General features: G+C 45.5%; 1 protein-coding gene across 1 annotated transcript; it reads left to right on the plus strand.

Moving 5' to 3' along the window:
* The first annotated feature begins 28,960 nt into the window (after positions 1–28,960).
* SKI (SKI proto-oncogene) lies at positions 28,961–178,568 on the plus strand. Its single transcript, XM_055001405.1, has 7 exons — positions 28,961–29,896; positions 167,244–167,369; positions 168,639–168,754; positions 169,547–169,836; positions 170,600–170,910; positions 173,438–173,668; positions 175,862–178,568. The coding sequence occupies exons 1-7, from the start codon at positions 28,961–28,963 to the stop codon at positions 176,036–176,038; spliced, it is 2,187 nt and encodes a 728-aa protein (XP_054857380.1). The 3' UTR covers positions 176,039–178,568.
* Positions 178,569–288,358: the final 109,790 nt, after the last annotated feature.

The raw sequence follows: 288,358 nt of genomic DNA on the forward strand, positions 1-288,358 counted from the left end.
AGGGGACAGGGCAGGAGTTACTTGGCTGTCTAAGCCCCTCTAGCCGCAGGAACACTCCCAACAGCAGCAGAAAGTTATGCCACAAAAAAGGTGGCATAACCCATAGACACCCACATTATGGGAAAAGTCATCTCCCCCCCTCCAACGCATGGCCCTGCCCAAATGGGCAAGCCCCCTCCTCGGTGCCCAATCACCTCCCCCCTACAAAAACACCAGCAAAAGCACCCATTAACTGCAGGTGTCTGTACACTGACATTCTCTACTGGTGTGGTGGATCATCTCCATGCCCTGACCCTATCAAAACAGGTCATGGTGGATGGGACAGTTGTCCTCCAGATGCTAGGCAGCACTGGATCCCCAGAACCAGCAGCCGCAAGGGATCCAGCACAGTGGGTGGACTCTAGATCCTCAGAGAGGGATGGGGCAATGCCTACTGGAAATGGGAAAGGGCGGCAGGATGAGGGAGCAGGCAGGACAAGAGCAAGGCTGTCAATGACAGGATAGTCTGGAGGTCGTTAACCCATAGGGTCGCCGTAAGTCAGAAGTGACTTGATAGCGCAGAACACAAACACAGAGACTTGTTGGTACTGCGTCAAAAGTGTGAACTGGGCTGTGTTTTGCCCCCTTTCAGCTCTCAAGGGCTGTTTGTGTCTCTCTCTCTTATCCTGCAGTTCATTTGGGGAGGGGCCGTGGCAGAGACCTAAACTACAGGAGACGAATTACACAAGGATACTCAAGTGAAGAGAGACAGCACGTTAGCTGGGAAGCGTAGTTTGAACTTAATCTCTCTACACAGAGCTGGCAAAGATCGCTTCTCTGAGGGCTTGTTAATTTCACCTCTCTACAGAGCCAGCAAAGACCACTCCTCCAAGGGTTTGTTAATTTCCTCTTTCCCTCCCTGAAGGCTCTGTCAATTATTAACAAACCCTCTGAGGAGCGATCTTTGCTGACTGTGTAGAGAGAGATGAAATTCAAACTATGCTTCCCAGGTAACATTGTGTCTCCCTTCACTTGAGCGTCCTCGTGCAATTTGTCTCGTGTAGTTCAGCTCTCGGTGGCAGACCATGTGCTGAGCATGCAGAAAATCCCAGATCCAGTCACTGGCATCTCCAATCAGGTAGCAGGTGTTGTGAAAGACTTCTGACTCTGCAGGGCCACTCCCAGTCTGAGTAGACAAGACTTGCCTTAATAGTCTGATGGTCTGATTCAATATAAGGCTGCTTCACGTGTTCATTTGATCTCCCCATCCCCAGCACTGGCAAGCTGAAAGAAATTGAAGCTGGTCATTAGCTTCTGCCCTCCGGTTGTCACTGATCCTTTCCAAGTAAAACATTACACATGGAAATTAGAACATACTTGGCACCTCTCTTTGGTCGGAGGTGCAAAAAAAAATCTGTGCATGAAGAGGTGATGGTATTGACCCAAATGTCAGCACTGGAAAGGTACCGCTGGTGAAGGTTTGTGCTGTATTCTCAGAACCTGTTTGTTTAGACGGACCTGAGAGGCAGTTATGGGTTGAGCAGATTTGGCAAACAAGGAGGGCTCTGAGTTTATGGCGCTTATTAAGCTATGCTTTGATGTTGCATGAACTTTACGAATGTTCCTGTTTGTTTAAACTGCATGCAGCACCATTTCTTTCCCCTCCTTTTTTTTTGAGGGGGAGGCTCCCCTCTAAATTCTATTCTGCTCAGGTGTTGCTTCCTTTCCCGCTTTCTAGAAGTGAATCAAGCAGAGCCTGGTACTGGCACTCATCCATGGCTATGAACAAAGTGTTCTGAACCAAAGTTACTTTAGTGCAATTGTTTGCTTGTCTTTTTAAAAAAACTTACATAGTCTCCAGTTCAACTACTACTGGATTTAGCATATTGAGGCAGATCTATATGTGGATTTCTCAGATAGGTTTCAATCTGCCATTATGGTTTGTGTGACTGAGAATGTTTTTATGCCGATGAGGATTGTCTCCCCCCAACCACTGGTTAGATCTTCTCATATTGTTACTCTTCTTTTGGCTTCTTCCTCTCCATGGTCTACACCAATGTATAGTTATTTCGGTATTTAGTCTCTTCCTACAGAGCTGTTTTGCTATAGGAAATGCCAGGAGCAGTGATTGCTCAGGAAGTTAAAATAATGCCTCTGTTTACTATAGTAAAAAGTCCAGTAGCACCTTAAAGGCTAACCAACTTATTTGTTGCAAAAGCTTGTAGTATAAGCTTTTTGAAAACCACAGCTCTCTTTGTCAGAGAGCTGTGGTTCTCAAAAACTTATGCAACAAATAAGATGGTTAGACTTAAAGGTGCTACTGGACTTTTTACTATTTTGCAACTACAGACTAACACAGCTAACTCATCTGGATCTCTTTCTACTCTCTGGGTTAGTGATGTAGCTTGTTATTGGACTACAGTGACATCTGTTGGTGCACTACAAGCATTACACTGTATTACATCAGAAGGGAAGCAAAATACTATCTGTGTTCATATAAAGGAGAGTTTACTGGATGTAATGACTAAATGTATTTGAAAGAAGCCCTTGGAGGATACAACCGTAGAACATGACATCTGCATTAACATGAGTTGCAGATATGTTCTTGAGAAAGCAGTGGGTAACAAGGCAACAACAAGCTAGGCCGCTCATCAGACAGTGTCTGGAATGATGAATTTCTCCTGCAAGAGAAAAATATATTATTGGACTGATTAATAGAACTATAGTTACTTAAGCATTACAATACAGGTGATCTTATTATTGTGAATTTGGAGAAGTGATGTTGTATGACTTGTATATGGAAAAGAGACTGATAAGTGGTTATATACTCTAATGATTTTGTTTGACACATTTGAATTGAGAATATATAGATAGTTACAGTGGTGTTTTCCTTTTTGACGGTACTAAAATCCAGACAATTGACCCCAGGCACATATAGTACTGAGTAGACGGGTTCTGACTTGATTGGTGGTCTTACCTAAAGGGTAGGAAGAACTCAAAGGTCTGCACCTTTTACTAGGATTGAACATAAGAACATAAGAACATAAGCAAAGCCATGTTGGATCAGGCCAGTGGCCCATCCAGTCCAACATTCTGTCACACACAGTGGCTAGAAATCCAGTGCCATCTAAAGGACTGTCAGTGAGGCCAGGACACCAGAAGCCCTCCCACTGCCTTCCTTCCAGCACCAAGACAACAGAGCACCACCTCCCCACAAAGAGAATACCATCTATCTCCTGTGGCTAATAGCCACTGATGGACCTCTGCTCCATATATTTGTCCAGTCCCCTCTTGAAGCTGGCAATGCTTGTAGCTGCCACCACTTCCTGTGGCAACGAATTCCATGTGTTTATCACCCTTTGTGTAAAGTAGTATTTTCTTCTATCTGTTCTAACCCGACTGCTCAATAATTTCATAGAGTGCCCACGAGTTCTTGTATTGTGAGAAAGGGAGAAAAACACATCTTTCTCTACCTTCTCTAACCCGTGCATTATCTTGTAAACCTCTATCATGTCTCCCCTCAGTCGTCTTTTCTCCAGGCTAAAGAGCCCCAAGCGCCTCAATCTTTCCTCATAGGGAAAGTGTTCCAACCCTTTAATCATTTTAGTTGCCCTTCTCTGTACTTTTTCCAGTGCTATGATATCTTTTTTAAGGTGTGGCGACCAGAACTGTACACAGTACTCCAAATGAGGCCTCACCATCGATTTATACAGAGGCATTATGATACCGGCTGATTTGTTTTCAATCCCTTTCCTAATAACCCCTAGCATAGCATTAGCTTTTTTTATGGCAGTCGCACACTGTGCTGACGTTTTTAGTGAGTTATCTATCATGACTCCAAGATCTCTCTCTTGGTCAGTCTCCGCCAGTTCAGACCCCATCAACTTGTATTTATATTTTGGATTTTTGGTTCCAATGTGCATTACTTTGCACTTGGCTACATTGAACCTCATTTGCCACATGGATGCCCACTCTTCTAGCCTCGACAGATCCCTTTGGAGTGCCTCACAATCCTCTCTGGCTTTCACCACCCTGAACAATTTCGTGTCATCTGCAAATTTAGCCACTTCACTGCTTAATCCCAATTCCAAATCATTAATAAACAAGTTAAAAAGCATTGGACCCAATACCGACCCCTGTGGCACCCCACTGCTCACCACCCTCCACTGTGAGAAGTGCCCGTTTATACTCACTCTCTGTTTCCTATTAATTAGCCAGTTTTCGATCCACAAGAGGACTTGGCCCTTTATCCCATAGCTACTGAGCTTACTTAGGAGCCTTTGATGAGGAACTTTGTCAAAAGCTTTCTGGAAGTCAAGATAAACAATATCTATCGGGTCTCCCTTGTCCACTTGTTTGTTCACTCCCTCAAAGAACTCTAACAGATTGGTGAGACAAGATCTTCCCTTACAGAACCCATGCTGAGTTTTCCTCATCAGCTTTTGGTCATCAATGTGCCCACTAATTTTATTTTTGATAATAGTTTCCACCAACTTACCCGGTATTGACGTCAGGCTGACTGGCCTGTAATTTCCCGGATCTCCCCTGGAACCTTTTTTAAAGATGGGGACAACATTAGCTACCTTCCAGTCCTCAGGAACAGATGCAGAGTTTAATGACAGATTACATATTTTTGTGAGGAGATCTACAAGTTCACACTTGAGTTCTTTCTTGCCTCAGTGCTATAGCTCCTGCTTTGCATGCATAAGGTTCTCACTCTGAGTATGGCATTTCCAGTAAAGGATCTTGGGTAGCAAGTGTGGGGGGTTGCAGTTCTCTGCTTAAGACCCTAAAGAATGGCTGATAGGATAGAAAATATTGATGAGCTATTGGTCTGACTCACAAGAAAGCAGCTTTATGGGTTCATAGCTACACTTACTGATGATGTTAATTCACTGCAACATTCTGTTCATTAGATAATGTTGACCAATGAGAGGGAGGTGGAATGAGATGGAAATTATTATTACTGTTCATAATAATAATTTTAAACATGTACACCTTTACTTCAGCTATGATTTACTTGCAATGTAGCCCAAAATACATCAACAAAGTTTTAACACAAAAAAAAAAATGGAAAGAAGTGCAAAGTGATGATAACTTTAAAGCCATCAGATTGCTTAATTAAAAACCACAGAAACTCCATGTTGATTTATTAACTTAGGCCATTTCCACACGCTGTTAAAGAGACAACCCACTCATCGAACTCTGGCGGGTTTTCTCACTTGCTCCATACATCCCCAATTTCAAAGCGGCAGCAAGCGGTTTGGCTTCCATTTTTTCGGCGTCTTTTCAGGGGCACAGGAAAGTGCGGGAAATTGCATTCTCGGAAAAGGCACTGAAAAAACAGAAGCCAAACAGCCTGCTTCCGCTTTGAAATCAGAGACGTATGGAGTGAGTGAGAAAACCACCAGAGTTTGGTGAATGAGCCATCTCTTTAAGAGCATGTGGAAACAGCCTTAAAATGGTTGAGACAATACTTTGTAAAATAGATTCAGGGAGGGAGTTCCATAATTGAGGCAACACCACCAAAAAGTCCCTGGACTAGATCCTGAGCTCAGGAAATATACCTGTGCTTGTGTAATGGAACTTTTGCACCTCCACATTCCCTCTGAATTTCTTGAAATGTAGTTTGGGAACTGTGTGTGTGTGAGTGGATCTTTAACAAGTGTGGGTTGATTTTGAAGGGAGCTTCAGAACAAATGGGCAGGAGGAGAAATCAGTGGAAATACACAAGCGGAACCTCAATGGTGGGCAAACCCAGAGATGGGTGACAACGAAACCAGTGGCCAGGCTGGCTCATATGGGAGTAGGTGTGATGAGAGACTGGATCTCTCCAACCCCAATGAAAAGGCACATTCCATGTGCTGATTCATTCATTAAGAAGCCCCGCTTCATGACCGGGCTTTCAGGCTACATTCTTCCTGCGGTTGCGTATAATGCTTGAATTAATCCTCAGAGACAATGCACATGCCTAGAGTCCTACCAAAAAGAGTGAGGGAAAGATAACTGGTCATGCCCAGGCATGTATTTGCTCTGCTGCATTTTGTTCTGTGTCTGTAGACTTCATTGAAACGAAGATCCCAGGATCTGTACACTCAGTGGTGTTAGGCAGGTGACACTCTCAGAGGAGGCCCAAAGAGAAAAACAACTAGGGAACTGCTTTCCCTGGATATTTTGACAGAATTATTTAATTCATAACCTCTGCTGCTCATGTTCCCTGTTTATTAGAATGGTATGTAAGATTCTATGGATCTTTAAGCCTTAAGTGCGTGCATATGTGCCGTAAAGTTACAACCGACTTATGGCAACCCCAGTAAGTGAGAAGCAGAGGTGGTTCACCAGTGCCTTTCTCTGCAGAGTCTTCCTTGGTGGTTGCTCATCCCACTACTGACCCTGTTTAGCTTCCAAGATATGACAAGATCAGGCTATACCATGCTGCCTTCCTTCCCTTGATCCTTAAGTACTCAGATGCCAATAGTGGAATCCTAAACAGAGTTGTACCTTTCTAAGCCCATTGATTTCAATGGGCTTAGAAAGGCGTAACTCTGCTTAGGATGGCAGTGAAAGTCTGTTATGCAGTGTGGAATTCAGCTCCCTATTCCCAGATTTGGGGGAAAGTAAGCATTGCTGTGTCATACAAGTGGTTAATTTAAACTGGACTTTGGGTGTGCACAAAAAATGTATGCAGCCATGATTGTCTATTTACTTTTTTTTTTCTAGTGGAGGAGGGACCCAGCAGAAGGCCATAGATGAGGACATTGATTACAGAGGAAGGAAGATGGTCCTTCTGATGTCCAGACCACTTTAGGGATTATGGATTGAGGTGCTCATGGCTGCTTGTCTTTTTCCTAGAAGTGGCCTTCTAGGAAAACTAGTTGGCAACCATGATGGTGAAGTCGAGGAATAGAAACACAATTCACCACCTCTGTGGCATGACTGAGTTTGTGCTGAGTCGTCTTAGTCATACAACTAAATTAGCAACTTGTTCTCCAAAAACACGTTGTAACGTGAGGTCCTCAGAGACTCCCTTTTTAAAAATCCTGCTGTGATGACAATTGTTGAACCAGTCTATTTACCTTTCTTTATGAACTGGAAACGCAGTATTGCAAGTGAAATCTATTTAAACCTGCCCTGGAGCCATCACAGCTTCGACAGTGCTCTTCTCTGGCTCTGGCACGCACCTTTGGTGGTGGATCCCTTTAGGCTTGCTTCAAAGTGAAGAAATCACATAAACGATTCCACTTCTGTTGGCTTAAACAGATGCTTCCCCAACAGCCCCCAGGCAAGGGATAGACCTATAAGATTCTGTTTCCAACTGTGTTCCAAAGGCTAAACCACGCTCACTCCACCAAAGCAAGGGGAGCCTAAACTGGGCCCGACCATCCATTTTGCAGCAGTGAATTCTATGTTACTTTAAAATGAAGGATTGACACACAGTATAGGATCTGTTAGTCCCCAGGAAGCCTTCTAAGCATCTTTTGCTGTATGTACATAGTTGTTTGCAGAGGTAAACACTGGGAGAAGGTGAAGAAAAGTGCAAATATGGAGGAACATAGTGCAGTTGGCTTGCAGTTCCATGCTGCAACTCCACCACTTGTTAACAAATAAGTGCCCCCTTCTCATGCTTTCTGGTATTCACATTTGCCACAGAAACTCTGAATCAGCCCTTACAATCCTGCAAGCCCCAGCTTTCATGGCCCGTAAGGTTGTAGAGACGCTATCCCAGACTAAGGCCATTTCTACACAGCCTGTCGTTCCTACCCTTTTTTCACTTTAGGTGCGTGTTTTGCTAAGTCACTCTGACAACTCATCCTCCACACACACTCCCCACAAGCACTTACTGTGCGCTGTGAGGTCTCAGGACAGCCTCTAAACAATCCCTAACAAAAGCAGTTTTGGAGGGGAAGTCAGGCACTTCTATCATCATAGCTTGAAAATGCCCACCTCCTTTTCCAATTTTTTTTAACTTGGCCCATGCGCAATTGTACTCAGCTCGTTTTGCAAGGAGGTTTCCATGGCTGAATGGAAAGGGTAAATGCTTCGCGGGAGGAACTGGTTGGAGATGGGAGGATTCTTCAGAGCGCTTTAAATGTTCAGATACTAAAGTATGGATAAAAGCTACTCTGTCAACCTGCAGCAGAAGAAAACACTAGAGAAACTGCAGTCCCATTAAACATGCAGAAAAGGTGGTAACAAAACAGTATGCATGTGTTTTGCAAACATAAATGTGCGAAGGGTTGGGAAAAGCCACCAGAGTTCCAAGGGTGGACCGTGTCTATAAGGACATGTGGAAACGGCCAATATAAGATGCAGTACTCCCCACCCCACCCCAAACAAATACTTTGTGCTGTGTGGATGACTAGTGAAAAGAACACACACCTGTGCTTGATTCATGGTGATCAGATGTGCAGCATCAATGCAATACCCCACTCTGTGGACACTCTTAGCTTGATGCAAGGAGATCTTCAGAGCTCAGTGGCTGGAATCCAAACAATTGCTCAATGAGTTCCACATGTCTAATAAATTCCTGGCCAATATGTTTTATACAGAAATAGGGGCATTTGGTATTCTGTAGCCATGTATATAGTCATCTTTCTGGTGATATAAATAGCCAGTCTGAGAGGATGGACCAAAAATCTGCACTTCATCATCACTGAACCTGTTCTTACTGCACAAATACTCTAACGTATGCAAGAGCTGGGACCCTTTCCACACGTCCTTAAAGGGACGGCCCACTCACTGAACTCTGGTGGCTTTCCCCCTTGACTCCAGACGTCTCCGTTTTTAAAACGGCTGCAAGCTGTTTGGCTTCCCTTTTTTCAGTGTCTTTTTGGGACCATGGGAAAGTGCGCCAAAAAACTGGACGCCAAACAGCCTGCAACCAGTTTGAAAACGGAGACATCTGGAGTCAAGGGGGAAAGCTACCAGCGTTCAGTGAGTGGGCCATCCCTTTAAGGACTTGTGGAAAGGGCCCTAGTCTGTAGAGCTGTTCTTCTGATCTATACATGATTCTATTATCACATGCAGTGGGTGTATCAGTAGCCGGAATAGCCCAATTTGGCCCTGGATTGTCAGGGCTTGGGTGCAAAGCAGGGTCAGCCCCAGTGCTTGCACTGGAGACCGCCAAGGAAGACTAGGGTTGCTACATGGAGGCAGGTAATGGCAAACCACCTCTGCTTATTTTTGCATGGTTGGAGTTGCCTTCAGTTGATTGCAACTTGATGGCACTTTCTTTTTTTTCCTAGCAAGTGTGGGTTATTGCCCTTGAGGAATAGTGTATCTATTCTTGTCTTTCCTCTGAGCATATCAAAAATTGTGTAACAAATTACATATGTCACTGTGTTTGTGTAGACATTGCTCTGTTTGGGGAAGTGGATTGCTAGATCTATGAATTTCATGATTTGAGCTGAAAGCTTTGATTATGTATCTGGGTCTGCAATACTTCGGCCAAATGCATTGTTTAGAAGGGTCCAGCTTGACCATGCATCATTTTGATAGAAACAGTTATTCTTTCATCACTAGCAGCAAAGAAATAAAAAAGGACCGTTAGTGTATTGATAAATGTTGTATATGGTCCGCGCTTAAGAAAATATTCTGTACCAAAGCATTCCCAGACAAGATAAATTCTGCAAATTGTATGCACCGGGCAAATTAAGAGAGCTTACATATGTGTTTATTTAACAGAGCTTATTGTGCAATTACAAAAAAAAAAATCTTTTTATATACCTATGTCATCCTCCAGATATTTTTAACCCTATCTTTATGGCCATTACAGGTTAAAACTTGTTTCTAGTTGAAAAGTGATAGCAGAAATTCTTGGGAAAGTGGACTCTTTGTCCAGTGCCACATTCTTTGCTTTTTTCAGGCTGACTATACAGTTTCATACCCTTTAACATTTCAGAGAGGAAAATGAGGGCATATTCTTATATCCAGACCCTTCCCTGAATCTGTCCCCACCATGCCGCGACACTAAACATTACTGAAAGTTCAGCTCATCTTTGCTGAAAGCTGTTTTTATTTACTCTGCAATTGATTTAAGAGACAATATGTTGATTTACCTTTTAGTAAACAAAATGTACTTGAAAATCATATAATAGGTTATTAAAACTCCCTTATTCCTTTGTAGAGATTCAGGGGGCCTGGGAAAAAAGTTGACCCCTGAAGAATGCAAGCAAACCACAAATACAGTTTTAATAAGGCATCCCCCTAAGGCAAAAGCAGGGACGGTCAGTTGCCAAGAAGTAGAGAAGGGACTGTCCCTCCTAAATAAAGGATAGTTTGGGTGTGTGCTGTTTAACCTGACAGTATAATTTCTTGATGGCTTCTTTTACCTGCATTTGTTTTCATTAACTTTATTTATACCCCAACTTTCTTCCTGCCCTGCCCTGGACAGCTCAGGTGAGCCTAATCTCGTCAGATCTCAGAAGCTAAGCAGGGTTGGCCTTGGTTAGTGATTGGATGGAAGACTTCCAGCGTAGACCAGGATTATAGAGGCAGGCAATGGCAAACCACCTCTATTAGTCTCTTGCCTTGAAACCTCACTAGGTGTCGCCATAAGTCAGCTATGACTCGAGGGCCTTCTCCACCACCACCATTTGTTCTGTTGTGTTGGGTCTCGTGAAAAGACTGGCACGTGTGAACTTATAGGTTGCACTAGTCATTGTGAGAACGATAGCTGTTCCATGCACTAAAGGCCCAATTTGTAGGTGGATTACAGACCTATGGTTTCATGAATATCATTTATGTAGACATCTGCTTTGCCATCCAATGCCAATGGAGGACATTTCATTTTCCCCAAGCTTTTGAGGGCATGTAAATTTTGGAGATTTTGCTCAAGTATCCGTTGTTGTACCTGTTAACTTACTGCTGATTTTATTGTTCTAAATTTGTGCCGGTGTTTTGGAATGTATATAGGATATTACATTTTTAAAGTCCACATCACAAGCTGCCCTGGCATCATTTGTACAAAACTAAAATATAATTTTTTAAAGTATATAAAGGCCATCCGTTCTGCCTTGTGCTTACAGAGTTCCTAATTAACCCCACCTAGAGGTTGCCATAAATCAACTATGACTTGAGGGCACTCTCCACCACCAGCTTTCTCCCCAGAGAGGACTCAAAGCAGATGTATGTAAGTATAAGGGCAAGTAGGTAGGTATACACTGGAAGGGAGTTCAGTTACTCCTTTAAAGGGATAATGTTACAGAATGACTTCATGTCTCAAGTTCTCAACACATGCCTTGACCATTTTTTTTTTTATCTAGAAGCCAGCCCAAAAATTCAGGAGCCCGCCTTATATCTCAGCCTTCAGGATTATGTATGGCTGTATTTTCAAAATATTGCTGCCACAATAGAATTTCAAGGCACCATGGCGACCTGGCATCTGGGATTTGTCAAACCCTGTCTTAACCTGTAAGTGTCAGTTGAGGAAAGGGAGGAGAGCATGAGACCGAATAAGACTAATGAGGAGAATGAAAATGCAAGTAGAAAGCCATGCATAGTTCTCCTCCCCCATTCTATTAGTTTCGGTACCAAGTCCAAGAAACTGGTATGCGTGTTTGTGTGAGTGTGTGTGTGTGTGGGGGGGGGGGATATCTGCTTTGAAAAATCCCAGAAAGTAAAGTGGGCCCAGTGAGAAAAATAAAAGCAGCAATCTGAGAGCAGGAAGGAAAAGGAGGCAGGTTATGTCATTAAGAACTGGAATCCAATGTTATGATGAAACGCCATGGATACCAGAAGGCACAGGGTGGGTAAAAATAGCAAAATGAAAATGGCAGGAGTTCCAAGAATTCACATTTCTGCAAAGGAAGAAATATATGTTCTCATCTGAATGTGGGGGGGAAATTATGTGCTGTTTGAATCCACAAGAGAGGATAGGGTGGTGCTGCTGATTATATTTTTCTGGTTTCTCCAAGCAAAACATGGGAATATGTACAATTATTGCTTCTGCACACCTTCTATGTGACTGCTTGGTGGCCTCAGTCCAGAGAAAGGAGGAAAAGAATGCACATTTAGGTCAAATAATTTCATCAAAAACACCTTGGAGCAGGTTCAAGTTAACTTTTTTCTAAGGTTTTTTTTTTAAAAAAGGCACAACCAAAGTGTATGCAACAATTTTTTAAAAATGGCCTGAAACACACAGAATGAAAGACCCGTTTTTCAGAGAACTGAACATTCCCTTCTTTCAGGTAAGATTAAAAAAAGAATTTTCTCTTTGTTCTGTGCTGTATCTTCTGTCTACATGTTCACACCTCGTACATAAATCAAGGAAGCTCTTATAGCACATGAATGTAAGCAGTCTACACTTACCAATTTATTTAGCTAGATATTTTTTAAAAAACACATTGGAACAGATGGTCACATATCATGGGCATTTTATAAAAATTTCCATTTTTTAATGTTGCTTCCTCCACTACCACCACCAAGACATGGCTCATGAGTAATTAACTGTGCCATGGGCTATCTTTATGGGACTGACACTTAGAAAGCTGTTTCCATTACACCCAAGTTTGGGCCAGAGGCCAGTTCTACCAACGCAGGCCCAACTTTATGAACGAGGCCTAGTTCAAGACAATGGCATAACTGGGAAGTGAATTCTCTAATTTGGAAGCTAATGTCAGAAATGTAGGGGATAACCATGGCTGTTTCCACACTACTCACCTTCAATCAGAACGCTGTGGAACGTTGCATTTTCTCGTGCGAGTTTTGTGCGATATCGTGCAAAACTCCTGCAAGAAAACGCTATCTTCCGGGTTTTGTTCGCTACATTCCGCAGCGTTCCAATTGAAGGTGAGTAGTGTGGAAACGGCCTTCGTTTACTTATTAGTGCCAGATAGCCATGCTGCCCGTATCCTGTCTACGGTGCACACATTCCAAGGTTATTCTCCACCACTAGAAACCTGGTTTGATTAGGCGGTGTGTGTGTGGGGGGGGGGGGTGTCAAATTCTGGCTGGGATTCCTTCTATATGTATTGTAAAGAAGTAACCAGAGCCCCTTCTGCACCAGGGAGATAACTCCTTACTTTCCCTGAAGTCATGCCCAAAGACATGGAATAGGCTTGTATGTGGCCGTTCGCACCGTTCTAAAACTTGATATTAAAACCTTTATTTTTCATACCCAGATATTTAGCCCCCTGTACAATATTCCCACCCATGCTAAGGCAAAAGGAATAAAAAGAGAATTTCCTCCTGTGATTTCAAACCAGCAATTCATTGATCCTGCACTGGACTTAAAAAAATTAAAAAAGGAAAGAGGGGAGTGGGGAAGAATGGAAGGGAGGGGTGTGGCCAATCACAATGCAGTGGGCTGGCAGGCGGGAGGAGGGGGAAGGAGGTGGACCACCAAAAACAGAATGAAGAGTATGAACAGGGAAACAACCTACAGCAAAAAAAACCCACCTTTTTTTTTGTCGAGGTATAAGCGCCCTCAGGAAAGCCAGGGAAAAGCCGCATAATGGCTGGAGTGACTACTCATGGTGGCAAATCTGGCGCAGATGGTCATGAAAAAAAGCTGCAGTATGGGAACTGAACCCATGGAATTGTCCCGTGCAGACTCGGCTCGTGTTACTCTGTCATAAAATACAAGTCCCGTGGCACCTTAAAGACTAACAATGTTTATTTAAACATGAGCTTCCTCACTTCTTCATATGGAAGTCTGGCAGATCTGAAGGAGCGGTGACTCACAAAAGCTCATACTGAAATAAACATTTTTAGTCTTTAAGGTACCACCACTGGACTTTCGTTTTATTCTTCTGTATAAAACCAGCCTTCTGAAAGATCTCAGAAGTAAGGCAAAATTGTCCTTTGGTAATTGCCTGTAATTAAAATAGGGGAAACCCCGTGGAAAGTGGTGGCGATGTGCTTATGAGTCACAGACAGAAGAGTGACGAGGGCTGGGGGCTAACATGAAGGTAGAACAGGCCAGACATATCATGTCAGTCTTCTGCATCGAAGCTCATTTCAACTCTAGACATTCCTCTGCCTCAATCGAATTCAGTCCACGTAGAGAATATCACTCTAGTTCAGGGGCTGATTTCTGATCCCCATTCGAATTATCCATTTAGGGCTTTAAAAGGCATCTTAAGCCTTGTGAAGGGAGGCGGTTATTCCAACTTGCTTCAATTATCTTTTGAGAGCCCGCCCCTGCCCTGTGCCAGGAATGCAGGAGGTGGCTACGCATGACAGGGACTCTTCAGTGGCGGCGCTTACTTTGTGGAACTGCATCCTAATGGATACCCATCTGGCTCCATCATTCATTGGGTTTAGTTGACATTCGAATTGAAATCAATGGGCTTAGACTAAAGAGTGACTCTTTGTAGGATTGCACTGTTAGTTGCCCTGTGCTTTGTTGCACTAGCGTGTGTGTGTGTGTGTGTGTGTGTGTGTGCTGCTGCTGCTGCTGCTGCATCCATGCTGTTGCCACTAGGAAGTTGTTTTCCTTGCTGCAAGGCGCCATGTGGACTGTAAAGTTACATCAGTGGTCTTCAGCTCATAGGTCAGGGCTCTCAGGTGGGTGGAAGAACCCTAACAGTTGGGTCAGAAGCTCCTGTAGAGCAGCCATTTTTTGCTGCCTTGTGGAAGGACCTGCTGCTAGTGCACGTGTGAAGAGCAAAGGCCTTTTTCTTTTGCATGCCCCCTGGGATGAGCATCCGTAGGACAAGGCGACCTGGAAAGGTTGAAGGCCACCACCTTAAGCAGATGAACTCGAGGCTTGATTTTAATTTTACTTGCTTGAATTGTCTGGAACGGTTTATTCTGCTGGCCGCTCTTCTATGGGGCACATCTGTTTTCTGACTGTGGCACACTCTGGGTTATACAAGTTGATTTTGGGATGCTGAAGTGAAAACCATCTGGCCTCAGAGCAGAAGCTTGGATTATAGATTCAATATTCTTGTGATATCCAGGAAGAATTTTCCTCCAAGTTGTTAACAGAGGGCTTCTTCTAACGTGGATTAACGTTCTCCATATGAACTTGCCTGTTCTTTTAGATCATTTTTGGAGGCATTCTTTTGGGTGTGGCTGCCTTCAGAAGTTCAGCAGGTGATCAGTGAAAATAGGGCCTTCTTATTTGATCAGACTCTTTCCCCACAGATGCATGGTTGGCACCAGGGCTTTTTTTACAGCTGGAACGTGGTGGGATGGAGTTCCGGCACCTCTTGCCCCAGGCACAAAATTCTGAGGGGCTGTTTGGCGCTGCGTGGAGATCCAGCGTGAGTGGCTGCTCGGGGAGGGGAGGCTGGATCGTTGTGAGGAACGGGGGTCTCCCCAATAGATACGAGGGACTTGCCTCGGCTGCCCTGGGGAGGGTATAGAGGAGGGGCTGGAGAAATTTTGCACCCCTCAGAGTTTTGCACCCCGGGCAAGAGTTCATGACTATTGTGATAAGTCTGATCCTACTGGGTGGTTCCTATGTTGTTTAATACCCCCCTCTCTCTCTCTCTCTCTCTCTCTCTCACACACACACACACACACACACACACACACACACACACACACACACAAAAGACAGGGGGTTCTGTCTCACAGTTCATGTAAGTCCATAGTGCATGAAAATAATATTTCAAAGAATCGCGTGTGTTTCTCCCTCATTTCCCTCTTGAGAGTTCCACCACCTCATTTCCCGGGAAAAAAGCCCTGGTTAGTACCATCACTTTTCAGTTAAATCTGGGGGGGAAATCATTTTGCACTTTGGTATACAAATAAGCAACTTTTCATAAGAATTTAAATATGAAACTATTTTTACCACATTCAGAACTAAAATTCTTTAGAATCTTCTCTTCACAGCACACTGTTCAGCATTGGTGCCTTTGATGTTGTTTGATTGGTTTTTGTGTTTAACAATGTTATATTAGGTGTTGCTTGTTTGAGATGCATTTAGGTAAGCTGCTTGGAGGGGACCTGGAACAGTATGGTATAGCCCTGTCTCAGAAGCTATGCCGGGTTGGTACTTGGATGGGTGACCACTGAGGAAGACTCTGCAGAGGAAGGCAATGGCAAACCACCTCTGCTTCTCACTTCCCTTGAAAGCCCCTTGATGGGGTTGCCATAAGTTGGTTGTGACTTGATGACACATCCATCCATCCATAAGCTGCTTTGAACACTTACATGGAATAAATATTTTGAATAAAATGAATGGAGATAAAAACACAAAGCCAAAAACAAATCCAGACAATAGCTTTTTGATGCAATCAGTGCTAAGTGTATTTTCTTACACTTGGAGATAGATCAAGATGGGTAGCCGTGTTAGTCTGTCTATAGCAGTAGAAATGAGCAAGAGTCCAGTGGCACCTATAAGACTAACAACATTTGTGGTAGGGTAGGAGCTTGAGCTGTGACTCATGAAAGCTCATACCCCACTACAAATTGTGTTAGTCTTATAGGTGCTACTGGACTCTTGCACTTTTCTGTTCCTTACACTTAGCTCGCTTATTCTTGGAGCTCTCAGCAGTTTCCCTTGCAAATTTCTGACCAGGCCTCCACTTGCTCAGTTTTTTAGATGCCCTAAGATTCCTTGAATCACTGTCTGATACTGTCTTTTTTGTATACCTCTGCTTTTTGAAGCGCACTGGATGGTTTAACAGAAAACAAACTCCTTTTCTGTTGTGGCGCCTGCCAAGGGATGGGTCCTCTGAATACAGTGCATCTTTTTGCAGGTAAGTTTCATGGAGGATCCCCCATGTCACGTGAAGTTCAACCCTGTTTCACAAGCCAGTGCAGCACAGGCAGTTGAATCGGAAACAAAAATGGCAGAGATCATTGTGTAATCTTGGGGCAAAGGGAAGAGTCAGCTTGCCTGTCAACGGAGGTGTTGCAAGTACCCAAAGAGTGCCCCTCATTTTCATCTTGAAATGAAAAGTTGGAGGGTATGCTATTCCCCCCTGAAGAAATCGTTTGCATTCCTTATTTAATGAATGAGCTCATTTCTCATGCCTTTGCCAGAAACAATAAAACTTAGAAAACGTCCCAGTAATTAAAATAAAGTGTTACACAGATTTATGGCAAGAAATGTGAAATGTCAGCCTGCTGGCTTCACAAATAAACCTTGCATTCATTAGAACAGGTTGCATTCATTAGCCAGAGAGCACTGTGGGTCCACTACAAGCCCCGTGGGGCTTCCTACTGGCCAGGGAGAACAGCCAGAGGTGGGGAGGAGAGGCGAGAGAGAAAGAGGAAGAAATAAAATGCCAGGTCATTTGGCTTGTGTTTTCCATGAATAAAAGCAAAGCTAATTAGGAACTCTTTAAGCACAAGGCAGAACGGATGGCCTTTATATACTTAAAAGATTTATATTTTAGTTTTGTACAAATGATGCCAGGGCAGCTTGTGATGTGGACTTTAAAAATGTAATATCCTATATACATTCCAAAACACCGGCACAAATTTAGAACAATAAAATCAGCAGTAAGTTAACAGGTACAACAATGGATACTTGAGCAAAATCTCCAAAATTCACATGTCCTCAAAAGCTTGGGGAAAATGAAATGTCCTCCATTGGCATCGGATGGCAAAGCAGATGTCTACATAAATGATATTCATGAAACCATAGGTCTGTAATCCACCTACAAATTGGGCCTTTAGTGCATGGATCAGCTATCGTTCTCACAATGACTAGCGCAACCCATAAGTTCGCACGTGCCAGTTGTTTCATGAGACTCAACACAATAGAACAAATGGTGGTGGTGGAGAAGGCCCTCGAGTCATAGCTGACTTATGGCGACACCTAATGAGGTTTTCAAGGCAAGAGACTAATAGAGGTGGTTTGCCATTGCCTGCTTCTGCAACCCTGGTCTTTGTTGGAGTTCTCCCATCCAATTACTAACCAAGGCCGAACCTGCTTATCTTCTCGGATCTGATGAGATCAGGCTCACCTGGGCTATCCAGGTTAGGGCAACAAAACAAATATCCATGTTAAAAATGCCAAGAAAGGGGTTGAAGAGAGATCCAACCTTCCTCCAATTCCAACGTTATATCTCCAAAGGGGGGTGTTATTCTATGGCGTTGCCCCTTGGGGGTGGGTGGGTTAACCTTCCCTGGTGAACCTGTGGAAAATAACTTTCTGGAAGGGGAAAAAAACTGCCTAGCAGAACACGGTTACAAATAGCATTCTCAGTGTGGTAGATTAAGTTTAATTTACTTCTTTGTGGTTTGTGGGCATCATGCTGACGGGGTTTATGCCTGTGCAGAGACTTGGTTTGGAAACCTCTAGAGCTAGCATTCAGGTATGAAAATCATTGCGCCCCTCCGAGATTCAGCTCCAAATGCTCACACCCAAAAGGGAGGAGTCATGTTTTCCCACTCATTTTTATTTCAATCTACACAGCAGTAGTATTGATCAGAAATATCTCTGCAAGACCATCTTTCAGAGCTACTATGTCTCCATTCAAGAACCAAACATGGGGAACTGTTTGATTCTTCTGACCCGATGTCCCACTGTGGCTTACATACTTGACTACTGAAGATCACAACGTCAGAGGTCTTCAGCTGCCTTGTCAATGTTTTGACCATTCAGACCAGGAGCCTAACCAGCAACTGTGTTCAGAGGCCTCCAGGTGACTGTAGTGGCAATGGTCAAAAATGATACTTGTAGGTACCCTTAATTAATAACAACAACATTTGATTTATATACCACCCTTCAGGACAACTTAACACCCACTCAGAGCAGTTTACAAAGTGTGTTATTATTATCCTCACGACAACCCCCCTGTGAAGTGGGTGGGGCTGAGAGAGCTCTGAAAGCGCTGTGACTGAACCAAGGTCACCCAGCTGGCTTCAAGCAGAGGAGTGGGGAATCAAACCTGGCTCTCCAGATTAGAGTCCTGCTGCTCTTAACCACTATACTGAACTGGCTGTCCTAGTCTTCACAGTGGGTCTCGGCTCTTAGATGCAGTCAGACACTGCTGGCAGATGAATGAGTGACCAGAGTAGCAGTAGGTGAGTGAGTGAACAAAGTAGCAGCAGAAGTCTTTGCAATGTTTTTCTCCTCTACTGTTAGAGAAGCCAGGAGCTGTACATAGAGAGTGAGGGAACAAGCTAGTCAACAGCATCTTATAATGCTGGAAGGTAAACCAGTAAAGGGATATTAACGGGTGTCTGTAACTAGCGGTTCTGACAGTAGCTGCTGCTGTTACAGTCACCCAATGACCTTTGGACGAGTGGAGGAGGGTAGGTTGCTGTGTGTTAACAGACTTAAAGGCTCAGAGAACTGAAATCAACCTGTTCTTTGCAAGGTGCCTTGTGGCCAGTGTACCTCTGTATCTGGACCCCATCTTGCTGTGTGAATTGGATATTACTGGCGCAAGGGTTGCCAACTCCAGATTAGGAAATTCCTGCAGTGGAGCCTCAAGAGGGCCGGATTTGGGGAAGGACCTCAACGGGGTATAATTCTATAGAGTCCACAATTCACACCAGTCATTTTCTCCAGGACAACTGATTTCTGTGGATTAGAGATAAGTTGCAATCGGGGGAGATCTCCAGCGCCCACATAGAGGTTGGCAACTCTAACTAATACTGTTGTTTTCTTGTCCATCTTGCTTAACTAGTTTCCTTTGTAAGTTTTGACTCATAATGCAAACATTAGGATGGCCAGCAGAGGACCAGTAAAAGTGGGGTGGGGGCTTACCTGATTTGCTTTATTCCTCTTGCATTCCTTTAAGGGGAGCAGTTAGTTAGTGGGAAAGTCATTTCAGCTGGAGTCAGATGATAGTTTTTTAGAGAGTTGGAATGTGGTGTGACATGGATAGACTTGATGTTATGGCAGGCACCTGGTGGCTCTTAAGTAAACATACTCACAGTTGCACTTGCTGCTGTGATACTATGATTTTTGTACGGCTGTGTGTTCGGCTGATCCTAAATTCTTTTTTTATCTGTTATAATATGCTTGAACTGTTATGAGAGCCTATGTATGTATGTATGTATGCATTTATTTATTTATTTATTTATTTATTTATTTATTTTATTTTGTTAGGCTTCTAGCCTGCCCTCCCCGCTAGTGGGCTCATAGTGGGTTACAGCAAATAAAAATACATTTTAAAATCACCATAAAACCACATCATTTTTTCATAAAACACAGCCCTCAGACAGCAATTATTACAACTCACCTCTGCTGATAGTACATATTGGGGTGGGGAGGGGAAAGGGAAGGAACAGTCGTTACAGTTCACACGGCGACTCGTATGGGGGACAAAATAATTATACAGCCCCCCCCCCCTGACAAGAGACCAGTAGGGAGGCTCACCAGATGAATACATGACCGGCCTCAACCGTATGCCTGGTGGAACATCTCATCAGAGGGTTGCACTAGTATCTAGGAGCCGTGGGTTTGAATCCCTGCTCTCCAAAGAAGCACGCTGGGTGATCCCTGCTCTCCAAGGAAGCACGCAGCAGAGGAGAATGATGTCACCTGCTTTGGGTCTCATTGGGGGAGAACGGAGGGGTATAAATGAAGTGAATAAATAAACATTAAAACCCAGAGAACCTTCATGAACAGGTTAATCTTTTCTTCTAATTTTTCTTCTGAACGTTTCTATAAGGACACCCAATAGATCAATAAACCTTACCTAAAATCATAATGTTGCTTTGTTGAAACATGCCAACTCAGTAAAATGTGTGTGTTTGAAATGTAATGAAATTACATTGTGTGTGAGAGAGAGAGACGTTTTCAAACATTCGTCCCCTAATCAACGATTTCCTGTTTTCTTTCAAGCAAGGCTGGTTGTATAATCATATGATGCTATGGGTTAACATTTTTTTCTCAATTACCATAAGAAGAAGGATCAGCAACGTTTCAGGAGGAAATTGGTAAAGTTCTGTTCAAATTACATCTCTGTTTATACCATTACTTGGATGCTTACTGCTCCTGCTCTCCCCTCATGTCTTTTCTTCCTTCACTCGGTTTGCAGAATAGTTACGGGCAAGCAGCCCTGTCATCTTGTGGATTCTCTTGCCCTTTATGCCTTCTAACCCGAACATCTGGCAGCAGCAGAGGGGTCAACTTTGGGACATGGTCATGTGTCCCCCTGCACCCCCTTCCCTTCTTCCCTTGTGCAAGGCAGGCTTCTACTGTCCCTCTTTGCCATTAAGGAGGTGAAAGGGGCAGAGGGTGGCAGATGCTCATGCCCCTTCGGGAACAAACCAGAGGAGGAAGGAGGAAGAGGGCAGCGAGAGCTGCTTTGTTAAATATGGAACGCTGAATTTGCTTTTCGTTCGGGGCCTTTTGGAATCTGTGGGTGGACTGGAGCTGGCAGGCAGAGAGCACCCACCAACCGCAGGGCCTGTGAAGTTCAGAAGTTTACTAGACTGTTTGTGTTCCAGAAGTTGTTGGCCTTGGAGCCAAAAGCGGGAGGAAAATAACACTGTGGTATGAGGGCCCTTCCTTGGAGATTTTCCTTTTCTTCTTTCCTTGTCTCCCACTGTTGAGCCGGAGATAATTGAAGAATGAAAGGAACAAGGTGGAGTAGGGGGAAAGAAATAACTGGTTTAAAAAATGATTTTCTGTTACTTTGTCAAATTTGGAACAACTTTGGAATGAAGTGCCATTGCTGGATGGCTGATGTCTGGTTTTCTCTGTCTTCTGATGCTATGTCAGAGGAAGAAGTGAATGTCCCAAATAGGTAGAGTTAATCAACCTTCACATGGGGCCTGGAGACCTCCCAGAATTACAACTCCTCTCCAAATGAGAGCGATGAGTTCCCTGGAGAAAATGGCTGCTTTGGAGGATGGACTCTGTACTCCACGGAGATCCCTCCCTCCTCAAATCTTGCCTTCCCCCCAAATCTCCAGGAATTTCCCAACCTGGAGTAAGTAACACTACACAAAATTGCTTTAAGGGAGCCATGTAAAGCTGACTTTTTATGGGCACAACACCTCATTTGAGGCTGAGAACCAATAAACTAAAGTTTAATCCAAACAAGACTAATTGGCTGATCTTGAAGCCAAGGGAGGATTACAGAACAGGATTACATCCTGTTCTGAATAGAGTTTCATTTCCCCTAGAAGCAGGGCTTTTTTTCAGCAGGAACGCGGGCGAATGGAGTTCCGGAACCTTTTGAAAATGGTCACATGGCTGGTGGCCCCGCCCCCGATCTCCAGACAGAGGGGAGCTGAGATTGCCCTCCGTGCCGCTCAGCGGCACGGAGGGCAATCTAAACTTCCCTCTGTCTGGAGATCAGGGGGCGAGGCCACCAGCCATGTGACCATTTTCTCCGAGAGCAACCCACTGAGTTCCACCACCTCTTTTCCCAGAAAAAAGCCCTGCCTAGAAGAGAATGCTCGCAGCTTGGAAAGGCTATGAGATCTGCGCCTACAGCTGGAAGATCAGTTCCCCTGCTGCACCAACTGCATTTCCTAAGTGGACAAGATATGGTCCTGGTATTTAGTGGCATACTGCTTCCGAGCATGAATAGCCATCATATCTAATGGTTATGTTGGGAATTGAACCTGGAACTCTGCAAAGCACAAGTTTTCTCACTGAGTTATAGAGAGTCCAGTAGCACCTTTAAGACTAACCAACTTTACTGTAGCATAAGCTTTCTGGTTAATCTTAAAGGTGTTACTGGACTCTTTACTATTTTGCAACTACAGACTAACACGGCTAACTCCTCTGGATCACTGAGTTATGTCTCCTTCCTGTGGCTTTTCTAGGCTGCCTATATGGCAAACACAGGGCACTTGTGTGCAGCTCGACGTTGCATCTCACATACGGTGTGGCAACCAGTTGTGATGCAAGGAAATGCCTCTCCTAAAATGAACTTACCAGAATATTGGAGCAAAGCATCTTTTCCCCATCAATGGGCAGAATTTCCTCCAGGCATGAGATTGATATTTTTTCCCCCTTGAATGGGATCTGGATCTTTCTAGCCAAGCTTTGGAAACATCTGGATTTTTTTTTTTGCTTCTGCCTAGCTAGAAGCATTTGGAATTGTCATTAAGATGAAGAATAGGTTGCGGTTTCTGTGGGATGGATGTTTTATGTTTCCAATCATGCCTGTCTCACCAGCCAGGTTTGAAAACGAGGGCCAGTCATTCTCAAAAACAGGTCTAGTTCACTGAAGACAGGTCTCGTAGCCAGGCCCAGAGGTCTTGGAAGGGCCCCCTGCTAGGCCGCAGCAGCAATTTCAGTCTGCTTTCTCCTTTCGCCTGGCTGCAGTGGTAGCATCGGATCTCCCCTGAGGCAGCATTTTGAGGGTTCTCTTCCGAGTTTTCTACCTGCATTTTTTCTGCATGGGAAGAAAACTCGGAAGAGAACCCTTGAAACGCTGCATTGAAATCCGAAGGGGGAGTTAATCATATGGAATCCAGAAGGAAATCCAAAGAGGCCTGGGGCCAAACGGGGCAAAAATCGTCCGTGCAAAAAAGGCCAACTGCTCCCTGAAAATCTGGGGACTGGACTGAATAGGATAAGACAAGAAAAATTGTAACTGGTTCCTCATTCCTTGCTTCTTTGAACTTCTTTCAGTGTGTGCACGTCAAGATACTTTTCTCTGTTTTCACTCCAGCCTATTGCATAGGCAGTTCCCCACAGTGGATGAGTTTGCTGCACATTGGTTGTTGTTTCTTATATCCACGTGGGGTGCGGATTACATACCCATTTACATGTTTATGAGAATCTTGACCTGGTCGGGATTCTCAGAGGTATGTAGGCATGTTGACTGTGCATGAAATGTCCCCTTCTGAGGCCTTTGGGTACAAAGAGTCTCTGAATATTTCTAAACAGATACCACTCTGCAGTGGAGTGCTATATACCCCCCCCCTTTCTCAATGCCCTTGCAAACTTGCCTGTGGGACCCTAGAGGAACTCTCCAGCGCTCAGTGCACTAGTCTGATACTGAATGAGATCTTGAAAAATAAATGAGAACATTTTTTCCCTAGATTTGAGCCTAACGTATCTTTCACAATAGATGACCCTTGAGATAAATTCCTCAAGCGAGGAGTGTGGCGCAGAGCAATAAGCTGCAGTATTGCAGCCCAAGCTCTGCTCACGACCAGAGTTCGATCCTGGCGGAAGCTGGGTTCAAGTAGCCAGCTCAAGATTGACCCAGCCTTCCATCCTTCTAAGGTCGGTAAAATGAGTACCCAGTTTCCTGGGGGTAAAGTGTCGATGACTGGGGAAGGCAACGGCAAACCACCCCGTAACAAAAAGTCTGCCAAGCAAATGTCGTGATGCGATGTCCCCCCATGGGTCAGTAATGACCCAGTGCTTGCACCTTTTACCTTTTTAAAAAATGTAGTTAAACTGTGTTCTTTTTGCAACTTCAGGTATTCAAAGTCGAGTTGAAATGACATGCTGAGGGCTGATTTGCAAAAACATTGCTCTCTCATTGGATAGGGAGTGTAGAGGCCCAGCCTCAGTAGATTCTCCACGTGCCGTATCATTTCCCCACTACCGCTTACAGCATTGATGCTGACATTTTAAGAACACGAGGGCAAGGGCCAATGTAAAATGGTTAGAGTGGGTGTAAGTGCTGAATTGAGAAAAAGTATAAATTAAAAATGGAGCCAGATAACACAGTGAGCTGTGGTTCAGCCGCAGAACGCACCTGTTGCCCATGGAAGCTTTTGTCCCTGACCTTTCCCTTCAGAGGTAACAGATGCTGCCTGAGATCTTGGAAAATTGCTCCCTTTCCCAGCAGGCGATACTGGGCTGGATGGACTGATGGTCCAACTCAGCAAAAGGCAGTTACGTAATCTTACAAGCAGAGAATCTGTGGGTCAGTGACAGAACATTCTTTGCCTGCAAGGGCCGTGTTGAATCCCTGGAATCTCCTGTTAAAGAATACCAGTATTGGGGAAAGACTTTTTGTTACCTGGGAACCATGGAGAACTGCTGTTACTTCCATACCTTTAAAGTTCTCCCATAGAGAACTTTACTTACTGTTACCTAGATAACATTGAACCAGATGCATCAATGCAACTAATAAAGTGCTTCTATACTTTCAAAAAAGTAATTTTTTTAAAAAAATGTCGCTGCCTTAAAATACTTTTATCAGTCTGTGGATTTGTGCATCTGGGCTAGAAGGGGAAGTGGCAGAAATGGCAAGTTCTTTACTGTGGGGAATGCACACTTACAAACCCATAGTTTGAGAACCACACCAGTAGGGGGCCATCTTTGCTATAAGTGTAGTCAAGCAAGTTGCTTGCGTACACAGAGTTTTGAGAATATCTTTGTGGCTCATCAAAACTTTCTAGGTTTTGCACTGCATTTTCTTAGCCAAATATTTGGTTCATTAGCCTCAATGATCGGTTGCAATGTCACTTCAAAATATTTCACTTTTCTTCTCCCCAGCTTCAGTCTCCCTCCACCATTTTTTCTTTTAGTATTGTGTAATAAATAGTCATCAATTCGATATTAAAACAGAAGGAACAGAAAGAGGGAGAGAGCGCACATGGGACACAAAAAATCTCTGCAACAATTGTAACACATTATGTATTTTTAATTCTTGGAAGAGGAAGATCAATCCAGTATATGATACTTGTAACACCATTCTCTACTAAGGTCAAAATGACCTTTCTAGTTTTGAAGTTCCCCATTACTTCTGTAGGCTTTGTGCGTATCTTGAACTATGCTTACATTCTTTATGGGAGTACATGAGAAAAATAGGAAAAATTATAGGGGATTATAGGGAAAATAATGTTTGTCTAAGTTTTTGAAATGTACTACTGCCAGACAGCCCCTTCAATTAGTGTTATTTTTACATATTTACATTGCACCGACTCCATTGCACTGCATAAGCACTTCAAGAGCATGTACTGCATATGCTTTAACCAGCCTGCAAAATGTTGTGACACATTATTACTGTGCAGGTTGTTTATATAATGTATATTTTGTGTGCAGTTGTATTATCCCCTTTCTTTTGTGTGTGCATATGGATATACTGTGTGTCCGTGTTGTTTGCTTAATCTATATATTTTGTGTCTGGATATCTGGATGCGATGAGTGTTGTGCCAGCCTACCTGTTCAGTGTAGTGGTTAAGAGTGGTTTGGTGTAGTGGTTAAGAGCCAGTTTGGTGTAGTGGTTAAGAGTGTGGGACTCTAATCTGGAGAACCGGGTTTGATTCCCCACTCTTCCACTTGAAGCCAGCTGGGTGACCTTGGGCTAGTCACGGCTCTCTGGAGCTCTCTCAGCCCCACCCACCTCACAGGGTGCTTTGTTGTAGGGATAATAATGACATAATTTGTAAACAGTTCTGAGTGGGTGTTAAGTCATCCTGAAGGGCGGTATATAAATCAAATGTTTATTATCATTATTAATTATTATTATTATTATATGTGCGTGCATGTGCTATGATGCCATCAGAACTGCATGAGTGCTACAAACAGGAAGATATTATTATTATTTGAATTTCACACAACATAATCAATAATAAATAAAGATCACGTTATCATTGATTGGCCTTGCTGAGCCAATACAAGTTTCTACCAGAGACCTAAGTATCAGCCAGGTATCGGTGCAATATGTACGCTGTTCCCAGTAACGCCGTCTTTTGCAGTTCTGTAGGTGTTATATCAGAAAGCTGCAATTTTGCCATATAAGTTGCAAAGTTTTTCGAAATACTTCCCAGTGCCCGATGACAATGGGGACTACTGTTGTATTCTTCATCCATAGTCGGGTGGTTTCTATAGAAGGCCTGTCAGGGTACTTGAAGAAGGGCTTTTAACTGGAGAAGTTAATTATTTTGATATTGTCATTATTATTCCCATATCATGTCCTCACTACAATTCACATGGGTGTTAATAATTTATAATTAACATAATATGTATATTGGACCGTTGTGTGCGTTTCCCCTCTCAGTGTCCGTTGATACTTATCTGTAGAAGTCTACAAACTGCAGACTCCCGAAAATCCAAAATTTTCTATGACCTGCACATTCGTGGTGCTGCGCACAGCCCAGAATGCACGCATGTGCAGGCAACAATGGGGATTAGAGTCTCGTGGTTCCTTAAAGACCAACAAGATTTTCTTTGGAGAGTCAAAGCTGCCTTCTTCAGGCAACCAGGGTGCATGCTTGTGCGGAGTCTTTGCATGTGGGATTTGAGTCCAGTGGCACTTTAGAGACCAACAAGATTTTCAGGGTATAAACTGAAGTATATGTGGGAAGTTTGTGCATGTGCGCATCGGCAGCTGAGACAAACATTAGAGGTCAGTCGCCTTGGGAAAGGCTTTGCCTCTTTCAAAACTCCACAATTTTGTCCGGTTCCGAAAATATTTTTTTTTTTAAAATCACAGCAAATGGAGGAGAGAGAGTGAAGCTGAGCCCTCCCGTCCTCATTTCTTCTCAGCCTCCAGGCCTGTGAACCCAACACTTTACCCTCCCTTTGCAGTTCAGGCCTGCCTCTCTCTCGCTCTTCTCTTTCTTTTCCTGTGTGGTTCGCTTGCCTTTGCAGAACCGCTCGGAGAAGAACAGAGCCGGGGGGAGGCGGCGCCTGTTCCTGGAAGAGCCCAGCTTGGGGAGTTGGTCACATTCTTGGCTGGCATTCAAGAGCTGAGGCAGACACCAACAAACAGAGAGAGAGAGGAAGGGGGGGGAGGAGGAGGAGGAGGAGCGCCCGGCCTGCCTGCCTGGCTGGCTGGCTGCATTGCATTCGCTCCGCTTCGCAACCCCCTCAGTCTGGACTGGGGTGCGGAGCGGGGAGGATGTGAGCGCGGCGCGACTGCAGTTCCGACACCGAAAGGCGGAAAGGAAAGCAACAAGATCGGAGAATCGCCAAGAGCCCGGCGTTCAGACCGGACAGTCGCCAAGAGAACAGCGACAAGACCAGAGAGAGCAGCGCCGAGAACCGCCGAGCGAAAGGCGTTAAGAGCAGAGAAGCGCCCGGAGAAGCCAGCCAGCCAGCCAGCCGCCGCCTCCGTTGCAGCCGGAGGGAACACGAGACAGACGGGCAGCAGCAGCAGCGGGCCAGGACCGGCGACCCCTTTGCGCCAGCTCGGCCGGCCGCTCTCTCGCTTTCCTCCTCGACTTGCAGCCGCCGACCTTTCGCTCTCGCTTCCCTTCCCCTTCGCGGCGGACATGGACAGCCAGGGGCCGGCGGCTCCCCCGACGCCAGGCGCGCCTCGGACCCGGTTCGCCCTCCGGTGCTGTTGACCGGCTCTGCCTCCCCCTTCCTTCTTCACGGCCTTTCCAGATTTTAGTTCATTTTTGTGTTGGTTCGGGGGGGAGGGTTGTGTGGGGCGGGTGTGCGTGAGTGTGTGAGTGAGTTGTGTGGACTGAATGGGGGCGGGAGGGCAAGTTTTTCTTTGAGCTCCCCCCCTAAAAACTTTTATGAAGATTTCTTCTGGATTGGGTCTTGGCTCCTGGTGCAAAGAAAGAGCCAAAGCGCAGCCGAGAGGAGATTTGCAAAAAGATTCTTCTTCTTATCCGGGAGTTTCTTTCTTCCGCTTTGAGCGCACAACCAGAGGGGTTTTTTTTTTCCTTTGGGGAAAGGATTGGAGAGGCAGAGCAGAAATTTTTCTAACCCAAACCGTTTGGCCGAACCCTGATACGATTTGAGCGGGCAGGATCACTTCTCTTGTTGGAAATTGCTGATCGAGGCTGCTTGGAGCGGCAGGACAGAAATGTTCTGACTAAAAGCGTTGGGTCGAATACTTTTGATTCCATTGATTGGACCGCGTCGCGTTGCTTTTTTTGGAAAGAACCGGCCGAGGCGCCTTCGAGAGGCAGCACAGCGATGTTCTGAACGCAGCCGTTCGCTTGACTACTTTTGATTCCATTTTCGAGGCCAGCCTCACTTTTCTGCTTGGAAAGAGCTGATCGAGGCGGCGAGAGCCCGAGCAGAGATGTGCTGAACGCGACTGAACACTTCGCATTCCATTCGAGCGGACAACCTCGCTTTTTCCCTCTTGGAAAGACTCGATCGCGGCGAGTTTGAATTTCCTGCACGGGGGGCTTTCTGCAATATATCTGTGTCTTTGGGAAGGGGTCAACGGGGGGCCGAGAGCAACCCCCCGCCCCACAAGTTGCGCGGCGGGGGCTCGAACCCGTGGCGAAGATGGAGACGGTCAGCCGCAGCAGCTTCCAGCCCCACCCCGGCCTGCAGAAGACCCTGGAGCAGTTCCACCTGAGCTCCATGAGCTCACTGGGCGGCCCGGCGGCCTTCTCGGCCCGCTGGGCGCAGGAGATGTACAACAAGCGAGAGACCGGCAAGGAGGCGCCCGAGGGCGTCCTGCCGCTGCCGCCGCTGCCGCCGCCGCCCGTCGTGCCAGGGCCCTTTTTCATGCCGTCGGACCGCTCGACCGAGCGCTGCGAGACGGTGCTGGAGGGCGAGACCATCTCGTGCTTCGTGGTGGGCGGCGAGAAGCGCCTGTGCCTGCCGCAGATCCTCAACTCGGTGCTGCGCGACTTCTCGCTGCAGCAGATCAACGGCGTGTGCGACGAGCTGCACATCTACTGCTCGCGCTGCACGGCCGACCAGCTGGAGATCCTCAAGGTCATGGGCATCCTGCCCTTCTCGGCCCCCTCCTGCGGGCTCATCACCAAGACCGACGCCGAGCGCCTCTGCAACGCCCTGCTCTACGGGGGCGCCTTCCGCTGCAAGAAGGACTTTGCGGGCGCCGCCTTGGGCGCCCCCGCGGGCGCCCCGCCGGAGCTGGAGCTGAGCGAGAAGAGCTTCAAGGTCTACCACGAGTGCTTCGGCAAGTGCAAGGGGCTGCTGGTGCCCGAGCTGTACAGCAGCCCCGGCGCCGCCTGCATCCAGTGCCTGGACTGCCGCCTCCTCTACCCGCCGCACAAGTTCGTCGTCCACTCGCACAAGGCCCTGGAGAACCGGACTTGCCACTGGGGCTTCGACTCGGCCAACTGGAGGGCCTACCTCCTCCTCAGCCAGGATTACGCCAGCAAGGAGGAGAAAGCCCGCCTGGCCCAGTGCCTGGACGAGGTGAAGGAGAAGTTCGACTTCAGCAGCCGCTACAAGAGGAGAGCGCCCAGGGTGAGTGGCCAGGAGGGTGGCTGTTGCGTCTCTGTATGGGGTACAAAGAGGAGCCTCTCTGCATAGAAGGGTTGCCAACTGACCAAGGGTGGGTGGGTGGGTGCAGCTACAAGAGGAGAGCGCCCAGGGTGAGTGGCTGTTGTGTCTCAGTATGTGTGGAGGGGAGGGGGTATCTCTGAATAGAAGTCTGTTGAAGGGTATGAGACTCTCCAAAGCTCATAGCCTGGAAATCTAGCTGGTCTTAAGGTGCTGCTGGACCCGAATCTTGTTCTTCTGCTGCAGACCAACACTTCTACCCACCTGGAACTATCTGAATAGAAGGGTTGCCAACTGACTGGTGACAGGGGGTGGGTACCTCTTGTGTCTCTGTATGTGTGTAAGGGGACATCTCCGAAGAGAAGCCTGAAGGAGGGAGCTCTGACTCTCCAAAGCTCATACTCTGGCAAATCTAGTTGGTCTTGAAGGTGCCGCCACTGGACCCCTATCTTGCCCTTATGCTGCAGAACAACATGGCTACCCACCTGCAACTATCTGAATAGAAAGGTTGCCAACTGACCAGCGGGTAGGATTGCTAACTCTGGGCTGGGAAAATCCTGATTTGGAGAGGGGAGGGTTTGGGGAGGGGGGACCTTAGTGGGGAATAAGTCTTTGAGTCCACTTTCCAAAGCTCCCCCCTTTCCCCAGGGGAACTTATCTCTGTAGCCTGGAGATGAATTGTAATTCCGGGAGATCTCCAGGCCCCACCTGGTGATTGGCAACCTCACCAGAGAGGCAGGATACCAGTGTACTCTTTGCCTTTCTAACTTACGTGCTTTTGTTCTGTTGTTTGGGTTCTTTTTATGACAAGGAGCTTAAACGGCCACTGCAGTGTGACCAGGGGCAGTTAAAAAGGATGTCACCGTGATATATAACATCTGAAGCACTTCTCCCTTTTGAGTTCCCATGACCCACACAGTTCAGGTTTGGAAAAAGTGTGATGGCTAAGATTGCAAGCTTCAGAGTCGAACAGCATGCTTCCTCTGGCAGGACTCTTAGGGTTGTATGGCTCAAAAACTTGCAAACCCCTTCTCCTCCCCCTAAACCACACCAAAGATCCATGCCACCAAGAACTAGGTGCGGCACGGCCCCTAATTATGCTCATGACAGTGCTGAACAGGGGACATAGTGAGGGTGCTGAGGCATTCCCTCTTAGTCTTCAAAGGGCCAGACAGAATGGATCCTCTTTTTTCCTCTCTCTGGGCAATAAAATCTGTACACTTTCTTTGGAGGCAAGACTTTCAGTCTTTGCTTCTTGGGGGTATCTTCATTGCTGTAAGCTTCTCTGCCAGAATCTGTCTGCACCAGCAAAGCTGGTTTAGTAGAGTCAGTTATCTTCATAACGTGACGGGGTGGTGGAGGACCGGTGGACCGCAACAGTCATTCCACTTTCCTGGCTACGAGCTTAAATGGCCTTTTCTTGTTCCTGAATTCTCTTTATTTTATGCAAATATTTAAGTACACGCAGACCTAAATTGCATAAATGAAGGGAAAATGGTGATGGTGGTGAGACGAAGCTGTGCCTTCTCATCTTTTGGGGTTTTGTGACTTGAAGTCAGGCTTGTCGGTGGTGCAGTGTGAACTGAATTTAGGACAATAAGAAAGTAAGCTCCCTCCCTTCAAGCAAGGGGAGGGGGGAAACCATGCAAACAAGTACTTGCTAATTTGCAAGACATCCTAGACTCCCCTCCAGAGGATGCATTTCTAAAATTGCATAAATACAGGAGGGAAAAACTGTATCTCAGAAATCTCTTACAGGCACTGCCGCGGAAATGTCAAAAGACACACACAGATTCCAAACTTGTAATTCAAGGCTCTGTAAATACAACAGAGCCTAATATACATGCAGACTAGCTTGAGTCTTTTTGTGTCTAATGCTTTCGGAATCTAAACCTTTCAAAGCCCCCCCCCCCCCATTTTTATGTATTGAGTTTTTTATGTACACTCAGGAAATCAGTGTGTCCTGGACAAGTTGCAACAGCTCTTTTTAGACCATGCCAGGCGATTGTGGAGTCTGCCCAACCAGACAGCGAGAAAGTACATTGATACAAGCAAGTCTTTATCTGCAGCGGCATTCCCAGAATCCCCAGGGCTGGCAGTTGGGCGAGAAGGGGGGGAAGTTTAGCCTTGGCACCTCTTCTGCTCAATGGGTAGAAATGCCGTGTACCTCCTGAGAAATGTGTCCATGGTCAGACATGCCTGGATGTCTGAAAAGCTGGCGGGTGTCATTGACTGTTGAAGGATCAGTATGTCCCCTGATTCTTGTTCTTGTAAAAAAAAAAAAACCTAGATGAGGCAAATAAGAAAAGTCGAAATTAACTCCTTGACTGCAGAAAATTCCTTGGTCAGCTTTGAGTCACCGGAATTTATAGGGCATCCCAGAAGAACCATTTGGGAATGTTAATGTTTCTCATTAAAATGCCACACACCCGTTTTTGGAGAAAGTGTACATGCACACAGACACATCCAAACATACAGGTATATGCAAGTTTGTTTTTCTTTTAGGAAGAGCACAGACTGAATGCACACCCAAAGAAACAAGCCTTTGGAAGCCCGATTAAATTGGCTCCTATGCCTTCCCCTCCTCTCCTCTCCCACCTACCCCCTTTTCAAAGGAGAGTTTTCCTTGTTTTCAAGTCAGCCCCCTTCCCCCAAACCTCCAGTGTCAAGGGCCATTGTAGCCACATTAAGCAGGATGCCTGCTTAATGACTTGTCTATCTTCGGCTAATCATGCGCTAAACGTGATGGTGTGGTGGTGTGCGGGTTGTCTTTATACCTATGAATGGAAAGAGGAGAGGCTGTGAGCATGGAGGATACAGTTGTGTGTCGTGGGAGGTGGGGAAGACTTGTGGGACCAGCCACAATCTCTTCTTGTCCTGGGCAGCACAAAAAAAGAAATCTCTCTGTGGCCAAATCCTTGAGAGTTCTTGTACGATATTGCTGAGCGTCAAGCGATCCGTAGCTAACATCTAAAAGACTTCATTTAGTCTGAGGTGATCCTAGTACTGGTATAACAGGATTTGAGTCCAGTGGCTCCTTCAAGACCAACAAGATTTCAAGGTATAAGCTTTTGAGAGTCAGATCTCTCTTCTTCAGACAAAGCTAATACTGGTATGACGGTTGCCCTTGCATTTTTTCTATGGATCAACCCGCCTTGTTCCTTTTAAACAATTTTTGGCAACTATTTTGATTGGAAGCTGTATGGCCCGCAGATAAATCAAAGGGATCGGGAACAAGCTTTGACTTTCTGAACAAGTAATGGTGGGAGGCAGAAGAGCTTTCATGGGTTTTCTGTGTGTTTGTGAGTGTCTGTTTTGCTCCCTGTAATTTAAGGAAAAACCCCAGGTATCTGTCAGTTGGTCCAGGTTGGTGTGTGACATCAGTAAATTGCCCCCCTAAAAACAATCATGGGACCATTTGAGAACAACTACTTAAAATTGCCTGAACAAGGTGGGGGGAAAGTGGTTTCCTTTTCATGTTGCTGAGTTGTTGTTGTTGTTTTTTTAGTCTTAAGCAGGTCTCTGGAGAGGTGATATATACACACCTTCTAAACAGTGAAGCTTTTTTGTGGCAGGCGCTTGTGGCTGCCTGCTGTGGGGAACCGTCTCCCCAAATTAGAGAATGTGGCTTGAACGTGCCGCATCTCCCGTCAGTCTGAAATGAGCAGCTCTGATTTTCATTCCCGAGCCATTTTGCAGGGGAGGGGGAATGGGACAGGAAGGAGGTTGGGTCAGGAAATGTGCATAATGGTTTGTTGTCTCGGGAATGGGGTGGGAGAGTACAGTCTTAGCTTCTTTTACCTTCAGTTCCTGTACAGAACAGGGCTAAACTTCAGGACTTTGACTTTGGCCGGGAGAAGTTGTGTTGACCTCCCGAGAAGATCCTGTCAAAGGATCATATAACTGGAATGCTGAAAAAATTGCTGTCATGCTCTCCTTTTGTGTGTGTGTGTGTGTACCCAATTTTTTTTCCACCAGACATCGCCAGCGGGTTATCATATGTTAAGGTTGTTTTATGCTGCAGCACATAATTATGCAGAGAGTAAAAACTAACTCTAGGGTTCCTAGACTGTGGCTAGAGGCAAATAACACTGGGATAAATCTGAGGTCTCCTAGAGAGGAAGTGAGAGAGAGAAAAAAACCTAGAACAAAACAAAATCAATCTTGTGTCTGGCTGCCTGTGTTTAACTCTGTCCCTTAACTGCTGACTGTCTCTCCTCATTTGGCTAGGGGTGTGTTTTAATACCCAGTGGTTTCTAAAATGCTTACACTCCCAAATTTCTGTCCTCTTCCCTGTGTGGTGCGCACAATGGTGTTGCAGCAATATCAAGTGGATAGGTGGTGCTTGCATGTTGCGGGGGTGGGTGGGGGGTGGCTTGTGAATTGTATTGTATGCAGGAAGTCGAAAAGAAGGGCGCTTCGAAGGACAAGGAGGGGTTTTTTTTGGTGTATCATTTGAGAGTTAGGCTGTGGTGGAACACATTGAGGCACATTGTGCGGTGCCACTGCTGTCGGGTTGTGGTACTCTGCTGAAGTGTATATGGGGAGGGAAATGTCTTTTGGGTGAGTCGGTTGGAGGAGTTGTATGAAGTTGCTTTATGTGAGGTTTTTCTTCTTCTTATACCACCATCTTTTTATTTACATTATTTATAGTCCGCCTTTCTCACGAAGACTCAAGGTGGATTACCCAGTGTAAGCCAATGCAGTCAATAGTGTGGGAGATTCAATAAGCAATGTAATAGAACTAGGAACTGCAGAATTAGCTGCCATCTGAACAAAGCATTATTAAACATGACCTGTTAAAAAGTGCAGAACATGGTATTATATTCCTGTGTGCAGTGCTGGGACAGGTCGCCTTTAAGGACCTTGCAGTCCTTGAAGAGGTAGATGACAAAGGGAGAGGCAGGAGATGGACGTGGGGCTAAAGCGGGGAAGAATATGCATTGGTTCCATGTTTTGCATTGTGGTAGGCTCTCTGGAGCCTGCAAATCTGATCCACTAACGGTGGCCTGTTGCATCAGGGGAAGGCTCCTTGTGCTGGAGGGAAGTGCCACCAGGAGTGACTCAGGTCTGCCTAATGAGGACTGGCTGCATGATGCACGATGCTCACAAATTGGAACGGGTGACTGTAGCTGCAGGCTGTGTCTGGGATGCAGCAGCATGGCTGTTCTGCCTTATTGACGCTTCCAGGAGTGAGCGTCTGCCAGGCATCACGCTGGCGGATATTCGGAACGAAAGGGCTGTGAAGACCTCTGGGCTGCCATAGCAGTGCAGGTCACATGGTATACCAGCAGTGGCGCAACAGAATGCAGACATGCTCCAGTCTAAGGCTATAGGATTGCACTGTTCCTTATTGAGTAGCACTTTAGAGAGCCAGTGTGGTGTAGTGGCAGCCCAAGAAAGGGCCTTCTAAATCGTGGCACCAAAACTTCGGAGCTCCCTCCCCTGGAAGTTTCATCTGTCTCCCTCTGTTGTTGTCTTCCTCCAGGAGGCGAAGACTTTTTTACTTTGTTTGACAGACCTCCAATAACTGGAGATGCTATGCGTTTATGTGTTTATACGTTTCTGTTGCATTATTTTATATATTGTTTTAAATGCTGTTTGAATGTCCAAATGTTTTAATATTTTCTTGTTTGCTGCCTTGGAGGACTGTATTTGGGTGGAAAGAGGTCATTAAAATGTTTTAAATAATAAAATGGTAAATTAAACAATAGTGGTTAAATTGTCAGGCTTGGATCTTGGGAGACCCAGGTTCGAATCCTCACTCTACCATGGAAACTTGATGGGTAACCACGGTTGCTGGTCACCCATTCTCAGCCTAATCTACCTCACAGGGTTGTTGCGAGGAGAAAATGGAGGAGGGAAGAATGATGGAAGCTGCTTTGAGTCCCTGTTGGGGAGAAAGATGGAATATAAATGAAGTAAATAAAACAAACCTCTGCAGCTGGCTGGGGGAGGGTATAGGTTCCTTTTGGGTCTTCTCAGCTCTGTTCTTTTTCTTCTAGCATTTCTGTTTTGTTTGCTTTCCTTGGGTGTAATGGTTCTTAGGTGGGCCTCTTCAGTTCCCCCTAAGCTCCTCCACCGTTTGGACTTTGTCCTTTAGATTCTTCTAGGAACTTCTTTTGTTCAGCTTCTCTCCTTTGCCCACTCTACCCTCTGGCTTTTCTCATGTACCTTCAACACGCCCGCTTTCCCAAATCACAAAAATAACAAAACCCATACAGGAATTTGATGGGGTCCCGTCTAACTGTACATGTGAAAATGAAGCTTTTTCTTTTTTTCTTTTTAATTCTCCCCCCTCCAAGTTTCAGTCAGATTCTGCAAACTGCTTGCTGCTAACAGAGTGGCACAGCTGACCATCGTGGGCTCCTCCTAGCCTCCCTTCTCTTTCTGCCCCTCAAACTTCCCCTCTCTACCTCATGCTGTTCCCATCACCGTCTGTCTGAAGTGTGTCGGCTTTCTGCACCACTGTCGCTGTGGATATGGAACTGCTAAGAGCTCAAAACAGATTTTAGAAGCTGCTTGTCTATCAGCCGTGCCGCCATGAACTCCTGTCATTTTATATGGGTCACCGACGGGTCCGTGATTAATGTGATGTTCTCTTTGCCATCCTCTGGACGCCTTGCGCTCAGTTTCGTTGTAGTGAAGCTGCCCAAATCTTGAATTTTGTTCTTCCTGTGTGGATATTGGGGGAGGGGGAGGGTATACAGTGTCATATATATTGATGACACTTCTGAATTGGGAACCTGCTGTCTGTCGCGGTTTTCCAGCGCATGCATGCATGTGTGGGTACATGAATGCATGCACAATGTTCCTTGGCAGATGACATTCTAGGTGTTTTTCTTGGAGGAAAAAGTCAGGTTTGAAGTGACTGCGGTACAAAGGTGGGGGGAGCGAGTGCGAGAGGAAACGGCTGTCTGGCTCTCTGTCTCACATGCACTAAGATTCCCCAAGGCTTAGTGTCTTGAGAGGCAGGCAAAGCATTCCGGAGAGTCACGTGATGCAAACGAACACAGCCAAGCTTCCTTTTTCTGTTTCATAATAATAATCATCGCTCGCAAGCCGGTGAAAGGTATAGCAGCAAGATCAAAGTGCAGAAGCCTGTTCCTGCTGAGGTAATTCAGCCTTTGGAGCAATCTTGTGCGGCTGTTGTGGCTTCTTTGCATTTTGTAGAGGTCGCAATCTAGCCGCCTGGAAATCCAGCAGGGAAAAGGAGTCTGCCTGCATGAGCACACATGTTGCCTCTGGGGACTGCAACCCTGGGGCTGCAGCGTGCATTATGGAAGAAGCGTGGGCATATAGGCCACACACGGCATGTGCCTTTGGGGTTTCCGGAAATGGGGCGAGGAGGCAAGGTTTCTCTTTTTTTGGCCTTGCGTGCACAGTGTCTGGGAAAGCAATGTCACAAGCCGCTGAACAAGTTACATTAACAGTGAAATCCTAAACAGAGTTATTCCGGTCTAAGACCATTGATTTCAGGTTACTGGAGTAACTCTGTTTAGGACTACTGGATTAACTCTGTTTAGGATTTAACTGTAAACCACAAACGGGTGGCTCCTGCATGGTGCAGTTTTTCATTGGACACCTTGTTGGTGCATATCGGTTGGGTGAATCAGGACTCTTTCCATAGAAACCTGTTGGCTGTAGACTGATGGAGCTTGCGTGTTAGGATAATACGTCTAGTTGAGCATCCCACAGCCATCTGCTTCTGAGAAGCTCACAGACTGGAAAACGAAGGCAAGAGCCTTCTTGGTTTTCGAACAATTACTATTTATAGATACGCTGCCTCTAAACCTGGAGGTTCTCTTTAGCTCTCACGGCCAACAGCCATTGGTAGACTTCTCCATTCCCCCCCCCCCATTGGTTACATAATTGTATTATACTTCTTTCCTTTTCCCCTCTCTCCCCATTTGGGTTGACACTCTTAAGGTAGACTTATATAATCTAAACTTTAGAACGCTCTAGTGGGTGAGATGGTGTAGAAGTTCCTGGATCAGTCAGGAGTCAAGTCTTGAACCCAGCCCTTGCATAATGAAGCTACCCATGTTTTCCAGTGCCCTTTCTGGTACGTCCCTCGAAGCAACACGATAGCAGAGGAAGAGGCAGTGTCGTCCTCTAGGATCCCACTAGGTTCCTTCTGGGTTGAGAAGGATACAGATCAAATCAGGATCAAAAGCTAGGTTATAGCCGACCTTGGGCCTTGTCTGCATCAAGGTAACTGTTGTCCATCTTCCTCTAGTCACCCTCCCTGCTGGCTGCTTTCCAAGTCTGCCAGCGCTCCTTACAACTTCACTCACTCCTTTTGCAGGACGGCTCAAGCTTCTGCTCTGCTTCTTTATAGATCTTTTTTGTTTCCTAGTGTGGTTTACTGGCTGGAATGCTGAACTTTGACCAAAAGGCCCCGAGTTCAGATTCCTACTGGGCTGTAAAATTTGTAGGTGATATTGAGCCAGTCACTTTTTCTCAGACTCATCAACTTCACAAGGTTGTTGTGAGGATAAAATGGTGAGCGGGAGGGACTCCATGTTGGCCGCCCAGAGTTCCTTAATGTAAGGATGGGATAAATATGTAAGCGATGTCCTGCCGTGTGTTGTTAATGAAACTCAGTTCCAGTTTTTCCAGGACTCTCCCCTTCTGCTCTTCATGTGTACAGTTTCCTGCAGCCACTGTTATTGCTGCCTTGAGTTAGAAGGTTCGCTAGATGCTTTTTCTTTTAGTTCTGTTCCATTTCTGAAGCCATAGTAAGCATTAGAGTTTTTGAAAAGTGAGTGTGGATCCCGGTTCCAATCTGATGTCGTTCTAGAATCTCCCTTACCAATCGATGGAGCTAATTTATTTTCACCAAGCAGGCTGTAGAATGGAAATCAATTTGGCTTTCAGGTAGCCGAAGCATTCTGCATACATAATATATTTGCTTAAATTTATAGAAACCTCCTCAGACCTATATAAACTTTACCACAGCTGCTTCTGATTTCCTTTTCATTCATCTCCACCCCTCTCCTTTTGTATGTGTTTTTATAAAAATTTTCAAACATGAGGAATAAAGGTTGCCTTTGTCGTGCAGGTAAATTCTGTATTCTATTCTGTCGCCCTGATCTTCAGTATACAAGGAGATTGGGGACCAGTGGATCCTGCATTGAGGTCATATTGATTTGCTGTTTGGTTTTTTCACTGGTGGGGGGATCAGAGGCAACATCTGATTGTTTTGCAGGAACATGCTGTCTTTTCACAAAAAAACCTGGACAGGAGAGGGCAGGGTAGAGATCATCCACTTCTGCCAAAGCAATGGGATCCGGCTTTAACTCTTATACCTGTTGCTGCTATGGATGTTAAGCGGCAACGGATTCAGCAAAAAATTATGTTGAGGGTATATTGAACCTCACAGCTTCTTTTTAGTAAAGAATTAAGTACAGTGTCCAGTTGTTGGCATCGTGACTTGTACAAGATGCATTTCTTAAGCATATGCTTTGGACACATCCAGTTATTCAGTTCTTTTAGGAGGAAGTCATTACTTGTATTAATTTTGTTACTCATTTTTTTTTTTAGGATGTTTATGTACTTTTAAACTATCTGCCTGTCTCGTGGAACCTAATCAATGGTCAATGGAAAAGGACCCTCACTAAAATATTTATACTACAAACACTGAAAAGATTAAAGCCCACTTCCCGTAACTCCACAGCAGTGTTGTGGTTGTGGAGCAGAAGAGAAAAAAAGTCTCCTATCCATCCATAGGAATTCATTGGGCTAGAAAATAGCATATGCGTTTGGTTCTACTTTTGAGGTCTTTTAGCTGGTGTGGGAGAGGACCAATCCTTGGTGATGACCCTCAATTAAAAGAGAAGGAGTTCAATAGTCACCTCGTTAGAACCTTCTATTCTTCTCCTAGCGAGGTTCCATCCTGCCAGCCAAGCATTGGCAAATCCTCCTTGGCCTGCTTTGTCCTTCCACTTAAGCTAGGAGGCTCTGTGGTTGCTCCTGGGACTTTCTTGCACGATCTGGGAATCCCCATTGCCAGTTGGGCCATAATTCCTTACACCATTGCCTGGCAGGACTCACACTTCCAACACTCGGCCCTCCAGACTTGTGACTCCGGCACAAACTGAGAAAATTTTGAACCATGTGGTTTGGGGTTCGTCGCATTTCACGAACTGCGACCTTTCACAAACTTGCCCCAGTTTGCAAACCGGTTCGTGAAAATGTCACTTCTGGGTCAGCAGAAGGTCTGCAGAGAGCCCATCCCCCCATTGCCTAGGAAACTGATTGATTGGCACCAGGCTGTCAGCAGTGATGAACCAAAATATGAACCTAATGAACCGGGCTAAAATTCGTCATGCTTTGTGAGAAATGAACTTCCGCGAACCACTGGTTCGTGAACCATGAACTGACACAGTTTGTGATGAACTTTGGTTTGTATTTCGGTTCGTGCCGGCCTCTACTGCCTACTGTTCTGCAAAAATCCTTGTATATTGGTTCTGCAGCCTGGACATGGCCTGTCTCTGTGCCAAGGGAATTGAAGAGGGCAGGGTGTGTCAGACATCAGGATAAGGCCATCAGCAAGGACGAGTCAGAGCTGGCTTGGAATGAGGCCACATGCCCTGCGTTTCTCATAAAATTTGGGTTGCCTAGAACCAGGCTGGGATTCCCTTAATACTAGAGAAACCGGTTAGTGGACAGATGCCCGTTCCTCCATGCTCAGCCGGTTGTATGTGTTGCTTTGCGTTGGATTTGGATGAAGCAATAAAAAAGGCAGATTGATAGGAATCTCCACTTTGGTCCAGATTGCCAAAAGAGACGCCCTTTTGAATGTGCCAGGAGTGTGTTAAGTGTGAGGCTCTTAAGCAGTTACTATTGTATAGGTTTCCTTTTCAATAGGCGGCAGGGCCTATATATTTTTTCCCCTTAAAAATTCCACTGCTCTTCAGATTTGGAGAGGAAAAGTTGTTACATTTTTGTATGTGCCTTAGAGGCAGATCGATAAGGAACACGAATATTGGAAATCAGTAAGCAATAATAGAGGTGACTGCTGCTCATCCAAGAAGACAGCTCCGCTAGATAGCATCTTGTATTTGATTTAGGGGACACCACTGGGGTGCAGGGATTGGGAGATGCATGCACCTCTTTTTACTGATTTTTTTTTGTTCTCCCATCTCTGCTCAAGCCAGTGGGTGTTGTGCTAGAAGAATAAGGTCACGGACTCGGATTGCTTCTGGTTTCCCAACTCGTTTTCGCCAGCCAGTTTGTGTAATGTCTGTCTGAAACAGTTGAGTAAGGGCATTGAAACAGCAGACAGGATATCAAGTGTTAGGAAGTCTGGGTTAAGTATAACAGAGGCTCCAGTATGCTTACTGTTCAGGAGAGTAACCCTTGCAGCTCAGTTACAGGTTAGTGCAGTGGGAGCTTCGAGAGAGGCATCTAAACCGTAGAAGTGGGTATTGTCTCTCAGCCTTGGTGTACCTTCTTAATTTTGCTGTGTGGTTTATTCTGCCCAGGGAGGTGTCAGACAGCCTCCCGGTTTCGATCTCTGGACTCTTCCCCCCTCCCCTTTGTGGCATAAATGGGTACAGAGTGGAGCTGTCTCTCACTTTCTAAGAGCTTGCATAAATTTAAGGAGGATTTTTCCATTGTTAAATTATGCAAGCTTTAAATTGAAATATATATTTTTAAAAGGAACATCTTGCGTGTGTTTGCCTTTGCAAGTGGTAGATTATTTACATCTGTAATTGGGCAAATTTATGCAGGAAGAGGGAGGCGGATACTCGAAATTGGAGGGGGGGGTTGCTTTGCTTTCATATCTTGTTTTCAAACAACACCATCCTGTTTTATATTTAACACTCCCCTCCACCCAGTATAGATAGGCATGAAGATCAATAACCCTTATTTCCAGTCAAATGAATGCAGAAATTTATACTAGATAGATTAAAGTGTTCTTTACAGAGTTTATTATGGGATTGTCCATGCAATTTTTCAAAAGAAAAAGTGATAACTTTTGTGTGTGTGCATGGTTCACTGTAGAAGCAGATCATAAATTTTCTAAATAAAATTGTTTGGTTTAATACTTGTTATTCAATTAATGCTATTGATCTTGAAATACAGTTGGCCTGTTACGTTTTATGGAACTGCAGCAATCTACGATAAAAATACCAGCTTTAGGGAAGTCTGACAAACTTTTGCTTTCCTTTCAACAAGCAAACACACCAAAAAAACAGGAAAGGAAATCTGGTTTGTTTTCTGCGCTGATTTTCTGGCTCTTTGAATTGTGGGCCAGGATCCAGGGAGCTGTGCAACTGGTCCGACTTTCCTAAGGGAACATGTTTGAACGGCAGCCCCTCCACCCACCATGCCGCATAGTAGTAAACTGCTTTTGCAACCCTGGAGTGGGGAGTTACGAAAGCAGCTTGCAACATATCCCAGGGTCCCGGTGTCTGCTAAGTGCATGCAGCTCCTAAGCATGCCGCTGGATCCCTGCCGTTGCATTCATTCAATTGCCGTTTTTGCCGAATATGCCAAGAGGCCTTTCTTGTAATGAAAAGGGTTTGGAGGTGTTCCAAGGATACTGCTTTTATTACTTTTCGCCATTAGCGAGGGTAAGCAATGCCTTGCTGGATCATACCGAAGGCTCATCACGCCTGTTTCCGGCAAAACGGGGTGGGTGGGGGGCAGGATAGCCAGATGCCTCTGGCTTACAGGCAGGAGTTGAAGGTGTTTGTCTCCCCTTGTGATTTGGCTCCAGTCGAGTAAAATACTCCAGTTGAGTATTTGTAAGCATGCTGCTTCTGGAAGGGGTGGGTGCCAGCTGGCCCTCGATATGGGACAATCTCGTGAGTGTATAGAGCAGGGGGATGGACTGTGGGTTAGTACCAGAGCACCTGCTTTGCATGCAGAAAGTCCCAGCTTCAGTCTCCAGCATCTCCAGAGAAAAAAAAACTCAGGTGATGCAAAAAAAATCTCTACCTGAGACTAGGGTAGCCAACCTCCAAGTGAGGCCTGGAGATCTCCTGGAATTACAACTGATCTCCAGACTACAGAGAAAATGGCTTCTTTGGAGGGTGGACTCTATGGCATTATATCTCACCCTCTCCAGGCTCCACTCTTAGATCTCCAGGAATTTCCCAGCCCAGAGCTGGCAACCCTACTTGAGACTCTGGAGGGGTGCTGCCTGCCTGGGGAGACAAAACTGACCCTGATGGACTGTAGGGTTGCCAGGTCCAGGTTGGGAAATTCCTGGAGATTTTGGGGGTGGAATCTGAAGAGGGTGGGGTTTGGGGAGGGGAGGGGCCTCAGGGGGGTATAATTCCATAGAGTTCACCCTTCAAAGCAGCCATTTTCTCCAGGTGAACTGATCTCTGCTGCCTGGAGATCAGTTGTAATTCTGGGAGAACTCCAGCTATCACCCGGAGGCTGGCAAGCCTAATGGACTGATGGTCCAATTCAGTACGAGGCAGATTCATTGTGTGTTCATGTCTGCAAGCTTAGGCTAAACAGTCGTGGCTGTTTAAAAGCTGAGATGGACAGTTTGGTCCCCTGAAAGTCCAGCGCACCAACATTTTAATTCTTAATTCCTTCAGACATTATATATACACCTAATATGAGTTGCTCTCCTAAACTGCACTTTGGACACTCAATGATAGCTGATGTGGATGCAGAAAACCAGCAGATACTCTTAGGTCGGAGAGAGCAGACACTCATACTTCCGAGATGACTGTTCGGATACTTAAATATATTATTATTTCCTCTCTGCCTCGCCTTCAAATCTGGATTATTCCGCTTTGCATATTTAAAGAAGGAAAATAAACTTTATAGCATTCACTGAAGCTAGTTTATGACCATGAATGAAAAAGGGATAAAACCTTTAATTAATAGGCCTAACGAGTAGGAGCCTACAGAAAAAAGGCATTTAACTTTCGAAATATGGCAGCTCATTTGGAATATTTTCTCCCCCTCCATGTGTTCCTGTGCCAGTGGCCTTGAAAGCATCTCTAGCTGTTTATTTCCTCCTTGGTATATTTATTTTCAATTTGAAGATCATGCATTTGTTTGGAACACAGCTAGTGTTCTAAGCAAGCCCTTCCCTCAAAAAAGTCTGTTTCTGTGTTACTGAGCCACACAATATAAGATTTGATCTTTCACACCTCTGGTAGTGCAGTCCACGGGGAACAGCCTTAAGACAGTTGGATTTTCTATGCATGCATTTTTTTTGAGGGTTGGACCAGCCAACTGGTCTGGTTGGTGTTTGAGTTGGGACAGGTCATTTGCCCTTTTGTTGCTAATGCTTACCAAAACTAATCATATTTTTTTAATGATTTGAGCCATAAAGATGCATGGCCAATAGAGCAGAGATAAGAGCACAGCTTAAGAGTAATGGAGGAACGTGGGGAGTGTCAGTAATGGAAGAAAACTGGCAAAGGCTCAGCAGGCCTGTGGTAGCCAGTGGAGTGCCAAGCTGGAGCCAAAGAGCTCTGAGTTCGAAACCAAGTGCCCCCTCTGTTGATAGGGCTGTGCTAAATAGGCCTCTTATTTGAGAAGTAGTCTCAAATAACAGTTAGCAAGTGCATGTTTTATTTTTTTCTGATGCAGGCAGCCTTGCTGTTGGAGTATAAACAACTTGACCAAAACTTTTTAGCAGCCTGACCTTCTTCCTTGTACGAACACTTTTAGTGATTGTCCCAGGGAGCTGCTTGCTGGAAGGAATCGCTGCTTACCTGAATCAAGTGAGTGGGGACAAAGAGACGTCGACCTCTTTTCCCTGGCATAGAAATGAATGAAATCAAGTATAAATAACAATGGTGGTCAATAAGTATTGTAACACCTCTTTTAGTTTCAAGATCCACATTCTTATTGTCGTCCTACCACTGTGATCTTCAATACACCCCTGTCTGTATACTTCTATGTCTCTTTCTGCTAGATGAACATTCGCTATGCAAGGCTTACATGTCCCCAACATGCTAAGATTAATCCAGATGTTTTGCATGTCCCATTTGATCCATTTGGGGAGATGCATACTTCCAATCTATAAATTTGTTTCTGTCTGAATGTATTACGTTTTTTAAGAATGAGTTAAAAGGACTATAAATCAATCAGTCAAGGTTTTGCGGGAATATAAAACAATGGGTAATAATCTACCCTCAAAGAAGGTACCCCAAAGGAAACTGTGTTCTATAGATGTTCAGGGTTAGCTTGAAATTCTTTTGAATCTTCCCTCTTTTTTGTTTGGATGGTTAAAAGGCGCATCACCAAATGCCTAGCAGGCAGAAATAAAAAAATCTGTGAATTATACCTGTCTAGACCTAAAATAATGTTATGATTTAGATTTATCTATCTCTGTCTTGTGTTTTCGTCCTGCCCTTTCTTTGAGGAGCGTAGAGCTGCATTTTATCCCATTTTAACCTTCCAACAACCCTGTGAAGTAGGTTTAGCTGACAGAGTGCCTGGTCCAAGGTTACCTAATGAGCTTCCATGGCTCAACCTGCATTTCCCCAGTCTTCGGCCTCTACAAACCAATGCACCGAACAATTTCTCTGGTAGCATTTTGTATAATTTTTCACTTTTCCTCCTCTGATAATTTTTTTTGACTAGTGGTTTGTAGCAGCCTCCTATGAGCTAAGTGGAACCCATGATGTGTTGTGTATATTTACTTACTTATGGAAATGACAAATTAAAGAGAAATATTTATTTATTTATGGAAGTGACAAATTAAAGACACGGGGCTTAGAAAACAAGGCGAGGTGAACTGCAGTTGTGCCTGTTCGCACATGTAAAGTGTTTTATCACACTGGCAGCCATTGCTATCAATTTAGCAAAAATATAATTTTTTATGTGTGAATCAAGCAACATCCAAAACCTATATTGTACTATCTTTTAAATGTTTATTCCCCCTTTAAACTTTCTTATTTCCTGTTTCTCTGTCTAAGCTGTCTATCCTCCAATCCTTTACCCCAATCGCCGAACTAGACATCACGCTTTAATAGCAAAGAGAATCCATGAATAGAACCAAACATAACGTTAATCTTAAAAAAAAAGGGCTTTTCACACAACGAGAGGCGTTGTTTCCACATGAAGCATCCAGGGAATAGGGGGCCTCTCTTTCGCCCAGCTGCCTTATGTATATGAGGATGTCGGATTCATACATTTGGCTGTGTGTGTGTGTGATATATCTTGGCCCTTTGGGGATAGCTTCTGCCTGTCAGTCACAGCAAGGGCCCCCTTCTCTTTGCCTTGCCTTGTGTTCCCTGGTTCCCATTTGCATGAAAACAGCTCCTTTGTTGCCCAGCAGAGACTTTTGGTTGCTGAGGTCATCTCTGGTCCCACAGCTCTGAAATCATAATCCACTGTGACATCACAATTAGGTGCCGCAGAGACTACTGTGATGTCACAAAACAAGCATTCTTTTTCTGGGAGGAAGATGATGTCAAAGGCTCCACTTTTGCAAAAAGAATACCCCAAAGGATAAAGCAAGAGAGACTCTCCCTAAAGAGCTATGTTTCAGAGAGGCACCATTTGGGTGGAAATTCCCAGTGTTTGATCCCTGCAAAGTTTTTTTTTTTTTAACCACAATGTAGCTCGTTGCCAATTTTTGCTCAGTTAATTATAATGAAAGGACCTCAAGGGGAATATTTTTTCGATATTGGCTCCAGTTGCCATTTGGAAAGTTTGCTGCTAGATATTTTATGGTCAGCTGCAAACCAGAATTGCCTCCTTGGAAAAGGCTGTCATCTCCCTCGCTGCCCACTTTCCATTTTTTTCAGAGCAAGTTGGCACAGAAGTACATCTCCCCCTCCCCCATCTGTGAGCTTGCAGACCTACCAGATCAGACCTCTCTCTCTCTCTCTCTCTCTCTCTCTCTCTCTCTTTTCTGTTCATTTAGATGCACTCTTAAACCGTGCCTCTCTCACCCCCACCCCTTTCCCCTTCCAGGCTGTGCTGAGCCTCGGTGCATCTTGGGATTTCCCTTTTGCTGAATGAACTTCTTGTGTGAGGGGGGAGGAAATGAGTTCCCATTTAGATTGATAGGACATAGAAAGGAGGTAGCAAGGGGAGCAGCAGGCAGGCAAGCAGTAGCAAAAGAGATGTCTGGCTTTGTACTCCAGAAGACAACAGCGAGTGGATAAGGATTTTTATTAAAATTTATACCGTTAGCTGTGCTGCATTTCCAGACCGGTCCCTTAACATGACAGTCACTGGAAAACTGGAACACTTTGGAGGGATAATAGGGGGTGGGGGGAGACATGTTAATATTTGTTGGGAGATGTAAAGACATAACTGGTTAAAGCCAACACCTTGCTCATTTCTCCAAAAGAGAATCCGCCAACCTGGGCTGTTTCCACACTACTTACCTTCGTCTGGAATGCCGCGGAACGTTGCGAAAAAAACGCGAAAGATAGCGTCTTCTCGCATGAGTTTTGCGCGACATCGCGCAAAATTCACGCAAGAAGACGCTATCTTCCGCGGTTTTTTCCGCGATGTTCCGCGGCATTCCAGATGAAGGTAAGTAGTGTGGAAACGGCTATGTTCCCAGTTCTCGAGAGAGTGTTTGATTTAAGGGTGGCATAACTGCTATCAACTTCAAATGATTACTCTCTTGATTTGCACTGCTGCTTATGTCTGAACCAGATCTAAGGGCAACATTTCACGAGCCTTTGCTCCACTGGCAGTTATAACACCGTGGCTGTTTCTTTGGCACTTCAGTGGCAGAAGCCAATCGTACCACAGCATTCTGCTTATGGCCCATTTGAGCCCTTCATTTCTTCAAGTTGTATATTTGTTCCTTAGAAGGGAAAGGGCAAGTTTCTAGTCCTCAGCAGCGTAGCTGAGTGAAGAAAGGCCTTTAAATTGCAGGGTCAGACAGAGGCCCCAGAGCTCCAAAGGAGGCAGAGATCTGAAAAAAGATTTATGTTGTTGATCCCGCTGCCAGATCTCCACCCAGGTCAGATCTCAGCAGTACACTTATCTCTTCAGTGTTGGAAAATAATGGAATTCCCCCACTGCAGCATTTGACAGACAATTCACTAGACTGCATTGGCTGCAGCTTTATTATACTATGGAGGTTTATTGTGGGTGTTTTTTGGGGGGGGGGCGGTCATAGACATGATTATTCTAGCTGGTTTTGCTCTAATTTTTGTTGGTTTTTAATTGTGGGTCGACAGCCATGAAGACCAGAGAAAACAGAACAGCTCGCAGATATTTAAAATAGTATTATTCTAGAGCTGGTGTAGATCACCTGTCAGACAGGGGAGTCGCTGATGGCTTTTGAGCAAGGTGCTATCACTCTGCCCAACCTACCTTATAGGATTGTTTCCGAGGATGAAATCCACATCACGCTGCATTGAGTTCCTAAGGGGCTACCTGTAAAATGGCCACGTTTTACAGGTTTTTTTGCTCTTTTTATTTTGGCATCCGTTCCTTTTGGACCATAAACTTGAGTACCTAAAGCCCCTTATTTTCATCTAGCTTATGTTGGGCTAGCAGGACAGTGAAGTGGTGTGTAGGTGCCCAGTTGTTAACAAATCAGCAGCCGTTTGCAGTGAATGGCTCCGTGCTGCTTTTTGCATTGGAGAAACCTCATTCAGAGCCTATTTGCAACATGAAAAAGAGGCTGAAAGTGCAAGAAAAATAAATTTTAATATTCACGAGCCAACACCTTCGATTCCCTTGGGAAGATGCTCCTTACCTTCTATTTACTTTACCTGTATTCTTGCTTTATCTAGGGAGTCGTGTGTGTGTGTGTGTGTGTGTGTGTGTGTGTGTGTTCTCCAAACCATTTATGCTTTGAGTTGAACGATATGCAAATGCAGTCAATTAAGCAAGGGGTTTTTAATTAGCAGTTTAAGTTCATGTGCAAAGTATCTTGCCTTAATTGCTTGACAGTTTTGTTGTAAATTTGTGAAGTTCCCCCCACCCCTTTCTCAGCTATCAAAACTGTGATTCTCTCCCCCCCTTTTTGGTAACATTGTTAAATCTTGTGAGCATCATGGCGCCTTCGACCCAAACACTTCTGCTTCTCCATTCATAAACCTCTTTTCCAAACTGTGCAGAAGAGGTAAATTGCCTCTGCTAATTGCCTCTAATTAAAATATTGCATTCATTTTCTTTTTTAGAATTAATGGAAGGCTTTCATGTATCAGAGTTCAGGGTGTTTTTCTGGGTTTTGTTACACCGTACCATTGTGTCGTTTTTGCTCGTCGGGCCAGGTGTCTTGTAGTGTTGGGGTGCAGCATGATACGATCTGGTAGGACTGGGATAATTTTGCACCTCTTTGGGTAATAGTTCCCACCCACCCCTTGGTTCTCCATGCCCCGTAGAGAATTTTGCAAGGTTACTTGTCGTCTGGTGCAAAGAAGTCTGCAATCCCAGGGCAGACAAAACTTAGATATTTACATTCACGTTAATTGGAAATGTCAAAAGAGGATCACATAGTCAGACCCTTAGTCCTAAAACAGGACTGCCCAAGCAGATACCTGCTCCCTGGAAGGATTTCCCACCCCGCCCAAAGAGAAGCGATTCATTCTCATATTGTATTCCCAGACTCTTGTATATGTTTATCTAATCCGTTGGCCCGCCATGCTTGAGTTTCTTGCTGAAATAACGGATTTTGTAGCAGTCTCTCTCAGATCCCCTAGAACATTAGCGTTGAAAGGACTGGTGCCTTGTGGGGTCTGGAGGGGGAAGATCTCTTCTCCACCCCCATCCATGCATCTGGACGGGTGCTCTGTTGCCACATATTGAAGGGCAATTACTACTTCCCCTGCTCTGCTGTCTGCCACATATTCAGGCGACCCCCATTGCGATAGAATCTCGATAGCAGTGCACAATGTGCTGTGCGCAGCAGCGTCTGTTTCCTGGTCACCAAGATACACATTTGTCCTTTTTAGGCTTGTGATGTACGATACTGTCCATTCTCCTCCCCCACCCCTACCCCATGGGAATTATGCACTTCCAGTTGTCCTTCCTGGCCCTCTCTTGCCTCCATGACAAGAGGCCTTTTTTCTCTCCCTCAGATCATTTGAAGTTCAAGTATTCTCTAAAGTGGTGCCCTGGCGGCTTTGTGGTAGTTAAGGCTCAGTTGCTTTTCCCATTAAAAAACAGCCCTGCCAGGCCTTCCTCTCCCCACCCCCTCTTTGGGAAAGGTTTTATGTCCCATCTGTTTTACTTTGCCTTGGGCTGAAACCCCTTCTGAGTAGAAGAGCAGAGAAGGGATTGATGTGTGCCCCCCTCCCGCCTCCCACTTTCCCTTCCACCTCTTGGGAAATGTGAAATCTCTTTTATTTGGTATGCGTTTATAGAGGACTGACTGGTGGTAGAAGATAGCCGCCTTGTATTATAGACATAGACCCAGTGGACCAGCAGCTGAGCTTGGCAGTGATTTTGGGGAGGTGCATGGGACCTTTTTAGCTGACTACTTTCCATCCAAGGAAATATGACCTCTGCTGAGAATCTTTCCTCCTCTCTTTTTAAATTTGCATTTGCGAGGAGGGGTCAGTCCAGTTTTCTGTCCCCAGCTTTGCTGCTAGCAACTAACATTACCATCCTAAGATCTGTTTCCTGGGAGTAAGCCCCATTGAATGCAGACACGAGTAGGCTTCTAAGTAGCAAGATAGCACCACAAGTATGTTCTTGTGCAGTCTTGATGTATAGATATCCAGTATATCCCATAGAGAAAGAGGCAGCCTGTGAAACCAGCGAGTTGAGGGGGAACCCCTTGAAATTAAAAAAAAAAAGTCTATGAAATGACAGGACATGTGGCAGCCCTGCTTAGCGTAATTTGCAGCTTAACTTCTGTCGAAATGGCTGTGCCTGCTGCTTGTTTCATTGACACAGGAGGAAATCCAGAGCAATTCAGGTGAAATTAGGCCTAGTTTCTGTGGTTAGAATCTCACGGGTAATTTCTCCATTTGTGTGCCCAAAGAGGAGTAACATGTGCTACATAAATCAAGAATTTCTGCCAGAATGTGTAATTCTTACTTTTAGGATCCGGACCTAACCCAGGCTTGGGAATGATTTTTTCAAAAACAGCATATGTGCCAAGATGACTTTACTAGCCTGACTGCCCACACAAACCTGCCCACATTGGTGCATTGGTGGCTTGGAAAAGAACAAAAAGAGTCAACTTTCTTATCTATTTCCAGATGCTTTCCTGCTCAGTTTACCTTGCCCCAAGCAAGTGGGGCAACTTCCAGGTGGGGACTGGAAACCTCCTGAAATTACAATTGATCTCCAGAGTACAGAGATCAGTTCCCCTAGAGAAAATGGCTACTTTGGAGGGTGGATTCTATATCATTATATCCTGCCAACTTCTACATTTTCATCCTGCTTACCTCTAAGGAGCCTAGGGCCGCATGCAGAGTTCTCTTGTCTTCCATTTTATCTTGTCAATAACCCTGTGATGTAGCAATGGAAAAGAGCAAGAGTCCAGTAGCACCTATAAGACTAACAAAATTAGTGGTAGGGTATGAGCTTTTGTGAGCCACAGCTTGCTTCTTCACATACAGTTAGAATGTGAATCCATCTGTCCTTAGAGTGGAGTGATTACAAAAGCCGAAGATATCCCCAAGAGATGAGGACAGATGGACTCACAATCTAGCTGTATCAGAAGAAGTGAGCTGTGACTCACGAAAGCTCATACTCTACCACTAATTTTGTTAGTCTTATAGGTGCTACTGGACTCTTGCTTTTTTCCCCACTGCTACAGAAAGACTAACACGGCTACCTATCTTGATCTACCTGTGATGTGGGTTAGGCTGAGAGAGAAACCAGTCCAAAATTATCTAGTGACCTTTATGGTCAAGTGGGAATGAACTCAGGTCTCCCCTCTCCTAGTCTAACATGCCAACCATGGTACCAAATTGGCTGTTGCATATAACTATGGGAAACGAAATGAGTATAGTTGTGAATTTCCTGCATTGTTCGAGGGGTTGGAGTAGATGACCCTGGAGGTACCTTCCAAGTGCATGATTCTATGATTCTGTACCAAGGGAGATTGTGGTTTGCTTGTCCTTGAAATCCTTTGGAAATAGATTTGTGAACCAGTCTCTCGGGTAGGCAAGATGTTACTGTTCTTTGTTCGAGGGGAGTGGGAGATCATTGGATAACCTGTCCCAAATTTCTTTTGATTTTGAATAACAATCTCGTAAAACAACGGAAGTAACATTTTATTAAGATTAAAAAAGGGACCACCAGACGAACGATGAGTAATTTCATCCCAGTCGCACAAAGTTGGACATTTTCGCTGCTGAGCTTGAAACACTTTGCCAGAATCAGCTTTGTGGGAAAACTGGTTTGGCCAGCCCTGGAGATCTTTTTGAAAGATACGGGCAAGTGATGAAACACCTTAAGATCCTTCTGTGCCGCAATCCCTATTTCTTTAAGACGACAGTCTGCTTTTTTTTTTTTAATGTTGCTGTATTTGTTGGTCCAACTCCTGCTGAGCATTGGCCACAAATGGGGACAGGCATAAAGGAGATTGGAGAGAAAAAGATTAGGATGGGGGAAGAGAAAAATGTCGTATCGCTCCCCCCTCCACCCCCCCTTCGCTTTGAAAAGAAATATGTAAATAGGATCTGTGTTATTTAAACGTACCCAGGACAGGTTTAATTGTGTGACCCTCCTCCCCTCTGATCCCAGGCGGCAGATGGTCCCACAAGCCCTCCTTTCTTTTCCTCCACGCTGTGTCAACTATAATTCTTGAGATGCAGAAACAAATAAATAAGGGCACTTGAATGTTCTCTTTGCTTCTGGTGTTGGCTGTGGCCTGTTTGTTTACATACTGTGATTATTTCTGTATTTGTTTCTCTTGGTCCTGACTGTATCAGAAGAAAGGTTGGGGATATATATGTATTCTAAGCCTAAAAATAGTGAAATGTTTCTATCGTTGTTTAAAAATACACGCTTGTTGGCGTATAAAATTAATAAAATTCAATCTCATTTAAAGTACCAAAAGCAAATAAAATCGGCAATCTGGAGCAAAGCTAGAGAACTATACTGAAGAATGGCTCAAATCCACATCGAAGGTCATGGAAGGTCTTTGCCTGGAATCAGTGCCAACTACGGTTGCCAATCATGTTTGGGAAATTCCTGGAGATTTGAGGATGGAGCCTGGGAAGGGTTAGCCTTGTGGTGGGAAAGACCTCAGTGTAGTTTAAATCCATAGAGTCCACCTTCCGAAGCAGCCATTTTCTCCAGGAGAACTGATTTCTGTAGTCTGGAGATTTGTCGCCACACCAGGAGATCTCCAAACCCCACCAGGCTGGCAATTCTAGTGCCAACAGTGAAGGCAGCAGGCAAGGAGTCATAACACAAACTGATTTCTTCAATCGTGAAAGCTCATTCAATCTCCAACCAACCAACCAACCAACCAACCAACCAACCAACCAACCAACCAACCAACCAACCAACCAACCAACCAACCAACCAACCAACCAACCAACCAACTTTTTTAAAAAAAAGAATGAGAATGGATGATAAGGAATTTTTAAAATGCCAGAAATGCAAAGAAGAATTCACTCATTCGCTTGTGAATAAAAATCCAATGCAACTCGTCTTCAGTGACACTTGGAATGTTATAGGAAAGGCAAGCTATTCTTTGTCCCCCATTGGTGTCTAAGGAAGATACGACAATGTGTAGAGAGATGCTTATCTAGAAGGAAACACATGGCAGTACAGTTGTGCTGGAATCGGAGGCATTCGCGTCTCCTGAGAATGCATGAACTGCATGTTCTCAGTTGAGTTTGTCCCTTCCACGTATCACTTAGACTCCTGGATAAATGGGAAGTTCTCTTCCCTGCAAAGGGAGTAGTATCCTTAGATTAATTTGGTTAATCACAGTTCAGAGCAGCAGTTGAAATAGCTTGGCAGTCTTGAGGTCAGTAGGACTTAAAGCCCTCCACAAAAGAAGCCTGTAATCCCCCCCCCCCATTTTTTGTATACGGGAGACTCTGACACTTTGCTTTCAAAAACGGGTAGCAGCTTTATACAGCTCTTACCTGCACCTTTACTTTGCAGCAGTTGAGAACTGGTGGTGATCAATGCCACATATGTCCTATTCGCCAGGTACAATTGGCAAGGACAGCTTTGAAGATGGCCGAAAATAAGCAACTTCTGGGCATGAAAAAGCAGTGGCCCTTAGGAGGAGTGGTGGGACACTTGGTTTTGCCCTGTTCTGTTCCCGCAATCCACACTGTGCGGAGTTCCAAATGGGGAAAGACACCCACATAAACAAGGTACCCCCTGGTGAAAGGAATTTCCAACAGGCTATTTTTCTTAGGGTGGTAGTTGGTGGTTAACAGGTTCTGTGGGCTTCTGGGAAAGTTGTTCTTGTGACATACACATTGTGGGAGTGAAATTGTCCTGGTACAAGATGGGGGAGCTCTGGCTTAGTGGTGGAGCATCTGCTTTGTATGAAGAAACTCCTGGATTCAATCCTCAGCATCTTCAGTTAAGAGGCTTACCAGTTCCGGGTTGTGAAATTCCTGGAGATTGTGAGATTGTGAAATTCCTGGAGATTCCCCTGGAGCCTGGGGAAGGTGAGGCTTAGGGAGGGTAGGACCTCAGCAGGGTATAATGCCATAGAGTCCACCCTTCAAAGGAGCCATGGACCTAATCTCTGTTGCCTCGAGATAATTCCGGGAGATATCCAGCCACTGCCTTGAGGTTGGCAACTCTAATTAAAAGGAGCAGGTATTAGGGTCTGTGAAAGACTTTTACTGGCAGGCTCCTGCCAATCAGAGTAGACAGGGCTGATCCTGAGCTCAATAGAAGACCGGCAATCTGACTGTATAAAACAGTTTTGGGGGTTCGTTCTGAATGCATACATTTTCGTTTCCTGCTTAGCATCTTGTAGACGGATGGTTGTCTCAGCCATAGCAATGGCTTTAAATATTAGCATCCTCTCATTCTTTTGCTGTCACCACAGCTAGAAGTTACATTTGATTCCCCTTGCGCATCATACACAAACCTCCATTAAATTTCACTGTGCAGGGCAGGCATTCTTAGGGGGTTTTGTTGTTGTCGAAGCTTTTAGTCTGAATGAGTGTGGAGCTCAAGGGAACACATGGATAAAAGGGGGTGGGGGAGGAGACGAAGACGAGGCTTCTCCATTAGTTCTGCTGGCAGTTTCCCACAATGGTGTGCAGCTATGGATTTTAAATAATTTAACAAATGCACAGAGCAACGTCTGCAGCGAAAGCATTGCTGGAAACTCTCGACTCAGTAGACAGGCAGTCTGGCCAAGAGAATGAATGGCATGCTTGCATTCAATATCCCATCATGTCATTTGACTCAGGGTTTCTGCAGAAAGATTTACAGTAGCTCTGCATTGTTGAGGGGGGGAGGGGCCTTGGCTCTCAGGGAAGGCCCCCTAAGAAAGAAAGGAAAATAGAAAGGAGGGCCTTTTGCAAACCTCGAGTTATTATTTAACCGCTTTGTCACTGCTCGGGCTCGAAAATGATGAGTCATTCTTTGACCCTTGGAAATCGTGGGAGGGAAGTGAAAAGTCATGAGATCTCGAATTTAGTGGTGCCTTTATAAGGAACCTGTTCGGTCTCATGAGAATTTGGGAGCCGTGTCTTCAAAAGTTTTGATCGTAAGCCGCAAGGAAGGAAGTGGAGAAACAGACAGACATAGACTGAAAGTCGAGGCTTCAGAAGAACATGGGACCTTCCGCATACCAAGCAGATGCTGAGACATGGCCCCTTCCCTCGTCCAATTTCCTATTAGTACGCAAGTTTAATTTTAAGATCCCTGTAGGTCTCTTTTAAACGACTTGGTAAGGAATGAAACAAAACAAAAAAGCAGGGAAAGAAATCCCTTATTGCGAGAGCGGGGCAGCCACCATGGTGCCAGTACCATCCATTCATAGGATTTCTGGGCAGCCTTCTTTTGTTATTGACTCTTCAGGCTTGTGTTCTCATATTCTGCGAAAGGCACTGACTCACAACCTCCATTGTGGGGGGCGGGGGGCCCTTTAAATATACTGCCGTCTTGGCAAAACGGTCACATGGTCACCCATTAGTGTCTTTCCAGAAGTCCAGATGGTAAACAAGAGAGATGTGAATGTAGTGGTGGTGGTGGTGGGTAATTTTTGTCTTGCTTTCTCTTGCCTGCTTTAAAGGTTGCGTGTCTGTCCTACAGATATTCCACCGTCTTGCTCTTTCTTTCAGTGGCTTTCTCAGCCTCTCTCCTCATGACTTGAGATGTAAGACAGAACATACTTAAAGTTGTTATTGCCATTGCCATTCATTTAGCACTTTGTTCACAGTTGTTGTTTCAGCACCCCTTCCAACAAAACTTGTGATGGTTGGGTTTGTAGAACTGTACCCGGATTGCAAGTGGGAGCATAAGTCTGGTGGGATGCTAGCCGGAATGGAGTGCCTTGCTCAGTTTGGGCTGCCCGCTGCTCATGTGCGCCTTGATGCTGGGCTCGGGTGGGTAAGACCTCGTCTGTTGGCATCAACGTCTAAATCAGGCCTAAGAGGGAGAGTGGCTTGCCTAAAACTGGCAAATGAGTTTATGGCATGGGTGTGGGTTCAAACTGGGGGGAGGACGCTTCCTGATTCATAGTTTCCCCCTCTTGGTTACCACCACCTACATGAAATGTGTGTGTATGTAGTGGAGAGATCATGTGGCTATGTGTTTGTCCTTCTATGCAAATTCCAGAGGAGTTGCCCCATTGGTCTGTGGAAACAAAAGTGTCCTGTGGCACCTTGAAGACAAACATGATTCTTGTTGCATAAGCTTCTGTGGGCTGGAAACCACTACAACGCACAACAGTAAATCTGTTCGTCTGTATAGTGCCACATGACCCCTCTTTTATCTTCTTATGCAAGCATCCTCAAATGACCCATTCGACTGCTTTTGATTTTCATCTTGGGGTTTGCCTCTTTATCTCTCCCCTGTTGTGGCTTTGGAGCCAACTCCCAAGGCCAAAAATTGAAGTGCTGTTAATGTGCACTTGTTGGTTTCGCTCTTTGTGCACCCAGTTCTGCAGCTTGACACAGTCCACTTTATTCAGGTTTCCAGTAAGCAGTGCTGTCATTGTGCTGTGGGTTGGCCACAAGTTGAGGCAGTTCTGTGACCACCTAAGGGAGTGTTACATTCTGAACAGACCTGTGCCAGTTCTTCTAGAAGTTAAGTTTCCAGCGTAGATGCGTTATGGAATTGGTGGCCGTGGTTCTTAGGGACATCCTTTGGCTAGGGTTGCCAGCTCCAAGTTGGGAAATTCCTGGAGATCTGGGGGGTGAAAACTGGAGAAACCTGGAGTGGGGTTTGAGGAGGGAAAGGACCTTGGCATGGCATAATTCCATAGAGCCCACCTCCAAAAGTAGCCATTTTCTCCAGGTGAACTGATCTCTGTGGCCTGGAGACCAGTTGTAATTCCAGGAGATCTCCAGCCGCTACCTGGAGGCTGGCAACCCTACCTTTGGCTCTAGTAACGGAGATTGCTATCTCACAAAATGGAAGCATAACTGTTCGTATTACTATCGGCAAACGAAGATTTGTAAGGGAGGTTGCTAGGACATGGATGTCTCTGCTTCAGGATTATTTTGGAGGTCTGAAGACTGCTATACTATGGAGGCCCAAACTCCTCAGGTTCAGATTGTGTTGCAGTTGCCATTTGCAATTATCCCCCCATTGATTGATGATTAGATCGAGTATTTGCCAAGCCATTTGTCGGAGTTTGCTGGGTGGCTGCACATCTAGGCACAACTGCACGCTCACACGATTGGCCTTCTTTGCACATATGCTCTGTGTAACACATATGCAGTTTCACAAAGGACCATGGGAGTTCTGTTTTCCCCATGGGCAAGCATGTCCATTTAACCACAACAAACAAATACGCTTGCGTTTTTTGTGGGACAGCAAACACTGAACTTCAATTTGTTATGAAACATTGCTGCCCCTGGTTTTTGGGAGCTGCACCTCCCTCTGCCAGTACTGTAGTGAGTTTGGAAAGTGTTTTGATTCTGTCTTTTATCACACGTATAGCTGGGAAGTTAGGGGGATATGGCTTCATCCTTATGAAATCCTGGAGCCTGCCTCATGTGCTATAGAGGACCTGTGAATCTCCACAGGATAGCACAGAATTTATGAACGTAGCTAAAGAAGTGCTATGCAAGGCAAGAAGATCCCATGATTGTGTTGGAGTGCACCTTTGCACTTGAGCAAAATGGGGAGCAAGGGAATTGCCCTGGGGATAAACAGTACGATTAGTGCCCAAGTAGGCTGGGTTTTGCAATGTAACTCCTGAGTAACTGTGACCATTTCATCCTTTGGATGATGAATATCTAGGAAGAAGTGGCTCAGAAACAGCCCGCCTTGCTACTTTGCCAGTGCCATGGATGCAGACCCAACCCTTTTTTTTCTGATTCTGGCTCAGCGTGTACCTGATTTTGCATACCTATGGTGCTTCAGGGCTTCACTTTACACAGTCTGCCTCCTCGATCTGGAACGACCTGGTTCATCAGGGCGCCAGGTCCATCTGTTAATTATGCCCAAAGAGCAACCAAATGATATGGCTAGCAGCAAAAAAAAAATACGCAGATGCCATAAGCAGTTTGGGATGTTTGCCATACCAGTGAATTAACTCCAGGATTGGCTCGCCATAATCGCTCCCATCGAATATGCAAAGTTCATCTGTCAAACTCATTCGCGGCAAAGCTCGTGGCATCCCTACACATGACTGCAGTGATCAAATAAAGCGGATATATCCACAGAACATACATATCCAAAATGTCCTTTTCGCAGGGGAAACAATAACCGTCTTTCTACAGTGCACAACAACTGGGGTACTTTCTGTCCTTGTCGGATTCCACCCTCCCAACATCTTAGAGATAAATGGCTCAGGCTTGCGTTGATTGTCTTTCTACTCTTGCCAACAACCATCATAAAACTGAACAAGCATCCTCACACCTGCACCCCAGAGGCAAATTATGTTTCAGCACTTGGGTGTGGCGTCTTCTATTACTCAGGAGAAGTGCCAAATAAGTGTGAGATTGCCCTTGTGCTGGTAATGAGAGAGGAAGATAAGGTAAGGAGAGGGATAAGTTTTTTGTTGAGAGAGATGTAAATGGTAAAGATCTTATCATTTTGTTTTGTCGTCGCACCGATTTTAATTGGTTTGAACCTCCATTGGGGGGTACGGAGGAGGGTACAGAGAAAGAAAAATACAGAATATTTGGCTACAAACTTCAATAAACACAACAATGAAACCCATTTTACTTTGTGTTCGCTCTGAACGGGTGTGTCTGAGGGCAAATCGTGAGAGATTCAGAACTTTGTCGCAGGATCCAGATCTAGGTTTTTTGGCACACTTTTGTACATTGCCAGCTCCATTGCCAGGGATGGTTGGTGGCCCAGAGAGAGGCAAAGCCCTCCTTCTCAGCATCTGGGACTGCCAAGCGAATAGCAGAGCCACAACTTTGTTTCCTGGTTCTAGTTGATTGAAAGTAGTTGGAGAGCCAGGGAATTGATATTTGGGAGGATTAATGAACTCCCTGGGAATGAGAGTGGGAGGGAATAACCCTTCTTTGTTCCTAGCTTTGTTTCAAACTGTTTAATATTAATGTGGGGGGGGGAATGCAGAGGGGGTGCGAGGGTTTAGTTACGCATTTCATTCTTATAGGGGGGAGGAGGGGAATCTCTTCTGGGCCTTTTTTGTTTTGCAAATATTGTTGATGGAAATCTGTGCTTGAGTTGTCAGGCTCCTAACTTTATAGATGCCACAATGAATATTAACTGGGAAGGGGGATTTAAAGTGATAACCCCCCCCCCCGTATAATGTTATGTCACCCATACCCTAGAAGACTTCAGAAACCTTTGAGATATTTTATATTGAGAACAGGGGAGGTTCTGAGGCTTTAAAAGACAGTTTCAAATACTGCAAATAATTAAATATTAAGTTTCCATGGAGAAATGTTAGGTCCATTTGGACTTAAATGGGGAATGGCAGCTGGACCACATAGAGAATTTTCAATGAGCAGGTGGGCTGCTGTTAATGTTTGTTTTTTAGCCCCGCAAGTCAAGGAGTTTACATCTCTTCCCCACCCTTGGAAATGGCAGCCACTGTTCTGCGGTACACCCATCCCAGAGCATCTCTTTTCAAAAATTTTATTATAAAGAAATCCATTTTGGAAAAAATGCCTTGAGGGTGTTGAATTGGAAATCCGTAACGGTAAAACCAAATCATGCTGAACTTGAGCTTGTTTTCACTCGCCCTAATCTTTCAGAGTTGTTATTGGCATGTGTGCCCTTGGTAATTTTATTGTTCAGAACATTTTTATTAATATTAATCATATTGAATTATTTTGCTGATTTTTTTTAATCAACGTAATGGCTTCCTCCAACATACTCTCGACCACAGAAGGCCTTTCTGTGGGCTTGATTGTAACAGTTCATAGGTTGAGAATCCGTTTTGGATGCAGATACAAAGCTGTAATGTAATAATAGGATACTTGACTGCCTCTTTCTCTCCATGTGTTCCAAATTCACCCTTAGGGAACTTTCCTTGTCCTGCCAGTGTCCGTGTTAGAGACAGAACAGACAATGCCAAGAGAGAATCCAGAGGTTTTTAGACTCGGGGTTTCCCTATTCTAGTTCCGCAAACCCAGGCCGCCTTGCATGTAATGCAGATTGGTTGCTAATTATGCAAATCAAGCGCACGCATCATTGAACGTTCTTCCGGTTGCTTTGTTTCTGCCCCAGTGCAACTTGGAAGAAGAGGCGCGTATGAAGCACAGCTAACAACCAGTTTGTAGCAGAAGAATAACATATTTAACTCAACAAAAGCATCAAGGCATGTCAAGTCCATACTCCCAGTTGTGCAATGCACACCTCAGTCATAAGGACCTGGCATCCCAGAGGTTGTGTATTGTACATCTTGCATGTTGTGATGTGTGGTGTATTGTTGTTCAGTCACAAATTAGGTGTGTTTCATGCAGGCACACTTATTTTGGTTTGCAACTTTCTCCCCCCGCCCCTTGGTGATGTTATTCCATAAAACTACTACAGAAAGGAGGATCAGAGGAAACCTTCTTTCCCTCTGACCATTTGCTCAGGACAGGATTAGCTCACACTTTATTTATTTATTTATATTTATTTTTGTCATTTATATTCCACCTTTCTCACTGAGACTCAAGGCAGATTACATAGTGTGAGATTAGTACAATCGGTGGCAAGGGCAGGCGTTTCCATCCAGTGTCAAAAACATTTTCATAAACACTGTCATGGGACAAAAGAATATAAGTTTACAAAGATATAGTATTAGCAAGGATCCAGTATGGGGTTGAGGAATTGCTGAAACAGAACATACATAATCAGTTCTAGGACTTTGAACAACATAAAGCATAGGTAGTATATAGGAGTACATATTTAAAGCAACAGATAATATGTAAGGCAAATATGGGAGTCTGCAAGGAGATACAAGGAGAGACATACAAACCAATGTTAGTCGTAGTCAAGCTGTCTCCTCCTTATTGGCTAGGACAATAAAAGGCGAGATCACACATGTTTATCATTAAGCCATTGAGCAGAATTTTGCCTTGTATCGATGGATCTACATGAGCTAGATACTTAAAAAAAAACCATCGGGGAAGCTAAGCCCCAAAGTCCACTCTGTGGCATGTGTAGAATGTAGACAAAGCCTCCACAGACAGAGACGTAAGTATGGGGAGATGGTTTGTCTTTCTCCAAGAAAGAAGAGGAGAGAGGGGCTCAGGTGTGCAAAGGCGGGCTGCTCCTGGCTGTGAGGAAATGAAGAGCTGAGGAAGCGAAGTTCAAGTTGAATTTCATGGGACGCCCCATGTAGAGTATTTGTTTAGTTCCTACAGAAGGAAAGTTTTACAGGTTTGGAGAGCATGGCCTTAAAAGGAAATCTGGCTCTTTCTGCCTTTTTGCTTCTGATCTCTAAGGGGTCAGAGATGTGAAGGCGCTTAAAGCAGAGATCCCAAATACGATGCCTATGCGTGCCGTGGCACCCATCATTCTGTTTTCTAGCTCACATTAGTTTTTTGTCTATAATAAACAGCCAATCCTGGCTTTCCTTTCCTTTACTGGAGCAGGAGGTGGTTCAGAAGACTCCGTCAAGCATGGGTTCTGGGCCTAGGAAGCATCCCCTTTATGCTCAGGAAGCATCCCCTTTAGATCACGTTGTATAGAAACAGCCACCTTTGTTGCTTGGCTTTGAACCTCCTAGCATATAGGAAGTTGCTTGGCTTTGAACCTCCTAGCATATTGTGGAACCTCCGAGCGTTTTGCAGTTGGATCCGGACGCTACAGTAGCTGCATTGCAGTTGGTCCCATCCCCCATGGCACCTACAGCTTGTTCTCAAAGTAAGAAAACCTTCCAGTTTTCAGGCAGGAGTCCCATATCATTTTGGAGGCAACACCGTTTTTCTAGGTGTTTGGACAGAGGGAACGTTTCCTTCCCTGTTCCAAACAAGTCTGGAGTGCATTTCCACTCCCTTCTCCCAAATTGCTGTGATTGCTTTAGCATGAAGCATCTACGCTGGAACAAAAGAATTCCTATTGCTAACATACAGGTCTGGGCAGGATTGAGACATGGGAAAGCAAGAGAGTTGCTCACTTCGCTGTCCTTGCCTTGAAAATTGGAGGGGAGACCAAGCTGATCCTTCGGCTTAACTGAAAAACCGCTTTTTGTTTAGACCACCCGAACAGGTCGCCCCAAACCCCAAGTGCTTATTTAAGCATAAAATGGTGTTTATCTTTGCAAAATGATGTCTATTAAAAAAAACATCCAACAGAAACTTTAGCATGTAGTATATGTGAGTATATCTCGAGGCATATGCTTAAGAAGCTATTCTCTCTCCCCTCCCCACTGTACATGCACCTGCCCCATACACACAATTATCACATGTTGCATGCTCCATTGGTATATTTAACACTGTAGATTAGATCTGTTTGTCCACAGAGGACTTCCTGCTCATTGCAGAAGATTGCGGGACATGCATAGGGTTATCCTAGCCTGTTGGACCTTGGTTTGATCATGCATATTCTCCCGGAACATGCCCTGTGTTCCTTTACTGCTCTGCCTGTCAGGGAAAGCTTGATAGTGAATGGGAGCAGTGTCTTTCTTAGAATCTTGGCTGCCCTAAGATTATCCTTTTAGGCTGCAGCTCAATCACAGAGCACGTGATTTGCATATAAAAAGGTCCAGGTTCAATCCCAGGCAGCTCCAGTTAAAAGATTTTCGGAAGTGGGTGGTGGGAAAGACTTTTCTCTGCCTGAGTCTCTGGGCAGCTGCTACTAGAGGTGGGCATGAACTGAAATGCAAACCAAAGTTCATCATGAACTGGGCTTTTTGGGGGGTTTGTGAACCAGCAGTTCGTCGAGGGCATTTCTGACGAACTGCAACAAACAGTGACGATTTTTAGGGCAGTTAGTTTGGTTTGTTTTTCGGTTCGTCACTGCAGGCAGCCTGGCTCCAATCAATCAGTTTCCTAGGCAACTAGGGGGGGGCGGGGAATGGGCTTTCCGCAGACCTTCTCTGCCCCGGAAGTGATGTATTCATGAACCAAACGAACCAGTTAGCGAACCGGACAATTTCATGCCAGTTCGTGGTTTGTGAAACACAGTGAACCGCCATTTTCCTGGTTCGTGCCCATCTCTAGCTGCTACCCATCAAAATAGACAATCTTGAAATGGATTGGAGTTGGCAACCCCAGTGTCACACCAGTACATTTTGCTTGGCACCTAGGGTCTGATCAGTGCCCAAGCAATTGAGGCACTGGGGTGGCCAGTGGTGCAGGTGCAGGGAAGAGGCATGGCTTATGCTTGTGTTCGCCTCTCAGACCCACATAGCTGCCAGTCGGGTGCAAGACAAAATCCTTGACATGCTAGCAGCATTGCTGGGAGGTTGGCTTCCTCCAAGAGTGTCTCATCCTCTGCTGGCCGCATCTTCACAGGTAGATGTGTTTTGGCACTTCAGTCAAAATGGTTGCCTAACACCGAGCCAGATGGACTCAGTAGAAAGTGGATCAATGTGATCTTCTAACTGAGAAACCTCTGAAAAGCTTACCTCATGGTTCAAAAACTATTAGACTGTTCTTTCATCAGGATCCATTGATTTTTTAAAAAACTCAGTCTTTTGCATGAGAGAAGAGTGGTCAATGAAACTTCCTTGTGGCTTCTAACTAGAAATGAGAAATGATGGCTTCATTTAACATGGGCTTTGTAGATGGTTGGCCTTCTTCCTCTTGTGGAAGCTGAATTGTGCTTTGCAGGGTGCTTTCAAGTGTACCACTTGAAAATCCAGTTCATCCACTTTTGCCAAGGAAGGACTCTAACAATGGAGAGAAAGGCAGTATTGGTAATTCTGAAAGTGACACTATCTCCTGTTGTGTCCTGACAGCAGATAGACTGGCCAGAAGAACTGAAAAAAGAGTCTCGAGGTGCACCAAGGCGCCTCATGGCCATGGCACCAGAGGAAAGCTTCCTCTTTTAAATAGATTTTTTTTTTAAAATGTGGAGCTGAACTTCAGCATTTTCATTGAAGAAGTCCAAAGCTAAGCCAGGAGTGGGGTGGGAAATTAGCTTTTAATGATTTAATCCAGAGATTTCCCCAACTGATGAAAGTATAGAGTTGCCAGATAATGAGTCAAGGCAATTGATGCACCTTGCCTTGTATTACTTAACTCTACCTGGGGGCAGGTCTCCGGGGTTCCAAAGGGAGTTCTTTGTCAGCCCCACTACCCAAGATCCTTTGACCGGAGGTGCCAGAGGTTTTATTATCGTTGTTTGTTTATAGTCCGCCTTTCTGACTAAGATCCGAGGTGGATTAAATACTGCAAGTGAATAGCTACAACAACTCACAAGCAAAAATGCAACGTGAAGAACAGTTAGGACATTCAGTGAAAACAGATACACTAGAGTATGGTAGCTGCAAATGGGAAAAAGTAGCAGAAAGCTGAACACATTGATGAATTTGGCTGAATTTGAATTTGGTACCTTCTGCATGCAAGGGCAGGAGCCTTCATGACAGAGCTGCAGCCCTTGCTTTCTGTTGCAGGCTCTGCCCGCTGTTGCCTTCTGGCAATGGAGGCAAATGACCTTTCCTGCTCTTCGACACTGATAGCTGGAAACCACCGAGGGCAGATGCCCTTTCTGGTTCCCACAGCAGCTTCTTTCTGCTATGTGAGCAGGTGGTGAACCTCGGGCACGCGTGTTTGTGTGTCTTGATTTCCAAAACAGACCATTTTGTAGGTGTTTTTTCAAATCTGCTTGCTTTCAACAACACTCTGACAAAGAGAGCTTTGACCCTCAGAAGCTCCCGCCCTGGAAATCTAGTTGGTCTTTAAGTTGCTACTAGACCCAAATCTTGCTCTTCTACTACAGACCAACATGGCTACCCACCCGGAACTCTGAGGTTTGTTTCATAAGTGTTAAATCCACCAAAGGTACTATCCATGTACATTCTTAACCAGTCCTTCTGCCTACATCTAACAGGTTTTATGCTGCAATCCTAAACAGAGTTACTCCAGTCTAAGCCCGTTGAAATCAGTGGGCTTAGACTGGAGTGACTCTGCTTAAGATTCCACTGTTAGTCATCTCAGTGACAGGGCTTGAAAATAAGACAGTTGTCTTACACCTTGCGACAGCTTCCTTGTCTGGAGTTGAGTCTTAATTGCCACCAGTGACCTGCCGTGCCTGTTTACAGTCTATGTAATATTTACTTGTCTGGAGTAAATGTGTAGGATCAGGGTGTTAGTACGTCTTTCTTAAAACCGCCTACTCTGGACTGCTCTGCCTGTATTGAGCTTGGAAATCATTTGAGCACATGGAGAAGGTGAGCAACTTGACCCCATAAATCGGGGAATTTTGTGCTTTGGTTTTCTTGGATGGTCTGTCTAGTGACATCCTTGCAATGAACGGTCATTTTCATGGATACTTACATATAATAATGATAACAACAACAGTGTGCCTATATTTTGCTCTTCTAGACAGATTCGTGCCCCAATCAGAGTCTCTACACGAGATACCACGGCGTGTATTCATCGAATGTAGGTAGACGCAATGTTAGCTGGAAAGCATAGTTTAAAAAGACAGGGCTGGCAGAAATCGCCTCAGAGGGTTTGTTAATTTCGTTAATTTCATCTTCACCTGAAGGCTCTGTCAATTTCACCAGTCTAAAACTGTGCAAGCTGGCAATCAGAGAGCAGCAAGGAATGGAAATGGGCTGGAGCTGCTTTCCAAAGATGGGCTTGGGCCTGGAGAGGTTCTAATGGGCTGAAACTTCCTTTCTGGCATTTCACAGCCCCTTCACACAGCTCCAGTGTATAGCAAAACCTTTGCCTGCCACCGGCTCTGTCTTTTTAAACTACCCTTCCCGGCATCTCCTGACACTTATTCTTCATGTGTCAGACGTGTAGAGAGACTCTCAGAACTGTGAACAAAGTGTTATTATTATCCCCACAATACAGCTGGGAAGATGGGGCAGAGAGGAGCAGCTTTCCTGAGGCAGTAGTGAGATTTGAACCAGCAGAGTACTGATTCGCAGCCTATCAACTTAACCAGTATGCTACAGCAGCTCAAACTCCTAGGCTGCTGGTCATGTCTTGCATATGCTTAATTCATATCTGCATGGTTTATGTGCATTCTCTCTCAAGCTGCTATGGAACCCATGAGCATGCCAAGTGGAAAAACAGGAGCAGGATATGCTTTCCCCAGTTCTCCTAGGGGGGAAGGATGTGGCTCAGTGGTAGAGCATTTGCTTGGCATGAAGAAGGTCCCAGGTTCAATCCCCAGCACCTCCAGTTAAAATAGACCAGGCAATACGTGATGTGAAGGACCTTTGCCTGAGACTTGGAGAGCCACTGCCAGTGTCAATGGACAATGCTGATCTTGATGGACCGATGGTCTGATTCAACATATGGCAGCTTCATGTGTGGTTCTTGTGTGTACTCATTTGCCATTCAAATCACATTAAACTCAGGATCTGTGAGAGAGAGAGAGAATAACTGAGATCTTTCTTCAGAGCAAGAAGATCTATTTATAGTGGCAGCCAAGATGAAAGTTAAATCTGCTCTGATTTTTATTAGCTCTGTTTTGGAGTGAGGGGAGAGCTGTGCCCCACCCTAGGGCAAGCTGTGTGCGGGACACAAAAAGGAAACGTCTGGTTTGCTTTTCGCTTGGGCAGGGAGCTGCTGACCGAATCCCTTCTTCATTACAAAATCCAGCCTCTTTTTGTTGTTGTTTGGCATGCTTCTTTGTGTGGCTGTGTTTTCACCCCTGACACGGCAGTGATCACCCGAGGATCACGTGATCACATGGGAACAATTCTTTTTAGGAGAGCAAGCAGATGTTGCCTGCCTTAAATAAAGGCACAAAAGATTGACACGGTAACGCTTCTTTACATATTCTAAACTTCCCTCCCCCTATCAAGAGAATTGTCTTAAATGTGACTGAAATTCTTTATGACACTTTGTGATATATTGTTGGGCTTAGGCTTTTCTTCTGCACACCTTGGGACTTTCCAAAGTTTGAGTGCCAACCTGCGTTGTTTTTCTCCGAGCCTTTTCACATCCTCTTTTTCCATTTCTTGTCTTCGCATCTTTTCCTTGTCGTTGTTTCTTTCCTTTCCGAAATTGAATTAAAAAAACTGGTTCGAGAAAGCTTGGAGAAATGACAAGGAAAAGTGGAGGAAACGTGGAGAAAAAGCACTGCAGGCTGATGCCCAAAGTGTAGGAAAACCTCTGTGTGAAAAGACCCCTTGAGGTCTAGCAGCATGCTGCTTCTCACAAGAAACAAATTTCTAGAATTTTGAGGTATCCGTAGCTGTACAGTGCTGTGACATTATCATATAACCTTGGGTAAATCTTGCTACCCAAAATAGGTGTGGCAAAAACACTGACAAATGTCCAATTTTTCACTCTCCCTCAATTGCAGGCAGAGGTGGCAATGGTGCCAGGACCATGTGCTGAGTGCCCACCCCGTTCATTTTCATGGCACTGCCAGTGATGCTTTGGGGGCTGGTTGGTTGTTTCATTAAGTCTTTCACATTTGTGTGCATCTCTAAAATGATATATGGAGCTGCCTGACATCAGACCAGTCACCGGCTTCTCTATTTCTATTTCATCTATTTGGACTAGCAGTGGCCCTATGGGGTCTTTCTCAATACATCCTGCCTTTGAATTGTTTAAGGGAGCAGTGGCTAGGAAGCTGAATTTAGAACCTTCTTGGTGCAGAAGAGGTGCTTTGCCTTGGAGCTGTCCCCTCCCAAGCTCTTCAGTGCAGGACTTTGAAGCTTATTTCTTGGTAACTTAAAACAGTTCAGTGCTTCTTTTTCTGAGTTGCATGAAGCCTGCGTTTGTTTGGAAGGTTTTTTTTAAAAAAAACCTGAAATTATTTCCAGTAAGAAAAGATGGATAGTCGGGAAGTGGAAATATTTTGACTTAGATAGTAGGGTTCGGTGAGAGTTTTGACACTCCTGTTTTCCTTCTTCGGGAAGGAGAGAAATTACAATAGCTGCTCTCCTGTCGTAAGAGAAGTGGGTCAGTGCAACTCGTAACTGGGTCAGCTGTCTCCGGCAAGGCAAGGCGGGGGGAAAACTCAGTCTTGCTGATGGGCAAAGTGGTTTCCTGCCAGGAGTCAAATCCCATTGAAATAAATGATGCAAATCCTAGAACAACTCCCGATGTTGGCAATATAAGCTTTATTCCTGCTGTCTCTAGCAGCTTGTTCATTCTCAAACTGAAGACTGGTATATTCCACGAGGTTGCCCTTGGAGATACTTGAAGGCTGCATCTGGTGGAAAATGACTGCTTTCTAGGCTATGCCCTTGAGGGGGGTGTTATCCTGGCATCTTGATTAGAAATATCTTCCTTGAAAGTAAGACCTGTTAATTTCTTTTACATATTTCCAAGTAAGGCATTCTGGGGTGCAAGATGAGACTTCTCTGACTTGCTGTGCATAGACATTTTTATTGTCATGGTAACATTGGTGGCTGTTTACTCCAGGAAGGTGCAGCTGTATGCTTCAGATGTAAATAGCAAACCAAGGTTTGCCATTCTCCGAGTGAGCCTGTGGCATTTTGGGATCATGCAGTCCCTCCTTCCCTCAAGCATGGGTTGAGAATCAAAGATTGCCGCTTCCGTAGCAAAACATGGTTTATTGAGTGAACCCACAAACTGTAGTTTGCTGACTTCCTTGAAAAGCAGGATTTCAAACTAGGATTAAACCAGGATTAGGAATACTTGTTTGTAGGGAACAGAGCAAGTAGTTTATGGTTCAAATTAATGATACTGTGCCCTGAGCTGGATAGCCCAGGCAAACGTGATTTTGTCAGATCTCAGAAGCTGAGCAGGGTCAGTCTTGCTTAGTAATTGGATGTGAGACCTCCAGCAAAGACCAGGGTAGCTATGCAGAGGCAGGCAATGGCAAACCCCCTCAGTTAGTCTCTTGCCATGATGTCATGCCTCAGGTAGGGTGAGCCACCTTACGCTGCCACCACTCTGGGATTTAAGGTCCCTTGGGAAGGCTCAGAGTGCCCTCCCAACCCTTCTGACCTCCGTAGCTTGGCCAATAAACAGGCATGAGGACCCAGCACAGTAACCACAAACAAAATAGTTTATTTACAAGGAGGTCAGTTAATATCAAACAAACAAGCCAACAAGAAGCAAAGTGCATTAGCAACAATAGATGGTTGAAAGCAAAATAAACAGAAGGCCCTAGCATGACTGAACTCCCTGTCCCTCTGTCTGCCAGGCCTGTCTTCTCACCCTCCCTGGATGAGGGCCTCTCCCCCTAGCAGAAACCTCCTCTGACCTGCTCCTCGGCAGAAAGAACCCAGGGTTTTTTTACCCCCAGACTTATATAGCACCAGCCCCCTGTGTTCTGATTGGCCAAAAAGGGTGTCAAAACTGACCGGGGTGCCTGGGAATTGTAGGCAGGCCTACTCCCACTGCTAACAGGCTTCTGAGGCCTTGCTAGGCCTTCCTGGCACAGCCAGATCATGACGCATGAAAACCCCATAAGTCAGCTGTGACTTGACAGCACTCTCCACCAGCAGTGATAAGCTATGGTTGGCCACAAAAGTGGAAGTTTTTAATCAGAGGGGAAGGAGAGGGAGGGAGAGAGAGAGCTTGAGGATTCTCCAGAGTTGTTCACATAATATACAATGGTTTCCTGCTAGGTCACAAAGTGAGCCTTAGATGATCAGATATCGCAATAGCTGGTAGCAGTATTTACTGGGGTATGAGACCTTGTAGGGTTCCTGTTTTTTTCATCCCCCTTGTTGCCTCATTGTGGCTTTTTGTAAAAAAAAAAAAAAAAAGATCGACGTCCTTTTCCTAATTCCAGCTAGCTTCATTTGTGTGCCTCTTAAATTGTTACCTTGAATTCAGAGGCCTCAGATGTGCTTTACCACTGAACCACAACCCCTTCCCATTTCAGTTTGGTCGGTACAGTGCATGTTTGGCATTCAGAAAGTGCCTGGATTCTATCCTTGGCATCTCCATTGGGAAGACTTTTCTTCGCCCAAGTCGAGTGGATAATACTGAGCTAGATAAACCAATGGTTTTGTTGGTTTTTAAAAAATAATGGTGCTAAGCTATGGTTCAGTGGTAGAGCATATGCTTTGCTTGGTTCAATCCCTGGCACATGGAGCAAAAAGGATCATAAAATTATCTGCCTGAGATCCTGGAGAGCTACCGCAGATCTTTCTTAGAGGAACTACAAGATGGCTTCATGGGCCTATTGCGATCTCCCAAATGTTCTCTTGTATTTAAGAAGGTACCAGGGCGAAAACGTATTGTGGCACAACAGATGCTTTTTCATGGGGTTCTTCTTCCTCATCCACATGCTGACCCCAGTCAAGAGACTTCTGACCTTTTGTTCAGGGCTTCCTCTTGCGCATACACTGAGCCCTTGGTTAGAGTCAAGGACTGGGAGACTCTGAGCATCGGTCTTGCACAGAACAAAATGTTCAAGACACCAATCTGGAGCTGCAGCTTGAAGTTTCAGTATTAATACCTCATCAGCTAGATGGAAATGAAGCTTAAAGGGTGTGCGTACAAGAGAGTGAGAGAGAGCGCGCGCATGGGAAAATGTATTTCCTTTAAAGGGAACCGAAAGCTTTGAATTAGACAGCGTTCACGATGTTGCAAAATAAGCTTCTGCTTTTGCGGCACCAAATTAATAACACTGAACATTCATGTAACGCTTCTGAATGTTTGAACTGTTGTAATCCTTACAGAATCTTGCACGATAGATGGGTTACACCCACATTACAGATGGGGAACTGAGGCTGGGGTGGAGAGTCGGCTGCCTCAGGCCACCTTGCAGGCACAGGAATCAAATTGGGGACTTCTTGGTTTATAACTCAACAGCTCTGCTTGGCCACCCCTGTTGAGATTTCCAATTAAGGTCGTTGTCCAATATGTGCCCTTCTATGCATTTAATATTATTTTAATTCAAGCACAAGCATTTTGAGGGTTCAACTATCAATGTTAAATTTCTCACGAAGGGGCTTAGTGGAAGAGCTTTTGCTTTGCATGCAGAAGCAAAAGCATCTTCAGTTAAAAGGACCAGGCAGTGTGTACCAGGCGATGTGCAAGACCTCTACCTGAGACCCTGGAGAGCAGCTGCCTGTCTTAGTAGACAATACTGACCTTGATGGACCAATGGTTCGACTCAGGAGAAGGCAGCTTCTTGAGTGTTCATGTGTGTTACTAAGGGCTACTTAGGGAATTCTCTGTTTTGCATCTCAAAGTGGATTTTAAGTGCCGCAATCTAAACTTAAAGAGAACCTTGTCAAAATTCATTGGAGATTTGTCTTCAGAGTGTTTTAGCCCTTTCAGGTAAGCCAGAGAGAGCCAGTTTGGTGTAGTGGTTAAGAGTGCGGGACTCTAATCTGGAGAACTGGGTTTGATTCCCCACTCCTCCGCTTGAAGCCACCTGGGTGACCTTGGGCCAGTCACAGCTTCTTGGAGCTCTTTCAGCCCCACATGCCTCACAGAGGGATTGTCATGAGGATAATAATATACTTTGTAAACCGCTCTGAGTGGGTGTTATATAAATTTATATACTGAAGTGTGGTATATAAATTGAATGTTGTTGTTGTTGTTGTTGTTGTTGTTGTTGTTGTTGTTGTTGTTGTTGTTGTTGTTGTTGTTGTTGTTGTTGTTGTTGTTGTTGTTGTTAAGACTGGTCCTCCCTGAGATTCCTAAATGGGCTAATGGACTTTTTTAAAAAAAGACTTTTGTATCCTGTTGAATAAGATTCAAGAATCCATGTTTCTACATCAAATCTCACTACTTTTTGTTTTAAAGAATCCTAAAATTATTGTGGAAGTCCAGCTTCTGGCTCTGCCTAGGGAAAGGCAGTGAGTGAAGGGGATATTCCCTCCCCCTCCCCCACTAAAGAGTGTGGCAAGGTCAGAACCCAACGGGGACCAGAGCTTTAAAGCATCAAATTCAGCTGCAGCTGTGCGTCGAAGCCTGAACCATTAATTTAATTACCCATGGAATAGCTCTCCTCGCCTGAAATCCTTAAAGAGGCGTTTTCCTACATCTGTGGCCCCACATCTTGTGGGAGTGACTTGCAATTAAGGGTTGAACTGGAATGGGAAAATGCCTTCTGGACAGTCCGGCACATGTGGGACTGGTGCTATAGCAGTAAGGTAGCATTTTAGCAGACTGTAGATAGTAGGATTTATTAATGGTATGTCTGTCAATGGATACTGTCCCTCTATAGGAACTTCTGTTCATTCCAACAAGGATGACAGGCACCGTTAATTTAGGTGGGGCTGGTGTAGAGGAAGCTTGTGCAGGTCGCATTGTAAAGAATGGAGATTATGCAGCAGATTGTCCCATTTCAAGATTCTTCTTCTTTCTCCTTTGAAACCCAGCATTCCCTACTGATAGTGCCTCCGTGCAGCTCTGGCTGGGCTACAAATCAGGCAGAGATCCGATGAACTCAGAGGCTGCCAGGTTCATGAGTTAGAACATAAAGCCCGTCTCCTCCAGAAAAGAGCAAAGAAGATCTCTGGGATGTCTCTTCTCCCTCCCCATGGCATCTCTCCTTTTGTGGGGCAATGTCCTCGGTATGAACAAAAAGAGATTTTAAGGCACTTCATTTTGAACAACCCACCCAGAAAAACTGACTGCTGTTTGCATTTGTCCCTGCGCCTGGCCCTCCTATCTTCTGATCCGGCACAAAGCGTTATGTAACTGTCTCTAAAGCAGGGAAAAGTTCATTCGAGGCTGCCGTTCTGACCTGCCGATGCCTCGGGTCTCCTCTCTCTTGATGCTTTCTGGAAGAATGCGTTAAGGTTCCCTTTTTGAGAGAAGATCCAAGCTGACATGTTTGCACCCGCCGCAGCTTCATTGTGGCTAGCGGTGGGAAGGCCTGTCCTGTCCCCCCCGCCCCACCAAATCCTCCTATCTTTGGCAGTGACATTTCTGTATATTAACAATCCTTCTTTAGTCAATTCATTAAAGCTAGAATGTGGGGAACACCTTCCAGGTTTGTATTTCGGGAAACCCAGGCAGATTACCCAAGAATTTTGGGGTGATGCATATTGAATTTGATATTGGCTTGTTTTGGTCGGTGTTCTTTGGTGTTCTTGGGGGATGAATCTATGGGTCATCTTCTCTCATGTCCAATGCGAGTTAAATCTGTCACTTGTGCCAGATTATCTTAGGCTTGGTGACTGCTAACTTTAGAAAGCAGACAGGAAGTTTGTGGAATATCATCAAGGATAAACTGCTTTACAGATTAGCTTGAGGAACTATTAGCAAAAGACTGTTCTCTTGTAGATAATGAGAGAACAGCCTAGCTAGGTATGGATGGATGGGAGAATCAGCTGTTTGCTAAAGAAGACTAAGAATGCTTAGCTTGTCAGCAAGTGGAATTCACTTGCCTGCAAAGGGTTTCCTTGCAATCTGACCCCCTTTTTAATTTTAACCTTTTGAATCACAGCCTCCACAGTAGCTACTGTTGAGCCTCAATTCAAAAACATGGATTGACCATCCAAGAAAGCATGCTCATTTCTCTAGACTGCATCTTGAAATAAAATGTACCCTGTCTTTCTGTTCTTTTCGTTTTCCTGTAACCTAGAAATCTGTGTGGTGCCTTACAGAAAAAGGTCAAAATTAGAGCATCCATTTTGAATGTTTCTGGTCCCTTTGATTGCAGCTTTGCACATTTTTTTGTGGTAGGTATCCTTGGAAATTTTGCAAACTAGAGGGGCTTCCAGAACATGAGGGAGTTCCTATGGAGAGAATTTGCAAAGGTGTCTTTTGTAATCATAGGGACTAGAAATGTGTTTAAAATAGAAGTTGCAACGAAAGCACATCTGGGTATGAATTCTGGATCACTTGGAACTTTGCTGTCCATAAGCACAATTCCTTCTTTCTCATGCCCCCTCTTACTTCCAGCTTCCCAAGCTCATTCTTCCTCCCCTCCCCCCCCCCCCGCCAATTCACTGCAAAATCATTGTAGATTTTGTTGAGGATTTACAAAAAAAGTCATTGTTTATTGTTTAGTTCAGAAGAAATTATACACATGTATCATTTACACAACTAGATATTCCCCCCCAAGAAAATGTATGTAATTATGATTTAGAGACTGCAAATTGTAGGATTAATTTTCCTAAACCTCTGCTTAGGAGACTGCGATGTATATGTGTTTGCATGCTTTCCACTTCAAAATTGGAAGCCCCTTTCCCTAGAGCTCCCAGCCCTGTCCTGTGAGCTGAGTCTCATACAGAGGTAATGTGCAGGTATAAAAATAGCTGTTACACTTGCCACTTCAGAGATCCCAATTAACAGGTGCACAAAGGATGCTGCCTGAGCTCACCTGGCTGTCAGTACATCTCTTCTCCATGAAATGTTAGGTGCACAGATTGTACACGGCTGGAAACAGCAGTCCGTTGTCTATTAAACATGAATTGTCAGGCTCAAAGAACTAAGCTACAAGAGATGAATTACATGAGGTCTCAATGTTAGCCGGGAAGCTGAGTTTTAAAAGATTGGAAGGTTCTGTCAATTTCTCTTCTCTACAGAGTCTGCAATGATCACTCCTCAGGGTGGTTGTTTATTTCCTCTTTGCCTGCTAGAAGGGGAGGTGAAACTTACAGAGCCTTAGGGAGGCAAAGAGGAAATTAACAAACCCTTTGAGGAGCTATCTTTGCTGGCTCTGTAGAGAGGGGAAATTAACAAAGCCTTCTGATCTCTTAAAACTCCGCTTCCCAGCTAACATTGTGACTCCCTTCATGTGCACGTCCTTGTGTCATTCATCTCTTGTAGCTTAGCTCTAAAAACCTGGGTTAATGTTTCACCCCAGACTGAGAACTGATTTTTTCCCCCAAATCTGAACCTCACAGTGGGTTCTTAATCTCCAAATCTTCTGTTTTCTTTGGAGAAATATGAAGGGGATGTACAGGGGTTGGCAGATGTTGTCTGGTTTTGGTAGCCAGCCAGGATTTGTGCTTGCTGAAGATCTCACCTGCCTCAGAAGTGGCACAGTCCAATCTATGGTGCTTTGGAGGTGCATCCGGTGGCCCTGAGTCCCACTTTAAACTGGAAAAGGAAGTTTACACCCTTCTCCCAAGCCCTAAATGTGAATTAGGGGACACAGACTTTCCCCTGCCCCACTGAACCTCATAGAGTCCTCGCTCCCTAGTGTTTTCAAAACCCCTCCAAAGTCAGTGTGGGGTAGAGTTGCCACTGCCAACCTCTAGGTAGTGTTTGGATATCCCCTGGAATTACAAATGATGTCTAGATGGCAGAGATCACTTCCCCAGGAGAAAATGGCTGCTGTGGAGGGTGGACTTTATGCATTATACCCTTCTGAAGCCGCTCTCCTCCCAAGCTCCACTCTCTCCAGGCTCCACCCCCAAAATCTCCAGGAATTTCCTATCTTGGAGGTGACAACCGTAGTGTGGAATTAGGAGGAACTTTTCTCCAGGTTTCTGAGGATGGCAGGCACTATCTACCAAATAGAAAAAAACGTTTTTGACATTGAATGCATTGGCAGATGCCTAAGTATGCACCATGGGCACAGTAGGGATGGGTTCTGATTGCCCAGTCAAGCCAATGACTTTAGCAGGATAAATCCATTGTCTGAAGACTGAGCTCAGAATCCATATGGAGTCATAGTTAGGATTCTCCTGTCCTGCATAGTATCATGCCCCACCCTGGATGTCCCAGGCTAGCCTGTTCTTGGACGCTAAACAGGGTCAGCCCTGGTTAGTGCTTGAATGGCAGACCAAGTTAAGATTATGGCCAGGTGGTGGTGGTGGTGATGGTGGGAATTGAAAAAAGAGTAAAATCTGCTTATTAAACGAAACCCTTTTTTGTATTGTCGAAGGCTTTCACGGCCGGAGAACGATGGTTGTTGTGGGTTTTCCGGACTGTATTGCCGTGGTCTTGGCATTGTAGTTCCTGACGTTTCACCAGCAGCTGTGGCTGGCATCTTCAGAGGTGTAGCACCAAGAGAGATTTCTGTCTTTTGGTGCTACACCTCTAAAGATGCCAGCCACAGCTGCTGGCGAAATGTCAGGAACTACAATGCCAAGACCATGGCAATACAGCCCGGAAAACCCACAACAACCATCAAAACCCTTTTTTGTAGCTTTTGTTTTGTCTGATTATAAGCTGTTACTAAATTAGAAAAGTCCTTTCGAGACCGAGACTTTTGGTGGTGCTTAAAAAGGGAATCTGTGAGTGATTGACAGATGCAGAGTACTCCATGTTCAGACACCTGCAGAACGTTCCTCATCCATGCGCATAAGAGTGTACAGTATGTCCGAGGTTGTTATGTAAAGCTACTCTGTACCTCAAAGTTCAGGGTTTTTATTTTTGCAGCTTCTAGCTAGCCCCATGCATATCATGTCATCAGTAGGGCTGCCAGCCAGTTAAAGAATTTTTTGTCGCTTGATCGTACGCTGTTCTACTGATACACCAATGTGTATTTTAACATTAACATTTTATCAAGGCTCTATTGTATCACTGATAAAATATAACTGATCATCAGAAATAATTTCCTCAATATGGATGCCTTGTTGAAAAACTAAAGAAAGCATAGGTAGCATCCAATTTAATAAGCGATATCAACCAATTATTATTACAAGGAAAAGACGTGCTTAATATTTTTTTTTAGTTTTCACCTACTCCAGTAACATATCAGAAATAAAATAGCCTCGAAGGGTACTTAGGCACATGCTTCAGCTATCACATGAAACCCTGGTTAAATTAAAGTAACTGAGGTTGCTATGATTGTCTGAACACAGGCTGCTCCACTAACTTTGATTGGTTAGGATGTGTCCAACCTGGACTGGAAACCATGGTTTGAGGTTGGTTTATGAACCACAGTTAGTTGTAACTCCAATTTCATTTTAGGTATGAATGTGGATACCCTGGCTTTTTGTGCCCTATTAATGCAATGTAAGATACTTTCTGGGTCATTGCAGGGGAGGAAGGGGAATAAACAAAACCAGAAATCGAGGATTTCAAGGACTGACGTAGTAAAGAGCCCAGTAGCACCTTTAAGACTAACCAACTTTATTGTAGCATAAGCTTTGGAGAACCGCAGTTCTCTTCGTCAGATGCATGGATGGGGAAATAACTGAAATAGTAGCTAAGTTTCTCTACAGTGCCATGGCTATACGCCATGACAAGTAATACTCTGTACTGGTTTTGCTGCACTGTTGCCCTGCTCCTATCTGTATTTTAATCTCATTTTGTATGGAGTCTCTGTATTTAAAAATTTTATATTTTATATATGCCAATAAAGGCTTGCTTGACTGACTGGCATGGAAGCTATGAAGAAACTGGCCAGAGATATATAGGTGGTGAAGGGAGGGGGGAGTAGATGCAAATCAGTTGCAAAAGTCATGGAAGAGGTGGAGTGTACAATCGAATAGAGACTCTGGATGGATTAAATAGAGACTCTGGATGGTTATCTCATTATCAGAAGTAACTACTGTTCAGGCATTCCATTCAGATTCAGCTGTGGAGGGGAGGGGTCACACCCAGCCTGAATTGTGCACTCCACCTCTTTCATGACTTTTGCAACTCGTCTCACCACCTATATGTCTCTGGCCAGTTTCTTCATACCCTCCATGCATCTGATGAAGAGAACTGTGGTTCTTGAAAGCTTATGCTACAATAAAGTTGGTTAGTCTTAAAGGTGCTACTGGACTCTACTATTTTGCGACTACAGACTAACACGGCTAACTCCTCTGGATCTAAGGACTGACACGTGAGACTCATAAAATAAACCATGTTGCATCCGAACTGAGCCCAAGACATCCCCAGTTTAAAACTGTCACATTTTGATTGAGTTTGGCTTTGACTCACCGATCAACAAAACAGCTTCCGGTGACTGGTTGACCAGTTGAAGTGAATAAGGATGCCATCTTATTTCCAGAAGCCCCATTGAACACAGTAGGGCTTGCTTCCAAGTAAGGTAAAGGTAAAGGTAGTCCCCTGTGCAAGCACCGACTCATTACTGACCCATGGGGTGATGTCGCATCACTGTGTTTTCTTGGCAGACTTTTTGTTACGGGGTGGTTTGCCATTGCCTTCCCCAGTCATCTACACTTTACCCCCAGGAAACTGGGGACTCATTTTACCGACCTTGGAAGGATGGAAGGCTGAGTCAACCTTGAGCTGGCTACCTGAACCCGGCTTCCACCAGGATCAAACTCAGGTCATGAACAGAGTTTGGGTTGCAGTACTGCAGCTTACTACTCTGTGCCATGGGGCTCCAAGTAAACACACAGAGAATTGTTCTGAGTTGATACAAACCGGTGCGCACTTGCTTGGAATTAAGACCATTGAAATCAGTGGGATATTTGAGTTACTGAAGGTTAGAATCATACTTAGGCCTTTGGTACCTTGGTCAAAGCATGCTGGCCTTCGTTAAACAAAGGATATGCTGCTAATGTTAATTAGTATAGCCCCTTAACTGTAACCCAAAGCTCATTTAAGGAAAGAGGACAGTGGATTTTGTTGATCGCATCAAGGATCTCTCTGTGTCCCCCCCCCCTCCATTTCATGTCAGGTTGGATGCTGTGTTGGACTAGAAGAGATTGCCAGACTGTGCCTCCCTGGCTAAGACGCAATCCTGGATAGTTGTACAATATCAGTTGCTTGGTCTGTTTTCAAATGATCTTCATGTAGGAGGAGAAAGATGCAAATTTGGCTGACTTTCAGATTGCCCAAAGCCAGTTTTTAATGCGGAGCTGCTTTAGAAGTGTAAATTACATGGAGAGTTAAGGATCACAGGGCAAAGACGATTGCTTCAAATATAAAAATATCAGATGGCAGAATAATGTTGTTGCGATCGATATTTCCACATAGTGCTTTACAATTCACGCTTCGTCTGCCAAGTAAGGTTAAGGTTGGAAGAGAGAGTGTCTTGCCCAAGCCTTACCCAGTGGGCTTCCTCACTTGTACACTGTTCAAGTCCTAAACATGTTCAAACCCAGCACTTTATTTGTCATTGTTTAAAATACTTGATCCTGTCTTTCTAGTATACTTTATTTACTGTCAATGAAGACAGCTGAGAATGTAAAATGATGGAAACCCCTTAAAAATCTTATACAGATTAGCGGATATAACTGTAGCTTGTATGTGAATTTAAGGGGACTCCCCCTCTTCTTTTTTGATGGAATAGCTGGAAAAAAGAGACTTCCGTTGCAGTAAATACAGTGTATGGCCTTCCAGGCAGTTTACAGAATTCATGAAAACAATACAACAAATTAGCAACGCAGACAAACAGAGAAATGAACTATAATACCATTGCTCTTGGATATCCCTTGACTGGCTGATCCCAAAGGGAAAAGATCTGTTCCCTCTAGCACCCTTGGGATGAGGGGTAGGTATGAGATAATTTGAGGGGTTTTTAAAAAAGACAGATTGTGGTCCAATCTGTGATGACCGCGTGCAGCAGAATATGAAGGAGGCAGGAAGAGGAAAGTGAAAGGGACGCAATTGGAAAAGCCAGCAGCTCCTCCGGCAACCTGTTTAAGAAAAAGAGATAAGAATGTAATTAAATTCACTGGGGGAAAAATAAAGGTGCAAAATGCTCTCTCTGTCTGTACCGTTTGTTAGTCTAAAAATGTTTTCTTTTCTAATCATGGGAGGCAGTCCCTCCCTTCCATAAAGCTGCCTTTCAAACCATAACATAAAAAGCAAGAGCAGAGTCCCACATGTTCAAAGTGTGGATCGCTCGGATCTCTGTGTTTACAGTGCCTCCTTTTGCTGACTCTTATCCGTGTAAGATCTTGTCCTATTCTGGATCATCAGGTTAAATGAGGCTGAACTGTGTTTTGAATATTATTTTTAGCCTCTTAGCCTTTACCTCTGCTCGCAAGTATGTCACCAAACTTTCCCTCCATGGTAACCAGGACTAGAAATCCACTTGAACCGTACAACTGGACTTCTTTATCCTATTGTGAGCAATTGTTGCTCCTTGCGATCAGCAGCTAGAGACTCCTGGGCCGAATGCAGTTGTTGGGCGGATGCTACTAGTCCCCTCCCTATGCATTTGCCATTTTGGAGGCAAATGAGGGGTGTGGCACATTGGCCACTGTTCTGTTGGGCTTCGCCACTTGGGGAGTGGGACGCTCTGGTGCCCATCTTCCCCAAACAGCTGCCTGCAAAGATCGGTCGCTGATCTGGTTTATTAAGCAGGCTGTTGTTAGACTGAGTCAGAATTGGCAAGGAATCTCTTTCTCCCACCTGGCCATCATTATTTAGCTTTCCTTTCTTGAGAAGCAACTGAGAAGGGGGGGAAGGGGCAAAACGGTGAGTGTAGGGGGTGGAATGTTGGCAGGGCTAATAGTATAAATGAAATCTGGCAGGCGCCACCATAAAACATATCGGAGATTTCATCCCACCTTCCTGAAAAAGTTCTCCGGTGTAGCATTAATTAACAAAAGTCCCTGTTTTCTTCTCCCCGGTGTTAACTTATTTATAGGCCAACCTGCATGTTAAAATCAGTAAATAACTTCCTGTGTGTGTGTGTTTTTAATAAGGATTTTGAAGGGTATTAGACTCTCTGGCACTGTTTTGATATGTTCATGTGGTTTTCATTTAGTGCAAGGACCTGAATTACATAAGCACAGTCAATAAAGCAGGATATAGCAAGGCTTTTCTGTTGACCAGATGTTAGATGGGGCAAGAAAACAAACAAACAAGAGCATCAAAAAGTTATTTAGTGGGGAACCTTTCTTTGTTCTCTAGGTTTTATTGTGGAGTTCTGAGTGTATTTTGCAAGAGACAGCAAGGGAAAGCATTGATTACGTTGTCATCAGCACTGAAGACTGGTTTTCAGGGAGATTGGAAATTCACAACAGCCGAATTCTCTCAACCATACAGGCCGCAAAAAGCACAATAGTTAAGCAAGTATAGAGTAGTGGCTAAGAGTCAGCTCTGAATTTGAATGGATTTGATTCAGATTTCTCCTGTCCTGTGGACTCATGCAGTTTTCCCTTAGCATCAGTCTTCCCCCCCCCCACATCTGCAAAATGGAGATTATAAAGCTGACCTATCTTTTGTAAGGATTACAACAGTGTATGTGAAGCATTTGGAATATGTGAAAGCACCAGAGCTTTTTTTCAGCGGGAACATGGTGGAACGGAGTTCCAGAACCTCTTGAAAATGGTCACACGGCCGGTGGCCCCGCCCCCTGATCTCCAGACAGAGGGGAGTTTAGATTGCCCTCCGTGCAGCAGCAGTGCAGAGGGCAATCTAAACTCCCCTCTGTCTGGCGATCAGGGGGCGGGGCCACCGGCCGTGTGACCATTTTCTCCAAGGACAACCCACTGAGTTCCATCACCTCTTTTCTCAGAAAAAAAGCCCTGGAAAGCACTAAACAAATATTTTTATTTGTGCTAATGTTTTATATTTTTATTTACATTAGCTTGCATACTAGTAATAACTATCCAATAGTTATTTATAACAGGCCTGTTTTAGCCTACAGCTGTTGTCTACACAAAGAAACAACTTTCGTAAAGTTTTCCTGATTGGTTGCTTAGAGGTGATTCTAACTCACCACAGGTGACCAAGCAAATAGCACTTTACGCTGGAAGCCTGGTGCTGGGTGACTGTAGCTCAAGGCAGCATGCTATTCAGAAATCTAGAGGTGTCCGGAAACTGAGAAAACATTTTCTTTATTGGAGGAATGATCAGATTTGCTTTGTTGGAAATTAAATGAAGAAAACATGTGCCTTTCCCCCACTGGGTGTGGTGCGTGGAGAGCATCCATTTGCACCGAGTCTGGTAGTGAATATCCGGGTGGACAACCTGCATGTAGAGGGATGGGCTTCCAAGAGTGTAGGATGAGCATAGCAACAGCACTTCTGTTCATGCGTAGTACTTTAATGCACCATCGAGCATTTTCAGCTGTGGCGGGCAGATGGACTGAACACTGTGCGTTTTTACTGGGATTAAGTTGTAAGCAACGTGGTGAGGACGCATGCTTTTCCTCTTTGCAAAGAACTCTTTGCTTCACTTTATAGCGACACAAGAGAGCAGAGCATTTGAATCCCACTAGAAGCTATGATGCTCAAATACATTCTCCTTTTCCCAAACGGACTACGCCCTCTTGCCGTCTTTTGAAAAGAACGAGTTTTAAACTTTAAAATCCTTTTGTCTCTATGTTATTTTTTTCCTGTCTGCTTCTGAAAGATGGTGTCAAGTCTGGGTTATTCTTTCCTTTTCTTTATTCTTCCCTGCTCCCCCAATCATCATTAAAAACCCAGGGGACTGGGTCATTAGGAACAGCTCAGAGCAATTGGGTGTAACTATCCTACTTGATCACTATTCAAGACAGAAGCTAAAGCCAGCCTGGACTGTAAACAACAACATCATCAAACCCCCTCTTATTCCCAGAAGGGGGGCCAGACTAAACTTTATGGCTTGTTGGTATGTTTGTGTGGGGAGGAACAAAGGGGGGGCTGTAATCAGCCTTGTTGTAAATAATTCTCATGGCCGGAGCTGGGGAGGTCACCCTGGGTGGGGAAGAATTTGAGGATAATGAGATGGTGAACTTTAGGGGCTCTTTTCCTATATATACTTTAAAAGGCTGCAAAGCGAAAGGGATTGAAATATAACCTAAAGCAAAGAGGCTGGCTGACTTAACTCTGATACAGAGAGAAACAAGAGCTTTTTTGTCGGATGTTAGGAGATTTTGTTGGTGTCCTGAACTAGGATGAAACATGTTTCCGGCAGAAGAAATTCTAATTGTGGAATGCCTTTTTTATTTTGTTTTTTTAAGGGGAGTGTGATTTGAACTGAATTTATTGGCCAGTTTTAGATACTTGATCTTGGACAATTTTGTGTACTTCTGATTGTGGCCTTTTAGCGATTAGAAAATGGAGAAAATAGGTACCTTGCTGTCGAACGTAGAAAATGGAGAAAATAGTCCAGACTCCAGAGGTATCTTGCAGTCAAACACATTATGGCTTGAGGTCAGGTAGTTCTAGAAATTGCTGGTTCACCATTGATTGTTTTAGGTGTGTTGGGGAAATCAGAGGGGTACTAGATGTACCTCTGAGACTGGAAGACAGCCTGAATCGTGAAAGTCTTATAAATGAGATAATTTTCTTCAGACTATAGTATTTCAGATAGCCTCCCAGAGAACCACATGTGCCTCCTGGAAGCAGTTACTAAATGAATAAAAATCTCAGATGGTTTGTCTCCAAGTTTAGACTGTTCCTAAGTGGTTTGAATGGCTCCACTGTTGGTTGAAGACCCAAGAGGGGTGGCTTTCTTATTGGAAGCATTTGTGCCAGGTTGGAAGGACTGGTTTGGTGAGAAGAGGAAGAAAAAGAGGGGGAGAGAGAGAGAGCAAGTTCCTGGTTTTATTTGGGGTCAGACGGTCAGCAAGGATGATAGAAAGGCTGCAGTTGGCGAAGGTTCGCCATCTGGCAATCATAAAGCAGGCAATACACATTTTAAAGAGAAGGAATGGCAAGGAAACCAGCTGCAGACGGTTGTCTTTAGAGCCCGCCTCTCAATCAGACACCTTTGAGAATTCTTTTCTCCACGGGGTTGGGGTGTCTGTGGCAAGGGTCAAAAGTTTGCACTGTCCAGATTTTTTTCCTCTTTCTTTTAGTCAACTTTCTTTCCCCAAAGATAGGAGCTGAGAGTTGGGGAGGAGGGATGGAATGGAAGAGAAGGCAGGCAGCAACGGCCTCCTGTTGGCTTTTCCGTTCTTGCCATCTAGGCTGCTGCCTGTGTTACGGGGTGGAGGCTGTGGGCAGGAAGAATCCGATTGATTAGAAATACTTGGAGAACAGACAAGCTAAATGAAGCTTGAACTTTTGCAAAATGCACCAGTTAGACAAAGAGGGTAAAGGCATTCCCGCCCCCTCTGCAATCCTCCCCAATCAACTGGCAAGTTCATTCTTTTCCTTGTTGATGGGGGCTCTCCCTCCAGGTTTGTGTACAACTGCTAATGTAGAAAAAGCGGTATGAACAGTTGCCATAATCTGCGAGGTTTAAAAAGATATGAAAATAAACCTTCTGGTTGAGACTGAGGCAGTTGACTGGGAAAGGCCCAGAACCCTACTTTGATCCCTTCTGGTGGATTTATGGAGTGAGTGAGAATACCACCCACTTCTTATCAAAATAAACTGCATTTCTCCTCCTCTGTTCCAGAGGGGTGGTACAAGTTAGTCTGTTGATGTAAAAACAACAGAATTCGGTGGTACCTTAAAGACTGCCAGATGTGGGGTGACATAAACTTTTGGGGATGAGATAAATTAGACTCTGGTCGACAAAGGCTTATGCCACACAAAAAAATCTGTCTTAAAAAGGGTGGCCAGGCATAGGACATGGGGAGCGGCACATCAACGCCTGTGCCATGACCATAGAGTTTCCAGTGATGCCTAGCTGTACCCGATGTCACTTCCGGGTTCCCCCCAAAACTGTTATCATGGTGCAGACATCACTAAAGTTTTAAAAAAAATTTTCTCCTGCCACCACTTGGAGTGACAGTGGGCAACGAGGGCTGCTGGTGAGACTGATAGCCACATAGGACATCCTCTTGGGATGGCAGATTAGAGAATCTCAAAATTCACAGGAATCCAAACTCAGCACCAGATCCCAGCTGCTGTGCTGAATACACCAAGTGGAAAGCTGTATCCTGGTTGTAACCTGCAGTCCCCCTTAGCCTAACTACTTTTTAAATCAGCAGTATTAATTTTTCCCCATTGGAGCCAATTCATTTGTGTCCATGCTTTCTTCTCCTCCTTTTGTGCCTTATACCAAATCAGACCAGAGCTTTTTTCCAGGGGGAACGGAGTTCCGGCACCTCTTGAAAATGGTCACATGGCTGGTGGCCCCGCCCCCTGATCTCCAGACAGAGGGGAGTTTAGATTGCGGCGCAAAGGGTCGCTTGGGACTGGAGCACAGGGAGTTAAGAGACAGCAAAGTCACAGGGGCCTTGTGATGTTAAGGCGAGGAGTTGGTACCAGATCTGAGAAAGCCAACGGAGGGATTTAAGGCAGCGTGTCATGAAGGCAAAGCTGTCATATAAACGGAGATGCTGTTTGAAATCTCTGCAGGCGCAGAGAATGGTGGCCAGTGGATGATTTTCTGTATGTGTACCAGGCTTGGGGAAATTCGGTGTAACAAGAATGTGGAACCTAAATTGGGGGAGGAGAATTCTGCTCGAGAGGCTTGACTAGCAGAGGCTTTTCTTTTTCTAAAAGAGATACTTTTTTAAGAAAGAAAAGAAAGAACAATAACCAAAGTTGGATCCGACCTTCCCTGGTACTTGGGGAATAAATGCTTGGTAAACTGTTTTTCACTTGCAGATGTGGGCTCTCCAGCGTAACAGTTTTCGTTCTAGAATGCACAACTGCACATCTGGTCCGTATTACCACGGGGCTCTGTCATAATCACCCAGAGCGCTACCTTGGGTTTTTAATGTGGAAATGTTTGTATTACACAAAAACCCCGTTGCCAAGCAATCTTTATTTTTAAAACAGTATCCAGTTTATGCTCCTTAAATTTTGAGAGAGAAAAGAGAGGGCCTCAGAAGGCCCTGCAACGTAGAGCTAAACCTTTTTCCAGATGCCTCCATTCTGCATTGCCTACGCAGTCAACCAAGATGGATGCTGGTTTTGGATGAAACTTTATCTGGGATAAACTTCTTTTGTAGGTACTTTTTTTTTTTTTTTACACAATTGCTGCAGTTTTGAGGGGAGAGGAAGAAAGTTCTAAATCTAAATGTGTAAAAATATATAACAAGTGTGAGCCCGTCCCCTTGCTTCCGAGTCCCTCGCACCTATCGCCATCTTGCCAGGAAGTATTTTCCCATTAAAGTCCCCACCTATTTAAAAAAATTGGTTCTGCTCTCGGGCCTTTAACTACAGCCTAAAGCGTATAGCAAGTGAAGATTTTTGCTGACATGGAAACATGTAGAAAAAGCTTCACCTGTTAAGTTTGGGGTTTTTTTTTTTTATTAAAGGTAGTGGCGTAGGGCCCCATGGGGCAACCAGACACTGAGAAACTCTCGACTGGAAAAGTCATCTTGCTAAAATGCTCTCTATTCCACAGCAAGTAGTTTGTATATAGTATATAGTATAGTATATACTATATACCCACTGGTGTGTACGAGCTTAACCTTCCACCAGAACAGAATTTCCCAATACCTTTTGAAGGTTCTGAATCAGCAGTGTTCCCACTGCCCTGACTTACCCAATAAGACTTCAGTCACTAAATTGTACATGCACCACCAATTTGAACTGGTCCAACAATAATTCTTGGTTCCCATGCAAACTAAAGTATTTTTATTCCAACCCCCCCTCCCTATTGAGCGGTGGAACAGCTTAAGATCTCTAACATTCCCTTTGCCAAATGGCAGTTCCCAGTGTTCCAGATAAAGTCAGGACAGATAAACTGGTATAAAACCTACGCAAGTTTGTGGTACAATGGTAAGGGTGGTGGAAAGTGCCATCAAGTCATAGCTGACTTATGGCCAGCTGGGCTGTGGTTTTCAAGGCAAGAGAGGTGGTTTGCCATTGGCTGCCTCTGCAAAACTAGTCTTCGTTGGAGGTCTCCCATCTGATTACTAAGCAAGGCCCACCCTGCTTAGCTTCTGAGATCCAACAGGATCAAGCTAGCCTGGGCTATCCAGGTCATGCCAATGTGGCAAATACCTTTTGTTACAGAGCTGTGACTTCTTTATTTTTGCCCCTGTTCACCAGGTGGTGTTAAGCTGTAGTTAGTGTCCATCTTTAACATCTTTAAATTCATGGATGACTGGTGCGTGTTTCTCTTCTGGCAACTAGGGTAACTTTAAAGGGCTAAAAGCAGGGAGGGAACCGGAAAGAACCCATTTTTGTACTTTCCTCCACTGCCGTAAGGGAGGCAATACTGTATTACTCCTGAAGTGTCTTGCTTTTAAATGAAAGGTGTTTTCTTGCACCACTGTAGAATCTTAGCAAGTATTACCAAAGTGTGCAAAGCAGGAAGGGGAAGAAGGCTGGCTGGCTTTCTTAGCATTGTGTCAGTCACAACCGTCTACCGGAAACCGCAAAAACCTTGCCTTAATTCACGTAGACCTCCAGTCACAACATGACTCCAGGTCCGAGAGGCGGCTTCCTGTCCAGCCGTTCTCCTTGCGGCCTCACAAGTGGCACGTTCTCTTCTTGCCAGCCCACCATCTCACTGGCACGGTTTGCCATTCCCCTGACAGGCTGCTGCTCTCCTGGAGAGTTGTGAGGGTGTGCAGCTGCTAGCTTGCAGAAGCCATGTCCTTTTAGGTCATGGCGTAAGCATATTTGCATGGGTTTGGCCTAGGTGAGGAAACTCCAACGGCAGCAGGCCCTCCGGCCGCTGTTTAATTAGAAGGGCTATGAAACTCCCTTTTGCGGTTTTGCTTCTCAGGGCCCAGCGTATGGGAATGTTTTCTTCAGCTTCAAGCGGCCCTCGCTTTCAGGTGCATGTTGGAGCTCTTGAGGCAGAGCCAAAGTTAGGTAGGGGTGGGGGATGGGAGGGTGTGCCATCTCCAGGTGTGCCATCCTTGGCCACCTTCCAGAAGAGGGCATGGCTGGGCAGAGCGTAGGTGCGGCCTAGATTTTTGGCCACAGGAATCTGTGTGCTGAAATTCTCTGGCCTGTGGTTATATAGCACAGAAGTCAGGCCTTGACTGACTTTGTTTGGCTGTAGGAACCAGCCCCAAAATTTAGGAGCTAGACTCATTTTTCATTCTTCAGGATTTCCTATCAATGTCCATTTTTTCTAATGATTGCTACCCCAAAACCTAATCCTAAACTGTTTACAGTTTCTCATGACTTTATTAAAGCTGTAACAGAAATAGGGTTGCCAGCTCCAGTTTGGAAAATTCCTGGAGATTTTGGAGGTGGAGCCTGGTGATAACGGGGTGTGAGGAGGGGTCACACCAGAATATAATGCCGTAAAGTCCACCACCCCCAGCATCCATTTTCTCTAGTTGTAATTCTGGGAGATCTCCAGCCACCACCTTGAGGTTGGGAACCCTTGTTGGGAACCGAAATGTTGTAGTTTATAAATACATGAAGGGTTGACCTCAGTTGTCATCATCGCAAAAGCTAGCCTCTAACCTTAGCCTAATTTCTTCCCAGTTTTTTGTAATTCCATTATTGCTTCAGAAAGCTCCGTTAAATTGAAAACTGGAGCCAGTAAAGAAAGCAACTGGTAAAGAAATGAAATCCTCCACCCTCATCAAATGGTGTAAAGTATATATATAAACAAGCAGTGACAAGAACTTCATGCACATTTGTTTTTATGTCACACAACAAAACATTCTGATGCAAAATGATAAATAAACTTTGGGTTGGATCCAGCCAGTCCCCCCACCTTTTTTTTGCTCAGTGTCATCCATTTCCTCTCCTTATTACAGCCCCTAGTTCACATGATTTTTGCCCATGCAGGTTCAATGATCCCAAACACGGTTCTTCTTGTGGTCAAAGGTGTGTGTGTGGGGGGGGGGGCTTTGCTGTCCATTCTATCAGTGGAAAAACTGGTCAGCTCCAACCTGTAGCCCATTCACTGAGAACTGCTGATAGACACTACTATAAAATCATTGCTGAAAAATACTCTAGGTACCACAATGCAATTGCTAGGTGCCGTGGCGACCTGACGCCTGGGATTTGTCAAGCCTTGACATAAGTGTACTAGATCACAGCCAGACTAACAAGAGGACCTGCTCTAGAGCAAAAACCTGTCCCTGGTTCCCATTAAAAAGAAAAATAAGTTTCTAGTCCCTATGTTGAGGGAAAGCTTTGGGAAAAAGTAAACGACATATCTGAATTTTCAGATATGGAGTTTTACCTCCTTGCCTCCACCTCCTAAAAAGCAACGCATGTAACAAACCCCCTTCAACTCAGTTTTTGAGAACTGATCCTGTGGTTTTCTTTCCTAGTGCACCTTTTTGCTCTTCTTAAATCTTTTCTGCCTCTCTGCCTCTGATTTGTCCCTAATTTTCCTCCTTCAAGATCAGTTATTTTCTTCTCCATCTCCCCGCCTCCCCGCATCACTTTCTGTTCAGCTCAATTTTAAGCAGCTTCCTGGGAAGGGTGCCAGAAGGTCCTGGAAGAGACAGAAACACTTAAAAAATGCCGAGTTGGACTTTGTGATCTAGGTTGCATAAATGGCCAGGATCCAAAGAACCGTGAAACTCGTCCTGTGAGCCCAAGGGAGCTTTTGACTTGTTCTTCTCAAGCAACTGCGCCCTCCCCTTCCAATGCCACATGGCAAACTTCTTTCGTGACTGCAGGGAGATTCAAAAAGAGTTTGCAGCCAGAGCGTGGGGCCCCCAAAAAGACGACGAGCCCAGGAATTCCACGGTGGTCACACAAGCTAATTGGGTGTGCTTAAGCAGTAGTGCAGAGCTCAGCTTGCATTTGTCCCTCTCCCCCCCCCCCCCACTCACAAACACACACTTTATGCTGGTGGCATGGGAGTGCTTGCAACATGGCTGTTTCCCACACAGCCAGGGTAACACTAGAAGACCGTAGCTGCCCAGAAAGAGCTCACGCTGCAGTGGTTAAGCCGTAATATATGTCACTGAATACTTGTTGCAGGGGACGAGGGTACCAGCAGGAGGAAGCTGTTGCCTTTGGGCTTTCTGGAAGTGCCTAGCTGACTGCTGTTGTCTGCTGGGCTAGAGGGATGTTTGGAAAGAGGGCTGCCGTTACGGTTTTGTGCACAGGCCACCATTTTTGGAGCTGGGTCCAAGGAGCCACAGTGCGGAGATGGGTCTGTGTTGCAGTGTGGAAGAATCATAGAATCACAGGGCTGCAAGGGCTTCTAGGGTCATCTAGTCCAACCCCCTGCATAATGCAGGAAATTCACAACTACCTCCCCCTGACACCCCCCCCCCCATGACCCCTGCTTCATGCCCAGAAGATGGCAAAACACCGTCAGGATCCCTAGCCAAACTGGCCATGGGGGAAATGGCTGCCTGACCTCAAGATCCAGATTCCACTTCCAAATGAAGTTTTGGTCGAATTTGGAATTCAGTGATTTTCCTGAAGTTGTATCAGTTATGGAGTTTCCATGACCCTAGCACTTCACCCAATTTTATTTTAGAGGTGATGGAATCCTTTTTGGTGGGTGGAGAGCTGCTGGTAAGAAAGCCTGAGTTTGCTATTTGTTTGTTTGTTTGTTTGTTTGTTTGTTTGTTTATAGTTTGCCTTTCTCACTAAGACTCAAGACGGATTATGTAGTATGAGATTAGTACAATCAGTATCAAGTACATTTCACTACAGTATCCAGGACATTTCCATAAACAATGCCGTAGAGTAAATAGATACAAGTTTAAAAGACATAGCATTAGCAAGAATCCAATACAGAGTAGAAAAAATACTGAAGCAGAACATAATCATTTCTAGGACTAACATTAGACAACATGGAGCACTGGTGGTATATAGGAGTACATATTTAAAGCAACAGATAATATTTAAGGCAATATAGTGATGAAGTCTACGGTCCCTAACTCACTAGCGAAGCATCTGAGACCCCATGCCTACAATACAGCCCTCCCATTTGAGTAAAAAGCCTTTTTGAATAGTTCAGTTTTGCAATAGCGCCTTGTGTTGACATAATAATAACATCCGATTTATATACCACCCTTTAGGACAACTTAACACCCAGTCAGAGTGGTTTACAAAGTATGTTGTTATTATTTTAGGCTTGCTCACTTTAGCATTTGCTTGTAGGGGTTGGTAGGTTTTTCCTCTGTGGTGCTTTAGTTCCCCCAAACTCTCCTCCAATACAGATGTGATCTTTAGCTGTTCAATTCTTGTTTGACCCATTGGTGCCCATCTCGAATGAAGAACTGTGCGAGCAACATTTGCCCAGTCCATCACAGGCGCTTGTGCCCTGGCGCCAGAGGGTTCACAATCAGTGTGCCATTTGCATATTCAAAATGCTGGGTTTGGGGAGGAGGTCAGCAATAAAGCCTTCCACAATGGTCTTGTGAATTAGAATATGCTCTGTATATATATCAGCCTTTTGTAAACTCTTGCATTGTAAATGGATCTGAAGATTACACCCTGTCTATGGCGGTTTGCACCCGAGAAGCACTTGGTGGATTGCACCCTTAAGATGTAAACATGCCCCATCCAGCCATTTCCCTTTTTCTACAGTGGTTCTAAAGGAGGAAGTGAAGATCTCCTACTGGGGGTGTTTCTTCCTAACTCCCGATGCATGACAACAGAGTGGTGCCTGCACTTCTCAGGACTGTTTAACAGCTCCATTGATATACAAAACGCATGGCTTCCTTTGAATGGCCTGGGCTGATGGCTCTTTGTGACTCTCCTTTTACTTTAGATCCAAATATATATATAAAAAAACATCAAGACAGGTGACTTTTTCATAATTACTTTCTGTGGTTGAGGTGTTCCAGACTGCTTTTCTGCTCTCCCAATCAACTGGACTTCAATATCAGGATGGCTATCAAATTTTTAATGAATTAAAGTGATTTGCAGGCAGAAGGCTAGGTGTTTGCAGCTTTCTCTTTCCCTTTATAACACCAGCCTGTTGACATAGAGTTAATAAAACCTTGGTGGGAAAAAAATTGCAGAATCCATGCAGAAGCCTGAAGGCAGAAGAGTTCCATGCCCAGCACTATCAAATTTATATATATATTTTCTTCCAGTTTTATAAATGTGAAAAATGTACTTGAAGCACAGGACAGCATGGGACATTTCTTGTTTCAAAGCACGGAACCAGCTTGCCTCGCTTAACATGGTAGAGCTGTTTCAAAAGTGGCTAACAAGAAAAATACGATCACATACATGTGTGGTGACAGCAAAACATGTGTGTTGTGCCAGTCTCATCTCCCTGTGTAAACTGGTGTGAGGTTCGGCTGTTTAATGAAGTGTTGCTATAAAAAAAAAACACATATGTGCCCATGGCATGATTCACATACTGTTCCTGTGGTTTTGCTTTTCTTTCAACTTCATCTATAGTTTACAAAAACTAAATCTCTGGACCTTTTGATTCCTTCGTTTGTGCAGGGGAAAGGCTGAGAACTAATGGGAGTCTGCATGGCCTAACGAATAACAACAATAATAATGTTTACTTTTATGTGATAGTGGCAACAGCTCTTTACAGTAGACCAGAATTATCTCCGCCCCCCCTCCCCCCGTATTCTAGTTGGAAGAATGAGGCAGAGAGAATGTCTTGCTTAGGATATTTGATGAGTTTGTGGCAGTGGTGGGAATTGAACCGGTGAATCACACCCCATTTTCATAGCCGCTATGTTGCACTAACTCACAGTACATCAGGATGAAAAGAAATCTCTGTAGAACTTCCTCTAGAAGTTAGAATTTAAGATCAGTCATTTTTGAACTGCAGGACTGGTACCATCAATTGTCTTCCCTGGATCTATTGTTCTTTGTAGAGCTGTAATTTTACTTTTTTGGGAGGAAAATTCTCAATGTGTGGGGCAACATGGTGGTGCAGCGTGCCCTCAAGTTATCATTGACTTATGACAACACCTGGTGGGGTTTTCATGGCAAGAGACTAACAGAAGTGGTTTGCCATTGCCTGCCTCTGCAACCCTGGTCTTCCTTGGAGGTCTCCCATCCAATTATTAACCAAGGCCAACCCTGCTTAGCTTCTGAGATCTGATGAGATCAGGCTCACTCAGCTATCCAGGTCTGGGTATGGGATAACATGCCAATAGCTTTTGTATGGAGCCTAGGTTTGTAAGCATGCATGAAAATTACGCTTCTCTGGGATGATAAGCTTGGTGAAAATTTCTAATACAAATGCGTGTGTTTTCCTTGCTTCATCTGTAATAGTTTCCGGTTGGTAACCATGTTGGTATGCAGTAGAAAAGCAAGATTTGAGTCCAGTGGCACCTTAGAGAGCAACAAGATTTTCAAGGTATAAACTTTTGAGAGCAAGACACCTGAAGAAGGGAGCTTTGACTCTTGAAAGTTCATGACCTGATAGGGTTGCCAGTCCCCCTGCAGCACCACCCGCCCCCGCATACCTGGCTGGCGGGGGAGGCATGGGCCTTATGGGCGCTCTCCTGGGCAGTGCGGCGCGCTCCCATAGGCCCAAAACAGCCCATATCGGGCTGCTCCAGCGCAGGGGAGTGCTCCCCCGCACCAAAGTGGCCTATTGCAAGCCAACTTGGGCCCAATTCAGGCCCCCCGTGGAGTGCGGGAGTGCTCCTGGGGTGGCCACAGCCTACATGATGATGTCACTTCCCGGAAGTGACATCATTACACAGGCCCGGATGTGCGCATGTGCGAAGGAGACACCCAAAAGATAAGTGCCGCCCCCCCCACCTCCCGCTGGGAGTACAGGGGGACCTGGCAACCCTATCACCTGAAAATCTTGTTGGTCTCTAAGATGCCACTGGACTCAAATCCCGTTGATCCGTAATGAGTATAAAGTTAAGATCTGGAAAAAGCCAAGGGTGAGGATAGCCTGTTTACCAGATGCAGAGGAGTTAGCTTGATCCTGTTTACCAGAGCTGTCCTGGGACCCCCTTCCCCCAGGTCTTTGTGCAAAATTAGGTCTGTTTTTTGTGGGTGCGAATTCTCTATAACCAAGTTACTTATGAAAGAATTTTGGAGTGGCTTTCTGCCGCTTGGGACGGGAGGCGACAACATTTCCTGATGCTGCAACCCTACGAAAAGTTAATCAGGTCTGAGCCTGGAAGGTCTCTTGTATGCCGCCTTGGTTTCCTGCTGCAAGAAAAGCAGGGCTTTAAATGTAAAAATAAACCAACTCACAGTATTCCCAAGGGAACTCCAAAGGGCCTAGTTTTCAATTCCCGTTCCACAGTATGCCCCCACTGCTGAAAGCACCCTTGTGCCCATCAGATCCTCTCACCCTACTCCCCTATTGTCCCGCTGCCCCAAAGTTCAAAAGGTCGTAGCCTTTGCTTGGCCTCCCCTACCTGCTTTTATTGCGGTCAGTTCGGTTCTCAAGGCTTGCATTTCATTGCCGTCATCAGCCCGAGGGAAGGGGGTATCAGACAGGTCAGGGGATGGCACTGCGTTTTCTCTCCCTCTTCTTTTATGGCACTCGGGTGTCTTTTCAAGATCCCTTTAGTTCTTCAACGGCTGGACAGAACGTATAAATAACTCCCGGCCCTTTTGACGCAGCGTTTGGGGCTTGTTTGCCCAAGTGTTTGGGAACGGAGAAGATTAAAAGAAGAGGGCACCAAATCTCCTGAAACCTATTGTTTTGGGATTTCAGTTCAGCAGGAGAAGGAGAGGAGAAGGGCATCAAGAGACGAAGGGATTTGGCCTCCCATCCAGACCCCAATCTCCCGAGATAGGCTCCTTTGCTTGTAAACTGCTGTTCACAGTTTAAAGAGGCAGTTGTGAATACCACAAAAATAGGATTTAAGCTTTAAAATGAAGCTGAAACCACAGTTTTAAATACACACACACACACACACACCAATTCATGTAAAAGGTTTAAATACCCGAATGTTTTTGGATTGCCTTTGCTTCAGTAGCGGCCTGGAGGATTTTTATAGGCAGGCAAGAGAGCTGGATGTTCTTGGCTAGTGGAGAATGCGAGGAACATGGAATTGTGTCTGTGAATAACTGGATGAGGGGAATCCACAGCCAAGTTTTTCAGCATTCGGGAAAATTTGAAACAAATTCACAGGATGCACCAAAATGAGGCTGTGGCCACTGTGAAGACTAACCGGTTTGTTGTGCCGTGAGATTTTGCGAACTTTGTGCTGGTCTTCTGGCTGCCTGTACAGTGTAATCCTGTGTTGAGTTATTCCAGTTTATGCACATTGATTTTAATAGGCTTAGACTGGAGGAACTCTGCCTAGGATCGCACTGTTAGGCTCCCCGCTCCCTTTCCCTTTGGCAGCTGCAGAAAGTGTCTACTTTGGCATTAAATGAGTTTGGTTTTGGTTTTTCAGAGAGGAGTCAGAGACATACCAGCTATGGGGTCTGGGGTTGTGGGAAGAATCACCCATTGCTAAGCCCTGACGCTGCCATGCATAACTGGGGAGAACAGTGTGTTTGTTTAGTCCTGCTTCCTATTGTGACTCACCCAGTCTGCCTTCTCCTCTCTCTGTCTCTGAAGTATAGGGGGCAAATGCCCCGTGACCCATCCTGGCCTGTATGTGAAATTGCTTTAGATCTATCAAGTGGGCATTGGTAGAATGGTCGGGGGGGGCATGCGAGTTCAGAGGCATTGATGGCTAGTATGACTATACATATTGCTCCCTAACTTATTTGGATATTTGCTTACGTATTTAAAATATTTCTCCTGAGCATCCCAAGACCCAGGGTGGGTAACAACAGTATAAAAACAATTTGATAAAATGAACATGAAAACAACAGATATCCAAACATTACGAATACCTTCTGCCCCTCACCAGCAGTGCATTCCCTTTGACCTGGGCTTGTACTGTCCCCAGAAATTTCTGGGAAAAGCTCTCTTTTGCAGCCTTTCCAGAAAGGCAGGAGGGTAGAATTCCCACTCCTACCCCTACCTCTTCCAGGAGGCTGTTCCAGCGGCATAAAAAAATCTGGATCTTGGACGCACTCTTATGCTGGTTTCGCACTCGGTGGATAATGCACGTCCGGTGTGCTTCAGCAGTCGTTTGCAACTGGATATTCCTGTGTGAAACAGGAAAGTCTACTTGCAAACAAAGTGCACGGAAAGTGCATGAAAGCCGCTTGCTGTTGAAAAGGCGCCTTAGTCAGGGGTGAAAGGTGCCATCTGTGGAGCATCTTTGGCCTTGAGTGGTGCTTCCTCCATATCTCAGACTGTACGTCACACAACCGCATTACCTTCTCTTGGCTACGCATAAGCTTCAGCATCCTTGTAGGAAATTTTTAAAATAGGCATTAGAATCAAGTAGATTATAGTGCATTTTAAAATTTCTGCTGCTTTTAAATTGTGCACTGTGAGCATAACTCATAATTTTTTTTTCTTTTCTCTCCCCCTCCCCTTCATTTCCATCTGGTTGTGGCATAATCGTCGTCTTCCTACACGGGATATTGTACAGGTAAGTGAAAGAATACCACTACTTCAGTCTACACTGTCTTGCTTTGGCAGCCTCTTTCTTGATAAACGTCTCACACTTTTGATTAGAAAATGTGTTTGACCTTTCAGTGACCTTATCTGTACTGGAGTGGTTTTTGCTGGTGTGACCTCTCAAGAGCCAGCTATGGAGTTCTGCTTTTTCCTTGCAGTAGTTGGAAAAAAATCCAAAAGTTCTTAAAGCACCCGAATTGCTGCAGCGATGTATTTTGTTTCCCTTGCTGGTGGGGCATTTGTCGCAAGCTTTACGGTATTCCTTGCTTCTTCCTGATAAAGGCTGCTGCCTGTCTTCTTATGTCTATCAGCTTATGTATAAACCAGGTTTCACGGAGGAGAGGAGAACGAAACGGGCTCCTTTAGGTCCCCTTTGTGGTATAAATAAGTAAATCATTTCCGGTTAGGCTGAGAAATGGGAATGTTGGTCTTGATCCAAGATTATATGTATGGATACTTAATCAGACGTATCAGAAAGACATTCCAGACATTGGTTCTTTACTTGAGCACAGGGTCCAAGAGTTTATTCCCGTTGTTTCACATGCAGGCCAGCATTTCATGTCATGATTTGCATGCAGAAGAACAACTGACAAGTCTGAATAATGGGTATAGAACGGTGCCTGGGTCATTTGATATCTTGGCTGCTGCTTATAAGCAAAGAGAGAGCGGATCTGTACGAACGACTAAATGTGATGAGACGCTTTCCAGCAAAGCTTCTTTTTAAAAATGCTAATGAAGAAATAACTGCTTATCAGCCAGAAGCACTTCTTCGAAAGCTTGTTCAAGGGTTAAAGTTACGAGCTGTAGTGCTCTTTACAGTCAGCTAAGTGTAAGGACTCGTTTGGAATGTGTAAAAGAGGCAAGCGATTCCCTAGATAAGCGTGAACTCTGAACGGCCTGCTATGATACCATTCCGTTTATGCATTAATGATCCACAACAGAATGAGCCCCCCCCCCCATGCTTTAAAAGAAGAAATCATTTGGCTATTTAAATCCTTGCGAATGAATCAATATTATTCTGCTTTGTGAAATGTAGTACAATAGGTAAGGCCATGTCCTTTGACAACAGAGGATCAAAAATTTATCTTGCCTCATAGTGTAATCACAAGGTATAATTTGAACAAATTTAGTTAAATAGGAGTAGCTCTTGCATCTTGTTTATACCGGAGGACAAGTGGAACAACAACATCTGGTTTTAGATAGGCAAGAGAGGCACTTGTGCAAAGAGTCACACCGGTGCTCCGAAAGTTGTGCAAATGGTTTGCCACACCTCTGTCACACCTCCAGTCTGTTCTGTGGACTGTTGGTGGTTTGGTGGACTCGATCGGTTCTTCACAAGCATCGACGTTACTTAAGATACTGAGTGCTCGTTTCAGCTGCACTCAGGACACCATCAAAATGGCTTTTCCCTATCTTGAGATTATCAAACTCCGTTGCATAGATGGGGCTCCTGGCTGCTCTGTATCTCTCCCTCATCAAGTTAAGGCTATCTCCCGTCCTGCTCTGCATTCCCAGTGACCATCTACCTGTGGGTGGAAGACTCACAAATGCAGAAATCAACACGAGTAATTATGTACCAAGATGGGGATTGCTCACCATGGATTGGTGTGGCTGCGTTTTCAGTGCAGTTCCTGTGGTAACTCTCTGGAGAACAATCCAACCCCATGGCTTTTACTGGCGGGAATGAGAAGGAAGAGGTGGATGGTTAGAGATCTAGGGGCCCGTCCAATGTCTGTTCTTCCTTTGGCCGGGAATGAATAACACAGATTTTATCCTCCCCCTGCCCCAGTCGTGTCCTAATTGCTAATTCTCTGAAAGCACACTCAGGGTTTAAAGACTTGGAAAAACCAAGGCCCATGCTGAGAATCTTTGAAGAGGAGTTAAATTTGGATAGTACATAAGCTGTTCCCAAGTTTCTGGGGTTTGCAAAACATTGTGAGGTGAAAGATTTGGTTGCTCCGTCATGCTCTGTTCTAGTGGCAATTTGAATTTTACATTAAGTGCCATACTTATAAAGAAGATGTATTCCTTCCATCCTCCACTCTCCCAAATGTGCTCACCAAATGCTTGGAAGATGCCCCCCCCAACACTGATACACTCTGTTGTCATAGTAACTAGAGGGTTTTTTTTAAAATGCTACCCTATATTGGGAGACAGTGTGATTCTCCTAGGAATGTCTGGCATGGTTAAATGGAAGAGGGTGCTCTTCTCTACCCTCTACCCTGTCCTGGGCTGCTCTGGAAAAAAATGTCCTGACCTATACCTAAAATTAGGTATTTTGAAATGCAGAATAAGTGATAATTTCTGCAGCTGTGCAACTTGGGGATGCCTAGTGTACCATATTGACTACCCAGATTGTGTATTTGTGGTGACAAAAACTATAAAGAAACGCTGACATTTGAAACAATACACTGATTTTCCTTTTTCCTAGATAGATTATCTCCGTATTAAGGGGGTTGGGGGAGGCATTGGATACAAATCTGAAAGGTCTCTTCTGATGTTGCCAAATCCAGATTGGAACATTCCTTGAGATTTTGGGACAAAGCCGGAGGATATCAGAGCTTAGGGAAAGGAGGGACTTTAGCAGGGTATAATGCCATAGAGTCCACCTTCCAAAGCAGCCATTTTCTCCAGGGGAACTGATCTCTGTTGTGTAGAGATCAATTGTCATTCCAGGAGATTTCCAGCCATCACCTGGAGGTTGGCAACCTTAAGTAGTACTGCTATTCCTCTTATCCTAGGGATCCTATTGGTTTGCCTAATTGCCAGTTTTGAGCTGCCCTGCAGTTGTCCGCGACCAGCAAATACCCCAGGAACATGCATGGTGTGTGCTCTTCCGGCAGACGTGACAACGTTACTTCCAGAAGTGATGTCTACGCACCTGCCATGGGAGTGCTCCTGCAGTTTGCATGAGGCCAGTTCTCAAAGCAAAGTGTGGTGGCGCACCCATGTCTGGTCACCGGAAGTGTCATCATCACGTCAGCAGCGGGAGTGCACAAAGCATGTGTGTGCAAGGAAGACCATACTGGTAAATACCAGGTCCCTCCTCCCACTGGAAGGGTATAGGGACCTGTCAGCCTTCCCCTCCCCTCCAAGTGAAATGAGTTATGGCAAAAGACAGACGGGGGCTTCTCTGTTTAGGCACCTTAAGTGTGTAGTGCTCTTCCCACATCTGTCCACCTGATGTGGACAGGACGATATCAAGACATGTTTGTTTCTTCAGGCACTCTGTTGATTATGTTCTTTTATATATATCTATATTTTTCTGCTAGGCCTCCTCCTAGTATGTGCTGTAATCACTGTTATGCTACAAGACCTGCTGATTTTTAAGATTTCAAAATTACTTGGGGAATTTATTGCTGTATTTTTTTAACAAAAAAACCTATCCATTGTTCTTAAAGCTGTTGTGTTTTTACTGGAGTTTAAGCTTCTGAGATGTTTTGGGTTTCATTTAATAACGAACTGTATTTTTAGTATTTTGACCATGTGTTTCACGCGTTCTTATTTAAGCTTCCTCGAGCATCAATTCTGGGCGGACGTTTGCAAGATGCAAAGCATTTCAATAAATGGAATGTTGTCGATCGCTTGTGGAACAGTGTTTACCATTTGCAAAGAGCTGTTCATCATTTTCACTAACAAAATGCCCAAGCACTGCCTGTCTAATGTGTGAATCCAATCAGCAAGCTGATCCTGGCTCCCTTTGAAATCCCTCTTTCCTTCACAGCGAGGCAAGTCCCAGCTATATAAGCATTCGCCTCCTGTGGCAGATGCCATTTTATTACCCACAAGTGTAGGTGGACCCATAAAATATTTCAGCCTCTGAAATGGGGGGGGGGAGTGCACAGTTGAGTCTAAGGTTTTTGAAGGGGCAAAGGTCACAGGTCAAGACCTTTTTGGAAGATGAACAGAAGCGGCTTTGACTTGTTAGTGAAATGACCGTAAAGGATTGGGGGGGGGGCTCAAAAAGAACTCTTGGGAGGAGAAATGGGAAAGGGAGGGGGAGCGAGAGTCCCAAACAGATGGAAATTTTAGGAAACTTTAAAAATATCTCTGCAGATGATGCCTGCTTTTCTAAGCACACTTCTTGTGACATGTCTGTCATAGACTGTGTATGGCAGTAGTATGCTAATTTCACTTACCATGAATTATTTTTTGGTTAAAACAGTCCCATTTTTAGTTCTGTAGAAATATAGTCTTGAGTCTTGCTGTCATCCCCGAACAATTTGAGGGCCTCTCATAATGGCCTTCTGTGCAGAGGAAGGAGGTGAAATTTCCCTTCAATATACATAAAAGATAGGCTTGTGCAATATGGCAAAACCTGCAATTTATTTTACTATGTTTATAGTCTGCGTAATTCACAGAGAGGGAAAGGAGGGGTGTTAAAAGTGGAGAGGAACACTTGATACAGTTTTCACAGCATAATCTTTGAGAGAAAATATCCTGTTCAGGTTAATGTTGCCAGCCTACAGATAGTAGTGGCTGGAGATCTCCTGGAATTAAAACTGCTCTCCAGGCCCTAGAGATCCCCTGGAGAAATGACTGCTTTGGAGGGTAGAATCTGCGTTATTCTACCCTGCTGAGGTCCCTTTCCTCCCCAAACCCTTCCCTCTCCAGGCTTCACCCCCCAAATCTCCAGGAATTTTCCAACCTGGAGCTGGCAACCCTAGAGTCCACCTCAAAAAGTCTGCATTGACCCGAAGCTTTGACCAGTTTATTTATTTTTTTGAAATCATGCTTGGATGAAGAATAGGTTTGTTTTTGCAAGTGAGCGTTTAGAATAATGTTTTTATTTGCCAAATATTACAGGGATTAGAGAGCAGGGGGAAGATTAAATTAGGTGTGTGCATGAGTGATGCTCCATCATCCCCCATTTTCTTTACTGGCACACCGACCCCTTCACAGGTCAATTTTGTGGCAAGGGGATTGCTTACCCCTACTCTAGAAGAGAGAGGGGAATGGACGCATGTTATCTTTAGTGCACTTGTACCTAAAAACATATGCATGAACAGTAAGGTGTCGTGTGGGCACAGCCTCCCGTTTCACACACTGCTTGCTGCTGTGCTATGTTTCGAATGATTGATAACCAGTTGTAGGAAAATTCTGTAATCTATCTGGTATATATTAATTCAGTCTATATATATTTACAGATCCTCTCTTGGCTTTTAAATTCATGCAGGAAAGGCTATTATAGAATAAAAGGAAGTTATATTCTAATAGATGGAGTACCATCTTCTACACTGTGTAAGTGTGAAGGAATAGGGTGCTAAATAATTCTTCATATAAGAATAGGGGTTTTGCAAAAACATCCCTATTTTCTCTCTGAAACGTCGGAGGATTTGATACTACTAGTGCTCTCAATCTTGTTAGCGAAAGTACCTGGAGTACGGAGGTATAGCCATTGTGAGTGTTTTATTACTATAGAATTAGCTGCATTATTTTTTCAAAAAAGAATTAAATGGGCCCTACACCTTCTCTTTTAATTTGTTCAAAGCCACATTAGGCCTTTTGCTTTTCTCGCTGAGTGTACAATTCTTTTTCCGCATGCCCCAGCTGCCTGGCCATAGAAGGGAACCTTGAGCCAGAGGCCTGCGGCTTTTCTTTTCAAGGTTGCTTAATGATGTATTTCAAATAATAATGTGAAAAGGGGAAGGGGGGCAGGCAAGTGAGAAAGAGAACTCTAAGGACTGGATTCAGGAAGGGCCACCCTCATTCCCTCCCTCCCCAACACGTTTGGAAGAAGAATCATTAAGAGATTTCAAATCCCAGGCAATTTAATCGCCACCCACAGCTGTCTCTCCCCGACCCGGAAGGAAATAAATAACTCTTCTCCCCCCCCCCCATCCTAGTTGTTTCATTGTTGAGGTTAAGGGAGGGTAAGAGCAGAAGGGAATTTTGAGAATACTGAGATCGTACCCTGGTCATTTCCCACGAGACGGCTGTTATAAGAAGCAAGAGGAGAGAGAACTGCTGATGGAGACAGATTGAAAGTATGCTTTACGGGCACACCCTTTCAGGTTTCTATATCTCTCAGCTTACATTAATCTTTAATCACTTCCTCCGGTTGGCATGTAACAGACATCTTCTGGACTTCTTTCTTCACTGGGCTTTTTTTTTTTTGCCTGAACTGCCCTCTGGCTCTAAAATTGAAACCACAGAATGCATGACCTGAATTTTTGGGTGAGATCCTGGTCTTACGACACCAGCGGCTTCCCTTTAGGTGGTGTCCCCTCAACCCCGTTTGTCCTTGCACCGGAACACCATCGCCAGACTCTTAGCGTTTTCTAAGATTAATTTGCACATCTGGGTCGCAGATGCAAAGAAAGGATCCGCTGTGGGTAATTAGGGCGTTGCTGTCCCATCCCTAGGCGGTGCATTTCAGTTGCTGGCATTTTTACACACAGCGTGTCTGTAATAGTTTCACCCTTTTGTGTAAGGAGTTTGACTCATGCATCATCTCTTCAGTTGGGTGAATGTTTAAGAGCAAACATAGCGTGCACAATGAAACAGTTGTCTGTCTTGCCACTTGCATGCCGATATAGAATCATAGGGTTGAATTGGAAGGGACCTCCAGGGTCATCTAGTCCAACCCCCTGCACAATGCAGGAAATTCACAACTCCTTTTCTCCCACCCCCCAGTGACCTCTGTTCCATACCCAGAAGATGGCAAAAAGCCTTCAGGATCCCTGGCCAAACCGGCCTGGGAAAATTGCTTCCTGACCCCAAAGTGTTGATCAGCATTACCCTAGTCATGTAAGAAGGGGCCACAAGAACTAAGCACTGACGTAACCCATTCTGCCCTCCCCCTCATGATCTGCCCAGATTCACAGAATCAACATTGCTGTCAGATGGCCATCTAGCCTCTGCTTAAAGACCTCCAAAGAAGGAGAGCCCACCACCTCCCGAGGAAGCCTGTTCCACTGAGGAACTGCACTGTTAGGAAGGTCTTCCTAATATTTAGTCGAAAACTCTTTTGATTTAATTTCAACCCGTTGGTTCTGGTCCAATCAGAAACCTGTAGTAGAGGGACTCACATCAGGGGTTATCAGAAGCTCCTTTGAGTCAAGTTAGACCACTTTGGTTTCCTCAGTGTGTGATGACCACATAATGCTCTCCTGGTGGAACTCGGTTGCTTCAAGGTGTCCAGTAGCCAACGGACTGCATACTTCTGATAACCTGCCAGAATCAGAGGAAACTTGTAGAACAGTTCTGACGACTACATGGCAACTCTTTATCACGATGCTTTAAGGCCATCTCTTCAAAGGCTATCCCATAAACCAAACGACTGGGGCTATGGTGTCTGAACATGTGGCTTTCAGAGATGTGGTACGGACGTTGCAAAGTGAGCTGGTCATTTTTGATGTCTGTCCTTGTCTCTAGTTCCCTTCCCAATTCTGTGGTGATATGCGGCTCGCTTCTGTGCTCAGGGTTTTCAGCATTTCAGTGGAGAGGGAAGGTTCCTGCAACTGTCTGCCTTGTAGCAGAGATAGTCCAGTGTTTGTGTGGCAGTACACTCCAGGTTGTTGCCCTTTTCTGGGAATTTCTCCTTGTCCGTTGTTTCAAAAATGCCTGCACGGCTGACCTGCTTTTGAGGTGCCAGATCTGATTCACGAAGTCACATTGAAGGTGGCAAGTGGATCCATATTTAATTGTCTTGGAGCACAGGGAAGAGCTGTATATATTGGAAATGAAACCTGTGGGTGATCACGAAAGGCCCCCCCCCCTGCATTATAGCAGCTAGAGTACAAGCTATCCGTTACATCATATCCAGGCCTTGCATACATCGGATAATCATGTCTGGAGTCCAGTAGGGCTTTGAAAATGTAGTTACTCACCTGAGAAATTGTCATTTAGAGGTGTGTTGCTAATTCTTTACTGATTTCATTAACATTTGTTCGAGATAGAGCTATATTTTTAGAAGAACCCAGTTAGATTCGTGGATTTCATGCAAGGTGGCATCTGTTTAAAGGTAATTTCAAGTAGGTAGCCGTGTTAGTCTGCAGTAGAACAGCAGGGCCCTTTTCATACTACTTACATGCTTCCAGAACATCGCAAACTGTAGCGCAAAAAACATGGAAGATAGCGTCTTCTCGTGAGAGTTTTGCGCGACATCGCACAAAACTCTTGAGGGAAGACGCTATCTTCCACGTTTTTTGCGCTACATTTTGCAATGTTCTGGAAGCACGTAAGTAGTGTGAAAAGGGTCCAGGATTTGAGCCCAGTGACACCTCAGAGACCAACAAGACTTTCAGGGTGTAAGCTTTTGACAGTCAGCGCTCCCTTTGTTAGGTACAAGGAGGAGAGGAGATCCCTGAGCTTTTATATCTTAGACAGGAGGTGGGACAGATGAGTAAAGAAAGGAGTCAGGATGTAAAGAGACAACACAGCTTGATTAGAGCAGAAATTAGCATCTGTAGTGAGATGAAGTGGGATAAAGGATTTTGTATTATAAAATGTATACAATTTATGTCTCGGAAATCTTCTGCCTGGTTTGGATTGAAGGAACTGATGCAATACCAAGCAAGTGTCCTGGGGTCAAAGAGAGATGATCCTCTGGTAAAAGTCAGAGGGCAGCTTTAGTCAAGATGTTGGTGAGCAAATGACTCGCTTGACCCCTTTTAACGCGCAAAAAAAAAAGTTAAAGGATAGGTGGCTGGATGCAGGAGCCGTGTGTCAGCGATGGCAATACTATCATTTTAAAAAAGAAGGGTAATGCACCGTACAGGGGGCAAAAAAGGTCTTTTGCATTTCCCGATAGATCACAGAGAAAAACCACATACTGATTTTTATTGTGCAAGTGTGTGTGTGTGTGTGTGTGTGTGTGTGTGTGTGTGTGTGTGCTCTCCTTTCCTCCATAAAACGTCTTGCTGTGACTTTAAGAATGCCTGCAAAATGAGTCAGCTCTACTATGGTGAGGCGTCAGACAAGCGAGGCAGACTGAGAGAGATAGAGGACGGGAGGGGGGAGTGCGTGCAAAGAACAGAACAGCCGCAGTCTGGGCAGCCATCCTCCTGGCTAGACTGTAGAAACTTCTCTAATGGTGCTCCTGAACTAAACTCTGCGCCCTCCCCTCCCTGCAGCTTGGCTGGAAAAAAAGAAAAGAGGAGGGAAAAAAAAAACAGGCTGGCTGTTTGCCATGCACTTCCATAGTGACCTTGCTTGCAAATAGCACACAGGAATTCAGAGAGCCGCTGTGCTCTTGGAATAATGGTGGAGGTGGGTGGCCCTGGTGGAAAACAGAGTGGGGTATTTGCAGTCTTGAAAAGGAGGGGAGGAATCACTGCGTTCGTTCCACTGCGACCCAGTTTTTCAGCCTACACCGGAACACGATTTGTTTTGCTTTAAATAATATATCTGAGAGCGATTCTTTAAAAAAAAAAAATTCTTCCTCCCCCGGTTTCTTGTATTGCAATCTGGAATCATTTTCGTGCTGGGTGGTGAGAAGGGTTTGTAGGTTGATCTTTGTAGGAAGGTGCTTTTCTCCCCCCCCCTTCTTCTCTGATGTGATCCCACTGAGGGCGGGTGGGGGGGGGGCGGAATGGTGCACTATAAAAACTGAATGATATCTCTAGGAGGAGAAGACCATATGCAGTAGGGGAACAATAAGGCAACAGTATTAGAAATGTTTATGAAAAACAAAATCGTGAGTCTTTCCCTGTTAAAAAGCAGTCAGGTGCTAACGTTCTTCCATCTTCTACTGGAAGCTAGCTTTAGCCTTCTCCTGCTTCCAGATTTCCAAAATACAGATGTTTGCTTCCTTGCTCCATCATTGGATTTTCTGACTTAAAAAAAAAAAAGAATATTTCATTTGGGGCCTCAAGGTTACGCTGGAGACGTATTTCTGAATTTCCCCCCTGCCCCTTTTAATTATAGCTTTTTCACCCGATGCGATTAGTCGGAATTTGTGCTTGTGAGCGACTAAACAGTAGCACATCTTGAGATGTTACCTGAGTCATGATATTCTCCTCTGCTTTCTTTCCCCCTTCTAAAACCAAATGCGTTTTGCCGCTGAATCCTGAAGTTAACCTTAGTCAGTACTGGTTCTTCCACATTTAGTGTCTCTCCTTGCATAACCTGTGATTGTGCCAGACGCTTCAGACATATATTAGAAGTGTGTAATGCAGAAAAAAAGGGAAAATTGATTATGCAGAAGCGGCTTTAATTAAACTTGTTTTTCTCGTCTGCTCTCTTGTGTTTACGTCTGTGTGGCAAGGCAACACCACTCCCTGTAGTGAGAACTTTCTCGCAGAAGTTCAGCTTGCTGGTGCAATCCAAGGTAATTTTGTTTGTGCAAGATATTTATCTCTAAAGGAATGGCCGCGAATAGGGGTTAAGGAGAGGACAAGAGGCAGAAAGCACCCTGTTTGCTTTGGGCTTCCTACACCTTGTCAGACCTGATCACTTTTTAACAGCTTCCTAATAGAGTTTCAGGCAATTTTAGCCGGGCGTTTCTTGGAGAGCTGCAGTTCTGTGGGTTCCACTTGGCTAAGGAATGAATGGAAAAGAACTGGTCTCTGAACAGGGGACATACCAGTCGGTCTTATCCCCAAACTGTTTAGTTAGTAGGACTTCTTCAGAAATGAGAGTTTCCACGTAGGGTCCATGTCACAGAGTAGTCCGACTCCTGACCCTACGGGCTTTTGCAAGCTCATGAAGCCTTACTACAGACAGATGCTTATATCAGATTTTTTAAAAATGTTGCAATCAGCAAGTGACATAAATGACTTATTTACATCCAGACCCTCTCCTTAGGGAGGCACAGACATTTGCTAGGGGAACATGTACATTTCTCTCCGTGATCTCTCCCTCACCCCACCCCACCCATCCGCACAGAACAGGCTGTAGTATTCATCACCCCTTATCAGGTTTGGGGCAGTAAAATACTTAGCATTTTTATAGCATAGATTCAAGTTGATTCATGAACAGTAGTTTGATAAACCATGCAACAACCCTGGAAGGTAAGCAATTACGATCATCTCTGGATTGCATCCTGGGCAGAGAACGGAAGGAGGGCGACCCTTTGGAGCAACCTTATTAAGATGCTCGGTTAGCTTTGCGGTTGAGGCGAGATTCAAACGAGAACTTCTTAGCGTCAGGAGGACTCCACCTTCATCTCCTTTCTTTAGGCCTGCCTACCCTGTGATGAAGGTAACAGTGCAAGAGATGAGGAAAAAGCATCTGGGGATAATCTCAGTATTGGGTTTTCTTGACGGAGGGAGAACGAATTCGAACTCTGCCTGCCAACTAGTTCACATGCTTTTAGTTGATGAATTACCTGCCTTTTAGCCACTGACTAATAACATTTACATATTTGTCACAGACGGGACCTCTTTCCCAATGTTTATTATTGATTGTGTTGTGTGAAATTTGAATAACAACAACAACAACAACAACAACATATTTTAAGTCTGCTACTGGATTAATCAGTGCATCTTTTTAGTCAACCAAATATTTCTTTTACAAGAAAATGATTTCAGTGTTGCTGTCTTCATTTAAATCAACTGCCGTGTTACCGAAACCTCAGCCTAGGTGCCCTGGCCACATTTGCACATGTGTTTCTTCAGCAGCCCTAACTCGGCTGCCGGGTGCCTGAGACGACAAGGGCCTCTTTTTCCTCCGGTGTCATTTTTCGAGAAGGGAGAGTTTAATGTGACTTTAGAGCCAGCCGTATGGTGGAGCAGAACCAATTTCCAAAGCCTGAAGCGTCGTCTCACCGAATAGCGGCGTGTTGGAGAGGAGAGCTTTCATATCTTCGCACCTGGCTGTCACCTGCTCCCACTTTAATTGGCCAGGTTCCCTAGGCTTCCCAGGGAAACAACCTCAGAAGGAAGGTGATGGGTGGGCAAGAAGGGTTGAGCTTTGGGGAATATGAAGGAGAGACTCTGGGGAGATGGGATGGGAACATATATTGGAACCGGCTCAAGGTTGCTTCAGCGTGCTGACTGGCTCAGTCTTGCCTTTGGGAAGGACAGTGGCAAAGCTTCACCACAAAATTTACCTTGGGCACCCCCCAAGGCCTTTCAGTGTGACCAAGGTAAATGTTCGTGGTAAAGCAATTTGTCAGTTTGAGCAGTTAACAAGAAAAGAGCCTCTTGTTTGACTGCCATCCTTGGTTCTGAGGTTTGATTATGAGTTGCCTTTTATTTTGTTTTGGGTAATGCCATAAATAAATAAATGCCTTGGCCAGCAGCTGAGAATCTCACCGCCGTCTTAGTGGCAATATTTCTCGCCATCACACACATCAGGGATAAACGCTTCGGCTATGTCTGCGTGTTTTTCGGCATGTGGATATTATCGCTTGGCAAATGCCTTGCCCCATCTGGTTAACTCTGCTGAGAGTCACCGATACAGAAAGAGGCATAGCAACGTCTCATTTTTAGCAAACAAACCAAGCACAGCTTCTCCTGTCCGGAAGACTTGAGAGGAACTTTAAAAAGTGTTGTTTTCCTTTGCTCAGAAATGCTGTTCTTGACTTGATAACCACCTTTCATCGCGTCACCTCTTTACTGAAGTGACCTTAGCACAAATAAGAATGAATTTTTAGCTACTCTAGTCAAAGTGGGTAATGGTGTTAAAACACACACACGTAAACAGTATAGAGTAGTGTGGCCATGGGTGATATAATTATCTAATCTGATGAGATAATCACTGGCAATGTGAAGGGGGCGAAACAAACCCATGTTGTAATTTTGGGATTCTTTAATTTTACAATTTCATATTTGTTATTGTTAGTTGCATTTTTCAATGTGCGTTGCATTTAGATATTTATCATCATAGCTTCCTTTTGGAGTACATCTTGTTCCCATTTTACAAGGGAAAGCTGACTTTTTGCATCCATGATAACTTTGGCATCTCCCCTTCGTCTGTCCACAGTGTGACACACAACAAATTGGCGCTTCTTCGTTGATGAGATGTCTCCTAAATGTTTATCCCCTTAATTGATGAAATTTAACTGTATGTCAAGAGAGGGAATTGATAATGGTATAGAAATAGGAAAGTGGTGTGTGTGTGTGTGTGTGTGTGTGTGTGAGAGAGAGAGAGAGAGAGAGAGAGAGAAACATGGCCACTTACAGGTACTGTAAGGCATTGTTCCTCTCCAAAGCAGAATTTGAAAAGTTACTTCAAGCCATGATTTCCAATTCTGATTTGGAGAAGAACTGTGGTTTGTGCTAACCGTAGATTACCAGGTCTCAGATGTCATGTGAAACTATGGTTATTGTGAACCAGGAAGTGAGGAAAGAAATACTGAGCATGTGAAAGAAGAGGAATGTGTGGTTGGAGCGTGCCCTATCTGTGGTTGCCCATGGCATTTGAACCAGGCCAAAGAAATCTAGGTTACTTCCTGGTGTTCCTTGCTGTCACAGCAATGGACTCTTAATTGCCTTCTCTGCCTGATCCTATACTCTCTTTAGACATTTTCAGATTTTATGAAAACAGCCGAATCTAGGTGAGGTAAAGGATTATCTTTTCCTGTTAAACTACCCCCACTCCATGTAGCAAATCCTGTCCCGAACGCTTCAGGTGGGTAACTGTGTGGGTCTGTAGTAGAAGGGCAAGATTTGATCCAGTAGCACCTTACCGACCAACTAGATATCCAAGGCATGAGGGAGTTCTGACTCTCAAAAATCTAGTTGGTCGTTAAGGTGCTACTGAAACCAAATCTTGCTCTTCATAAAAGGGTTGGCTGAAAGAGGTCCAAGATTCTGGTGCATGTGGAATTCAGAGTTTAGGTTTGTGTTGAACTGTGAACTGCTCCAAACTTCTGGGCAGATGTACCCTGTAGCTCACCTTGGAGAATTTGTAAGGTAATGCTTGTGAACAACAATATCGGAATTGTCTTGATAAAAGAGAAGGAGGTGCTTGATCAGATCAAGATGGAATCTCAACGGCTTGCAAAGATTCATTTCAACAAGGGCAGAAAGAACTCACAAAACGTATGGTAACCTTCCCTTGTGCATCAGGAAGAATTTGGCTACTGAGTGGATTGTTCTTTATGGACAGAGATTTGTCAGTCTCTCTCTCTCTCTCTCACTCTGTTTCCTTCCTTGTTAAGTTGGTGCAAGGGTGGAAATAAAGGGCAATATTAGTGCAATTTATGTTGTCCAAGCCTGTTGGATCATCGAATTATTTGAAATAAAGAAAAGCATACAGTCTATGGGTATACACTGCAGAACAAAAGAACTAGAAGGGTTCTCCTTTTGGAACCCAGGTTGTCACAAAGGAATTAATCTAGGAGTCAAAGGATTTATTCAGGCAGACTGCTGTGGCTGCCCTTCTGAAATTTGGGTCTGCCATTGAGACTGGATGGCAAAATCAAGTATAGCCCTTGAATTTTCGGTTAAGAGCCAGCCTAGTTTACCTCTCTTACACAGAATGGATGTGCCTTCCTGCCAACATAAGGGAATTTAAAATGTGTGTGCGCGCACACAGGAAATGCCTTTTTCTTTTCTCTGATGACATCCCCAGCTGCAGTTGCTGGGACAATTTAAAGGGGAGGGGGGAGGAAATAATCAGATCCGTGGAAAACTGTCCTGCTGCCAAGTCAAAGTGGTACACCCTTCATTCTAGAAACAGTAGAGCATTCTTTCCTTGAATTTTGGCCTGGTTAAATGTTCAGGGAGGGGGAACAGTGTGGGCAGTGGACAGAAAATGTCTGGTGAGTTCCCCCCTTATTTATATGCAGATTTATTTCCTTGAGCCTAATTACAGGTTTTATTTTAGAATGTTTTCAAGCGTGCGACCAGTTTAGAAGGCGATTTAAGAAATATGCCCAGCGTCACCCTTAAAAGGGGAGAGGGAACCGTATAATCTCTGTATCTGCCTATTTGCCTGTCTCGTCAGCCAGTCTCATCTCGTTGTCTATCAAACCATGTTATTTAGTCTACCTTTTACACCTGCAACACAATCGCTACCTATTTGATATGTGCAAAGTATAATCTCAAAATCTAAAAGGGCAAAGTTTTGAGTACTCGAATATTCAGTATCAAAGCTACACCAGACTCATGTCTCCTTAGCTGACACAGTGTACTTGGATAACGATAATTCCACGATACTTAAGGGATCTTCAACTTTGATTAGAACCTCTCTGTATGCTACAGTTCTCCTTGGAAGCATAAAAACCCTACTGGAGCAGTTCGGTGGAGTCCATCTAGTCCAAGGTGCTCCTGGATTTCCTTTGAGCTGGAGCCGGAGTAGTTCCCGATGTCGATACCCTGCTTGTGAATGTGGCCGTTCCACTTGCTACCACGACTTAATAGCCAGTGATAGACCTGTCAATTCACGAACTTTTATCTCCTTCCAAGTCCGTCTTAAGACAGTATCCATTGCCACATCTTGAGGCAGGGGATTCCATATGTTGATTTACATGCTGTAGAAAAGAGGTCCTTTCATCAGTCTTGGATCTACTGCTCATCAACATCTTTGGACATCCCCAAATTCTAGTACTGTGGAAGAGGAAGGAAAAAAGTCCTCTCTCCGTTTTCTGTGTCCAACATAATTTAATAAACAGCAGGACTGCCTACGCTTTTATGAACCTGACCGTTATGGTCATCTTCCGAGGCCCTGCTTCAGCTATCCCCGCCTTGTGAGATTAGGCAGGTGGCAATCCAAAAGAGGACATTCTCAGTGATTCTACATGTGTCACTTCCAGCAGAAGTTGGTTGGGTACCATGTGGAATAGGACGTTCTCAGTAATGGCTCCAGATGTGGAATTCCTTCCATAGGGAATCCCACCAGCCTCAAACCCATTTGGATGGTAATTTGGCATCTGGTCACTTACTAGGAGACTGCTTGAGCATCCTCCTTTTTCTCTTCTCTGCTTTCCCCCCCTGTTGGCTTGAACAGCTGTTCTGAAATCGCTAGCTGTGGTTTTAGAGTTTGGGTTTTTTCCCCCCAAACTGTTGTGTGTGTGTGTTTTCTTGTAGATTTCACTTGTTAAGTTTGCATTAAACTTTCCTTTGTTGTTAACAATCTTGGGAGCATTTGTAAGCCAAAAGGTGGGATATAAATATTTTAAATAAGTTAAATGCTCTCTCTTTAAAAAGGAAATAGCACATTAACAGATTGCCTTTTGGGCTTTCTTATAATTTCATCCCTGGCTAGGTATTCTTATCTGGTGATACAAAGCAGCTCAGATTTCAGCATTCTTTTATTTTGAAAAAGTCCATGCAGTTTCCAACTAAACAGTATCTTTTATTAGGCCATCTTAGCAAGTATGCAAGCTTTCAGAGTTTTACAGAACTTTTAATCTGTTGAAATGGAAAGGTACTCAAGTCTTGGGTGTGTATAGAGCCAGACCTCAGGTTGCTGAATCACGTGCCTGCCAACCATACAGTGGCCCATATCAAAATGTCTGTTGTTAAGATGCTCAGTCTTGTCCTTTGACCTTTTAGTCACAACAGTGGTGTTTTAGCAAGAGTCCTTCCTCTCCTGCCTCTCAGATGCTCGTCTTACCAGACTTACCAGGCCACACTGAAGCATTGCACCAAACAACAAACCTGTAGGCTAGAGTACACCAGTTTCTACAGCTTAAAGCTCTCTTTGCAAGGAGAGGCGTACCTGTTGTGAAATGTACTTTTGGAGGTAGGGAGGAGGAGAAGATTATAGGGGTAATGATAGGAAGGTTTTGCTTTTTGCATCCAGGAGGCAAAACACTTTGGTCCAGTACCAGCGCCAGAGGAGGTGATTGAATCATGCTTTCTAGATGTTAGCCAAGACTCTCACCTTTGCTAGTTTGGAACTTCTCAAGGGAATTTCTAGGCAGCTGTTCTACACCAAGAAGAAGTGTTTTGGAAACTCCGCCCTTGGCCAAGACAAATAGAGTGCTCTTGGAGTGAAATGAATTTGTTCCCCTTTTGTCTTCATAAAGCTGCTTTTAGCCTGAGGCCCTAGAAGTCTTTAACAGGCATTTTCACAAGCTCCCAGCTGCTGGATTTGTCACGGGCTCAGGTTTAAATATTTCAGAATTGCCCTTGTCTGTGGCTTCTAAAACAAAAGATTTAGAGAGAGGATGTCCAGGTGCCAGTGACAATTACGGGTCTTGCAATTTAGCAGTTGTCCATTGCATGGGAATGGCCATACAATGAGTGCAGGTCTTTCCTGCAGGTCACCACCCCTTTTTAAGTCCCGCAGTGCTTTCCGCTTTTTCCAGCTCGGGGGCCCTTGAATCTCCTTCGGCCTGGTGGAAGGGTGCGGTGCCCCGGAGCGGGGGTATACTCAGCGGAATGGTTTCAGCCTTCCACCTACCACAGGATGGAGTGGGAGTATTTCAACTTCCTTCTTCGGAGCCATGTGTTTCTGAAATAATCCAGTTTGCTGAAGGAAAGAGGGTGAGACCATTTCTCAGTCACTCGCCCCCCCTTTTAACGTGTTCATGTTGTTGCTTTGTTCCAGAGAGGAGACACTGCAATCCGTCTCTGCATGTAGGAGTTGATTTTTACCGAGGATGAAGAATAGAATAAGCTGTGTGTGTGTATATATTTTTTGTTTTGACCCCCCCCCCTCCAAATAATAGTCATTCTGGGGCCCCGTCCACTTAATTGCTCTTATGGAAATAATGTGATTGTGATTATTTTATTTAGAAAAAAATGGTCTGCTGCCTCTCCGGGTGGCTCACAAGAAAAACGATACTAACAAGTTAACGAAAACATGTCAAAGCCAAACAAAAATACGTCAAGTCAAAGAATAAAAACAGGTCGATATTATTAGTGTGTGTGGTTTGTCCATCCCGTTTTATTTCTGTAATAACCCTGTAAGGTAGGCCAGGTTGCACGGCTCTTTTCCCCCCTATTAACATCAGTTATAGTCCGCCCTGCTCACTGAGACTCAAGGCAAATCACGCAGCACAAGACAATTTAAATCAATAGGAATGGAACATCCAATAAACAATACAATAGAGGTTTGGATTGCAGAAATCTGGCACAAGCAGAAAATCTGGGTAGCAACCGGGCCAGGGATTGTATCTTGAGCAACAAAGCTGAGCAGGGAATTGTATCTCTGTCTCTTGACTCCGCATCTTAATGTGTCGACCTTGATGCCGCATTGGCTTTCAGATGTGTGCTTCTCTGTCCAGTGATAGGAAGAATAGAATCCTAAACGGTCTGTTTCAGTGAGTTCAGCTGTGTGATAGCTTTCAGACAACTTGTTGCCTCCATATCTCCCCCACTGCCATCACACCCTTCGCCACATGAAAAGGGCGACAGGAAATGTACCACGGGCTGCACCACATCTACCCCATTGTAGCTTTGCCCACAACACAGTGTGATACACCATTTGCAGTGCAAGCCCCATGCATTGTGCAGTGATATGATTCCACACAACCAAGTTGCTTTAATGGCTTTCTGGCCGAGGCGTCCTTCAGCTTTATTCCCTGACTTTCAGTACTGAGTTTACCCCTTGAAATGTTTGAGTGACAGCCTTTGTTTTATGGAGATTGCTTCTTCTTCCTTGCATCAGCTTTACACACTGTATAGGCATAGAATGTGGATGTTGGTGCAGCTTGTTGAGAATCTGAGACTCTCTCTACACAAGATTTCTGACACATGTTCTTCATATGTCAGGAGGACTCGCAGGGCCGGCGCCAGAGGTTCTGGCGCCTGCGGCGGCGTGCGCACGCTCTGCGCGCACGCACGCCACAGACTGCGTGATGACATCATCACAGACGTCATCACGCGCCGCAGGGGGGCTGGGGCGCGCGGAGGAGCGCTGAGCGCAGAAGCTGCGAGCTGCTGCGGGGGTGGCGCGCGGAGGCTGCTCTGTGCGCTGCCCTAGCAGCGGCTCATGGCTTCTGCGCTCGGCTGGGGCGGAGGAGCGCGCAGCGGAGCTGGTGTGGCTGGCTGCAGCCAGCCCCGTGCCGCTATCGCCACATGCCCCAGCCGAGCGCAGAAGCTGCGAGCCGCTGCTGGGGTGGCACGCGGAGGCTGCTCCGTGCACTGCCCCAGCAGCAGCTCACAGCTTCTGCGCCCGGCTGGGGCGGAGGAGCGCGCAGCGGAGCTGGCGTGGCTGGCTGCAGCTGCTACTGCAGCCAGCCCTGTGCTTCTGCCGCCGCCGCCACGCGCCCCAGCCGGGCGCAGAAGCTGCGAGCCACTGCTGGGGCGGTGCGCGGAGGCTGTGCCCAGCTGGGGCCTGTGGCGGCAGCGGTGGCAGAAGCACGTGGCTGGCTGGCTGCAGCAGCAGCTGCAGCCAGCCATGCCAGCTCCGCTGCACACTCCTCCGCCCCCGACACCCCCTCCTGCCCCCCCCAGTGCCCTCGCCCCTGAGGCCAGTGCCTACCTGGCCTCAATGGGCGCGCCGGCCCTGAGGACTCGGAGACACAATGTTAGCCAGGAAATGTAGTTTTAAATGACAGAGGCTGCGGAGATCACTCTGGAGGGGACAGATTCTCTCACAGCTCTCTGCCGCCTCTGGTGTGCCAAACTGTCTTCCAGAGCCTTTGTCCTGCTGAGGCTCAGTTAATTCAAATTTTTAATCAGCAAGGGTGGCAGGGCAAAAGCTCCAGAAGGAGAAACAATGCGGCACACCAGAGGAGGTGGCGGGCTGTGAGAGAATCCATCCCCTCCGGAGCAATCGCCACCGGCTCTGCCTTTTAAAACTGCAGGCTAACATTGCATCTCCCAGCATTTGACAAACACATGCCCAGGCATCTTGTGTAGAGAAACTCTCAGTGTTCGCGTTATGGGCAATGGAAAGAATAATGTTTTTAAAATAAATGGCTAGTAGCTTCCTAATGCTGCAGCCTCTGTGGCTGGATTCAGAAGCTGGCCTGAAACCTGCCTCACCTCTTCCATCTTCAGTGCCTTCCAGTCCACAATGCCCAGCTTGAAGGCTGATAGAAAGATTAAGCCGAGTCCTGAAATTTAGCCATTCTCTTTCCAGAGGCAAGGATGGATTTAGTCACCGTGGCTGTAAAGTAGTTGGGGGTGGGGGAGGAAGGTTGCACACAGTTGTGTTGGCCTTATTATGGGAGGAACCATTGTTCCACATAACTGACCCAAGCCTACCTCTCCTGCACACTTCAGCAGTCCAGATTTGCATTCATTTGCACTGCTGAAGGAGTTGGCTCTATATTTGGCTGATCCCTAGATCTGTGTTGGAGTAGATAACAGTCTCAGCAAAGAAAGGGGGATTCTTTTCAAGTGTTTGGATAATGCCTACAGAGCCACAAGCACCTTTACTTACCTTCTTTTTTTCTTTTTTTAAAACCATATGAACTTTGGCTTCCGTGAATGTGAGCATTACAACCTTCATGGTAGGCAGAGCAAGGCAAAATACTTCAGACAAGCAGTGGCACGTACGGTCTACCCAGAGGGACTTCTCCTTTGCCTCCCTTCCCATCTGCTGTCTCAGAAAAGCACTAATGGCTCTCAGACTTAACGTCCTGGCAGTTGTGTGTGTGTGTGTGTGTGTGTGTGTGTGTTTCCCTGGAGTGCTAGAAACCAGTGTGGGATTCTTAATGAGAATTAGCAACTTCTGCCACTCTATAGAAGGTCTCCTATTTTCAAAGCTTCACGAAAGCAAAAGAAAAAGAGAACAGTCCCAACAGTTGTAGATTTGTCCACAGTCGTTACATATTTACATTGCATACAATGTGTGAAGGGAGGTGGGAGTTCTGCCCAAAGAGAACAGGGTTACAGCTGACAGACGAACCCTACCAGCTTTGAGAAGCAATCTCCACACCCATATTACGTGGGGTAGTTAAGGATTGAGCTTCATCGATAGTTTCCTGCACCTTCAAGTTTCCCCTTGCCCAATCTTTCTAAACTGTTCTTGGAACGTCGTGCCCTCATAGCAAAAGAGTTTGGCTCTGAAGGAATTCTCGTTCCGCAGGCAGTACACAGGAAGAAATTATGCAAATCCATATAAACGAGGAATTTTGGGTCAATCATGGGTGGATGTTGACAGGAGTTTCGTTCGGTATTAGTCATGACTCTGTAGGGTTGCACAGTTCAGTTGTCCTTGCAAAATGTAACTCTTCCTCTCATCCTTCCCTGCTGGAGAGATGAGATTTGGAGACGGGGTCTCAGGGGTTCCTGTCTCCTTGATTCTGCCTCGATGGGAAAAGCAAGCTGTTCGCTCCCTCCAGGCCGTGCGCCACGTTCTAGATTCTTCCGTCCACTTTCTCTCCCCCATTTTCCTTCTGTTTATGGAGCTGAAGGCTGGCTAAGGCTGTTTTGTCGGTTTCTATGGAGGAAAGAAAACATTTCGTCTGCCAGGCTTGGAAGAATTTTTTTTAATGAAGGCAAAGAAGAAGGAGGGGGAATGAAAAAGAGAAATATGATCTCAGTATACTGCGTAGGCAAACTGTGGATTTTTCTTCCTTGGATTGAAGGGCCGGCTTTTGCTGCTTCTTTTTTTATGAGTATACCCAGCCTTGCAAACCAGGCTGTCCAGTTCTTGCTTTGAGATTCCTGTCAGGGGTTATATTAGAAAGGGAAGTCCCTTTTCCTGAGAAAAGCCATACACTGCTGAGAATTTTCCTTTCTGTGCAACTCTAAAAATGCACAAGCTTACGTAAGATATGTATACCGTCTTTTATTTTTGTATCAATAGCAGAAATAAATTTTATTTAAATGCACGAGCTTGTTTGGGGTCTGAAACTCTCCAGTATGGTAAGTAGTAGTATGTTGAACCTAAACATGGAGTTTCTTGCAAGACTGTTGAGGTTCCAAGCTCTTCCCCCCCCCCGTCTCTTCCCCTCCCACCCATTTACCGGAGACAATCTCGGCGGGAAGAAGATACCTTGCTGCAGCTGTTAAAACCACTTATCTTCAAAACAGAGTTCTGTTGGCTTGCAGAATTCCCTCTCCCACCCCACTCCGTTTGCCTTGGGGCCGCTCTCCAACTAGAATTACGCTCTCTGAAACCTTGTTTTGCTCACAACTCAAAGCTGAAGCTCTTCTAAGTGGAAGCCAGGATTTCTCAGACCCTTTGTGCAAAAAAAAAAAAAAAACACCAAAAAAAAAAAAGTATAACACGCCTGGAACTGAACCTTAAACCAAAATACATGTTGCCAGATATTAGGTTTCGTTACAATTCCAAAATGTTGGATGAAGCTCTCTGGCACAGTGTTGCTGTCCCCTGCTTTTTTCTTCCCCTTAATATCGAGCCTGAAGCTTGATTTCTTTATAGCTTGGGGCCTTGTTATGGTTTTTTGGGGGCACAAACCAGGGAAAATTCTGTGGTGAAGGCAGTCTTATGTTTTTCCTTCTCCAAGTAAAAATTGGATCTTCAAACAAGCATATAACCCTGAGATGAGCAAAACCTAGAGACTCCTGAAGAAAAGTGGTCCATTTTTGTGTTGTGGACTTCTCACCTGTTTCCTATTATGAGGGATTTCCCTCCTTTTAAAGATCTAAATTCACCTCCCTTGGAAAGACTTGAGTTTCAAAACATCAGGTGGTATGCTAGAGGGGCTCTCCAGACGGGTTCTGGTGTCTGAAGTCTTTCCCCCCATTATGTTAGGTTCTTCTTCCAGGCTTCTAACAGCAGCATTTAAGTAGTCCGCCTCAACCCTAGGAAAGGAAAGGAAGTTGGGATGTTAGACGTGAAGTGTCAGTGGCTGGATCTAGTGTGGTGCAGTGTTTGTGTTAGGAGTTGGGAAAGCTAGGATCAACCCTCCCCTTGTCATGAAACTTACTGGGTGTTCTTAAGTAAGTCACACCTGCAGGGACTGAAGTTACAGGACACGTGCCCAGCTAGAGGAAAAGCAGACACGGGCATCTTGGAGCACATGTAGATCTGATCACTCACAGAAACTCGTGTAATTCATCTCGTATAGTTTGGCTCTCAGCCTACCCTACATCTCAGGGGTGGTTGCAAGGGCTGGGGGGAAATGGAATCTCCTTGGAGGGAAATGCTATAGATAGAAGTTGTGTCATTTCAGATGCTCTGGAAATCACATGGTTCTTTGTAATTAAAAAATAAATCGAGAGCTGCGTGTAGATTCGAATCCAGTTTGATTTGTGCATTGTTTCAGCAGGTTCCAAGCTTTAATTTGTTTCATCAGCAAATTATTTATTTGCCTTGCCAAAATTGGCAACCTGGTTTTCATAAAATGTCAAAACAAAGCACAAGTCTCATATAAAACAAAATTATTAAAAGTGCACACAAAAAGTCATAAACACTAACTAGCAAATAAAAAGGAGCAGGGTAAATAAAAAGAGGACAAGAGGCCCACAAAATAAATACATATCACCCTGACCTTGAAGAATAATTCTGTAACCTAGCCATGTAAGCCAGGTGTATTCAGGCTGTAGAAGTGGTTTTAGAAGCCCTAGTTGCGCCCCAATGAAGACATTACAAACAGGCTTCAGTTCTGATATCATGCCAATCACCCGTCAAGGAGGATTGTTAAACATGAACAGTGGTTTAGCGTGATACAGAATTTGACAAGCCTTGTTTCTGATCACATGACAAATCTGAATTAGAAACTGGTCTGACATGGGATTGGAAACTGTGGTTTGCAATCCAACTGCAGTTTGATGTGAGACATGATTTGACCATTACTCTGCCTTCAGAGCCCAAGGCACCATGCATACGGAAGACATGACTCCAAACATTATGGTTTGGAGTCATGTCTGAATCTGTGAGAGTCTCGTGAGAGACTTTTATTAGCCCTCCTTTGGGCCATTTCTTAAGTCCTATATGAAGAACGCTTGATAGTGTTCATCTAAGTATATTTTTCATATTTTGCCCCAATAATGCCAACTTGATAGGTATTTCTGTTAAGGTATACATGTTTTCATCTACCAATCTTTACCTTGGAATGAAAAATATGAACAATACCACAAACAGACGCAGTAATCTTGGATGTGGCGGGAGAAAACTTCTGGGCCTTTGAAATTTTTTATTCATTTATTAAATTTGTAGTCCACTAGTGAAAGAGAGGGCTCTTTCACTAGCGGGCTCTGACAAGGCATACAGAGAATCAGTTTGGTGTAGTGGTTAAGAGCACGGGACTCTAATCTGGAGGACTGGGTTTGATTCCCCACTCCTCCTTTTGAAGCCGGCTGGGTGACCTCCTCGGAGCTCTCTCAGCCCCACCCACCTCACCGGGTGATTGTTGTGGGGATAATATGACATTCTTTGTAAACCACTCTGCGTGGGCGTTAAGTTGTCCTGAAGGGCGGTATATGAATTGAATGTTGTTGTTGTTGTTATGGCAGTCTCTTCATTTGGGTTTGTCTGGTATTTGTTTCATCATTTGAGCTGCCCCCCCACCCCCGCCGTCTCCTATTTATCAATGTTTTTAGTTATGCTAAATGGAAAACAACCACTTAAGAGATGAGATGAGGTAGGGGGGTAAAATACACAAATACCTGTCTGCTCAGATGGATCACAAACATTGTCTCTGCTTATCATAGCGCACCTTTGCAAATTAACTGCTTAAGGTGCAGTTCTTTTTGGGTGAGCAGCCGAGCAAGGTGCCTGTGACAGCAATACATGGATCACATCATGTGTGGATTTGGTCAAGGGTTGAGGCTGTTTTGTTTTGTCTTTTTTGGAGGGGGGGGCATGGACTGTTAGAACCACAAGGGTTTAATTTGCAACAGAGAAGTGTTTGTGGGCTTGAAGGCGGAAGGAGTGCATGGCCAATGTTCTCCGTCTCTGTAAACCATTTTATTTGCTCAGAAATGTTATTTGTAATAGAAAAATATAGACGTGGGAGCCAAGTGGACACCGTCAAAGGGTATGTTGGGGAAGGGTGGCGGCGGCCAGGGGGAGTGTGTTGTTACAAGGCAGTCTATCTGCTGGAACTGTTCCACCCTTTAAAAAAAAAACCTCTCTACAGTTCCCTTCAGTAAACAGTGGCCTCACTTGGCAGCTAAACAGTATAAGGGTTTATTTTTATTTCTTGGAATTCAGTAGACCCGAAATCACTGTTAAATGTTAACTTTCAAAAGACACACACATCAGCATTCTCAGCCACAGGGGATGGGGCGGGAGGAAGGAGAGACAAGGAAAGAGAATTAGAAAAGAGGTTGATTTTTAAAAAATGCTTCCAAATTTTACTTTCTATTCTACCATCTGCTCCTGAATCAAGGACGCAGTTTTCTTCCCGTGTATCTGTTCTGTAATTAATTCTACTGTTACTGTGGCTATCATAATCATTCCTTTTGCTTCTCAGTAGGCTACGTTAATTCTTTCACTTCTGCCTTCCTACACCTCATTTTTATTTGTTTTTATTTATTTATTAAGGATTTGTACCCCACCTTTCAACTCCTGGGAATACCCAGAGTGGGGGGGGGGTGTCTTCAAAATATAAAGTGAGCAACAATGCCATAGAACATCTAAAACCAATCTATTAAAAACAAATGCAGCCAACAATGTTAACAATAAAACATGAAAAACAGTAAAAAGCAATAATAGCGGTAGCAATCAAGCAACTGAAATTATTTGAGCGGGAGGAGGTGTTTAAAATATGCTCGGCATAGATAGTCAGTCCCCAGCCAGATGATAACAACTTACCTATCTCTTCCTACTTGAAATACGAAAAGGACACAGCTTTTGAAAACAGATATCTTTCCAGAAACTTTATGGAACAAAGTCTATTTTTTTGTTGTTGGTAGTGTTAATAGTTTGGTGTGGCAAAAAAAAAAGTTCACATGCTAATTTACTTAAGTTCACATGCTTAATTTACTTAATCAACTGGATGGACTCCAATTGATTTCAAAAAGGAATTCGCAAAGCCAGATTCTTGAATCAAGGAATTTTAGAAGGGAATGGTGCGTATCTATGAGCAGAACCACAAGTGACAAAAGGCACAGATTGGACACTTGTCAGCTTCCCTCAAGTTTTGATGGGAAATGTAGGCATCCTGGTCTCGCAGCTTCGCTCTCCGACTGCTGTCCAATGGACTTTTCAACTGTCACTTCTCCAACATTCCGCCAAGCTGCCTACATTTCCCGCCAAAACTTGAGGGAAGCCGACAAGTGTCCAATCTGTGCCTTTTGTCACTTGTGGTTCTGCTATGTTAACAGTATGGCTAGTCCTGTGGCATTACAGTGGACAAGTTTAGTATAACAGAGATGCGATTTTATTTTTCTCAGTCGGTTGTATCAGTGCCTGGATTCCTTGAGTGTGGCAGTCCTGTGGACTCATCTTCCGATTAAGAGGCATGACTTCATAATCTCCTGATCCTGAGATAATGTGAGCATTGTGATATTTCCATGTGATTTTGAATCGCCAAGGGATTCGCGTCATCTGAACCCCTAAAGCTGAGATGAAGGTGTGTGGTCATAACTCTCAGCAATGTGGGTATCTGAGACCAAATGCTGTTTTGTCATGAAAAAAGTAATGTACAGTAAACTTATGTACACAGGGCAGATTTTTCCCTAATAAAGCAGATATCACGTCGGCCTCAAGCTAACAAAGTAGTACCCTTCATATTTCTCTCCCTTCTGCTATCAGTGGAATGCAGTCAAAGGGTTTTCTTTTCCACTGATTTGCCAAGGTATAAACTGGTACCTCTGTATGGTCCAGAAGAGCAACAGCAGTTAAAGTGATCCAGAAAACAAGCCCACAGAACCTGGGTAATAGCAGCTTTTCCTTAGCTAATTATATAACGGTTATCAAGTGGCAAATAGTAGCTGGTCACCTTCGATCAAACAGATGCTTTGATGTTCATTTACGTTACACCTTTTTACTAAGGTCATATCTCTTCTCCAAGGCAGCAGCTCCCTGCATAATTTTTAAATGTGCTTCTACAGACATAGGAAGGAAGATTTCAAGTACTGTGTGGGGGTAGCTGTTCCAAAAAAGCATCAGGGAGTTCTCTTTTGAGACATGACTCAGTAACCGAGACAAACAAAAGAGGAGGGGAAGGGTGAGGGAGGGGAAGAGTTAGACAGTCAGTCGACATGGTTACAAAGGTCACGGTTGTGCAACCTTGAAGGTACTAAATATATGATGCCTTTAGAAATAAATAACATCAGCTGGTCCAGACTAGGATTCACAGGCAGGAATTGGGAAGGAGGAGAATGAATTTTTTAAGTTCAAGAGGTTTGTTTCTTGCATTTAGGGAATCAGAGGGCATATCGCGATTAGAAACTAGGATCCCTGCCAGTGCGCCATGACTGTAATTTACTTGAAAGAAAAATGACCCTGAATGTGAGATGACCCCCCCCCACCTTAAAAACATTATACACAAAAAATATTAGATCCAGAGGAGTTAGCCGTGTTAGTCTGTAGTTGCAAAATAGTAAAGAGTCCAGTAGCACCTTTAAGACTAACCAACTTTATTGTAGAATAAGCCTTCGAGAACCACAGCTCTCTTCATCAGATGCAGGATGCATTTGACGAAGAGAGCTGTGGTTCTCGAAAGCTTATGCTATAATAAAGTTGGTTAGTCTTAAAGACAAAAAATATTGTTACTGAATATAACTGTAACTTGTATAGGAATGCAGGACTACCCTTCTCTTCCTTTTTTGATAGTGTATTCACATACCTATGTGCCGTCAAGTCGCAACTGACTTATGGCGACCCTACTAAAGGGCTTTCAAGGCAAGTGAAGAGCTCAGGTTTGTCATCGCCTTCCTCCGCAAAGCAACTCAGTCTTTCCTGGGTGGTTCCCCCATCCAAGTACCAACCCTCCTTAGCTTTTGAGACCTGATGAGAGCGGGCTATACTGTGCCAGCTTCTCTTCCTTGAATGGCATACCTGGGAAAATATCTAATCTTGCATTTTAGGAAAGACTGTAAATAAGGATGGAGCAAATTACAAGGCTAGGGGAAGGAGGGGTGCTAGTTTGATTGACCGGTTGTGAGAGCAGGGGCTTAAAACATTGAGGGCTGAATGAAGTAATAGTATGTACGATGTTCAGGCAAAGAGCTCCTATAAAGATGCTTTAAAGTAAGCTGGTAATTGGTGATTCCTCCGCTCACTGAGGTCCCAGATATAAAACGAGGGCACCTTCAAACAGCCTATTCCTTGAATCTTGCTGGCCAAGCATGGCTGCCTCTACAGCTTCAGAGGGTCACATGTAGGAGAGAGAAAAAACAAAGTGATCTCTGCATGTGTGACTCTCTGTCTCCCCATTCCCTTAAAGGCAACTGGCCTTTTGTGGCAGAGGGAAGTTCGGTCACACAGACCGCTCTGTTGGTAATACGGTGATGACAAGAGGCCTGCTTGCCTGGAGCTCTCCAGTCCAAGGGGAGTGACATCAGGCTGTCCAACCTAATGCTCGGCTGCAAGTGGAATTATGAACGCATGGATAGATCTCCGCTGCTGCTTGGGAGGGTTCCAGGATAGCAAGCGACAGGGTCACAGAGGAAGAGCAGCTGACCGTACTTTCAGGAATCGGTTGCAAGGTTGTTCTTGTTTTTTTTAAAGGTGCACATAGTTAGTGGAACAGAGGAAGAGGAGGAGGTAATTATAGAGGCAAGGGTTTGAAAAGAGGGCACTCCCCTACCTCTAAATATGATTGTGCCAATCCACAAATCTGGCCCATTACCCAGCCGGCAGTGTGCTGCTGGCAGACAGGTTCCTCAAGGAAGTGCAACCAAGCTCTAGGTTAAAAAGCAAGCTCTCCCTCCTCCGTCTCTCCCAAAGTTATTAACTAGTGTGACGTGGGGAAAGACTTCCCCTCCCCTAAACTCCACATGGGTACACACACAAATGATTGATTAATTCTTATTTGCTCTATGGCAAGTTGCAAGCGGGGATTTTCTTTCCCGTGCTTTGAAATCATAACAGGAAGTGTGCTTGCTGTTTGGTTAAAACTGCATGCGCGGTGCAGCTAAGAGTTGCGCAAAGTTGCAGAAAGGGACAAGAACTTGGGTCGCTCTTGGAAGTGCCTGGTACTGTCAGAATCTAAATACCTTGCTGTTTGATGTGTTAATGGATATGTGAGTGTGCATGAGTGGTCTTTTGTTCTCTGGACGCTGCTGGCTAGACCACAGCCTGGTTTCGGTCTCCCTTTTAATGTACACAGATGTGTCTTCCCCGGCCACGCCCCCTCCCTCCCCAGCCCTCTGGAATGAGCAACAATTTAGTCTAATTGTGGTGGATGTTTGGGCTACAAGTCTTAGTTTATTTTGTCTGTGTGTCTGGAAAATTCGCTCTTTCCAAGGACTCCGGCATGCAGCACGTAGTCCAGAAAATATGCCAGGCTGTTGCGTTTGCTTACACTTTAAAAAAACATTGCTTTAAAACAGTACATAGTGATGTCATATTTTATATGTGGCGCCGATACCAACCGATCCTGTGAATGTAACTTGTTGCTTCCAGCCTTGGTTTCCTTGTGTGCAAAGCAGGATTACAGGCTACGTGATGCTTTCAGAAGCGAAATGCTGTTGAGCTAAATGGATCCGGCAGTTAGAGGTCATCTTGATCTGTGAATTTTATTTACTGGAATAACGTGCTGTGAAAGTGGCAAGAACCACCCGGCTTCGAAGTATCAGCTGTACCAGCCTTGAATCTGGATGTTATGACACTGGGTTTCAAGGAGGGACTTTTGATGCTTTTATCTGGTGTATCCTAGTAACACTGGCTTTTGCCTCAGCACACAGACCCATCTTCTGCATTTATTTTGTAATTTTTTTAAAAAACCAAGTTATTGGAAAATCAGGAACAGCCTCTGAATCCTAGCATTTGGAATACGATGTAATACTTCATTGCTTTCCTCGAGTAGGCATGTCTTTAAAAAAAAAAGGTTTGGATTTTGCATAAGGAACATTAAAGATTGATGTATTTTTTTCGTCTCCTGTTCATGACATTCATATTAGAGATAGTGGCAGTCATAGCCAAATAAACGATGTGGTTTCCTTGTGACGTTTATGCATTGTGGTACTTGATGTTAAAGTTTAGTGGCTGAAGTTATATTGTGCCATCATGGTGGAGGGGGGGCGGGAGAGTAATAACAAATAGAATATCTCAACCTTCTGATCAGGAAAAAGTAATCAATTATATATGGGGTCAGAGAGATAAAACCGGCACTTAAGAGGTAGGTAGTTACTTATTAGCTACCTGAGCACTTTCTATAGAAGGTCTGGAAGTCCAAAATAGATGTTTTTCAAAAGATATATAAATTCTTTCCCTCGTGTGAAGAATGTGTGTTTTGCAAGTCTAGACATTGAATCAGTTTGCTTTTCTTCACAATTGCTACCATGGGAGATTTGTGTGGCATTTTATGTTCATAAATAAAGCTTAAGCTGATCCAGAACATTAGCAAATATCGAATATTGTTGGATTTATGGGGAAAGCACAGGGAAACACACTTTTTTAGAAGTCTTCTGTTGGTGCTAACATTTTGTGGCTTATAAAATTAGTGTTTACTTTTGTTAACTTTGGGAGGAAAGAAATAGTGGTCCTGTCTGTTTGATACATATAGGCACTGTTCAGACATAGCACAAAGCACAATTTGTTATGTGAACAAGGATCTTCAAAGTGGAGTGCACTCCCTTTGCCCCACCTTCTCCTTCTCTTTGTTACAATTCTGTAATTAAACACTAGTGGTTTTGCATGTAATGACAAACTATGGTTTGTGGTTAGGTGTAAACCCTGCCATACACTGTGTTTCACGCATTACATAGCAATCGACCCAAGTTTGTCACTGCCTCAAATCTGAACTTCCTGATTAGTGTTCCCATACAATGTCACCAACCTGAAGGATCTTCAGGATCACTCTGTTCTCCCTTCATCCCTCTTTGTTTGTGTGCAGCTCAGTTACTGAAAAGCAAACCATAATTTGTAGCAGTAGAAAAGACCAAGAGTCCAGTAGCACCTATAAGACTAACAAAATCGTATAGGTGCGACTGGACTCTTGGTCTTTTCTACTGCTACAGACATACTAACATGGCTACCCATCTTGATCTGTCTTCATAATTTGTAGTTATGCTACAGTTGCAAACTTCCCTACAAAACAGGATTTGCAGCCATAGTTTAATCCCAGTTTGTTATGTAACCACAGTTTGTGATGTAGCCATAATGTCAAACTGTGGTGTGCTGCAAAATCGTTAGGCAGAGCATAGTCTGTGTCATAGGAGTGTCTCTGGGGAGGTTGTTCCGCAGCCAGGGGGCCACCACAGAGAAAGGTTCTATCATCTAATGCGGTTGCAAATTGATAGCCATGTTAGTCTCTTGAAGTGAAATAAATCTAAAAGTCCAGCGGCACCTTAAAGACTAACATTTATTTCAATATGAGTTTTTGTGAGTCACAGCACACTTCTTCAAGTCTGTGAATTTGGACTACTTGGAAGTTCCATGCAGGTTCCAACAGAGGATTTTAACCATCCTCGGGCGTTCTATTAATTCCTAAGATCATCTTGAGTGGATGGTTATGACAATGAAACTAAGTATGCTTTGAGTCTGTGCAACAATTTTGTCTCTAGCTTTGTGAAATTTGGAAATCCCTATCAGCTTCATGCCCCTCCTCTTCCCCTGCCCCCTTCCTTGGTTATCTTCTTATATTAATTTCCTTCCCTTTCCCCTCCCTTCCCATTTGCCTCCTGCTTTTGATTCTGGTTCCCATGCAGCATATTTCATCATAATTGAGCTGTAATGTATAATTCATCGGGCTGCGTTGAACCATGAAACTATTGTATAGAAAGCGAGAGGGAGAGTTGGAGGAAAGTTGAGCAAATAAAAGGCTTTCTTTTGCGTGGAAACTTGGCACGCTCCAGCATGCCAGCTACCCAGACACAACTAAGCACTGGCTTTCGTTTCTTGCCTGGCACACCCAATTAGCACAGGGGTGGTCGATGCAGCTACCTTTGGGGGCATGATAGGCCCCTGTGCTCATCCCACTGACTGTCAATGATACTCTCCAGTATAAAAATGGACACTCGGATGGAATGGTGAGGTCAGTGTACCCAGGGTTAGGAATTGTAACTATGGCCTGCCCGATGCCTGACAGCTCTCCTATCCCTGCCACACCCTGTTTGCAGTCCACACCATACATCTTGTAGAGGTGAGTTCCGTACGCTAATTACACTTCCTTTTTTCTGTCCTGAGCCTACCTCCAATCCTTGCAGTTGTGTGGCTAACACAGAATTCTTTAAAAAAAAAATTAAAATAAATTTTATTTAAGAAAGAACAATAGAAGTAGCATTAACAGTAGAAAGTGCATAGAACCTTACACAAAATACATTATGCTACAACGGAAAAAGTATATAAAGTAAATAGTAAATAATAGTAGATTTGAACAACATAGGATATATAAGCACAATATATATATCATACTTTTACTCAACTCCTTCATTAATATTCAACTTCACAATATTTGGTATATTGTGGTATATAACACAGAATTCTAGTGTTACAAGTAGAGATGGGCACGATCCGCATTACGAACGGAAAAAACCCACGATAATGGCGATTGCGCGATCGTGACCTGGCAGATCGTGATTGTCCACGGCCAACAATCCAGCGGTCGGGAGAGGCCTGGATCGGGGCGATTGGGCTCAGTTCGGGGATCCAGACACTCAGGCGCCAGCAATCTATTCCCCTGGCAACGGAGCCAGGGGAATGCCTGAGCTCTGTTTGCCCTCCTTCTGTCGCCCTGGAAACCCGAATAGAAACCCAGCTTTCCTTGATCAGCAGGGCTTCCTTCCAACCATGGAGCAGCAAAGCAGTCACAAGTTGGGAGAAGACACCCAGGAGAGGGAGGGGGAAGGGGGTGTTCTGTAGCCATGGGCACTCCAATCTCATCCCTGCAAACCCTGATAGGCAGCTCTGACGGCCAAACACAGACCTCCTGTGTTGCTGAATGGGACCCATGCTTATAAATAGCCGTGGGCTCCCAGGCTGGGTTTCACTTTCTGCGAGCAGTGGAGTGGGACAGAGCTCTTGCTTGCTACTTGCTAGCCTTGGGAGAGAGAGAGAGAGAGAGACTGAGAGAGTCGGCCGCCGCCACAACCCACCTTCCCACATAGCTGGGAATACCAGCATGCCCCGCTTTGGTACCCACAACCCACGGTTCGGGAACGGGAGATGATTGGTGTGGATCGTTAATTCGGGATCGGCGCCGGCGCTGATCCACGATCAGCTGGATCGTTAATTTTTTTTTTATCGTGCCCATCTCTAGTTACGAGGTGGTGGGGGGATATGTAAAGCGGAAACCCAGCTTAAATACTGTAATATGGGAACATGAGTCCTGTGTAGCGAGTAATATTTTGTTTAGGGCTTTCCCAGATCTCCTTCACTGCAGTTCCCAAGGCTGAAAGAGGGTAAGCATGACTATTAAACCTGTTTTCAGTTGGCACTGCAGACCTTTTCCTAGCAGTTATAGTTAGGTACCACCATGCTTAAACTTTCATCAAAGTATCATAGATCCAGAGGAGTTAGCCGTGTTAATTCGTAGTTGCAAAATAGTAAAAAGTCCATTAGAACCGTTAAGACTAACCTACTTTATTGAGGCATAAGCTTTTGAGAACCACAGCTCTCTTCGTCAGATGCATCTGACGAAGAGAGCTGTGGTTCTCAAAAGCTTATGCCTCAATAAAGTGGGTTAGTCTTAAAGGTTCTACTGGACTTTAGCAAAGTGTCAGTTCACCTCTCCTTCCCCCTGCCACAGTCACAGTCAGTTTCATCAGACCTGTGTGTCCAAGGATCCACCTCCACCCACATTAACCTACCCCCACACCAAAACTGTCAGGTGGCAGCACAAGAGAGGATCTTCATGGCAATAGTAAATATCCTTGGGAAGTCTTTGCCTCAGAAGATTTTTGACTGGCATCTCCTTAATGACCTTCAGACGCCAGGTCGAGGTATTGCTGGGCAGCAGTAAATAATCACGGGTGGTGGTAATTTCTGGCTTAATTGGGGTGTGTGTATTGTTTGGAGATTTTATGGGTTAATTATCGTTGTGGGCTGTTAGCTGCATTGAGTTCCCTATTAGAGTAGAAACATGGGATTAAAAACATATCTAATACTTATGGAGGCAGCTTGTCCTGGGAAATTTGAATGGGACCAGGAAGTAGTTCTATGCAACCGCCTTCCAAACAGGCTCAGAATACTCAAGTCACGGATTGTCCCTTTAGTGAAATGGTGTCGTGGCTAGAGTATTGCGCTAGGATCTGGGAGACCCAGGTTCGAATCCCCACCCTGCCATGGAAGCTTGCTGGATAACCTTGAGCCAGTGACTTTCTCTCTTTCTCTGCCTATCCTACCTCACAGGGTTCTTCTTGTGAGGATGAAATGGAGGAAGGAAGGACAACATTGTCAGCTGCCTTAGGTCCTCACTGGGGAAGAAAACAAGATGTAAATAAATAAAACACCAGAATTAAGCCCCCCTACCCCCTTAAGCATTTCATGAATGCTAAAGGAAGACAACCAGTAGCCTCCATTTGGATGACTTGTTAATTAATTTACGTTTAATTAGAAAACCAAAAAGCAAGTATAAACCAAGAGACTATAAACACAGTCACATTCCTTCACCATTTTTAATATAAAACATTCCTTTTTAATTAATTCAGATTCCTAGTGAATATTCTTTCCAAGTATAGTAACCACAACATGCTGTATTTTCATGGGAGGGGGAGTAATTGGTAAAAGCTGCCTGCCCCTGGCCCTACAACATTCCTCTTTAGTCAGTATAGAGAATTTTGCTCCGCCTGTATCGATTTGTTGTAATGACAGCACGGAACCAGAAACCCGTCGCTCACTCATTGTGTGGCCCACTTCTCCAAAATCTGCTAAGTCATGCCATTTGAACCTCCAGTCTTTAAGAAAGGTCTGTCGTTCCATGCCCCTTTGTATTTAAATAAGCAAATCTATAGAATAGGGTTTTAAGGGGAGAAACTCTTTTTAGTAAAGAATGGTCTGTGCCATGTCGATGCCTGAAGCAGGAAACCAAAATGGTGTTCCTGTGATGATAAAATTAACGGGCAGTTAACTGTCCTTTAATGGTATCGCAGATAGCTACAACTAGAGGTGCCATTCCTCCGCCTGGGGTGGGGGATCCCCTGTTCCCACCTTCCCTTTGCCCCCACTTAACTGGCCAGTGGGGGGCGTGCCCCTCGGGGCTCCCCCCTGGGTGGTGCAGTGCGCCCCCAGGCAGCGCGTTGCGCTTCCACACCCACAGCAGCCTGATTCAGGCTGAATCACACCATGCAGCAAGCCAATTCGCCTCCCTGGTGACTGCGGGAGTGCTCCCAGACCATCCTTTGACCCGCATGATGACTTCACTTCCCGGAAGTGACGTCATCACGTGCACCTGGAACACAGACACAGGGGTGCAGAACGGTACGTGCCAGGTTCCTGATCTCCCACCCAGGGACTCGTGGGACCTGGCAACCCTAGCTACAACCTAAACCAGAAGTTTCATGTGGATAGCCATTTTGGTCTGGAGCAGAACAGGAAGATTCAAACCCAGTTGCATCTTGAAGACCAACAAGATTTTCAGGGTATAAACTTTCATGTCACATCAGTAGGAGACGAATCTCCTCAGATTTTAGGTCTGTTCACTGGGGTTTACTCCCAGGAAAGTATTCTTAGATTGTACTGTGAGTGTGCCTTTCCGTAGAAACCGGGGACTATGGAGTCATTGTCTGTATTTCAGAGAAATGAGGGTGCATTGCCATTTTAAGCTAACATCCTGTACATGTTCCCCTTGCCTTGAGTCTCGGTGAGAATTGTGAACTAGACGTTTAGTAAAGAACTCAATAAATGCTCAGGAGTAAGATCCAGTGAGTTCATTGGGCTGTCTTCTGAGTAAACTTGCACAAGATCAAATTTTAAGTGCCTCGCGGCACATACATCTTTCTTTTGAGGTAAATATACCTGTTGTTGATTCCCAGGTAAGCGTTTCGGCAATGTGTAGACGTTAGCAAGAGTTTAAAGGAAATAGTGAGTATTACCTTAGCCTAAGGTTGCAGTCATCATGTTAACTGCAAAAAGAAGGGAGAAGAGAATGTGTTTCAGAGCAAGCGGGATATCCCTGTTTGTCTTTTATAATTCCAGAAATGTTGCTCTTGTACCCCACCCCCCATTTTCTGAAAGCTTAAACTGAGGAAGATCTTTCCTGACATTGGAAGAACGACTAATGTAAAAATCTATAGGAGGAGGCTATTTGCATTTCTATTCTTGTTCTCCTACATCATGCTATGGGACAAATTCAAAGAATCCATTCCTCTAAAACCATTGTGACTTTAATGTACTTCTGGGAACTCCTCTCTTTTCTTCCTCCCCAAAGCATTTCAATGCCGCACTAGGAAGAGTGATTTCATACCATTTTTTTTCCTTCCCCCAAAAAAGTAGGTGGTGAGAATTACTCAGTACTTTGGTTTAATTGTTCTGAGTCCTTACTGAGTTCGATGAGAGAAATGCTCAGAAAAGAGAGATACAGCCGCGCGAAATGTGATGGAAAGGTATAATTTGGCCACCTACCAGTACTGCTGAAAAGTAATTTTAAGGGCTGGGTGCCTATCAAGATTAATCACCCAGTTCATTATTGAAAAATGCTTCTCTTCCCTCGCCCCCCCCTGCCCTTCTTGCGTTCCTTGCTAACTTTCAGTGGTTACATACTTGGGAAGAACTCCGACTTCAAGGAGTCTATTTTGTTTTGATTCATTGAGATTTCCCTCTGTCCTGAATGAAATACCTTTGTTGAACGAAGCAAAGCTCCGGGTGGGCCAGAAGTGGAATGATTGGCCCAGCCAGGCCCTTTCCTTGTAGACTGTTTATGGGCCCTTGCCTGCTTCTCTACCTCCAGTTGAACTCCATCTGTGGACCAGGTCCCAGGGTCTCCTTCAAACGAATGGGGGGGGGGGATGTTATTGGGAAAGAGTGTTGACCTGTCTATCACCCTTTTCTGTCTTCTTGATGACTTTATGGGGCTTCTATTCTTTTCTGAAAGCCCCCTCCCCTGGCAGGGATCCCCCCCCCTTTTTACAGACACCTGTTGCAGATCCTTTGATCCCAATTTTAGTGGGTCATTTTGTTAAATTCTAAATTCTATGGGCATTTTCCTATCAGAAGCCACACTGTTTGGAGTGTAATATTTGCATACAATCCAAGCTAAGTGGTACTGCCGAGAAGCAAGAAATGGATGAAGGGAATCGTACTTAGACAGGTTCACATGAGATGTTTCACTCGGCTTAGCTGCAGTACTAAGATTTGGGGAGGGGGGGCAACAAGTTTCTCCTCTAGCAGTTCCCACCATTGCTAATAGTTTGATCATTTGGAAAGGGCTTCTTACTGCCCCAAAACAAATGAAGCGAAACAGAGTCTAAAAGGAGTAGTTTTTTTTAGAAAGCCATCTACCCATTGACAGGGTTGTGATACATAGCATGGTCTACTACTCTGGCTCTCTGTTCTAAATTAACAGAGCACCGCTTAAGGAATCTAATTTTGGTTGCACGCACTTTTTTTGTTGAGAGAGACTGCATGCCAGGCTCAAAGATGGCCCCATGCATACCAAATGTATGCTACTTAGCAGGCGACAAACTCACATACTGCCACGGTTGGCCTACGGTTATGCCCTGACCTAACCTACAGTGGGTCGCATGAAACTGGCCTTATTCTCAGTCAGTTCTTCGGTTCACTTAGTACTGCTTTACTCTTCAGGTTCTCGGACAGGAAGAGGGGCCACACCAACACCTGAGATCCTCCAACTCCTGGGCTGTTTCCAGACGGCTGACTTGCACCTGGGACGTCGCACCACGTTTCAGATCGTGCCGGGGAAAACGCGATATTTCGCGTTTTCTCCGGCACGATCCGAAACGTGGCGCGACGTCCCGGGTGCAAGTCAGCTGCCTGGAAACGGCCCTGTTGTCAGTGAAGCAAGGGGACTGTCCACATGCAAAGCTTTAGCTTTACCGGTAAGCAGGGATTGTCCTGCTTACCGGTAAACTCCGCCAAGTGGTATGTAGGTTGTGTTTCTCCCCCACAGGGGCAGCCCAACGTGGCTGCTGTTACTCTTCTGGTTTGCCAAAATGAATTTGAAATGGCATTCTGCATTTGGGGTCCAGTCTTGCAAAAAAAACCCAATACCTTTCCTTGTTCGGCCTCTTCTGCCCACCCACCCCCTTTTTCTTTTCTCTCGCTCTCTTTTTTGGTCACACCTAATCTCTGCTGTAATCGTGCACAGCAGGTGTGAGACCAGCCAACCAAAGGGGAGGGGGAATGAGAGAGCAGCATTGTCACCGAGATACTCCGCCAGCTGTGGATGGAGCCGGACTATTGATGAATCTCTGGCGGTAAGCCAGTCTTTCCTGGACTCGGTGCAGTTTGGAGAGAGGGGAGGGGAGGAGAAGGGCGAGAGAAAACCAGACAGAGAAATTGATTGTTAGTTTAATGTGATTTGACATCAGGGAAAGTGGAAGTAGAGGACAGGGGAAAGCCACAACCTCAGTGCTGCATTAGCAGCACTTTTGACATTAGAGAATTTATTGGTGCCCTGTTTCTCTCCTGGAGACAGACATTATAGAATCCTTTCCAGGGCAAGGGGAACGTGGCCAAGTGTGTTGCATGAATGATATCTTTGTATGCAGGAGACAAATCTTGCAGCAGGCGCTCTCGCCTCCCCCGCCCCCCAATGGCTCAGCACCTACAGGAGAGACATTCAGAGGGCAGAGCAGTCAACCGCTGCAAAATGGTATCCGCTCCTTGTTAATGATATCGATAAATGCATTGGACAGGGGAAGATCACAGCTACGATTTGTCAGAGGGATCCAAGAACATTGCTAGCGTGTTATATAGGACCTGTCTTGCTTGGTGTGGGAAGTCAAGGGTAGGTTATGTTGCCTAGCAAACCACCTGAGGGCAGAAACATTAGAAAAATTAATGCGCTGTAAGGCAGCCTGATTAGACCCTGTAGGGTTGGTTGGTAGGGGTGCCTTCAACCATTCCTCACAGCTCCTGATACAGAGGCACTTCATTTGTCTTCCGAGAATGTGTCACTTGTTTCCAGTTTTGCATTCTCGTCCAGTTGGCTTGTAATTTTGGTTACTCAGTAAAGTTTCTTCCTGGTCACAGTCGGCTTCTGGCATTGTGGGAAACATCACAATTTTGAAAAAAACTTCATACTTCACTTTTCTGGCCCATGCGCTGTTAACACGTGTTTCTCAAACTCTGAAGCCCATTTCACACATGACACTTTTCCAACACAAAGATTATTGATGTATTAACAAAATGCCAATGGCATGTCAGTGATGTATATAGGTGATCTCTGCTTTTGGCTGTTGTTCACTACTGTAGCATCCCCATAATTCATCCTGACCCAGGCTTGTGAACCATGGAAATTTTTCCCCTTTGGATAAGAGGTGTTGGTTGCTAGATGTGCAAATAGATCTGAGGGGAGTCTGGGGCGTGGAGTAATGACTGATGATACCATAAACACCCTGGGGGCGGGGGGGAAACAGGTCCCCAAGCAAAGCCTGTTACTTTCTTCTCCTCAGTTTTCCTGTGGTACTTCTGTCACTTGTGCCAGCAAAGCAATTCAGGAGGAGAATCCAGGCAGACTGGGTGTTGCTGTCGAAGCTTAGGCTGAACGTTGTGTGAATTAGCCGTCGACAAGCATGAGTTTTCTGCAAATCCAAGAAACCCCTCATTGTTTTCTTACTCTCCCAGACTGGAAAATACTTAACGTCTATCCTCGTGGAAAACATCGCCATGAAAGAGCACTTGTACGAGAGGCATCTTTGTTCGTTGTTCTTTTTGGCCAACGTTAACTTGACATGTTCTGCGTTAAAAGGCGGAGGCACCTTGAAAAGGCTGTGCTTTGTTCTGGCTTCATTTTTGGAGCATTTCTCTCCAAGAGGTCACGGCTAGGGAACTGGGAAACCAGCCCAATAGGCCGGGCCCCAAACAGTGTTAAATGGCCACTTCTAGATGCAGTTGCAGCCTTTGAGCAGGAATTCGGTAGTTCCATCTTCCCTGGCTTTAGCACCTTGTTCCTCGGTACAGGGCAAGCAAGCTACTGTGATGTGTAGTGGTCACGGACTCTAAGAGACAAAGGATCCTCCGGCGTGCCATGAAATTCTTCAGGTAACCTTGGGCCAGTCTTTTTCTCTCACACAAACATACAGCATAACCTACATCACAGGGTGGTTGTGAGGATAAAATGGAGTGCAGGAGAACATGAACACTGCCCAAAAATCCTTGATGAAAACACTGGTAGATTTGATCCCCTGCCTCTTACCCGTCCCCGTCCCCCATTGCCAGTGTATCCACACCTTTATTTGTTCATCTTGGTGTCTACTGACCCTTTCTATGAAAGTGCTGGGCCGTGTGACATCATTTTGCTAGAGGGCCTTGAGTGAACCAACTACCATCTTCTGTCACCTGGATGTGAGAACATCTTTTACTTTGTTTGAAGGTTGACCTTTGAAAACTAGCCGATCTCAGGGTGAAGGGAAGGTACTCCGCACGCTTTCCTTTGCAACTCTAAAGTTACACCCAGAAGCAGTAGGAAGTCGAGTGTTGTCATGTGTTAAGGAGAAATGGGGAATGGTAAACTTGTGATATAGGAAAGAAGGCAGATAGTTAATGGGAGGCAAAGTGTGTCCCTGGAGTGCCCTGCTTTAAAATCCCCTTAAATGCAGTGACATGCTTTGACAGTCTCTCGCTTGCACACACCTGCACATTCTTCCTTTGTAATAGAGAATGCTAGTTTAGAACTTGTGGTCCGTATTGTTGTTGGGACTTTTGGACACCTTGGCAAATGGGCAGCTGCCCTAGTTGCCCAGATGTTGGATTTAGCCATCTTGTCACTCAGTGCGAGTTTTACAGAGTGACAGCTCTGCCGGCCGGTTTCAGCAAAGGTGAGTCATCCTATGGCACCATAAAGACCAACAGATTTACTATGGCATAAGTGTTTGCTGACAGGAGCCCCCCTCGGCGTCTGGTTGGGCTCTAGTCCATGAAAGCTCGATGCCCTCACCCTCCTCCAAAACAGCCAGTGCCACAAGATGTTTCTCCTTCCAGTGACTTCTGCAGCGCTCTTGATGCTGTCAGAAGCCCCTCTTGAAATTCTGGCAGCTCCTTTTTGCAAAGCCATAAGCGATGCCATTAAGTGCTCGTCAAGGCAGGGAATTGCAAGGCCTCCGAAGGCAAAAAACGTGAAAGGTCTCAGTTGCGCTGCTTAACTCCGCCGCAGATAAGAGGGTGTTAGAAAACAAAAGGGTTGTGTGTTCGGGGTGTGGTGGGTTGGTGGTTTCTTTCTCTGATCCTGGTGTTGACAATCAAGTTTCTGTGAGACAGGTGTGGGAGTTAGAGGGAGGGGGTTTATCTGACAGTTCGGTGGAACAAGGCTTATTAATCCTTCCAATCCATCTGCCCTTTTATTACACTCCAGTCTTCTTTTTTAAAGACGTTGTTACATGTGGCCTTAAAAAAAAAAGATAACTATCTAATTATGTGGATTGTGCTGAAGTGCATCTCAGTCCCGCCCCCCTGCTCATTTTGATATGCAAAAAATTAGATTAAGATCTGACGGTTGATTTGAACATCTTTCACTCTTAATATTAAAGTAGTGTTGCAATGAAAGTTATGTTGCTGTTGTTTAAAACAAATGGCAGCATTCCCGCTGGATTGCAGAGGTCTCAGGATATCGCTGTGATGAACACTGTAAATGTTTGAAAGGCGGGACCACCCAGGGCTTTTTTTCAGGGGGAACACGGGGGAACGGAGTTCCAGAACCTCTTGAAAATGGTCACATGGCTGGTGGCCCCGCCCCCTGATCTCCAGACAGAGGGGAGTTGAGATTGCCCTCAATCTAAACTCCCCTCTGTCTGGAGATCAGGGGGCGGGGCCACCAGCCATGTGACCATTTTCAACGAGGGCAACCCAGTGAGTTCCACCACCTCTTTTCCCAGAAAAAAAGCCCTGGGACTACCGATATGTTGCACATGGTTAGCACATGCACATGGGACTATCAGTACATTGCACAAGGCACAGTCTTAAACAGGTGTACTCAGAAGTAAGATATTCAATGGGATTTACTCCCAGGAAAGAGTTCTTAGGTTGCAGCCTTAGTGAGCCAGAGTTCCACAGTCTGTGTCGAACACTGTAATATGTCCTCAAGTTGTTTGTGGGGTGGAACTGTCAATCCACTCGCCCTGAGGAATTCTTGTTTGCTGAAGTTAGTGTGCATTTGGACTAAGAATAGACAAAAGTCTGCACATGGAACTCGCTGCTGCAGGGTGTGGTAACGGCAAGTAGCTTAGATGGCTTTAAGGGGGTGGATATTCAAATTCAAGGAGGATTGATCAATCAATAGATAATCAGCCATAATGGCTAAATAGAACCTCCGTGTTTAAAGGCAGCATACCTCTGAATGCTCAACTGGTTGAAGCTTTGGCCTCCATGTTTTGCTTGTAGGGTGGACTAGACTTCCAAGTAAGTATGGACGGATTATAGCCACAAATTGGATTATATTCTGTCCGTGATACCTTTGTCCCTCCATTGCTTCCCCATCTGTCAAAACTGAGTAAGTTAAAGGATTTGGGACCCAGTTTGTTTGGGGCTTTGTTTGGCTGTGTTACTGTAGAAAAGGCCATTGCATGTCCATGTATATGCTTTAATGAGGAATTCCGGGCAGCATGCACAGATTTTGCCCCTTCTCCCTTTATCCTCATGACAAAGCTGTGAAAAATTGATTATTTGGGAGAGAGTGAGTGACCCTCTGAGTTTTGTGGCAGAGTGGGATTTGAACGCAGATCTTAACACCACAGAACAGGGTTCCAGGCAGGCCTGAAGATGGTGGTCATGTTCCCCTTCGACATTAGGTTTCCATCCTCTTTCTTATAGGCATAACTTAAGAAGTGGTTCTTGGGAGGCACAAGAGAGCTGTTTTTTAATAAACCGGCCTGCACAAGCGAAAGAGTTCTGCACGGAACTGATTTTCCCTTTTCCCCCCCTTGTACGCGTGGGAAAATTTTGAAGTGTGAAAAGCAAGAGCTGACGGGCGCAGCTCAACAATGGGGGTGAGGGAGTGGGATACGGAGAAGCCTTTTCTCTGGGATGGGACTGACAAAGGGCAGTGTTAAAGCTGCTGTCCCCAAAAGCCAGGCCTGGGGTTGAGGTCAGTTATTCTGGCCTTGTGACTGGAAAACAAGGGCCTGCCGCGGCCGCCCTTGTCAGCCCTGAGCTCTCAGTGACATGCATACCAGGATTAGACAATGAAACCGGGAAAGGGGGGTGGGTGGGTGTCTTTTAAAAAAATGCTTTCTTTTTAAACTGAGGACTGATCCCTCTCCATCCCACCCTACCCTGCCCTGCCAAATGCAGACCAGCAGCCATTCTGGGATGGCGACAGTTAACAAAAGGACCACGGAGGGGGATGGAGGGGGGGCGGCGGCGCGGGTCCTCTCCTAAAGCCATTGTTTCTGTGCTTCATCTCGCATAGCCATGACTCCCTTGACCTCTTGGTGTGCTGTCCCGAATGCAAGATTCAGGACACCTGCTGCCCCAAACAGCTGAGGCAAAAGTATTACAGCCCTGGCTTCCAGCTCCGTTTGCTGCTGCATGTCTCTCCCCCCTCCCCCAATCGCACTACCCGGCAGAGAGAATGACAACGCCTTCCATTGTCAAATTCATTCCCCCACCCCTCCCTCGTTAATAGTGACCATCTTTTATTTGACAGCTTTCCCATCTGCTTGGAAACCGCGCATGCTGTTGGGGGGGTGGGTCTTGAATCTTGCCCTGATCTGCTGTTTTGGTTATTACAACACTGCTGCAACTCCAGAATGGATGTGCTCCCATCGAATGAACCTTCCCACGTGCTTCAGCTAGAAATTGGATCAGAGCAGGAATCTAGGCCCTTTTATTTTATTTTTACATTTCTGTCTTGTTCCTCCTCCAAGGAGTTCAGGGCATGTCTGCCGTCTCCCTTTTTAATTATCCTCTTAACAGTCTTGCGGAGGTAGGCTAGCTGAGAGAGAGAGAGAGAGAGAGAGAGAGAGAATGAAGGGTGCCCAGTAAGCTTTGCAGATCAGCAGGGCTTTGAACCTTCAGTGTCGCTGTTTTAAGTGCAGCGACCTAACTTTTCCAGAGCATTGGCTCCCGAGACCCATCTGGAATACAGCAAACCTGGTTCTGTACGTAAAATGGATTGTGTGTGGTCCATGTTTCAGAATGAGCACCTGTGGGCTAGATGGACCAGTGGGCTGATGGTGTAAGGAACCTTCATGTGTATACTGCATAGCCAAAGACATGCACACCACCCATTTGGTTTCTTCAGCTGGGAAGACTGGGGAATGAGATTTTGAGTCTTCTGTTCTGGAGGATCTGTTGTTTCATCCATGTATGTAAAATGACTCTCGGCCAGATTTCCCCTTTCCGCAGCAACATCACTCACAATAGTGCAACTTCCCCAGTGGAGTGCAGCTGATCTGGCCTGTTTTTGGAAGAGCTTATATTTGAAAAAGCATTTTTGAAGATACTTACCCTCTGCTCGCTCGTTTTATGGCTCCCTGCATGCACAACTCTCAGGAGCCGGGAGGCCTTTTGATCCTTTAATTGGTTTCTATCCACCTGATCCCATTTTCCTCCTCTTTCCCCTGGAGCTAAATCTATTTTTCCATAATGCCTTCTGCTGCAGCTTTTCATTCTAGTCTCTTGACCAAAGATCCTGACCAATGACATTATTCTATTAAGTTTTGTTCTCAAAATCAAGCTGTCATGTAGGCCTTTTTATAGTGTTTTTATTTGTTTATACAATGTGACTTCTAGCCCACGCTGCTTTAACATTTCAGGGTGGATTTCATAGGAAACAAATAGGTCTGTTACCTTTAAGAAGCTCTTACCTGAAGCAGATATAGGCTTAGGATCCGGAACACCAGAATTTTAAAATTGCAATCCAGGGTACGGGGGATTGGGGTGGGGAGGCATATAATTTATACTTAGAGAGAATGGTTAAAAATTCAGAGCAGTTCAGAAGATCAAAAAGTAAACATCATTAGCTGCTCCTTCAAGGAACAGTTGCATGCATCTTCTAGGCAGTAGCTGCTTTTAATGGAGAACCACTTTTGAACCAATAAACCACTCAAAAAAATATACCAGTAAGTCACATGGTCACTTTCACTTGTCCTCCGATGGTAGAATGTGGCCCCAGAGCTGCATGTTGCTGACAGAAGTGAACCAGTTAGTGTGCAAGTAATATCAGGTGAAGTCCTAGTTATAACAGTATCCACAGAAAGCATATTTTTGCATTTACCTTCTTGTTTTCTCTTGGGCTTAATTGCTAGCAGGCTTATCAGCAGTTCTAACTGTGGCAGTTTTCTTTTTCTTGAAGTTTTGTCAGACTGTCAGGATCCAGAGCAAAGCCTTTGCCCATTCTCTTAAATCCCATCAAATGGATTATGGGTGCAAATAAACACAAATTCTCAAACTGCCAACGTAAAATTCAAAACCCCATGTACAGAACTAATAAAATGCAATTATTAAAACAAACACAGATAAAATTCAAATGCTGACCTCCTTACACAGTCCTACTTGATGTGGGCTGTTTTTGCAATGCAATCCATGAAATGGGTCATTCTTGCAGGGAGACAAAACCAGTAGTTGAAATCAGCATTACCCCTTTATTTAATGAATGCCCTTGAGAAAGGACAGTTGCTGTCACCGTTTCTCCCCCCATCCCCAGCCTTCCATCAGCCCGAGGAGCAATGGCTGTTAGCTGTCCACTCTTTTGTGCTGGTGTCGTGTTACAGATGATGCATTTGATGTAGATAAATTGGTAAAATAGGAAAGCAAGCATTGCATATATTTCATTTTTTCCAAAAATTGGAGTTTTTTCAGAGAAGGGGGGCAGGAAAAAAGTTTTTCCCATGTCTTCAGAATTTCCAGAAATTCTACTTCCCTACTGCCTACCAACTTCATTGGGTGAACACAATGTGTAAGATGCGGGAGAGGAATAAGAATACCCAATTTCTCCATTCCATGCATAATTTGATAAACCTCTACCAACCTTCTAACTTTAAAGCCCCAATATCTTTATCCTTTCCTGGTAGGAAACAAAGCAAGGCCCTTACGCCTCCTACCTGCCTATGTCAGCCCGGTAGACCTGCGTGGGTTGCAGGTCAGAGCGAGGGAATGTTGGATGAGCCCTGAAACTGTTGTGTCAAAATAGAATGGGCACTTTTCTGGGACCAGCCTGTCAGTCCCAAGGACTGTCCTTCTGTGGCGCTAGAATCCATCCTTGTTCCTGGAGCTGTGACCGATCAACTCCAGTATACGCTTAGCCTTTATCACTGAATGAAGTTTATTTGGATACACATTCAGTGGCCACCGGATAACCTCACATTGCACAGCTCACATTGCACAAACACAGGGAACAGGTTGACTTCATCCTCGTTCTTGCCTCCCCTCCCATGCACAAACAAAGAGGAAGAATCACTCCAGTCCCCGGTCCTCGCTCTGACCTGTTTTGCATTTTTCTTGTTTTCTGCTTGTGAAGTAACAAGGCTCTTCAGTGTCTAGCGTCTTGTAAATAACCCAGAGTCCGTCCCGTCCCCCACCTCCTCCTGACCCGCCACTACAGTTTTTATCCTCTCTGGCTTTGTAAGTGGTTCTTTTATGCTACTTGTACCATTGAAACAAAACCCCAAACAAACAAGATCTATGACAACAACCACGAGGAGGAAGGAAAAGAGAAAGAGAGGCGGGGGCTTGGTAAGGCAACCCTACCAGCCAGTTGCAGGGAAATCCAGTATTAAAAGCAAAAGAGCCCAGCCATTTATGGGCTGCCCTCACCTCATCTCACCTTTTGGTGCTGAAATCTCTTTGCAGCGCTTAATGCTGATGCTCTCTATCAAATGCGCTTGATTAGCCCGGCACTAGTGGGTGAGTTGAGGACATCCGCTTGCCTGGAGCTTGTTGCTCAGCTCCTGTTTTTCTACATGTTCTCTCTCTCTCTCTCTCTCTCTGAGTTGCTCCAAGAAAAGCGTGGCATAAAAACCGCAGCAGTCAGTACCGTATGTGAGCAGATCGTTTTAGGTAGACCAGCTAGCGCCAAGTTTTTCATTCACATAGGACTCGTCTTTGGGTGGTTTAAAAGAAAAGAGAGATTTTGATTTTCTGTGTATGTGTGTTGTTTGGTTGTGCCTTGGCAAGCAGACTTTTTGAGCCCAAAGATGCACAACAGTAGAATGGAACTAGGCCACGCTGGTAAAGTTTCAAGCAATGCAAACCTCCCACTCCCTTAACCAAGGCAGCAAATGGGGGGGGGCAGGTATTAGATTCCCACCAGAAAGATAATAAATCTGGATTTCCCCACAGTGAGGACTCAAAGTGTGTTACAGCGCTCTCCTTTTCTCCATTTTATAGTTTTTACTGGAGCATTTGGATACATTGGTTTGGGACATTCATCCTTCCAGTCTTTGACCTGAAAGATACTTCCACCTACATTGGCCACCTGTTCAGTCCGTAGGGCTAACGGGGCTGCTGCAGTCTGTGCAATAGAAGGAGACCTAGACCCAAAAGAATTTGGCATTTTGTCACCTTCATCTTTCCTGAACTATGTGGTGCCACCAGTGAAGTATATTAAGAGGAAATGGAGCCCTGATTGTATTGCATATTGCAAAATATCGCTTGGTTCAGCCATGAGATTGCTCTGGTAAAATAATGGGAGGGTAGGAGAATTCACATGGATCTTAGTATTAGTTGAGAGAAAGAAGTGGGGGGGCGGGATGAGATGAGAACAGAGACACTGTTACAGATACAAGATCAAGGCTTCCTTACTTTCAAGCATAGCCATTACTGAGATTTCTCAAGGAACTTGAGCTGCGTGGAGCAAGCCCCAAATTCTCTCATTTGGTACATCATTAATAACGATTCGAAACTCAAGCCCAGACAACAAAGAGAATTTATATATCTCCACGCACACACCACATTGTATTTTGAAGCCTCTGTTTTGGGGCTGAATGTACAATCTGCCAGTCCCATGGTATTGTAAGATGAAGTATCACAGACATACGATGGATTATTTTCCTCAAGAAAAAAGTTAGAGGAGACAAATTTTTAAACGTTACTTGCATTGCAGCTTATGAATGAATGAATGAATGAATGAATGAATGAATGAATGAATGAATGAATGAATGAATGAATGAATTCTGCTGCAGAATCCTGATAAAAAATTTTCCCTTTGTGGTGTTGGCGGGGAGAGGGTTCAATGCTGAATTATATCCCGACATCCCATATCCCAAATCTGTAAGCCCTGCTTTCCCTTCACTGGTCTTTGCTTGCCAGGTGGTAAATACACAAACACATGCAGTCCTCTTTGTTCCCCCATCAACTCACCAGGTTCTGTCCTGGAAACCTGTTGCAACTTGTTTTCCATCCTGGTTTATGCTACCAATTCTTGGAAATTTGTTCCTCTTTGGATCGTCACCACCCTGCCCAGTAATAAGCCACCATGTCCTGGAGTAGCAGAAAAGGCCTATCTCAAAGCCCAAGTAGCATCCACGCAAGGTAGCTCCTATATCATTGAAGTGGACTGGCATTGTGGTCTGTAGAGTTAGCATAACAAGCAGGGATGCAAAAAAAAAATGATATTCTTCAGATTTGGATTTTGGGAATCTGATAAATTTCAGTATTCCTAATATTCAGATCCAAAAATACCCATATGGTATTCAGCCTCAGATTTTATTCAGAAATCCAAACGTATTTGGTTCCGTTATTCCATATGGGGAATCTTTCCAGGGTACTGGAGGGGGGCTTTTTTTTTTTAAATCAAAGCACACCAAAACTGCAGCAGAATTAGGACTCGCTGTCCTGTTGAGACCATCCCAGTTTCAAGAATATTGGGCCAAGGGGTCCAATTCCAAGGTCCTTCCTGCAACTTTCCATTGTTTCCTATGGGGAGGTATATTTTCAGACCAGGTATATCAAACTGCACACCCTTAATAACAAGTAATCTCCAGTGATAACTCTAAACCAGAAGCAAAGGAGCCCCATTTCAAGTTTCATTGGAGAAGCATTAAGATTCAAGAAGGCTTGCCAACCTCCAGGTGGTAGCTGAAGATCTTCCAAAATTACAACTGAAACCCCAGCCTTAGAGATCAATTCCCCTGGAGAAAATGGCTGGTGTGGAGGGTAGACTCTAAGGTATTACACTCTGCTAAGGTTCCTCCCCTCCCCAAGTCCTGCCCCCTACAGGCTCCACCCCCATAATCTCCAGGAATTTCCCAACCTGGAGCTGGCAACCCTAGCTTCAAGGTTCAAAGTCGGCTTCAAGATTCAGTTGGCAGAAACACAACATATTATAAGGGCATTGATTCTCTTTTAAGAAGAGAATATAAGAGCAGTGGTTCTCTTTTCTATACCTAGTGATATAGGGTTTTCTATGTGATCTGAAACATGGAATGGGAGGGGATGGGATGGGACTGCCCTCCATAAATGGTTTTCTTGCTTTGGAGCCCAAATGAAGCCTGTAATTAAACCTAACTTTGGAAACTTCTTATAGCCCCATTAGGTCAAGTGGAATCTGGTTTCTATCAAAGTCCTTCAACTCCGTTCCCCCTTAAAGGAAGTCTGGGAACAGATAGCCTATTCATGTCAACAAGCTGACTGCTGAAAGGTGGGGAAGGGGGGGGGGACCAAAAGGGGTCTTTCCCTCATTCTTTCTGCCTACACAGCGGAGTCTGAGATTATGAAATAAAACCTCTTTAATAATCATGCCCAAAATTTACATGGCTCTTTTTTCCTTCTCCTGCCTTGAATTTTCCAGGCAATTAAAAATAATTGATAGGTATTGCCAAATCCCCCGAAGATATAATTTTTTTGCTTTAAATAAAAGTTTGTGAGATCTCAGAATACTTGTTTGACCATCTTTTATAAGAGGTCAGGCGCTTTTTAATACACGAGGACTGGTTCAAATAAGAATATAAAGCCCTCGATTATAAAATGTGGGAGATTGAAAGGGGGAAGGAGAAGTAAAACTGGTGGGGGAGAAGTAAAATTGGCCATTGACTCCTTGGATTTTAAACCCATAGCTGAATGCCAGTGACAACGAGGAAAGGTTGTCGCTTCAATGCTGGCTGCAGGGAGATTAGGACAAGAGACCTTTGTGATAGCAGGAGGTGCAAGTCATCATATACCCTTCTGGCTTGACTCAGTGGTTCTGGTCGTGTGAAACACAGCCTCCCTGGGTGGGGGAGTGGAATCCTAAAGGGTTTTTTTTTTTTGGAGGAGAGCACTCTAAAGGTTTGCCCAAGCTCCGTATAAAAGACAAACTGCTTTCCGCCCAGGCTCCATGTAAAAGACTTGAGTAGCGAATTTGGGGCTGGGCCAGAACATTCTCCACCTCCCTATAGGTCCTCAGTTGTGAGACGGTTCCTTTATTTGGTGACATCTGCTGTTCTGTACACAGGTTCACAAAGCCAAGGTAGGAACAGCTTTAGAAGGCAAAGCCAAAGGTGGCGATTCCCTTTCTGGAAGGTGAGAGCGCAGAGCTGCTGGCAATTCAAGCCAGCGACCATTCAGCGCCCCTTTAATTCCATTGGCCTGTAGTTCCTGTTCACGCGGTACAGGAGGGGAGGGTCACAATTCTGCTTTGACCGCTCGGCACGCAGTCAACCCCACGCTCTTGCCCTGGAAATGGGAGCCAGATCCGCTCTCAAGCTGCTATTTGTCGTGTTGTGAGCAGCATGTCTAACCATCCGGCCTTACCTCTCCAGTCTAAGTTTTATCCTATTAATAGAGCAGCAGCAGACACAATCCGTGAGGCCGTTCAGTCGCACTGCATGGAAATAGCACTCGCCCAGTTTCTCCCCCTTTAGGCTTTAAAGCCTTCACGTTACACAACAGCCGGAAAGCCGTGGCCCAGTTTCTCTCACCGCCACTGCTTGCCGCTTCTATCCAGTCAATTTCTGTGTTTATTTTTAATTAGCAGCTTTATTTGTTTAAAGCCAGCATTTCCTTGCAAGGGTTCTGTGTGCTTTTCAGTTGGCAGGAACCGTATTTTGGGATGGGGGGGGGTAATATTAGGCGGTTACGGGGATGCCTCTTCGAACTCACAATATCTGGACCAAGCAAAAAGGGGGAGGACTCAGGCTATTTTCTTATGTTCTTCTCCCCAATCGTATGTCTTTATTGTTCCCCCCTCCCCTGGCCGTTTGGTTCATTTTTACACACTGCACGCTGCTTTGGAGCAACTTGGTGGAATTCTTTGGAAAGTATACAGCGTTTCCAAAGCCGTCCAGACAAAAATCAGGAAACCGCACCTCCCTGTTTTCAGATTGATCTCTGATAAGCCATGAGGACTAGAATGTTTTTAGTAATCTATGTTTGTGTTTATAGCATATTTACCCATGAGGGAAATACATCTATCTGTTTCGGCGTAGCTTGCATGCACAATATTATCTATCGCTTATTCCTAATAAATGGACTTTCTGCCAAGGCTTCTCGTATCAAGGCATGTTGTTATACATTGTGTGTCTCTTCACAAACCTCCCTAGTGAACACTTATTTTTTTTTTTTAAAAAAGTTCAAGTCAGCATTAACACCACATTTTAGACCAAGTGTATGGCCTCCCCTCCCATGCACGATGCCTATTGAAAGAACACGTGATGCTTATTCCTAAAGAAGCTTTGGGCTTTTAAGACAGTAATTGGCTGGCCGCCCTTGTCCTAGGGAAGCGTCAGAAACAAGAACATTACTTAAGGTATATGAGCTTCTTCTGACATCTATAGAAGGGGAATCTTTCTCCAGAGCTCACTACATGTCTGGAACTTACCAGATCATTTCTCTCTGTCTCTCTCTCCATTTTCTGGGAACGTGTACGTCTTCTCCTCTTTCTCTGCAGACTCGTTGCGAAGCAGACAACTCATTCTCTCACCCAAACATTTATGTAGTTTTAATTTAGCTTTATTTTTGCAAAATCCTCCCTTTTTGGCGTCCTGCTTGGCCCTTACTCCTCCCTACCCATTCACTTTTTCCTTCGGTTTAGGCATGTGTGGCCAGATTAAAATCCGGCTCCAGCTCTAGGGTCAAAATCAAATATTTGGTGGTTTTATGGCTCCCAGTGTTTAGACTCCACTGTTTTTACAGTTAACAGGACAAGTTTGCAATAAAGTTTTTCATTCTGAGGGTTAATTAATTCCTTCACAGTGGTTTAGCTTCGGGCTCCAACATTCTGTAGCCTGGGTTTTTAATATATTGCTCAAGAACCTTTTCATATAGTATATTTTCTCTTAATTTGCTGATTGTGAAGGAAGGTAGCAATGCTGTGTGTAAGTAGATGAGCACTGGAAATAGTTCTCTTTTTATTAGGGGGTCCAGTACTTCATCCGTGTCCCTGTTTTGGAAGGGACATTCTCAGTATGCTGCAGGATAACAACAACAACAACAACAACAACAACAACAACAACAACAACAACAGTGTGCTTATTTACCACCATTCTGGACATATTAGTGCCCCACTCAGAGCAGTGAACAAAGTCCGTGTTATTATTATCTCCACAGTACAGCTGGAGAGCTGAGGTGGAGAGGAGTGACTCATCCATGGCCGCCTGCTGAGCTTATGGCAGTAGAGGGATTCGAACCAGCAGACTTCTGCTTCACATCCCAACCACTATGCTACAGCTAGGCAAGAGCACAGGCGCCTAAAGGATAAGCCTGTTAACAGCTGCATTGCCCATGTCCTCACAAGCTTTAGGCAAACCACCTTGTCTCACAGCTTCAATCCCCCTGTCTCAGCATGGGGATAATAATAACTGACCTAGCTTACAGTGCTGCTGCAAAGAATGAAACATAATAATACTGTGGAATGCTTTCACCAGTTAGAAATGCTAAGTATTGTTCTCTTTCCAGATAGATTGGAATACAATGTTTTTCACCTTGCCTAGAAATAAAAAAAAAGATTGGAAAGGAGAGAAAGCAGGAAGATACTAGAATATTTAAAGTCTATATATGTATAGACTTTGTAAAAGGGGGTGTTGAGCTTCAAGAGAACAAACTTTTCTTTTAGTATCGTTTGTTGAGCTTTAGAGGCCAGGGCAGAGTGCACAAGTTAAAGGTGAGTCTGACAAAAGGAAGTAAAAATGATTCCCTTGCCCCTGAGGATCTTAACGTTTTCTTCTCATGCACCCTTCCCTGGTTTTCTGAAGTTTGCAGACTACTTGCTTTCAGAAATTTATTATGCAGTAACATATGCAGAAAACAACACTCTTGGGAGAGCTGGCGTTAGTCAGAGCCACAAGGGGAATATTCCCCCCCCCTTTTTATCTTGGTTTTTGACATTAAAATGAGATTTCTTGGCTAGAGGGACTGGATGTGTTGCCGTTTTCAGTTTATGCTTGGTGGGCTTGCAGGGCTTGGTGCTTTGAAGAGAGCCATTCAAGGTGAGGATGTTTGGGCACTTTTTTGTGTTCCTTCTCTGCCCCCAAGAAGAAAATGAAGAGTTTTTTAGCTTCCCAAAAGACCAAATAAAAGAAACAGTCCACAACTTGGGAACAAACCCAAGGATAGAACTGTTAGAGGGAGGTTAGCTACCCTTCATCAGTCTGAATGGGTAAGGGTCCCAGCCAAACGTTTGACCTTGTCCTGAATTTCTTCTCAACCACTTAATTCTCATTTAGTAACCATCGTGAGACATGGTTCAGACGCAACAACAAACCGTGTTTTTTGTTTATGAGAATGAGCCTGGAGGATTCTCGGTCTTGTGTGCTCTCTTCCTTCCCCGTAGTCTGCCACTTCATCTAAACGTCGAGCTATCTTTCCTCTGAACCAGGATTCCAAACCACAGTTTAATCTGAAGAAAACAAACCGTGGTTTGCTGTTCAGATGTACTAACTAAGTATGTTGTCCCAAGAATACGGGAGGGTTCAGCTAGCCCTACAACAAGGGAATGAGAGGCATGTACAAATCCTGAGATCCTCAGACCGGTTCATATAACATGACTTGTATGCGGTTATGAACTCAAACATACATCCACTGAATATGGGAGCCCCGAGGATAGTGACTGGAGTAATGAAATAGGACATCATTTAACTTCAGTCAGGTTTAAACTTAAATCCCTCTCGGCTTCTGACTGGCATATAAAGGCTCAGGGATCTCCATTCCTACTTGTGTCTGAAGAAGGGAACATGACTCTCAAAAGCTTGATGGTGGTGGGAAGTTCTGTCAAGTCGTAGCCAAGTTACGGTGACCGTTAGGTAAGGTAAAGGTAGTCAAGCACCAAATTATTACTGACCCATGGGGGGCGTTGCATCGTGACGTTTTCTTGGCAGACTTTTTACAGGGCGGTTTGCCATCGCCTTCCTCAGTCATCTACACTTTACCCCCAGGAAACTGGGTACTCATTTTACCGACCTCGGAAGGATGGAAGGCTGAGTCAACCTTGAGTTGGTTATTTGATCCCGGCTTCCGCCAGGATCGAACTCAGGTTGTGAGCAGAGCTTGGGCTGCAGTACTGCAGCTTACCACTCTGTGCCACGGTGCTCGGAATGGAGACCCTTACTGGGATTTTAAAGGCAAAAGTGTAACAGAGGTAGATTGCCATTGCCTTTCTCTGTGGATTAACCCTGGTCTTTGGAGGTGGTCTCCCATCCAAATACTAACCAAGGTTGACCCTGCTTATCTTCCAAGATCTGATTGGCTTAGACCCTGGCCAATCTTCTTGGTCCTTAAGGTGCTTAAGGTAAAGGTGGTCCCCTGTGCAAGCACTGAGTCGTTACTGACCCATGGGGGGATGCTGCATCATGACGTTTTCTTGGGAGACTTTTTGTTACGGGGTGGTTTGCCATTGCCTTCCCTGGTCACCTACACTTTACCCTCAGGAAACTGGGAACTACGAGACTGAAATCTTGTTCTTAAATCAGGTTAAAACCTTTCCTAATCTTAACCAGTTAATAGGGATGATACCTGGGGAGCCTTGCCCCACCAAGCCATTCCCCAAATTCATGAAGGCAAGCACATCAGAGATGTTGCTGGGATAAACTCAGGCTGTATTCTAATCTGCCCTAAACCCTTGGATAGAATAGGAAGGAAATTCCAATGAAATGAGTGGAAAGTGGAGCTGGAGGCCCTGGTGATGAGAATGTGGGCACCAGGCAGCTAAAGGGGGAGTCATTTCCTTGGAATATGGAAACTGCTGCAAACAATCTGGAGAGGTTTTGCCTGGAGGCTGCTTGCGGACTTCTCTCTGCTCCAAACTCACAAATGTACACTCACATTTTCTGTCTCTCTCTGCTCCCCCGCCCTTCACTCTGCAGCTTCGGGATCAACAGTGCCGTTCAAAGAGTTCCCACACGACTTTTGCCAAAGAAAATTGCCAGAGGAAGAGGGGCATTTTTCCTGCCTCGGTACCTCTGACCTGGTTCAGCAGCGTCACGACGACTGGCTGAACTCCAGGACTTAACCGTATCCGATAGAAGGGATTTTTGTTGTGGTGGTGATTGTTGTTTCAAGAGGGGGAAGCCCTCCCCAAAAACACAGATTATATTTTCCATTGGGTGAGCACGAGAGACGGGGGATGGGAATTGCCCAGCTGTAGAGAAAGCCAAGATGGCTAGAAAGTCAAGTTACGGACCATTTTGGATAGACAGCTGCCTTGCATTGTCCTTAGCCCTTTGCAGCCATCTGGTACACCTATCAGCAAATACTTATATAGAGGTATTAGAGTTTGTTCAGTCCACCTATCAGGGCAGAATGTCTCTCTGCCTGGATGAAACCCGATTAGGGTGAAAATTCATACCGTTCTGCAGCCGCAACATGCCTTGTTTCCCGTTTGTTAAAAGCATCCTAAAAAGCAACCCCTTTTCCATCCCTTCAGGCCTGTTTATGATGGTGTGTGTGATGAAAGATTAAGAAGATTCTCAGCTCCACGCCAGTTTAGTTTGAGTAGCTCAGGCTAGGAATGTGTACGTGAGTTTGATAACGCCGCCGTGAGTCACCTTTTCTCAACATTGCACTGCCCCCGCTTTGCAGGGAGCCTGGCGGCTGACCCTTCACCTTGTGGCATAGCCGGAGCTTCCAGGGAGCACCGCTAGACGATGACCTGACTGTCCAAGGCTTGACAGAGTCTTGAAAGTGTAACTTTTCAGAAAAACCAAAGAACATCCATGCTAGGTCAGGAACCATCTAGTTCAACGTAATGGCAACAGCTTTCCCCAGCAACTAGTATTTATCAGCATCTTGCCAATGAGCATATTTATTTATTTGTATATGTATACACCACTCAGGGCTTTTTTTCAGGGGGAATGCGGGGGAACGGAGTTCCGGAACCTCTTGAAAATGGTCACATGGCTGGTGGCCCCGCCCCCTGATCTCCAGACAGAGGGGAGTTGAGATTGCCCTCCGCGCCGCTCATCTAAACTCCCCTCTGTCTGGAGATAAGGGGGCGGGGCCACCGGCCATGTGACCATTTTCTCCAAGGGCAACCCACTGAGTTCCACCACCTCTTTTCCCAGAAAAAAAGCCCTGACACCACTTATTTCCCTGTGGGAACTTGAAGCCGATTACAATGTTCTCCCCTCATCAGTTTTATCCTCACAACAACCCTGTGAAGTTGGTTAGCTTGAGTGTGTGTGACTGGCCCAAGTTCATCCAGTGAGCTTCCATGGCAGACTCCAACCCCAGCCGCACAGATTGTAGCGAGCGTTCTAACCCCTATGTCACACTGTCTCATGTTATATTTAACACATGTGATTGAAACCACACATTTATCCAGGTAATTAGTCCCCAGTTTCATTTGTTAAGTGAATGCATGATGGCTGTTTCTTATAAACAGACGAATGCACACACACGCAGGATGTATGTGCATTCAATGTAATGTTTGAACAGGATGTCTCTCAATAATGCAGAGAGGGTTCATTGAGTAAAACATGGCTTATCGCTTTTGCTAGACCTTTCCTTCATGGATCGAAACACCTTTTCTTTTAAAAACCTTTAACGCCAATGACCCTTGCTGTATCTTACGACCATAAATGGCTTAAATGACTTTCTTATTGTGCAAAGAATTACTCTCCTTCTTGAATCTCATGTGTGAGCAACCTGAGTTCTAGCGTTAAGAGAGAAGTCGAGAAATTTGTCCAAATGCACTTTCTTCTCATAGTGTATAATTTTATATATAAAACTCTATTGTGTCCCCCAAGTTCTTTTTTTCCATACTAACAAAGAGGTGCCTAATTAACTTGAACTCACAAAGTGCAAAAAAATTATATTGATCCAGGAGAATATACGGATCCAAGCAATAATTTCTCACCTACGGTAGGTTTTGCAGTTACCCCAGTTTCCTGCACATCCCAGAATGAGCTGCGCATGTGGTCATGAGTAAAGAGACCAGAGAAGTAATGTTTGAAAATCCGCTCTGGATTTACTCAACTTGGTCACTGCTGTGGGTGTCTGGGAATAGCATCAAGGATAACAGCTGTTTACGTCTGGCTCGGAGCTTCTCGGAACTGGAAACTGACTGCTGGTGGTGCTTATAAAAGAGAAGAAGGAGAAGAAACACACACATACCACAAAGTTGTGGCTTTCCTTTTGTGAAGATGTGTCTGAAGCTGATGAGAAACCAACATTTGAATTTAAAATTATAGCCCTGGTACAAAAGTAAATAAGGTGGCAGGTTTGGAGGATAGTATTTATTCAGAGCAATAAGGGGCTAACTACAGATTATGCACAAGTACAGATAAAGTAAGATGACGGCGTGTCTTTTAAAAGAAAAACAGCTCTGTTTTTATGGGGGAGAGGGAGACTTGTATCATACCAGCATTAGAGTTGGCAAGTTTTTGACCGGTTAAAAAGAATTTGGTAAACCAGAGTCCCAAAATGGCCAGATACTTTTAAATGGTCCCCCAACTAGCAAAAAAGCACCTCACGAATCAATAGTTTTGATACTTTCGCTGTTTGGAAAAACCGGATTAACTGTTGTGAAACAATTAAAAATAATAAGGAATTTGCAGTTTCATACATTTCAATGGGTTTAGCTTCCAAGATCGGATGAGATCAGGCTAAACAAAGTGCAGCACAGACACTTATCCTAGAGCCAGATAAAAGCAGGAGTGACGTGCTGTTGTGTCTACTCAGGACGCCATCTTGCCAGAAGTGACTCCGATCTAAGCCCATCTTTTTCTCATTCAGGCTATTCTATGCCGTCTTCTTTTCCTTCCAGCACAAGAATCCTTGGGTAAGGCCTGGGCCCGAAAGTTTTGACTGTGAGTTCAGAACCTGGGCCGTTTCCACATGGCTTACCTTGTTCCGGAAAACAGCAAAATCGCGCACGAAATCGCACGAGAAGACGCTGTTATCGCGCGAGATTTCGCTGTTTTCCGGAACAAGGTAAGCCATGTGGAAACGGCCCCGTTTAGGATAGCTAAAATTACATTTAGCATTTGGGAGAGGGAAATGGAACAAGATACTTATTACCAGCCAGTGACATTTTAAAATCAGACCACTGGAAAGTTGAGTTGGAATTTGTCATTTTTGTTGTTTGTTTTTATCGTCTTTCTGTCACGAATTTAAATTCTGTAACTGGGTGAAGCCTAGTTTCTCAATTAAACGAAGAAAATGTTCATTGGGACAAAACAGAAAGTTAACTCCAGTTTTGGGAGTCTGGAGACTCCCATTGGGGCTGTGGTATATTTTTCCATAAAAGCGTTTGAATTTTTTGCTTCCCAGAGGATTTCACTAAGAAAATGAGATTAGAATGTCTGGGAGAGGGGGAGGGGAGAGCCTTTTCTTTTTCTAATGTAATGTATTTATATAAACTATAGCAAAGCCTCCCTGATCCAAACTCCTGTAATCCGGATCACTCTTCATGTAGTGCGTCAGAAGCAGTTATGTTCCATGTAGTAACTTGTCAATAAGGTGATTATACCACCCAGGTTTTATACAAAGAGCATTTTTTTATCACTGTATAGTGTAACCTGGACCTCTGAGCCAGAGAGCCTTGCACGCAGGAAGGTAGGTATGCGCACATTTTACAGTGTGTGCAAGCATCTTCCACTGCCAGACACTGACCACATGTCGAGAAGAGGAGGGGGGCTAAGCTCAGTTCTCCCCCCAACAACTCTGCTGGCCAAATGGTCAGCAAAGCAGCAGTTTTTGAAAGACATCTGTGAGAGCTACTCTGGATTGAGTGAGAAAAGACAGATGTGTCTCTTGCTCTGCGATCTGGACTTTTTGTGTGATGATGTTTGGTTTTCAACAAATACAAAAAACAAGTTAGCAACCACATTTTCCCTCGAGGCCACTCAAGATTTTATGCATCTCTGTCACTTCCCCTTCCAGAACTTTGCCATCTTGGAAGTGCTCTAGCCTCTTCTCTTTGCCCCAAATTTGTTTTTGAAATTGAAGGGGGAGTGCGATGGGACGAGAGCGGTATGTGCTACTCCAGGCGAGCCACTGACTTGCTTTAAAGCGCACTCAAAGATTTTCTGCAGGCTGTTTCTCCCCTTTCCTAACCCTAAAGCTCTTCCAGATTGCGGCTTTTGCAGAGTTCCCCATGGGTCAGCTGTGGGGCGACACAGTGGCAGCCACCAGTCGACGCTGGGGAGGGTAGGACCTGGAAAGTAAATACCTCTCTCCACTGGGCATTCCGCAGTACTTACATTGGGAAGGCAAAAGACAGAGAGGCCTTTGCTTTTACGGGCTGGATTCCTGCCACCTGAGCCAAGAAACTGAGTTTCAAAACATACCACCCCTAGGCTGGAGTTAAGCATTTCCTAGAACCGATTGTTTAGATGGAGGCAGCTTTTTCTTCTTTAAATATATACTGTCAGAATGTAGTAAATCTCTTTATATACCAGGTTGCCGTGCTTCTGGGTTTGACCGAGACACATTATTTATGCCGGTCAGTCAGCACCAGACTAAATATTATTCTGTAGCAGCCCACATTAAAAAAATTATATATCACATATAAATAGCTGCTTTTTATGTGGGGATGCTTTGTACCTACTGAAATTCTAGGCGTTTCCAGAAGACAAAATTTAGTGCGCTTATTTTTTCATGGCAGGTCACAACATGGAAAATGGAATCTCCCCCAAATGTGAGCAATTTAAGGGAGGCAAAGAGTTTTCAAGCACACTATTGGGATTTCTCCAAACTTCACAAGGGAAGATTTTCTAAACATTGTTTCAGGATGGGATTTTTTTCCTCTTAAGAACCCCAAAAGTGGTTCTTAGGAAGACCTCCAAGGGAGAGACAAAAGAAGTTCCTGTCTAGCTGTTGTGTTCCCAATCAAGTGTGCACAGAGCTGTCAGCTGTGTAGAGGGACACAATAGCCGTTTCCACATGGCTTACCTTGCTCTGGAAAACAGCGAAATATCGTGTGAAATCACGTGAGAAGATGCGATAACAGCATCTTCTTGCAAGATTTCGTGCAAGATTTCACTGTTTTCCAGAACAAGGTAAGCCATGGCCGATTCCAGACGGCCCTCCCCATGCTGAAACGTCGCGCGGCGTCGCACGGAAAATGCGGAATATTGCGTTTTCTTGCGCGACGACGCGCGATGTTTCAGCATGGGGAGGGCCGTCTGGAATCAGCCCAGGTGGAAACAGCCAGTATTTCATGAGCAGTGGTGTAGTAGTTAAGAGTGTCAAACTAGGATCTGGGAGGTCCAGGTTTGAATCCTGAGCCTGCTGTGGAACCTCCTTAGGTCAGTCAAACTCCCTCAGCCTAACCTTCCTCGCAGGATTGTTGTGAAGACAAAATGGAGAAGAGAATGATGTGAGCCGCCTTAGGTCCCTATTGGGGAGAAGGGCAGAGTATAAACAAAAAAATCACTTAAGTGAAGCAGAACTTCTATCAGGCCACCAAGAGTGGCGCCCCACAGAGCCAAAAGCAGCCTATATGGTGCACCTCAAGTGGTACCCAGCAGCCTCCCCTTTCCACCCTATTCCATTTCTCCAGGTCTGGAACAACCTGCAGAAATAGGCGGTGACGTTGGGCCACCAGATGTGGATTTGGCTCGGCAAGCTACATATTGCGCATGGCTGCTTTTGACAGTTTAACCATCCCCCGGTCCGCAATATACTTTGCATCCATGACGTGGTCTGTTAGCCAGCTATCCAAATGCACAGGATTTATAGCCCCCTTTTTAAAAAAATGAGATTATTGTGTTTAGAGGAAAGCTTTATATCACTTTTGGTTCCCGTAGAACCCCTCCTGACTGCAACGCCTCACACTTTGACGCCACTGTGCTTTTGTTTAATGGGCTGTAATTTCTGTTCTCGGCACCCTTGTGAAAATGGAGACAGAACATCAGCATCGCCATGTTTATAGACTCAGAGTTTCAGTAAACCTCCTTCACTCTTTGTATGAATCAACACGGGTACTGGAAATTGCATCTCCTCATCCTTTTTGCAGCCAGACAATAGGATCAGCCTTACCATGAGGGACCTTGAAGCTATTGCCTTGTAAAACACATTCCAGTACGGTGGCTTCTTTGTGAACAATTATCCTGCCCCCTAGTTTCTTATCTTTGGGTGACGTTAACAAAATAAGCGTCAGCCCAGTCGCCATCAGTGGAAGAAACATTTGTCTGGGATGTCACCACGTGTAAAGAACATGGGTAAGACATCTGAACTGTCCCTTGTGCCCCTACATTCTACGAAACACCACTAGTGGCAAAAGGGGAACACTGGGAATGCTTTTTTCTTCTGCATTCATGCATGCATTTCTAGGTTAATGTTGCTACTCAGCCAGGGAGCTGGTGGTAGAGGGAGCACCTTGAAAGGAATGTAACCCCATGGAAGTGTAATTGGGCGCCCAACTTATGGCAAATATGATTTAGTAGAAGGATGTATGGACTTGGTCTAGCAAGCTGCCAAGCTCTGCTTGTAGCATGTCATTTCGTCCATGCCGTCGGCCATTTTCCATCAGCAAACTGAGAAAACGAAATGTTGGCAACTGATCTGCCATTTTTCTGATCTCTGATGTGACTGGGCTTTATGAATTCAAGCAAGGGGCCCTTGAAATCTGCTGCCCCGTGGAGTGTGACATGTTCCCACGTCCTTAAACCCCAAAGATATCGTCTCTTTTTCTGCAGCCCTCTGTGGTCTCTTGTGATTACGGTTTCCACCATGTATGACCAAGTCCTATATCTTGGGTCTTGTCATGCACATTACCTGTTTACACCGTAAGAAATCAGTTGGCTCCTCCCATGGTTCTTTTGAACCCTCATAAGAAATCTAGCTTTGAGGTTTCTGGAAACCAGTATCAGACTGGCATCGGGTCTTGTGGTTTCTGGCTCTTTCAGAGAACTCTCTTTTTTTTCCGTTTTAACAGCAGCAACTGAGTAGTTGCCAAGACAGGAAGCTCCACCCTTACTCATCATCAGAACGGATCTTGTCTCTCTGCACAGAGTAGCTATGAGAAGATACAAAGGAGGGGGGAACCCCCGCCACCTACGGCATTATAATTGCATTAGTCTAATTGCATTATAAACTGTTTGTGCATTTTTAGTGTTTTCATCTCCAAGTCATCAAAACAATGATTTGGGTTTTGTGAGCATCTTTTGAAAAGCTGTAGAAATTTTAATTTTGTATTTGAGGTGTTTTGAGTTTCGCGCCTTATTGTTCCAAGCAGTAAACCCTGTCTTTAAGAGCAATGTTTCTATGACTGCAGGCCCTTAAAAGTGCAGATTATCGCAAAGGGTTGGAGCCACTTGTTTGTGTCAGCAGCTGCCATGAAATTGTCCATGTGGTGCATCTAAAAGATTTAAAAACCACCCCATCCACGCAGGGAGGGTTGAAGGTCACTAAACTGCCTGTCTTTGCACCACGGTGCTTCTACAGACTGATTTCTGTGCATGTTGAGATTCTGATTGCTCCGTTTGGAGGTGGGAAGTCATTGGCTTTGACCCCTTAGCTCAGGTTAGAGTTGCACCTTAATAAGCGGCAACACGCTGTGCTGTGATTTGCTATCAGTCTATTACAAATGGGGGAACTGTGGCTTGTAAACTAGGATACACAGCGCCAGAAGCTGGGCCAGAAGTTGAGGTAGGGAATTAGAGTTTGAGAATCTCAGTACTCAACCAAATGTCAGTTGCCGAAATAGCAACTGGTGTCATTATTTGGTGCCGGAGTCATTCTTCCCCTTGAAACAGCGCTAGACAAGAATGGAGCTGTCTTTAAAATTTGAAGTTGATCTGCCCGTCTGTAGCCCCATGCATCTATGCTCATCGGTACACTGTTCTGTATTGCTTCACCTGTACAGGTGTAAAGAGGTACTGCCAGAAGGCTGAGAAAGGAGAAGGTGTCATCGGAGGATCTTCCAATAGGTCATGAAATCAGACTCTTTTACTTAACGCATCCTTTACCGTTGCTCATAAATTGGGTTGCCAGCACTTGCAATTCACTAGGGGGGGAAAGAGATAGGAAGTTTTGTTGAATGTCCAGTTGCAATTTGCAGCTTTTTAAGCAAGAGGTTATTCTCATGGGTTTAAGACAGATTAGTTAGAAACTATTTTTTCTGGTTTTGCTTTTGTGGCTTTGGGCTTCAAAAGAAAACCACAAACAGAAACCATCTTCTCAGCCTTGCATGTGTTTGCAGGTTCTTCTCTTCTGTTTTTGGTGCTTTGGCTAGAACAGGAAGTACTCCTAACTCGATGAGTCTGGTTCAGAGTACAAGCTGGAATTCTTCTGTAGTCATATTAAAAGTCTGTTGTACTGTGCAAGCATCAGCCTGAATGCTTTCATATGAGGAAGCCGTGCCCCCTCTCCAAGTCCATAATTACTAGCTTCCCTTTCAGATATTCCTTTTGTCTGTAATTGTGTGAATGCTCTTTCCACCAGAGAAAACCAGTTGACAAGAGGGCAGGCTAGCAGCAATCATCTCTGAAAGGAGACAAAGCTTGGCCAGGACTCAAAAGAGAATGAGTTGGTGATGAAATTAGTTCCCAAACAGAATCACTGTTGGATCACTGTTGGATAGTCCCAGATTGAAAAATGCACAGAAATAGCTCGCCGAGGTTGTGTTCACGTGACCCCAAACAAGATGCATGAGATATTTTTGTGCAGGTCATTTCAGGTGATTTGTTGGTACCTGGAAGTAGGCCGGCGTGAGTGAGTCTGATGCCGGGCGCTTGGGTGTCTCTTGCCGCAGAACGCCTTCGACATGAAAAACCTGCAATTTTTGCTGACACATCCATCCGAAAAGAAAGTAGCTGTGCGACTCCTGCCAGCTGTGTTATCACTGAGCCTGCTGGTTGAATTATTATAACTTGGCCTTAAGGAGGAGAGAACAGTACGAAAAACCTTTTCCCACCATCCTCACTTCGTTTTTGCTACTTCAGCACAGGGCCAAGCAAGCAAATTTGGCCAGATGCGTCAAAAACAATCACATCTGGCTGGTGCCAAAATTTAATCTCAGTAAGAAAAGCCTTTGCAGACTGACCCTGAGAGACACGGGCCCCCAAACGCAGCACCTTTTCAAACCACAACTGAAATATCTGGGTTGCAACTTGTTTTCTTCCTTGAAATTCAATGGCCGGGATCCAAATGAGCAACTTCAGGCACGCCCAAAGGCTTAGGTGTACCACCAAGTAGAAGTTTAGACTCTTTTTTTAACAGACACACCTTCCCTCCAATGCTATATCACAAACTGTCTTTGAAACTCTTTTTTTGAAAAGTAGCTTGAAGTGTGAGGAAGGTTCAAGAAACACAAGCCGCAAGTCTTCCCTTCAGCATGTGGAAATAGGTAGCAGTGCTCTCTGGATCACAGTCAAAGCATTTAAGATCGTATAGGCATGATTGGAGGTACCCAAAAGGCACTCATCCTTTCTTCTAGCAGGGACATTTTGAAACTGTAGTAAACCACAGAATCTAACAGTTGCACTGAGATTTTGTAGACAGTAATAGGGTATGCTCTTGCCGGTCATGAGAAGACAACCCCTAGCATGTGATCAGGATGGGTAGCCATGTTAGTCTGTCTGTAGGAATGGAAACGAGCAAGAGTCCAGTAGCACCTATAAGACTAACAACATTTGCGGTAGGGTATGAGCTTTCGTGAGGCATAGTTCATTTCTTCAGATACTTAGAATGTGTTCCACAAACTGTAGAAATGGACAAGGCTATAGCCTCTCAATGCCTGATGTTTCCAGAACCAGAAAGGAAAAGACTTTTGCAAATATCTAAGAGTCTGTGTATCTGACATATAAAGAACACGTGTCGGGAGATGCAATGTTAGCTGGGTAGTTTAAAAAGACAGAGCTGGCAGCAGAGCAAAGGCTTTGCTATACACTGGAGCTGTGTGAAGGGGCTGTGAAATGCCAGAAGGGAAACTTCAGCCCATTAGAACCTCTCCAGGTCCAAGCCCATCTCTGGAAGACAGCTCCAGCCGATTTCCATTCCTTACGGCCCTCTGGTTGCGATCCACACAGTTTTAGACTGGAGAGGTGAAATTGACAGAGCCTTTGGGGAGATGAAGATGAAATTAACAAACCCTCTGAGGAGCGATCTCTACCAGCTCTGTCTTTTAAAACTACGCTTCCTGGCTAACATTGCATCTCCCTACAGTTGACAAACATGTGCTGAGGCGTCTTGTATAGATTCTCAATTGTGACTCAAAGTCCTGAACTTTTATTTTAAAAATCATTGTAACCTGCCTCGAGTCCTTTTTAGGAGAAGAGCAGGTTTTAAAATGTCGTTTATAAATACCGCCCCCCCCATCCTAGTTTCAATAGATGTCTGCATGAATAACATGAGATCTAGCAGAGATTTCGCAGGAGCATGTGGGCAAATGCATCTGAACCAGGAGGGCTGAGTAAAAAGGTGTTGCTATTACAATCCACTCTGCTTCAGAAATCTGGACTTTCGCTGGCAACCTGCTGCAAGTCAGAGAACTGATTACAGAAGAGAGGGTTAAACAGAGGTGCCTCGAGGAAAGTGACATGTCCATGGTGACGTGGCAAGAGCGGTGGCAGATAAACCAGATTTCTAGAAGGCCACCCAACGTCGTAGTCTGTGTGGAATGCCTGAAAACGTTTGACCCGCCTTTGGAGAAAAAAACTTTCCTTGCCCATATTGGCAGCTGCTTCTTCCTCCTTTCTTTCTCTTTCCTTGGTTGGAAGCCAGTGGAGTTAGAGGAAGTTTTCTGGTTGTTTGCTTCAGTTTTGAGCTGAGTTTATGACCTTGCTGCGGATCAGATGTGAGGAAGCTGCCCTGTTCTCCCTTGGAGATTACCCCCATTGCATGGCTTACTGCCCCCTCTGTTGTAGCTCCCTGTTTTCTCCTCTGGCTGCCAGTACGAGGCATATGCTGGGAGGGACAAGAAATGAGTCTCCCCCTTCTGGAATGCTCCTGGAATGTCGAATAGGTTGACCTGTTGGGACTTGCTTTGTGTGTGCCTCACGTTTTTTCTCCCATTCCTCTCTTTGCATTGGGGACAAAGCAAGGGAGGAGGTTGTCTTGGCTGTGTGTGTGTGTGTGTAGGGAAGGTGTATTGCATGCTTTCCCCTGTCTTGTACCCCCCCACCCACCCCCCAAATTCAGGAGATGACACTTCGCTCCTGGCTTTTTCCTCAGTCCTGTTTCTTTTTAGCCTCAACTTGTGTGATTCTGGCATTATCTTCATGTGTGAGTTTCAGCCCCCTCCACGCGAGCGCGCGCGCAGGCACACACACGCACATTCTAACCCTCCCAAATGGCTTTCTACAGCTTGCACAAAATGTTCTTTCTGCAGATGAGCAGAGGGTGGAGGGAAACGGGAGAGGGATATAAAAATGGAAAGGGGGAAAAAAAAAACAGAAAGGAAGAAAAAGAAGTCTGCTGAATCGTAGCACCTGCCGTGCCTTTCATTCCAGGTCTCTTCCCTGCTTCGAGCTCCCCTCCCTGCCTAACGCATCATCCCAATGGACAGGGCTGGGATCTGTCAGTTCTTGCCAAATACTTTTTGGATGCCGTCACCGTTTTTCCTCCTGCAGCAGTTCCAGCAAGCAGAGGGAGGCTATCTTCTCCATGGCTGTGACCCTCCTCTGCTCCTCCCGTGCCCTCCCTTCTTCTCTAGGGACATCCCCACGTTTGAAAAGTGTCTTGGCTGTTCTTGTCCAAACACTATCTAGGTTTATCCCCCCCCCGCCCCAGCGTGGGCCAAAAGGAGCCCTTTTGCAAATCTGATCACGTTGGCATTTGGCACAGTCCCCAATGCTATTTTTGTACTTGGTCTCAGCTATGTTATGGCACGGTGGATGCCATTGAAATTGGGGACAGGAGGAGATGGGAAGTCGCTGGCGATGGTACGGGGATTTCCGGGTTAATTTATGTTGCTGGGGTGCCAGTTGGCTCAAAGCATGGTTTCTTGAAATTATTTTTTCCATCTATCCCCAATTCCTTTCCCAGGGGAAGTGTTTGAGGACTGCATGCTTGTACAGGCTTTAACTTTGAGTCTCTCTACACAAGAGGCCTCGGCGCATGTTCTTCAAGTGTGAGGAGACACAATGTTCGCTGGGAAGTGTAGTTTAAAAAGACAGAGCCCACGGAGATCGCTCCTCAAAGAGTTTGTTAATTTCATCTTTGCCTCCTAGAAGGCTTTGTCAGTTTCACATCTCTGTTGTGGGATCACAACCAGAGGGCAACAATCAGAGGGAATGGAAATGGGCTGGAGCTGCCTTCCAAAGTCACACAGCTCCAGCAAAGCCTTTGCCCTGCTGCCAGCTCTGTCTTTTTAAACTACCCTTCCTGGCTACTATTGCATCTCCTGACATGTGTTCTTCAAGTGTCAGATGTCTTGTGTAGAGAGACTCTTTGTCTTTGCTTAAATGGGAGGCTGCAGTGACTTCCCCAGAGCAGTTACTCAAAATGTATTCCCTACCCCACCCCCATTCTTCCCTCTCTTCTTAGGTACTAGAGCTTTTCAGAGATCATGTCTAAGCTTAGTCAAAGATATTGTCACAAATGTTAAGGACTAGAACCATTCTTCTGCTGAAATAAACAAGGACCCACATTAACTTAGATTCTGTGTCCAGTCCTAGAAATGTAGAATCACAGGCGCCGGGGTAACCCTGGCTCCAGTGTTTATGAGTCAGGGTATGTGCAGGAGCTCCAAAGACAGAAAACTCCCCCACAAACATATCTACATTGGTATGTGGCTTTGCCTGCCTAATATAAGTTGGGAAAGAACTCCAGACAGCACAGCAGATTAATCTCTGGAACTCTGGGTCAGTAACTGTGTTTCTGAGGTTCTTCTGTGTCTTTATCGCTTTGCTTCATTTACATCCCTCCCTCTCTCTCCAGTGGGGACCCAAAGCTCCTCCATTTTTTCTTCTCAACAACAACCCTGTGGGGTAGGCCACGGCTGAGAGTATTGCAACTGGCCCTGGGGTCGCCCAAGAAGCTTCCATGGCAGATCGTAGTCTGACCCTGGCTCTGAATCAGTTTTAGTTGTGTTTGTTCATACTCTTAAAACCAAAACCTTGAAGTAAAGCTGACACCTTCTTGCCTTAAAGAAACAGAAAGAGGGAGGAGAGAGAGAGAACCCTTTTTATGCGCTCGCAGTTGCCGTGAGGTCATTCAACCCACTCCCGCCTACCCAGAGAGAGTGTTTGTCTTGGCTGGCTTTCTGTAGAGCCCCAGTTCAACCAGTAGGTACCAGCCTTTTTGGCACGCCACACGGAGAGCCCTAGGAATTTATCTGCTCATGTCCCTGGAGGGGAAGTGGCTCCAAATGGCCCAAAAGGCCTCGCTTATGCTTGAGTGTGATTTATAGGCTGAGCAGAGCAACTTGTGGAAAAGGCAAAGCTGAGCTTGGCATTTGGCCACCAGAATTCACTGCAGCTGCGGCATGGTGAAGTCATCGGCATAACAGCCATTGCAAACACAATAACAAAGTCTGCCCTGTTCCCGTTTAAAATAATCTTTCCAATTCAGAAACCGCAGTTAAAAAAAAAACCTTACCTTTCTGCATACAATTAGAGGAAAGAGGGGGCTGCAATAGCAGACCAGTTTGATAGGGAGAGTGTGAATGGTGTGATTATATAGGGTGCTTTTTTTTTTAAAGAGCTCTTTTGAAAAATGTTCTCGCTCCTAATATGTATTCTAGTAATCTTATTTCCCACCTTCGTAGAGAATTTAGGCATACACACGCACACACATTTGGGAAGGATTTGAAAAGGAATGACTCTTTCCTCGACATGCTTTTTGAAAAACTGAAAATCCTGCAGGTTCCTATTGGGCGGCCTTGAGTGTTCCCTGCAAATGTTGGTGAATAGGAGTGTAGAAATATTTCCCCATATTTGGGAGAGAGAGACAGGATCATCGCACCACAGTGGTGTGGTAGAGCAACTTGTTTTACATACAGAAGTTCCCAAGCTTGATGTCTGATGTCTCCAGTAACAAGAATCTTAGGTGGCTGGGAGTGAAAAGAATTTGCAGGGCTCAGACCAATTACAGCAGCTAATAGCGGGTGGATCAGTATCTCCTTTGTATAACCCAACTTTTGGAGAGAGCCCCTAGTTCAGTGGTAGAGTATATGCTTTGCACGTAGAAGGTTTTAGATTTAATTCAGCAGCATCTCCAGTTGAAGGAAAGCAAGGGATGGGAGAACATTGAATGGGCTGGCTTGGTGACGTTAAAGCCATCATTCGAGGCCCTCAAGTGGATCGCAGAACTAACATGCCACTAGTGTGTGCATGCAAAGAGAGCAAGGGTACTGTGCGTGCCTCCTACCTCCCTTTGTGCACTTGCTGAGAGGTCATTCTGTGGTGGAGATGATTCCATTAGCTTGTTCCTCACTTGCACTTGGTTAATATTTTCTCTGTCCTTAGTTTCTTGGTCCGCTGCCCAAAGTCTTAGCCCAAATCCTGGTGAGGTCTTATCTCTGAATCCTTCTCCTGTCATACAACACTGATCTCAGATTTGGGAGGTTCCTGTGATTTGCTTACAGCTTAGTGAATCCCATACTACCACCTGGGGGGGGGTGCGGGTTAAAGATGAGTCCAAGATCTGGATAGGTGAAAAAACCACTGGGGCTGTATGAACAGACTTCAAGCCTTCCAGACCTGGGCAGCAAGGCTGTAACTTCCTGTGATGTCAGAGTCCCATAACAGGAAGAGGAGGAGTCTTAATTACAACCTCAGTGGGAAATGGCAAGGATGGTGGGCAGCAGACGCACAGTCCAAATACCAGGATGTATACTAGAGTGGAAGCCCTTCCACAATGCAATCAGAAAAGACTCCTGGCTGGAAGACCGTGGATGGCTTGGTGTCAAAATACCCAGACTGGTGGTGGTTGTGGGTGGGTGGTGGGAATATATCGCAAGGCAGCAGGATTCCAAATTGGGGCGGGTGGACTTCTACCTCCAGAATGAGAAAACTGAGGACATTTAGATTTCTCCCTATTAGTAATTCACGTGGAAGATGAATGTACTTGGTATATGATGCAAACAGCAACCATGGAATTAGTAAGCGGGATGTGAGAGAGAGAGAGAGAGAGAGAAAAGGAGAGATATCTTTTGTTTCCTTTTCACAAAGTATTCTAGAAGAGATTGCATTTGAGCTTGGTGAATGTTTTATTCACATCCTGGGGTGGTTGCCGGGTAGAAACAGCTCAATCTGCTGGCAAATCCAGTTTAGTTCCACCTGGGTCAGACAGCCATTGGAAAGGGCAGGGCAAGAGCAATGTGTGGTTTGCCGGCGAGCAGTCCTCAATGAATGGGCATTCTTTGCTATTTTATCTGTGGAACAGTGTAGTTATTGGGAGGTAATCGTCCATACAATGTGACATATTGGCACGAGTGCCTAAAATGCCACCTCTTTGCTCCCAGATTCTGGACTCCCCCAGCCGACGGGAGGGTGTGTTCCTAGAGGGTTGGCTACGGGTGCGCCAGCATTTAAGACATCCAGTTTCGCACTGCTTCTTCACCAGCCTCTTTTAAGTGCAAGTTCTAAATCCACAAAGAACATCAATCAATTTCAAAGCATTGGGGTCAATTTCACGCAGTTCATACTGGTTTCTGAATGAGGACAATATGAACAAACATTCAGTCAATAAATTCCCTTTCCTCCTCTGATCTTTTGCAGGTACCGTCCGATCCTCCTGCCCCCAAGAAACCCAAAGTAGACGACTCCTCTTTGCAATCTCCACTAGCGGGCGAGAAAGAAAAACAGTCAAGTTGGTTGCGGTCCTTATCCAATTCATCCAGCAAGGTGCGCTTTTAATCCGTTTTAACAAGGAAAGTAGATTCTTCCCTTATCCATACCTCTCCCAACCCTGCATCCCATATAGGGTGAAAAAAGGAGTCCTGAATGCAAGTGTGTGTGAGGACCAGACTACACATTACATTTCCCTGGGTCCTGGCAATCAAACCTTTCTTGCGAGCTCTGTGCTGGGAACTTAATTCCTAGGTGCATGTGGGCCTGGTCTGAATTGGGATCATTGCACTCAAGGAGATTGGGATGGGGGTATTTAAACCTCCTCCCACACCTTTTTCTCAGCCTGAAATGGCCTGCAGGAGCTGCTGCCATTCCTCCCATCAGGGAAACTCACATGTCGTAATGAACGAAACTCATGACCTGATGTGAAAATTTCCCCCAGTGGGGCAAATGGTTGGGGAGGAGGAGATTTAAGCCAACTTGTGCCGCAGACCCGATCCAGATCCGAACCGCCACGTGCCTGCCAATCAAATCCCCAGCATCAGATTTGCAATGCATGTCTGATTGGAAGGGCCCAGGGAAGTGGAATTCCTGAGTTCATTGTTGGTTCTGCAGCACAAGCCACCCTCCTGTGGAGATCATGTCTGAAGGGCAGTTTCCAAGGAAAGCAGCCGATGCCGTGCATTCCAAGACACCACCTTGCATCTGGATATTTATGTGGCACATGGAAGAATAAATGGCGTACAAGACACAAACACTGTACTCTTTGTATGTTTTCAGTGCAATCCTAAACAGTTACTCCAGTCTAAGCTCATAAGAATCAGTGGGCTTGAACTGGAGTAACTCTGCTTAGGATTGCACGGCATACATTTTAATTATCTCTTGTTTAGAAACCTTATATCGTAGTAGAACTGTTGTTAATACAGAATATAAATCCATCCACTCCTGTATCCACAACTTGCTTTTCAGCAACTCCCATCATTTAGGGGTAATTTTTTTTGCTCCTCTTTCACTCTTCTACTAAGGTGTACGGTGCGTATATGCATTTTGCCGCCCTCTGTACATCTGCACAGACCAAAGCACTTGGCAGTTGTTTCTTTTATAAAATTGATATTTTATTAGCATTGCTTAAAATCCAACAGAGGACTGCTTGGATTTAAGCTCCTGTTAATCTACATGGGTTTAATTCCCTCCTCCACCCAACCTGGTGTTTTAGAAGTGCTGCCTCTAAAGATTTTTCACTCTTGGCTCGCCTCAAACAATTTCTTTCCTCATTTCTTTCCCTCTTTTTTGTCTCCCTTCTTCCCTTTTTGGCTTCCACAGAGTATTGGGTGCATACATCCCCGACAGCGCCTTTCTGCGTTCCGGCCCTGGTCGCCCGCTGTTTCGGCAAACGAGAAGGAGCTCTCCAGTCACATCCCCGCCTTGATCCGAGACAGGTGAGGAGATATTGGTGGTGAGAGGGTCGTGTCATGTCGTCTCCTTAGGGAGCGTACCTTAACACAAGGCTGTTAACATAATAATAATAATTATTATAACATTCAATTTATATACTGCTCGTATTGAGAGCCAGTTTTGTGTAGTGGATAGAGCACGGGACCCTTAATTTGGAGAGCCGGGTTTGATTCGATTCCCCACTCCTCCACTTGAAGCCAGCTGGGTGACCTTGAGTCAGTCACAGCTCTCTCGGAGCTCTCTCAGGCCCACCCGCCTCACAGGGTGTTTTGTTGTGGGGATAATGACGACACACTTCGTAAACCACTCTGAGTGGGCATTAAGTTGTCCTGAAGGGCAGTATATAAATCGAATGTTGTTGTTGTTATTGCCCCATTGATTTCCATGGGGCTGCCGCACAGCTAAGTTTGCACTGTTGAGCACAGTTACTTGGTGGTCCCATTGAATGCAGGATCTGAGCACCGGTAATTCCACTGGACGTGGTTCTGCTCCTTTACTCAAGAAAAAGGAGCTCTCCCCCCCCCCTTTTTTTTTAAAAACACAAAAATGAATAAAATGGTACTCTTAAATTCATCAATTAAGGCGGTGGCTGATTCATTGCATCGATGAATCAATGAAAGTTTGCACAGGTGTGGAAAAGGCTTGTGAGAGTCATCTTGTTGCCTGCCGAATGTACTATGATTCACTCCTCTAAGATGGTAGCATTGTGGAGGCTGGAATATAACTGAATATTCCCTTTCTTTTCCTTCATCTCCCCCCCCTCCCCACCCCCACAGTTTCTATTCCTACAAAAGTTTTGAAAATGCTGTGGCTCCCAACGTGGCCCTTGCTCCCCCCGCTCAACCAAAGATCATAAGCAACCCCCCATGTGCCACGGGTGCGTCCCGGAGCAGTGAGCCTCTAAGCAGCCCAACCCAACCGAGGAAAAGGAAACATGCCCCTGAAAATCCAATCGTTCCTGAACCTACACCCATTGCCGCCACGACACCCGCCGCCACCACTGTCCCCGCTACGGAAGAAGATAAGGAGTCGGAAGCAGAAATCGAAGTAGAAACGCGAGAGGAATGTAAGTGTCGGTCACCTGACATTAATTCACATGTCCTAGGAACTGGGGGTCATGGGATCATGAAACCTGTGGGTTTCTTTACATGTGGGCATTGCAGTTCTCTGAGCATTGCTTTTATTTATTTATCCAGTGTATGCAGTGTATACAGCATCGGGGATGGGGGGGGGAGAGAAAGATCCCTGCCCCCAAGGAGCTTACATTCTAAAAGAGACAATGGTTTGGGGGGAGAGGGGGAGACTAGACATGGGTTTCCCTAGAGAGAGGGAGCAGGTTTAGGCCCCACCCTGGGATCATTCTTCATTTTCTGCCACTGCCGTTTTAGTTGTAGCTCTTGGATATGCCATTGGGGGTGAGATCAAACCCTGGTCTCTAGATATGGGGTGAGGAGCCTTTAATGAGTGTCCCCTGCTTCCTTTCATGTCTGTCAAAAGGGTCCCGTGGTTTCCTGTTTTTTAATTTTTTTTTTTTACTTCCTCGATACCCCGCCTTCCTCCCCAGTGGAGACCCACCGCAGTTTACATCATTCTCCCCTCCTCCATTTTTTCCTCACGAGAAACCCTGTGAGGTAGACTAGGCTGAGTATGTGACTGGCCCAAGGCCACCCAGCCAGCTTCCCTGGCAGAGCGGGGAACTGAACCCGAGTCCCCCAGCTCCTAGTTGCTCTCACAGTGGCTCTCAAGAAGCAAGAAGTTTTAAGAAGCAAGCTCTGGCCGCAAGCCCTCCTCCGCGGCCTGTCTGAGCCCCTTCCTTTCTGTTTCTGCAGTCACCTCCTCGCTCTCCTCACTCTCCTCCCCATCCTTCACCTCCTCGAGCTCAGCCAAGGACATAAGTTCGCCCAGCATGCAAGCCCCACCGCCTGCTGTCAGCAGCGCCTTCGAAGTCGCCAGCCACGCTGAGCCTCAGGGCGGCGGCAGCGGTTTAGAGGCCGAACTGGAGCACCTCAGACAGGCACTGGACAGCGGCCTGGACACAAAAGAAGCCAAAGAGAAGTTCCTCCACGAAGTCGTCAAGATGAGAGTGAAGCAGGAAGAAAAGCTCAGTGCAGCCCTGCAGGCCAAGCGCAGCCTACACCAGGTAATGACGGGGTAGGAATCGGGGCACCGGGAGAGCAAACCCAGAGCCACCTTTGGAGATTTTGAAGTGCAGGGAGGTGGGGGGGAAGAGGGAATTGGAGCAATGGAGATTTTTCACAGCCAGATTCGAAAGGTTACTCCTTGATCTGAGTTGCAAAAAGCAGTAAAAAAATGTTGTTGTTACTGGTATTGTTTCTAACTTTATGAAAGCAACTGGGATTTCCTCCGCACCAAAGCAAAAAGACGTGCCTTTGGCATTTGTCTCTAGGAGTGTTGGATAATGCACCTTTAATGCACTTATCGATGGTTTGCAACCAGATTTTCCTGTCTGAAACAGAAAAAACCAGGCGCAAACGAATGCTAAAGTGCATTGGAAGTTCATTATCCAACATGTGTGAAAAGAGCCTTAGAATGCAGACTTTGTTTTAATTGCATTCAACAAGAGTCATCTTGTATGCAGAACTAAGGTCTGATCCTGAGGAATAATATCATATGGTCTGAAATAGCCAAGGGATGGGGGTGTTTGTCATCAATGGCACCCCCAGGGCTTTTTTCCAGCTGGAGTCCCGGAACCTCTTGAAAATGGTCACATGGTTGGTGGCCCTGCCCCCTGATCTCCAGACAGAGAGGAGTTTAGATTACCCTCTGCGCCGCTCCCCTCTGTCTGGAGATCAGGGGGCGGGGCCACCAACCATGTGACCATTTTCGCCGAGGGCGATTTAAACTTTTAAAAATTCCCCCCCTTGTTCCAGCTGACCCAAAGTGATGTCATTGGCCCTGGGAGCATGCGTGCACTTTGCACGTGCACATGTGGTACGAGGGGCACCACCTCCCACCAGGAGTTGCGCCCTGTGCTGGCAACCCACTGAGTTCCACCACCTCTTCTCACAGAAAAAGAGCCCTGGGCACCCCTGAACCTAAGGAGGGGCCGTGGCTCAGTGGGGGAACACAAGTTTTTCACACAGGAGGTTCTCAGTTCCATCGCTGGGACCTCCAGTGGGTAAGATGTTGGGAAAGACGGTTTCCTCCCTGAAATCTTGGAGGCTCACAGCGGGTAATACTGAGGCGTACAGGCCAGTAACCTAACTCTAAACTTCATATACGCATGCACCTCTAAATCTAGAGATTTGGTTAAAGCTCATTAATACATTTATTTCTAAAGTGGTGAAATCTGCACGTGGAGAGGTCACCACCTCAATTTCACGTTGGTCTGAAACTGCCCTCATGTGACTATCAAAAGTTACCACTTCAGTGAGAACGGTAGTTTTGACGGAGCTTAGCAATAAAGGCTTCCCATTTACGGGAAGCCAGACGCGCTCAGGCATACTTATTGCTTGCAAATATGTATTCTTTCAATCACGGGTCGCATACAGAATCGGAAAGGGAGGCGCAGCAGGAAAGCAGGGAATACCTGCTTGGTTCTTAAGACTTGGAAACGTGTTCTTTATCATTTTCCCCCGACAAGTGAAGCCAGGGGTGAATTTTTTGCTGCATCTTGATTGTGAGTTGGAGTCAGGCCCGATAAAATTCCCCAAGGGAAACTGGATCCAGGTGAACAACCCAGCTGGTAATGTAAAAACCATAGAGTTTAAATGCTACAGAAAGAATTGCTCAAGGCTAAGTTTGCCTTGCCTTGAAATGGTGTTTGGGGCCCTGAGTTGCCAAAAGAACGGCAGTCCATATGTTCTTATTGGCCCATCCTGGCCCTTTTATCAGAACGGCTCAAAACAGAGAGAGGTCAGAAAACATATAGCCAGAGGTGACTGTTTTACAGCACTAAACTGATCCAAAGGGTATTATTGACTGAGGGGGTCTCTGTGGCCACACGTCCCTTCCTCCTCTAGGGCTGTGTTGTTGAAGTGTTGGGATTTTAATTTTCTGCTGGGTAGTGGAGTGTGTAACCGGGTTGGGAGACAAAATAGAAGTCCGGATAACAAAGTTCTGGCTTGGAAACAAGATTTCTGGAGAAACAGAAAAGATTTCCCATGACCTCGGTGCATATGTTACTTAACAGAGGAAGTGCTGTATCTGGAAATGGGAAGGGGAGATGGAAAAGACGGAGGGGGGGGGGACTCTTGGGTTTTTTTTTTAACCCTGAAAGCTTCAGATCAGTTACAAATCCTTTATAAGAACTGAATAACCATTATGAGATTTTTTTTTAAAAAAAATCTTTTTAAAAGCAAGATACACAGACTTGGCAACTGGTTATCCATGTGCCTAAAAATACTAATCGTGAGGCTGTAGGAATTTGATGCCTTCCCCCCTATTACCAGTGATTGAAAATGTGTTCCCGCCATCTTGGGGTTTTCAGTTTTCTTCTTCCTTTTCCATCTTCCTCTCACTTGCGCTTCAGTGTCCATGAATGAGTGTGAGGAGGTCATCCACACACACCACACCAAAGCCTGTAAAACGTAGCCCTGCCTGGCAGTGACTGCTCCATCACATTCTCTTCTCTTTTGGGGCCTACCAAACCAAAGTCCTGATGCCTCCCAGGCGCTTTATTAAGACACCCTGTCCTTCTGTGTCAGGAGCTGGAGTTCTTACGTGTGGCTAAGAAAGAGAAGCTGAGAGAAGCGACTGAGGCCAAGCGTAACTTAAGGAAGGAGATCGAGCGCCTCCGAGCCGAAAACGAGAAGAAAATGAAAGAGGCCAACGAGTCACGGATACGGCTAAAACGGGAACTGGAGCAAGCTAGACAGGTCCGGGTGTGCGACAAGGGTTGCGAAGCCGGCCGGCTGCGAGCCAAGTACTCTGCCCAGGTGAGGAGAAGGCTTCTTCTAGGTTTTCTGACCGAAAGTCACAAAAATAATTTTTCTTCAAATTACATCTGTTGCCTAGCATTCAAAAACTTCTCCGAAAATTATAATTTTCTGCCATTTGTAAAGAAAACGAAGCAAAAAAAGGAACCAACGAAATGCTTTGAGACAAATGGCAGCCTTTGACGCGGGGTAGGATTGCCAAATCCGGATTGGACAATTCCTGGTGATTTGAGGGGTAGAGACTGGGGAAGGTAGGGCTTGGAGAGGGGAGGGACCTCAGTGGGGCATGTTGCCATAAATTCTCCCCTCCAAAGCTACGTTTTCTTCCAGGGAAGCTGATCTCTGTTGTCTGGAAACCAGTTCTAATTCCAGAAGATCTCCAGGATCCATCGGGAGCTTTGCAACTCTAGCAAAAGGGCATCTTATTGGGAGCCTTTTCTATACTTTAAATATACACACACACACACACACAAACCCTTTAATATGTCCAGGTCTGCTTACAAGCTAGAGCACTAAAAACGAATCCCAACGTCCTGTCATAGGGTGTTGAGGGGGCATGTTGTTCTGTGCTCTGAAAAGAAAAAGACTTTTAAGTGTAGAACAAAACCCCATTAAATATGACGCTTCCCCATCGTCTTGTTAACAGGAAGGGGAGCGGTCGTTCTGTGAGGCATGCTAAACTTAGGAGAGCAGAAGCAGGAAATGATGCGGGTTTCCTCCTCTAGCATCATGGGACGTCTCACTGATAAGAGATGCCCAGACTAAACACCATCAGATTCAGAATTTTGCTCACTGGGCGTAAACTTCCCCTTAAGGGAGCGGGGAGTGGGGGTGAGAGAGAAATTCTTAATGTTGCCCAAAACAGAGCTTGCAAAGTCACTACACTTGAAAAGTTGCAGCGTTTTTGCATCTGTTTTTTTTCTTCTCCTCCTATTCTTTTCACAGACTTGTTCAAGGGAGGAGTAGGAGACCTTTTTTCTTCCTTGTAGAAATATGTATCGTGCTAGAGAAGTCCTTCTTCTCCTAGCTCGCAGCTGTTATGTAGACATAGGAAGTCTGTCTTTGAGCACCGGAGAGAGGCCGCGTCTGTCTGTCTCCTCAGTTCCTAATTTAGCAAAACCCACAGTTCTGATGCTAATCTGAAGAAACAGCATTAGGGGAGGAGGCGGCATCGTCTGGATTACCAGGCACTGGGATTTTTCAAAGCAGTCAGAGGAGTTAGGGGATGTGTAGGTGCATACAGATATACAACCTCTAGCTGCATGCAGTTAATTGAAGTCGGAGTCTGGTATGCATTCATTTCTAAAGATACCACCTCGCTAATCCATATGTATTCCCCTTGTTCTTAAAGATCTGTACTTCCAGTCTATTCCCGCGTACGACTCAAAAGCCCTGGTCTTAATGACCTAAACAGTTTAGCCTCTTTCCCTAGTCTGTCCCAGTGTCTAAGATCTTCATCTGTGGCCCTTCTCGGCATTCTCCCGCTTCCAGAGGTTTGAGTGGGTGGCTGCAGCACAAACAGGCTTTTCTGTGGTAGCCCCTGGACTGTGGAAGTTTTCAATCGGCAACCAAGATTGTTAACCCTTGAAGGCCCAGCTTAAAACTTGTCCAAGTTTCTAGTATCTTTGGCTATGATTGTTTTGTGTGATTTTCCTTGTTTTTCTATTTGATATTTGAGCTTTGCTGTTTGTTACTTTCTGCTTGTCTTAATATTGCAGAATGCTTTAGTTGCCTGTAGCAGTACAAAAGAGCAAGAGTCTAGTAGCACCTATAAGATTAACAAAATTTGTGGGAGGGTAGGAGCTTTCGTGAGTCACAGCTCCCTTCTTCAGATAGTTGTCTGTGTAAGGCTCCCTGGGGGCTTTCCTACTGGACAAATAGACAAGAAAATTAACAGCGTTCTGAAATTTCAAGTCTACAAGCGGCCCCCCAAACTAGGATCACACTGGCTTAGATGGTGTAAAGACTTAACAGAATAGAAGAGTTGGCCTGGAGCGGACCTCTTTTAATCAGTGTAAATTAGATACAGTGGATGGCTGGATCCAGGAATAGGAATGTTTTTTCTGCTTTGATATGCCCAGGGCAGTCCAGTATAAGCCTGGCAGGTGGAAAGCTTTGGTTCAGAGGTAGACTCTTAAAGAAACAGCTCTCTCTGCTCGCCGACCTACGAGTGTCTCTTTTCATTCCATCTAGATTGAAGATCTGCAGGTGAAACTCCAGCATGCAGAAGCGGACCGAGAACAGCTGCGCGCCGACCTGTTGCGCGAGAGGGAAGCACGCGAACACTTGGAAAAAGTGGTCAAGGAACTTCAGGAGCAACTGTGGCCTAAGCAGAGCAGCGAACATATGACAAAGGACCTGGAGAACTAAAAACAGCGCTCACGAAAGAAATTTACATTGTCTAACCCATAGGCCAGACTGACAAATATGCACAGTAAGGGATTGTGTGTGGGAGCGGCGCATGCACATGGGCGCTTATCTCTGTGCATGCCAGTAAGTGTGGTGGACTTAGTTACTGATTGGAGGGCAGACGTTACTCTTTATACCAGAAGCACTGAAATCCCGTCCCATTTTTTCAACCCATATAGCACAACATCTTCCTGTGCCTATAAAATGAAGAGTGTTTATTAAAAACAAACAAACAAAAACTAAACTACTTTTGAGTCCACAGCAAAAAAAAAATTTTTTTTTCTACTGGCAAAACTCATCGGGTGTATCTGGCAGCACCCGAGGGAAATGGAAGGTGGGCGAAGAAGGGTGCTTTCTGGGCAACACTTTGGAATCAAGATGACCCCTTTTGTTATAAGCTATTTAAAAAAGTACAAACAGTTGAGTCATAAAGATGTGGTATTGTAACCATCGACAAGGTTTTTTAAAAATAAATATATTATATATAAAACTTGGGGGGGAGGGGTGAATACAAACACTCTTTGATGCCTAATTTGTAAAGATAATTATTACAGGTGTTGGGCTCTTAATAAGAGACACTTGTCAGAAAATACCCAACAATAAGCCATGACAGTTTCAAACCCTTCAGGGGATTTCTATGAGAATTTCAAATTTTTAAATTTGTTTCTAGTTTTAAATCTGCATTTTCCCCCCTGCCCCGTGTTTGCACCAATGAAAGAAAGCTGAAAGTGGAACGGGGGTGATGGTTGTAAGCGGTGAAACGACATCCGACATAACCCCAGCCTTATGAAAGTCAGTGTTTTATATCATGCCATAACTTTTTTTTAAAATGTATGTTATTAACTGATGTGTTTTAAAAGACTCGCTTCATCTCCAGAGCACTTCAGTTTTAGGAAAAAAATAGAAGAGGTTTTTTTTAAAAAAATAATTTAAAAAGGAAAACAAAGAGACGGATGGACCATGAAGTCGCTTGTGAAGAACCAGAGAGAAAGGAATGTGTGTGTGACAACCTCTCCTTCCATTTTTTTTCCTGAAGAACTCATCCCCATTTGCTCATCGCCTCAGAAATCCAGTATTTTATTGACTTGCAGTCATGTGTGAGGACTTGGATGCCCCGGAAGAATGCTCCACGTTGTATTAAAGAGACAAAAGACATTATGCTGCTGTGAATATAAGCCTACAGTTCTTATTCTTTAGGGTTGTTTTTTTTTGTTTGTTTGTTTTTTGGAGGGGGAATGTCTTTTTTTTGGTGACAAATACTTTAATATTGGGATCTCTGCTGCAGCTCCACCCCCCCAACTCAACCATGGATCTAAAAATATGCACTCACACACTCAGGGCAAAATCCTAGCCTCAGTAGGAGTTTTGCTTCAACGGGATTGGGGCCGACACTTCAGGAACCAGCTGGATTTTCTTTTCTTTTTAAAATAAGATGTTTGTCAAGAATTGCACTCTCCCCCTCATTCCCGCCCCCCCCCCGCTTTCTCACACCCTCAGCTGTCAGTTTTGCTGGCATGTTGGAGTGGTTTTGGGTACCGGTGATCCGTTTAAGGCTCAGGTTGTGTAGGCTTGATGAAGGAGGCAATCCCCGCATCTACTTTCAGAAGTGGAGGCGGCAGGAATCAATGAGTCAGGTTTCCAAATTTCGTCCTTCAGACCTCCTGTGTATGAATGATGGGTGTTTCCTCCACAGCCATTCTGCTACACTTGGGGAGGAAGGGAGGCACCACCCCTGCATTGGACAGGGCAGCCGCAGGCGCTCTTCCCCCCCCTCTTCCCCCCCCCAATGCTCCATCACTAGTGAAGTCATAACAAAGGCCACAGCGCTTACCATGCCTTCCGAAGCACACGCACTGAACTGTTTTCACTGAATTCTTAAATTGGGGTGGGAGGTACCATCACTCTCTTGGGTGCCAGCCCCTCCCCTGGTGCATCAGCACTGACGGGAAATTATTCTCTGCTCACCAACCCTTTTTCCACTAAGCAGCTTCCAGTCCTAAAATTAAAGTATTTACTTACAGTACACTAGATAATAAAAACTGTATTAAAATAAAGTTATTACCCATTCTAATAGCCATTGTAAGCATGAACATTGAAAGGAGGAAGTAAAGTTCATTTCGGGGGAGGGGGAGGTTGGTAACCGACGGAAAAGCAGTAAAAAGGAAGATTATATTAGAAAATAATATCAGGTTACTTAGGCAAAAATAAATTACGGGGAGCAAAAAATGAACAGCTACGCAGACGACATTTGCATGACGCCAGCCCCGTTGTCTGAGTTTGTGGGTTTTGCCCTCGTTCGTTCGTGATGAGCGGAGGCCACGTTCCCTGTCCTGTTCTAAAGTGCAATGCAAAAGGATTATTGATTGTGTTTATGCAGTTATTTTTTTAATGTGGGAATTTTTTTTTTAAAAAAAATTGCTTCTTTGTATGTTTTTTTTCTGCAGTTATTAAAAAAACCATATGCATGGAATTAAAACCTTTGCCATACATATATTAATCAGTGGGCGTTATTACTGTCTTACGTAAAGGGTTTGGGAGGGAGAGGTCACATGAAATGCGTTAAACAAAATGAAAGAACCTGAACCTGTTCAGAGCTTTATGAATTTCCAGGAGACGCGCTTGCTTTTCGTTGCAACTATTAAGAGTCACAAAATATCATCATTTGTAGTCGAACACTATTGTAGGCGCTTCCGCCATACAGCTGGTGAGTTACTCCTAGGACAAGCTATTGACTGTTTGCACTCTGGTTTTTTTCCCCCTTTCATTTCCTCCTTTGAACTTTGGCAGAGCTCAAGAGGGCTAGGAGCCATCTGTGGGATATGTTTGTCTCTCTGGGCACTGGATATTTGGCCAGAGGGAATCCTGGAATTCTACAGAAAGGCTTCTTGGGGCGAAGATCAGGACGATAGAAAAGCTTCTTCAGAGAGATACTTCCTACCAACTTACCTGGACAATCACAAAGGCGGGAGTGCTGGGTGTGTTCTTTGCCATCCTTGCTTTTAGCGGCAACAAATGCTAATTCATGCAGAGACAAAGAGAGAGATGGAGTTCCAACAAGCTGCACAAGATAATTGTGTGCATGCAGCCCAATACATCCCCCTGGACTTTCTATAGTGAATACTAGTTGCTCAGCCACTGAGGTCCCTCAGAATTATAATCGATCTCCAGAGCACAGAGATCAGGACCGTTTCCACACTACTCACCTTCATCCAGAACGCTGCAGAACGTCGCGAAAAAACCCGCGGAAGATAGCGTCTTCTCGCATGACTTTTGCCATGCAAAACTTGCATGAGAAGACGGTATCTTCCGTGCTTTTTTTACCGATGTTCTTCAGCGTTCCGGATGAAAAATCTCTAGGAATTTTCCAACATATCATCCACCCAGCTCCTTCCTGTGCAGCAACCTATGAACCAAGCTACGAAAGGAGGCACACAGTCCAGCAAGAATGGGTCTCTGTGTGTAGGCATTTCCTTTCTGTCTGTCCCACAGTTTGGGACTGTAGGCATGTGCTTGAGGCATCTGTTTCCAGAGCTGGGCCGTTTCCACACTACTCACCTCCATCCAGAACGCTGCAGAACGTCACGAAAAAACCACAGAATATAGCATCTTCTCGCACTGGTTTTGCGTGACGTTGCGCAAAACTCGCACAAGAAGATGCTATCTTCCCTGTTTTTTTCGCGACGTTCCGCAGCGTTCTGGATGAAGGTGAGTAGTGTGTAAACGGCCCTAGTGTTTCAAATTTCATGCTTAAAGGATTGTGATACAGCCAAAATTCACAAGCATTTTTTTAAAAACCTTTTTCATTCTATATAACATGTCCAACTTCAGGCATGTGCACGCAAGGACTCCCTTCCTTACCCTAGGGGTAAAAAGAAAAGCCAAATCGAGCGGAGAGGGAAAAAAACTACCCGATCAATAAAAGAATGCAGTTGCCTTTTCTGAAACTTGAGAAGGAAAGCTCTCGCATATTTTTGTCAGGAATTACAACTGTGTTATTAATGCAATGGCAAGACATCCTGTTCCTTATAAGCAACCATATAATGCATTCCACTGAGGCAATCCTAGGTTTGCCACTGAAGCAAGGCAGGGCTCAAAGTGCATTTAAAATGCACCTCCATGGATTGTTCATATTGACACTGCATATACTTAAGGGGTGCACTTAAGAAGCATCACGTGCACTCAGTATGTATGCAAAGTTCCCTCCTCCAAGTGCTTGGTTTTTACCTCTTTAAATACTGCATGTCTAATTCTGTCTTTGCAGTCCTGGTCTATGTATATACATACGTGCCAAGGGGCTTTCAAGGCAAATGAGAAGCAGAGGTGGTTTGCCATTCCCTTCCTTTGCACACTCTTTCTTAGTGCTCCCCCCCCCCCCAACGTACTGACCCTGCTTAGCTACTGAGATCTGACAAGATCTGGCTATATCATGCTGCCTTCTTCATCGATCACACACTAGCCCAGCAAAAGCAAACGGCCCCAAATACTTCTGTAGCAGCAATGCACGTTTTATTGTTCAGCTGCAAATAATAAAGGATTCCCCCCCCCCTTAAAAATACATCCTCAACGATGACGGAGGACATAGCCACACGTGGTGACAGCCAAAATCTCATTAGGACACAGGCTGGAAATACTTGGAGTGGGGGCGGGGGCGTGAAGTTCCTAGTCCATTGTGTGTGTACAAATACCTCCACTGAGTGATGCATGAGGCTCACCCTTTTTTCAGATCTGCTGCCAAGGTCTGAGGGAGCAATGTATGTGTTACCTAGCTGCAAAACATTTCATTAACATTTAACAGTAAAAACCTGAAGACCCCTGAAGACTCCCAACACAGCACGCAGAGCTCTGTGTAAGCAGGGACTGACTGTCCCAATCCCTTCCCTTGCAAGCATGGAACATTTTCCAACACTTGATGCCGCACACGTTGGATAATGCACTTTCAATGCACTTTATCAATCGTTTGAGGTGGATTATTTGTTCTGCGCACAAAAAAAATCCGTTCCAAATGATCTATAAAAAGGATTGGAAGTGCATTATCCAACGTGTGCGGAATCACTCAGTGAAGTGAATGGGAAAGTTTCAGTTTGCAGAGCTCTTAACCAGCTCCCAAATGGACAGAGGCAGCACCTCTAAGGGAAACGGCATTACTCCCTTATACGGCCTTTCATTTTGCTGCCTTAGCCAGCTAATTCCTCTCTGCAGCCCGTGTTGGTGGGTGACTGGGAAATTGCAAACACGTTCCCACCCCCACCCCCCCGCTTGCTCACAACAGTTTAATTTCATTTAAGAAGTCTGGAGTATGTGTGTTTTTCCCACAAAGGGGAGAAGAAATGTTTATTATATAGGCTGTTGACTCTCCCTGTACATCAAATAGATAGATAGATAGATAGATAGATAGATAGATAGATATATCCTAGATAATTGTATATTCAGTTTACTTACTCACTTTAAAAAAAACAAAGATAACAAAGGGAAAAAAAGAATACCAACAGCAATAAGACATTCATATCTATGGAGCAGCTAACAGGTATACATAGTAATTTGCTTTTTCAACAGAACTAGCCAATGTAAAAATCATAAAAAGTAAAAATCAATTTGTAAATACTTCTTTTTTTCATTTTACAATTGTATAATAAGTGTATATGATGTTTACTTTTTCAAAAACCTTTTTCTTACTTGGTCGTCTTGTTTAACAAGTTTTGTTTCTAAGCTAAGAGACCTTGCAATTTGTTAGAAAAATTATATACAACAAACAAAGGGGTTTTTTTTTCCTTCCACCCCAATTCCATGTTGGTTAAAACTCTCCCCACGAGTTGCATCTTTTTTGTCCTTCATTGTAAAATATTTCATTATTAAATAAATAAAATTGACACTTCCCCTTCCCAACCAATTTTTGAGTTTAGAGGGAAGTCTTTCAAGGAAAAGAAGTCTCAGAAACACGTTTTCTATCAATGAGGGGGGAAGATGCAAACTTATAACAGCCAATAGCATTTCAGCACATTTTTGTTACACGCCCCCCCACCCCACAGCTGCTGCTAACAATGTTATGATTTATTCTCCTATTCTAGAACTATTTTTACGTCATTGAAGTATGCTTTCTTGTTTATAAATGCCTGATTTACAAAAAGGGGGGGAAAGGAGAAAAAAGCGTGGCATATTTATCTATTTCGCTGTGTAACTTGATAGTCCTTTTCAGAATCTCTTTTTCCCCATATCCCTTCCCCACCTAAAACAGATAATATTGTAAAAAAAAAAAAAGGACTTTATCAGATTATGTATGGAAATAGCTATGCTTATATAACACAGTGACTGAATGTACAGTGTATAGACGCATTACGTAAAATAAAATTGTTTGTCCAGAAAAAAAAAATTTACACATCCTACTAAAAGTGTTTTTTTCCACTGCTTTTGCTGAGGTGTGCAGAAAGGCTGAAAATGTATTTAAAATTAACAGATTGGGAGGTTTTTGTCTTTGCTGTATTGTTAAAATGGGAGCCTGCAATAGGCAGAGAAACCATGTTAGCTCCTTAAGAGCCGCCCTGCGCACAAACAACCCGCAAAAGGCTTTCCAGACAATTTTGTAGTGCAATTGTGTGTGGACCCTTCCATCTCTGAAGGCAGATGCAGGGACTGGAGTCTGTGTCAATTAAAAAAAAAATCCTCGCAAATAAAAAGCTAGTATGCCAGGACAGTTTTCATCTTCCCCCTGACATGCTGATTTTCTGCATGCATTTTATCATGCAATCCCCCAACCAAAAGTCCTTTCACTAGAAGTGGCATAGTATAAGCCCAGATATATTCCCCAGATATCATATATTTTAGGAACTTTAGAGTTTCTGGGCAGTGTGGTTTTTTTGCAGTTTTTTTTTTTAAGGACACTGCTGGCGGTTGCAATTTCCCCCTTCCTTTTCTGGGAGGAATTAGGGCTTCAATCTCCACGTGGGGGTGGATATCTCCTGAAATTACAATTTATGGAGATCCCCTGAAGAAAAATGGCTGCTTTAGAGGGTGGGCTGTATGGCATTATACTGGGTTGAGGTCCCTCCCTGCCAAGCCTGCCACCTCCTCTGACTCTACCCCCAAATCTCCAGGAATTTCTCAATCTAGAGTTGGCAACCCCTGCAGCAAAGGATGCCTTTGAAATAGAACGGAACAGGCTTCCTCTGGAGGTGGTGGTCTTTCCTTCTTTGGAGGTTTTTAAGCAGAGGCTAGATGGCCATCCAACAGCAATGCTGACTCTGTGAACTGGGGCAGATCGTGAGAGGGAGGGGTTACATCAGGGCTTAGTTCTTGTGGCCCCTTCTTACATTTCCAGGGTAATGCCAATCACCACCTTGGGGTCAGGTAGCAAATTTCCTCAGGCCAGTTCGGCTGAGAATCATGATGGTGTTTTGATATCTTCTGGGCATGGAGCAGGAGTCACTGGGGGGGGGGTGTAGTTGTGAATTTCCTGCATTATGCAGGGGTTTGGACTAGATGACCCCAGAGGTCTCTTTCAACCCTATGATCCCCAAATATACTTAGTTGTTGTACACTGAGTTAGACCAGTGGCTGTCCTATCTCAGAGCTAAGCTACAAGTGACGCCTGACACAGGTTGGACACTTGTCAGCTTCCCTCAAGTTTTGATGGGAAATGTAGGCATCCTGGTCTTGCAGCTGTAATGGAGAGCCAAGCTGCAAGACCAGGATGCCTACATTTCCCATCAAAACTTGAGGGAAGCTGACAAGTGTCCAACCTGTGTAAGGCATCACTTGTAGCTTGGCTCTCAGAACGAGCCCAGAGCTCAGACTAGAAATGGCCCTCCAACATCTCAGGGCAAGGAAAGGTCTTTGCCCGTCCCTGCAGGCTGTTCTTTTGACTGGATATGCCAAGGGCTTAACATGAGATGGGCCTGCAAACCATGAGCTCTGCCGCTGAGCAAGGGCATTCTCTGTCTCCTCAGCATGAATTTGTTCGACTTCTGGCCCCCTCTCCTGCTCCTGGCTTAACTTTCTCTTAGGAAGAAGCATGTTGCTAGCAGCTGTAAGCCAATTTGCAGATTTAATATAAGTTCTTCAAAAGGTACTTTAAAAAAAAACACTGTTTGCGAGAAATAATTAGTTATTGCTAATAACGCCGCTCACTACCTTTCTCAACATTTCAGAAATGGAAAGGGAGATTTAATTAGAAAGGAAGAGGATAGAAGCATATGTTACCGTCCTTTGCAGCGGAGCTCCTCGGGAGTTGCCAAGGAATAACAACAAACACACCTACACTCTGCTAAAATAGTTAACTACAGGTCTGTGCAATTTACCACTCACCAAGGAAGCCTACCAGCTCGTATATAGCAGCTCACTGGGAGTTGAGATCTTTTTCTTTTTCGGCTACCTGCCTACAGAAACATCAAGCAGTTTGACACGCCCTCTAGCAGACCACAAGACGTGGCAGGATGGGCCACATTCCGCTTAGGAAAGTCCACCAGCCTCTCTGAAAGAACAGGAGAGATCAAGGGCCAGTGGTTGCCACTGAAGGATGCCTCCCCCTTGCTGCCCCCCCCCCCCGGATTCACCCCAAAGCCGCCACAGATGACGCACCTCCCCTCTTCGTTCCCTAGGCATCTTCGAACAGATCACAGGGTGCTGCACGTGCCCAGTGGCGTTTCCTGGACGCCGGCATCTCTTGAGAATTCTGGAAGCCCTGTGGCACATGTGCTGTGTGTAACAATTACAAAAGCCATGGAGAATCACGAAGATCAGCAACCAAAGACAGTTGTCGTGAAACCTAATGAAGTCAATGAAAACCAATTCACTATAATCAATTTCTCAAATATTTCATAGTTTAGCCAACAGTTGCAATCACCATGGCCTTATTATTTTACAGTATAACAGACGGCTGGAGGGAACCATACCCAACGGTTGAGTGATTGATGTTTAAGTTGTATGTAACCAAGAAATGTGAACTATGTTGGTCTAATGTCCATTTTTGATAAAGAGCCAGAAACGGGACCTTTTCAGCGAAGCGGTCAGCCCATTAGATGGTCAACTCTACTCAGCACAGACGCACCTATACTTAGTCATGACCTGTTGAACTTGTTGAACTAAACCATATAATTGGTTCAAGTGACTTCTTGTGCAATATATGTATTGGTCATAGGAATTATCATGTTATATTATATGTATGTATCTTTAGCACTTTATGTATGGGTTCGGACATAAGGTCTGCATACAACTATACCAATTGAAGATCTATACTGTAAAACAATAAGGCCATGGTGATTGCAACTGTTGGCTAAACTATGAAATATTTGAGAAATTGATTATAGTGAGTTGGTTATCATTGACTTAATTAGGTTTCACGATAACGGTCTTTGGTTGCTGTGTGTAACAATGGCAGAAACGGGTGTTAGATGCCCCAGCTGTGGCTGGGGGTTAGCAAAGGACAAAGCAGCGGTAAAGGCTGATGCCACCAGCCCTGAAATCTGGGACCTGAAACCACCGTCTCATCTCGCGTCACTGTTGAGCCAGCTGTAGGTGATGGTGGCAGCTGGTTGGGTTTTCTCCTATCTGCTCCTGTGTTCCTTTTCCACCTACCAGGATAAGGAACCGGTAAGGAATGGCTGGCGAAAGTTAGGCTCACCCTGGCTATCCGCCACTTCCAGGTTTATATATTGTAGCATCGCTGTAGAGGAAACTGCATCGTTTCCCATCACCACTAAAATGCCACTTGCATGCTGCTCTGCTTCTTTTGATCTAACTCAGCTGTAACATGAGCATCACTTAAGAAGACAGATCAAGATGTGTAGCTGTGTTAGTCTGTCTGTAGCAGCAGAAAAGAGCAAGAGTTCAGGACCGCATATAAGACTAACAACATTTGTGGTAGGACAGGAGCTTTCATGAGTCACACCTCACTTCTTCAGGTACCTGGTATCTGAAGAAGTGAGCTGTGACTCACAAAAGCTCATACCCTACCACACATTCTGTTAGTCTTATAAGTGTTACTGGACTCTTGCTCTTTTCTATCACTTAAGAAGGGAGCTTTGACTCTCGAAACTTTATACCTTGAAAGTTTTGTTGGTTTCTATGGGGCCACTGGGTTCAAATCCTGATGTTCTACTGCTGACCAACGCGGCTACCTGGAAAATGAAGTCCTGCCCTCAGGTCATAGCTGCGGCAACCACTGGTGGGGTTTTCACAGTTTGCCATTGCCTGGCTCTGCAACCTCGGCTTTTGTTGGAGGTCTCTCATCCAATTACTAGCCAAGGCCAACCCTGCTTAGCTTTTGAAATCTGATAAGATCAGACTCTCCTGAGCTACCGACCAGAACTAAAATTTACTGCTGAAAGAACGGACCTGTTGAAGACTCATATCCCCAAAGGAAAGCTCCCATTTTAAGGCTCAGTTTTAAGTCTCACTTCAAGAACTGCAGCTTGGAGAGGCTGGCATCCGCGTCACTAAGGAAGGCTTGGAAGCATTCTGTCCTTGAGCATATTTTTACGCGGCCATTTTTGCACCTTTGAAAAGAGGGAAAGCCGAGCCCAGGCACGTGGAATGGCACCCACCCCAAATGGGTATGGATACATTGTGATGGCTGTGTGTATGCATGTGTCCCTTAATGCACATGCGCTCAGATGACTGGCCCCACATCTGACCTCTTCTTGGACCACTTTTATCCAACTGTTGCTGCCTTCCTCTTGGCTTTTGACCCAATTTAACAAGCACATTTGTGTGCCACTGTAACACTCATGCACCTCCCCTGTGCTTCCTAAACTTAAATCATTTGGAAGCAAAGTGAAAACCTGACGTTAAGTGACAGATGCTGAGTGAGTTTAGCTTGTTTCTTTCTTCTTTTCTTTTTCCCTTGCTGAGACAAAGGTGAAACTTGGAACTTGGAAAGAACCCAGCTGCTATCAAGATCTAAACTGCTTGCTTGTAGGATAAGGGAAGCGGGGAATGAAAAGAAATACATAAATCCATTAGTTCCTCTGATGTGGAATTAACTTTTTCCCTGGGATGCCTGTTTCATAGCTATAGAGCAAAATGGGTGACTAGGGCAGCTCACAGCCACTGGGGGCGACCTGCTCATCTTTCCAACACAGGGCTCTTTAAGAGCAGTCATGTTGAAAATGGCCTCATTCACTGAGCAAGAATATGGCCATTTCCACATGCCCTTAAAGGGGCGGCCCACTCACGGCCCACTGGCAGTTTTCTCCCAGGAATCTAGACATCTCCATTTGTAAAACGGTTGTGGACAGTTTGGCTTCTGTTTTTTCAGCACCATTTCTGAGAACGCACGTTCTGCAGTCACGGAAAAGGTGCCGAAAAAACAGAAGTCAAATGGCCCACAAATGTTTTACAAATGGAGACGTTGCCAGTGTCCCATGAGTGGTCCATCCCTTTAAGGCCGTGTGGAAATAGCCTGTCTAAGAAACTCTGTTTTGAACCCATGTTGGGTAAAGTGGATTGAACACTTCTTTATCTGGTGGGGGTGGTAGAATCTGAAGCCTTAAAGAGGCGGGGGAGCTTTCATTTTGTGATCTCAGTCATGCCTGATCAGACCAAAAGTCCATCTAATCCTGCAACTGATTTCCCAGCCAATCAGGTGTCCGCAAGCAGAGAAAAATGGTGACACTCTTCCGCTGCTGTCACTCATTACCTGCCCCCCCATATGTGTTCGGAGGTACAGTGCCTCTGAATATGGAGGTGCCATTCAGCCATCATAGCTAACAGCCATTGATAAAGTTATCGTCCATTAAAAATTTCACCTGATGCTATGAAGTTTCTTTGTACTGAATCAAACCAGGAGACCATCTAGCTAAGCCTGGTCTACTCTGCCTGGATAGAATTTTCTTTGCTACCTAAAATGATTTGAAACCACAGTCCCTCCCAACAAATCAACTCGCAATCTGTCATCCAAGTTCCTCATGACAAGGTTTCGGAAGGAGAGCAAACCCACTTCCTTCTAACACTTTTGTTTTGCAGATTTTCATTTTCAACGACCACCCAAAGTGCTAGCCTACAAAGTGTTGATTTTTTTAAAAAAATGAAAATAATTATCTCTTGTCATGAGATACTCAACTTAATATTCAACTTTAAAATGTTCAAAAGAAAAAACAGATGGGTGAAATCTTTTCTACTGTTTTCATTGCACGTAATTATGTTCTCATATTGGATAAAAGCAGGGCGTTTTTCTGGGAAAAGAGTTGGTGGAACTCAGTGGGTTGCCCTCAGGGAAAATGGTCACATGGCCGGTGGCCCCGCCCCCTGATCTCCAGACAGAGGGAAGTTTAGATTGCCCTCAGCGCTGCTGGAGCGGCGCGGAGAGCAATCTCAACTCCCCTCTGTCTGGAGATCAGGGGGCGGGGACACCAGCCATGTGACCATTTTCAAGAGGTTCCGGAACTCCGTTCCACCACATTCCAGCTGGAAAAAAGCCCTGGATAAAAGGATGCCATTCTTTCAAAAAGAGTTTCATTGGATTCAGTTTTTCCTTTACCAGAGATATTTACGGGGAAACAATTTACTCATCAGCTTGGAGTTCCAGAACCTATCTTTCCAGGAATCCATTCAAGGCCATTAGTTTGTATTATAAAAACAATATATTATTATTTATAAAACTTATATATGGCCTCTCCAGAGACGACAGCATAAGAATCCTCAACAAACCATAAAAAGCCAAGGCATAAAACAAGCCCCCCAGATCATTGCTATAGTCAACAAATCTATTATCTATCTAGATCTATTACATTTTTACTCCCCTGTTCCTGAAGGGGCTCAAGGTAGCTATACTCGTCCTCCATCTTGTCCTCACAAGGTAGCTATACTCCTCACAAGGTAGCTATACTCGTCCTCCATCTTGTCCTCACAAGGTAGCTATACTCGTCCTCCGTCTTGTCCTCACAAGGTAGCTATACTCGTCCTCCATCTTGTCCTCACAAGGTAGCTATACTCGTCCTCCGTCTTGTCCTCACAAGGTAGCTATACTCGTCCTCCGTCTTGTCCTCACAAGGTAGCCATACTCGTCCTCCATCTTGTCCTCACAAGGTAGCTATACTCGTCCTCCGTCTTGTCCTCACAATGACCTTATGCAGTAGTTAAACTGAGAGATGGTGTGATTGGTCCAAGATCGGAGTGGGGATTTGAACCTGGTCTCCCAGATCTTAGTCCAGGGTCCCCAACCTTTTTGAGTCTGTGGGCACATTTGGAATTCTAACACAGTGTGATGGTACAGCCACAAAATGGCTGCTGCAGGAGACGGAGCTAGCCACAAAATGGCTACTGTAGCTTACCTTCAGTCGCACAGTCAAGATTCTTGTGCTGAGGACAGCAGGGTTTGAGACCCGTGGCGCCACAGAGACCAACAAGAATTTCAGAGTTTAAGCTTTCGAGAGTCTGTCTCCTTTTATGCATCTTGTGTCAGACTTAGGTAGGATAAATTACACATGGTGCAAAGGAAGACTTCTTTTTATCTGCCCTGAATCATCAAAATTCACCAGGTACCTCCCCCAAGATTTTGTAACCTGAGAGAGAGAGAGAGAAATGTAACCCACATTTTCTCCAGGCCACATAGAAGTTTCATAAATTTCTATCATGTCTTCCCTCCACATGTAGTAATTAGAATTCTTCCAAACGATATACAAGTCTGCAGAATTGACAAAGAAGATTATCTGAATGATGGTTTGGCAGAATTATCTTTTTAAAAAGTTTCTATTGTTAAAATAAAACCAGCAGTGGTTCTACCCAGAATGGCAAACTATCAACTGGAAGAAAAGCCGAATTCCCCTCTCCATCAATTAATACCACGTGCAGGACTCAAATCTCTTCACATACATGTGTGTGTAAAGTGCCACTAAGTCACAACTGACTTATGGCAACCCCAGCAGGGGACTGTGAAGTTAAGTGAAAAGCAGAGGTGGTTTGCCATTGCCTTTCTCAGCAGAGTCTTCTTTGGTTGTCTCCCATCCAAGTACTGACATTGCTTAGCTTCTGAGATCTGATGAGATTGGGGTATATTATGCTGCCTTCCCTCCATCCCTTCACATATATACTATTTTATAATCTTTAGGTCAGTATTCTTACCCCTTGCTACAGAGAGTGTGGCTTGCCACTTTGTTGATGGCAAAGGCAGGATTTGAACCCAGCACCACTTGGGCAGAGAGTACATTGGTGCATGGAAAATAGGCACATATGGAAAACTAGCATGCTGCAGAGATATGTACAAACATTACAGAAGGGAAGGAATACCCACAGTTGCCTGTTCAGAATGACAAACGTAACAATCACCCTGCTTCCGAGCAGTTATCCTGGATTCATGTAAATAAAAACCTAGCGACGTTGCTTACAATGTTTCACAATTAAGCTTGTTGCACAGAATGGAAACGGACACACTCAAGAGCTACATGGTCTGTTTTGTCAGATGGGAAAGGATGAAGCTTTCAAAAAGGGAAGATTGCACCATTAAGTCCGGCCTGGTTCTTGTTTTGAATAGAGAGCCGTGCATAATTAAGTCCTGTCTCTGAACTTTTAGACAGAGAATAATGCACAATTAGGCACAATTTGTTTTATCTTTATGAAGAATCATCCGTCTGCATTTACAGATAACTGTCCCAAATGTTTCGGCACGGTGGAATTATCCATGCACATTGTTGGTAAGTTTTCACACAAGTATCTTGAGCTGAAATACCACCAAAGCAGTACCCAAGCCTTCTCTTTCTAACTCTATGTATACTGCACCACCAGCTCTGCCAGGATATTACACAAAATTCATCTGAGAACATCTGCAGAAAAGAGATAAAACTTGCTGAAGGTGATAGGAATGAGTGCTTTTTTTAAAAAAAAAAGTGCAGAAAAATAAAATAAAATAAAATAAACGTTCAAGAGTTGTCACAGTTAATGTGAGTAATCCACTTCTAAAGGTACTGTCAGAATGAAGGGGAGTGGAAATATAATAAAATCCACCTGGATGACGTACACCCTGCCGGAATTTTTATGGGATTGGCTTATGCACGCTATAAGAATGCCTGACTGTAATGCTAATTCCTGCCGACTTGCATTTGGGAGAAAAGGTTTTTCAGGAGACCTCAATTGGGTAAAATGGATTTAATCTGATCTCTCTTCTGCAGATTTCTCCATTCGCCAGATAAATGCTGGGTGGTTATTTGTAGGGGGTTGGGGGTTGGATTGAGGAATTTCCCCAGCATACTTCCCTCTTTAACACCCACTTCGTCCTTACGGTCAGGGCAGAGGGCAAATGTTTAAGGGGAAGGCTTTAAACTATGCGATCTCAACAGCTTGTGCTTGTGAGGTTGTAAGTTAAAATTGTGCATGCTTCCTGTTTTCAGAGGAAGCACAGCCTGCCCCTCCAACACTGTTGCCTAAGGAAGTACATACGAAGTCTGGCCTCCCAAAGTCTTCTCTGACTGGCAGAAGCTCTCTAAGCTGTCAAGCTGAGATCTTTCATATCACATACTGCCTGGTTCATCTTATCCGGAGATGCTGGTAGGCTGAACCTGAGACCTATTGCATGCAAGGGAATAGTAATCCCTCTGCTTTCCTTTTACAGTGGCCATGGGTTCAGAGATCTTGCTGAGGGCCAACCAGACTTTGCACCATAAAATGCAGAGCAAGGCACAACGTTCTACAGCAGAGCAGACAAGACCCCTTCAAATTCAATCCATGGCTCCTCCAGTTTAAAAAGCTCAAATAGCTGGGCTAGGAAAGATTTGATGGTTGTTGTAGATTTTCCGGGCTGTATTGCCATGGTCTAGGCATTGTAGTTCCTGACGTTTCGCCAGCAGCTGTGACTGGCATCTTCAGAGGTGTCCAGTCACAGCTGCTGGTGAAACGTCAGGAAATACAATGCCTAGACCATGGCAATACAGCCCGGAAAATCCACAACAACCATCGTTCTCCGTCCGTGAAAGCCTTCGACAATATAGGAAAGATTTGTCTGCCTGAGAGCTTGAGGAGCCACTGCCAGTCAAAGGATATTGGCTTGATGGTTGTTGGGGGTTTTCCGGGCTGTATTGCCGTGGTCTTGGCATTGTAGTTCCTGACGTTTCGCCAGCAGCTGTGGCTGGCATCTTCAGAGGTGTAGCACCAAAAGACAGAGATCTCTCAGTGTCACAGTGTGGAAAAGATGTAGGTCATTTGTATCTACTCAGGAGGGGTGGGGTTGAGCTGAGTCATTCTGTAAGAGTTTCCCAGGGTGTGGAATGCTAATGGCGGGAGGCTTCACTGTAACCTGAGGAGGTTCTTTTGCATATGGATTGGTGCTTGATGTGCTAATCTTCTCTGCAGGGCTATTGTCGGGTGTGGAGTGTTTTGTTGGCCTGGTGTTTTTCAGAACTGGAGCCCATGCTCTGTTCATTCTTAAGGTTTCTTCTTTCCTGTTGAAGTTTTGCTTATGCTTGTGAATTTCAATGGCTTCCCTGTGCAGTCTGACAAAGTAGTTGGAAGTGTTGTCCAGTATTTTGGTGTCCTGGAATAAGATACTGTGCCCTGTTTGAGTTAGGCTATGTTCAGCCACTGCTGATTTTTCAGGCTGTCCAAGTCTGCAGTGTCTTTCATGTTCTTTTATTCTTGTCTGGATGCTACGCTTTGTGGTCCCGATGTAAACTTGTCCACAGCTGCAGGGTATACGGTATACTCCTGCAGAGGTGAGGGGGTCTCTGCTGTCTTTTGCTGATCGTAGCATCTGTTGTATTTTTCGGGTGGGTCTGAATACTGCTTGAAGGTTATGCTTTTCCATAAGCTTTCCCATCTGATCAGTAATACCTTTGATATATGGCCTTTGTAATACCTTTGATACAAATGACCTACATCTTTTCCACACTGTGACACTGAGAGATCTCTGTCTTTTGGTGCTACACCTCTGAAGATGCCAGCCACAGCTGCTGGCGAAACGTCAGGAACTACAATGCCAAGACCACGGCAATACAGCCCGGAAAACCCCCAACAACCATCGTTCTCCGGCCGTGAAAGCCTTCGACAATACATCGATATTGGCTTGGTTCAGCAGAATTTCATAGTACGTACTTTCATGCCGGTGTCTGTATGAAGAGTGTAGAGATCAGGGTTGGTCATATCTAGCCATCTATTACATTTTTATCCGACGTTTCCTCCAAGATGTACACAGTTCTCCTTCAGATATCTGAAGAAGGGAGCTTAGACTATCGAAAGCGTATCCCCTGAAAATCTTTTTGGTCTTCAAGGTGCTCCTGGACTCAAATTTTGTTCTTCTACTTCAGACCAACATGGCTACCCACCTGAAACAGTTCCCCCTGTCTTCTTTTTTTCCTTGAGACAACTCTCTGAGGTAGGTTAGACCAACAGTTCCCAACCTTTTGGATATGGTGTGACCCAAAACTTCAAATTTACTTGGCACAGTGACCCATCCCATGTCAGTCCAAAGTTTTTCGGCGCCCTAAGTGAAGTATAACCTTGGTGCCCATCTAGTCCAGCATTCCATTTTCTACAGCAGCCAATGAGAAGTTTTTAAGAAACCAACAAATATCACATCTTACGATGAACCCCAAGCAAGCGGCATTCTGAAGTGCACAGTCTTTGCATAGGAGGGCTACACTGCAGTCTTTGACCACTCTCCTCTTCGTTATTCTCTCTAATCCCCTTTAAGATTCTAAGAAATTCACTCTAGTAACAGGGTACATTTTTACTTGATTCTTTATCCATCAATATGGATATTCAATGAAGAACCCCACCCCTCAACTAATGTATGGCACAGCAGATACTGTTTCCAGGATTAACTCTGGAAACAAACTTTGTTAGTTTCCAAAATACCCGTCAACGCCTTGCCTCAAATTAAGCACCAGAGTCGGTTCTTACAGGAGCCCCTTCACACATGAGGATTTTCCTCCAGAAATATTATTCTGCATAGGAAAATGTGTATAGCTGTAAAGTTACTAGCTGCTGGATGGCTCCAACTGCCCATTGTCGCAAAGAGTGGAGGAAATGAAAAAGTGAAAAGCTGGCATGGAGGAAAGGGAGAGAGAAGGAGAGCAATGTAAAGGGCAGGAGTGGCCCTTAAGGAGGGCTGGCCTGAGAGGAGGGTTTCCAGGTCCCTATGCCCTCCTGGTGGGTAATTATCTTGTGCCCGCATGCGCTCCCAGTTCTTGCGTGATGACGTCACTTCTTAAGTACAACAATGGGCCAAGCTAGAAGTGACGAATGACACTTGAACGGCAAGTGAAGAGACTCACATGTATTCTTCCCTGTTCACTTGCGCTCCACTCAATTGTGTGGAGCGCAAGTGGAGCGCAAGTGAACAGGGAGGAATACTCTTCACCTGCCGTTCAGGTGTCATTCGTCACTTCCAGCTTGACCCACTGTCACTTCCAGAAGAGATGGCCTCATGTCCACTGGGAGCGTGCCTGCTGCATGTGTTCCTGGGGTGCCTACCAGTGTCATGTAATCTCTGGGTACCCCAAAAGCAGGTAAACTGCTGGGAGATTGCCCACCACTGGTGGACAACTGGGATCCCTAACTGCAACTCACTTTCAGAGGCTTCATGACCCACTTTGGAATCCTCCTGATCCACAAACTGGGAAGCACTGGGTTCGAGTGAGGAACAGCCTCTAGTCCAAGAGTATCCAGCGAGCTTGGTGGCTGAGTGGGGAACAGCCAGACCTCCCCTGTCCTAATACCACTACAATACCACAGTGCTCAAAACAAATTCAACTGGAGTACAGACTTGATGCTTGGAAGGGGCAAAGGCTCTGAAGTGGAGCATGTGCCCCCCCCTCCACATGCAGAAAGTCCCAGACTAGAGCTACCAGTCCCATGGAGGGGGTGGGGGATTCCCCACTCTCAGCCTCTACCCCCCATCACCACTCACTCACCCAGCTGGCGGGGGGAAAGACAGGGGGAACAGTGCAGTGGGTGCGCTTCCCCCAGGCCCCAGGAGTGATGTCATTGCACTGTGCCGGGAGCAATGGCCCCTGTGAAGGGTGGAAGCATGTGGTGTGATGAGGTCACCCCTGGAAGTAACGTCATTACACCGCACCGGGAGCGATAGCCCCTGTGAAAGGTGGGAGCATGCCCGCTGCCAGGTGCGATGACATCACTCTTGAAAGTGATGTCATTGCGCCATGCTGGGAGAACACGCACAAGGAGTTGAACAAGATGACTGTCGGGTCCCCCTTCTCCCACCGGGAGGGTAAGGGGACCTGTCTACCCTATGTTGCCTTACTGAGCCAGTTTGGTGTAGTGGTTAAGAGTGCGGGACTCTAATCTGGAGAACTGAGTTTGATTCCCCACTCCTCCACTTGAAGCCAGCTGGATGACCTTGGGCTAGTCACAGCTCTCTCTGAGCTCTCTCAGCTCCACCCACCTCACAGAGTGTTTTGTTGTGGGGATAATAATGACATACTTTGTAAACTGCTCTGAGTGGGTGTTAAGTCATCCTGAAGGGCGGTATATAAATCGAATGTTGTTGTTGTTATTATTATTATTATCACCTACTACCTGCTGTCTTAAATATGTGCTCCTATGAGCTAATTGGGCTTCATGTGGTCTAATGTCAGCTCTAGAATTGCTTATGTGTTGTTTCAGCATTTCTTCAACTCTGTACGGATTCTTACTAATGCTATGTCTTTGTAAATTGTGTTTATTTACCCTATGGCATTGTTTATGGAAATGAATAGCTAATACAGAATGTCAACTTCAACTTACAACCTTGTTTCTTAGAAAAATGGTTCCCTTTTTTTTATCATGTAACTAGTTATGCATTATCATAACCCTAACCCATATTGAAAGCCAGTTTGGTATAGTGGTTAAGAGCGCAGGACTCTAATGTGGAGAACTGGGTTTGATTCCCCACTCCTCCACTTGAAGCCAGCTGGGTGACCTTGGGTCAGTCACAGCTCTCTCAGAGCTCTCTCAGCCCCACCCACCTCACAGGGTGTTTTGTTGTGGGGATAATGATAACATATTTTGTAAACTGCTCTGAGTGGATGTTAAGTCATCCTGAAGGGCAGTATTTAAATTGAATGTTGTTGTTATTATTATTATTATTATTATTATTATTTACCAAAAATACTCAGACTTTGTACTTTACTAATAAGGGGTAACTCAGCTCTCTACTTCTTCAATACTTTAATGGATATTGCATTTATTACGGCTGATTATTGTATTGTTAATAAGTTGTTCAAATTGTTGTTTGTATAAATATTTGGAAAATTAAATAAAAGGTTTTTTAAAAAATGTCCTTGAAATTCACTGTACTAATCTTACACTGTGTAATCCGCCTTGAGTCCCAGTGAGAAAGGCAGACTATAAACGACATAAATCAAAATAAAAATAAAATCTCAGTCTCATCGCCTTGAATCTCCAGCTTAAAGACCACAGGTGTCCAGAAAATACCCTCCTTCTCTGCCCAGTCACCATGTATGATGTACCCAGCTTGATACAGCTAAATACCTTACTTACTTGAAAGGAAGACTACCTACCCCTGCCCACATATACCATCAAGAAAAAGAGTCAACTGCCTTAAATTTGCATGCAAGTTACAGTTACAAAAATCATGTAACCTTTTAAAAGGGAGGATTTGTCTTTCATCCATGGTTGTCTTCCTTTTAAGTAAATAAGGGTATATTTGCAAAGGGTCCTGTGTGCAGTTTGCTTCGGTGGGCTCCTCAGATCAAAGGTCAACACCAGAATAGTTTACCTTGGGAAAGCCGTCCGGGTGGTACACAACACATCCCAAGCTGCCTTCACATCAGTCTTTGCCGAGTCCCTGAATTCCCCCAGTCCTGCCACACAGGCCTTATCCTTCCCTTGTACCCAGCCTCAGGTAGGTCGGATGGCCTTTCCCACTGTTGACTCGAGGATCAAGCCAAGGAACGTTCTGTTTTATGGAGGGCAATTCCCCTAAGAGAGCCATAAATACCTTTACTCAACACCTAGCATCTGGATTTCGCCACCTCCCTCAAAGGAAAGCAACCTTGATATTTCACACCCTGCCCTCCCCAGTTGGCCAGCCAGTCAACTCACTCGCACGCACGCCAGCTCAAAATATCAAGGGGAGGGGGGAAGAGACTCTTGTTGCAACACCTTATTCGGATAATATAACAATATGTTATAGGTTACGTTCAGTCCTTTAATAATATCTCTCTGTCCTTCTGTCCATCCGTCCACATAGAGTGCAATGCTAAACAGTTACACTCTTCTAAACCTACTGATGTAAATCTGTGTAAATCTGTTCGGGATGTCACCGGCTGATTCCGCACACTTTGGATAATGCACTTTCAATGCACTTTATCAATCGTTTGAGGTGGATTTGTTGTTCCGCACACAAAAAAATCCGTTCCAAATGATCTATAAAGAGGATTGGAAGTGCATTATCCAATGTGAGCGGAATCACTCACAGAGCATCGGTTGCATGAGAGTGGGAGCAGAAAGTGATTCTCCTGTCGGTCAGAGAGCCCTGGTCTTGAATCTCCCCAAACCCAAACCCAGGTATAGATGCTAGTGTGGAGGTTAGGACAACAACGCACATTCCTGCATAGAATAACTCCCATCTTAAACCCACTGTATTTCCACGGACTTAGACTGGATTGACTCTGCAAAGAACTGCATTGTAGACTGGTGGATTCAAATCTCAGGCCTCCCATAAAGCCACTATAGGGCTTAGGGTTCCCAGTTGCCCGCAGGTGGAGAGGAAACTCCTGAGGGTCTACCCCCTTGCCTGTGGACTGCTGGCAATTGGTGGGAGGTGGCAAACTGCCTAGCGATCAACCGTCATGGCAGGCAACCTGGGCAAACGTGCACTGGGCACACTCCCGGCCGGGTGTGACAATGTCATTTCCTGGAAACAGGGCTTTTTTTTCAGCTGGAAAGTGGTGGAACAGAGTTCCGGCACCTCTTGAAAATGGTCACATGGCTGGTGGCCCCGCCCCCTGATCTCCAGACAGAGGGGAGTTTAGATTGCCCTCCGCACCACTGGAGCGGCGCGGAGGGCAAACTAAACTCCCCTCTGTCTGGAGATTAGGGGGTGGGGCCACCGGCCATGTGACCATTTCCGCTGAGAGTGATTTAAACTTTAAAGAACTCCCCCCCCTTGTTCCAGCGGACCCAAAGTGATGTCATTGTGCAGTCCTGGGAGCGTGTGCGTGCTTTGTGCATGCGCATGTGGTACCAGGGGCACCATCTCCCGCCAGGAGTTGTCCCTTGTGCTGGCAACCCACTGAGTTCCACCACCTCTTTTCCCAGAAAAAAAGCCCTGCCTGGAAGTAACATCAGCATACTGTTGCCGGGAGCACACGAGGGAGGAAAAACCACCCGGTGAATGTCGGGTCCCCCCCCCCCAGCCCCGTCCCACTGGGAGGGTATAGGGACCTGGTAACCCTAACGGTGTCACATGTTTTTACAGGCTCTTTAGACGCTGGATATCCAGAACAACTCTGCCTTCCCCTACCCCATCACAGCTACATTCTCTTGTGTTCTTCTTCCTCCACAACCGCCAGACATTTTTCCTATTGGGAAAGCAGAGGCTTAGCTGGCATGGGGTGGGGTGGGCCCTCTGCCAGGCAGTAGGCCTCAGCTTGAGCCTGACGACACCCTGGCAACCTGGGTGGCCTTTGACAAACCACACTCGGCTTCAGCATGAACTCCCACACACCCCTATCTCTATTACGAGCATCCCCATAAAGATTTTATAGGGCTGTTGTTGTTGTCACGCACTGGGGAAACTGGCCTAGAAAAATATTAAGTGCTGTAGGGTTGCCAAGCTCCAGGTGGTGGCTGGAGATCTCCTGGAATTACAACTGATCTCCAGGCCACAGATATCAGTCACCCTGGAGAAAAGGGCTGCTTTGGAGGGTGGAATCTATGGCATTATATCCTGTCCAAGTCCCTCCCCTCCCCAAACCCTTCCCTCTCCAGGCTCCACCCCGCAAATCTTCAGGAATTTCCCAACTTGGAGCTGGCAACCCTATGCTGTATTATTCTTATTGCTACTGGTAGTCCTTAATGGCACTGGTGGAATAGGATTATTTGGGGGGGGGTGCACATGAGTTTCCAACCCTTCCCTCCTTTCACCCTGGAAGAATAAGAGCATTGAGAGATAGGACTTGGGTTGGCAACCTCCAGGTGGTGGCTGGAGATCTCCCAGCTGATCTCCAGACTACAGAGTAGGGCTGCCAGGTCTCCCGGAGGGGTGAGGGATTCCCCCACTCCCACCCTCTGCCTCCTGCCACCACTCATCAAGCTGGTGGGGGGAAGGCGGGGAAACAGGCCTCCTGGGCATACTGCCAGGGCAGCATGAGGATGTCACTCCCAGAAGTGATGTCCTTGCACCGCACTGGGAGCTCATGCGGACTTTGCACTTGTACAAGTAAAGAAAAAAGGAGAGTGCTGGGTTCTCCCCTCCCACCGGGAGGGTGAGGGTACCTGGAAACCCTTTCCAATTTTGTGTTTCTGGAGATTTGGGGTGGGCAGGGTTGGGAAATGAGAGGGACCTCAGCGGGGTAGAATGCTATAGAGTCCACCCTCTAAAGCCGCTCCCCTCTCTAGGAGAAACGGTCTCTGTAGTCTGGAGGTCCGCTGTAATTCCAGGAGGTCTCCTGGCCCACCTGGTGGTTGTCAACCACAGAACAGTTAGCCATTATAGCTAACAGTCATTACCTTGGAACCCTTTCTAAAAAGCCACCTCAGACAGTCCCTGTAAAGAAATAGCTTCCACGAAATGCATTTTGTTAGCCAAAGAAGCAGGCCAAATACTCCTGCTACGTGGGGGGAAGCCAAGTCAGCACAAGAGCGCCGATTAATTCTGGGGTGCCTTTCCCTTTCCCCCCCCTCTTCTCTCCGTTCCTTTCCCCTCCACTCTGACTGGCTATCTATCATATTTGATGGAGAAACTCAGATGGGAGAGGGGGAGAAATGGCGAAGGCTGCTGCTCCCAGGCTATTTTTAATCTACTGTAGGTGAAAGATCAGGAGGCGTTATTTTGGGGAGGGAGAGATTTACGAGGTCCTCACACGGAGCCGCACTGGGTAAAGGGGAGATGACTTGCCAGAGGACGAAAGATTTAAAGTGCTGGCCTTTGACCCCCTCCTCCCCCAGTCACTGCCACCGCTGATGATCACATTTATGTTCTGAGAGTCGATTCTTTGCTCTAAAGGAATCCGATGAATGTTTAACAGAGCTGCGGAAATGCCGCAGTTCAGCATCTATGCAGCATTCAACTCTGTGTGTGTGTGTGTGTGTGTGTGTCAAATATTTGCATGGCCCAAATACTGTACCCTGAAGTGGCCCCAAGCAGGGAGGTCCACACACTAAAGATGCGTCAGAGGTAGAAGCGGGGACGGGTGAAAACGGCAGAAGGTTAGCAAAAATTGCTCGCATGCGACATGACCCACTTTCCCTTGTACCATTTAGAAGGCAAGGCCTGCACAGACAGCCAGGGCTCTTCCAGAGGTTACCATGCGCTTTGCTTACACAACTGAGACTCAGAGGCGGTCAGCCTCTACACACCCTAGTTATCCACACATCTCAAGGAACTAAAGCAAATTGTTTCCTGGGACACAACAGGATTATTGTGGCATACAATTCTGTGGACTAGAACCCACTTTGTTATGTGCAGGTGGAACTTGCTCCCAGCAGGTGCGATGACATCACTTCTGGAAGTGATGTCATCACACCCTGCAGCAGGCATGCTTCCACCCTTCATAGGGGCAAATTTGGGCCCTTGTAAAGGGCAGGAGCGTGCCTGATGCAGGGTGTGATGATGTCACTTCTGGGAGTGACATCATCACATCCACCGGGAGTGTGCCCACTGTGTGCTGGCCCAGGAAGCTTCTTGCCTCCCAGGCCCAGTCTCCGGGGCCTTTGCCCCTACCAGCTAGGTGAGCGGAGGCAAGGGTCAGAGGCTGGGAGAGGGGGATCCTCAACCCCCTTTGGGGACTGGCAGCCCTAAGTTGAACATTACCAGCTGGGTAGATTTATATATTGAATAATAATTATTATAACATTCGATTTATATACAGCCCTTCAGGACAACTTAATGCTCACTCAGTTTATGAAGTGTGTTGTTATTATCTCCACAACAATCACCCTGTGAAGTGGGTGGGGCTTAGAGAGCTCTGAGAGAGCTGTGACTGACCCATGGTCACCCAGCTGTTTTCAAGCGGAGAAATGGGGAATCAAACCTGGCTCTCCGGATTAGAGCCCTGCTGCTCTTAACTGCTACACCAAACCAGGTAATAACACATTTTCCTAGAATCATTTATTTGCGTACGCTCACCCCATTAACCTCCCCTTCCCCCTTTACCATCTTTCCCTGTATCCCATGTCTAAATTTAAGTCCATAAATGTTTTGAGGCAGAGACCTGCCTTTTGCTTGTTCAAAGTCCCATTGAAGGTTCCCATAAATAATCAAGGGGGAATGCAGCCAGAAAGCGGAGTATGGGAAGGGAAAGGAGCGGGGCTCCTCTTCCAACATAGCCCCATCAAATTTGCAGGCATATGGTTATTTAATAATAGTTCACAAACCTTCCTTGCACACCAATGTCAAATTCAAACCCTGCAGCTTCTTTCAAGTACGGATGTCGAGCGAGACGCATCTCATTTCCATCAAATATGCCCTTTAATCATTTAGACTCTGTTGGCTGGTGGTGTTTTGAAAAAGAAAAAAGAAAGAATGTTAAACTTTTAAGATTGCTCCAAATGCAGAAACGCCGGACACTTCATAGCTGAAGTGCGAGACGGGCACAGAAGAGTGCAGTTGTCACTCAGCAGGGTAGCTTAAGCATTGTCAGTCTCACACTGAAGGAGGGAAAACCCATTGCAAAAAAAGGGGGTGGAGAGATGTAAAATCTCAGATTGGTTTCCGTCTTACTAAGGCTAGAAATGAACTTTCCTTCTCTCATTTGTCGGGTTGCCCTCCGAAGTACTGAAACCAGAGCTAGGGCTTTTTAAAATGAAACCAGCCTGACCCAATGCAACCTAGACTGTAACTGCATGAGTGGGTCTGGATTAGTATCTCCTAGGTGACTCCTCCCTTCACAAGCTCCTCCTCCTAACTTTGGTGTTCCCACCCTCTTGATCATCATTTCTGCCACTGCTGTCATGTGACCTCCATGTTCCAGTTTTAAGAGAGAGAGAGGTTGCCACTTAACACAAAGGAGGGTTGCCAGTGCAACGCTGGCAACTGGCAGGAAGCTCACTAACTGGGAGCGGCCCTTATGAGAGGCACAATATACATTTTGTTAAATAAAATGTAAAAATGGGGTATAATCATAGAGTTTGGAGCGAATGCTAGAGTGTCACCTGGTGCAATGACATCTCTTCTGGGGTACAACCATAGAGTGTGGGGCAAATGATAGAGTGTCACCTGATGCAATGACAGCACTTCTGGACCATGCTGGAACAGACAATGGTGTTGGGATGCTGCTGATCTCTCATCATTCCCCCCCCCCCACATCCCAGCTGAGCAACAATGGAAACAGGGTGGGGGACGGGAGGTGTCCCTCTGCAAATGGCACAAACTGACACAAAGGCTTATGTGACTTCTTCACATATTTGACAGAGATCCACTGAGAGTGTTAGATTGGACAATGGCCCGTTTCCCCCCACTCCTCTGCTCTGTTCCCCCACTTCTCAATGCAGACGGCACAGTCTGGCTGAGTCTGTTATCTGCTAGGAAATGATACACAACTTCCCCGGCACTTCCAGAGAATCTAACATCTGTTTAGCAGACACCTTTACGGCATTCTGGCCCTTCAGCAACGTGCTAAGATTTAGAGAGAAATAATGCTAAATCTTGCATAGGTGTGAAACAAACTGCACCGGCGGCAAAACCTTTCCAAGAAACACTTCTCGCTCCCCTTGCGTGACAAGGATGATCCAAGGAATGTTTCATATTATAAACCAGCCCATAAAAGCACTGGTTCCTAACTCATCCAGGCAGTTCCACCCCCACTGCGGCAAGTTGGGTGCAACGCAAAAGATTTTTCTGGGCCAATGAGATAAAGAGGGCTAACTTGCCCATGGTTCTTCCAATACTGCCCCACCACCCCGGGCCCAAACCATTCCCACAAAGCAAAGATTTCAAAAGGGTTTTACAGGAACACCTGGCATTCCTTAGAGCTTATCAGGGGATCATTTAATTATATCATGAATGGATGGGTATTCTCTCTGTTTGATACAGACCAACTGTCCATCTAACTCAGTATCCTTTTCCCCACAGCAGAAATCCAGATGCTTCCAGGAAGCCTACAAGCTAGGCAAAAAGGAAACCATTCTCCCCCACTGAAGTCCCCCAATGTCTGCTGGATGAGCACATAGACAAATCCATGTATGATCGATAGAGAGCCAGTTTGGTGTAGTGATTAAGAGTGGCAGGACTCTAATCTGGAGAGCCAGGTTTGATTCCCCCACTCCTCTGCTTGAAGCCAGCTGGTGACCTTGGGTCAGTCACAGCTCTTTCAGAGCTCTCTCAGCCCCATCCACCTCACAGGGTGACTGTCGTGAGGATAATAATAATATACTTTGTAAACTGCTCTGAGCATGGCATTAAATGTTGTTGTCGTTGTTAATGGCTATTAGCCATGATGGTTAAATGGCACTTCCATGTTTAGAGGCAGTATATCTGAATGCTAGTGGCTGGGGTGGGGGGGGACAAAAGGGCGACATGCCTCACTGTGAGGCATATAGTTGGCCACTTTTGGAAACGGGGTGCTGGACTAATGGACCATTGGTCTGATCCTTCCCATGTTCTTATGCGCATTCGATTGCATGCTGCCTAGGACTGCCAGTCCCTCTTAACCTCCTGGTGGGGGACTAGCTCCCTGCACTTACCTCTTGGGGTGGGGAGTGCATGCGCGTGAAGTGCATGAAGCGTGCATGTGTGCTCCCAGCACAATGATGTCACTTCCGGGGAGTGACATCATCACGCAGCCCCCTGGGAGCGTGCCCACGCTCTGCAGGGGCTCGGATTGAGGCTGCTGCGGAGCACTGCTGCGCTCCACAGCGGCCAAAAGCAGGCCCATTTCGGCCCAAATCAGGCCCGTTTTGGTGAGGATCAGCCCCATTTTGGCCCAGATCAGGGCCACTGCAGAGCATGGGAGCACTCCTACGCTCTGCAGCAGCCCAACCCGGGCCCAATCCATGCCAAAACAGGCCCCAAATGAGCCTGATTTGGTGTGGGTCGGGCCCATTATGGCCTGGATTGGGGCCACTGTGGAGTGTGGGAGCTCTCCTATGCTTTGCAGCAGCCAAAATTGGGCTCGATTTGGGCCAAAACGGGCCCATTTTGGGCTGCTGCAGAGCGTAGAAGCGCTCCTGCTCTCCGCAGTGGCCCCAATCTGGTCCAAAATGGGCCTGATCCAGGCGGCTGCTGTGCATGGGATCGCACCGCACCGCAGGGGAGCATGCACAGAAGGTGCCCCCCCACCGCTGGCCAGGTAAGTGGGGGCAGGGTGTGGGGGGCAGGGGATCCCCCACCCCCGCCGGGGGTATGGCATCCCTAATGTTGCCTCTGGACATGGAGGCTCCATTTTAGCAATCTTGACTAAGAACCACTCAGAAAAGCTGCACCAGGAACACATCTTGCCTGCCACCGCTGATTTTCCACCCTCAATGTATTGCTGCTGTGTAACCTAGGATGCAAATTCAGGTCACTTTGAATGGTGTTGAGATGCTGCAGGCCCAGCCACCGCCCAAGTGAACCGAGTTTGTAATCTTGGGAACATTTCCCAGAACCCGTTGCAATACAGTACGGGTGTGTATCTGAAGCACAGTGTGCAAGTCAACGTGAAAAATATTCACTGAAATTTATCCTGCCCGTATGGGAGTTCTGGCCCTTGCTTATAAGAATTGCATTGTTTTGGATTTTCGCCACACACTCCCATGCTTTTGCTTTCTTTCTGGCAAATGGCTGCTAGAAACCCATGTGTGGTGTGCTGCATTCACACAACCAGCAAACTGCTTCAGGTTAACAGGGGCTATTTGGTCAGTTGGAGAAACTTACGAGTGCACATTGGGCCAAATACTGTACCATCATCATGGGGGCACAGGCTGAAGCAAATTCTCTATGTGAGCCACCGAAGCAATCCAAATCGGGCACCGTGCAGTGAGAGCTGAGGAGAACCTGAAACTTGTACTTGCTAGTTATGCAGGGTGGGGGTCCCAGACCCAACCTGGGTATTCTGTAATCTGTAAATAGGCCCAAATTAATAAGTGGATTCAGAAATCTGATCGGAGAGAACATACTTGTGTCTAAGGTGGGATGAAGGGCTTGGAAGAGAGGTGCAGAGTGCCTGGCAAAAACTTTCAATCCAAGTTTGCACACACAAGGTTCCAGGTTCAATTGCTACCATTTCCTGGGGAAACAGTTCAGGTTAACGAGTGTTCAAAAAGACCTTTCTTGGCCGAAGACCCCCAAGAGCCACTTCCAGGCAGAGCAGAGAATACTGAGTTGACAGCCCACCGGTTTGACTTGGTAGAAGACAGCTTCATATGTTTGTTCCTAAAACATTACGCGAGTAGTGTTTAATATTCATCTGACATCTGCGCAGGGAAGAATGGCGGGTGGTTTTTAAAATGCTCTTTTTGTGAGTCTTTAAAATTGGAGGCAAAGGTTTTTTTAAAAAATTGCTCCAAATTATTGATTTCCTTGTTTTTATGCTGATCTCACCCTTGCGGATAAATTATTTGACTGCTTTTTATGTGGTTTGATGCCAAGAGAAAAAAAGGAGGATTCTCGGATATGTCAGCATGACCACTGAATGGGATCCTCTGTGTGTGTGTGGGTGTCTGTATGTATCTGTGTGTAAGAATCAGTTATGTATATAGCAGGAGAGGAAATGCTATTTTATCCTCTTAGGAAGTACGCTATTGTCAGGTTTGATTTCCGTGTAGCCTTTCTCTGTTAGGCTTCAACAGTGACTAACGCTTGGCATCTTGAATCTGGGCGGATCCCAGATGAATGGGGGCATCTTAAAACTCCACCGCAAGAGCCCTCGTCGTACAAGATCTGACCTCAACGAGGCTTGCCGCAGCAAGCTTTGATACACATGATATGATTGCAAATTGCCAAGTTAAATCCCCCATTTTTCATAAAACCAACAGAGCTCTTTGCTTTGGAGACCACGCAGCAGGAGAGGTGATTCAGTCAGAAAACAGCTTTCTCCAGCCTGTGCAAGGGAGACTTAATTTGTCTTGTGTGTGGCTAGGAGAGAAGGAGGTAAGGAAGGGCCGGCTTCTCCTGATCTTCAAAACAAACCAAGGTTGCATTTTATCGACCCCCTTCCAGCAGACAAGGGCACTGGGAGCTTAATTGGCAGCTTGCAAAGGAAGAGATGCTCTTCTCACCGAATGAATATTTTCTTCCCGCTGAGCAGGGATATGAGTCACCGCCTAAGCACACCAGAGCTTGTGGTCGGAGACAGGAAAAGTGACTTGGGAGAAATGAAAGGCACGCGGCTGCAGAGTTTGTCTCCCTCCCCTTTTCAGACAGTCCTGCCAAACGCTTTGCCCATGAGTCAGAAGTGGGTAAAAACCCAGACAAATCTGCAGAGATGCAAGTACAAGAGAATTTTTTTAAAAAGTCTCTTGCGGGTATGAACGCTCGTCCCATCTTCTTGTCAGCCCTACCAGTTTTTGCATCACCGTGTCTTATCTGTAACTTTGGCAGGTCCAGTGAGAACCACTCTGGGAAAGATGCCAAAACACCAGTCTGGTGGGGGTAACCACCAATGACTTCTTTGCTGCATGTCAGTGATGGAACTTCGGTGCATTGCAAAGGATTCTGGGAAATGTTTTGAGGTTGCAGCATCAGCTTTTTGGCTTCTGTCTTGGAGTCTCTGGGTTAAGGACTAAAATCTTAGACTATGGGGCAGGGTCAAGGCAGCAAACAAGATTTTTTCTTGGTTCAAGAGCTTTCGTTACTCATTCTACAATGCCATCAAGCATCACCCCAACGCAACTGGCATAGCCTTCTGATAGGATCAGGCTGTACATGTGTTTAAAATTTCTCTTTTGCCCACTCTAATTGGAGAAAACAAAGCAGGTTGCTATGCTTCTATATCTCATTTCCTGTCACCACAACCCTGTAAAGTAGATCAGGTTAAGGGAACAAGTGAATTCTCCTGAGCGTCCATCTTTGAAGAAGTTCCTGAGACAATTTTTGCGCTATTGAAGGCAAGTCTTGCAAACTGGGACATCTTTTTAAAAGACAATGTCTGAGAGGAGCTGCCACACTAGCCAAGGAATTATGAGTTAGTGTAATGGCCAAGAAAATAAAGTGTGCTAATAACTCCCTAGTTCATGCCATTGTTCTGTTATCAATTCCCTAGGAGACCACAAGGAAATCCCTCTCCTCATATGGAGGTAATATGGAGGCCTACCCTACAGGGCTGTTGTAAGGATTTCATCAAAAATATGCACATATTGTAAGGATTTCATCAAGCAGAAAAACAACACACACACACGAGTGTAGTATTGTATCCAAAAAGCTGGAAACTTGGCCTTGGGGATAGAAGGTAGCCTTCCAAAAACAGCTCAAGTTCTTTTGTTTGAATCAAGCTTATCTGTGCAGAAAGGGCACGGATTTCTGTCTCTTCATCTGGCCAACAAGTTGGCATCTCACATTGTCACAGCTGTAAGAGCAGGAGGGAGTAGTGGTGGGTAGAGGGGCTTCTTCGTCTGTGGACGGCCACCGGGCAAAAGAAGAGCCCTGTACAAAATACATCTCTCTCAGGTGAGTCAACTCAGCAAGAAGGAACTCTTTCCGTCTCACCCACAGACCCGCTAGTGAGGCTCAAGAGAGCCCAGCAAGGGGATCAAGTGACCTCCGGTGCCTTGTGCTAACTGATTCCTTTAGTGTTAATTGCCTGGGCCTGCAGTAAGGCCCCTATCACTTCTGGGCCCTCTGTGACCCCAAAGCCCAAGTGAAGCATAAATACGTCTTAAGCAAATGGGCAAGGTGCCAAAGAGTGGGGGGGGGGGAGGAAAATTGATTTGGGGTTAAGCGGAGTGTCCCGCCTTTGCCTGTTTGTTCGCTCATAAGTATTCTCATGTGCCTGGCTGGACTGTAGAGAGAAGCACTGGGCTGAATACTTTGTCGGGAGAACAATTCCACGCTCCTGAACTGCTGTCTTTGCCAAGCACACATGGAGGCTACTTGCACCTCACTTTTGGCTACCATGTTTCTATCTTGCTAAGAATATCTAGGTGGGATCAGATCAAACATCCGGCTTCCTGTCTATGCTCCTGAAAGCCTCCACTGAGCGATGCTCATTGATGGATCTCCAACTCTGCAGCCTAAACTCACAAGCACACCAGGAGAAGTTGCACTATAGCATCTCTCTCATGTTTTCCAAAAAGGTTGGCAGACACCAAACCAGCCTCTTGACTAAGATCTTAAAGAGTCCAGTAGCACCTTTAAGACTAACCAACTTTACTGTAGCATAAGCTTTTGAGAACCACAGCTCTCTTCGTCAAATGCATCTGACGAAGAGAGCTGTGGTTCTCGAAAGCTTATGCTACCATGAAGTTGGTTAGTCTTAAAGGTGCAAATGGACTCTTTACTATTTTGCTGCTACAGACTAACATGGCTAACTCCTCTGGATCTTTGACTGAGATCAGTTCAGCACAGCTTCAGAGGCCTTTCAATCAACTTAGCTTGCCTGGACAAGAAGCAACAGATGGAGCTTGAGAGCTTTTTTAAATAAAATGAGGCAGCAGTAAGAGGGCTGGTCACTAAAAAGGGGAAGAGAGCACAAGAGATTGCAAGAACTCAAAGAAGAACATTTGAAAACACTGATAGACTTAAAGGCCCCCCTCTTTTTGTTTTACAGGGTGATGGGTCAGTCTTTCGAGGAGACAGCCTTTTGTTTCCAGCCTAGCTGACTGGTTTGGATTATCATGTCTGTTGAACAATGACTGGTTCTAGTTATGCGTGCCAGCCGTTTCAGAACACTTTTCCTCCAAAGGAGCGTGCAGAGGCAAAGTTTTGGCAGACAGAAGAGATGCTCACGGCCCTGATCAATTTGGGTACAAGGACCACTTACTGGGATCCTAGAATATCCATAAGCTTATACTTTTTTATCCACTAATGAAAGAACAGACCAGCACATGGAAGCTGAAAAATAAGAACTTACTGCCAGGGCATTTGGACTACAAAAAGAGGAGATGATTGGAAACAGTATCTGGTATATATTTAGTCACTTTGCACTAGCTTAACATTTTGATTGTCAATAAATAAGGCTTGGGCGGATTTTTGCAGGAGTTTTATTTTTCACATCATTTCAGGGAGCACAAAGTTTGCTCCCAAAGAATCAACGCTGTCCTAGAAAATAATTGCCTCTCCCTACAAAATTGGGATCCCTCGTCCTTCCTTGGCATATCACTTGATAGGGAAGGGGGGGTGGAATCCTGTTGGCCATCCCACTGCAAGATTTAAAGTGGCTGCAGCTGTCACCGGAAAGATGTGATTGGAAGAATCACGATCCTCATCCTCTGTCGGCAAGGCAGGGGAAGAATTAAGGTACTGTGTATTGAACTGCTGATGAGATACTATTCCCCCCAAAGAATGCCAGAATTAGGAACCCTCTTTGCAAATGTGCATGTGTGTTCAGGAGAGCGGAATAGTTTCACAAAAGGACCCCCTTTAGTTCAGCCCTACTAAAAATAATCTCTTGATTTTACAGTACATCACAACGAGTATTCGAGCTACTGCGAAAAGTTATCTGTCCTTAAGTATTCGCACGCTGAAATTTCGGGTTCTGAGCTGATAAACTAAACCTCACAAGAAACTCCTGGGAATTTTGTTTGGTGAGGAGGATGTTTTATCACATACCCCTAGCCCACCCACACCTTCCTTAAAACAAGCACTTCCAAGGTTTGCAGCGGGGAGAGAATGACTATTAAAGCAACGGAAGACTGCACTGAAGACCCAGCCAAAAAGTCTCAGTCTGTTGGCATTGAAGCCACTTCCCTAGCTCTTCCTAAACTATTTCCCTGGAGCTCTTGACATGTTTCTCAAATTACTTGCTTTACAAATAGCTCCTGCAGCATCGACTGAGAATCAACAGACACAATCCAGACGGTGCCTTTCACGCAATCGGCTTCCTGAAATTTGAGAAAAGACCCTCGGCCCTTGGTTTGTCAGTCAGACAAGCCCTGGTAGAAATGACACAGAGGAATCCAGGACCACCTGACTAACATGTTTCACATGTGCAGTCAAGATGCCAAAGGCCTGACTATTCCTCCTTGGGACTGAAACAAAATAAGAGTCCTGTACGACATCAGGGCATATGAACCATCTTAAGAACAGACACCGAGGTCCATCTAATCCAGCGTTCTGTGCCCGACCACAGCTGACGTGGTGCAAAGGCAACAGCTTTCCTCTCCTGCTTGTCCAATACTCTAAGATAGACTGCTTCTGGACTCTGAGGCTCCGGTAGCCATTGGGTATTTTAGATGCAGTTGCAACTTAGATTTATTTAATGTTGTCATGGTTGTAGTGGTTTTTATTTTATTTATGTCATTTATAGTCCACCGTTCTCACTGAGACTCAAGGTGGATTACATAGAGTGAGATTAGTGCAATCAATATCAATATTCAATAAACAATACCATAAGATAAATAAATGCAAGGTTAAAAGACATAACATTAGCAAAAATCCAGTACAAAGTTGAAGAAATGCTGAAACTATTTTCAGTTCCTTTCCTAATAAGTTCCAGGGCTCATTTTGAGGGGGAACGCACAGGAACGCAGTTCCGGCAGTTCTCCAAAGAGGTCACATGTCAGGTGGCCCCGCCCACCTAATTTTCAGCCATTTTGGGCCCGTTTCGGCCTGGATTGGGGCCAAAATGACCTGATTGGCCAGGATTGGGTCCAAAACAGCCAGGATAGGTGATATCAGGGGGTTTGTGGCATATGCAAATCAAATATGCTAATAAGGGGCATGGCATATGCTAATGAGTTGTGCTAATGAGCTATGCTACTGAGTTCCTGCAGCTATTTTTCTATGAAATGACCCCTGATAAGGTCTATCAGTAACTTGGAGGATGAAACGAATAGGTATTAGAAGGTACAACCTGGAGGTCTGGAAGGAATCACAGAGAGTTGTGATTTCAGGAGATCTGCAGACCCCACCCGGAAGCTGGTAACACCTGGAAGCTGGCAACACTAGCCTTTGCTGTTTCACTTTTCACTTGTTATGATGGCTGTTGTTGACTGTGGCTGGCTATTGCCTAGCAGGGCCCAGAGCAAGCCTTGCCTTGGTTCCATAAAAGTTCTGAACTGTTTATGGTACCATGCGCTGTGGAATTACTACACTTTTATCCCACAGTTCCTCAAGGGAGCATAACTTCTTCTTTTCTCCCGAACTTTATCCTCACAACAACCCTGCGAGGTAGGTTGAACTAGCCCACAGTCACCCAGTAGAGTCCATGACAGAGCAGGCATATGGCTGGACCCAGACCTAGTTGGAACTTCCTTTAAAGAATCCAAGAACTTGCAATTTAGTGAGAGTGCAGAGAATTCAAAGATTCTGAGCCTGCCTCACAGAACTACAATTCCCCTGTATCCTCTGAGGAGGAATGAATATTAAACCAGTTTAAAAGTGAAGTGCAGATACACCCAGCTGCTTCATATTCAGCATCGGTGCTTAGAGCACAAGTTCAAGACCACATGAATTCACCTTTTTTGACAGAAACTGTGCACTGTGCTTTAAATGCAAACGTAAATCCACATTCCAGCTAGTGACAGAGTAAAATCTGTCTTCCAGCTGAGCAGGCTACCGGTGCAAGATACACCACCTTACAGCAATTCAGAGGTGCGGAGAAGCGACAAAAAGCCAGGAAATGATCTGAAGGTCTGGTTACACGTGTGCTAACCACAAGGTGGGTGGGGGAAGACCCCAACACAACTCGCGTCTAACGTGTACCACACTCACCTTCAAAAAGGTGTATGTGGGAGGAGAATAGGCGTGGAGGTAGGAGTGTCTTCTCAGATTCCGCTTTTCACCTGCATCTGACAAAGACCTGTGATTCTCGAAAGCTTATGCTACAGTAAAGTTGGTTAGTCTTAAAGGTGCTACTGGACACTTTCCTATTTTGCTACTACAGACTAACATGACTAATTCCTCTGGATCTGCTTTTCACCTAGCACTCTTTTACAGATAGAAGAGGGCTGTCTCGTCTTACTGCCAGAGACGCATATCTGCCCAGGAGACACGTGTCTCTGGAAGTAAGACAAACAGCTTGAGGGAAACATGCTTCTATGATAACTTTAGAAATATCAATAAATTATCTTTAACTTTAACTGTGGTGGCCTTCAAATCTCAATTAAAAAAAGATTTGCTGGATTTTGGAAAAACACCCCTAATCTTACACAGCTGACTAGAATTTGCTTAACTAAACTAAACTGATTATTCTCAACAATAATAATTTTTCCCCAAAATTGACCAATATGGTTCTCTTCTATCAAAACAGGACATAGTGCTTTTAAATGTTTTTAATGGCATGTGATATTTGTATTTTGTTATCCACCCTTAGCCTGCGAAAGTGGGGAGGGCGGAATATAAATATAATAAATTAAAATTAAATTAAATTAATTAGATTGGCAAAAGCTTATAGATAAATTCATTTGGAATGAGAAAGGAGCTAGATTTTCTTCACCTATACTAAGAATGCACTCCAGTTCACAGAGACTTGGTTTTGATTAGTGAGTATCACACAACTCCGGAATATAGTGCTGTATTTTGATGCGGGTTCTTGGAAACTTTGGGTAAGCACAGAAAGATCATATGAAAAAGGACATGTGTTAGATGAAACAATATAGATGCAAAAGAGGAAATCGCTCAAATCTGTTTCAGACTATTCTTCTTTGATTTGCTCATGAAATATCTGGGCTACCGAGCAAAAAGTTATAGTACCCAGTATTCCCCTGATTCTCATGAAGCAGCAGAAGATAGGTGAGAAGTGTTTCCCTTGGGAAAGGCACGTGCCTAATTTCAGATATGGAGAAAATTTCAATCACATAGCATATATGATATGCTAGAAAAGAGACTAATGAGGGCAAAAATAGTTAGCAGTTGAAAACCAGTGATCATAACATGGTTCCAACATTTACAAGAGCCATGTTTTGCGAACCTCCTGAGATTAAAAAACAGATCAAAAGAGATATATCAAAGATTTGCAAAAATGTGCGTTTCTATTTATGGAAAACATCTGAAATATAAATCGGAAAGAGATTTGGGTTCATCCTCAGATTTGAAATTGTGGCCCTGGTTTTGGGCTTCACCTTTGTTCATTTCATCTCCCATAAATACAAGAGAACATTTATTCAAAGTGGTATTTGACATCTGATAGACTGCAACACATCTGCAAATAATATCCTGCTATTTGCAGGAGGGAAGGCAGTAAAATTGGTTCCTTTTACCACACATGGTGGATATATGTTAAAATTCAGTGTTTTTGGAACCTGACTAAAACCCATCTACAAAAAAATTATGGGCTTTACTGGCTAAGGTTTTACTGAACTATATAAATGATTTTTTAAAAACTCCAATGTGAAAGGAGCTCATTAATTTATTGAAGTCCACCTAACTGAAAATCAATATAAAATGAAAAAGAAACCGTTAATCTATTATCTCAGAGTGATATGTCAAAATTTCAAGAATTATGGCCATGGATAAAACTTGATCATCACAACAAAGCAGAATGAAGACACTTAATTGTATCTCAGACTATATCTCACAGAATCACTGAATCACAGAGTTGGGAGGGGCCATACAGACCTTCTAGTCCAACCCCCTGCCCAATGCAGGATGAACCTAAAGCATCCCTGACAAATATTCATCCAGCCTCTTCTTGAAAACTGCCACTGAAGTGGAGCTCACCACCTCCCTAGGCAGCTGATTCCACCTTGGAACTACTCTGACTGTGAAAAAGTTTTTCCTAATATCCAGCCGGTACCTTTCTGCATGTAACTTAAGCCCGTTGCTTCGAGTCCTACCCTCTGCTGCCAACTGGAACAGCTCCTTGCCCTCCTCTGAATGACAGCCTTTCAAATATTTAAAGAGAGGAATCATGTCCCCCCTCAATCTCCTTTTCTCCAGACTAAACATTCCCAAGGCCCTCAGCCCTTCCTCGTAGGGCTCAGTCTCCAGACCCCTGATCATTCTCGTCACTCTCTTCTGCACCCTCTCAATTTCGTCCACATCCTTTTTGTAGTGAGGCCTCCAGAACTGCACACAGTACTCCAGTTGCGGCCTGGAGTACAAACTACTCAGAGAAATTACTTGTCTTTATTTTTTCTGTAGACCATACTACATTGCCCAAAGGCGGAGGGCATCATAATGCTAGCTTTTCTTATCCTTTAATTTAATTTTCTTATCCCTTTTTTTGTTACCTAATTATAAAATTCAATTGTAAAAATAGAAACAAAGCAGAAGTCTATGCAGATGGTTCAAAACTTGATTGTGAGCCTTGGTTAAATTGCCTGGTGGGAAAGGTCATTCAATTTCCACAGCTCCAAAGTATTACGCGTTATTTTCCCTTGTAGAAAAATCCAAATTTTGACATTGCATTTGAAACTCACAAACACCCAAGTATGTTTTCTTTTAAATTAAAGTTACCTTTCAGAAGGGCAAAATGTGGTATAGTCTGACTTCTTCTCTGTTAAAAGGTTTCCTGTAAAAAGAAAAAGCAAAAACAAAGTTTTGTGGGTTTTTTTTTAAAGGAAATGTAAAACCTGAAGATGGAAGGCCGTCTCGGGATGATTTCCATTTTGGAGGTGCCCTGGAAAATCCCCGTAAGGAATACAGCATTAAATACGATTGACAGGATTTCTGCACTTGTATAATCTTATCCTACTTGTATCACATGCTGAGGATATGGTGAATGAAATTCCCAGATCACCCCTAAAAATCAGGTGTATGGGCACCCAATTCCCACTGGGGCTGTGGTTTGAGAAGGGAGGGGTTTAAATTGTCCTTCACTCTGTTTTCTTGACCTGAAGCAGTTTGTGGAGTTGCTATTGTCCCACTCTGGCAAGCCTACAGGTAGTGATTTTTGCCGCAACAGAGAAAATAGTCACGCAACAGAGTCATTTTAAATTGGGGAAAATGGCAGAGGTGGGAGCTTAAATTGCCCCTTCCCTCCTACTGTGGTCCTGATCTCTCTCTCTCTCTCTCTCTCTCTCTCTCTCTCTCACACACACACACACACCCATCCACATACCATACTATTCCCTCAGGAGTACCTTTTACACATCTCTTAGCGCCTTGTGCAGTCTGACCCTGAGATGTCTTTTGGGACATCTGTTTCATAAAAAACTTCCTTTCTGAAGCTGAAATACCCCAAAGCAGAAAAAAAAAATTAAAAGAATCATTGTGATAACATTTGCAAAACAAAACAAACAAACTATGATGAGACAATTAAGGTTTATTGTCTTGCAATATTTAAAATGTAAATTATCCGCAAGTGTTCTTGATAAGTATGCATTCTTGGCTTCCTGCTGAGAAGGAACTGGGTGGAGTAAAGCATGGGGGTGGGGGGGGGAGAGATCACATCTGATCACCTGTCTCGAAGCCTAGGTGTTCCTTGCAAACCACCAGGCCTGCCAAAGTAGAACCGGAAAGGAAAAGCTTGACACCAGATAAAAAACCCTGGTTTGCCTTTCGAGCTATCTTACGCTAGGTCAGGACCAGGGCCAGATCTACGGTTGCCAGTGCCCAGGGCAACTGTAGTTAGGCTCTACGCATGCGTGTCTAGCGCGCGTGTGCTCCTGGTGCTGCATGATGACATCACTCCCATGATGTCATCACGCTGGGGCGCCCCCCTGCCCCCACAGCAAGCCGGCTGTCCCAGCGCGCCACGGAGCTGGCGGCAGCGCAACTGGCTCGGAGGCTGCCCGCGCCGTTCACCTGCCCCGCAGGACAAGGGGCAGCTGGCTTGCCGCGCACCCCTTGTCCTGGGGAAAGGCGAACGGCACGGGCAGCCTCCCAGCCACCCGTGCTGCCTTTTGCCTTTCCCACAAGCCAGACGCCCCTTGTCCTGCGGGAAAGGCAAAAGGCAGCACGGGTGGCTGGGAGGCCGCCCGCGCCGTTTCTTTCCCCAGGCGCGCTCCCGGGGCTGGCAACGCGCTCCCAGGGCTGGCAACTGCACCTGGCGCCCCCTCTTTGGCAGCGCCGGGGGCAGACTACCCCCCCGCCCCCCCCCCCATCGATACGGCCCTGGTCAGGACATTGGCATAGCACTTTCTGTTGCGAGAGCCAGTGGGGGTAAAGTTGCTTCAGTGAGAGGCCACCATGGGAGGTTCAAACCCTTGCACAGTGCAGGCAAAGGCGCACAAGGACATGGTCAGCTGAAGGAGCGCACCTTAATGCCAGCCTACCAAAAGTGGGTCTATACCAGTTCAGAACAGATGAGCATAGAACTGAGAGCTTTGCTACTTCATCCATTCTCTTCCCATAGAAAGGAAGCTTTTCAGGCAAAAGATTCCTAGCCCAGTCTTCATACCCATCATGTTATGGTTTTATTTTGTGCAGGGCAATGTTGTCTTGTATTGAGGAGGGAGTGCTGCGTTCTGAAACAGAGTGTGTGAGCCTCTTTTTTTCTAACTAGGAGAGCCACCAAATATCCTAAGCCCATTGCTTTGGCTTGAAAATCTTTGTCATTTCCTGAATAAAGAAAAATCCTTACCTCCACTTGGCACCTTCCCTGGGCAAACCACACTTGTGAGTCTTTATTTTTGTGGCCGTTTCTGCTTTCTCGTGTAGAATTATTCTTGTTAACGAGTGGCGCTACTTTAAGTGTTACGTTTCTGTGTTAACTGCCCGTACCTGGCATAAAAATGGCGTAAAAGAAACCATTTGGGAACGCTGGCAGCCCAAATGGGTAACACGAAAAAGACTGCGACAGCATATGCAAACCCAACTCGATGATAAAAAGGCATATCCAAGCATCCCTAACTCCGGTCCTCAAGAGAACCCGTGGCAGGCACGGAAGACTCGGTGGTATGATTGAGTCTGGACTCCAGAAAGCAGCTGCGCAGAGACAGTGATGGAGGGCTCGTGGCTTCCCTTTGCAACCTGTTTTCCGCACACACCCCCAATATGGAAATGTTCACAGAGCTAGTCCTTCCCTGGTCTAGTTCCGCTCTCTTGGCGTTTGCCCTGTCCACCTGCTAATTGCCAAGGGAGGCATCTATCCGCAGGAGACCAGCCAATTAATCAGGCCCGCTGGCCATGACAAGCCCTGTGTAGCAGCTACACAATTTGACGAGCCTTCTTGCTAAGGGTCAGGAGTTAATACGTTCTGCTGGGCTTCCCTCCCCCGCCCACGGCATATATCAGGTTTATGGAGACCAATTGGTTTGGTTAATTGCTTGGGCTCTGGTGCTGGGGCCTGAAGGAGAGATGGCAGAAGTTCCTCGTATGAAATAAAATAAAATAAAAAGCACTGCAAGAGCTAATAAAAGAGGAGACTTATGCCGGCTGGAATGCTCTGGCCTGTTTTATGGACTACTGTCTCTTTATTTTAACATGATGATTTAGATTTAAAGACAATCTAAAGCTGTAGGCTTTAATTGCTAGATTAATCAACTAAAGCTTTACTCGATTAATTGGGAGAAGCTAGTTTTTAGCAGTGAAGTCAGACGCTGAAGGCATGCTTGCATTTTTTCATGATCAATTTTTTAAAAAAAAACTGCTAGATGATATCTCCTTAGGAAATGCTCTAGGTTGCTCAAATGATCCTTAAAACCCCTAATTTAACAAAATTAAATAGCAGCAAATAAATAATCAACAAAAGCAAATAAGCAACCAACCGAAGTACCAGGTAGACCAGAACTGCAGAATAAAATAGCTGCAGAATAAAACAGACTCTGAAAGGGAATTTTAAAAGGCTAATAGTATAATGTCCTGAGACCTGGATAGCCCAGGTGAGCCTGATCTCGTTAGATCTCAGAAGTGAAGCAGGGTCAACCTTGGCTAGTAATTGGATGGGAGACCTCCAATGAAGACCAGGGTTGCAGAAGCAGGCAATGGCAAACCACCTCTGTTAGTCTCTTGCCTTGAAAACCCCACCAGGGGGCGGTCTCTGTAAGTCAGCTATGACTTGAGGGCACTCTCTACCACCAATAGCTCCTCAGTTTGAGGTGCGGTGATTGGATGAAAAGCAGAAGAGCTGGAATGAAGAACACACGAGTTAGACTGAAACCAAACAAATCCAACAGAAGACCTGGGCAAATAAAAATGGTTTCACCTGGCACCCGAAGCTTGAAAGGCTAGGTGCCAGGGGAACTGCTGTGGATAGGGCATTCCAGAGTCAAGATGCCATGCCTCATTTTGCCACCGATTTTATTTCTGCAGGCGAGAGGACATATAGAAGAGCTTTTTGGCAGCATGCAAAGAGTGTGTTTGCAATATTACTGTAACTGGGAATAAAGAATGAACAAAAATTCTGTTTCCAGTAATGCGTGCAAGGTTTGGCTTAATAGATTGTTATTTCACACTTACTTCAATATCCACACACGCACGTGCGGGTGTGCGTGCACCTTATAAAGGTTTTGGTAATATGCAAACTTTCTAAAATTTAATTTATTAACTAGAGAGCTAAGCAATTTGAGCTCCAATCTGTTGACATTGCAAGAGGTTTGTGCTAGAATCAATTCCATTTGGAAAAAGAGATAAATAGTAGTAACAACAGAAGTAATTATGATTTCTCTTCTGGCTTTTTCCTATTTTTTTTTTAAAAATTCTCAACTTGTGCTTCCATATGAGACTAACTCAAAGACTTGACTTCAAAGAGGATTGGTAGTAACAATGTCCGAGGGCCTTCAGAGCTATTGATAATAATACTTAAGCATCTCTCAGTGTTCATAGAGCTTCATACACTTTGTCGTATCAATCCATATGAGAGCGCTTGGTATTATTTTTCTCAAGTCATGGAGAGCACCAAGAATACGTGTTGGATCCAGACGAAATTTTCAGCTAACAGAAGGGAAGGTATAATTTCTGCCAATTTCCGCTTCCTGCTGCAGACTCCCGATTTCCCCCATGTCTTTTTTGAGGGTCACCAGTCTTCCAGAAGCAGTATTTTGGAGACATCAATGGACTGCAGTGGGAGGCAGAAGGGCAGGTATTAGGATTCTAGTCACAGACTCCAGGGCCGTTTCCAGACGGCTTACCTGCCTCCGGAACGTCGCGCCATCTTGCGGGGAAAACGCGAAATATCACGTTTTCTCGCGCGAGTTTTGCGCGATGTCGCGCAAAACTCGCGCGAGATTTCGCGTTTTCCCTGCAAGATGGCACGACATTCTGGAGGCAGGTAAGCCGTCTGGAAACGGCCCAGGTTGCTGTTCATCTGCTTTCAAACCACTGAAACACAATTAATGATTTTTTTTAAAAAAGCACGTCTCTCTACAAAAGGGCTTTACAGACTTGGCACAGTAGAGACCTAGAAGAAAATTATGTATGAAAGCCTGACCTAACCAAGAGTGTCGTTGTCTACCTTCATTAGCCTCTTTGGGCCTCTGCAGAGATCATTTTCACGAAGGTGCGCTGATAACGCTTGACAATCTATTCTGAAATATTACAACAAGGGACTCGACGTTTGCTGGTACATCACAAGCTTATCCCCTCCTCTTTCCTGGGTTCTCTGTACTGCCTGTCAAAGCATCTTTTAGCATTAGGGAGACATTCAAGATCTCTGTCTTGTTTTGACAGCTTGTTCTTCAGCAGGTCAAATTCTAGTGCTTAAAAGATTTGGCGTACTGCGCTTGGAGTTCAGGAAAAGTATAATTCAATGGCAACCTCTTGAGGTCTGCAGTTGTGCCACCGAGAGATTGCATCCTGCAGTTCCCTTGTACAAGAAGGATCGTGTTAGCAAATTTGGAGGACTTCCGCAAACGATGCAAAACCGAATTATCCAAAAAAGCTTTGAAAAGGGCTGTATTGTAGGGAAGGGGTCTCAGATGCTTTGCTAATAAGTTAGGGACCATAGACTTCACCTCTATGTTGCCTTACATATTTGTTGCTTTAAATTTGTACTCATATGTACTACCTGTGCTTCATGTTGTCTACCGTTTGATGTAGAGACTTGAAGCCAGCTGGGTGACCTTGGGTCAGTCACAGCTCTCTTAGAGCTCTCTCAGCCTGTGGGGATAATAATGACATACTTTGTCACCTCCCCATCAATACAGTGACCAAACCCACTTTGGGGCTACCATCTTCCAGAAAAGATCATACCCAAACAAAAATGCATCAAGGCTGGGGAAGAGCTGGGCTGATTCCAGATGGCCCTCTGCATTCCGAAACGTTGCGCGTCGTCGTGCGGAAAACGCGAAATATCACGTTTTCTCACGCGAGTTTTGCGCGACCTTGTGCAAAACTCGCGCAAGAAAACGCGATATTTCGCGTTTTCCGCGCAATGACGCGTAACGACGCACGACATTTCGGAATGCAGAGGGCTGTCTGGAATCGGCCCTGCAAGGGGACCAATTCCTGATGTCATGTGGGAGTTCCCAGAAAATCCACGGTGTTTGGGGAGGCAGAGCAGAGCAAGCCCTCACTTTACCTGCCCTGTCTCCATCGCTCCAGCATCCCAGCCTTGCGACTGTAAATCACATCAGCGTTCATTCCTTTATTTCTGTCCCACCTTTACTGTTTCAAACAAATACCCAAGGCAACCGACAATAATTTAAGAAGGTGACACATTTAAAAAAAACAGTTTAAAGCCATCTATAAAAAGCAACAGACAACTTTTAAAAGCCTCGGGAAAGGATTTGATTTAAAAGGGGTTTGGGGAACCAACAAACAAAAACTCCAGACAGCCTCCAATGAGCAGGGGAAGCAGGCATGAATGGTCTCCTGTGGGTTCCTATTGCTCAACTTTTCATGACTGGAGGTTTCTACAGTAGGACTCCCTTGGATGACCTCAAAGAATGGCCCAGTAAGGACAAGTATCATCAGGAATTCAGACATCACGAATCTACGCCACTATGGGCTTTCAGGATCCACACTAGGAGCTCAGCTACAAGAGACGAATTACACGAGGATGCACACGGGAAGGGAGTCGCAATGTTAGCTGAGAAGCAGAGCTTTAAAAGAGATCGGAAGGCTTTGTCAATTTCCCCTCTCTACAGAGCCAAACAAGGTCGCTCCGCAGAGGGTTTCCTAATTTCTTCTTTGCCTCTCAAAGGCTCTGTCAGTTTCACCTCCCCTTCTAGGAGGCGAAGAGGAAATAAACAAACTCTACCAGGAGTGATCTTTCCTGGCTCTGTAGAGAGGGGAAATTGACAGAGCCTTCCAATCTATCTTTTAAAACTCAGCTTCCCGGCTAACATTGCTACTCCCTTCATGTGAGCTTCCTTGTGTAATTCATCTCTTGTAGTTTAGCTCTAGGTCTTTTTGTATTGGGCTGGGGAACATGCCAGTGTAATTGGGCCAAGATGAGAGCAATATGCTCTCTGCAACGGGCACCCATTAACCTCCTGGCTGCCAGATTTTAACCCCCCGGTGATGTTTCTGAATCATCTCCAAGGGAAGACCCACACAGAGCTTGCCGTAGCCGTACAACTTGGACATTTCTAAGGCATGTGTGTCTATGGTATACATGGAGGATCCATTTAACCGTAATCCAAACTATTTGGTGTTGATAAACTCTAGACTCCATGAATGTGGCTAATCCTTTTTTCAGAATGCTGTAGTAGTTCAGGTTAAACAAAAGTAGATAGATTGGTGGAAGTTTCGTCAATGGACATTCGTGACTTCCAGTCTTTGCCATATAGATAAGATCAGGATAGAGAAGGTTGTGGAAGGACAGCAGAGTTCGTAAGTGCTGCCTTGTGGAAAGGGAGTGTTGTCTCTTGAAAGTTCATACCCTGGAAATCCCGTTGGTCTTTAAGGTGCTACTGGACCTGAATTTTGCTCTTCTACTACAGACCAACATGGCTACCCAGTGAATCGAATCGAATCTAGCATTTTTTGGACAGCCACTGTCAAATGCCTCAGCAAATGTTATAATCAGGGTATGAAAACAATGGCATTCCCTAGTGCTTGACCCCGGCACATGGCTTTTAAAGGTAGACTGCCTCTGAACTTGGAGGTTTTATTTAACCCTCAGTGGATCTGTCCTCGATGAATCTGTTTGAAAAGCAATGCGCCACAGGATAAATTATAGGGAACATTAAAATAGCTAGCCATCAGCGTGCACATAATACTGCTCAGCATTTCCATGGTTAAAATGCAAAAGGAGATTGAAAACTTAAAATGAATCAGGAGGAAGCCAAGCTGAGCCACTCAGTTAAGACCCGGACAGCAGTGCAAAAACGGGCACTGGTTTGCCCGTTTCCTTCCTTGCTGCCACGGTAAGCTGCTGTGGCTAATTGTCGCTTCTGAAGGGCCTTGAAGCAGAAATGATGGGACTTGGCTCTGCTTGTTCCAGGCTACCAGCTGCCCTCCAGGGTAGTGTTCCCCCAGGGTAGTGTTCCTCCTGTTAAGTCCATGCCGGTCAAGGTGCTCCAGACCCATCACTGTGTTGTAGTTCCTTAGGTAGACCCCATAGTGCTGTTATTGACTAAATCTACCAACAGAGTTCATGGCAGGGGCGAGATTTGAACCAGGGGCCCCTTGGGGTCTGTGGCAGCTCCCATAGTTTCTCAGTTCACCATTCTGTACATGCCACAGTCCCGGGGTCCTAAGTCTGCAGGCATCAGATCACCTCTGTCTACGTTAAGGTCTCATCGTCCCACCAGATCCCATTATGCTCATTGATATTACCATCGAACTAAATTATGGAAACCCGCCCCCCCCCCCCCAAAGTGCTCTATCCACGAAAAGGTTATTTGCAAGCAGGGACTCATTAGGAGAAGGGAAACAGAACTGAAGCAACCTTCTTCAATGAACGCTCCCCAGCCTCCTTTTCTTGGCAACGGCGCACATCAAGACGAGAGCCTCCAACTCCAAATTAAAGAGGCGAACTTGGCGTGCGCTTCCCTCCCCTAATTATTCCTCCCTGAAATCTCTAAATACCCTTTGATATTATTATAAATTCTTCCCCCTTCCTGTAAGCCAGCACCTTATCCACCCACCTCCATCACTACCCACTTTTTTTCATGTTTGCCTCCCACCACCAGCAAGGGGGGAATTTTTTTTTTTTTGACAGACTGGTTCTAATCTCCCACCTGCATAAATCTCACAGGGACAACCACAAATATTCCAGCTATGTTGATTTATGAAAACCCCAGCAAAATTTCACTAGGAGATATATCCCGCGAGCACCATGATTGATGGCTCGCAGCAAATCTTTCCATTTTAAACACTGCCACTCGTACAGTCCTGCGGAGCAGAGATGGGGAAGGGGGGAAATGGAGAGAAAGAAAACCCACCCGTTCAGTTTGTGTCAGTCTCCTAGGGAGGGGAGGGGAAACCTGGCAAAAGCAGGGCTTGATTCCTGCCAAATTTTCTGCTGCAAGAGGCCTCGTGTTTGACTAAAGGAAATCCAATGGAGAAGGGAGAAAGCTGAAAGTGTGGTAGGCGCTGAACATCTCTTCCTTACAGGAGTTTCCACTTGTCTGGTTTTTTTGTTTTTAAAATCAGTGTGGCTAGTTCCACAAATGGCTACAGTCTGGTTTGCATGGTCTGTTTGCTTGGGCTAAGCATCCAGAAGAAAGGCAACTCAAATTCATCCACAACCGCCGGCAAGGGGAGGAGAGAGGGCCCCCACACTTTGCATGCCGAAGGCCTCTGGCTAGCTGAGAATGACCTGAACGGAAGCTTGAGATACCTGAAAGACTCCCAAAGTGGTTGTGGCGCAAGCTAGGCGAGACTAGGGTTCGTTTCCACACGGCTCCCCGCTGCTCGTAACAACCCGGAAGATTGTGCAAAAAATGCGCAAGATTCGCGCGATGTCACGTGACGTCGCGCAAATCTCGCGCGAGAAAACGCGATCTTCCGCGTTTTTTGCGCGATCTTCCGGGTTGTTACGAGCAGTGGGGAGCCGTGTGGAAACGGCCCTGGAAATCTCCCAGAATTACACCCAAGTTTCTTATTACAGAGATCAGTTCCCCTGGAGAAAATAGGTGCTTTGGAAGGGGGACTCCAAAGCATTATCCCCTGCTGAGGTCCCCCCCTTCCCCAAACCCTGCCGTCTCCAAGCTCCACCCCTAAATCTCCAGAAATTTCCCAACCCGCAGTTAGCAAGCAAAAGCTTTCATGAGGTGGCTCCAACTTCATCCACGTAGGGATCCAGGCCTCCCTCTGCAGTGGAAGGCCTCCCAGCATTCCCTCCTGGCACCAAGAGCACCGACAGGAGTAGGGTTGCTAGCCCCCCTACCTTCAAAGTGGGGGGGATGGGGGAGTTACTTGGCATGTGTGTGTGCATGCTCTGGAAGCCCTGATGACATTACCGCCAGTTGAAGACTGGAAGTTATGGGATCTCAGTGGAGTCAAATCAGCCCCAAACACAGTGAAAACCACTTTGCTGCATGCTCCAGGGACTCCTGGCAGGCCTGCCCACTCCTTCCCCCCATCAGCCAGATGAGCCAAAGCAGGGAAGGTGTAAGGTAGGGGGGATTAGCTGGCAACCCTAGGCTGGAGTAAATGGGGGAGATGATGAACACAGGCCGGTGTTATACCAGTGGGCACATAGCAGATGCGCTTGCATTTTGCAAAAACTCAACCCCAGCCCCTATTCCTCCCAGGGATTTGGCCCTGTGGCCTGGCAACTCTAAGCTATGGCTTGACGGACCACTCGTCTGCAGCTGTAAGGTAGATCCGTACCATACGTATAAATCTAACACAGCAACTGCTAGAATGCTGGTCCAGGCCCGGGAAAATCCCATTTAAATCCCCACTTGATCTGAAATTCACTGGGTGGACTTAGTCCCATCACTCTCATCCACAAGCTCACCTAATTGAGCTTTGTGGGAATTCAAACATGGGTTCTTCCAATACTAACGTCCGTGCCACAGGGCTTTTTTTCTGGGAAAAGAGGTGGTGGAACTCAGTGGAGGAACTCAGGACCGCACAATGATGTCACTTTGGGTCAGCTGGAACACGGTAGAATGAAGTTCCAGCACCTCTTGAAAATGGTCCCATGGCCAGTGGCCCCGCCCCCTGATCTCCAGACAGAGGGGGAGTTTAGATTACTCTCCATGCCGCTGGAGTGGTGCGGAGGACAATCTAAGCTCCCCTCAGTCTGGAGATCAGGGGGCGGGGCCACCAGCCATTGGACCGTTTTCAAGAGGTGCCGGAACTCCGTTCCACTGTGTTCCAGCTGAAAAAAAGCCCTGCAGTGCCGTTATACAACTCTGACTCTCCCCTGCTAAGAAGCCCCTGAACATCTCTGCCAAGGAATTTCTGTGCATTGCAAAAGATTTTAGGATGCTTTATCCTCAGTCCACACGGGCCTTTTAGCCGTTGCCCTCAAGAAACAGAACCTGTGCTTTAGAATCCATCTAACATGCCTTGATGATGATTGATAATGGAGGGCGGGGGGAATCAATATCTCTTTCAGCTTGTCTTGGTCTGCTTTTAACTCTTTCTTTTGGGGTTTTTATAATGAATACCAGAAACATTTATAATGAATGCCAGAAGAGCCCCGTGGCGCAGAGTGGAAAGCTGCAGTACTGCACCCCAAGCTCTGCTCACGACCTGAGTTCAATCCTGGCGGAAGCCGGGTTCATGTAGCCGGCTCAAGATTGACTCAGCCTTCTGAGGTCGGTAAAATGAGTACCCAGTTTCCTGGGGGTAAAGTGTAGATGACTGGGGAAGGCAATGGCAAACCACCCCATAAAAAGTCTGCCAAGAAAACGTCATGATGCGACATCCCCCCATGGGTCAGTAATGACTCGGTGCTTGCGCAGGGGACTACGTTTACCTTTACCTACCATAAACATAAGAAATATCTTTCTCAGATAGATATTGTGGCTATGGTTCAGGTGCTAAAAGTTATGTTCTATTTGGATGTCTTTGGTACAACAAGGTGAGGCAGAAATGGACTGAACCATTGATATTACAATGGACAGAGTCTACAGTAGATATTTTAATTCCTAAAGTATAAGCAGATCTCTAGGAGTAGAAAATTTACTTATTTTACCTTAATTTTTAGTTCAGGCCGTGAGAATTCAGGCAACTCACATGGGAAGTAAGCTTTTCTATAGTTTGTTTTCACCTTCTCTGGCCTGAATTCTTCCTTTCTCATATTCACAGTTTTGTTTGATAAATACTATTTAAGACCTGTAGGTCAGAGGTGTAGAGAAAGAAAGAAAGAAAGAAAGAAAGAAAGAAAGAAAGAAAGAAAGAAAGAAAGAAAGAAAGAAAGAAAGAAAGAAAGAAAGAAAGAAAGAAAGAAAGAAAGAAAGAAAGAAAGAAAGAAAGAAAGAAGACTTAATAACTGAGCCACTCACAATCTTCCAAGGAATCCAGAGATTCCCACAAAGCCAGGGTTTTTTTGCGGGGGGGAGATAACACGCAAAGGGGAAAAGACCCCAAATACAGCAACAATTTAGGACAGTTTTAAGTGTGGCGATATCGACACATCCGCTGATCCAGCATTACATCCGCTGATAATCCGAACGTTAGCTTCATCTTGGCGTTTTTGGAGAAGGAAATAAAGCAGCTTTGTTAACCAGGCACATTTATCAGGATGTAGCAACAGGACTGCTCTTCGCCTGAACAGGGGGAGTCAGACCCTCAAACAGCTGGGCTGAGACCTCCAGCCACAGAGCAAATTAAGGGGGGTTCTGCTTTCCTGGCTCTGATGGCATCGTTTTCCTCGCACTGTTTCCCCCAAGCCTCTCCCTTCCCCAAGAGGGCTGTATCCTGTCTTCTAGACGTTGCAATGCCTTTCGCTGCTGGTACAGAGCCCTCTGCTGGTACTGTCTGTGTGGATGGCTACGGATTCCCCTCACATTCAGGCAGCTGAAGTTTTCGTTGCATGTGTGCGTTGTCCCATTCCTTCACCCGGGACACCGACTGCACTCCGTTCCGTGTGTGTACTCTGAATATCAACTCGATCTACAGGGAGAAAGACAATGGGTCCTCCTGAGCTTTGTGGGCAAACCAAGCTCACCCTTGGATTTCCAAACAAAGAATTTATAAGGGGGGGCATAGCAATATATACAGTGTGCAAAAAGACAGATTTTTAAACATTTAAATCACCTCCCATATTCCTTTTGTAACCTTTACAACGTCTGTCTGAGGTAAGCCGGTAATACCTTCACAGAGAAGATGAAACACTGAAAGTATAGCGACTTATGCAGTGCATTTGTTTATTTATACCCCACTTTTCTTCCCAGTTGGGATCCAAAGCTGCTTACAACTTTGTTCTTCTCCCTTCCATTATACCCTCAGAACAACAACCCTGTTAGTAGGTTATGGTGAGCGAGAGAGAGGGAGGCCAAAAGTTAGCTAATGAGCTTCAGTGGGAGAGGGGTGATACAAATCTGGGGTCTCCCAGAGCTAAAAGATCCAATCCTTGGTTCGTTTGGTAGCTTATTTAGGGATAACACTAGCCTTACAGGCAGGGCTTTTTTTCTGGGGAAAGAGGAGGCGGAACTCAGTGGGTTGCCCTCGGAGAAAATGGTCTCATGGCCGGTGGCCCCACCCCCTGATCTCCAGACAGAGGGGAGTTGAGATTGCCCTCAGCGCTGCTCAGCTTCTGTCTGGAGATCAGGGGGCGGGGCCACCAGCCATGTGACCATTTTCAAGAGGTTCTGGAACTCCGTTCCACCGCGTTCCTACTGAAAAAAAGCCCTGCTTACAGGGTTCTTTTAAGCACTTACAGTGTTTGTGGAATACTTTTAACACTCAAAAGAACTAGGTGCATGCTAAATTTGATTATTATTCCTGGTTTGGCATAAGAATATAATACATGCCCTAAATAAATAAGAGGTTCAGCAAGAGCCGCATAGCTGCTCTATAGGACTGCATTTCCTGGGGAACTTTAAGGCCATGTCAGCCTTTATTTAAAAAAAAAAGCCCTTTGCACATGGAGAAGAGACTATGCTCCAGTTATACTGCTCAACAATTCCTTCCCTGACCTCCCCCAAACAGGGCCAAACAAGCTTGCAACTATGGACCAAAGGAAGACTGAAAAGTCTCCACCACAGACAAACCCAAAGTTGTAACAAGCAGCAATGTCTGCCAAGAAGATGCTGCCAGGAAAAAATGAATAGGGAACGTTGGCGTGAAGATTCCAGGCAGGAGGCACAGTGCCAAAGGGGTCTGTGCAAAGAACCTGCACGATAGAGAGTAGAACGAACTAGGGGGGGTTGGGGGGGTTCTGTTCAATCCGAGCCAAGCCGCAGAAGATCAAGGAAACGGAAAAGAGAGCAGGCGGAGAGAAAGAAAACCAATGTTCTTTGGCTTCTCCGACTTGGGAGACGGTCATTCTTGTTGGCTATGAAAGCAATGACATCAAATTGTTTTACATAATGCGACTGGAGTGTTTATGTAATAGAAGAGGCTCCGAGAGGCCAAAACAGCCACAGAAAGGAAGGATGCTGGCTCCAGAAAGAGAAGAAATGCATCCACGCTGCTGGGTCCCCATCCTGAACCGGAAAGTTCTTGGCCTTGTTGGATCGGCAAAATGGCCCATCAGCCCCAGGATTCTGTTTCTGACAGTAGCTAGCCAGGGGGTTCCAAAAGCAGGGCTTGAAAGCAACCACCCATCAGTAAGTAACTGATGTTCACAGGTACACTGCCTCTGAACATGGAGGTACCGTTTAGATCAATAACTATGGAGCCACCTAACCTTCTTTTAAAGTCGTCTATGCTTCCTGGCTATCATTGTGTCCTCGGGCACGGTGAACCCCACAATTTAATTCCGCAATGAGCAAAAAAGAATTTGTGTCGCCCGAACCTTTTTGCCCATCAACTTTACTGGAATCTAGAATTATGAGAGAGGGAGGGACAGTTTCGGCCATCCACTTCTTCTGCCCCATGCGTAATTTGATACTCCTCTAGCTTACCCCTCCCCTGTCACATTTTTCCACTCAATTTTGTGAAGGAAACGTGCTCCAGCCTTTGATCATTGTGAGTGCCTTTCCCTTTTTCAAAATTAGGCAACCAGAACTATACACAGTATTCCAAATGTGATTGCGCAAAGGTATCACAATGGTATTTTCCATCCCTTTCCGAACGATTGCTAGCAACTCTGCCATTCTTTTGTTATGGATCGCCTCATCATAGGGTAGGAGAAAGCACCAAAGCAGGATTATAGCAGAACATCAAGAAGACAAAAGGAATGACTACTGAGGAATTACAAAATTTTAAAGTGGACAATGAAGGAATTGAAATTGTTAAAGATTTTTCTATTGGTTCAATTGTCGACCAAAAGGGAAACTGCACCCAAGGAATCAGAAGGAGACTTGAGACTTGAAAGAGCAGCTGTGAGGGAACTAGAAAAGATCCTTAAAGATAAAGGTGTCTCTCTCTGGGGACCAAGACCAAGATAATCCAGACTATGGTATTCCCCATTACTATGTATGGAGGTGAGAGTTGGATAGTGAAGAAAGCTGACAGGAAGAAAATTGATTCATTTGAAATGTGGTGTTGGAGGAGAGTTTTGCGGATACCATGGACAGCCAAAAAGACAAATAAGTGGGTACTAGATCCAATCAAGCCTGAATTCCCCCTAGAAGCTAAAATGACAAAACTGAGGCTATCATTCTTTGGTCACATCACGAGAAGACAAGATTATCTGGAAAAGTCAATAATGCTGGGAAAAGTAGAGGGCAGTAGGAAAAGAGGAAGACCTAAAACGAGATGGCTTTACTCAATGAAAGAAGACACGTCCTCCAGTTTGCAGGATCTGAACAAGTCTGTTAATGATAGGACGTTTTGGAGGCCTTTCATTCCTAGGGTCGCCCAAGTGACTTGACGGCACATAACTCATCCATACGGCCACTCCCTAAGCTGACATTTTCATAGAGCCATCTACTACAAGCTCAAGACCTCTAGTTGCAATTAATGCAGACCCCATCAGCATGTATATGAACCTGAGATTCAGGGCAGGCGGTGAGAAATCATAAACTAATTTTACATGGCATCTCTTTTGCTACGTTGCTCTTTATTCTTCCAGTTGGCTGAAGTCCAGTAGGAGCTCTTCAGAGCTCACTTGAGTTTTCACCACCGTGAATAATTTGGTGTCATCCACAAATTTGGCCACCTGACCTCCCATCCATGAATCCTGGTCATTTGTCAACAAACTGCACCGGGTCTGATGCAAATCTGGGGGTGGGGGGACACTTAGGGCCACTGCTTAGTTCCTTCACTGTGAAACCTGTTGGCTTTTGATCCTTGTTCTTTAATCAGCTACTGATCCATAAAATGTCTGCAAAGTTTCTTTGGCAGCTTTGAATAGAACAGCAGTAGATTCAGGACATACAAAAGGAAGTCATTCTTCACTCAGCACTTAATTGACATCTGGAACTCACTGCCACAAGATGCAGTGATGTCCAGAAGTTTAGATGATCTTAAATCAGGATGAGAGAAATTCACAGCCTACCAATGACTCTTAGGTCCTTTTTCCATGGGTGATTTCTGCTGCATTTGGCTCCATACCTCTTCGTGCTTTCTTCTGAATTCCAGACGATTAATTCTCCCTTCAGATTTCAGAGTGGTGTTTCAAGGGTTCTCTTCCAAGTTTTCTGCCTGTGCTTCTGCGTGGGGAAAAAACTTGGAAGAGAGTGCTTGAAACACCCCATTGAAATCTGAAGCAGGAATTAATTGTCTGGGATTTGGAAGACAACCCAAAGAGGTATGGGACCAAATGTATCAAAAATTACCTGTGCAAAAAAGGACTTAGTCCTGAGAAATAAATGGAACTTCCCCGGGCAGTCAGTGTACTTCTGAGAGCAAGATACTGAGGGGCAATATCTTTGGCCTCCATGCCCTACTTCTGGCAACTGGCTGACATTCTGGAAAGATAGAATGCTGATTAAATTAAACCAACAGGGCTCTTCTTATGTTCTTACTTTAAACAGAGGTCCCACAACCATGGAAAGTATAATTTCCAGAAGCAAAGAACAGGGTAGTGCCCCAGTTATGAAAGCTGACCTTCTCTAGAAACACCCACTTCTCTAGCTGTAAAGAGAAGTGGGTGTTTCTAGGAGTCAAGTTGTAACCTTTTTTCACCCCTGGACACTCCAGCTTTAGCATGCCGTTTATTGCTGGTTTTAATCCTCCTCTTAATTTGGATAGCTTCCGCTATTGTTTTTCATTTACTCTAGCCTTTACGATCTTGGCTGTAGTGCCATTTCGTTGCTCCCATTCCGGAAGAGTTTATACAGGCATTTTTAGTTATACTCAGGGCTTTTTTTCAGCGGGAACGCAGTGGAATGGAGTTCCGGCACCTCTTGAAAATGGTCACACAGCCTGTGGCCCCGCCCCCTGATCTCCAGACAGAGGGGAGTTTAGACGCTGGAGCGGCACGGAGGGCAATCTAAACTCCCCTCTGTCTGGAGATCAGGGGGCGAGGCCACCGGCCATGTGACCATTTTCGCAGAGGGCAATTTAAACTTTAAAAAACTCCCCCTTGTTCCAGCTAACCCAAAGAGACGTCACTGTGCGGTCCTGAGTTCCACCACTGAGTTCCACCACCTTTTCCCCCAGAAAAAAAGCCTTGGTTATACTTTGTAGTTATGATAGGTATTATTGGTCTCTATTACTTTTCATGGGGATTTGGGTTTTTTAAAAAATTGCTCCAAATCAGCCTCGAGCCATTTGCATTGGAAATAAATAAATGCATCCCAATTTGGCAATGATGGCCTTAGACACTGAAATAGGTAGTCAACAATGAACTAACTGACATAAAAGAATCATCTACAGTTCTAAGCAGGTTTATTCAGAAGTGACTCACATGTTAGTCAGTGGAGATTACTCCCAAGAAGGTGCAATTAAGATTGCCACTTGAATGTCAGACTAGGGGCCAAGCTACAAGTGACAAATGACACTTGAATGGCAAGCGAACAGACTCAGGTGTATTCCACCCTGTTCACTTGCACTCCACTTGCACTCCACTATGTGATCAAGTGGAGTGCAAGTGGAGTGCAAGTGAACAGGGAGGAATATACGTGAGTCTATTCACTTGCCGTTCAAGTGTCATTTGTCACTTGTAGCTTGGCCCTGAGTTTGTTCACTTGCCGTTAAAGTGTCATTCATCACTTGTAGCTTGGCTCTAGGATGGGAGAGACGTGGGTTCAAAGCTCTACCCAGCCACGAATCTCACTGGGTGACTTTGGGTCAAGCCTTCTCTTTGTCAGCCTCGCCTACCTTACAAACTTGTTGTGAGGCTATGCACAGAAAAGTATCATGTATGCTTCCCTGAAATCTTCAGAGAATTGTGGTTGAGAGAGATCATTTCTTTAAAAAAAAACAGGAAAATGAAGTATGAATGAAGACATGTCTTTTGGGGAGTCTCTAGAAGGTCTGCATTCGCAATATGGTGATGATAATTTTTATTTATTTTTATTTTATTTTATTTACTTTCTCTCCAGTTGGGACCCAAAGCTGTTTGCATCATTCTCCCCCTCTCCATTTTATCCTTGCAACAACTCGGTCAAATAGTTTAGGCTGAGTGTGTGTGATTGGACCAATGTCTCCTACCAAGCTTCCACGTCCAAGCGGAGATTTGAATCTGGATCTCCCAAGATCCTAGTTCGACCACTCTAACCGTTACACCACGCTGGCTGAACTCATAATAGATAATACAACCAACAGTGCTTATTTTCATCTGTGAAATGTTAGAGGCACTACCCAAGCACAGATGTACTCCCTGCTTTATGCTTCCATATTATACTTTCCTTATTCTGGTTTGCTCCCATCTCTTCTCCAAAGTATTCTCCCATTAGTTAATTTTTAACCCTACTCTCTCATTTAGCAATATGTTCTGTGACCCGCTGAATTCTGGTCATGACCCCACACAAAGGTCATGACCCTTGTTAAGCACCCATGATGTCACAATGGGAACCAACCAATGGCCGGGGGTGGGGGGGATAGAAGAAAGAGATTTATTAAAAAGGATGCAATATTACTAGTTATGACAGTTTTTTCATTTAACTTTTTTGCAAAGGCGCTTGTAAAACTTTGCAATTTATCACCTGGCTTGCTTGTCTGAAGAACACTGTTCTGGGAAAAAACAGGCTTCCTTAATTAATTCCTGGCCTAAAAATGGTATAATTCACACTAGGGGAAAAAATCAATGGGTAATAAACCAGTTTATAACTTGATAGGTGATATTGAATTGTTATTGACTCCAGTGTAGGAAAGCCTTAATTTACTCATCATGTGTACTGGCTTTAGAAAATTCGCTCTGCAGTTTGTTGTATCATAGGCACTGTCTTAAGAACGTGAAAATCTAACCAAAAGATTTAGTTTATCTGGAAGATGCTTCCTAGGGTTTCTTTTTAAAAAGCAAGTTTCACCATAGATTCCTAAAGGAAAATTTGTTTCAATCCAAGAATTAATGCATTCAAATTCCTAACAAAATATTTCAGAGGTGGCTAGCCACTTGAGGGCCATAAGAAGCTTTCTGCAGCTCTAAGGATAAAACCATAGAGTTTTTGGCTATTCCTAGAGAAGTGTGATGTCACTTCCAGGTTTGCCATAGGCCTGATGGCTCTCCAGGGTCTCTGACAAAGAGTGTCTCTACACGAGACACTTCAGTGCATGCAGGGCCGGCGCGCCTATTAAGGCCAGGTAGGCGGTGGCCACAGGTGCGGGGTGCCGGAGGGAGCGCCGGAGGAGGCACGGCAGGCGGGAGCCTCCCACCCCGCGCCGCTGCCACCGCCAGCACAAGCCCCCGGCCAGGCACAGCCACCGCGGGCAGGCATCTGTGGCGGTGCAGGAAACCGAGTGGGAGAGCTCGGAGGCCGCCCGCTGCAGCAATCGGGCCGGCGGCGGCGCACGCTCCCGTGATGACGTCACGCGTAACGTCATTACGCAGGCCGGTGTGCGCTCGTGCGCGCGCAGGGGCACCCGGCCAGCCGCAAGCGCGGCAGACCCTTGCGCCGCCCCTGAGTGCATGTTCATCGAGTGTAGAGAGACGCAATGTTAGCCAGGAAGCGTAGTATTAAAAGAGAGCTGGTAGAGATTGCTCCTTAGAGGGTTTGTTAATTTCATCTTCGCCTCAGGAAGGCTCTGTCAATTTCACCTCTCCAGTCTAAAACTGTGTGGGATCGGAACCAGAGGGCAGCGAGGAATGGAAATGGGCTGGAGCGGCCTTCTAGAGTCAGGCTTGGACCTGGAGAGGTTATAATGGGCTGAAGTTTCCCTGCTGGCATTTCATAGCCCCTTCACACAGCTCCAGTGTATAGCAACGCCTTTCCACAGCTGCTGGCTCTGACTTTTAAACTAACCTTCCTGGCTACCATTGCATCTCCAAACATATGTTCTTCATGTGTCAGATGTCTCGTGTAGAGAGACTCAAAGACATTCTTTAAGTGGAGATGCCAGGAACTGAACTTGGGATCTTCTGTATGCGAAGCAGGTGCTCAGCCACTGAGGTATGGCCCCTTTCCCAAATTGCTCATGTATTGCAAAAGTCACTGGCTTCTCTCCACCAAACATTCCTAACTAGCCATTTACATCATAGGGGTATGAGGAATTTGAACTCTTACCACAAACTCCTATAAAGGTAAATCAGGAATAAGACCACAGAACAAGATAACTGTTACTCTCCCCCCACCATTGTGAAACACTATGGTATCTATTTACACACCATGGATCCAATCCCAAGGCAGAGAGAAAGTGGTCAAAATAAGCTGCTGGAAGATGGTCTCTCATGATGATATTTGTGTTTAAACTGATTCCATATGGATGCTCCATCATTGCTCCCAAAGTGAGAATGCAACAGCAGAGAGACATTTTGGAAGGGAGGCGAAAATCAGCTGCTGGCATGAAACAGGATGGAAACAGTTTAAGAGAGCAGTCCTAAGGAAATCTACCCAAATGTAGAGAGTGCCCTCAAGTCATAAATGACTTATGGTGACCCCTAATGGGGTTTTCATGGCAAGAGACTCACAGAGATGGTTTGCCATTGCCTGCTTCTGCAACCCTGGTCTCCGTTGGAGGTCTCCCATCCAATTACTAACCAAGGCTGACACTGCTTAGCTTCTGAGATCTGATGAGATCAGGCTCACCTGGGCCATCCAGGTCAGGACAAAATCCTGCCATCAGGTCATATCTGACTTATCACGACCCCTGGTGGGGTTTTCCTGGCAAGAAACTCACAGAGATGGTTTGCTATTGCCTGCCTCTGCAACCCTGGTCTCCGTTGGAGGTCTCCCATCCAATTACTAACCAAGGCCGACGCTGCTTAGCTTCTGAGATCTGATGAGATCGGGCTTGCCTGGGCTATCCAGTTCAGGGTCTACCCAGATGTATCTACCATTTTATTCAATGGGGCTTACTTCCCAGAAAGTCTTCTTAGGATAGTAGCCTTGTTATACTGTGGCTGAAAAATTCTCTCAGTTGCACTCCAATGATGTTAAAGGAACTTAATTGGGGTGGGGTAGAAGAGTTCTGCTGTCATATTGGAAAGTCCACCACCCAGGGCTTTTTTTCAGTGGGAACGTGGTGGAACGGAGTTCTGGAACCTCTTGAAAAGATTGCCCTCCGCGCTCAGTGGCGCAGAGGGCAATCTAAACTCCCCTCTGTCTGGAGATCAGGGGGCGGGGCCACCAGCCATGTGACCATTTTCTCTGAGGGCAACCCACTGAGTTCCACCACCTCTTTTCCCAGAAAAAAAGCCCTGCCACCACCCTACATAAACCTAGGTATACCAACCTCCACGTAAGGTCTGTAGATCTCCTGGAATTATAGAGTTACGATTACCTGATTTTATTGTGATTTTATATTGTATTTATATCTGATGCAACCTGCCCTGAGCCCATTCGCGGAAAGGGCAGGCAAAATATTGAATAAAATAAAAAATAAAATAAATCTTCAGACTACAGAGAGAGTTCCCCTGGAGGAAAAGGCAGCTTTGAAGGGTGAAAGCCATGGCATTACATCCCTGCTGAGCTCCGCCTCCTCCCCAAACTCTACCTCCCCTCCTCCCCCAAAGGTCAAGGAATTTCCCAAGCTGGATTCCCCCCCCCCAGTTGGTTGCTGCCGATTTAAAGCACGCATCTGGCCAATCCTTTAGCCGAAGGAAGAGGCTGGCGGGCGGGTCTGCATTCTGCTATGCCGGGATGGTAGCAAAGGGATGCAACCTAAAGGAGAGCCCAAAGTCTTTACAGATCAAAGGCCTGACCTACTTTGTATAGAAGGAAGTGAAAGGGAGGCAGAGGTTCTGGCAGGTTCACGCTGAGAGGAAATTGTTGCCGCTCCAGCCAAACGCTCCCAGTTGTAGGTCACTGCTGGGAAGTCACCTGTGCCGGTAGGCTGCAGGAATCAAAGCCGCTGCTGTAATTATGACCTAGTTCATGCCTGATGGTGGAACGAGAAGGAAGGAGGGTGCAATAGCTAGATTTCCACCTTATCCCACAATGTAAGAGCGGAAACCTTCCTGGAAAATCCTTTTGTGTTCCTTTCAGGGTTGGCTGGGGGCACTTGAGGAACTGCGATGGATCTCAGGGTCTGCACACCTACTCAAAGTCTAGCTTTGCATTCATTTCCTCCTCCCAGCACTCAGAAAAGCAACCCTGGCCGCTTTGCATTCTCTAGGTTTGCAACCAGCAGCTAGAAGAACGAGCAGGTGTGCCATCCGAGCTGATGCATCTCTTTCCATCTCTCCTGGGGAATGCAGAAGACTCTGACACCTTGAGCGCATCAGCCACAACCTTGGGAGAAAGCTGTGTAGGAAGAGAATGTTGGGGGGTGGTGTGTTCAGTAATAATAACCCAGCTTGCCTCGTCCTTGTTTTCCGACTCTGGGGAAACAATTCTCACCCCACGGCATTTTCTTGCTTGCAAAGTCTTTTCTCCCCCTCTTTCAGAAAGTGTCTCCCAGCCCCATTTGCTTTCTTTGTAGAGAAAGAATATTTCCTGCCATTCACAAAAGGCAAAGCTATTCAGAGAAAGGTGCTGAGCTGGCTTTTGAAACTGCTGGGCAATCAGGGCTCCATCCATCTGGGTATGTGCAGAGGACTTTTCCGCTGAAGGGGAACAAAGTGTTCTTTTAGAAAGTAGAGCTTTGCAGCACATTGGTGCCTCTGAGCATGAGAAGAGTGCCTTCCCCCACAAGGGAACAGAAAATGCTGTTTTTTAAAACAAGATTGTACAGTTTATTTATTAAGGGTGTTTATAAACCTTTCCCCCTTCCAGCTCCAAACTATGTCAGAACACCTGCTCCGTTCTTCGGTCCGCCACTGAAAATGGAAGGGGCTCCCCTGCTCCAGCTATGTATGTGCTCTATACGAAAAGTGGCGTCCCGGTCATAGCGCCTTAGGGCACATGCATCGAGAATGATTGTATGTCCATGCGCACGAACCACTGAAACAGTGCCCCCCCTCCCCTTGGCTTTACAACTTCCTTTTTTAGAAACTGGCTCAGGGGATGAACCTCTAGCTGGGCTTTTGAAAACTCTTGGTGGCTTGCAAATCCAGGTGAGAAAAGTAAAGCAAAGTGGGCTACAGTCAGACAATAAGAAGTCTGTCAGACCAGACCAAACAGAGGCACTGCCTTTGCATTAAATTTGCTTGAGAATGTCAGGTGGATACATGAAGCTTCCTTATACTCAATCGCACCCTTGGTCCATCAAGACTGGTATTGTCTCTCCAGTCTGGCAGCAGCTTTCCAGGGTCTCAGACAGAAGCCTTTCACGTCTCTTATTTCCTGATCCTTTAAACTGGAGATGCCAAGGACTGAAGCTGGGACTTTCTGCATGCCAAACAGATGTTCTACCACTGAGCCATGGCCCCTTCCCTTTCTCCGTGAGTTTCTTCCAATTCCTGCCGAGGGAATTCCTTTGCAACATGATCCAGCAGGTTGGATTAGACTGGAAGATGTAGGTTTCAAATCTTCCCCCTGTCCACCTGCAAGCTTACGAGCTCCGCTTTCAGTTCTCTAGGTGGTTATGAGGGGGGTTAAAACTTGCACAGGAACGTTGTGCGTTTGAAAGTGCTGCAGAAATGAGTCACGCTCCAAAGGCAAGAACTGGCGGCCGCTGCTCTGGTCCGGACACATCCCAGCTCCGCTTGCTTCCCACAGCAGCACTGGCGGCCCCTGCGTTGTGTGGCTAAAATAATGATGCTTCACAGCGGAGGTATTCATCAGAGAGAAGCTGACAAGATTAGAGTCTGAGATATGGGTGTTAGAAGTCCGCGCCAAGCCGTAAGCGCCTATCCAGCCATCCCTTCTGCCCTTATCGCCTCTCGGAGCGTAATGGTCTGTGACTATTCCTCAAGCTCCCCATGTCGTTGCTTAGACGAAAAGTGCATCGCACCCCCATGCCAACAGTATGCGCTTCACAAAAGCCAAAGAAGAGCCAGATGAAAGCTCCGTCATCTAGCATCCTGGTTTTCACACTGGCTGCCCCTCCGGGTCGGCAGACCCCACAGCAAGGGCACAGAGGCCAACCCCTTCTTGTTGCCATCCGCCATAACTGACATTCAGACATATCCTGCCTCCGAAAACGGAGGTTCTATTCAGCCATCATAGTTAATAGTCATGGATGAACTTTGACTGTGTCAAATGTGGCCTTTCTAAGCCATCCAAGTGGCCACCAACAAATTCCAAAAGTCAAATAAACGTTGTGTTAACAAGTTCTCTCTTTTCTCATTTAAGACAGCTACGTTCCCCCTCTGCTTGAAGCTGCCAGCATCCAGAAACTCATTAGAAATGTGTATTGAATTCTGTACCCCCGGATTTGATTTTGTCTATTCATTGGCACGACACTTTGAAATGGATACACTTTGGGTGGTTCTTCTTCTTTTTGCTTTGTTTCTGCTGTCCATTTGGAATGACCTGCTGCTAGGCAGATGTGTAGACAGCACGAGTGCCACATAGGGTTGTCAGAGCCTCCGGGGCATGAAAGCAGGGGGTGGGGTGTGTGTGGGGTGGGGTGGGAGACTGATCTGGAGACTAATCTCGCACCAGGACCGATTTTTACCCAATCAGCCCACAGCGCAACCCTGTGTTTTCACACCCTGCCAGGAATGACAACATTCCTGGTGCGACGTGGAAGCATTCTGGAGTGCATGGGAGCATGCTCCGGGAGGTTCTTGCCCCATCCCTGCACCTTTTCTTCTGCTGGCCAGATGAGAGATGGGTTGGTGGTGGAGGCTGGGAGCAGGGGATCTCCCCTCTCCTGGGAGAATCCCTAGTGCAACTCTCTCTCTCTCTCTCTCTCTCTCTCTCTCTCTCTCTCTCTCGTTTGTATCTCCTGGCGATGCCGTGATAGAGTCAAAGCCTGTTACATAAATAAACACTTAACTCAATACCTGTAAAATCAGAGGTCTTCAACTTTTCCAGACCTGGAAGTCCCTGAGGAACATGCAGCTATACATGAGTCATGTTACATCAGAGTAATAAGACAAGAGGGAGCCTGCATTATAACATGACAGTGCCAAGGCTGGGGCTGTGGGCAGCAGACCGAGACAGCCAGGTGGCAGAAAACACAAGCTGAGTACCAGACCTGCAAGAGCTGACTGTCCCCGGGGAGCACATGCAGCGCCAGCTACCCAGGCATCACCCTTCCAGCCCACGCTTCCTATGGGCATGGCCAATACAGACAGCTTTCCAGGCTGGGAGGCAATAACAGTTTAGGAGGCAGGGAGGAAACAGAAGGCAACGCCACTAAGGTATAGTTAGAAGTTATATGAAAAATTCCCAGTGTGTTTTGAAAATCTTCTTCCAGGGAATTTTTTTTGGATCAGATACATATAACTTCTTCTGGTGAATTAGAGGAGCTCCGTCTCCTCACGTGTGGTGGGAATTGTTCATTTAATTTCTAACTGCACCTCATTGGCTCTGCCTTCTGTTTCTTGTCCTTGCTTTTGCCAAGCTCCTCTTGGCTTTTTGTTTAGAAGGCAGCCACTGAGGCCAATCCCCATCTTCCTCTCAGACCTATTTGCATGCCTAGAAACCAACAACATGCCTCATATTAAGAACAGGCAGCTGTACTTAACAGGCCTGAAAGCAAAGCAGGCCCACATAAACTTGGGCAAAAGTCAGGTCAGCTATTCCATCTGCACCCCACCAATTTCTTGAGTATTTTGCTAGTATAAAAAAGAAATGTGGTGGCTCTTACCAGTGTGGGACACTTCATGTTAAGATGTCAAGACGTTTGAGAAAGTGTGTGTACATTAACGTTTGAAGGCCAATGGCCAATTTGCCTTGTTAACTGGGTCTGAATTTTGGAAGCAATCATGATTTGTAAATGCAATGAAATGCTGTCCCCTCCCAATTCTTAATAATATTGGGCCGTTTCCACATGTCCTTATAGAGATGTCCCAGCCACGGAACGCTGGTGGGTTTTCCCCCAGGAATCCAGACGTCTCTGTTTGCAAATCGGTTGCGGGCAGTTTGGTTTCCATTTCTTTTGGCGCCTTTTCTGGGATTACACTTTCCTGCACTTTTCCATGGTCCCAGAAAAGGCACCAAAAGAAATGGAAACCAAACATCCTGCATCGGATTTGCAAACAGAGACGTCTGGATTCGCAAGGAAAAGCCACCAGCGTTCCGTGAGTGGGACATCCCTATAAGGACGTGTGGAAACTGTCTTTGTCTAATGGCATGGTATATTAGAAAAGAACTAGCACCACAGGCAGAAAGGTTCTAGCCCAGCTCTTTGCCTGCTGGTTTTCTATAAGCAGGGAGCTTTTAAGATAGCGGAGCATTTAAAAACATAACCTCCCTTAGCTGCAGTCTGAGTTGTACAGCTCCGTTCTAACACCACAGGCCTCTTATCACTTTGTTCAACTGTACATTGACAGGGTTGAGAGTCCTTGCAGGCATCCTAAGGAAACTGCAGTCTCTTGCCATCATGCCATCTTCTCTAAGTCAACTGAGGCTTGTGCCAAACCATTATGTCTGATTCTTTCGCAAAGCCCTTGCTAATAACCTCGGCAGAAGAAGAAGAAGACGGGGAGGGAGGAGATAAAAACACTCTTCTTCCCTTCCTGCCACCTGCCCGCCCAGCCTTCCCTTTCTGTGCCGCCTTCCTGTACTGCCTTGGCCCTGTTTGGGGACACGGCATTTTTTTTATCACTTAGAAATTGCAGGTTCGATCACAAAGTCTCGTCTGACAGCTGGCTGGATAATTTGTCTCTCGGCTCGGGGAGGGAATGATGGAAGTCAATTTGACAGCTGTATGGCTCCCCGAGGATCCCAGACCCGGAGTGCGCAGAGCGGCGACAGACGCGGCAGTGCTCTGAATACCAATGAAGCGTCTGCCAGCAAGCGCTGACTGTGTCTGGCGAAATGAATCACATACATCCGGCTAGAGGACGATTATGGTTATTGCAGAAGGGGCGGCAGAGGGGATAAGGGGGAGGGAAAAGAGCCAACAGCTCCGTTTGGAATCATCAAAACGTTAACTCTAGAGTCCTACTGACAGTTCCAAATCAGACTCAATAGGCCCCATCCTGCAATATTCAAGAGGTTTCGGGCACAAGCAAGGCATTTTAGCTCAGCTAAATTGGTGCCCCAACTCCAGGCATGGGCGTATAAAGTCAGGCTACCCTACGGTTCAATGCACTGTGTTGGTGCAGAAATTACCAGGGTCGGGGGTAGGCGTGAAGACAGCATCCTTACACGCTAAAGCAGCCAGAGCCAGGCAAAAATACTCACTCTTATGAGTAACTTCATTCCAGAGCATTCCCACAAGGGCTGGCCCAGCAATTTGATATTGTCACGCACATGGTTTCTGGAAATACAAAATGCACCCCCTTTTAGTATAGTTTCCAAAGAGATATGCTTTCTTAGAGAACTTTGATGGCTGACGGCTACACACGTGCACGGCTTGGGCAATGAGTAACCAGTAGGAGCAGCTGGAACGTAACCAAGGAAAAGGGACAGACATTGTAAGATGGCAGCAAAGAGGATGGGGGAAGGAACTCCAATGGCAAGCTATTGCTGGGGATTGGGGGAATTGATAAACACTTGAAAAAAACAAGATGTCTTGTCTCAGTTCTTGCCTACTCCTATTGCTCAGCTTGTGTATCTGTAAACATGGATCGTTGTTTCTTTGGGTCCTTTACAATTTAATTCCAGACCTGCTTGTGGACTGAAACAGTCTTTGCTGCCCTGGTAAATGACCTGTGCCAGGAGACAGACAGAGGAACTGTGACCCTGTTAATTCTTCTGGATTTCTCAGTGGCTTATGATACTATTGATCATGGTAATCTACTGGACTGCCTTTTCGGGCCGCAACTGGGAAGCACCATTTTGCAGCATTTTCTAGTTCTACCTGGAGGGTAAGTTTCAGAAGGGGGTCTGAGGGACTGCTTAGCCGCTGAGCTGGTTTGCAGCTAGGGATGACTTGAATCTCTTGTCTCTCATACTTCATACTGAAAATCACCACTTCAGTTTTATGGGAGTTGACCTTGTTCTTCACAAAGATTTTTTCCTGGTAAAATTTACACTTTAACATTACATGTCCCTTGATAACCCAGTATTATGAGTTCCTTGACAATTATTCATATGATGACAAATATTGAACACATGATGGTGGTGGAGAGTGCCCTCAAGTCATAGCTGACCTATGACAACCCCTGGCAGGGTTTTCATGGCAACAGGCTAACAAATGGTTTGCCATCGCCTGCCTCTACAACCCTGGTTTTTCTTGGAGGTCTCCCATCCAATTACTAACCAAGGTCAACCCTGCTTAGCTTCTGAGATCTGACAAAAATCAGGCTCACCTGGGCTATCCATCATACACATATGGTGTGCATAAAAACAGCACAACATGCAGAGACAATATAAACAAATCTATAAAAACCATCAGCAAAAAGCATAGTACCGAGGCTATTGTCAAAAAACGCAACTGGACGTACAAAAAAAGGGAGAGGGGGCAGATGTTAACTCATTTCTTCTTGCAAGCCATCACTGAACTAACCGCCTAAAGACCAGAGACGAGAAAAATATAGAGTTTGTCATTTGAAGAGTTTGTCATTTTGCAGTGGCAAAACCACCAGGCCCTTTAGAGTTGTGTAGTGTGTGTGGAGTGGGGGAGTTTCCCCTGTTCCTTGGGGGAATTCGAAAGAGAGATCAGCTAATTTGATTAGGAGCTGCTTAGATAGCAAAATACACACTCTACGAGGAGAGGGGGAGCCCAGTGGCAAAGCGATCAGTTTGGTCATAAAAACCCCAAGCGCAGCAGAACATTTGTTTGAATGAACACTATGGCAACTATACAGATCCTAATAGGCAACCCTGCTCGATTAATTCAGCCCTCTAGTGAATCTGTTATCACCATAGTAACACCATAGTATTATTATTGGAAAACATGCCGGAGTGTAGTACGACGTTAGCATCTGGTTAGCATCTGCAAAGCTACTTACTCACGTTATAGCCTGAGCGAAGTGAGACTTAGGAGGAATTGGGGGGGGGTTCGGAGGGAGAAGAGAAGCGATTGCACAGGCCAGATTGCAGTCTCTGGAGCACCGTATTTCAGGAGCGGAGACACCCAGCGGCATCCGTCGCACATCTGGGATCGCCGTCTGCAAGCCAGTGTGGTACTTAGAGGCAGGCAAAGCTCGGAGGTCTCTCCTAGGCTACGAGCAAAGATTCGTGGCAGAACAACATCCTTGCTTAACAAGACCACAGAGCCATTAGTCACCTGTGCTCTGTCCTCTAGCCCCCCTTCAAACTACTAAGCAGCTCCATGGAACTATGGGCAAAATGGAAAGAGCATTTCTCCTTTCCTTTCTGAACATGTGAAGTTGCTTTATAGGGCACCAGACCAATGGTCCATCTAGAACAATGCTACCTCCTCTGATGGACAGGGGCTCTTTTCCAAATCTTCTCATGGAGATCCTTCAATGGGGATGGAAATTAAATCCTCCCCAAACCTTGCCCTCTCCGGGCTCTGCTCCCAAAATCCAGGTAGGAATTTCCCAACTTGAAGCTGGCTGCTCTAGTCGAGGCCTGCTGCAAGGTCTAATCCATTTCGCCCCTTGACAGAAGGGACTTTGCAACAAAGACGGCAAGAAACTTTCCTTGCTGGTTAATAACTCCTAGCTAAAGACTGGCAGGAGGAGACCTGAAAAAGTCTTTCAGAGCTGCTGACAGAAATAGAAAAAAGCCCAGCATTGCACAAAACTTCACTTGTTCAGGAGAAAACTGGTAGGAGCTATTATTGTCTACTGATACGGAGTGACGTCTCTCTGTCCCTGTGCTGATATAATAATATAATAATAACAACATTTGATTTATATACTGCCTTTCAGGATGACTTAACACCCACTCAGGGCACTTTACAAAGTATGTTATTATCCCCACAACAAACACCCTGTGAGGTGGGTGGGGCTGAGAGAGCTCTGAGAGAGCTGCGACAAACCCAAGGTCACCCAGCTGGCTTCAAGTGGAGGAGTGGGGAATCAAACCTGGTTCTCCAGATATCCTTCACATTGGAAAATATGATGAAAACAAGTTCAATTTTATACCTGAAGTAACTATGACAACTTGCTTAGAACTCTACCTCTTCAGTGCCACTCAACCAATTAGAGTGCCTAGAGCAGCTAAGCATTTGGTTCCCAGCAACTAAGCAGTATGTTTTCTGGTTAGTGCTCTCAGCCCTTCTGGAAGCTAATGACTTTCCCACTATTTGAAAGAAACAGAAGCCAATTCTATCCTTTTCTCCTAAGGAAGACACTCTGTCCCTTTAGACACTCCTGGAGCTCCATTTTCACATTTGCTACATGAGCATAAGAGGAGTTTGCTTTCTGACCTGGCAAAGTAGCTGTGGACTCCCAAAGTTTCCTGGACCCTGTTTGGGAAACACTGTCACATGTGTTTTGGCCCTGCCCTGGATAGCCCAGGTGGGCCTGATCTCATCAGATCTCAGAAGCTATGCAGGGACGGCCTTGGTTAGTAACTGGATGGTAGACCTCCAACAAAGACCAGGGTTGCAGAGGCAGGCAATGGCAAACCGCCTCTGTTTGTCTCTTGCCCTGAAAACCCCAGCACGGGTTGCCATAAGTTAACTATGAGGGCACTGTCCACCACCAACCTTGTCTATATGGCACATGTGATCACAGCTCAAACAATAAAACAGCCATCATGTCAGAGATATATGGCTATCTTCTGTCAGCCCTGAGCTTTTGAGGGAGACGGGCAGGGAGATTTTCCAAATAGTTTTAAAGTATCTGTGCTAACTGTGGTCTCCGTGGGAGACATCTCCATTCAGTGAACCTGTATCTCCCCATCTCCAAAGCTGAGCAGCCTTGTCAAAGGCATTTGCCTTCATTTGGCACATGTATACATGCACGCGTGTGCATATGTGCACGTGTGCAAGTGTGAGAGAAAGAGTGAATTGTGGGTTAGAATCCAGGGGCACCTAAGAGACCAACCAGATTTTCAGAATGCAAGCTTTCGAGAGTCAGAGCTCCCTTCTTCGGGCACAAGAATGGAGATCCTTGAGCCTTTATATTCTAGCCCAAGGTTGGTGGAGTGTTACAAAGGAGGGAATCAGTTTGGTGTAGTGGTTAAGAGCGGCAGGACTCTAATCTGGAGAGCCGGGTTTGATTCCCCACTCCTCCACTTGAAGCCAGCTGGGTGACCTTGGGCTAGTCACAGTTCTCTGGAGCTCTCCCAGCCCCACCCACCTCACAGGGTGTTTTGTTGTGGGGATAATAATAGCACGCTTTGCAAACTGCTCTGAATGGGCATTAAGTTGTCCTGAAGGGTGGTATATAAATCGAATGTTGTTGTTATTATTATTATTATCAGGATGAAAAGGTACAATGCAACTTGATTTGATGGGAGAGGTGTAGTAAAGGAAGACCTCAGGATGCAAGAAACGAAGCTTGTGACATTTTCAATATGTACAACAGAAGCCTGGTGACCATTCACAAGAACAGATAAGGGCGGTAACCAGGGGTTTTTCCCTGGGAAAAGAGGTGGTGGAACTCTCAAGAGGGAAAGGAGGAAGAAACACACGGATTCTGTGAAATAATATTATTTTCAAGCACTATTTCCGTGTATTTTCAAGAGCTGCCGGAACTCCATTCCACCACGTTCCCCCTGAAAAAAAGCCCTGGTGGTAACACAAACTTTACTTTGCGCCGCTAGTTTAACATTTGTAATGACGCACTCCACAGCCTGTCTTCTGCTGCTGTTCTGTAATTCCATCCTTCTTTTCAGCTCTTCCACATTCTAGCCATGAAGCACCTAGGGTTGCCCATTTGAAACCCCTGAAATTTAGGATAAAGCTCTATTAAATATCCTGGCCGTGCAAAGGGCGATAGGTGGTGACGGAGAACAGAGTAATTTAGGAAGCGAGCATGAAACGGAGGCTGATACCCAGATGCGCATTCACAGATGTAATGACTGCGATGTCTGAACTGGCCGCCATCACAGAATGGTTGCATATGCCTTCCCCAAATGCACAGTGTGTGTCTGTGGGGCATGCACATCTTCTCACCCATCAACTGGGTTCTTTTGCCTCTTCCACAGAGGGCGTAATGTTCAAATAGCGCATAGGCATGAACAATCCAACATGTGCATGCCCATTTTAGGTAGCCCCATATAAAATCCAGGAAAAGCCACTGTCAGCGTGCAACAAAGGGAACACAGCTGCTCACACTCAAAAACTGGGAGGAATGAAGAGCTTGCTGCCCTTAATTGCACTCTGTTGGTGGCTTCATCCATGAACCATGAACTGGACTTGTCAGTGGTACTGGTTGCAAAGCAGAAGGGTGAACGTTCCCATCTTTTGGGAGAATTTTAAGGAAAGGGGATTTCAGCACACAGGACAAACGACTGCTTTGCATGTAGAAGGTCTCAGATTCAGTTCCTTGCATCTCCAGTTAAAAGGGTCACAAGGGGAAGTTTTTAGGAAGGACCTTCTCTCTGTCTGAGATCATACACCCCCAAGAACTGCTGCCGCTCTGAGTTGAAAGGGCTGGCCTAGATAGGACGATGGCCGAACTCTGGATAAGACAGCCTGATAAGTTGGGCTGACATTAAAGACACTCACTGGCTGGCTGCCCACCCATCTTAGGCCCGCTAACCCAGCGTTCTTGTGCTTCGTTTTAAAGCCGTCATCAGCAAAGGAAATTTGCTGAGCTTCAGGCAAAATTAAGCGTTTCCTGAGCTACACAGCGCAGCCTCTGACGTTATGGGTTGCAGCTGCCAGAGTCCCCGCCCATGCCTTTTGGAGTCTGGAAACAATGTATTCAGCTTCCCCTCCTTTCCTTTCCCACCATCTGCGCAACAATTTGGGTTTTTTCCAATGTCTGCCACCACCTGTGGTTCGTTAGATGACAACAAGACAGGGAAACACTCAGATCCATGAAATGTGCAGCTGCGAAGCTTTCTGATCCCTTCCAAAAACTGTGTCGGCTTACATGTGGAGCTTCACAGTATGCCTTTTGCATAGTTTTGCATGCACAACAAGTGTGCATCAGAGTGGCACTTCACAAGCCATGCCAGCTCCCCAACTTTGAACAGGAGGCGCATGGTTTCAACTCTCGCCCACTCTGAAATGTAACTAAATGACAATAGTTTTTAGAAAGGGGTATTAGAGACATTCACGGAGTATCAAGAGGTGTGTGCTGTCAAGTGGCAACCGATTTATGGTGGCCACAGCACGGGGCTTTCAAGGCAAGTGAGAAGCAGAGGTGGTTTGCCATTGCCTTCCTCTGCAGGGTCCTCCTGGGTGGTCCCCCGTCCCAGTACTGACCCTGCTCAGCATCCGAGATCTGGCAAGGTCAGGCTATACCGTGCTGCTTTCCCTCCCCAAGGGCTATTAGGCCTTTTTCCTTCTAAGCTGCTAGCTGTTTTACACGCCAGGAGTATGCAGTGAGAACCAGTGTGGTGTAATGATTAAAGTGTCCAACTGGGATCTGGATTCAAATCCTCACTCTGCCATGAAAACTCACCAGGTGGCCTTGGGCCAGTCGTTCTCTTTAATTCAGCCTAGCCTGTCTCAAAGGGCTGTTACTCTGAGAATAAACTGGAAAGAGGGAGGGAACGATGTTGTAAACTGCTTTGGGTCTCCGCTGAGATGAAAAGCAGGTTGTATATAAATAAATAGTAAACACTGAGTACACAGGTTCGTGAAATGGTGTGCTGACAATCATCGTCATGCAGAAGGAATGGAGTCCAATGAAAAGACTCTAGACGAGTAATCTGTAGAAGTTGGACCAGGACTGAGGATAGTTGGGTTCAAATCCCCCTCCCTCAACTAGAAGGTTGCCAACTCCAGGTTGAGAGGTTCCGGTGATTTGGGAGTGGAGCCTGGGGAGGGCAGGGTTTGGGGAAGGAGGGTATAACACCACAGAGACCACCTCTGAAACAGCCAGTTTCTCCAGGGGAACTGATCTCGGTAGTCTGGAGATCAGTTGTGATTCCAGGAGATTGCCAACCCCAACCTGGAGGTTGGCAACCATACTCAACCATCAACACCACTGAATGACTTTGGCTAGCATTGTCAGGTCCCCTTACCTTGTGCCTTGCCCATATGGGTGGTGTGATGACATCACTTCCAGGAAGTGATGTTGTCACACCACCCATAGGCATGCTCCCGTGCTTTGCGTGGGGCTAATTCTCTCTCATTTGGAGTCAAACTTGGCCCTGGCAAAGCGCAAGAGCATGCAGCATCACTTCAGGATGTGACATCATTATGCCCCTTAGGAATCTGCCATCACTTCAGGATGTGACATCATTATGCCCCTTAGGAATCTGCACACCTTGCATGTTTCAGGGGTGCCTGCTGGTGGCAGGTGACCTCCAGGGGGCTTGCCAGCTCCTGTCGATCACTGGTACCCCCCTGGGAGTTTGCCCACCACTGGCGGGCACCTGAGAACCCTACTTTCAGTCATTCCTTCTCTCAGCCTAATTCATTTCACTTTGCATGGTGGAGGTGGAAGAAGGGAGAACCAAGTATGCTACTCTGAGTTCCTCGGTTGCGGGATAAAACTGGAATAAAAGTTAGATGAGGTAGGTATACGTCAAAGGTAGGTATATGTCAAAGAGCCACACTTCTGGAGGCTTGTAGAAAAGGGATTGTAGAAGTATATACAGGATGGTACTCAGCCCAACGTCCAGTCCTGCTTCGGCTAGGAGGTGGCATAAAAATAAGCTACATATAGAAGTAGAGGGATTTAAGAAAGAAGGCCAAATCTGACATATTAATTGGAATGACCCAGCCAGGTCTTGGCTTCTAGTCAAAGGTCTACAGTAGCTTCACATCATGAAATGAAATAGTAGGCCGAACGCAGCCTCCAATTTGACAACAGCTCCTGAAGGAACGGGCCTTTCGCTCTATTATTCTTAACGGTCATCTGTAATTTTCCAGTGCCTCCATCATTGCTACCTTTGAAGGCTCTCCGACTCATTAAGCGTTGCTTTCCCGCCTTCACCAAACATCTGAGCACGTTTACCTGTGTGAAGGCCACCTACCTCCCCCAGAGGTTGCTTCCTAAGGACGGTAATTGCTTGGGCCTGCTCAGGTTGGCCCCCCAGAAACCTGAGCAGGTAATTGGCTCCAATTAACGTTCTTCACAGGTGCTCCCACGGCTGCCTGTCGAAGCAGGAAAGGTGAAGTAACCTCTGAGGGAACAAGTGGCGTGTAAGAGAAGGGAAACTTGAAATAAAGCAGAGATTGTGACAAAGGCAAGAGAGGTGCGTGACAGGATGAGGGGAGCGTGACGGGACGACCGCCTGATTAATATCGACAAAGCCGCCTTCTAGGGCTGGGTGAGGGAAAAGGATTATCAGGGGGAGAACCATGCCATATCACCAACGCTGTTATTCTTAATAATATTTCGTATCTATTAAGCGTTTGCAGCAGTGGAGCACGGTACACAGAACCAGATGTGATGCTCACCTGCAGCCTGACAATATAAAGTAGACCTTTCAGAAAAGTAAACCGAGGAACTGAACGGAGGAGTTGAAAATCGATTAAATTAGGGAAATCATGAGAGAAAAGATTAGAATCATAGGGTTGGAAGGTATCTCCAGGGTCATCTAGTCCAACCCCCTGCACAGTGCAGGAAATTCACAACTACCTACCCCCCCTACACACACCTCCAGTGAGCCCTGCTACATGCCCAGACGATGGCAAAACACCACCATTTTTAGAAACATTGGAAGAAGAGGCCAGGTCTCTTTCTATGACTATGAGTACTGAACCACCAGATTTGTGTTGCTGTGCAGTCAACGAGAAAAGAGAGATTTGAACCCACACCATCCAAGAAGTTTAAAAAGTGGAAAAACCGTGAAAGGACTTTTTAAAGGTCTTTTAAAAGACTTTTTAAACGGGAAACATAATTTCACTTGTTTAGCTATTTCTCTGAGCCCCGTGGCACAGAGTGGTAAGCTGCAGTACTGCAGCCCAAGTTCTTCTCACAACGCAACCTGAGTTCAATCCTGGCGGAAGCCGGGTTCACACGACCGGCTCAAGGTTGACTCAGCCTTCCATCCTTCCGAGGTCGGTAAAATGAGTACCCAGTTTCCTGGGAGTAAAGTGTAGAGGACTGGGGAAGGCAATGGCAAACCATCCCGTAACAAAAAGTCTGCCAAGACAACGTCGTAATGCAACGTCCCTCCATGGGTCAGTCATGACTTGGTGCTTGCACAGGGGACTCCCTTTACCTTTTACCTATTTAGCAGTTTAGACACTAACTTTCTCCCCAGTCAGGATCCAAAGTGGATTACAACCTCCGGCTCCTCTGTTTTATTCTCCCACAGCAACACTGTGAGGTACACTGAAAGAGACTGACTGACCCAAACTCCCACAGCGAGCTTCCCCGGTTGAATGAGGAGCTGATCCTGATTTTCCCAGATCCTACTAAGACACAGACACACACACACACACACAGGTCCAACCTATGAGTGGTGCAAGCATGCTACAAGAAAGCCGAACAAAATCATCACCTTTCTACCTCCGTATCCTCTCCCATTTAATCGTCAGGTTGGGTTTTTAAAAAGGAATGAAAAGATCTCAGAGAAGCAACAGAATTGCTCTGCCCAGAACTAGACAGGGGCTGCTGAATAACCGGATCCTGGTGGAATAGGGAACGAAAAGGAAGGTCGCCCGTGAGCAAAAATAACCAGGCCCTGGGACAGCGTGGGAGAGGTAATGGAGCGTGGGGCACTCTGACAGGTCTGAGAGGAGATGCCAGCAGACAACCTACACAGAAAAGCACTCTTTTCAATACCTCAAGTGTGTCTTTTCATTGATCCATCATCGGGGGTGATGAGCTGGTAAGGAGCCGTGAGAATGGCGTCTTGCATTAATCACATCAGCAATCTCATCAACAACAAATCCCTCCAGATACTCCGGTCTTTGCTGTACTTACCGCCATCAAAACGAAGTGCCGGCAACCGCATATATTTTTCTTAATCTGTGCAAGAGGACTGCGTGTGTGTGTGTGTGTGTGTATGTTTGTATGTGTGACCATGCGCTCATCGATCAAACTATTTACTACGGTGTACGACCCAGGTCTCCTACCAAAGGCTTAGGCTGGCGAAGAATAGATTAGAAAGCATACATAAAATATGAATGGAGGCTCAGCGATTCAACTGGGAACAGGAAAGGTTCAGACGCTCCTACCTGGCTCCAATGCATCGTATTGCTCCCAACACCCTTGACGGGGCCAGAGGGACGAAAAGAGAAGCCTGGGAACGGCACCGGCATCTTTGAACAAGGGCACTGTGGGCCCTGCTTGTGCAAAGGTGAAATTTTGCCTGGGGTGGTACATTCACTTGTGCAACAGGCACTGGACATTCCATCACATTTTAGTGTGGCCAAGAACAAACCCAGGTTAGGACTATGCCAATAGCAGTGGCCTCAATGTTCAGTAGTTGGCACTGGCGGGGCAGGACATGGATTTTAAACCATTCCCCTACCTTAATGGCATCCCCAAGCCTTTTGTTTTGCTTTTTTCTACGCAAGGGCATTTGCAGAGGCAGGCAATGGCAAACTACCTCTGTTCGTCTCTTGATATGAAAACCCCACCAGGGGTCGCCGTAAGTCAGCTATGACTTGAGGGTACTCTCCACCGCCATGCAAAGGCACAGATGCCATTCACTCTTATAAAGGAAAATCCGAATGGGAAAAACTGTGACCTGGATGGCCCGGGCTAGCCTGGTCTCATCAGATCTTGGAAGCTAAGCAGGGTCGGCCCTTAGTACTCAGAAGGGAAACCACCAAAGTAGTCTACGGTCACTAATGCAGGGGCAGGCAATAGCCAACCACCTCTGTTTATCTCTTGCCTAGAGCATTCTATGAGGTCGCCATAGCTGCGACTTAATGACCGATTACACACAGTTCAGTGTAGTGGTTAAGAGCAGCAGGACTCTAATCTGGAGAACCAGGTTTGATTCCCCACTCCTCCACTTGAAGCCAGCTGGGTGACCTTCGGTCCGTCACAGCTCTCTCGGAGCTCTTTCAGCCCCACCCACCTCACAGGGTGGTTGTCGTGAGGATAATAGCATACTTCGTAAACTGCTCTGTTGGCATTTTGTCTTGAACGGCAGTATATACATCAAATGTTGTTGTTATTATAGAACTGGTTTGATTCCCCCCTCCCATGCTTGAAGCCAGCTGGGTGACCTTGGGGTCAGTCACAGCTCTCTCAGGGCTCTTTCAGCCCCACCCACCTCACAGGGTAATTGTCGTGAGGATATTAACACATTTTGTAAACCGCTCTGAGTGAGCATACATTTATCCTGAATAGCAGGATATAAACCAAATGTTGTTGTTGTTGTTATAATCCACAATAGTGCAACTGCTCAAATTACTGTACATTTGGGTGGCAAAACGGAATATCTAGCGGCAAAGCTAACCCCTGCATAGGGAATCAAACTGCAATATGATTTTTATGACTGGAATAAAAATGTTTGGAATTTTAAGGCTGCGTTAGCACGTCTGATTTTTCCTGAGAAGGCACCCTGGATCTCTCCGCAAATGGAAGGAATTCTTTCTCATTTCAAAAAGCTGACAAGATTTCATTCTAGCTCACCACCACTATGAACGGGGTTGTGGTGGTTATAATTCTTCTCTATGTGCTATGTTATACTTCTACAGTATTTCTGGTATCTGTTGATAAATTTTGGGATGGTAGCCAGATTAGAACAACACAGGAAGTTTGACACAATTGATCTTGGTGGGAGGCACTGCTCGTTATCTTTTATCTTCCTGCTATCCAGATGTTGCAGAAAATGCCCAGAAGTGAAACATTTGTAATTAAGCATGAAATTTTCTCCCTTACCCTTCCAGATAACTGTCTAGCTTCTCATACCAGGAACAGGAGTCCATATAATTCTGCATCCAAAGTGCTTGTAGAACACTGATGGCACAAGATCTCCAGTCAGCTAAACAAGCTAGAAAGGAAATTCATGTACTTGTGATATTTATTTTATTTAAAACATTCTCATGCTGCCTTTTCCACCCAACTCAGGTTCCCCAAAGGCGGTGAACATTAAAACAATTCAAACATTAAAATCAGAAAGAGTCCAGTAGCACCTTTAAGACTAACCAACTTTATTGTAGCATAAGCTGGAAACCAGAATAGAGCATGTTGTTTTTCAGGACAGGAAACCAGAATAGAGCATGGTTTCCAGTCCTGAAAAACACCAGGCTAACAAAACACTCTATACCCGACAATAGCCCTGCAGAGAAGATTAGCACATCAAGCACCAATCCATATGCAAAAGAACCTCCTCAGGATACAGTGAAGCCTCCCTCCATTAGCATTCCACACCCTGGGAAACTCTTACAGGATGACTCAGCCCAACCCCACCCCTCCTGAGTAGATATAAATGACCTGCCAACATCTTTTCCACACTGTGACACTGAGAGATCTCTGTCTTTTGGTGCTACACCTCTGAAGATGCCAGCCACAGCTGCTGGCGAAACGTCAGGAACTACAATGCCAAGACCACGGCTATACAGCCCGGAAAATCTGCAACAACCATCTTACTTCAGGTGCTTAAAAACCCTTATATTAGCAGTGTGTGGCCCAAATTTGCTTTAGATCCAAAGGATTCTCTTCCTCCCCTTATCCAGCGTTCACCTTCCTGCACAGTAGTTAGATGTAAAAGGAAAAAGACAGACAACTCAGTCTTTTTTTTCTTTTTAAGACCCATGACAGGGAGTCTATGGTGGAACTGACTGCAGTCAATAAACCTGTACAGGAGGGAAAGAGTTGAACACTCTCTCTTCTTTTAACCCCCATCTGAACTAGGCCCCAAGGAACTCCCATAAAGCATTTTAAAAACGTCAGGACTTGGAGGATCTAACAATGGATTTTCCAGCATTTAATAAAATGTGATTCCAGAATTGTGAGTTTCCTGAGGAAGGGACCTGTCTTCTTGTTTTCTGTGAAGTGCCATGCACGTTTGATGCTGCTATGTAGTGATCTACAGCTATCAGCCCCAGAAGCTAAGAATACCAAAGAGTCCAGTAGCACCTTTAAGACTAACCAACTTTATTGTAGCATAAGCTTTTGAGACCCACAGCTCTCTTCCTCAGATGCACTGATGAAGAGAGCTGTGGCTCTCAAAAGCTTATGCTACAATAAAGTTAGTTAGTCTTAAAGGTGCTAATGGACTCTTTGCTATTTTGCTACTGCAGACTAACACGGCGAACTCCTCTGGATCTATGACAGTAGCGAAGAATGGAACCTCCATGTTCCGAGGCAGGATTTCTCAGGACACAGAAGAGGAGATGTAAATTTACCATTATACCCTGGCTGATGGGCTTTCCGGGAACACTTGACTAGTAGAGATGAAATCTTAGACTAGAGAGTTTGATCTGCTTGTTATCTTATCAGAAGAATGGAATCATTTGCATTTTCGCCGCAATCTTTTTTTTTTTAAAAAAAATATATAAGGTCTCATTCCTCCAGAGAGAAATCCCTTAGCACAGCTTGCCGGCATGCCTCGATGAAGCGATTCTATTTAAGCCACAGATGCTAAATGAATTCAGCAGACAGACAGAGTAATGGAATGTCAGTGTTCCAGTCTGATGCCTTGAAGCGAAAGGTTTCCTTTTCTGTATTAATTTCTCGTCTCATTTTCCAAAGCTGCCTCTGGGCTCCACGCTTTAGATGCAGTCTTCTTGTCAGTCTCGCTAACCTAATTTGGAAATAATTAAATTTTAAAATATTAAAGGGATTAAATATATTTCTCCTTCCAATCCCCCCCCCCCCACGCCTGCTGTCCCTCAAAAAAATGGTGAATTTACCTTCAGGACTTAAAAGAAAGAAAGAAACTTGAAATGTATTACCGGAGCATCTGATTTGTTACCGCCATTTCCCTTCTGGGGCTGGCAGAAAACTGGAGGAACAAAACAGTTAATTTTACATAAGAGGCACCTGGAAACTTGGCTCAGCGGTAGTGCACGTGCTTTGCATGCCCAACATCGCAGGTTCGATCCTTGGCAAACTCCAGTTAAAAAGAATTTCAGGTACTGAGGCTGAGGGAGAGCCCTGCTCTACCTGAGACCCTGGAAGGTTGCTGCCAAAGCTGATAATTTGGAGGTACGTAAACCAATGGATAGCTTCAGTTAGCCATCTTCAGCCTTTCCACATGTCAGGCCCTACTGAGCTAAAAGCCTGTCACATCAGAGTGATGAGACAGTAAGAGGGGAAGCCATCATGACCTCATCAGTCAAGGCCGGGACTGGGCAGCCGACCAAGAGAGCCAGTGACAAGAAAAACAAGCCGAGCCTCAGAAAGTGTACCACAGTTGAAGAGCAAGCAAGGAGAAAGAGCCATGGAGGAATCTTCATCATCTTTCCTTACAGTCTTGCAACCTCCTCCTCTCAGCGTATGTGTGTTTGTACACATGCATACAGAAGCAGGAGCCACGGTGCTGCGTTTCTTCCCGATGCATGCACTCGAGATACAGGTTGTCCTCAAAAACATCCAAAAATGGGAGGGTCTGGAGGGGCTCTGTGATACCTCTGAACATCCCAGTCTATGGGCTAAAGATCACCGAGTTAAAGCATAACCCAGGGCTCAGTGGCAGAACACATACAGAAGGCCCCATGTTTAATCCTCAGCATCGCCACTTCAGGGATTGGTGGGAAAGAGCTGGAGCTGCTGTCCATTGGAGCAGATAATAGTGGGCCAGATGGACTAATGTTCTGGCTGAGTACATAGGAAAGTTCACATTCATCAGAAAACACAAACTGCTGCGAAGTGGAGCAGTAGTTCAGAGCACCTGCTTATGTATGCAGAAGGTCTCAGATTCCCATCTCTAATTTGACAAAAAAACTCTGGAAGGAAGAATGGGGAAAAACCTCCACCAAAAGACCAGCGGGAATAAAATACGTGTTTTATTATTTGATTGCACCAGTCTAAGTTTTACAATGGATTTCCAGGTAGGGTTTTTTTTTGTAAATATATAGTCCTATTATTTAAGCACACTAGGGTTGCCAGCTCTAGGTTGGGAAATTCCTGGAGATTCTGGGGGTGGAGCATGGAGAGGGTGGGGTTTGGGGAGGGGACGAACCTCAGCAGGGTATAATGTCATAGAGTCCACCCTCCAAAGCAGCCATTTTCCCCAGAGGAACTGATCCCTACGCCCTGGAGTTTAGTTGCAACTTGCAGTTCTGGGAGATCTTCAACCACCACATGGAGGATGGCAACTAGAGATGGGCATGAACTGAAATACGAACCTAACTGAACTGAAATATGAACCAAAGTTTATCACGAACCAGGCCAGTTTTTGGTTCATGAACCGGTGGTTCGTTGGAGCTCATTTCTGACGAAACATGATGAACTGCTATGATTTTTAGAGCGGTTCGAATGGTTCATTTTTTGGTGTGTCACTGCAGACAGCCTGGCGCCGATCAATCTGCTACCTAGGCAACAGGGGGATAGGCTTTCTGCAGACCTGGTTCACGACCCGCGGAAGTTCATGGCGGTTCATGGTTCGTGAAACGCAACGAACCACAAACCGCAGCGAACTGCCATTTTCCTGGTTTGTGCCTGCCTCTAATGGCAACCCTAAAGCACACTGCTGTCTCTGTCTTTGCTGTTCTCATACCACAATAACAAGGCCCCTAACGCTTTGCAACCCAGTTCTGCAATGCAGTTCAAAATACATTTTATGGACCTGCAGTAGGCCATGGACACAATGGATGCGGAATGGTAGGACAGGTTCAAATCAATCCAAACCGTTTGCTTGCCAAAATGATGAGATGAAAGGGGGAAAGGCACAGGAAAGGGGAAGTGACTCTTCTCTCAGTCACAAAGGTTTCTATCAACAAAGCTGGGAAGGGGAGTTCTCTCCACATCTGTCATCCAGAGCTATATCCTGCCCTTGGAAACCTCACTATTTCCAGATGCACAATGAACTTCAACAAGCACTTCTTTAGAGCCTACTGTGGGAGGCTGGGGTCAGGTAGGGTCTTCCCTACCATCTTATTATTTACACTTTCAGACGGCTCAGACATTAAACTTAAAAATGATCACAAATGCTCAAAAACAAAAGTTGCTTCCATCACAAATGGGATTGCCTCTAACCACACCCCCTTAATTTCTCATATAAATCGAAACTTATCTGGAAGAAGGTAACCCACAGTGTTTAATAGTGATCAAGGATAGTATTTAGATTTATAGATACACTATTTCATAGATTTAAAAATAAGTTTATCAGGGTGGGGAGGAAGAATCACTGGGCATTAATTTTTTTGTAAGGCATTTCTTGAGGCTGCCACGGTAATTTGATTTCTCATCTAGACATTGTAGCTCTACAACTGCAGATGATCTTCCCAAACACTCTCTGAGTTTGATTCTAACAGAGAGCCAGTTTGGTGTGACAACCAGTTTGGTGTAGTGGTTAAGAGCGTGGGACTCTAATTTGGAGAGCCGGGTTTGATTCCCCACTCCTCCACTTGAAGCCGGCTGGGTTACCTTGGGTCAGTCACAGCTTTCTCAGAGCTCTCTCAGCCCCACCCACCTCACAGGGTGTTTTGTTATGGGGATAACAACATACTTTGTAAACCGCTCTGAGTGGGCATTAAGTTGTCCTGAAGTGCGATATATAAATCGAATGCTATTATTAGTTATTATTATGTTCTGTCAGAGGAAAAATAAACATTTGGAGTCTACCTCCTCAATCCACTGATGGAATCTCTTTGGCTTGTGACAGAATTGATGGCAATGTTGCACATAGCTGAATGTATAAGGATTCGTGGACTGGGACATTCATCCTAGTTTTAGGAGAAAACTAGAACAGGACACTTCCTACTCCTTCTAAAACTAACTAACTAGAGAAGAGTAAGATTCAGGTCCAGTAGCACCTTAAAGACCAAGCAGATTTCCAGAGTATGAGCAAAGCTCCCCCTTTTCCACTCCATGTATCTGACAAAGGGAGCTTTGACTCTTGACTTTTGAAGTTCCTACCCTGATAATCTAGTTGGTCTTTCAGGTGCTACTGGACCCGAATCTTGCTCTTCCACCAAAGGCCAAAATGGCTACCCACTTGCAATTAACCAGAGAAGGCAGCAGCAGGACTTGACAAAGACAGATTGGAAGGCTTTGTCAATTTCCCCTCTTTACAGAGCCAACAAAGATCCCTCTTTGTTAATTTCTTCTGAAAGCTCTGCCAGTTACACCTCCCCTTCTAGAAGGCAAAGAGGAAATAAACAAACTCTCTGCGGAGCAATCTTTGTGGCTCTGTAGAAAGCGGAAATTGACAAGAGCCTTCCAATCTGTCTTTTAAAACTCAGCTTCCCGGCTAACATTGCGGCTCCCTGCATGTGAGCGTCCTTGTGTAATTTGTCTCTTATAGTTTAGCTCTTACTTACATGTACATTTTTTCTCCACCACTGGGGCTGTGCTATTGTGCCGTCTTTATGAAGCCATTTTCACGCCTTGATTTGGGGCTACAACACTAGGATTTACACAACCCTCACCCCACCCCTGGTATTATTCTCAGGGGATAAATGCACTGAATTGGTTTGCCCGTTCCCGGGATCACCTCCATCAGACAGCTTCCTAAACATGAATGGAATGGGAGAAGTAATTTGAACAATGTGAGCGGCCATTAGTCTATTTAGATACAGATGCAAAATGCAGGATCCTGGAAACCACAAGGTTCTCCCCCACCCCTGTTTTGGAAAGGGGGAAGAGTTGTATCAGATATCAGTGTGCCTAATTAGCATCATGAAACAGACAGATACAACTATCGGCTCCCAAGGATAAAACAGAAGCAGGGAGAGCATTTCCGTGCATTTCTGATCTCAAGCCATTTGGCTCCGGCTTGGGGTCCTTCTGGGTCTATGCAGATGACATAACGTTAAGTGTAGCCCGGAAAATCCACAACAACCAGAATGTTAAGTGTTGCCAAAACAGATGGTGGGATAAAACTGGACAGAGGCATTCTGAGCATGAAGAGAAACCCCCAACTAAAAACCGAGCTTGCCTGCTCCGCTGCTCTCTATTATTAGCTGATGAGACGGTACTTCCGCCATTCCAGCATCTTCCGACCCGTTAACAGCTTGCTGTTCAGTTGAAGCAGAAGAAACAAAGGTGCCCCACTGTGTGAAAGAACTGTGTTTCCTTCTGTGAGGTAACCCACACAACTGCGACTTCACACTGTAAATTACAGTTGCCAGCCTCCGAGTGGGGCCTGCTGATCTCCTAGAGTTATAACGATCTCCAAACAAGTTCCCCTGGAGAAAATAGCTGCTTTGGAGGGTGAACTCTATAGCATTATACCCTGCTGAGATCCTTACCCTCCCCAAACTCCATCCTAACCAGCTCCATCCCTAAATGTCCAGGAGTTTCTCAACCTGGAGTTGGCACTCTTACTGTAAATGCACTAATAGCCTGTGGGCTGCCTGCAAATCACGCCTTTAGGAATTTAAATTTTGTTCCTACAAGCGGCATCCAAACTAGGCACCCACCAGAGCATTTAATATTTTCTTCCTGAACTAACTGACTGATAGAGCCAAAACACACGTTAAGAAATACCTAGGTTCAGAACGTGTTCTTTTACCTCAAGGTTTGCCGGGATCTGTAGGCGTCCTGGAAGCTTAAAGTTTAGCATTTACAGAGCAGCAGGGAGGGAAATACAGGCGCCTGTATTTCCCTTCCCCTTCCTGCTGCTCTGTAAATGCTAAACTTTAAGCTTCCAGGACGCCTACAGATCCCGGCAAACCTTGAGGTAAGAGAACAAGTTTAGCATTGTTATGAGTGTGAAAGTTGGACAATCTAGAAATTCAACAGAAAGAAAATTGTTTCATTTGAAATGTGGTGCTGGAGGAGAGTTTTGTGGATACCATGGACAATCATAAAGACAAATAAGTGGGTTCTAGATCAAATCAAGCCTGAATTTTCCCTAGAAGCTAAAATGACAAAACTGAGGCTATCGTATTTTGTTCACATCGTGAAAAGACAAGACTCTCTGGAAAAGTCACTAACGCTAGGAAAAATGGCAGTAGGAAAAGAGCAAGACCTAAAACGAGATGGCTTGACTTCATCAAAGAAGTCACGTCCTCCAGTTTGCAAGGTCTGTGCAAGTCTGTTAACGATAAGACATTTTGGAGGTCTTTCATTCATAGGGTCGCCATAGGTTGGAGGCAAGTTATGGCACATAACAGACACACATACTGTGGCTTTCAAGTACCATATCCCACTTCAGAAGATGCATGCAGGGTGGCATGGGCAGATGTTACCTGCATGCATACCATGCCTTCTCCCCAACATAATCAAGACTGTATACATAAGGTACCATGTAGTCTCCCATCCAGGCACTGTCTATACGAAGGTCTCTTACTGTCAAGAAGGTTAAAAAAAAGTTAAGCAGTGGGGTGTTTATGTGCATGTATATCATTTTCTTCTCTATTCCCATCTACATAGCTACACCAATGCACAAACTGAGAACGCACTCCATGCATCTGATGACATGTAACACAGAAGTTTAGGACCGAATAATTCTGTACATTTTAAAAAAATGCTACAAGGCTGTTACTTGTTTTTTCTAGTTCACACACAAGTAAAATAAAGTCACACTCTCTCCACTTCCGTGAACAGGGAGAAGAGGTTAGTCCCACATGCACACGGCTTCCGAAGTTAGTGTTCTTCAAATATGGCAGCACATTTCCCCACCCCCTGTGACAACTAACTCCACCTAAAAAAATTCTCAGCTATCTCCCTTTCATCACTCCAAAAACAAAACTCTTGCTTCTCCCTCTCTCACACACATCCCCCAGGGTACTGATCTGTGCTTCAGGGTTGCAGGTAAATTGCTGTTCAGGAAACGTCCGCAGCGATTAAAGGAACATTAAAGCTCCTTTCAGCACCGCCCCCCCCAAATCCATCCCACTGTCATTGTATACAAAATCACAGCATCCATAGCAATCAGACAGCAAACTCCTGCCTCCCTGCTTGCCCGAGCGCCTGGGAAGAGATGGCTAGACTGCATCCCACAAATGCCTACTTTGTTAAATCATAATATCTTGGAAGGGGAAGGATGGTTCAAAATTCAGAAGGGGGGTGTCTCCCCCCCCCACGAGTGAACGCTTTTAATATAAAAAGTTGAGTGATTTAAGATAGGCAAGAGAAGCCGAAATGAAGTCTCTCGTTTGGGTGTTGGGATTTTGAATGGCCTGTTCTGAAGCCTAAATTACCAAACTAAACACAGTTCATCTCTTGGCTCATTTTTGACCCCCTTTGCACATAAAGTGGCTGCCCCTAGCAGGGGCTAGGAACAGCCCGATAAAGACATGCACCCAGGGGTCATTTCGTATAAAAAAAGCTGGAGGAACACATTAGCATAACTCATTAGCATATGCCACGCCTCTTGCCATCACCGGAAGTGTGTCATTAGTATAACTGATTTGCATATGCCACACCCCCTGATATCACCTATCCTGGCTGTTTTGGACCCAATCCTGGCCATTTAGGGCCGAAATTAGGCCCAAAATGGTAAAAAGGGGCTGAAAATGGGCGAAAAGGGGCCCAAAATGGTCAGGGTCAGGATGGTGATGAGTAGGAGAGTGATCCACCACCTGTCAGAGGCCCGATTCAGGCCGTTTCAGCCCCAATCCAGGCCGAAACGGGCCCAAAATGGCCGAGAGTCAGGTGGGCGGGGCCACACCTGACATGTGACCTCTTTGGGGGACTGCTGGAACTGCGTTCCTGTGCATTTCCCCTTGAAATGAGCCCTGCATGCACCAATAGGCAATGTGGGAGAGGAGAAAAGCTGGACCAGGGTGTCCCGGTGGCATCTGAAACTCCATGTTCAGCCAAAGTGGTGTAGCGTGGGACTATGATCTGAGAAACCCAGGTTCAAATCTCAACTCTGCTATGGAAGCTCACTGACTAACTTTGGGCCAATCACTTTCTCTCAGTTTAACCTGCAGCACAAGGTGGTGGTTTTGAGGATAGAATGGTAGAGAGGAGAATGATATAAGCTGCTTTGGGTTCCCATTGGAGGAAAAAGTAGGGTATAAATATCTAAACAAATACGCCATTCCATCCAAGGGTTTTGGGATCACGGGCACTTAAAATAGGATTGCTAGGTGTTTCTGGAAGGAAACAGACCCACAGAGAGATGCAAACAAGCATTAAAAAAGGGAACAAGGGGAAAGGGGCCCTGTGGGTCGCTCACTGAAGTCCAACTCAACGTACAAAAGCTTTGACCTTCGAAAGTGACAGAGGCTGTGGGAAGATGAACTTGTCTCATGCCCCCTGGATGTCTCTTGGCTCCACGTTCACACATGGACGGAAGCCAAGGAGAAGCCCGGCCGGCGAAAAACTCTGGCACGGTCTCTCAAGAGTCATCTGCAAACGACTTTGCACTCTGCTGGCTCTTTGGAACACACATCGCCTGGTTTCCCTCCCCCTCCACCCCCCCTGCCCTGTTCCCTGTTGCCGGGAATATACCCTCGGGAGGGAAGAGAGAGGAGGCTCCAGGCGTCCTCTTCAGATGCCAGCTCCTGTAGACAGAATAAAAGCTGCTTGGAAATGGGGTGGAAAACAAACAGTTAAGCAGCAAACTTCTACAGCGGAAATGTCGGCAAAAACACACATTTTTTTTTTCATTTTGCAGATGTACTATATTTGCATGAGTGCTGCACTTTAGCAGGGGGACAGCTGTCTTTTTTCCTGGCAAGAAACTGATTTTTTTTTTAATGGCAAACCCTTCTATTTCACTGGAGAGGGGGAAAAAGACCACATGGCACAGTTGTAGATTATTTATATATAGGCACGCACGCACACACACACGCACACACACACATATAGGGAGAGGGCCTTTCATGGGAGTCTTCTTTCCTCCGGGGCCTAAAATGCAGATAGTGATCTTAGGTGGCTGAATATTACCCCTTCCCCATTTTCATTTTCAAAAATCCTTAATGCTTCTGTGCCCTGCACACCAGTTCTCAGATTCCCTTTGGAGATGGGGCTATTTTAGCTTGAGTCTCTAGTGCAGACAGTCAAAGAGGAGGGGGGAAACAGCCCAATCCCAGCTACCAGCCAGAAATCCAACAGTGCAACTTAAGTTTCAAGGGCCTATGCAGACATATATAGTTTTAAAGACATGCCCAATATGGAAGGGCTTTTGCGACATTTTGGTCAGCCATTCGATCTTCTCTATCAGACTGAGCTCAGGGGAAAGAACAGCCAAGCAGGATCAGACCAAAGGTCCGTCTAGTCCGGCAACTGTTTCTTGCGGTGGTCAAGCAGGAAAACAGAAACAGAGCTTGCTTCAAACAGAAGCTGTCATATGCAGCGCTGATTGGCTAAGACTTTGTGAGGTCACTCAGATACATCCACCACCCTCCCTAAATGTCCAGGACATTCAGTTGCTGATCTAAAAGTAGCAGTTATCCTAGAGAGGAATTTCAAAGGGAGATTGGAGAGACTACTAAATTGCAACTGATAATGAAGCTCAAGACAATGCATCCACCTGGACTGAATCAAGACCTGGACTTCTTGTCTCATTATCAGTGCTGATTTCTCCACACACGCTTTGGAACATACGTTGCCTGGTTTCCCTCCCCCTCCCCCAGCTGCTTTGGAGGGTGAATTTCATGGCACTATACCCCACTATTACCCCCCCCCCCAATCTACTCACCGGACTTCACCTCCAAATCTTCAGGAATTTCCCAACTCAGAGTTCATTTGATGTCATTGATGTCTTGCTTTCTCACCGATACGCAAGGCAGATTACAGAGTGTTAAACCGGCAATCCTACCGGAGACGTGACATGGACAATTGAGTCAAGTATGACTTGCTGGCTGGCACATCTTTCAAATGGACTGCAACAGGAGGAAGATGGGCTCAAACAGCAGGAGAGAGAGAGAGAGAAGATAGAAAGAAAGGGGTCCTAATTTGAACACGGCCTCTTGTCCCCTCCAATGCTTTCCCCTCTTTACAGAAGCCCTTTGCTTTTAATAACTGGTTGGTCATCATTCGAGACCAGATGCTAGACTAGATGAACCACTGGTCTGATCCCACAGGCCTCTTTCAATGGTCTTAATTAAACTGAATGACCCCTGATAATAACATACTTTGTAAACCGCTCTGAGTGGGCATTAAGTTGTCCTGAAGGGCAGTATATAAATCAAATGTTGTTGTTATTTTATTATTATATATGGAACCAAAGTACCTGATGAAAAATTGCTTGGCTTAACGTTGTGTGGACTTTTTTGCCTTGGCTAACCCTTGTGGGACTTTGTGAGATATTTTTTTAAATCTTTACCCATTGAAACCATATAACTGGTTTCATATACTCGTCCCTGCTCCTAGTGTAGAAAATAGGGGAAATTTCTTCTATATATGGAACCAGAGTGATATTTTACATGATAAGTGCTCGGCTTAACATCGTGGGACCTTTTGCTGTCTCGGCTTAACACTGGGATACCGCCAGCCATTTTTTCTTTGTCAATTAAAAGCATCATCACTCGGGGGTTCCATATATACAAGTACCTTCCCTGAGCGTTGAAGTATATGGAACCAAAGCACTATGGTTTTAATCACACAGGTTTAAGTCTTGGGATTTCATTCAAGATTTTGGCGCTTATTTGGGGGGGGGGAGGTTTGGCACTGGTCTCGGCACTTGTATGTAGGGTTGCCAGCCTCCAGGTAGTGGCTGGAGGTCTCCCGGAATTACAACTGGTCTCCAGGCCACAGAGATCAGTTCACCTGAAGAAAATGGCTACTTTGTGGGGGTGGACTCTATGGAACTACGCCATGCCAAGGTCCTTCCCCTCCCCAAACCCCTCTTTCTCCAGGTTTCACCCACAAGATCTCCAGGAATTTCCTAAGTTGGAGCTGGCAATCCTACTTGTGTGTTCTTTCTTTCTTTCTTTCTTTCTTTCTTTCTTTCTTTCTTTCTTTCTTTCTTTCTTTCTTTCTTTCTTTCTTTCTTTCTTTCTTTCTTTCTTTCCAGTTCCCTAGCCCCATTTCCTCCCCAGCGCCTCCCTCCCCGTTCCCTTCTCCCGCGCAAAAAAGGCGCGCGCGGCGTCTGTGGGGGGTCCCTTCTGCGCCTCAGGATTTCCAGTCTGTCCCCGCGCGTCTGAAGCGGGAGGCGGCAGCGGCGCGGCTCTTCATCGGGACGCGGCGGGCGAGCCCTGCTTCCCCTCGGCGACACCGGGCGGCTGGGCTGGGCTGGGCTGGGCTGGGGGCGCTTCCCTCCCTCTTCCCCGCCGCCGCGGTCTCCCTGCAGCCTCCGCGCCGCTCGGGCAGAGGTGCTCCGGGCGTTAATTGAAGGGAGACACAACACGAGGGCTAACCCGGCGCGCCTCATTAGCGCCAGACAAAACACGCCGGCGAGGCGAAGACAGGCGGCGGGGACGCGCGAAGCCCGCCGTTCAGCAAGGGCGCTCCCTGGAGCGAGAAGTCGCTTTCTGTTTATCCAGAGGAGTAAGCCCTGTTAGTCTGTAGTTGCAAAATAGTAAAAGGTCCATTCGCACCTTTAAGACTAACCCACGTTACTGTAGCATAAGCTTTCGAGACTCACAACTCTCTGCATCACATGAACTATGTAACTCATATAGTTATATACAGGGCTTTTTGGGGGGGAAAGAGGTGATGGAACTCAGTGGGTTGCCCTTTGGGGAAAATCATCACATGGCTGGTGGCCGCTCCCCCTGATCTCCAGACAGAGGGGAGTTGAGATTGTCCTCTGCACCATGGCACAGAAGGCAATCTAAACTCCCCTCTGGAGATCAGGGGGAGCGGCCGCCAGCCATGTGACCATTTTCAAGAGGTTCTGGAACTGTGTTCCACCGCGTTCCTGCTGAAAAAAAGCCCTGGTTATATAATTCGCATGATGAAGAGAGCTGTGGTTCTCCAAAGCTTATGCTACAATAAAGTGGGTTAGTCTTAAAGGTGCTACTGGACTCTATATTTATCTCGCTGTTCCCTTGAGGGCTCTGAGCTTGCCGCCTTGGGGACCTTATTTGCATACAAATGTTTTAATGTAATTGAATAAAGATTTTTTTTAAAAAAGCTCTGCCTGATCATTTGAAATGGTCTACTACTCAAAATGCTCTTTCCCCCCAGTGGCCAACTAGATGGTTCAGCGAAGCTCACAAGCCCAGTATGAAGTAGCAAGGCTTCCTCACGCTCTTGCCCTTTCCTCACCAATTGGTGTTCAGAGGTATACTGCCTCAGAATGTGGAGTTTCCATTTAGCCCGTTTGATACATCCAATGCAGGCCCAACGCAGAGCATGAAGGAGATGCCCTTCCCTTGTGTTTTCTCCTGCAGTGTTTGATATTTTGATCCACGCTGCCCCGTATATGGAGGTTCTATCTTGCTAGCAGGTCGAATGATAAACCCTGTTCTCCATGGGATTGGGTTGTAAGAATGAAGAAGTACTGTTAACCCTGGGTATTCCTTAACGCAGTGGTCAGAGGATATGCATCTTGAAGTTCAGATTACCTATCACTTGGTCATCTCTCCCTGCAGAGCACATCTCTAAGAGAACTTCAGAGACAACCTGGGAGGTACCCCTGGGGTTGTGGAAGGAAGGAAGGAAGGAAGGAAGGAAGGAAGGAAGGAAGGAAGGAAGGAAGGAAGGAAGGAAGGAAGGAAGGAAGGAAGGAAGGAAGGAAGGAAGGAAGGAAGGAAAAGAATTATAAGAAGGTACATTTAAAACATGGCCCAGAATCCTCAGTAACAGGCAAAGGTTCAAAAAAAGAAGTTTCCTGAAGAAAAAAGTTCGATATCCATTGAATGAAGAAATAAAACTTAGCCTTCCACTTAAACTACTCATACCACATGACTGGAGAGCAGCATGGCAACATTGGAGGGGGGAGCTGCTCTATATTTTGATGTTTCTTCCTTTCTTTTCAGTAGGGCAGGGCTGCTGTGTTTTTATAGAGGAGGGAATTTTGGATGGTGCAACTTCTGGGCACACCAGGGTGAGAAAAGCTGCCCCTCCCTAACTAACATCTTACAAAAGCTGAAGCTAAAATTCGGGCTAGAGCTGTTTCCAGTGATAGTAATGCTTTTGTTTGACTGGTATTTTCTGCCTAGATCATTTTAATCTCTCAATATCTGTACATATGTTTATATGTTAGACTGTTTTATGTGTGTGGATTGTAACAGCCTTTGGCAATAAACCTATCTACTTTCAACAGGGGGTCATTTTGTAGAAAAAGAGCTGGAGGAACTTATTAGCATAACTCATTAGCATAATTCATCAGCATATGCCATGCCCCTTGCCATCACCGGAAGTGTGTCATTAGCATAACTGATTTGCATATGCCACACCCCCTGACATCACCTATCCTGGCTGTTTTGGACCCAATCCTGGCCATTCAGGGCTGAAATTGGGACCAAAATGGCAAAAAGGGGCTGAAAATGGCTGAAAAGGGGCCCAGAATGGTCAGGATCGGGCCGCTGCTGAGTGAGAGAGTGATCCACCACACGTCAGAGGCCTGATCCTGGCCGTTTTGGCCCCAATCCAGGCTGAAATGGGCCCAAAATGGCCGGGAGTCAGGTGGGCAGGGCCACCTGACTTGACCTCTTTGGGGAACTGCCGGAACTGCATTCCTGCACGTTCCGCCTCGAAATGAGCCCTGACTTTCCAAAAGCTAAAGGAACGCAACCTTTTTCTTTCTATCCTTTCTCACACCTCTTGCATGCTCTTTAAAACCAATCTCAAACACACTCAAAGATTAGAGGATTGCAACCCACCTTAACGCAGCCTACTTGCAGGGGAGAGCCGTGGCTCAGTGCTAGAGCAACTGCTTTACATGCAGAAGTTCCCGAATTCAATCCCCAGTATCTCCAGTTAAAGTCTCTCCAGGACTGGGAAAAACCCCTTTCTGCCTGAGACCCTGGGGTGCTTCTGCCATTCAGAGTAGACAGCGCTGCGTTAGATGGCCCTGATGCTCCAGTTGAAGCTCTAGAGTGCTCCACTCCAAGTTACTTGACTGGATTCACTCGGAGGTCCCCCACAATGGGATGCCATCGCCTGGAGCTTTAACCGCGCATGCATTCGCCTCTCGTACCAGAACGCCAAATGGGACTGCTAAGAAGCTCACAGCCGCCTGCTTCTCTTCCCAGACAAGAGTTTTCTGCTCCGCAGGCATTGCAATCAGGGCTCCGTCTCAGGAGATCAGGATTAAGGGAAGGGAGGGTGGCAGGAAAGCCAGCCAAGCGCAATGCATTCAAGAGGAGCGTTTTCTTTCTTTTTTTTTTCAAAGCCTTTGGCTGGGATAAAGCTCTGCAGATGCTCCGGGCCCAAAATTTCTTGGCTGGCAAACAATTTGATGCTCTTGGAAAGGTGGGAGGTGGAACAGACGGTGGGGGGGGGGGGGAGAGAAAAAAATTCCTATGCATTAGCAATAAAAGCGAAAAGGACAGCTGTTACCAGGCCCACGGATAAACAAGGGGGAGCCCCTGATCAGCGCTGGAGGCAAATTCATAACAGGACAGAGTAGAAAAGCCAGCAGGAGAAGTGAACACTGTCGTATATTGAATTAGACCATCGGTCCATCAGGGTTAATGTATATTCAGACTGGCTCAGAAGAGGTCTTTCACATCACTTGCTACTCAATACTTTTAACTGGAGATACCGAAAATTGAACTCGAGATCTTCTGCACGCCAAGCAAGATGCGGTACCACTGAGCCGTAGCTCCTCCCTAGAAAGCTGAACTTCGACTGAAGACATGGGTTCAAATCATGACTGAAGAAGCTTTCCTGGGTGAACTTGGAGCACACTTTACTCACCTCACCAGATTATCAAGAAGATAAAATAATGTCCACATAGGTCAAGCTAAACTCCATGAAAAGCGAGCTGTAAATGTGACTCTGTACCTGATGAGAACTTGCTTGGCTTAATGTTGTGGGTCCTTTTTTCTTGCCTTTGACTGTTTTGCACTTTTTATTTTATCCTGCCCCTTTCTCCAAGGAGCTTCAATGCAACATACATCATTCACTCCTTCTACCTTTTATCCTCACAACAACCCTGTGAGGTAGTGAGAGGGTGAGAGAGAGAGAGAGAGAGAGAGAGAGAGAGAGAGAGAGAGACTGGGTGAAAGTTAAGCAACCTTGCAGGGCAGCGGTGGCGGCGGCGGGGGGGGGGATGCCAGGATCTCCCAGATTCTAGTCTAACGCCCTAAACACTGAACCATCCTAGATATTGATGTGCTGTAAATTATCAGCATCTTGGTGGGAGGTAGTGCGTGGATACCCGACAGTACCCCATTACCTTAGAAAAAAGTACAGTAATTTACTCAGCAACAATGTTTTCCCTATATTCCTAAACTGGAGGGGTACACATTGGCTATTCCTAAATTGGAGGGGTACACATTGGCTATTCCTAAACTGGTAGGGTACACATTGGTAAACGTTTCTGTATTAGAAACACACAAGAGAGAGACTTAGAGAGAGAGAAGTTGCGTGAAATTGCACCAAAATGTTGGTTTTAATTGGTACTTGCTGTTGCATGCTTCATATTAAGCGAATGTTCCACGTTTCTCAACTGGGATGCTCATCACCTCTCAGCAGGGGGTGCGATTAAGCACCTGTGGAGCGCAATTTCAGGTAGGAGTGCATCCAATACAGACTCGAGCAATTTAGTGGGTCTTGCGCTATGTTTTCATTCAGTTCCTAGAGACACCAGTCTACTGACAGGCTCTTCAAAGTTTGGGCTGTATTCTAGAGCTTATATTCACCTAAGCTCGTGTGTCTGTCTACCTCCTCTTTGTATGCTGAGGGCAGGAATGTGTAGCCAACTATATCAGGTTTTTGTATATATATATAATTTTAATTGCTGAATTTTATTGTAGAATCTGCTATGTAATTGTATTGTATGACTGTTGTACCCCGTCCTGAGCCCACTTGTGGGGAGGGTGGGTTAAACACTGAATAAACTAAACTAAACTAAACTAAACAGCTATGGATTTTTCCTTAACAAGGTGCCATTGAATTCCTTGTTAACAACACCAAAAGGATAGAACCAACCTCCTATATAGATAGAACCCAATCTTGTTTGGGGTTTGATTCAGGTTTCTTTTGTAGTTTCTTTGCACTCAGGAAGGATAAAACTGCACCTATCCTTTTTACCTGACCACATTAATGAAATTCAATAGAAGCCTTACCATTTACATTTTATTAAATTTTTATCTGCGGCTCTGCACACATCAGAAATTGTTCCTTTTCGGAGGTCGTGCATAAAGTCCCATCTCTCTTTTAAAAATCTACAACTGTGTGCTTATTGGAGACCTCGATGATACCCAATTACAGACAATTTGAATTTCATTTTAGGCTTCTGTTTTGCTTTCATACATTTTGTGAAACTTACCGTATATAGAAAGCTGTTTGGTGGCTATGATTTCTCTTTATCACGCACACAAAAACACACACACAGTCTATTTGTGTTCACAGCTGTTCCTGCTTTAGGATGATCTTACGTTCTTCTATCAATTTCATTATTGTTATTATCATTTGTATGTAACAGCAACATTGCTAATACACATATTGAGCTGAACTTCCTAAAAGTGTATCTGAGTATAAACCAGAGAGACCCTACTTTGGGGTCAGGTAGCAAATTTTCCCAAGCCAGTTTGTCTAGGGATCCTGGCGGTGTTTTGCCATCTTCTAGGCATGGAGTTGGGGGGTCACTGGAGTTTGTGTGTGTGGTGGGGGGGGGAAGGTGGTTGAGAATTTCCTGCTTTGTGCAGGGGGTTGGACTAGATGACCCTCAAGATCCCTTCCAACCCTATGATTCTATAACTCTGTCTGTGGGTTAAACTGCAGCTGGCCATGCAACACCCTTAGGAGGGAAAAGAACTACATCATAGACAAGATGGGAGAGCCACTGTAGTACAGTGTTTAGAGGGCTGAACTGGGACTTTGAACACCTGAGTTCAAATCCCTATTTACCCACAAATCCCACTGAATGACTTGGACTACTGTCTTTCTTAGACTAGTGGGTAGCCGGGTTGATCTATAGCAGAAGTGCAGGATTCTGGTCCAGTAGCATCTTAAAGACCAACTAGATACGAGGAGTGGACCCCTTCCTTTTTCCACTCCTCGTATCTGACGAAGGGAGCTCTGACTCTCCAAAGCTCATACCTTGGAAATCTCGTAGGTCTTTAAGGTACTACTGGACCCGAATCTTGCTCTCTCAGTCTAATTTACATCAGAGTTGTGAAGGTAATTTGAAGGAGGGGAGAACTATGTAGACGGCTTTGAGCTTCCTTAGATGAATGGTGGGATTAAAAAGTAACAGATAAGAAGAGATAGTTGATGTCTTGATCTTAGAATCACAGGGTTAGAAGGGACCTCAAGGGTCAACTAGTCCAAACCCCTGCAAAATGCAGGAAATTCCCAAATACCTCCTCCACACACACAGTGGCCCTTACTCCATGCCCAGAAAATGGCAAAACTCCATCAGGATCCCTAGCCAAATTGGCCTGGGGAAAATTGCTACCTGACCCCAAGGTTGCAATCAGCCTTATACTAGGCATGTAAGAAGGGGCCACGAGAACTAAGCACTAATGTAACCCATTCTGCCCTCCCCCTCATGATCTGCCCAGGTTCACAGAATCAGCATTGCTATCCGATGGCCATCTAGCCTCTGCTTAAAAACCTCCAAAAGAGGAGAGCCCACCACCTCCCGAGGAAGCCTGTTCCACTGAGGGACTACTCTGTCAGGAAGTTCTTCCTAATGTTCAATCGAAACCTCAGCCCATTGGTTCCGGTCCAACCTTCCCTCCTACTTGTCATTTAATGACATTTATTTATTTATTTATTTCAAATGTGTATTCCGCCCTCCCCGCAAGCGGGCTCAGGGCAGATAACAACATATTAAAAATACAATTAAAAATTCATGTTCATTAAAAACAACACATTTAAAACAGGATGGTGGACAGCCTTCACAGGGAGGGTTAAGATTTATACACCCCTTTTTTCCAGGCCGGCGGAGGCCTGGAAATAATTTCACAATACTGGCAAGGTAAAAGCAACGGTGAACAGAGGATAAGAATGTGGCAGGGAAAGAGTTAAATCCCCCCTTTCCTCTTATGATGCCAATCGCCCGCTTCTGGTGGTTCTTGGCAAGGGAGAAGGCACCAGTCAAGACTTCATTACAAGTGGCTGCGTCTTAACACTTCCTGTGCCCCATTGAATTCCCTACTGCGGTGTAGATAATACTGGATGCAGAATTATCAGGGGGTGTACTCAAAAGCTTTGTCTGCTGTGAAGAAGGGAAACAGAGTATAAAAAAGGGGAGCCTTCTCTCTTTTGCCTTCTCCAAAATATCCATAAACGTACAGTGGAGAGAGAAAGACTCAGAAATGTCTTCCAAAGGATTAAAAATATTTTGAGAGATTGCACAGACAAGGAGAAAAATGCCCTGATAACAAGAATAAAGGACCGTCATTTTTTTTTTTTAAAGGTCATTCTACAGCAAGTGCTTCTTTGCGGCCAAATCTTTTGTGACACCAAAACACACACCGCACACAAGTGAAAAGAGCAAGAGTCCAGTAGCACTTATAAGACTAACAACATTTGCGGTAGGGTATGAGCTTCCATGAGCTGTGGCTCACAAAAGCTCCTACCCTACTACAAATTTTGTTAGTCTTATAGGTGCTACTGGACTCTTGCTCTTTTCTACTGCTACAGACAGACTAACACGGCTATGCCTCTTGATCGTACACAAGTGAGTTGCATTAAAGGGTGTTGATAGTATTATTACCACCACTGTGAGCTCTGGATCATTCCAGAGAGAATCCAGGTCCTCCGAGATGAATTCTCAGAAGCCATCTCTCTCTCTCTCTCTCTCTCTCTCTCTCTCTCTCTCTCTCTCACACACACACACACACACACACACACACACACACACACACACACACACACACACACACACACACACACACACACACACACACACACACACACACAGCTTCCTTATTCCAAATCATACCAACTCTAAGTCAGTATTGTCTACTCAGACTGGCAGCAGCTCTTGAGGATCTTAGCTCAGGGTCTTTTGGATCACCTTCTGCCTGGTCCTTTCGACTGTAGATGCCAAAAAATGGAACCTACAACCTTCTACATGCCAAGCAGGGAATTTCCCCCTAAGCCATGGTGTTCCCTCCTTGTATTATGCAAGGGATAGACACATTTCTTTAAACCCTAAGATAGCCTCGATGCTGCTATCAAATATGCCCCCCAAGGCAAGACTGATGCACCCCCAGAACGGCCATCCTGTGGCATGTTGCCAGAGCATGTGTTTTGCATGCACAAGGTCCTAGGTTCAAATCCTGACATCTGCAGCTTGACAAGAGTGAGTAAAACAAACGAATTCTTTACTTGGCTGTAAAGCCGCTTACATAGTTTTGCCTTTCTCTTTGATAAGCCAGGAAGGGGGTTTCATAGTGAGGGGCAATTTTTCTTCCCCGAGGGGCATGCAATGCGTGTGAGGAAAATCTCATCTTGTTCCCTCTCCTCTGCTGCCAGAAATTTTACCTGTCGCCGCATCACGTGGACCGTACGAAAATTCAGCTCAGTTATATTTGCAGCGCTGTTTTTAGCCAAACTAACAAAAGCTACTCCCCCCTGCTACATGTGAATGAGACTCAACGAGAAGTTTCATTGTGATTGGGTGACAAGATACAGAGTGGGAGAAGACTGCATTTTTACTTGAGAAAAGGGTTTTTTCGCTCTCTCTTGCAGCGGCGAAAACATTCCCTTTTCTGCCTAGCCAAGCAATGGAGCTCTATACTCTCACATTGCATTTTGGTAAAAAATTCTAAGTCCCCTGAAGACATCCACCATTTATGGACAGCAGGGCACCGGATTCAAAACACACCAACTGAATGTGCTTAAAATCAGAAAGAAGCCTAGACCAGCCAATAATAAATAGACCTAGAGCTTAACAACCTCAAAGTGGCGTCCAGAGTTTTCCTAGAACTACAACAGATCTCCAGACTACGGAGATCAGTTTTTCAGAATGAAATGGCAGTGTTGAAGAGTGGATTCTATGGTATACCATAGAGTCTAGGAGTCCTAGAGTGATCTCTCATTTCTGTTGAGCTTCCTCCCTTCTTCAGATTCTGCAATCCCCAGGTACCCCCTCATCCAAACTTCCAGGAATTTTCCATGCTGGAATTGGCAACCTTATGCTAGATAGATTGCTCCTCCCCCCCCCCCCGCCCATCAGCAACGTTGGGAATAAACATCAAGGGGTTAAAAGTTTCCTGGCAGCTGGTTGCCTTGGCGTTCCTTTCCTCAGCTGCGCCCAATAGAAAAATAGCGGCTTAGGTGGCATTTTTTTTTCTAAATTCCCCATAGTCAATGTGTAATTAATTAGCCTTCCCCCCACCCCCCCAACAGAGCTCAGATTCACATAATCAGACCCTTGAGGCCTGCCTCCCCCTTCCTATCAAAGTCAGGCAGCAACTCAAAGCTGAATTAATCATTCAGCAAGTAGGTGTAATTCTGCCATTTACATGATTTAAAACCTCCAGCAGCCACCCCGAGCGTTTGCACAGAAGAAGTTTAAAGGTCACAGCACGGCTGAGAAAGCAGCGTTCATATATGTGTGTGTGTGCATACGCAGGGCTTTTTTTCAGCTGGAACACGGTGGAACGGAGTTCCGGAACCTTTTGAAAATGGTCACATGGCTGGTGGCCCCGCCCCCTGATCTCCAGACAGAGGGCAGTTTAAATTGCCCTCCACACCGGTGCAGAGGGCAATCTAAACTCCCCTCTGTCTGGAGATCAGGGGGCGGGGCCACCAGCCATGTGACCATTTTCTCTGAGGGCAACCCACTGAGTTCCACCACCTCTTTTCCCAGAAAAAAAGCCCTGTGCATACGTGCATGTATATATGTGTATGTGTACGCATGAAAAGGTTCTGATTGAACATTCAGGATACCCTATTGTATCTCTCTCCTCTGGATGTTCTCTTGTTCATTATTGTACTTTGCTCAGTGGATGTCCTAGCTGTTGATTATATTGTACTTTCACTTGCATTGTGTAATCAGCTTTGGATCTCAGTGAGAAAGGAGGACTATGAATGAATGAATGAATGAATAGTAAAAAGTCCAGTAGGACTGTGATGATTCCAAGTAAATGGGTGTGTGTCTTTAAATGCTTGGTTTGAGCTAGGTGAAGAGTGGGGGTGAGAGAGAGAGAGGGAAGAGTGAGCGATATGATTGGTTGATGACTGAGAGTGGGCGGAGTGAATGCAGTTTGAGACTGACAGTGCAGGGAGAAAGGTTGGAGTCAGAAGAAAGCAGGCTAGCTGTGTGCTGCCTGAGTATACTGAAGTATTTATGACAGAAATATAACCTGCGTGGAACCTGAACTGAGCATGTTTGTGAAAGGACACTCAGTCAGGGAAAGGGAGGCCAGCTGTGGGCTGCCGGAGCAGGTTTCATATTTCTGTCATAAATACTTCGGTATACTCAGGCAGCACACAGCCAGCCTGCTTTCTTCTGACTGAAAAACTTCTCTCTTCACTCTCAGTCTCAAACTGCATTCACTCCGCCCACACTCTCAGTCATCAACCAATCACATCACTCACTCATCCCTCTCTCACCCCCACTCTTCACCTAGCTCAAACCAAGCATTTAAAGACACATGCACACATTTACTTGGAATCATTACAAGCACCTTTAAGACTAACCAACTTTATTGAGGCATAAGCTTTTGAGAACCACAGCTCTCTTCATCAGTATCTGGACTGAAAAGGACTGAAAAGTTGGACTTCGGGCATGCAAAGGATATTCTCTGCCATGGAGCCACTGCTCCTCCTTACCCATGACCCCCCATAGAGAACACATGCATTTTATACCCTCACATTCTAGTATTATAGGAGAAGGAGAAAAAGCTCCTTTTCTCTCTGTCCACTTTCTCTACGCCATGCATAGATTTATAAACCTCTACCGTGTCCCCTCCTCTCAAACTCATCGTTTTCCTAAACAGAATAGGCCAGGGCTTTTCAGTTTAGGAAAAAGAGACTATGCAGTGGTAACTAACAGCTGTACCCCAGTGCCCAGAGGAAGGATCAGGGGGAGGTAGGCTTGCCAACTTCCAGGTGGTGGCTGGACATCTGGAATTATAACTGATCTCCAGGTGACAGAGATCAGTACCCCTGGAGAAAATGGCCCCTCCCTAAACCCTGCTCTCCCCCAAATCTCCAGGTATTTCCTGGAGCTGGCAACCCTAAGAAAGACTTCTCTGCCTCGTTTGTTGGCCATCCAGGGAAACTGGTTGGCTGCTATCGGAAACAGGATGCCGGATGAAATGGACTGCCAATCTGGTCCAGCAGGGCTCTTTTTATGTTCTGATGTTCCCTTGACTTCAGAATGCCACCCCGTCACCTCTTCACACACCGCACCGGGCTGAACAGCTGGAGGATTGGGCTGCTTCTAAGAAGCGCCTTCTTTCCGCCTCCAGCTGAGATTCCCTTATTCATTTTATCTTTATGAAGCGATCCATCAAAGCGCTGTCATAACAAGTTGTTTGCCAATTTGAAACCCAACAGTTTGCCTGGTGTAAGTGTTAGAAATTGTCATCTTGGCAGTTTCCTCGCATGCGGCAATTTTATTTCTCCCCACCTCTTCCCCCTCTTCATGTTTGCTTCCATGGTACATCATCACGTTAAGTAAATCATTGTAAGTATTTAAATATGCAGGGTTACCCACCCCGACGTGAAGCTGGCTCGCAAGCCTTCTGAGACAGCGATGCAGGAAAAGAAGGCTTGGATCTGGGAGGCCTCTTACAACACCATCCTCTTCCTCTGAAGGATCAGATCTGTAACCACAGCCGGAACGTCTCTGAAAACCAAAAGATTTCATATAGGAATTCTCACCTCCCTTTTTACATCCCATCTATGCCTGTCTCCTGGGAACATATATTGGCTGGCAGGGCTCTGTTGTGCCATCCTACATTGCGAAGTTGATAGGCATTTGTAGCAGGGCTTTTTCAGCTGTGGCTCCCAGGTTATAGAATTATAATAGGGTTAGCAAACTCCAGATGGGACATGGAGTTCTCCTGGAATTACAACTGCTCTCCAAACTACAGAGATCAATTTCCTGGAGAAAATGGCTGCTTTGGAGGGTGGACTGTTTGGTATAGGGCCGTCAGATCCCCCAGTAGGGGTGGAGGATCCTCTGCTCCCAGCCTCTACCACCTGCCACCACTTACCTGGTCAGCAGGGGCAGGGGGAAGGCCCCGGGGAATGGGCCTGGAAGGCAAAAAAACCCTCCTAGGCCAGTGTGCAATGAGTGAGCTCCCCATGGATGCGATGACGTCATTCCCAGAAGTCCCTTTATCACTGTGCAGCAATGCAACATACAGGGAGCATCCTCAGTAAACAGAAATCAAATTAAGATGGGAAGCCATATTAGTCTGTCTGTAGCAGTAGAAAAGAGCAAGAGTCCAGGAGCTCCTATAAGACATGGCTTGAAGAAGTGAGCTGTGGCTCACGAAAGCTCATACCCTACCACAAGTTTAGTTGTTTTTATAGGTGCTACTGGACTCTTGCTCTTTTCTAAAATTAAAATATTTAGCATTTGTCCCGTACTTTGTGTGCATTGTCTTGTTGCGTTCTGTGCACTGATCCTGCCCACGCCCCTCTTGCAGGAGAGAGACTTGAGAGAAAAGTGAGTTGCCTAAAGGTACATAAGGAGTTGGTCATACCGAGCAGCGATTTAAAGGTGGGGGACTGGTATTTGGACATTAGAAAAAAGAAAGGCTTTATCTTCAACACAGAGTAAGAGAATATTTGAAAATGATACTTATATTTGTCACGGAGAAAATCGGAATTTTTAGTTTATATAAACTAAACTATAAACTTTTTGTGTGTATTTTTTTTGTTTTGTCTGTATGTTCTGTTGTTTTTGTTTGTTAGGTGATTTTTTTGTTTGGTTAGTTTTTGTGTAATTGACTTTTTATGCTTATTAAAATTCTTATTGTATAAAAGTCTTGATAAAAAAACAACCAGGAATGCTAAAAGATGGGGGACTGGCTACACATTACAGATGGCTTAGGTTGTGTCTGGATCCACTATGACCACTTCCAATCACATGGGCACTGCAATTTCTTGGCCAGAAACTCAGCTCCCGGGGATGCAGAGGCCCAGTTCCAATCAGGACTGCACTACACAGGGAAAGAGTATCCCAGCTTGAAAAAGCCCAGGGGGTGTTATTCACCCCAGTGGGGAAACCTACATGTATGCCATCTGTGCATATGGAGCCTCCAAAGGGACCAACAGTGCTTTGGGGGTCGTTTCAGGTTAGGAAAATGGAGAGGGAAGGCGGAAGGCACAAACATTCTCTCCCCATGCACTGCAGACCCAATCCAAACTGTGGTCCCTGTGCACCTGGGAACTGAGTTCCCACTGGAGAATTCACAAGGCACGTCCCTGTGGTGGACCCAGATACGATGTGAAGACTTTGTAACGTGTAGTCAAGATTCATAGCTCTGCCTCTTCGCCGCTAGACGAGTTTAGAGGAGGTTTTTTTGGCACAAGGGCATCTAGTCCATATTGCACCATATTCTAAGTTTTGTCACAAGCAGGCAGAACAGAATGTTCTTTCACGATACAAAACCAGCAGCCTCCAAGTCCCCGCAATTTGAAAGAGTTCAGCCAACCGGTGTCTCCAAAAATAGAATCAAAGCACCCAGGAGGAGAACATTTTCCCTTAGAAAGATTGTGCGAACTTACGAAACTGCCTTATACGGAGTCAGATCTTCCGTCTACCTAGCTCAATACTGCTCAGTACTGTTTATTCTGACTGGTAGTAGCATCTCAAGCAGAGGCAGGTCTTTCTTGACACCTGTTGCCAAAATCCTTGAACTGGCCAAAGACTGAAGCTTGGGTACAAAGCACATGCTCAGCTCCTGAGGAATGACCCCTCCAGGAAAAGAAACTTAACCAAACATAAATAGCTGCTTTGGTAAGTATCAGTTGATGAACAGGTGTGTGTGTGTGTGTGTGTGTGCGCAGAATCCTAACTGGAAAAAGTACAAAAGAGAGCATCCAAGACAGTCCATGGGGGTTGGACTAGATGACCCTAGAGATCCCTTCCACCCCTATGATTCTATGATTCCTATGAGGGTAGTCTAAAGGGTCTGTGACTTGTTAGTTTACAAAAAAGATGGCTAAGGGGGGGGGGGTAACATGACAGAGGATTATAAAGGTATGCATAGGTGGAGAAAGTGGATAGAGGGAGCTTTTTCTCTATCTCCCATAACACTAGAACTTGAGGGCACCCAATGAAGTCGATAGGAGATAGGTAGAGGATAGTCAAAAGGAAGCATTTCTTAATTCAAGGAGTGATTCAGTTGTGGAATTCGCTGCCGGTGGATGCAGTGACAACCACGGGCATAGGTGGCTCTACAAGGGGATAAGACAGAGCCATGGAGAAGAAGTCCATCAATGGCTACTCGCCACGGTGAGCAAAGGGAACCTCCAAATTCAGAGGCAGTAAAACCTCTGAAAACCACAGCTAGAAGGCTACATCGGGGATGTGCCCTGTCCCCCCACGCACTTTTTATTGGCCCTTCAGGGCAACGAGTTGGCCATGGGATGATGGACTAGATGGGCCACCGGTCAGACCCAACAGGGCTTTTCTTTTGCCCTTTCCACCGTCAGATAATTGGTTCAGCGCCATCTACTCTGACTGGCACTGGGCTCAGAAGAAAGAGATCTTTCTCAGCTAAGCTGTCTGAGAGCAGAACCACAAGTGACAAAAGGCACAGATTGGACACTTGTCTGCTTCCCTCAAGTTTTGATGGGAAATGTAGGCAGCTTGGTGGAATGTTGGACAAGTGACAGTTGAAAAGTCCATTGGACAGCAGTCGGAGAGCCAAGCTGCGAGACCAGGATGCCTACATTTCCCATCAAAACTTGAGGGAAGCAGACAAGTGTCCAATCTGTGCCTTTTGTCACTTGTGGTTCTGCTCTGAGATTCTTGTTAAGCAGAGATCTCAGAGACAGAACCCGGGATCTTCTTTGTGTAATTCAAATACTCACTGGGCCCAGACCCTCCTCAGAAAAGAGCTAAGATCCACGGGGTTCAAGTCAGGCAACCGGACATGAATAAAGGTATGACGAGAAGAAGGACAGACAGATAATTGTGAGACCAATTAAAATTTTGACAATACTACCGAAGCAGTCAAAAGAGGCCCCGGATTCTATTTCCAAGCCTCAACAAAAGTCATGGCTTATGAAAAACCTATTTTGAATGTAAACACACAGATGTACATGTCCCGTAGGGCTAGCTGATCTTCCTCGTGTAACCCTTGCCCAAGAAGCACTCTTACCTCAGAAACACTCCTTTCTATGAACTCTCTATTAATGTTATAGGACTCCTGTGAAGAACAGAAGGCATCTCAAAGTAGAGCACAGCTACAAGTTGCTGCAATTCAAGGGACTGACCGCCATACAGAAGTCAGAAAGACTGGGACCTGGGTCTGCTTGAGTAAAACAGGCCTGTTTTGTTACATGATTGTCGTTATATATGCTTTATTATTGTATTGTTCCAAATAAGATGTTTTTTTTCCCTCAAGTTTGTTCATTGTAAGGTTTTATAAATGCAAGTGTCACAAGGTGGGGTCACACTGTCATAGACATGAACTCTCCCAGTTCTCAAATTAGATAAATGTACTTATTTGATATTGCCCTGGAACAAAACAGGTTACACTCGCAGCTTCTCTCCCCCCCCTGATAATCTTATCTTTTGAAACATTGCCCGGTGGCAAGACTCCTCTCTGAATGGCGATGCTCTTCTTCCTTCTAGAGCCCCCCCCCCGCACACACACACACTTTAAGTGATTCATTACTCCCACACGCTTTCACTTCAGATGCTTTTGTTTACCTCGGCAGCGCAATGTGTCTAATACATGGTGAAACGCGCTGTGCCAAACGTCAGTTCTGCGAGCTGTTGGAACGCACGAATGTCAAGGTAATGACGTCGGCAGCGAGGCAAAGGGACTCGAGGCGGCCTCTCGCATTCAGCTCGACCGGCCTTGTCGGTTTGGAAAAAAAGGGCCCAACCAACACGTCTTATTCTTCCTCCGCCTTCCCCCATTACTTAGTCTTGGCCTTCACTGCTAAACTTACTATTTTTGGACGTCCCATCTTTGTGGGCACCCTCCTTTTTTAGTGTATCCAAAAGACCTTGTCTGTCCCTCTGCATTCGTCCGTGTTTTATTCACTTTCTGGAACATTCTCACAAGTGGTCTCTCTTCTTTATCCTACTACCTACCCCCATTGTCAATATTGTGGTGGGCTTTTTTGCTCCCCCCTGCTCATTTAATACTCCCCCCCCATTAGCTATTTGTGCGGAAAACAAGCCAATTTCTGCTCCACCTGCTTATAAACACAATAATAAAGCAAGAGAGAAAGAACACAGTGTTTTTTTTTTTGCGCCGCCACTGCCTTAGCAACCGATTACAGCGTTTGCGGGAAGAAGAATGGAGAGTTTCAGGGTCAAAGGAGTGCCCTTTACTGCCTCAAAAATCTCCAGGGGCTGCATCCTGCCTTTAATTACACTTCCTGGAACCCTTCAAGGCCACAGGAGTTGGTGGGTTTGCAAAGCAGTACTCTTAATAGCAGACCACAGAAACAGCCCCTCGCGGTGAAAACAGTAGAAGGGGGAAAAAGACTGGGGTTGGCGGTGCAGAGAATGCAAACTAGAGCATGGATTTTTATATGAGAATGCTAAGAGCTAAAGAGGAAAGTCGGTACTACTGATAAAAGGGCCTACCAAGGCAGGGAATGTTCACTGGAAGGGTGTGGGGTACAATTGCATAGTGTCTGTCCCAGGTAGGGCTTGGAGATCTCCTGAAATTGCAATTAGTCTCCAGGCTACAATGATTTGTTCCCCTGGAGGAAATGGCTGCTTTGGAGAGGCTGAAGCCCCTCCCCTACTCAAACTCCACCCACCCTGCAAATCTCCAGGAATTTCCCAACCTACAGTTGGTAACTCTATCCCTGTATTGTGGGGCTTGTGTCAAAGCTGTTGAAAGGTCACACGGTTGTTCTCCTCCATCTCTTCACCCCATTGAGTTGATTTACACACTACAGAACAAGGGAGATACAAATGGAAGTCTCTCTCAGTTGGAAGTCTCCAGGAGAGAGAGACTTCCGAATACGTGTCCTTAAAAAGGCAGTTTCAAAGTACCACAAAAATGGAGGGAGAAGTTTCCTCATGATTTGAGTCCAGTGGCATCTTAGAGACCAATGAGATTTTCAGGGTATCTGAAGAAAGGCGCTTTGACTCTCAAAAGTTTGTACCCTGAAAATCTTGTTGGTCTCTTAAGTTGCCACTGGACTCAAATCCTGGCGTTCTACTGCGGACGAACAGGGTTACCTACCTGAAACTATCTCCTCATGTTGCCTTTCTAACCTCAGAAGAAAACAAGAACAGCTCAAGGGAAAATCAGCCTATCTCCTCTCCCCTAAAAGAGACCTTCTCAGCTTTACCACGGCCCATGCAATTAAGCGGTGTTCGTAGTCTCTTAGTTCAGCACAAAGGCCTACTACAGCAGCTGTCTGACTTTGAGCTAAGCTACAAGAGACGAATTACACGAGGAGGAGCACATGAAGGGAGTTGCAATGTTAGTCGGGAAGCTGAGTTTTAAAAGAGATCCAAGGGCTTTGTCAATTTCCCCTCTGCACAGAGCCAGCCAAGATCACTCCACAGAGTGTTAATTTCCAGGTTGCCTCCTGAGGGCTCTGTCAGTTTCACCTCCCCTTCTAGGAGGCAAAGAGGAAATTAACAAACCCTCTGAATAGCATCTCCCTGACTCTGTAGAGAGAGGAAATTGACAAAGCCTTCGGATCTCTCTTAAAACTCAGCTTCCTGACAAACACTGCAACTCCCGTCATGTGCTCCTCCTCATGTAATTCGTTTCTTGTAGCTTAGCTCTTTGTCTCCTTCTCTGACTTCCTCATTTATTGCTGTTCTTCAAGACTACACCCCTGCTTCCACACCACCACTTTATCTAATTATTTCCAGAAAGTTCCAGGCAGCAGCATAGCGTGGTCCAGTGTCACCCAGGGGCAGGAGGTGCTTTCCCTCCCCCTCCCTGTGCGTGCGAAGCATGCACGCGCTCCAGCCCTGTGTGATGCTGTCACTTCTGGGAAATGACATCATTGTGCAGGGGCACCCCCTCACCTGGGAGTGCTCTCCTAATTCAGGATGCTCACTGTCCCTTACCACTTTGCTCCAGCTGAGTGAGCGGGTGCAGCAAAGAGGTAAGGGGTGAGCAGGGAGGCAGGCCACCTCCCCGCTTGCTTCCTTGCTCATCTCCCCACTTCCCTGTTTGCCTCTCTCCTACCTGCTGCGCTGTTGGGGCGCTAGGCTCGCTGTGCACTGAGGTGGGCAGCAGTGCTGGTGAAAGGGCAGGGAGGTGGGCCACCTGTCATGCCGGAGTGCCCAGCTTGCTGGGTGCCGAGGCAGGCAGCAGCAGTGAAGGGGCACTCTGGGGAGGGGGACCATGGACAAGGCGCCCCTCAAAATTTTGTGCCCGGGGCAACCCCCCCCCAGCCCCCCACACACTACGCCTCTGGTTCCAGGTGTGGTCCAGAAACAGCATACGAGACATGGCCTAGGCGGTATTTGGTAGGCGTTCTTTGTCTAGACTGGAAGGTGTCTCCAAACATGCCCAGAAACCTCTCAAAACATCTATGCAATCTTGAAGAGGCCAGACACAGTCTAGGGAAACTCTACAGAAGTCAGAAAGACCTGACTGTGTACAAGACTGTAACGGCAATAAAAATAGAATACACATGAGCAAGAATGGTTCTTTTATACTTAGAGGTGCCATATTCCAGTTCCCTGAAGCTGTGCAACCATTTTTGCATATTATGCAAACTGCTGCAAACTATGCAATTTAAAGATTTTAATTGCTGCGTTGTCTACCATTTGCTTTGTGTCTGCTACCAGCAACTGCTGCATAATGTTGGGGAAGAATCCCAAGACACCTTTGGCCTGCTCATGCTAGGATTAGTTCATGCACATCTGATGAAGAGAACTGTGATTCTCGAAAGCTTATGCTACAGTAAAGTTGGTTAGTCTTAAAGGTGCTATTGGACTCTTTTCGATTTTGCTACTACAGACTAACACGGCTAAGTCCTCTGGTTTCATAAGGCATCCCCTATTTCCTGATTCTTTAAGTGGAGATGCGTAACTTGTGACCTAATGCCAAACCATAGTCCCACCCTTGGACTTGCACAAATGACTCATTCCAGCCCTGGCAGTCGGGCATTCAGGCAGCATTTCCGAGTCCGTACACTTTCAGTGATCCTTATAATCTCCCTGTCTGTACGGTTCTCATCATCACCGCCATATTGAAGATGAAACGGGCAAACGGACCGAGGCTAAGAAAGATGAGAGTTTCTTAAGGTCACCAGGTGAATTCAGGGCTGTAGCAGGATTGGAATAGGGGATTTCCTGGTCCCAAGTTCCAGGGTAGAGACAGGTAATAGTATTTAAAAAGCCGCACTGTGATGGACAAAGGTTTATTTCGGGCCGCTGTTGCCACTAGTCTAACAGGTTTTTGAAACAAGAACCAAGAAAAACTCGGTTAGGAGTGAACAAAATGGGATGAGTACACAAACCTCAAGCAAGATGAATGTGGTCAAAGCTACCTGAATATTGTCCAGCAGCTGGTCTGTCCAGCTAAGTATGGTCTCCTCTGGCAGTAGCTCTCAAGGGTTTCAAACAGAGAGATGACTCCCAGCACTGACTTCTTGAGGAACTGGGAATGCCAAGGACCGAACATGGGGCTTTCTGCATGCAAGCTACTGAGACATAGCCTCTATCTGGGACCTTCGATATACAAAGCAGATGCTCTTCCTAGAGATCCCATCTCCCAATGTTCATCTATTTGGGGTGGGGGAGAACGAGACAACAACACATCTTAATTATCCCTGGTCACATACAATGTTGGCTCATTCCTGTCCAACAATCTGCAAACTTTCCTGATATGAGTAAGAAATGCACACCTGGAATAACCTTATTGCCTGCAGCTTAAGATGCTAACTTCCTTGGGATTCTTTGGTTGGGTGCCTCAGTATCAGCACAAGAGCACAAGAAGCTACCATCTGGGCAAAGTTTTAGTGAGCCCAGAGTTCTTCCTATGACAGAACCATATATTTTCAAAAAAACACACAGCCTGGGTTGTTAACAGAAAAACAAAGATAAAGAGTCCAAGATCTCCTGGCTCAGAATACGTTTCAGAGTGCCAGGCGAACAAATATCTCTTTTCCGCCTCTGCAGTAGCCACCTGGCGGGAGTGGCATTACGCCTGCTCCAAAAGGACAAGAGGACTGTCTCACAAGGAGAGGTAGAAAGATGTCACAAGGCACCGGGCAGCCCACATGCTTCAATATGTGCCATGTTTCTGGAGGAAGTCCCTCCTCTGACGCACCAGCACCACCTGTCTCTTTATACCCGGTGGCATCTGTTGGCATTTTTTGGTCTGCCAAATCAAGAATATCACAGTGGTTGGAGGGAGAAAAGAAAAGAAAGAATGACACTAAGTTCCGGAGTTGGGAAAGACTGCCAGGGGGACAGGTTGCGCTGCAGTGGGGGCCAGAGTCATGTTAAAAGACGGGTGAGTGAGTTCACACGAACGTCTAAAACCATGGCCCATTGTGTCTGTTTCTTTTTGGACGCTCATATCTTGGGCGTTTTTTAAAAGCAAGCATGTTGAAAAAGGAGAAAATGTTGCGCACATTCTTCTGATTCTTCTGTTCTGTGTTTTTCTGCTCCAAACGCAGCTTTTTAAAAACAACTTCAGCATTTTCATTCAGAACAAGTTTCTCGAAGAGAAGGTCTCTGACTTAGCCTTCTCCCTGGCATGATAGCGCTATACAGACAGAAACTGGGCGGAGAGGCATTTTATCACAACACCAGCCAGGAGAGGGACAGCCCAGAAGAGACATGAATGTATCATCTCAGTGCGGTTCATGCAGAATCTCTGCAAGCCCCGTGGAGATGTGCCGTTGTTCCACTTGGAGAATCCCATGAAAACACACATATCACTTTCCCAAGGCAGTCCATGGTAGGGGACGACTGGCAGTTCCAGACAATCTGTTTTTCAGGGGAAGTTGTCTGCCGTTATTGATTTCTGCACTAAAGGATCCACAACAGGTTTCCAAGGAACTCTAAGGGCTTGTTGTGACATAGGCTGAGACTACTACTTAAGAAGATATTCCTGTTTTGTGACTGACTGCCATGCTCTCTGAGAACATGAGCACATGTTCTCTGAGCACATGAGATGCTTCAATCATCACTATTTTCTAGGAATTGTCTCGATTTTCTGACTCTCATCCCTAGTAAATTACTGTCCCTGTTTTTGTCTCTTGGGGGATGCTTCATTAAAATTCTCTTAGTGTAACTCTCCTGGGGTTTTGCTTTGCTTTGAGATTCAATGATCCCCTCCTCTGGGTCTCTGAACCCCTAAGTAGCAAACCCATGTACCCTAGCACTGTCCAGTGGACAGCTTCCCCATTTCACATGCTACAGAGGCTGAGGTATGGTTGGAACACACCTATTTACACGACAATTGCCTCTTGCTGGTTATTATGTTAAGCTCTACACACAAATCCTCTGGACTTTTACAAGCAAACAGAGGGAAGGCTATTTCAGAATAAACTGAGGCAGCAGAACTTTCCACAAAACAACAACAACATCAACAACAACAAAACAACAGTATCTACCACTCTTCTACACATATTAGTGCCTAACTCAGAGCAGAGAACAAAGTCAGTGGCCGTTTCCAGATGGTTTCCAGATGCGACGTCGCGCAAAACTCGCGTTTTCCCCGCAAGATGGCGCGACATTCCAGAGGCAGGTAAGCCATCTGGAAACGGCCAGTGTCTCTACAATACAGATGGGGCTGAGAGGAGTGGCTTACCCACCTGCCAAGCGCAGGGCAGTAGTGGGATTCAAACCAGCAGATTGCTGAGTCGCAGCCCAACCACTTAACCACACTGCTACAGCAGCTCTCGTAGTGTATTATTATCTCCGCAATATGGCTGGAGAGCTGGGCTAAGAGGAGTGGCTTACCCAAGGCCACCTGCTAAGTTCAGGGCAGTAGTGGAGTCGAATCAGCAGAGTAGTGATTCACAGCCCAACCATTTTATCAGTATAGGCTTGCCAGTCCCCTGCCCCCAGCCTCCACTACTTGCCACCTCTCGCCTGGCAGGTGGGGGGGGGGAAGGAAGGTGAGGGAATGCAGTAGTGCCCTTCCATGCTCCCCCCATTCCCCAGTTTGGCTCTCTGGAGAACTGGTAACCCTATACCACTATGTTAGAGAAAGCTAGAAGGGCATGAGAAGGGCTTAGCCCTCTAGACTTGCAGACATTCTGGAATGGTCTTGCAAGCCCCCCCAAGGGGCCCTAGACTTAAGGCTGCGAACCTCTAGGTAGGGCCTGGAATTATAACTGATCTCCAGACAATAGCTATCAATCCATTTGGATAAAACGGCTTCATTGGATGGCAGCCTCTATGGTATTACACCCTGCTGAGGTCCCTCTCCTTCCCAAACCCGGCCCTCCCCAGGCTCCACCCCCAAATCTCCAGGACTTTACCAACCCAGAGTTGGCCACTCTACTTGGACTGCAGGTTGAGAAACGGTGCTGTAAGACCCAGTCAGGAGGGGAGCCAAACTACATAGCAGAAAAAGGAGAATCCAGTGGGTGAAAGATGTTTCTGAAGCGAGGTCTCTTTCCTCAGCTGAAATTAATATTCTGATAAAACGTGACATCCTCCTTCAGCTTACTCCAGAGTAACCGTATGGGGAAAAGTTCAAGTTCGCTGGTCATA

This window comes from Eublepharis macularius, chromosome 17, assembly GCF_028583425.1.
Source record: "Eublepharis macularius isolate TG4126 chromosome 17, MPM_Emac_v1.0, whole genome shotgun sequence".
Taxonomy (NCBI): domain Eukaryota; kingdom Metazoa; phylum Chordata; class Lepidosauria; order Squamata; family Eublepharidae; genus Eublepharis; species Eublepharis macularius.

Coding starts and splice junctions, on each gene's coding strand:
- SKI (XM_055001405.1), top strand. CDS start 28,961: ATGGAGACGGTCAGCCGCAGCAGCTTCCAGCCCCACCCCGGCCTGCAG. Junction 29,897..167,243: donor ACAAGAGGAGAGCGCCCAGG/GTGAGTGGCCAG, acceptor GATCTTTTGCAG/GTACCGTCCGATCCTCCTGC. Junction 169,837..170,599: donor AGTAGAAACGCGAGAGGAAT/GTAAGTGTCGGT, acceptor CTGTTTCTGCAG/TCACCTCCTCGCTCTCCTCA.